This window comes from Carassius gibelio, chromosome A19 (genome assembly GCF_023724105.1).
Source record: "Carassius gibelio isolate Cgi1373 ecotype wild population from Czech Republic chromosome A19, carGib1.2-hapl.c, whole genome shotgun sequence".
NCBI lineage: Eukaryota > Metazoa > Chordata > Actinopteri > Cypriniformes > Cyprinidae > Carassius > Carassius gibelio.
In genome coordinates, this window is record NC_068389.1 from 8,785,077 (window position 1) to 9,056,936 (window position 271,860).

At 38.3% G+C, this 271,860-nt stretch overlaps 3 protein-coding genes, 5 long non-coding RNA genes and 1 pseudogene across 21 annotated transcripts in view; 3 read left to right on the forward strand and 6 right to left on the reverse strand.

Moving 5' to 3' along the window:
- Positions 1–25,160: 25,160 nt before the first annotated feature.
- LOC127935544 (uncharacterized) lies at positions 25,161–46,793 on the forward strand. The gene is made up of 3 exons (XR_008148110.1): positions 25,161–25,273; positions 31,925–32,627; positions 45,543–46,793. It is a non-coding gene; the product is annotated as an uncharacterized LOC127935544 (long non-coding RNA).
- An 11,494-nt stretch (positions 46,794–58,287) lies between these two features.
- LOC127935542 (uncharacterized) lies at positions 58,288–76,342 on the forward strand. The gene is made up of 3 exons (XR_008148108.1): positions 58,288–58,746; positions 64,423–64,645; positions 75,987–76,342. It is a non-coding gene; the product is annotated as an uncharacterized LOC127935542 (long non-coding RNA).
- Positions 76,343–82,081: 5,739 nt separating this feature from the next.
- Positions 82,082–83,779, reverse strand: LOC127935543 (uncharacterized). The gene is made up of 3 exons (XR_008148109.1): positions 83,729–83,779; positions 83,536–83,600; positions 82,082–82,831 (listed from the first exon to the last, which is right to left on the reverse strand). It is a non-coding gene; the product is annotated as an uncharacterized LOC127935543 (long non-coding RNA).
- Positions 83,780–83,862: 83 nt separating this feature from the next.
- On the reverse strand, positions 83,863–84,983 carry LOC127935541 (uncharacterized). The gene is made up of 3 exons (XR_008148107.1): positions 84,797–84,983; positions 84,432–84,685; positions 83,863–83,957 (listed from the first exon to the last, which is right to left on the reverse strand). It is a non-coding gene; the product is annotated as an uncharacterized LOC127935541 (long non-coding RNA).
- A 31,510-nt stretch (positions 84,984–116,493) lies between these two features.
- LOC127934954 (XK-related protein 8-like) lies at positions 116,494–118,285 on the reverse strand. The gene is made up of 2 exons (XM_052532543.1): positions 118,135–118,285; positions 116,494–117,499 (listed from the first exon to the last, which is right to left on the reverse strand). The coding sequence occupies exons 1-2, from the start codon at positions 118,283–118,285 to the stop codon at positions 116,781–116,783; spliced, it is 870 nt and encodes a 289-aa protein (XP_052388503.1). The 3' UTR covers positions 116,494–116,780.
- Positions 118,286–127,105: 8,820 nt separating this feature from the next.
- Positions 127,106–222,707, reverse strand: LOC127935538 (XK-related protein 8-like). Of its 12 annotated transcripts, none has more exons than XM_052533502.1 (4): positions 222,178–222,705; positions 220,990–221,183; positions 219,634–220,168; positions 127,106–127,522 (listed from the first exon to the last, which is right to left on the reverse strand). In XM_052533502.1, exons 1-4 carry the CDS (start codon positions 222,600–222,602, stop codon positions 127,327–127,329), a joined length of 1,350 nt encoding a protein of 449 aa, XP_052389462.1. In that variant the 5' UTR covers positions 222,603–222,705; the 3' UTR covers positions 127,106–127,326. The 12 variants fall into 12 exon arrangements, with proteins under 12 accessions (XP_052389462.1, XP_052389464.1, XP_052389463.1 ...); XM_052533504.1 differs by lacking the exons at positions 219,634–220,168; positions 220,990–221,183 and adding exons at positions 166,925–167,459; positions 168,424–168,617 and having other exon boundaries at positions 222,178–222,703; XM_052533503.1 differs by lacking the exon at positions 219,634–220,168 and adding an exon at positions 166,925–167,459 and having other exon boundaries at positions 222,178–222,702.
- A 16,605-nt stretch (positions 222,708–239,312) lies between these two features.
- On the reverse strand, positions 239,313–248,903 carry LOC127934955 (XK-related protein 8-like; annotated as a pseudogene).
- A 916-nt stretch (positions 248,904–249,819) lies between these two features.
- Positions 249,820–271,860, reverse strand: part of LOC127935540 (protein tyrosine phosphatase type IVA 3) — a 26,196-nt gene continuing 4,155 nt past the window's right edge. Inside the window, exons 1-6 of one of the 3 annotated variants that reach the window (XM_052533511.1) lie at positions 260,385–260,523; positions 258,731–259,205; positions 258,214–258,306; positions 253,558–253,688; positions 251,121–251,195; positions 249,820–250,759 (exon numbers count right to left, since the gene is read on the reverse strand). In XM_052533511.1, the coding sequence (XP_052389471.1) occupies positions 250,642–250,759; positions 251,121–251,195; positions 253,558–253,688; positions 258,214–258,306; positions 258,731–258,835 (522 nt within the window). In that variant the 5' untranslated portion in view covers positions 258,836–259,205; positions 260,385–260,523 and the 3' untranslated portion in view covers positions 249,820–250,641. Of the gene's footprint in view, positions 250,760–251,120; positions 251,196–253,557; positions 253,689–258,213; positions 258,307–258,730; positions 259,206–259,878; positions 260,022–260,384; positions 260,524–271,860 lie in introns of those variants that run through there. The other 2 variants (XM_052533513.1, XM_052533512.1) reach the window with 2 other exon arrangements.
- Positions 250,964–266,037, forward strand: LOC127935545 (uncharacterized). The gene is made up of 2 exons (XR_008148111.1): positions 250,964–251,228; positions 265,491–266,037. It is a non-coding gene; the product is annotated as an uncharacterized LOC127935545 (long non-coding RNA).

Genomic DNA, 271,860 nt, shown 5'->3' on the forward strand with positions numbered 1-271,860 from the left:
CATCCATGAGATTATGTAAATTAAGATAAATGTCATGTCACAGGATGGAATAGGTCAGTATCAAATGAGTTGAAATTATTATTTGCAGCACAAATAAGTATTTTTAGAATTTTGTTTTTAATTCCTGAAACTGTCAGAAAAGGATAAGGCCTAAGAGATTTTTTAAGCTGTAATGAAAACAGCAATGTTAGCAACAGCAACAAAAAATAACAATTTAAAATACATTTTTTTTTCTGGTGATTAAAGAGATGATTAAGTCTCTCTCTCTCTCTCTCATTGTGTCTGCCACTCAGCTCATGCCCATCCCCCACTCACACACACACTCACACACACACATGCACTCAGTCAGCACACATACATTGCTCAAACAGAGGGACAGAGTGAGTTGAGATGTCTGACAGTTTTTTTTAAATTTTCTTTTAATCATACAGTGTTGTAAGGTCATGAAACTATGCATATGTCCTCAGAATAATTTGATCTCTGTATGATTTTTTTTTAAAGTGTTTGGAAGCTGCAATTTAAAAATACAAGACAATTAATGATTCCCTTTTTACTGTCATTTCAAAAAATCACCACGACAAAACGGTTCAAGCTAACCAAAATCCGTTCGCAATTTAAGTTCCTCAATGTTTTTTCAACATGTAGACAAAGTTTGGTGAGTATAGTGAACATTTCCTCTGAGGAGAATGCATTAAATCAGAGCTCAATTTAAATATTCAAATAAAAATAGCCGACTTCCTGTTGGTCGTAGCTGATGACTGTGAATTAGAAAGTTGTCCGTCTTGATAAGAACAATTTATGTACCAAGTTTGGTGTCTGTAGCTAAAACTAAACCCCCCACTTTTGACAAAAGGTGGCGCTATAGCATGCCTCCTTCACGCCCTTTTAAAAGCTTTTCCCATTGTCTAGCTATCACTAATACTGATATGTGTTTTTAGTTTCATGTAAATCTGAGGTTGGTGTCTGCCTCAAACTCATCATAACAGAACATTCAAGTTTGACACGTTGCCATGGCAACGCCATATCAGATATCAATATCCCCACAACAGATTTACATCGGCCGTGTTTTGTCATTATTCTGATGAAGTTTTAAGTAAATCGAGTAAAAATAAGATGCTGAATTCAAAACATTTTGAAAATGACTCACTTCCTGCTGCCAGTTGGTGGCGCTATAACGTTGACTCTTAATAGTCACATATATACGATCGGTATCATACAACGAACAAACCAATGAAGTTTGATCAAATTCAGGAAATGTATGTGGATGTTATTAGACATTTCCTGTTTCTCATTTCTCGCCATAATTTCCACGCCTCGCTACGGGCAAACCGTTCAAGATATCAAAAATCCCCTCGCAATTTTTCGTCCCCAATGTCTTGAGATCATGTTCACCGAGTTTCGTGGCGAACGGGTTGAAAACCTCAGAGGAGTATTTCAAATTCCAGAGCATGCTTTTTTTAAACAGCTCTGAATAGCTGACTTCCTGTTGGGCGGAGCCTATGACATAAAGTGTGAAAGTTGTTCGGCTCAATGAGATCTATAAGTGTACCGAGTTTCATATAAATACATGCAAGTCTGTGTGAGCTATGGTTCAAGATTTCTGAAGGTGTTCCAGGGGGCGCTGTAGAGTCCCTGTGCCACGCCCGGGTCCCAGCCTCTGCGGCGTCCTGATGGCCGCAGATTCCAATGTGTGTGCCAATTTTCAAGAGTTTTTGAGCATGTTAAGGCCCCTAAAAACCCCCGGAAGGTTAAATAAAAAATAAAAAAAATAATAATAAATATAGCTGCAAGCAGCGATGTCGGGCTCAAGCCATCAGTGCAACGCCACCCTGGTGGCATCGGGAAAACTGTGCCCAGCGGGCATAAGCATTTACAGTAACCCTCTGACAATCAAGTTTTAAGGGATGTGGCAGTTAAAGGGTTAATCCGACCAATCTAGACTTTGAAATCACATACACAGAACAATATATATAACTTTAGTAACACTTTATTTTAAAATGTATAAAAAATGTATAAGGTGTGCATTGTAGCTGACACCTATATGAACACATTATGTTTTGTGACTACAAGTCTTTCTTCTCAAATGCTATTGAGTGGTCGCGAACGCGGATGGGAGAATGGCGCATATTTGTTTTGTTTTTTTTGAGCAACTGGTGCCCCCTCTGGGAGTTGGTGCTCTACGAAGACTGCATACTCTGCATATAGGGAGCGGCGGTACTATCTGGAAGATATATTCCTCAAACCATCGTACAAGTGAAGGTGATGCTAGTCCTTCAAGAATCGCTCAAAACCTTTTCAAGTGTACAGTTTCCTTTTATTGCATCTTGAAATAAATATTTCTGAATTCTGAATCAAACTGGGTTGTGTTTATTGATTTATTTTATAAGACAACTGAAACTTTAATCTCCTTTGTAATATATGTGCTTTTAAACCAAGAACAATGTAATTAGAGATGTATTCCTGCTTAATAATGACTATTATTAAGGGAAAAGGCTTTATAATCATGAACTATTTACTAATGCTTAGCTAATGAGTGCAGTTATTATAAAGTGTTACCAATGCATTTACTAATGTTAACAAATTAGACATTATTATACAGTGTTACCAAACCCTTTAATAATGTATTAGTGTTTTGTAATGATTTTAATGACCTATACGCATTTGTGAAATAGTTTTGCTTGCATTGCAGCTTAATCTGTCAGTTGAAGAGTTTTACTGTTACATCCATGAGATTAATAAATATCATGTCACGTCACAGGTTGTCATAGGTCAGTATCAAATGAGTTTGAAATTATAATTTGCAGCACAAATAAGGCTTCTTAGGATGTTTTTAAATCCCAAAAACTGTCAGAAAAGGATAAGGCCTAAGAGATTTCTTAACCTGTAATGAAAGGAAAAAAACACCACCATTAGCAACAACAAAAACAATAACAATTTAAAATATAGATTTTTTTTCCTGATTATTAAAGGAATGATTAGGTCTCTCTCTCTCTCTCTCTCTCTCTCTCTCTCTCTCTCTCTCTCTCTGCCAGACAGCCCCTCCCTACAATCCACACACACTGTCAGTCACCAAAGATTCACAGTCACCAACCCCCTCACACTCACACTCCCCCTCCCTCTCCCCCTCCCTTTCTTCACACAGACGGAGTGGCCAGAGTGAGATCATGTCAGTTGAGAAGTCTGACAGTTTTTTCTTTTCTTTTATCCATACAGTGTTGTAAAGTCATGAAACTATGCATATTTCCTCATAATGATTTGATCTCTGTATGAAAACATGCCTTGAAGTGTTTGGAAGCTGCAATTTAGACATACAATACAATTAATGTTTCCCTTCTTACTGTCATTTCAAAAAATCACCACGTCAAAACCGTTCAAGCTAACCAAAATCCGTTCGCAATTTAAGTTCCTCGATGTTGTTTCTTCATGTAGTCAAAGTTTGGTGTGTATAGTGTACTTCCCATGTGAGGAGTATGCATTAATTCACAACTGTAAAATCTCAAAAATACACATTCAAATCAAAATAGCTGACTTCCTGTTGATCGTAGCTTATGACTGTGAATTAGAAAGTTGTCCGTCTTGATAAGAACAATTTAAGTACCGAGTTTGGTGTCTGTAGCTAAAACTAAATAAAATGCATTATTATTATTATTAGCTGTACACTTGCTAAACATTTTTAAATATAAACTTATGCAATTGTGTGTGTATATATATATATATATATATATATATATATATATATATATATATATATATATAAATTCAAGTGTACAGTTTTCTTTTATTGCATCTTGAAATAAATATTTATGAGTTCTGTGTTTGTTTATTTTATTTATTTTATTTTTTATTTTACATTGTTTTTAGGGAGATTACAGCCTTTAATCTCCTCAAAATAAATGTGCATATAAACCATGAACAATTTAATTATAGCTGTATTTATAAAATGCTTACTAAAATATTAATTTTGGGAGAAGGCTATATAAAGCATGAACTGACTATTTACTAATGCTTAGCTAAGAATTGCAAGCTATTATGAAGTGTTACCAATGCATTTACTAATGTTAACAATTGAGACATTATTTTAAAGTGTTACCAAATCCTTAAATAATTTAAAAGTGTTTTGTTATGATTTCATTAACCTATAAGCATTTGTGAAATAGTTCTGCTTGCATTAAAGCTTAGTCTTCATCTGTGAGCTGAACAGTTTTACTGTTACATCCTTGAGATTATGTAAATTCAAATAAATGTCATGTCACAGGGTGACAGAGGTCAGTATCAAATGAGTTTGAAATTATTATTTGCAGCACAAATAAGGTTTTTTAGGATTTTTTTTAATCCCTGAAACTGTCAGAAAAGGATAAGGCCTAAGATATTTCTTAAGATGTAATGATAACAGCACAATTTGCAACAACAACAAAAAAATAACTATTTAAAATACAGTTTTTTTTCTGGTGATTAAAGAGATGTTTAAGTCTCTCTCTCTCTCTCTCTCTCTCTCTCTCTCTGTCTGTCTGCCACTCAGCTCACACCCCTCCCCCACTCACACTCACACACACACACAGAGTCAGCACACAGAGTGACAGAGTGAGATCAGATGTCTGACAGTTTTTTAATTTTCTTTTAATCATACAGTGCTGTAAAGTCATGAAACTATGCATATTTCCTCAGAATCACTGGTTTTCTAAATTAAAAATGTTTTTTAAAGGTTTGACTTCCTGTTGATCGTAGCTTATGACTGTGAATTAGAAAGTTGTCCGTCTTGATAAGAACAATTTAAGTACCGAGTTTGGTGTCTGTAGCTAAAACTAAATAAAATGCATTATTCATTAATTCACAACTGTAAAATCTCAAAAATACACATTCAAATCAAAATAGCCGACTTCCTGTTGATCGTAGCTGATGACTGTGAATTAGAAAGTTGTCCGTCTTGAAAAGAACAATTTATGTACCAAGTTTGGTGTCTGTAGCTAAAACTAACCCCCCAACTTTTGACAAAAGGTGGCGCTATAGAGTGCCTCCTTCACGCCCTTTTAAAAGCTTTTGCCATTGTCTAGCTATCACTAATACTGATATGTGTTTTGAGTTTCATGTAAATCTGAACTTGTTGTCTGCCTCAAACTCACCATAACAGAACATTCAAGTTTGACACGTTGCCATGGCAACACTATATCAGATATCAATATCCCCACAACAGATTTACATCGGCCGTGTTTTGTCATTATTCTGATGAAGTTTTAAGTAAATCGAGTAAAAATAAGATGCTGAATTCAAAGCATTTGGAAAATGACACACTTCCTGCTGCCAGTTGGTGGCGCTATAACGTTGACTCTTAATAGCCACATATATACAATCGGTATCATACAACGAACAAACCCATGAAGTTTGATCAAATTCAGGAAATGTATGTGGATGTTATTAGACATTTCCTGTTTCTCATTTCTCGCCATAAGTTCCATGCCTCGCCACGGGCAAACCGTTCGAGATATCAAAAATCCCCTCGCAATTTTTCATCCTCAATGTCTTGAGATCATGTTCACCGAGTTTCGTGGCGAACGGGTTGAAAACCTCAGAGGAGTATTTCAAATTCCAGAGCATGCTTTTTTTAAACAGCCCTGAATAGCTGACTTCCTCTTGGGCGGAGCCTATGACATAAAGTGTGAAAGTTGTTTGGCTCAATGAGATCTATAAGTGTACCGAGTTTGATATAAATACATGCAAGTGTGTGTGAGCTATGGTTCAAGAATTCTGACTGTCTTCCAGGGGGCGCTGTAGAGCCCCTGTGCCACGCCCGGGTCCCAGCCTCTGCGGCGTCCTGATGGCCGCAGATTCCAATGTGTGTGCCAATTTTCAAGAGTTTTTGAGCATGTTAAGGCCCCCAAAGCACCCCGGAAGGTTTAATAAAAAATAAAAATAATAATAAATATAGCTGCAAGCAGCGATGGCGGGCTCAAGCCACCAGTGCCATCGCCACCCCCGGTGGCATCAGGTAAACTGTGCCCAGCGGGCACATGCATTCACAATATCCCTCTGGCAGTGAGGTTTTAAAGGATATGGCAGTTAAAGGGTTAATCTGAATCATCTAGACTTTAAAATCACATTCACAGAACAATATATATATATATAACTTTAGTAACACTTTACAATAAGATTCCATTCATAAACATTATGTTAACATGAACAATGTTTATATAGCATTCATTCACGTCAGTTAATATTCCAAACTTAAACATTAAAACATTGTTTTATTGTGATTTTTTTCCAAGCATTTTTTACCAATTCCAAACCATATCAATCTTAATAACTACCATTATTTTTTATTTAATCATTTATGAGTGCTATACAATAGTCCAGGAAAGCTGGAAGAGAAAAACAGGTCAAGAAGAACTGACAAAAAGAATTGCAAAATAATTAGGAAATAATGTGAAGATTAATTTTTAGTCAATTCTGCAAGACAGACTTTCAGGAAAGGAGGTGGAATAAAAATGAGCTCTTAAATCTTAATCCTGGATTCTGGAAGATATACTCCTCAAACCATCGAACAAGAGGAGGTGGTGCTGGTCCTTCACGAGTCACTCTAATCTGTTCATAAAGCCTATATATAAAGCCTTAATATATAGTATTTCACAATACTTCATGGTATTCTAATTAAATCATTTTTTGGGATCTTAAGTCTCTCAGAGCCGGACACCGAGTAATTCTGGAGACTCCAGGAAAGTGGCAGTTCTGTAAAATGTTGGTGCTGGAGACTAAATGCTCCCTGATAGTTTCACACCTAATTCACTTAACACACACACAAACACACACACACACACACACACTACCCACAGTGACAGTGGGACTGAGTGACATTAGATGTATGATAGTTTTTTTATTTTCTATCATCCATATAGTGTTGTATAGTCATGAAACTATTGTCATGAGACCAGTCATTCTGAGGAAATATGCCTCAGAATGACTTGTCTTTTATGTGTACATTTTTTTTAAGTGTTTAGAAGCTGCACTTTAAAAAAAATAAAAAGACATTTACTGGTTCCTTTTTTACTATTATTTCAAAAAATCACCACGACAAAACCATTCAAGCTATCCAAAATTCATTTACACCTGTTCTGTAAGATTAGTTCTTTAAACAGTGGTAAAAGAGGATGTGGTGCTGATCCTTCAAGAGTCACTTAAAACGTATCTGTCCATAAAGCCTATAAAGAATTATTCTTAATATACAGTTCACAATACTTCAGCTTGTTATTCTAATTAAGTGAGGGTCATTTTTATCAGTAAAATTCCTAAAATACATATTATTTTATTTGAAAGATTTCTATAAATTATTTAAATCATACTCGTTTCTACAATAATTATTTAAAAGTAATCCTATAGCTCCCTCTGGTGACCATTATTGGTACTAAGAATTGCAAGCTTGATTTATAAGTTATGATAGTTTAAATTTTAGGCTGGCTCTTGAAAATGAAAAAGCTATGAAACTTACTGTGCTTCCTTCAAATGAGGACTTCTACTTATATAAAAAATTATGAAGAGTTAGAATGAAAAATTTTAAAGATATAGTAAAATAACTATTGTATTTTTTTATGTTACATTAATAAATCTCTATGGCAACACCATTTAAGCTATCCTAAACCCATTCACAATTTAACATCTCAGTATATTGGCATCATGTTGAAAAAGGAGTATGGAGTAGTATGAGGAGGAGTATGAATTCATTTACAGGCTGATTTTATCATAAATCCACAATAAAATTTATTTTTCTGTTCTGTATCAATCTGTGTTGTTGTTTGTTTATTTTTATCTTTTATTTTTCATAGGAAGATAACTGATCCTTTACTCTCCTTTTTAATAAATGTGCTTATAAACCAAAAACAAGCTATTTATAGCTGTATTTATAAACTGCTTACTACTGACTATTAATATTGGGACAAGGCTTTATAAAGCATGAACTGACTATTTACTTTTTGAGTTTGAAATTATTATTTGCAGCACAAATTAGGGTTTTTTAGGATTTTTAAAAATCCCTAAAACTGTCAGAAAAGGATAAGGCCTAAGATTTCTATGTGAGTGGCTACATTTATTTGTTTTATAACTATAATGCATAAACTATGAAATTATACAAAATGTATAAAAAAGTACAACAGTCATTGTTTTCCAATGTTTTTTTTTTTTTTTTTTTTTTTTTTTTTTTTTGGATTTACATTAAAAAAAATTAGCCTACTGCAATCATTCTAAACAGCTTGAATAAAACCTGTTAATATTTATTATAGACCACTGTAACTGTGTATAATCTAACAAACAAGTTTATTATGAAAATAAAAGTGTGTACACCAGATAAATTGGACGATAAAGAAATTGCTAACAATAGTATAATAGAGCATGTTTTAGGTTTTTAGGCGTTTAGATGCAGATATGGACAAATCAAATGTAAAATAAAATGTAATTGATTTAATTAAATATAGATTAATTCTTGTTAGAGCAAAATAATAAATAAATAAATAAATACGTACACACATTAAAAAAGCAGCCAAGATGAATGAATTTCATTTTTTATATAGATTAAAACTGAAGACAGAAGCAGCTGGTATATGCGGTCACTTAATATTCAAATCCAGTAGATCCACTTCAGATTTATTTCTCAACAGTTTATGTTCACGTGGCTGTTTTCGTTTATAGTCGCCAAGCTATTATGTATTTTGAAATAATCTTGTCCGTGATGTGTTCGTTCGTACGACGAAAGGCAGAATCCTGCAGCTCGAGAGATATGTTATTCTGCCAGTCGCGCTTTCAAATAGTCTTGCGCACTTAAACGGGTCACAAACACCTGCATTTACCTCTTGATGTGTTACAATGGGTTTATTGTGTGCATTTGTGGTAATGTTTTATTTAAAAAAGCTCTTAAACAAGAATAAATTCGTTTGTTTTGAGCTCGACACTGTAAGCGCTGATCGGAGGCGTGATTTCAGATAGGCAGCCACAAATATTTCATTTTCACACAAACAGTTCAAAAACATCTGAATTTAGCTCTTGGTGTGTTCTAATTGGTTGATTGTGTGATATCGCTGTAATAATTTATTTTTAAAAGCTATAAAACAGGAATAAATTAGTTTTTTCTGAGCTCTTTACTCCAGACTCTCGTGATCACAGCGGTGATTCATCTCTCCTATTTCTCACGTATCTCTGGCCAGAAATAATTTATCCATGAGCCCTGAACCGGTAATAATCAGATATGTTGGTTTAGCTTGTCAGTGTGAATTAAATCTAAGTATTTATTTGTATTTTTAACCGATTTAAAAGTGAAAGTAAAAGTCCGGTAATTGCACCTGTAGGGGCGCAATTTCTCTCAGACAATGGAAGTCTGAAGCACACATACTCAAACAGAGGGACAGAGTGAGATGAGATGTCTGACAGTTTTTTAATTTTCTGTTATCCATAAAGTGTTGTAAAGTCTTGAAACTATGCATATTTCCTCAGAATGACTTTTTCATCTGTATGAAAAAATTCTTTGACGTGTTTGGAAGCTGCATTTTAAAAATACAATAATGATTCCCTTTGTAAGGTAATTTCAAAAAATCACCACGGCAAAACCATTCAAGCTATCCAAAATCCATTCACAATTTAAGTTCCTATCAGAAATACTGATGTGTGTTCAGAGTTTTGTGAAATTCTAAGTATGGTATTTGCCTCAAAATCACCTGAGAAGTATTCCAGTTTGACATGTTGCCACGCCAACAATTTTTTAGATATCAATATCCCCCTTGCAGATTTATATCGGCTGTGTTTTAACATTATTCTGATGAAGTTTGAAGCAAATCGAGTAATAATAAGATGCTGAATTCAAATCATTTTGAAAATGACACACTTCCTTCTGCCAGTTGGTGGCGCTATAACTTTGACTCCTAATAGTCACATATATGCGATCGACATCATACAACGAATAATCTGATGAAGTTTGATTAAAATCAGGAACTGTATGTGGATGGTATTAGACACTTCCTGTTTCTCATTTCTCGCCATAATTTCAACGCCTCGCCACGAGCAAACCGTTCGAGATATCAAAAATCCCCTGGCAATTTTTCATCCCCAGTGTCTTGAGATCATGTTGACAGAGTTTGGCGGCAATCGAGAAAAAAACCTATGACAAGTATTTCAAATTCCAGAGCATGCGCTTTTTACATAACTCTAAATAGCTGACTTCCTGTTGGGTGGAGCCTATGACATGCAATATGAAAGTTGTTCGGCACGATGAGATCTATATGTGTACTGAGTTTCATATGAATATGTGCAAGTATGTGTGAGCTATACATCAACATTTATGACTGTGTTCCAGGGGGCGCCATAGAGCCCCTGTGCCACGCCCGGGTCCCAGCCTCTGCAGGCTCCTAAAGGCCACAGATTCCAAAGTGTGCGCAAATTTTCAAGAGTTTTTGAGTATGTTAAGGACCCCCAAAGCCCCCACAACTTTGACGAAAATTTTGAATACTAAACCCTAAATAGCCAACTTCCTGTTGGGCGGAGCCTATGATATGCAATACAAAAGTTGTTTGGATTGATGAGATTTATATGTGTACCGAGTTTCATACGTCTACGAGCAAGAATGTATGATATATGGCCCTCCATATTCCAGGGGGCGCTGTAGAGCCCCTGTGCCACGCCCGTGTATCAGTCTCTGCCCGGCCCTAATGGCCGCAGGTTCCAATCTGTGTGCCAATTTTCAAGACTTTTTAAGCACGTTAAGGGCCCCAAAAGCCCCCGAGACGTTGGAAAAAAAAAAAAATAATAATAAATATAGCTGCAAGCAGCGATGGCGGGCTCAAGCCACCAATGCCATCACCACCCCGGTGGCATCAGGTAAACTGTGCCCAGCGGGCACATGCATTCACAATATCCCTCTGGCAGTGAGGTTTTAAAGGATAGAGGGGAGCGTAGAGGGGAGTGTGCATTTGCAGTGGCTGGGCCACGACTCTGGAATACCCTGCCTTTAGAGATCAGACTGGCCCCTTCCTTGTCTATTTTTAAATCTTTGCTAAAAACTTTTTTATTTTCCTTAGTGTACTGACTACTGTGTTATGCTACATTTTGAAATGGGTGGTTTTAAATTTTTTGTCTGGTCTATTTTTATGTATGTGTAATATTCTTGCTCTTATGTTAAAGCACTTTGGTCAGCCAGGAGGCTGTTGTAAATGCGCTATACAAATAAATTGAACTTGAACTTGAACTTGATATGGCAGTTAAGGGGTTAATCCGAATCATCTAGACTTTAAAATCACATTCACAGAACAATATATATATATATATATATATATATATATATAACTTTAGTAACACTTTACAATAAGATTTCATTTATAAACATTATGTTAACATGAACAATATTTATATAGCATTCATTCATGTCAGTTAATATTCCAAACTTAAACATTAAAACATTGTTTTATTGTGATTTTTTTCCAAGCACATTTTACCAATTCCAAACCATATCAATCTTAATAACTACCATTATTTTTTATTTAATCATTTATGAGTGCTATACAATAGTCCAGGAAAGCTGGAAGAGAAAAACAGGTCAAGAAGAACTGACAAAAGAATTGCAAAAGAATTAGGAATTAATGTGAAGATTAATTTTTAGTCAATTCTGCAAGACAGACTTTCAGGAAAGGAGGTGGAATAAAAATGAGCTCCTAAATCTTAATCCCGGATTCTGGAAGATATATTCCTCAAACCATCAAACAAGAGGAGGTGGTGCTGGTCCTTCACGAGTCAGTCTAATCTGTTCATTAAGCCTATATATAAAGTCTTAATATATAGTATTTCACAATACTTCATGGTATTCTAATTAAATATTTTTTTGGAATCTTAGATCTCTCAGAACCTGACACATTGTAATTCTGAGACTCCAGGAAAGTGGCAGTTCTGTAAAATGTTGGCGCTGGAGACTAAATGCTCACTGATAGTTTCACACCTAATTCACTTAAAACACACACAAACACACACACACAGTGACAGAGGGACAGAGTGACATCAGATGTATGTTTTTTAATTTTCTGTCATCCATATAATGTTGTATAGTCATGAAACTATGCATATTTCCTCAGAATGACTTGTCTTCTATGTGTACATTTTTTTGAAGTGTTTAGAAGCTGCACTTTTTTTTACTGGTTCCTTTTTTACTATTATTTCAAAAAATCACCACGACAAAACCATTCAAGCTATCCAAAATTCATTCACACCTGTTCTGTAAGATTAATTCTTTAAACAGTGGTAAAAGAGGATGTGGTGCTGAACCTTCAAGAGTCACTTAAAACGTATCTGTCCATAAAGCCTATAAAGAATTATTCTTAATATACAGTTCACAATACTTCAGCTTGTTATTCTAATTAAGTGAGGGTCATTTTATCAGTAAAATTCCTAAAATACATATTATTTTATTTGAAAGATTTCTATAAATTATTTAAATCATACTCGTTTCTCCAATAATTATTTAAAAGTAATCCTATAGCTCCCTCTGGTGGCCATTATAGGTACTAAGAATTGCAAGCTTGATTTATAAGTTATGATAGTTTTAATTTTATGCTGGCTCTTAACTTACTGTGCTTCCTTCAAATGAGGACTTCTACTTATATAAAAAATTATGAAGAGTTAGAATGAAAAATTTTAAAGATATAGTAAAATAACTATTGTATTTTTTATGTTACTTTAATAAATCTCTATGGCAACACCATTTAAGCTATCCTAAACCCATTCACAATTTAACATCTCAGTATATTGGCATCATGTTGAAAAAGGAGTATGGAGTAGTATGAGGAGGAGTATGAATTCATTTACAGGCTGATTTTATCATAAATCCACAATAAAATTTCTGAGTTCTGTATCAATCTGTGTTGTTGTTGTTTGTTTATTTTTATCTTTTATTTTTCATAGGAAGATAACTGACCCTTTACTCTCCTTTTTAATAAATGTGCTTATAAACCAAGGACAAGCTATTTATAGCTGTATTTATAAACTGCTTACTACTGACTATTAATATTGGGACAAGGCTTTATAAAGCATGAACTGACTATTTACTAATGAGTGCAGTTATTATAAAGTGTTATCAATGAATTTGCTAATGTTAACAAATTAGACATTATTTTACAGTGTTATCAAATCCTTAAATGACTCATAAGCATTTGTGAAAGTTCTGCTTGCATTACAGCTTAGTATTGATCTGTGAGCTGAACAGATTTACTGTTACATCTATGAGATTATGTAAATTCAAATAAATATAATGTCACAGGATGTCATAGGTCAGTATCAAATGAGTTTGAAATTATTATTTGCAGCACAAATAAGTTTTTTTTAGGATTTTTAAAAATCCCTAAAACTGTCAGAAAAAGGTTAAGGCCTAAGCTATTTCTATGTGAGTGGCTAATTTTATTTTTGTTTTTATAATTGTAATACACAAACTATGAAATTATACAAAATGTATAAAAAGGTAAATAAATAAATACGCACACATTAAAAAAGCAGCCAAGTCGAATGAGTTTCCTTTTTTATATAGATTAAAATTGAAGACAGAAGCAAGTGGTAAATGTGGTCACTTTAATATTCAAATCCAGTAGATCCAGTTTATGTTCACGTGGCTGTTTTCGTTTATATTAGCCAAGCTATTATGTATTTTGAAATAATCTTGTCCGTGATGTGTTCGTTCGTACGACGAAAGACAGAAACCTGCAGCTCAAGAGATATGTTATTCTGCCAGTCGCGCTTTCAAATAGTCTTGCACACTTAAACGGGTCACAAACACCTGCATTTAGCTCTTGTAGTGTTACAATGGGTTTATTGTGTGCATTTGTGGTAATATTTTATTTAAAAAAGCTCTTAAACAAGAATAAATTCGTTTGTTTTGAGCTCGACACTGTACGCGCTGATCGGAGCGGTGATTTCAGATAGGCAGCCACAAATATTTCATTTTCACACAAACAGTTCAAAAACATCTGAATTTAGCTCTTGGTGTGTTCTAATTGGTTGATTGTGTGATATCGCTGTAATAATTTATTTTTAAAAGCTTTAAAACAGGAATAAATTCGTTTTCTCTGAGCTCTTTACTCCAGACGCTCGTGATCACAGCGGTGATTCATCTCTCCTATTTCTCACATATCTCTGGCCAGAAATAATTTATCCATGAGCCCTGAACCGGTAATAATCAGATATGTTGGTTTAGCTTGTCAGTGTGAATTAAATCTAAGTATTTATTTGTATTTTTAACCGATTTAAAAGTGAAAGTAAAAGTTCGGGAATTGAACCTGTAGGGGCGCTATTTCTCTCAGACAATGGAAGTCTAAGCACATACACTCAAACAGAGGGACAGAGTGAGATGAGATGTCTGACAGTTTTTTAATTTTCTGTTATCCATACAGTGTTGTAAAGTCGTTAAACTATGCATATTTCCTCAGAATGACTTTTTCATCTGTATGAAAAACTTCTTTGACGTGTTTGGAAGCTGCAATTTAAAAATACAATAATGATTCCCTTTGTAAGGTCATTTAAAAAAATCACCACGGCAAAACCATTCAAGCTATCCAAAATCCATTCACAATTTAAGTTCCTATCAGAAATACTGATGTGTGTTCAGAGTTTTGTGAAATTCTAAGTATGTTATTTGCCTCAAAATCACCTGAGAAGTATTCCAGTTTGACATGTTGCCACGCCAACAATTTTTTAGATATCAATATCCCCCTTGCAGATTTATATCGGCTGTGTTTTAACATTATTCTGATGAAGTTTGAAGCAAATCGAGTAATAATAAGATGCTGAATTCAAATCATTTTGAAAATGACACACTTCCTTCTGCCAGTTGGTGGCGCTATAACTTTGACTCCTAATAGTCACATATATGCGATCGACATCATACAACGAATAATCTGATGAAGTTTGATTAAAATCAGGAAATGTATGTGGACGGTATTAGACACTTCCTGTTTCTCATTTCTCGCCATAATTTCAACGCCTCGCCACGAGCAAACCGTTCGAGATATCAAAAATCCCCTGGCAATTTTTCATCCCCAGTGTCTTGAGATCATGTTGACCGAGTTTGGCGGCAATCGAGAAAAAAACCTATGACAAGTATTTCAAATTCCAGAGCATGCGCTTTTTACATAACTCTAAATAGCTGACTTCCTGATGGGCGGAGCCTATGACATGCAATACGAAAGTTGTTCGGCACGATGAGATCTATATGTGTACTGAGTTTCATATGAATATGTGCAAGTATGTGTGAGCTATACATCAACATTTCTGACTGTGTTCCAGGGGGCGCCGTAGAGCCCCTGTGCCACGCCCGGGTCCCAGCCTCTGCAGGCTCCTAAAGGCCACAGATTCCAAAGTGTGCGCAAATTTTCAAGAGTTTTTGAGTATGTTAAGGACCCCAAAAGCCCCCACAACTTTGACGAAAAATTTGAATACTAAACCCTAAATAGCCAACTTCCTGTTGGGCGGAGCCTATGATATGCAATACAAAAGTTGTTTGGATTGATGCGATTTATATGTGTACCGAGTTTCATACGTCTACGAGCAAGAATGTATGATATATGGCCCTCCATATTCCAGGGGGCGCTGTAGAGCCCCTGTGCCACGCCCGTGTATCAGTCTCTGCCCGGCCCTAATGGCCGCAGGTTCCAATCTGTGTGCCAATTTTCAAGACTTTTTAAGCACGTTAAGGGCCCCAAAAGCCCCCGAGACGTTGGAAAAAAATAATAATAATAATAATAATAATAATAATAATAATAATAATAATAATAAAAAATAATCCTAAGGAAAACAATAGGCCTCTCGCCCTTTGGGCTTGAGCCCTAATAATAATAATAATAATAAAAAATAATCCTAAGGAAAACAATAGGCCTCTCGCCCTTTGGGCTTGAGCCCTAAATATAGCTGCAAGCAGCGATGTCGGGCTCAAGCCATCAGTGCAACGCCACCCTGGTGGCATCGGGAAAACTGTGCCCAGCGGGCATAAGCATTTACAGTAACCCTCTGACAATCAAGTTTTAAGGGATGTGGCAGTTAAAGGGTTAATCCGACCAATCTAGACTTTGAAATCACATACACAGAACAATATATATAACTTTAGTAACACTTTATTTTAAAATGTATAAAAAATGTATAAGGTGTGCATTGTAGCTGACACCTATATGAACACATTACAATTGTTTTGTGACTACAAGTCTTTCTTCTCAAATGCTATTGAGTGGTCGCGAACGCGGATGGGAGAATGGCGCATATTTGTTTTGTTTTTTTTGAGCAACTGGTGCCCCCTCTGGGAGTTGGTGCTCTACGAAGACTGCATACTCTGCATATAGGGAGCGGCGGTACTATCTGGAAGATATATTCCTCAAACCATCGTACAAGTGAAGGTGATGCTAGTCCTTCAAGAATCGCTCAAAACCTTTTCAAGTGTACAGTTTCCTTTTATTGCATCTTGAAATAAATATTTCTGAATTCTGAATCAAACTGGGTTGTGTTTATTGATTTATTTTATAAGACAACTGAAACTTTAATCTCCTTTGTAATATATGTGCTTTTAAACCAAGAACAATGTAATTAGAGATGTATTCCTGCTTAATAATGACTATTATTAAGGGAAAAGGCTTTATAATCATGAACTATTTACTAATGCTTAGCTAATGAGTGCAGTTATTATAAAGTGTTACCAATGCATTTACTAATGTTAACAAATTAGACATTATTATACAGTGTTACCAAACCCTTTAATAATTTATTAGTGTTTTGTAATGATTTTAATGACCTATAAGCATTTGTGAAATAGTTTTGCTTGCATTGCAGCTTAATCTGTCAGTTGAAGAGTTTTACTGTTACATCCATGAGATTAATAAATGTCATGTCACGTCACAGGTTGTCATAGGTCAGTATCAAATGAGTTTGAAATTATAATTTGCAGCACAAATAAGGCTTCTTAGGATGTTTTTAAATCCCAAAAACTGTCAGAAAAGGATAAGGCCTAAGAGATTTCTTAACCTGTAATGAAAGGAAAAAAACACCACCATTAGCAACAACAAAAACAATAACAATTTAAAATATAGATTTTTTTTTCCTGATTATTAAAGGAATGATTAGGTCTCTCTCTCTCTCTCTCTCTCTCTCTCTGCCAGACAGCCCCTCCCTACAATCCACACACACTGTCAGTCACCAAAGATTCACAGTCACCAACCCCCTCACACTCACACTCCCCCTCCCTCTCCCCCTCCCTTTCCTCACACAGACGGAGTGGCCAGAGTGAGATCATGTCAGTTGAGAAGTCTGACAGTTTTTTCTTTTCTTTTATCCATACAGTGTTGTAAAGTCATGAAACTATGCATATTTCCTCATAATGATTTGATCTCTGTATGAAAACATGCCTTGAAGTGTTTGGAAGCTGCAATTTAGACATACAATACAATTAATGTTTCCCCTTCTTACTGTCATTTCAAAAAATCACCACGTCAAAACCGTTCAAGCTAACCAAAATCCGTTCGCAATTTAAGTTCCTCGATGTTATTTCTTCATGTAGTCAAAGTTTGGTGTGTATAGTGTACTTCCCATGTGAGGAGTATGCATTAATTCACAACTGTAAAATCTCAAAAATACACATTCAAATCAAAATAGCTGACTTCCTGTTGATCGTAGCTTATGACTGTGAATTAGAAAGTTGTCCGTCTTGATAAGAACAATTTAAGTACCGAGTTTGGTGTCTGTAGCTAAAACTAAATAAAATGCATTATTATTATTATTAGCTGTACACTTGCTAAACATTTTTAAATATAAACTTATGCAATTGTGTGTGTGTATATATATATATATATATATATATATATATATATATATATATATATATATATATATATATATATATAAATAAATTCAAGTGTACAGTTTTCTTTTATTGCATCTTGAAATAAATATTTATGAGTTCTGTGTTTGTTTATTTTATTTATTTTATTTTTTATTTTACATTTTTTTTAGGGAGATTACAGCCTTTAATCTCCTCAAAATAAATGTGCATATAAACCATGAACAATTTAATTATAGCTGTATTTATAAAATGCTTACTAAAATATTAATTTTGGGAGAAGGCTATATAAAGCATGAACTGACTATTTACTAATGCTTAGCTAAGAATTGCAGCTATTATGAAGTGTTACCAATGCATTTACTAATGTTAACAATTGAGACATTATTTTAAAGTGTTACCAAATCCTTAAATAATTTAAAAGTGTTTTGTTGTGATTTCATTAACCTATAAGCATTTGTGAAATAGTTCTGCTTGCATTAAAGCTTAGTCTTCATCTGTGAGCTGAACAGTTTTACTGTTACATCCTTGAGATTATGTAAATTCAAATAAATGTCATGTCACAGGGTGACAGAGGTCAGTATCAAATGAGTTTGAAATTATTATTTGCAGCACAAATAAGGTTTTTTAGGATTTTTTTTAATCCCTGAAACTGTCAGAAAAGGATAAGGCCTAAGATATTTCTTAAGATGTAATGATAACAGCACAATTAGCAACAACAACAAAAAAATAACTATTTAAAATACAGTTTTTTTTCTGGTGATTAAAGAGATGTTTAAGTCTCTCTCTCTCTCTCTCTCTCTCTCTCTGTCTGTCTGCCACTCAGCTCACACCCCTCCCCCACTCACACTCACACACACACACAGAGTCAGCACACAGAGTGACAGAGTGAGATCAGATGTCTGACAGTTTTTTAATTTTCTTTTAATCATACAGTGCTGTAAAGTCATGAAACTATGCATATTTCCTCAGAATCACTGGTTTTCTAAATTAAAAATGTTTTTTAAAGGTTTGGAAGCTGCAATTTAAAAATACAAGACGATTAATGTTTCACTTTTTACTGTCATTTCAAAAAATCACCACGACAAAACCGTTCAAGCTAACCAAAATCTGTTCGCAATTTAAGTTCCTCGATGTTTTTTCTTCATGTAGACAACGTTTGGTGTGTATAGTGTACTTCCCCTGTGAGGAGTATTCATTAATTCACAACTGTAAAATCTCAAAAATACACATTCAAATCAAAATAGCCGACTTCCTGTTGATCGTAGCTGATGACTGTGAATTAGAAAGTTGTCCGTCTTGAAAAGAACAATTTATGTACCAAGTTTGGTGTCTGTAGCTAAAACTAACCCCCCCACTTTTGACAAAAGGTGGCGCTATAGAGTGCCTCCTTCACGCCCTTTTAAAAGCTTTTGCCATTGTCTAGCTATCACTAATACTGATATGTGTTTTGAGTTTCATGTAAATCTGAGCTTGTTGTCTGCCTCAAACTCACCATAACAGAACATTCAAGTTTGACACGTTGCCATGGCAACACTATATCAGATATCAATATCCCCACAACAGATTTACATCGGCCGTGTTTTGTCATTATTCTGATGAAGTTTTAAGTAAATCGAGTAAAAATAAGATGCTGAATTCAAAGCATTTGGAAAATGACACACTTCCTGCTGCCAGTTGGTGGCGCTATAACGTTGACTCTTAATAGCCACATATATACAATCGGTATCATACAACGAACAAACCCATGAAGTTTGATCAAATTCAGGAAATGTATGTGGATGTTATTAGACATTTCCTGTTTCTCATTTCTCGCCATAAGTTCCATGCCTCGCCACGGGCAAACCGTTCGAGATATCAAAAATCCCCTCGCAATTTTTCATCCTCAATGTCTTGAGATCATGTTCACCGAGTTTCGTGGCGAACGGGTTGAAAACCTCAGAGGAGTATTTCAAATTCCAGAGCATGCTTTTTTTAAACAGCCCTGAATAGCTGACTTCCTGTTGGGCGGAGCCTATGACATAAAGTGTGAAAGTTGTTCGGCTCAATGAGATCTATAAGTGTACCGAGTTTGATATAAATACATGCAAGTGTGTGTGAGCTATGGTTCAAGAATTCTGACTGTCTTCCAGGGGGCGCTGTAGAGCCCCTGTGCCACGCCCGGGTCCCAGCCTCTGCGGCGTCCTGATGGCCGCAGATTCCAATGTGTGTGCCAATTTTCAAGAGTTTTTGAGCATGTTAAGGCCCCCAAAACACCCCGGAAGGTTTAATAAAAAATAAAAATAATAATAACAAGAATAATCCTTAGAAGAACAATAGGGCTCTTCGCCCCTTCGGGCTTGAGCCCTAACAAGAATAATCCTTAGAAGAACAATAGGGCTCTTCGCCCCTTCGGGCTTGAGCCCTAATAATAAATATAGCTGCAAGCAGCGATGGCGGGCTCAAGCCACCAATGCCATCACCACCCCGGTGGCATCAGGTAAACTGTGCCCAGCGGGCACATGCATTCACAATATCCCTCTGGCAGTGAGGTTTTAAAGGATAGAGGGGAGCGTAGAGGGGAGCGTGCATTTGCAGTGGCTGGGCCACGACTCTGGAATACCCTGCCTTTAGAGATCAGACTGGCCCCTTCCTTGTCTATTTTTAAATCTTTGCTAAAAACTTTTTTATTTTCCTTAGTGTACTGACTACTGTGTTATGCTACATTTTGAAATGGGTGGTTTTAAATTTTTTGTCTGGTCTATTTTTATGTATGTGTAATATTCTTGCTCTTATGTTAAAGCACTTTGGTCAGCCAGGAGGCTGTTGTAAATGCGCTATACAAATAAATTGAACTTGAACTTGAACTTGAACTTGATATGGCAGTTAAAGGGTTAATCCGAATCATCTAGACTTTAAAATCACATTCACAGAACAATATATATATATATATATATATATATATAACTTTAGTAACACTTTACAATAAGATTTCATTTATAAACATTATGTTAACATGAATAATATTTATATAGCATTCATTCATGTCAGTTAATATTCCAAACTTAAACATTAAAACATTGTTTTATTGTGATTTTTTTCCAAGCACATTTTACCAATTCCAAACCATATCAATCTTAATAACTACCATTATTTTTTATTTAATCATTTATGAGTGCTATACAATAGTCCAGGAAAGCTGGAAGAGAAAAACAGGTCAAGAAGAACTGACAAAAGAATTGCAAAAGAATTAGGAATTAATGTGAAGATTAATTTTTAGTCAATTCTGCAAGACAGACTTTCAGGAAAGGAGGTGGAATAAAAATGAGCTCCTAAATCTTAATCCCGGATTCTGGAAGATATATTCCTCAAACCATCAAACAAGAGGAGGTGGTGCTGGTCCTTCACGAGTCAGTCTAATCTGTTCATTAAGCCTATATATAAAGTCTTAATATATAGTATTTCACAATACTTCATGGTATTCTAATTAAATATTTTTTTGGAATCTTAGATCTCTCAGAACCTGACACATTGTAATTCTGAGACTCCAGGAAAGTGGCAGTTCTGTAAAATGTTGGCGCTGGAGACTAAATGCTCACTGATAGTTTCACACCTAATTCACTTAAAACACACACAAACACACACACACAGTGACAGAGGGACAGAGTGACATCAGATGTATGTTTTTTAATTTTCTGTCATCCATATAATGTTGTATAGTCATGAAACTATGCATATTTCCTCAGAATGACTTGTCTTCTATGTGTACATTTTTTTGAAGTGTTTAGAAGCTGCACTTTTTTTTACTGGTTCCTTTTTTACTATTATTTCAAAAAATCACCACGACAAAACCATTCAAGCTATCCAAAATTCATTCGCACCTGTTCTGTAAGATTAATTCTTTAAACAGTGGTAAAAGAGGATGTGGTGCTGAACCTTCAAGAGTCACTTAAAACATATCTGTCCATAAAGCCTATTAAGAATTATTCTTAATATACAGTTCACAATACTTCAGCTTGTTATTCTAATTAAGTGAGGGTCATTTTATCAGTAAAATTCCTAAAATACATATTATTTTATTTGAAAGATTTCTATAAATTATTTAAATCATACTCGTTTCTCCAATAATTATTAAAAAAGTAATCCTATAGCTCCCTCTGGTGGCCATTATAGGTACTAAGAATTGCAAGCTTGATTTATAAGTTATGATAGTTTTAATTTTATGCTGGCTCTTGAAAATGATAAAGCTATGAAACTTACTGTGCTTCCTTCAAATGAGGACTTCTACTTATATAAAAAATTATGAAGAGTTAGCATGAAAAATTTTAAAGATATAGTAAAATAACTATTGTATTTTTTATGTTACTTTAATAAATCTCTATGGCAACACCATTTAAGCTATCCTAAACCCATTCACAATTTAACATCTCAGTATATAGGCATAATGTTGAAAAAGGAGTATGGAGTAGTATGAGTAGGAGTATGAATTCATTTGCAGGCTTTATCATAAATCCACAATAAAATTTCTGAGTTCTGTATCAATCTGTGTTGTTGTTTGTTTATTTTTATCTTTTATTTTTCATAGGAAGATAACTTACTCTCATTTTTAATAAATGTGCTTATAAACCAAGGACAAGCTATTTATAGCTGTATTTATAAACTGCTTACTACTGACTATTAATATTGGGACAAGGCTTTATAAAGCATGAACTGACTATTTAATAATGAGTGCAGTTATTATAAAGTGTTATCAATGAATTTGCTAATGTTAACACATTAGACATTATTTTACAGTGTTATCAAATCCTTAAATGACTCATAAGCATTTGTGAAAGTTCTGCTTGCATTACAGCTTAGTATTGATCTGTGAGCTGAACAGATTTACTGTTACATCCATGAGATTATGTAAATTAAAATAAATATAATGTCACAGGATGTCATAGGTCAGTATCAAATGAGTTTGAAATTATTATTTGCAGCACAAATAAGGTTTTTTTAGGATTTTTAAAAATCCCTAAAACTGTCAGAAAAAGGTTAAGGCCTAAGCTATTTCTATGTGAGTGGCTAATTTTATTTTTGTTTTTATAATTGTAATACACAAACTATGAAATTATACAAAATGTATAAAAAGATAAATAAATAAATAAATACGCACACATTAAAAAAGCAGCCAAGTCGAATGAGTTTCCTTTTTTATATAGATTAAAATTGAAGACAGAAGCAAGTGGTAAATGTGGTCACTTTAATATTCAAATCCAGTAGATCCAGTTTATGTTCACGTGGCTGTTTTCGTTTATAGTCGCCAAGCTATTATGTGTTTTGAAATAATCTTGTCCGTGATGTGTTCGTTCGTACGACGAAAGGCAGAAACCTGCAGCTCGAGAGATATGTTATTCTGCCAGTCGCGCTTTCAAATAGTCTTGCACACTTAAACAGGTCACAAACACCTGCATTTAGCTCTTGTTGTGTTACAATGGGTTTATTGTGTGCATTTGTGGTAATATTTTATTTAAAAAAGCTCTTAAACAAGAATAAATTCGTTTGTTTTGAGCTCGACACTGTACGCGCTGATCGGAGGCGGTGATTTCAGATAGGCACCAACAAATATTTCATTTTCACACAAACAGTTCAAAAACATCTGAATTTAGCTCTTGGTGTGTTCTAATTGGTTGATTGTGTGATATCGCTGTAATAATTTATTTTTAAGAGCTTTAAAACAAGAATAAATTAGTTTTCTCTGAGCTCTTTACTCCAGACGCTCGTGATCACAGCGGTGATTCATCTCTCCTATTTCTCACGTATCTCTGGCCAGAAATAATTTATCCATGAGCCCTGAACCGGTAATAATCAGATATGTTGGTTTAGCTTGTCAGTGTGAATTAAATCTAAGTATTTGTTTGTATTTTTAACCGATTTAAAAGTGAAAGTAAAAGTCCGGGAATTGAACCTGTAGGGGCGCTATTTCTCTCAGACAATGGAAGTCTGAAGCACATATACTCAAACAGAGGGACAGAGTGAGATGAGATGTCTGACAGTTTTTTAATTTTCTGTTATCCATACAGTGTTGTAAAGTCGTGAAACTATGCATATTTCCTCAGAATGACTTTTTCATCTGTATGAAAAAATTATTTGACGTGTTTGGAAGCTGCAATTTAAAAATACAATAATGATTCCCTTTGTAAGGTCATTTAAAAAAAATCACCACGGCAAAACCATTCAAGCTATCCAAAATCCATTCACAATTTAAGTTCCTATCAGAAATACTGATGTGTGTTCAGAGTTTTGTGAAATTCTAAGTATGTTATTTGCCTCAAAATCACCTGAGAAGTATTCCAGTTTGACATGTTGCCACGCCAACAATTTTTTAGATATCAATATCCCCCTTGCAGATTTATATCGGCTGTGTTTTAACATTATTCTGATGAAGTTTGAAGCAAATCGAGTAATAATAAGATGCTGAATTCAAATCATTTTGAAAATGACACACTTCCTTCTGCCAGTTGGTGGCGCTATAACTTTGACTCCTAATAGTCACATATATGCGATCGACATCATACAACGAATAATCTGATGAAGTTTGATTAAAATCAGGAAATGTATGTGGACGATATTAGACACTTCCTGTTTCTCATTTCTCGCCATAATTTCAACGCCTCGCCACGAGCAAACCGTTCGAGATATCAAAAATCCCCTGGCAATTTTTCATCCCCAGTGTCTTGAGATCATGTTGACCGAGTTTGGCGGCAATCGAGAAAAAAACCTATGACAAGTATTTCAAATTCCAGAGCATGCGCTTTTTACATAACTCTAAATAGCTGACTTCCTGTTGGGTGGAGCCTATGACATGCAATACGCAAGTTTTTCGGCACGATGAGATCTATATGTGTACTGAGTTTCTTATGAATATGTGCAAGTATGTGTGAGCTATACATCAACATTTCTGACTGTGTTCCAGGGGGCGCCGTAGAGCCCCTGTGCCACGCCCGGGTCCCAGCCTCTGCAGGCTCCTAAAGGCCACAGATTCCAAAGTGTGCGCAAATTTTCAAGAGTTTTTGAGTATGTTAAGGACCCCAAAAGCACCCACAACTTTGACGAAAAATTTGAATACTAAACCCTAAATAGCCAACTTCCTGTTGGGCGGAGCCTATGATATGCAATACAAAAGTTGTTTGGATTGATGAGATTTATATGTGTACCGAGTTTCATACGTCTACGAGCAAGAGTGTATGATATATGGCCCTCCATATTCCAGGGGGCGCTGTAGAGCCCCTGTGCCACGCCCGTGTATCAGTCTCTGCCCGGCCCTAATGGCCGCAGGTTCCAATCTGTGTGCCAATTTTCAAGACTTTTTAAGCACGTTAAGGGCCCCAAAAGCCCCCGAGACGTTGGAAAAAAATAATAATAATAATAAATATAGCTGCAAGCAGCGATGGCGGGCTCAAGCCACCAATGCCATCGCCACCCCGGTGGCATCAGGTAAACTGTGCCCAGTGGGCACATGCATTCACAATATCCCTCTGGCAGTGAGGTTTTAAAGGATATGGCAGTTAAAGGGTTAATCCGAATCATCAAGACTTTAAAATCACATTCACAGAACAATATATATAACTTTAGTGACACTTTACAATAATATTTCATTTCTAAACATTATGTTAACATGAACAATATTTATATAGCATTCATTCATGTCAGTTAATATTCCAAACGTAAACATTAAAACATTGTTTTATTGTGATTTTTTTCCAAGCACATTTTACCAATTCCAAACCATATCAATCTTAATAACTACCATTATTTTTTATTTAATCATTTATGAGTGCTATACAATAGTCCAGGAAAGCTGGAAGAGAAAAACTCCTTATTTTCATGTGTGCAGAATTATTGGGCATGTTTTCTTTTACAGATGAAATGCGCTAAAAAAAGAGTTTTAACTCTGTAAAGCCTGTGAGAAATATCAAACACAAATGCAATACAGAAATTGATAAGTTAAGACTTGGCCATTGTACAAAAAATGCTGACTGGGTCATGAGGTCAGAAAAGAAGAAGAAAAAAACAGGTCAAGAAGAACTGACAAAAATAATTGCAAAATAATTAGGAATTAGTGTGAAGATTAATTTTTAGTCAATTCTGCAAGACAGGAGGTGGAATAAAAAAGAGCTCCTAAATCTTAATCCCGGATTCTGGAAGATATATTCCTCAAACCATCGGACAAGAGGAGGTGGTGCTGGTCCTTCACGAGTCACTCTAATCTGTTCATAAAGCCTATATATAAAGTCTTAATATATAGTATTTCACAATACTTCATGGTATTCTAATTAAATCATTTTTTTGAATCTTAGATCTCTCAGAACCTGACACAGAGTAATTCTGAGACTCCAGGAAAGTGGCAGTTCTGTAAAATGTTGGCACTGGAGACTAAATGCTCCCTGATAGTTTCACACCTAATTCACTTAACACACACACACACACACACATTACCCACAGTGACAGAGGGACAGAGTTACATCAGATGTTTGATAGTTTTTTAATTTTCTATCATCCATATAGTGTTGTATAGTCATGAAACTATGCATATTTCCTCAGAATGACTTGTCTTCTATGTGTACATTTTTTTGAAGTGTTTAGAAGCTGCACTTTAAAAAAATAAAAAGACATTTACTGGTTACTTTTTTACTGTTATTTCAATAAATCACCACGACAAAACCATTCAAGCTATCCAAAATTCATTCGCACCTGTTCTGTAAGATAAATTCTTTAAACAGTGGTAAAAGAGGATGTGGGGCTGAACCTTCAAGAGTCACTCAAAACTTATCTGTCCATAAAGCCTATAAAGAATTATTTCTTAATATACAGTTCACAATACTTCAGCTTGTTATTCTAATTAAGTGAGGGTCATTTTATCACTAAATACATAAAATTCATATTATTTTTCTTTGAAAGATTTCTATAAATGATTTAAATTATACTCGTTTCTACAATAATTATTTAAAAGTAATCCTATAGCTCCATCTGGTGGCCATTATTGGTACTAAGAATTGCAAGCTTGATTTATAAGTTATGATAGTTTTAATTTTATGCTGGCTCTTGAAAATGATAAAGCTATGAAACTTACTGTGCTTCCTTCAAATGATGACTTCTACATATATAAAAAATTATGAAGAGTTGAAATTAAAAATTTTAAAGATATCGTAAAATAACTATTGTATTTTTTTATGTTACTTTAATAAATCGCTATGGCCACACCATTTAAGGTATCCTAAACCCATTCGCAATTTAACATCTTCAGTATATTAGCATCATGTTGAAAAAGTTTGGTGTGAACTACTTATGTCTTCTCGGAGGAGTATGAATTCATTTTTACATGCTGATTTTATCATAAATCCACAATAAAATTTCTGAGTTCTGTATCAATCTGTGTTGTTGTTTGTTTATTTTTATTTTTTTTATTTTTCATAGGAAGATAACTGAAAAGATTACTCTCCTTTTTAATAAATGTGCTTATAAACCAAGAACAAGCTATTTATAGCTGTATTTATAAACTGCTTACTACTGACTATTAATATTGGGACAAGGCTTTATAAAGCATAAACTGACTATTTACTAATGAGTGCAGTTATTATAAAGTGTTACCAATGCATTTACTAATGTTAACAAATTAGACATTATTTTACAGTGTTATTAAATCCTTTAATGACTTATAAGCATTTGTGAAAGAAGCTTAGTCTTGATCTGTGAACTGAACAGTTTTACTGTTACATCCATGAGATTTTAAAAATGTAGATACATGTCATGTCACAGGATGGAATAGGTCAGTATCAAATGAGTTGAAATTATTATTTGCAGCACAAATAAGTATTTTTAGAATTTTGTTTTTAATTCCTGAAACTGTCAGAAAAGGATAAGGCCTAAGAGATTTCTTAAGCTGTAATGAAAACAGCAATGTTAGCAACAGCAACAAAAAATAAAAATTTAAAATACATTTTTTTTCTGGTGATTAAAGAGATGATTAAGTCTCTCTCTCTCATTGTGTCTGCCACTCAGCTCATGCCCATCCCCCACTCACACACACACACTCACACACACACATGCACTCAGTCAGCACACATACATTGCTCAAACAGAGGGACAGAGTGAGTTGAGATGTCTCACAGTTTTTTATTTATTTTCTTTTAATCATACAGTGTTGTAAGGTCATGAAACTATGCATATTTCCTCAGAATGATTTGATCTTTGTATGAATTTTTTTTTAAGTGTTTGGAAGCTGCAATTTAAAAATACAAGACAATTAATGATTCCCTTTTTACTGTCATTTCAAAAAATCACCACGACAAAACGGTTCAAGCTAACCAAAATCCGTTCGCAATTTAATTTCCTCAATGTTTTTTCAACATGTAGACAAAGTTTGGTGAGTATAGTGAACATTTCCTCTGAGGAGAATGCATTAAATCAGAGCTCAATTTAAATATTCAAATCAAAATAGCCGACTTCCTGTTGGTCGTAGCTGATGACTGTGAATTAGAAAGTTGTCCGTCTTGATAAGAACAATTTATGTACCAAGTTTGGTGTCTGTAGCTAAAACTAAACCCCCCACTTTTGACAAAAGGTGGCGCTATAGCATGCATCCTTCACGCCCTTTTAAAAGCTTTTCCCATTGTCTAGCTATCACTAATACTGATATGTGTTTTTAGTTTCATGTAAATCTGAGGTTGGTGTCTGCCTCAAACTCATCATAACAGAACATTCAAGTTTGACACGTTGCCATGGCAACGCCATATCAGATATCGATATCCCCACAACAGATTTACATCGGCCGTGTTTTGTCATTATTCTGATGAAGTTTTAAGTAAATCGAGTAAAAATAAGATGCTGAATTCAAAACATTTTGAAAATGACTCACTTCCTGCTGCCAGTTGGTGGCGCTATAACGTTGACTCTTAATAGTCACATATATACGATCGGTATCATACAACGAACAAACCAATGAAGTTTGATAAAATTCAGGAAATGTATGTGGATGTTATTAGACATTTCCTGTTTCTCATTTCTCGCCATAATTTCCACGCCTCGCTACGGGCAAACCGTTCAAGATATCAAAAATCCCCTCGCAATTTTTCGTCCCCAATGTCTTGAGATCATGTTCACCGAGTTTCGTGGCGAACGGGTTGAAAACCTCAGAGGAGTATTTCAAATTCCAGAGCATGCTTTTTTTAAACAGCCCTGAATAGCTGACTTCCTGTTGGGCGGAGCCTATGACATAAAGTGTGAAAGTTGTTCGGCTCAATGAGATCTATAAGTGTACCGAGTTTGATATAAATACATGCAAGTCTGTGTGAGCTATGGTTCAAGATTTCTGAAGGTGTTCCAGGGGGCGCTGTAGAGTCCCTGTGCCACGCCCGGGTCCCAGCCTCTGCGGCGTCCTGATGGCCGCAGATTCCAATGTGTGTGCCAATTTTCAAGAGTTTTTGAGCATGTTAAGGCCCCTAAAAACCCCCGGAAGGTTAAATAAAAAATAAAAAAAATAATAAGAATAATCCTTAGAAGAACAATAGGGCTCTTCGCCCCTTCGGGCTTGAGCCCTAATAATAATAATAATAATAATAATAAAAAATAATCCTAAGGAAAACAATAGGCCTCTCGCCCTTTGGGCTTGAGCCCTAATAATTAAAGCTGCAAGCAGCGATGAACGGGCCCTCGCACCCGGGCTCACCGACAGCGAGTGGCTTTAGTTAATAGGTGTACGGTGAGAAATATGCGTTTAAACTCATAAATATAAGTAGAATATATCAATGTTTATTCCATATATGTGCCAATCTTCCTGTTGCCAGCAGGTGGCGCTATCATTATAATGGAATATTGGCCTTCAGATGTGTTCAGGGCAGGACTTTTATCGAACATGTGAGGTTTGGGGAGGATTGGACATTTTATGCCTGAGTTACAACAACATCCTACTTCATGGCGAAACATCGAAATTTGTCAGGCCGCCATGGACACGCCCTTTAACGAAACCTCAAGATCTTCGCAATTTAAGATCGCAAAAGGCTTTAGATTACACTGACCAAGTTTGGTGTTGATCTGAATAAATATCTAGGAGGAGTTCGTTAAAGTACAACCCCTGAAAATGGCCAAAACAACACTAATTTTGCAGAGAAAATTAGAAATAACTGACTTCCTGTTGGGATTCGGATTTCGTACCAAGAGACTTTTTCATAGATATTGGTGTGTTACATGTGTGTACCGATTTTTGTACATGTACGTGAAACATAGCTTGAGGCGTACTCCGTTTAAAGTGTATACGCACTCCGTTGAAAGTGTATAGGTGGCGCTATCGAGCCATTTTGCCACACTCGATGGAATATTGGCCTTCAGATCTGTTCAGGCCAGGACCCTTATCACACAAGTGAAGTTTGGGCAAGATCGGACATTTTATGCCTGAGTTATAACATCTTTTATTCCCATGGCGAGACATCGAACTTCATCACAGCGCCATGGACACACCTTTTAACAAAAACTCAAGATCTTCACAACTAAACATCACACAGGTATTTAGATTAGACTGACCACAAAAAAGACATTGATGTCATAAAATTTCTAGGAGTAGTTTGTCGCAGTGTAAAATATGTAACTTCCTGTTGCCAATAGGTGGCGCTATGACTATAACTGAATATTGGCATGTAGATCTGTTCAGGTCAAGAGTCTTATCCAACATGTGAAGTTTGGGGCAGATTGGACATTGTATGTCTGAGTTACAGCAACTTCCTTTTTCATGGCGAAACATCGAAATTTGTCAGGCCGCCATGGACCCGCCCTTTAACGAAACCTCAAGTCCTTCGCAATTTATTATCGCAAAGGGCTTTAGATTACACTGACCAAGTTTGGTGTTGATCTGAATAAATCTCTAGGAGGAGTTCGTTAAAGTACAACCCCTGAAAATGGCAAAAACAACACCAATTTTGAAGGGAAAATTCAAAATAACCGACTTCCTGTTGGGATCCGGATTTCGTACCAAGATACTTTTTTGTAGGTATTGGAGTGTTACATGTGTTTACCAATTTTTGTACATGTACGTGAAACATAGCTTGAGGCGCACTCCGTTGAAAGTGTACAGGTGGCGCTATAGTGCTGTTCTGCCACACCCGGTGGAATATTGGCCTGGAGATCTGTTCAGGCCAGGACTCTTATCACACATGTGAAGTTTGGGGAAGATCGGACATTTTATATCTGAGTTATAACATCTTTTATTCCCATGGCGAGACATCGAACTTCGTCGCGGCGCCATGAACAAGCCTTTTAACGAAAACTCAAGATCTTCACAACTGAACATCGTACAGGCCTTTAGATTAGACTGACCACAAAAAAGACATTGATGTCATAAAATTTCTAGGAGTAGTTCGTCGCAGCGTAAAATATGTCACTTCCTGTTGCCAATAGGTGGCGCTATGACTATAACTGAATATGGGCATGTCAATCTGTTCAGGTTCGGAATCTCATCAAACATGTGAAGTTTGGGGCAGATTGGTCATTGTATGTGTGAGTTATAGGAACTTCATTTTTCATGGCGAATCATCGAAATTCGCCAGGCCGCCACGGACACGCCCTTCAATGAAAAGTCAGGATCTTCGCAATTTAACATCGCAAAGGCCTTTAGATTAGGCATACCAAATTTGGTGTTGATTTGAAGAACTCTCTAGGAGGAGTTCGTTAAAATACAACACATGGAAATGACAAAAATTACACAAAATATGCTCATAATATTAAAAATAACCGGCTTCCTGTTGGGTTTAGAATTTCGCTCCAAGAGTCTTTTTTGTAGGTATTGGTGTGTTACATATGTGTGTCAATTTTCGTGCATGTACGTGAAACATAGCTGGAAGGCTGTTGATTTTCTTGGTATAGGTGGCGCTGTCGAGCCATTTTGCCACACCCTCTTCTGAATCCTATATCAGACGAAAATTTTCACCAGGTTTGACGAGTGTGCAAAGTTTCATGACTTTTTGAGCATGTTAAAACCCTCAAAAATGCGATTCATTCGGGAGAAGAAGAAGAAGAAGAAGAATAATAATAAATATAGCTGCAAGCAGCGATGGCGGGCTCAAGCCACCAGTGCCATCGCCACCCCGGTGGCATCAGGTAAACTGTGCCCAGCGGGCACATGCATTCACAATATCCCTCTGGCAGTGAGGTTTTAAAGGATATGGCAGTTAAAGGGTTAATCCGAATCATCTAGACTTTAAAATCACATTCACAGAACAATATATATGTATAACTTTAGTAACACTTTACAATAAGATTCCATTCATAAACATTATGTTAACATGAACAATATTTATATAGCATTCATTCACGTCAGTTAATATTCCAAACTTAAACATTAAAACATTGTTTTATTGTGATTTTTTTCCAAGCACATTTTACCAATTCCTAACCATATAAATCTTAATAACTACAATTATTTTTTATTTAATCATTTATGAGTGCTATACAATAGTCCAGGAAAGCTGGAAGAGAAAAACTCCTTATATTCATGTGTGCAGAATTATTAGGCATGTTTTCTTTTACAGATGAAATGTGCTAAAATAGACTTTTAACTCAAACTGTAAGGTCGAAAATTATGAAATACCCATGAGAAATATCAAACACAAATGCAATACAGAAATGGATAAGTTAAGACTTGACCATTGTACAAAAAATACTGACTGGGTCATGAGGTCAGAAAAGAAGAAGAAAAAAGCAGGTCAAGAAGAACTGACAAAAATAATTGCAAAATAATTAGTAATTAATGTGAAGATTAATTTTTAGTCAATTCTGCAAGACAGACTTTTCAGGAAAGGAGGTGGAATAAAAATGAGCTCCTAAATCTTAATCCCGGATTCTGGAAGATATATTCCTCAAACCATCGAACAAGAGGAGGTGGTGCTGGTCCTTCACGAGTCACTCTAATCTGTTCATTAAGCCTATATATAAAGTCTTAATATATAGTATTTCACAATACTTCATGGTATTCTAATTAAATCATTTTTTGGAATCTTAAGTCTCTCAGAGCCTGACACAGAGTAATTCTGGAGACTCCAGGAAAGTGGCAGTTCTGTAAAATGTTGGCGCTGGAGACTAAATGCACCCTGATAGTTTCACACCTAATTCACTTAACACACACACACACACACACATTACCCACAGTGACAGTGGGACTGAGTGACATCAGATGTATGATAGTTTTTTTTAATTTTCTATCATCCATACAGTGTTGTATAGTCATGAAACTATGGTCATGAGACCAGTCATTCTGAGGAAATATGCCTCAGAATGACTGGTCTTCTATGTGTACATTTTTTTTTTTTTTAAGTGTTTAGAAGCTGCACTTTAAAAAAATAAAAAGACATTTACTGGTTCCTTTTTTACTATTATTTCAAAAAATCATCACGGCAAAACCATTCAAGCTATCCAAAATTCATTCACACCTATTCTGTAAGATTAATTCTTTAAACAGTGGTAAAAGAGGATGTGGTGCTGAACCTTCAAGAGTCACTCAAAACGTTATCTGTCCATAAAGCCTATAAAGAATTATTTTTAATATACAGTTCAAAATACTTCAGCTTGTTATTCTAATTAAGTGAGGGTCATTTTATCAGTAAAATATATACAATTCATTTTTTTTTTGAAAGATTTCTATAAATGATTTAAATCATACTCGTTTCTACAATAATTATTTAAAAGTAATCCTATAGCTCCCTCTGGTGGCCATTATAGGTACTAAGAATTGCAAGCTTGATTTATAAGTTATGATAGTTTAAATTTTATGCTGGCTCTTGAAAGTGATAAAGCTATGAAACTTACTGTGCTTCCTTCAAATGAGGACTTCTACTTATATAAAAAATTATGAAGATTTAGAATGAAAAATTGTAAAGATATAGTAAAATAACTATTGTATTTTTTTATGTTACTTTAATAAATCTCTATGGCAACACCATTTAAGCTATCCTAAACCCATTCACAATTTAACATCTCAGTATATAGGCATAATGTTGAAAAAGGAGTATGGAGTAGTATGAGTAGGAGTATGAATTCATTTGCAGGCTTTATCATAAATCCACAATAAAATTTCTGAGTTCTGTATCAATCTGTGTTGTTGTTTGTTTATTTTTATCTTTTATTTTTCATAGGAAGATAACTTACTCTCATTTTTAATAAATGTGCTTATAAACCAAGGACAAGCTATTTATAGCTGTATTTATAAACTGCTTACTACTGACTATTGATATTGGGACAAGGCTTTATAAAGCATGAACTGACTATTTAATAATGAGTGCAGTTATTATAAAGTGTTATCAATGAATTTGCTAATGTTAACAAATTAGACATTATTTTACAGTGTTATCAAATCCTTAAATGACTCATAAGCATTTGTGAAAGTTCTGCTTGCATTACAGCTTAGTATTGATCTGTGAGCTGAACAGATTTACTGTTACATCCATGAGATTATGTAAATTAAAATAAATATAATGTCACAGGATGTCATAGGTCAGTATCAAATGAGTTTGAAATTATTATTTGCAGCACAAATAAGGTTTTTTTAGGATTTTTAAAAATCCCTAAAACTGTCAGAAAAAGGTTAAGGCCTAAGCTATTTCTATGTGAGTGGCTAATTTTATTTTTGTTTTTATAATTGTAATACACAAACTATGAAATTATACAAAATGTATAAAAAGATAAATAAATAAATACGCACACATTAAAAAAGCAGCCAAGTCGAATGAGTTTCCTTTTTTATATAGATTAAAATTGAAGACAGAAACAAGTGGTAAATGTGGTCACTTTAATATTCAAATCCAGTAGATCCAGTTTATGTTCACGTGGCTGTTTTCGTTTATAGTCGCCAAGCTATTATGTGTTTTGAAATAATCTTGTCCGTGATGTGTTCGTTCGTACGACGAAAGACAGAATCCTGCAGCTCGAGAGATATATGTTATTCTGCCAGTCGCGCTTTCAAATAGTCTTGCACACTTAAACAGGTCACAAACACCTGCATTTAGCTCTTGTTGTGTTACAATGGGTTTATTGTGTGCATTTGTGGTAATATTTTATTTAAAAAAGCTCTTAAACAAGAATAAATTCGTTTGTTTTGAGCTGGACACTGTACGCGCTGATCGGAGGCGGTGATTTCAGATAGGCAGCCACAAATATTTCATTTTCACACAAACAGTTCAAAAACATCTGAATTTAGCTCTTGGTGTGTTCTAATTGGTTGATTGTGTGATATCGCTGTAATAATTAATTTTTAAAAGCTTTAAAACAGGAATAAATTCGTTTTCTCTGAGCTCTTTACTCCAGACGCTCGTGATCACAGCGGTGATTAATCTCTCCTATTTCTCACATATCTCTGGCCAGAAATAATTTATCCATGAGCCCTGAACCGGTAATAATCAGATATGTTGGTTTAGCTTGTCAGTGTGAATTAAATCTAAGTATTTGTTTGTATTTTTAACCGATTTAAAAGTGAAAGTAAAAGTTCGGGAATTGAACCTGTAGGGGCGCTATTTCTCTCAGACAATGGAAGTCTGAAGCACATATACTCAAACAGAGGGACAGAGTGAGATGAGATGTCTGACAGTTTTTTAATTTTCTGTTATCCATACAGTGTTGTAAAGTCGTGAAACTATGCATATTTCCTCAGAATGACTTTTTCATCTGTATGAAAAAATTATTTGACGTGTTTGGAAGCTGCAATTTAAAAATACAATAATGATTCCCTTTGTAAGGTCATTTAAAAAAATCACCACGGCAAAACCATTCAAGCTATCCAAAATCCATTCACAATTTAAGTTCCTATCAGAAATACTGATGTGTGTTCAGAGTTTTGTGAAATTCTAAGTATGTTATTTGCCTCAAAATCACCTGAGAAGTATTCTAGTTTGACATGTTGCCACGGCAACAATTTTTTAGATATCAATATCCCCCTTGCAGATTTATATCGGCTGTGTTTTAACATTATTCTGATGAAGTTTGAAGCAAATCGAGTAATAATAAGATGCTGAATTCAAATCATTTTGAAAATGACACACTTCCTTCTGCCAGTTGGTGGCGCTATAACTTTGACTCCTAATAGTCACATATATGCGATCGACATCATACAACGAATAATCTGATGAAGTTTGATTAAAATCAGGAAATGTATGTGGATGGTATTAGACACTTCCTGTTTCTCATTTCTCGCCATAATTTCAACGCCTCGCCACGAGCAAACCGTTCGAGATATCAAAAATCCCCTGGCAATTTTTCATCCCCAGTGTCTTGAGATCATGTTGACCGAGTTTGGCGGCAATCGAGCAAAAAACCTATGACAAGTATTTCAAATTCCAGAGCATGCGCTTTTTACATAACTCTAAATAGCTGACTTCCTGTTGGGTGGAGCCTATGACATGCAATACGAAAGTTGTTCGGCACGATGAGATCTATATGTGTACTGAGCTTCATATGAATATGTGCAAGTATGTGTGAGCTATACATCAACATTTCTGACTGTGTTCCAGGGGGCGCCGTAGAGCCCCTGTGCCACGCCCGGGTCCCAGCCTCTGCAGGCTCCTAAAGGCCACAGATTCCAAAGTGTGCGCGAATTTTCAAGAGTTTTTGAGTATGTTAAGGACCCCAAAAGCCTCCACAACTTTGACGAAAAATTTGAATACTAAACCCTAAATAGCCAACTTCCTGTTGGGCGGAGCCTATGATATGCAATACAAAAGTTGTTTGGATTGATGAGATTTATATGTGTACCGAGTTTCATACGTCTACGAGCAAGAATGTATGATATATGGCCCTCCATATTCCAGGGGGCGCTGTAGAGCCCCTGTGCCACGCCCGTGTATCAGTCTCTGCCCGGCCCTAATGGCCGCAGGTTCCAATCTGTGTGCCAATTTTCAAGACTTTTTAAGCATGTTAAGGGCCCCAAAAGCCCCCGAGACGTTGGAAAAAAATAATAATAATAATAATAAATATAGCTGCAAGCAGCAATGTCGGGCTCAAGCCATCAGTGCAACGCCACCCCGGTGGCATCGGGAAAACTGTGCCCAGCGGGCATAAGCATTTACAGTAACCCTCTGACAATCAAGTTTTAAGGGATGCGGCAGTTAAAGGGTTAATCCGACCAATCTAGACTTTGAAATCACATACACAGAACAATATATATATAACTTTAGTAATACTTTATTTTTATATTTATAAAAAATTTATAAGGTGTGCACTGTAGCTGACACCTATATGAACACATTACAATTGTTTTGTGACTGCAAGTCTTTCTTCTCAAATGCTATTGAGCTTCAAATTTGCATTTGAGCCCATGTGAAAAAGTAGCATAATTTACATATGACTTACAGTTTGTTGTAATAAATATCAAACATTCAAATTAATTGTGCATTATAGCTGTCACCTAGATGAACAATTACAGTTGTTTTTATGACTGTAAGTCATTCTCTTCAAATGCTACTGACGTTAGAAAAGTGTATAACAATATCACATGTAACTTTAGAGACCGGCCCTAAATTTGAGACTCTCGAATGTCCAATGTCAAGACAACTTTATGCCTGTTTTTTTTTTTCTTTAGTTTTCTTTTCTCTGTGCCGGATTGCTGATGTGCTATACCCAGGCATAGATGTCTATCCATCAATTACGAACATTCAGCCGCAAACATGAGGTGTGAGCGGTCGCTAGCACATATTGGAGAATGGCGCATGTTTTTTTTTTTTTTTTTTGAGCAACTGGGATGGTGCCCCCTCTGGGAGTTGGTGCCCTACGAAGACTGCATACTCTGCATATAGGGAGCGGCAGTACTATCTGGAAGATATATTCCTCAAACCATCGTACAAGAGAAGGTGATGCTAATCCTTCAAGAATCGCTCAAAAGCTATTTAAGTGTACAGTTTCCTTTTATTGCATCTTGAAATAAATATTTCTGAATTCTGAATCAAGCTGGGTTGTGTTTATTCATTTATTTTATAAGACAACTGAGACTTTAATCTATTTTGTAATATATGTGCTTTTAAACCAAGAACAATTTATTTATAGATGTATTACTGCTTAATAATGACTATTATTAAGGGAAAAGGCTTTATAATCATGAACTATTTACTAATGCTTAGCTAATGAGTGCAGTTATTATAAAGTGTTACCAATGCATTTACTAATGTTAACAAATTAGACATTATTTTACAGTGTTACCAAATCCTTAAATAATTTATTAGTGTTTTGTAATGATTTTAATGACCTATAAGCATTTGTGAAATAGTTTTGCTTGCATTGCAGCTTTATCTGTCAGTTGAAGAGTTTTACTGTTACATCCATGAGATTAATAAATGTCATGTCACGTCACAGGTTGTCATAGGTCAGTATCAAATGAGTTTGAAATTATTATTTGCAGCACAAATAAGGATTCTTAGGATGTTTTTAAATCCCTAAAACTGACAGAAAAGGATAAGGCCTAAGAGATTTCTTAACCTGTAATGAAAGGAAAAAACCACCACCATTAGCAACAACAAAAACAATAACAATTTAAAATACAGATTTTTTTTTTCCTGATTATTAAAGGGATGATTAGGTCTCTCTCTCTCTCTCTCTCTCTCTCTCTCTCTCTCTCTGCCAGACAGCCCCTCCCTACAATCCACACACACTGTCAGTCACCAAACATTCACAGTCACCAACCCCCTCACACTCCCCCTCCCTCTCCCCCTCCCTTTCCTCACACAGACAGAGTTGCCAGAGTGAGATCATGTCAGTTGAGAAGTCTGACAGTTTTTTAATTTTCTGTTATCCATACAGTGTTGTAAAGTCGTGAAACTATGCATATTTCCTCAGAATGATTTGATCTTTGTATGAACAAATGCTTTGAAGTGTTTGGAAGCTGCAATTTAAACATACAAGACAATTAATGTTTCCCTTTTTACTGTCATTTCAAAAAATCACCACGACAAAACCGTTCAAGCTAACCAAAATCCGTTCGCAATTTAAGTTCCTCAATGTTTTTTCTTCATGTTGACAAAGTTTGGTGTGTATAGTGTACTTCCCCTGTGAGGAGTATGCATTAATTCACAACTGTAAAATCTCAAAAATACACATTCAAATCAAAATAGCCGACTTCCTGTTGGTCGTAGCTGATGACTGTGAATTAGAAAGTTGTCCGTCTTGAAAAGAACAATTTATGTACCAAGTTTGGTGTCTGTAGCTAAAACTAACCCCCCCACTTTTGACAAAAGGTGGCGCTATAGAGTGCCTCCTTCACGCCCTTTTAAAAGCTTTTGCCATTGTCTAGCTATCACTAATACTGATATGTGTTTTGAGTTTCATGTAAATCTGAGCTAGTTATCTGCCTAAAAATCACCAGAACAGAACATTCAAGTTTGACACGTTGCCATAGCAACACTATATTAGATATAAATATCCCCACAACAGATTTTTTTCGGCCCTGTTTTGTCATTATTCTGATGAAGTTTGAAGCAAATCAAGTAAAAATAAGATGCTGAATTCAAAGCGTTTTGAAAATGATTCACTTCCTGCTGCCAGTTGGTGGCGCTATAACTTTGACTCCTAATAGTCACATATATATGATCGGTATCATACAATGAACAAACCAATTAAGTTTGATCAAATACAGGAAATGTATGTGGATGTTATTAGACATTTCCTGTTTCTCATTTCTCGCCATAATTTCAACGCCTCGCCACGGGCAAACCGTTCGAGATATCAAAAATCTCTTCGCAATTTAGCATCCCCAATGTCTTGAGATCGTGTTCACCGAGTTTGGTGGTGAACGGGTGGAGTTCCTCAGAGGAGTATATCAAATTCCAGAGCATGTGTTTTTCATAAAACCCTAAATAGCCAACTTCCTGTTGGGCGGAGCTTATGACATGCAGTGTGAAAGTTGTTTGGTTTGATGAGTTATATATATGTACCAAGTTTCATATGTATACGTGCAAGTATGCATGATATATGGCCCTCAGTACTACAGGGGGCGCTGTAGAGCCTCTGTGCCACGCCCGTGTATCAGACTCTGCCCGGCCCTAATGGCCGCAGGTTCCAAGGTGTGTGGCAATTTTCAAGAGTTTTTGAGCATGTTAAGGGCCCCAAAAGCCCCCGAAACCTTGAAGAAAAATAATAATAATAATAATAATAACAAATAATCCTAAGGAAAACAATAGGGCTCTCGCCCTCCAGGCTTGAGCCCTAATAATAATAATAAAAAATAATCCTAAGGAAAACAATAGGCCTCTCGCCCTTTGGGCTTGAGCCCTAATAAATATAGCTGCAAGCAGCGATGTCGGGCCCAAGCCACCAATGCCATCGCCACCCCGGTGGCATCAGGTAAACTGTGCCCAGCGGGCACATGCATTCACAATATCCCTCTGGCAGTGAGGTTTTAAAGGATATGGCAGTTAAAGGGTTAATCCGAATCATCTAGACTTTAAAATCACATTCACAGAACAATATATATGTATAACTTTAGTAACACTTTACAATAAGATTCCATTTATAAACATTATGTTAACATGAACAATATTTATATAGCATTCATTCACGTCAGTTAATATTCCAAACTTAAACATTAAAACATTGTTTTATTGTGATTTTTTTCCAAGCACATTTTACCAATTCCTAACCATATCAATCTTAATAACTACCATTATTTTTTTATTTAATCATTTATGAGTGCTATACAATAGTCCAGGAAAGCTGGAAGAGAAAAACAGGTCAAGAAGAACTGACAAAAAGAATTGCAAAATAATTAGGAAATAATGTGAAGATTAATTTTTAGTCAATTCTGCAAGACAGACTTTCAGGAAAGGAGGTGGAATAAAAATGAGCTCCTAAATCTTAATCCCAGATTCTGGAAGATATACTCCTCAAACCATCGAACAAGAGGAGGTGGTGCTGGTCCTTCACGAGTCACTCTAATCTGTTCATAAAGCCTATATATAAAGTCTTAATATATAGTATTTCACAATACTTCATGGTATTCTAATTAAATCATTTTTTGGAATCCTAGATCTCTCAGAGCCTGACACCGAGTAATTCTGGAGACTCCAGGAAAGTGGCAGTTCTGTAAAATGTTGGCGCTGGAGACTAAATGCTCCCTGATAGTTTCACACCTAATTCACTTAACACACACACACACACACACACACACACACATTACCCACAGTGACAGTGGGACTGAGTGACATCAGATGTATGATAGTTTTTTAATTTTCTATCATCCATATAGTGTTATATAGTCATGAAACTATTGTCATGAGACCAGTCATTCTGAGGAAATATGCCTCAGAATGACTTGTCTTTTATGTGTACATTTTTTTTTAAGTGTTTAGAAGCTGCACTTTAAAAAAATAAAAATACATTTACTGGTTCCTTTTTTACTATTATTTAAAAAAATCACCACGACAAAACCCTTCAAGCTATCCAAAATTCATTCACACCTGTTCTGTAAGATTAATTCTTTAAACAGTGGTAAAAGAGGATGTGGTGCTGAACCTTCAAGAGTCACTCAAAACGTATCTGTCCATAAAGCCTATAAAGAATTATTCTTAATATACAGTTCACAATACTTCAGCTTGTTATTCTAATTAAGTGAGGGTCATTTTATCAGTAAAATACATAAAATACATTATTTTATTTGAAAGATTTCTATAAATTATTTAAATCATACTCGTTTCTCCAATAATTATTTAAAAGTAATCCTATAGCTCCCTCAGGTGGCCATTATAGGTACTAAGAATTGCAAGCTTGATTTATAAGTTATGATAGTTTAAATTTTATGCTGGCTCTTGAAAATGATAAAGCTATGAAACTTACTGTGCTTCCTTCAAATGATGACTTCTACTTATATAAAAAATTATGAAGAGTTAGAATGAAAAATTGTAAAGATATAGTAAAATAACTATTGTATTTTTTTATGTTACTTTAATAAATCTCTGTGGCAACACCATTTAAGCTATCCTAAACCCATTCACAATTTAACATCTCAGTATTTTGGCATAATGTTGAAAAAGGAGTATGGAGTAGTATGAGGAGGAGTATGAATTCATTTACAGGCTGATTTTATCATAAATCCACAATAAAATTTCTGAGTTCTGTATCAATCAGTGTTGTTGTTTGTTTATTTTTATCTTTTATTTTTCATAGGAAGATAACTGACCCTTTACTCTCCTTTTTAATAAATGTGCTTATAAACCAAGGACAAGCTATTTATAGCTGTATTTATAAACTGCTTACTACTGACTATTAATATTGGGACAAGGCTTTATAAAGCATGAACTGACTATTTACTAATGAGTGCAGTTATTATAAAGTGTTATCAATGAATTTGCTAATGTTAACAAATTAGACATTATTTTACAGTGTTATCAAATCCTTAAATGACTCATAAGCATTTGTGAAAGTTCTGCTTGCATTACAGCTTAGTATTGATCTGTGAGCTGAACAGATTTACTGTTACATCTATGAGATTATGTAAATTCAAATAAATATAATGTCACAGGATGTCATAGGTCAGTATCAAATGAGTTTGAAATTATTATTTGCAGCACAAATAAGGTTTTTTTAGGATTTTTAAAAATCCCTAAAACTGACAGAAAAAGGTTAAGGCCTAAGCTATTTCTATGTGAGTGGCTAAATTTATTTTTGTTTTCATAATTGTAATACACAAACTATGAAATTATACAAAATGTATAAAAAGGTAAATAAATAAATACGCACACATTAAAAAAGCAGCCAAGTCGAATGAGTTTCCTTTTTTATATAGATTAAAATTGAAGACAGAAGCAAGTGGTAAATGTGGTCACTTTAATATTCAAATCCAGTAGATCCAGTTTATGTTCACGTGGCTGTTTTCGTTTATATTCGCCAAGCTATTATGTGTTTTGAAATAATCTTGTCCGTTATGTGTTCGTTTGTACGACGAAAGACAGAAACCTGCAGCTCGAGAGATATGTTATTCTGCCAGTCGCGCTTTCAAATAGTCTTGCACACTTAAACAGGTCACAAACACCTGCATTTAGCTCTTGTAGTGTTACAATGGGTTTATTGTGTGCATTTGTGGTAATATTTTATGTAAAAAAGCTCTTAAACAAGAATAAATTCGTTTGTTTTGAGCTCGACACTGTACGCGCTGATCGGAGGCGTGATTTCAGATAGGCAGCTGCAAATATTTCATTTTCACACAAACAGTTCAAAAACATCTGAATTTAGCTCTTGGTGTGTTCTAATTGGTTGATTGTGTGATATCGCTGTAATAATTTATTTTTAAAAGCTTTAAAACAGGAATAAATTCGTTTTCTCTGAGCTCTTTACTCCAGACGCTCGTGATCACAGCGGTGATTCATCTCTCCTATTTCTCACGTATCTCTGGCCAGAAATAATTTATCCATGAGCCCTGAACCGGTAATAATCAGATATGTTGGTTATGCTTGTCAGTGTGAATTAAATCTAAGTATTTATTTGTATTTTTAACCGATTTAAAAGTGAAAGTAAAAGTTCGGGAATTGAACCTGTAGGGGCGCAATTTCTCTCAGACAATGGAAGTCTGAAGCACACATACTCAAACAGAGGGACAGAGTGAGATGAGATGTCTGACAGTTTTTTAATTTTCTGTTATCCATACAGTGTTGTAAAGTCGTTAAACTATGCATATTTCCTCAGAATGACTTTTTCATCTGTATGAAAAAATTATTTGACGTGTTTGGAAGCTGCAATTTAAAAATACAATAATGATTCCCTTTGTAAGGTCATTTAAAAAAATCACCACGGCAAAACCATTCAAGCTATCCAAAATCCATTCACAATTTAAGTTCCTATCAGAAATACTGATGTGTGTTCAGAGTTTTGTGAAATTCTAAGTATGTTATTTGCCTCAAAATCACCTGAGAAGTATTCCAGTTTGACATGTTGCCACGGCAACAATTTTTTAGATATCAATATCCCCCTTGCAGATTTATATCGGCTGTGTTTTAACATTATTCTGATGAAGTTTGAAGCAAATCGAGTAATAATAAGATGCTGAATTCAAATCATTTTGAAAATGACACACTTCCTTCTGCCAGTTGGTGGCGCTATAACTTTGACTCCTAATAGTCACATATATGCGATCGACATCATACAAAGAATAATCTGATGAAGTTTGATTAAAATCAGGAAATGTATGTGGACGGTATTAGACACTTCCTGTTTCTCATTTCTCGCCATAATTTCAACGCCTCGCCACGAGCAAACCGTTCGAGATATCAAAAATCCCCTGGCAATTTTTCATCCCCAGTGTCTTGAGATCATGTTGACCAAGTTTGGCGGCAATCGAGAAAAAAACCTATGACAAGTATTTCAAATTCCAGAGCATGCGCTTTTTACATAACTCTAAATAGCTGACTTCCTGTTGGGTGGAGCCTATGACATGCAATACGAAAGTTGTTCGGCACGATGAGATCTATATGTGTACTGAGTTTCATATGAATATGTGCAAGTATGTGTGAGCTATACATCAACATTTCTGACTGTGTTCCAGGGGGCGCCGTAGAGCCCCTGTGCCACGCCCGGGTCCCAGCCTCTGCAGGCTCCTAAAGGCCACAGATTCCAAAGTGTGCGCAAATTTTCAAGAGTTTTTGAGTATGTTAAGGACCCCAAAAGCCCCCACAACTTTGACGAAAAATTTGAATACTAAACCCTAAATAGCCAACTTCCTGTTGGGCGGAGCCTATGATATGCAATACAAAAGTTGTTTGGATTGATGAGATTTATATGTGTACCGAGTTTCATTCGTCTACGAGCAAGAATGTATGATATATGGCCCTCCATATTCCAGGGGGCGCTGTAGAGCCCCTGTGCCACGCCCGTGTATCAGTCTCTGCCCGGCCCTAATGGCCGCAGGTTCCAATCTGTGTGCCAATTTTCAAGACTTTTTAAGCACGTTAAGGGCCCCAAAAGCCCCCGAGACGTTGGAAAAAAATAATAAATATAGCTGCAAGCAGCGATGGCGGGCTCAAGCCACCAGTGCCATCGCCACCCCGGTGGCATCAGGTAAACTGTGCCCAGCGGGCACATGCATTCACAATATCCCTCTGGCAGTGAGGTTTTAAAGGATATGGCAGTTAAAGGGTTAATCCGAATCATCTAGACTTTAAAATCACATTCACAGAACAATATATATGTATAACTTTAGTAACACTTTACAATAAGATTCCATTCATAAACATTATGTTAACATGAACAATATTTATATAGCATTCATTCAGGTCAGTTAATATTCCAAACTTAAACATTAAAACATTGTTTTATTGTGATTTTTTTCCAAGCACATTTTACCAATTCCAAACCATATAAATCTTAATAACTACCATTATTTTTTATTTAATCATTTATGAGTGCTATACAATAGTCCAGGAAAGCTGGAAGAGAAAAACTCCTTATATTCATGTGTGCAGAATTATTAGGCATGTTTTCTTTTACAGATGAAATGCGCTAAAATAGAGTTTTAACTCAAACTCTAAGGTCGAAAATTATGAAATACCCATGAGAAATATCAAACACAAATGCAATACAGAAATGGATAAGTTAAGACTTGACCATTGTACAAAAAATACTGACTGGGTCATGAGGTCAGAAAAGAAGAAGAAAAAAGCAGGTCAAGAAGAACTGACAAAAAGAATTGCAAAATAATTAGTAATTAATGTGAAGATTAATTTTTAGTCAATTCTGCAAGACAGACTTTTCAGGAAAGGAGGTGGAATAAAAATGAGCTCCTAAATCTTAATCCTGGATTCTGGAAGATATATTCCTCAAACCATCGAACAAGAGGAGGTGGTGCTGGTCCTTCACGAGTCACTCTAATCTGTTCATAAAGCCTATATATAAAGTCTTAATATATAGTATTTCACAATACTTCATGGTATTCTAATTAAATCATTTTTTGGAATCTTAAGTCTCTCAGAGTCCGACACCGAGTAATTCTGGAGACTCCAGGAAAGTGGCAGTTCTGTAAAATGTTGGCGCTGGAGACTAAATGCACCCTGATAGTTTCACACCTAATTCACTTAACACACACACACACACACACACACATTACCCACAGTGACAGTGGGACTGAGTGACATCAGATGTATGATAGTTTTTTTTAATTTTCTATCATCCATACAGTGTTGTATAGTCATGAAACTATGGTCATGAGACCAGTCATTCTGAGGAAATATGCCTCAGAATGACTGGTCTTCTATGTGTACATTTTTTTTTTTTAAGTGTTTAGAAGCTGCACTTTAAAAAAATAAAAAGACATTTACTGGTTCCTTTTTTACTATTATTTCAAAAAATCATCACGGCAAAACCATTCAAGCTATCCAAAATTCATTCACACCTATTCTGTAAGATTAATTCTTTAAACAGTGGTAAAAGAGGATGTGGTGCTGAACCTTCAAGAGTCACTCAAAACGTTATCTGTCCATAAAGCCTATAAAGAATTATTCTTAATATACAGTTCAAAATACTTCAGCTTGTTATTCTAATTAAGTGAGGGTCATTTTATCAGTAAAATATATACAATTCATTTTTTTGAAAGATTTCTATAAATGATTTAAATCATACTCGTTTCTACAATAATTATTTAAAAGTAATCCTATAGCTCCCTCTGGTGGCCATTATAGGTACTAAGAATTGCAAGCTTGATTTATAAGTTATGATAGTTTTAATTTTATGCTGGCTCTTGAAAGTGATAAAGCTATGCAACTTACTGTGCTTCCTTCAAATGAGGACTTCTACTTATATAAAAAATTATGAAGATTTAGAATGAAAAATTGTAAAGATATAGTAAAATAACTATTGTATTTTTTTATGTTACTTTAATAAATCTCTATGGCAACACCATTTAAGCTATCCTAAACCCATTCACAATTTAACATCTCAGTATATAGGCATAATGTTGAAAAAGGAGTATGGAGTAGTATGAGGAGGAGTATGAATTCATTTGCAGGCTTTATCATAAATCCACAATAAAATTTCTGAGTTCTGTATCAATCTGTGTTGTTGTTTGTTTATTTTTATCTTTTATTTTTCATAGGAAGATAACTTACTCTCATTTTTAATAAATGTGCTTATAAACCAAGGACAAGCTATTTATAGCTGTATTTATAAACTGCTTACTACTGACTATTGATATTGGGACAAGGCTTTATAAAGCATGAACTGACTATTTAATAATGAGTGCAGTTATTATAAAGTGTTATCAATGAATTTGCTAATGTTAACAAATTAGACATTATTTTACAGTGTTATCAAATCCTTAAATGACTCATAAGCATTTGTGAAAGTTCTGCTTGCATTACAGCTTAGTATTGATCTGTGAGCTGAACAGATTTACTGTTACATCCATGAGATTATGTAAATTAAAATAAATATAATGTCACAGGATGTCATAGGTCAGTATCAAATGAGTTTGAAATTATTATTTGCAGCACAAATAAGGTTTTTTTAGGATTTTTAAAAATCCCTAAAACTGTCAGAAAAAGGTTAAGGCCTAAGCTATTTCTATGTGAGTGGCTAATTTTATTTTTGTTTTTATAATTGTAATACACAAACTATGAAATTATACAAAATGTATAAAAAGATAAATAAATAAATACGCACACATTAAAAAAGCAGCCAAGTCGAATGAGTTTCCTTTTTTATATAGATTAAAATTGAAGACAGAAACAAGTGGTAAATGTGGTCACTTTAATATTCAAATCCAGTAGATCCAGTTTATGTTCACGTGGCTGTTTTCGTTTATATTCGCCAAGCTATTATGTGTTTTGAAATAATCTTGTCCGTGATGTGTTCGTTCGTACGACGAAAGGCAGAATCCTGCAGCTCCAGAGATATGTTATTCTGCCAGTCGCGCTTTCAAATAGTCTTGCACACTTAAACAGGTCACAAACACCTGCATTTAGCTCTTGTTGTGTTACAATGGGTTTATTGTGTGCATTTGTGGTAATATTTTATTTAAAAAAGCTCTTAAACAAGAATAAATTAGTTTGTTTTGAGCTGGACACTGTACGCGCTGATCGGAGGCGGTGATTTCAGATAGGCAGCTGCAAATATTTCATTTTCACACAAACAGTTCAAAAACATCTTAATTTAGCTCTTGGTGTGTTCTAATTGGTTGATTGTGTGATATCGCTGTAATAATTTATTTTTAAAAGCTTTAAAACAGGAATAAATTCGTTTTCTCTGAGCTCTTTACTCCAGACGCTCGTGATCACAGCGGTGATTCATCTCTCCTATTTCTCACGTATCTCTGGCCAGAAATAATTTATCCATGAGCCCTGAACCGGTAATAATCAGATATGTTGGTTTAGCTTGTCAGTGTGAATTAAATCTAAGTATTTGTTTGTATTTTTAACCGATTTAAAAGTGAAAGTAAAAGTTCGGGAATTGAACCTGTAGGGGCGCAATTTCTCTCAGACAATGGAAGTCTGAAGCACATATACTCAAACAGAGGGACAGCGTGAGATGAGATGTCTGACAGTTTTTTAATTTTCTGTTATCCATACAGTGTTGTAAAGTCGTGAAACTATGCATATTTCCTCAGAATGACTTTTTCATCTGTATGAAAAAATTATTTGACGTGTTTGGAAGCTGCAATTTAAAAATACAATAATGATTCCCTTTGTAAGGTCATTTAAAAAAATCACCACGGCAAAACCATTCAAGCTATCCAAAATCCATTCACAATTTAAGTTCCTATCAGAAATACTGATGTGTGTTCAGAGTTTTGTGAAATTCTAAGTATGTTATTTGCCTCAAAATCACCTGAGAAGTATTCCAGTTTGACATGTTGCCACGGCAACAATTTTTTAGATATCAATATCCCCCTTGCAGATTTATATCGGCTGTGTTTTAACATTATTCTGATGAAGTTTGAAGCAAATCGAGTAATAATAAGATGCTGAATTCAAATCATTTTGAAAATGACACACTTCCTTCTGCCAGTTGGTGGCGCTATAACTTTGACTCCTAATAGTCACATATATGCGATCGACATCATACAACGAATAATCTGATGAAGTTTGATTAAAATCAGGAAATGTATGTGGACGGTATTAGACACTTCCTGTTTCTCATTTCTCGCCATAATTTCAACGCCTCGCCACGAGCAAACCGTTCGAGATATCAAAAATCCCCTGGCAATTTTTCATCCCCAGTGTCTTGAGATCATGTTGACCAAGTTTGGCGGCAATCGAGAAAAAAACCTATGACAAGTATTTCAAATTCCAGAGCATGCGCTTTTTACATAACTCTAAATAGCTGACTTCCTGTTGGGTGGAGCCTATGACATGCAATACGAAAGTTGTTCGGCACGATGAGATCTATATGTGTACTGAGTTTCATATGAATATGATAAATGTTCAAATTCAGATGTGTTCAGGGCAGGACTTTTATCGAACATGTGAGGTTTGGGGAGGATTGGACATTTTATGCCTGAGTTACAACAACATCCTATTTCATGGCGAAACAATGAAATTTGTCAGGCCGCCATGGACACGCCCTTTAACGAAACCTCAAGATCTTCGCAATTTAAGATCGCAAAAGGCTTTAGATTACACTGACCAAGTTTGGTGTTGATCTGAATAAATATCTAGGAGGAGTTCGTTAAAGTACAACCCCTGAAAATGGCCATAACAACACTAATTTTGGAGAGAAAATTCCAAATAACTGACTTCCTGTTGGGATTCGGACTTCGTACCAAGAGACTTTTTCGTAGATATTGGTGTGTTACATGTGTGTACCGATTTTTGTACATGTACGTGAAACATAGCTCAAGGCGCACTCCGTTTAAAGTGTATACGCACTCCGTTGAAAGTGTATAGGTGGCGCTATCGAGCCATTTTGCCACACTCGATGGAATATTGGCCTTCAGATCTGTCCAGGCCAGGACCCTTATCACACAAGTGAAGTTTGGGCAAGATCGGACATTTTATGCCTGAGTTATAACATCTTTTATTCCCATGGCGAGACATTGAACTTCATCACGGCGCCATGGACACACCTTTTAACAAAAACTCAAGATCTTCACAACTAAACATCACACAGGTCTTTAGATTAGACTGACCACAAAAAAGACATTGATGTCATAAAATTTCTAGGAGTAGTTTGTCGCAGTGTAAAATATGTAACTTCCTGTTGCCAATAGGTGGCGCTATGACTATAACTGAATATTGGCATGTAGATCTGTTCAGGTCAAGAGTCTTATCCAACATGTGAAGTTTGGGGCAGATTGGACATTGTATGTCTGAGTTACAGCAACTTCCTTTTTCATGGCGAAACATCGAAATTTGTCAGGCCGCCATGGACCCGCCCTTTAACGAAACCTCAAGTCCTTCGCAATTTATTATCGAAAAGGGCTTTAGATTACACTGACCAAGTTTGGTGTTGATCTGAATAAATCTCTAGGAGGAGTTTGTTAAAGTACAACCCCTGAAAATGGCAAAAACAACAGCAATTTTGAAGGGAAAATTCAAAATAACCGACTTCCTGTTGGGATCCGGATTTCGTACCAAGAGACTTTTTTGTAGGTATTGGAGTGTTACATGTGTGTACCAATTTTTGTACATGTACGTGAAACATAGCTCGAGGCGCACTCTGTTGAAAGTGTATAGGTGGCGCTATAGAGCCATTCTGCCACACCCGGTGGAATATTGGCCTGAAGATCTGTTCAGGCCAGGACTCTTATCACACATGTGAAGTTTGGGGAAGATCGGACATCTTATGCCTGAGTTATAACATCTTTTATTCGCATGGCGAGACATCGAACTTCGTCGCGGCGCCATGAACAAGCCTTTTAACGAAAACTCAAGATCTTCACAACTGAACATCGCACAGGCCTTTAGATTAGACTGACCACAAAAAAGACATTGATGTCATAAAATTTCTAGGAGTAGTTCGTCGCAGCGTAAAATATGTCACTTCCTGTTGCCAATAGGTGGCGCTATGACTATAACTGAATATGGGCATGTCAATCTGTTCAGGTTCGGAGTCTCATCAAACATGTGAAGTTTGGGGCAGATTGGTCATTGTATGTGTGAGTTAAAGCAACTTCATTTTTCATGGCGAATCATCGAAATTCGCCAGGCCGCCACGGACACGCCCTTCAACGAAAAGTCAGGATCTTCGCAATTTAACATCGCAAAGGCCTTTAGATTAGGCATACCAAATTTGGTGATGATTTGAAGAACTCTCTAGGAGGAGTTCGTTAAAATACAACACATGGAAATGACCAAAATTACACAAAATATGCTCATAATATTAAAAATAACCGACTTCCTGTTGGGTTTAGAATTTCGCTCCAAGAGTCTTTTTTGTAGGTATTGGTGTGTTACATATGTGTGCCAATTTTCGTGCATGTACGTGAAACATAGCTGGAAGGCTGTTGATTTTCTTGGTATAGGTGGCGCTGTCGAGCCATTTTGCCACACCCTCTTCTGAATCCTATATCAGACGAAAATTTTCACCAGGTTTGACGAGTGTGCAAAGTTTCATGACTTTTTGAGCATGTTAAAGCCCTCAAAAATGCGATTCATTCGGGAGAAGAAGAAGAAGAAGAAGAAGAAGAAGAATAATAATAAAAAACAAAGCAGATACAAGAGGGTCCTCGCACCTCGGTGCTCGGGCCCTAATTAAAGCTGCAAGCAGCGATGAACGGGCCCTCGCACCCGGCTAACCGGCAGCGAGTGGCTTAAGTTAATAGATGAACGCTGAGAAATATGCGTTTAAACTCACAAATATAAGTAGAATATATCAATGTTTATTCCATATATGTGCCAATCTTCCTGTTGCCAGCAGGTGGCGCTATCATTATAATGGAATATTTGCCTTCAGATGTGTTCAGGGCAGGACCCTTATCACACAAGTGAAGTTTGGGCAAGATCGGACATTTTATGCCTGAGTTATAACAACATCCTATTTCATGGCGAAACATCGAAATTTGTCAGGCCGCCATGGACACGCCCTTTAACGAAACCTCAAGATCTTCGCAATTTAAGATCGCAAAAGCCTTTAGATTACACTGACCAAGTTTGGTGTTGATCTGAATAAATCTCTAGGAGGAGTTTGTTAAAGTACGACTCCTGAAAATGGCCAAAACAACACTAATTTTGCAGAGAAAATTCTAAATAACTGACTTCCTGTTGGGATTCGGATTTCGTACCAGGAGACTTTTTCGTAGATATTGGTGAGTTACATGTGTGTACCGATTTTTGTACACGTACGTGAAACATAGCTCGAGGCGCACTCCGTTTAAAGTGTATACGCACTCCGTTGAAAGTTTATAGGTGGCGCTATCGAGCCATTTTGCCACACTCGATGGAATATTGGCCTTCAGATCTGTTTAGGCCAGGACCCTTATCACACAAGTGAAGTTTGGGCAAGATCGGACATTTTATGCCTGAGTTATAACATCTTTTATTCCCATGGCGAGACATCGAAATTCATCACGGCGCCATGGACACACCTTTTAACAAAAACTCAAGATCTTCACAACTAAACATCACACAGGTCTTTAGATTAGACTGACCACAAAAAAGACATTGATGTCATAAAATTTCTAGGAGTAGTTTGTCGCAGTGTAAAATATGTAACTTCCTGTTGCCAATAGGTGGCGCTATGACTATAACTGAATATTGGTATGCAGATCTGTTCAGGTCAAGAGTCTTATCCAACATGTGAAGTTTGGGGCAGATTGGACATTGTATGGTCTGAGTTACAGCAACTTCCTTTTTCATGGCGAAACATCGAAATTTGTCAGGCCGCCATGGACCCGCCCTTTAACGAAACCTCAAGTCCTACGCAATTTATTATCGCAAAGGGCTTTAGATTACACTGACCAAGTTTGGTGTTGATCTGAATAAATCTCTAGGAGGAGTTCGTTAAAGTACAACCCCTGAAAATGGCAAAAACAACACCAATTTTGAAGGGAAAATTCAAAATAACCGACTTCCTGTTGGGATCTGGATTTCGTACCAAGAGACTTTTTTGTAGGTATTGGAGTGTTACATGTGTGTACCAATTTTTGTACATGTACGTGAAACATAGCTCGAGGCACACTCCGTTGAAAGTGTATAGGTGGCGCTATCGAGCCATTCTGCCACACCCGGTGGAATATTGGCCTGCAGATCTGTTCAGGCCAGGACTCTTATCACACATGTGAAGTTTGGGGAAGATCGGACATTTTATGCCTGAGTTATAACATCTTTTATTCCCATGGCGAGACATCGAACTTCGTTGCGGCGCCATGAACAAGCCTTTTAACGAAAATTCAAGATCTTCACAACTGAACATCGCACAGGCCTTTAGATTAGATTGACCACAAAAAAGACATTGATGTCATAAAATTTCTAGGAGTAGTTCGTCGCAGCGTAAAATATGTCACTTCCTGTTGCCAATAGGTGGCGCTATGACTATAACTGAATATGGGCATGTCAATCTGTTCAGGTTCGGAGTCTCATCAAACATGTGAAGTTTGGGGCAGATTGGTCATTGTATGTCTGAGTTATAGCAACTTCATTTTTCATGGCGAATCATCGAAATTCGCCAGGCCGCCACGGACACGCCCTTCAACGAAAACTCAAGATCTTCGCAATTTAACATCGCAAAGGCCTTTAGATTAGGCATACCAAATTTGGTGTTGATTTGAATAACTCTCTAGGAGGAGTTCGTTAAAATACAACACATGGAAATGACCAAAATTACACAAAATATGCTCATAATATTAAAAATAACCGACTTCCTGTTGGGTTTAGAATTTCGCTCCAAGAGTCTTTTTTGTAGGTATTGGTGTGTTACATATGTGTGCCAATTTTCGTGCATGTACGTGAAACATAGCTGGAAGGCTGTTGATTTTCTTGGTATAGGTGGCGCTGTCGAGCCATTTTGCCACACCCTCTTCTGAATCCTATATCAGATGAAAATTTTCACCAGGTTTGACGCGTGTGCAAAGTTTCATGACTTTTTGAGCATGTTAAAGCCCTCAAAAATGCGATTCATTCGGGAGAAGAAGAAGAAGAAGAAGAAGAAGAAGAAGAATAAATATAGCTGCAAGCAGCGATGGCGGGCTCAAGCCACCAATGCCATCACCACCCCGGTGGCATCAGGTAAACTGTGCCCAGCGGGCACATGCATTCACAATATCCCTCTGGCAGTGAGGTTTTAAAGGATAGAGGGGAGCGTAGAGGGGAGCGTGCATTTGCAGTGGCTGGGCCACGACTCTGGAATACCCTGCCTTTAGAGATCAGACTGGCCCCTTCCTTGTCTATTTTTAAATCTTTGCTAAAAACTTTTTTATTTTCCTTAGTGTACTGACTACTGTGTTATGCTACATTTTGAAATGGGTGGTTTTAAATTTTTTGTCTGGTCTATTTTTATGTATGTGTAATATTCTTGCTCTTATGTTAAAGCACTTTGGTCAGCCAGGAGGCTGTTGTAAATGCGCTATACAAATAAATTGAACTTGAACTTGAACTTGAACTTGATATGGCAGTTAAAGGGTTAATCCGAATCATCTAGACTTTAAAATCACATTCACAGAACAATATATATATATATATATAACTTTAGTAACACTTTACAATAAGATTTCATTTATAAACATTATGTTAACATGAACAATATTTATATAGCATTCATTCATGTCAGTTAATATTCCAAACTTAAACATTAAAACATTGTTTTATTGTGATTTTTTTCCAAGCACATTTTACCAATTCCAAACCATATCAATCTTAATAACTACCATTATTTTTTATTTAATCATTTATGAGTGCTATACAATAGTCCAGGAAAGCTGGAAGAGAAAAACAGGTCAAGAAGAACTGACAAAAGAATTGCAAAAGAATTAGGAATTAATGTGAAGATTAATTTTTAGTCAATTCTGCAAGACAGACTTTCAGGAAAGGAGGTGGAATAAAAATGAGCTCCTAAATCTTAATCCCAGATTCTGGAAGATATATTCCTCAAACCATCGGACAAGAGAAGGTGGTGCTGGTCCTTCACGAGTCACTCTAATCTGTTCATTAAGCCTATATATAAAGTCTTAATATATAGTATTTCACAATACTTCATGGTATTCTAATTAAATAATTTTTTGGAATCTTAGATCTCTCAGAACCTGACACATTGTAATTCTGAGACTCCAGGAAAGTGGCAGTTCTGTAAAATGTTGGCGCTGGAGACTAAATGCTCACTGATAGTTTCACACCTAATTCACTTAAAACACACACAAACACACACACACAGTGACAGAGGGACAGAGTGACATCAGATGTATGTTTTTTTAATTTTCTGTCATCCATATAATGTTGTATAGTCATGAAACTATGCATATTTCCTCAGAATGACTTGTCTTCTATGTGTACATTTTTTTGAAGTGTTTAGAAGCTGCACTTTTTTTTACTGGTTCCTTTTTTACTATTATTTCAAAAAATCACCACGACAAAACCATTCAAGCTATCCAAAATTCATTCACACCTGTTCTGTAAGATTAATTCTTTAAACAGTGGTAAAAGAGGATGTGGTGCTGAACCTTCAAGAGTCACTTAAAACGTATCTGTCCATAAAGCCTATTAAGAATTATTCTTAATATACAGTTCACAATACTTCAGCTTGTTATTCTAATTAAGTGAGGGTCATTTTATCAGTAAAATTCCTAAAATACATATTATTTTATTTGAAAGATTTCTATAAATTATTTAAATCATACTCGTTTCTCCAATAATTATTTAAAAGTAATCCTATAGCTCCCTCTGGTGGCCATTATAGGTACTAAGAATTGCAAGCTTGATTTATAAGTTATGATAGTTTTAATTTTATGCTGGCTCTTGAAAATGATAAAGCTATGAAACTTACTGTGCTTCCTTCAAATGAGGACTTCTACTTATATAAAAAATTATGAAGAGTTAGAATGAAAAATTTTAAAGATATAGTAAAATAACTATTGTATTTTTAATGTTACTTTAATAAATCTCTATGGCAACACCATTTAAGCTATCCTAAACCCATTCACAATTTAACATCTCAGTATATTGGCATCATGTTGAAAAAGGAGTATGGAGTAGTATGAGGAGGAGTATGAATTCATTTACAGGCTGATTTTATCATAAATCCACAATAAAATTTCTGAGTTCTGTATCAATCTGTGTTGTTGTTTGTTTATTTTTATCTTTTATTTTTCATAGGAAGATAACTTACTCTCATTTTTAATAAATGTGCTTATAAACCAAGGACAAGCTATTTATAGCTGTATTTATAAACTGCTTACTACTGACTATTAATATTGGGACAAGGCTTTATAAAGCATGAACTGACTATTTACTAATGAGTGCAGTTATTATAAAGTGTTATCAATGAATTTGCTAATGTTAACAAATTAGACATTATTTTACAGTGTTATCAAATCCTTAAATGACTCATAAGCATTTGTGAAAGTTCTGCTTGCATTACAGCTTAGTATTGATCTGTGAGCTGAACAGATTTACTGTTACATCTATGAGATTATGTAAATTCAAATAAATATAATGTCACAGGATGTCATAGGTCAGTATCAAATGAGTTTGAAATTATTATTTGCAGCACAAATAAGTTTTTTTTAGGATTTTTAAAAATCCCTAAAACTGACAGAAAAAGGTTAAGGCCTAAGCTATTTCTATGTGAGTGGCTAAATTTATTTTTGTTTTCATAATTGTAATACACAAACTATGAAATTATACAAAATGTATAAAAAGGTAAATAAATAAATACGCACACATTAAAAAAGCAGCCAAGTCGAATGAGTTTCCTTTTTTATATAGATTAAAATTGAAGACAGAAACAAGTGGTAAATGTGGTCACTTTAATATTCAAATCCAGTAGATCCAGTTTATGTTCACGTGGCTGTTTTCGTTTATATTCGCCAAGCTATTATGTATTTTGAAATAATCTTGTCCGTGATGTGTTCGTTCGTACGACGAAAGACAGAAACCTGCAGCTCGAGAGATATGTTATTCTGCCAGTCGCGCTTTCAAATAGTCTTGCACACTTAAACAGGTCACAAACACCTGCATTTAGCTCTTGTTGTGTTACAATGGGTTTATTGTGTGCATTTGTGGTAATATTTTATTTAAAAAAGCTCTTAAACAAGAATAAATTCGTTTGTTTTGAGCTGGACACTGTACGCGCTGATCGGAGGCGGTGATTTCAGATAGGCAGCTGCAAATATTTCATTTTCACACAAACAGTTCAAAAACATCTTAATTTAGCTCTTGGTGTGTTCTAATTGGTTGATTGTGTGATATCGCTGTAATAATTTATTTTTAAAAGCTTTAAAACAGGAATAAATTCGTTTTCTCTGAGCTCTTTACTCCAGACGCTCGTGATCACAGCGGTGATTCATCTCTCCTATTTCTCACGTATCTCTGGCCAGAAATAATTTATCCATGAGCCCTGAACCGGTAATAATCAGATATGTTGGTTTAGCTTGTCAGTGTGAATTAAATCTAAGTATTTATTTGTATTTTTAACCGATTTAAAAGTGAAAGTAAAAGTCCGGGAATTGAACCTGTAGGGGCGCTATTTCTCTCAGACAATGGAAGTCTGAAGCACATATACTCAAACAGAGGGACAGAGTGAGATGAGATGAGATGTCTGACAGTTTTTTTAATTTTCTGTTATCCATACAGTGTTGTAAAGTCGTGAAACTATGCATATTTCCTCAGAATGACTTTTTCATCTGTATGAAAAAATTCTTTGACGTGTTTGGAAGCTGCAATTTAAAAATACAATAATGATTCCCTTTGTAAGGTCATTTAAAAAAATCACCACGGCAAAACCATTCAAGCTATCCAAAATCCATTCACAATTTAAGTTCCTATCAGAAATACTGATGTGTGTTCAGAGTTTTGTGAAATTCTAAGTATGTTATTTGCCTCAAAATCACCTGAGAAGTATTCCAGTTTGACATGTTGCCACGGCAACAATTTTTTAGATATCAATATCCCCCTTGCAGATTTATATCAGCTGTGTTTTAACATTATTCTGATGAAGTTTGAAGCAAATCGAGTAATAATAAGATGCTGAATTCAAATCATTTTGAAAATGACACACTTCCTTCTGCCAGTTGGTGGCGCTATAACTTTGACTCCTAATAGTCACATATATGCGATCGACATCATACAACGAATAATCTGATGAAGTTTGATTAAAATCAGGAAATGTATGTGGATGGTATTAGACACTTCCTGTTTCTAATTTCTCGCCATAATTTCAACGCCTCGCCACGAGCAAACCGTTCGAGATATCAAAAATCCCCTGGCAATTTTTCATCCCCAGTGTCTTGAGATCATGTTGACCGAGTTTGGCGGCAATCGAGAAAAAAACCTATGACAAGTATTTCAAATTCCAGAGCATGCGCTTTTTACATAACTCTAAATAGCTGACTTCCTGTTGGGTGGAGCCTATGACATGCAATACGAAAGTTGTTCGGCACGATGAGATCTATATGTGTACTGAGTTTCATATGAATATGTGCAAGTATGTGTGAGCTATACATCAAAATTTTTGACTGTGTTCCAGGGGGCGCCGTAGAGCCCCTGTGCCACGCCCGGGTCCCAGCCTCTGCAGGCTCCTAAAGGCCACAGATTCCAAAGTGTGCGCAAATTTTCAAGAGTTTTTGAGTATGTTAAGGACCCCAAAAGCCCCCACAACTTTGACGAAAAATTTGAATACTAAACCCTAAATAGCCAACTTCCTGTTGGGCGGAGCCTATGATATGCAATACAAAAGTTGTTTGGATTGATGAGATTTATATGTGTACCGAGTTTCATACGTCTACGAGCAAGAATGTATGATATATGGCCCTCCATATTCCAGGGGGCGCTGTAGAGCCCCTGTGCCACGCCCGTGTATCAGTCTCTGCCCGGCCCTAATGGCCGCAGGTTCCAATCTGTGTGCCAATTTTCAAGACTTTTTAAGCATGTTAAGGGCCCCAAAAGCCCCCGAGACGTTGGAAAAAAATAATAATAATAATAATAAATATAGCTGCAAGCAGCGATGGCGGGCTCAAGCCACCAATGCCATCGCCACCCCGGTGGCATCAGGTAAACTGTGCCCAGCGGGCACATGCATTCACAATATCCCTCTGGCAGTGAGGTTTTAAAGGATATGGCAGTTAAAGGGTTAATCCGAATCATCTAGACTTTAAAATCACATTCACAGAACAATATATATATATATATATATATATATATAACTTTAGTAACACTTTACAATAAGATTCCATTTATAAACATTATGTTAACATGAACAATATTTATATAGCATTCATTCATGTCAGTTAATATTCCAAACTTAAACATTAAAACATTGTTTTATTGTGATTTTTTTCCAAGCACATTTTACCAATTCCAAACCATATCAATCTTAATAACTACCATTATTTTTTATTTAACCATTTATGAGTGCTATACAATAGTCCAGGAAAGCTGGAAGAGAAAAACAGGTCAAGAAGAACTGACAAAAAGAATAGCAAAATAATTAGGAATTAATGTGAAGATTAATTTTTAGTCAATTCTGCAAGACAGACTTTCAGGAAAGGAGGTGGAATAAAAATGAGCTCCTAAATCTTAATCCTGGATTTTGGAAGATATATTCCTCAAACTATCGGACAAGAGGAGGTGGTGCTGGTCCTTCACGAGTAGGGGTGCTCCGATCACGATCGGCCGATCGTTAATGCGCATCTCGTCAGTAAAGCCGGTTCTCTAATCAGCTGTTAATTCCATCAGGTGCGTGATTTCACATAGAGAAGCTGTTACTACACAGAGCCGTTGTTAACTGAGAAGATGGGCCAATAAACGCTGAAAATTAACGTGATTTGCGCATCTTCTCTATTAACAACGGCTCTGTGTAGTAACAGCTGCTCTATGTGAAATCACGCACCTGATGGAATTAACCGCTGATTAAATAACCGGCTTTACTGACGAGATGCGCATAACGATCGGCCGATCGTGATCGGAGCACCTCTATTCACGAGTCACTCTAATCTGTTCATAAAGCCTATATATAAAGCCTTAATATATAGTATTTCACAATACTTCATGGTATTCGAATTAAATCATTTTTTGGAATCTTAGATCTCTCAGAACCTGACACATTGTAATTCTGAGACTCCAGGAAAGTGGCAGTTCTGTGAAATGTTGGCACTGGAGACTAAATGCTCACTGATAGTTTCACACCTAATTCACTTAACACACACACAAACACACACACACAGTGACAGAGGGACAGAGTGACATCAGATGTATGTTTTTTAATTTTCTGTCATCCATATAATGTTGTATAGTCATGAAACTATGCATATTTCCTCAGAATGACTTGTCTTCTATGTGTACATTTTTTTGAAGTGTTTAGAAGCTGCACTTTTTTTTACTGGTTCCTTTTTTACTATTGTTTCAAAAAATCACCACGACAAAACCATTCAAGCTATCCAAAATTCATTCGCACCTGTTCTGTAAGATAAATTATTTAAACAGTGGTAAAAGAGGATGTGGTGCTGAACCTTCAAGAGTCACTCAAAACGTATCTGTCCATAAAGCCTATAAAGAATTATTCTTAATATACAGTTCACAATACTTCAGCTTGTTATTCTAATTAAGTGAAGGTCATTTTTATCAGTAAAATTCCTAAAATACATATTATTTTATTTGAAAGATTTCTATAAATGATTTAAATCATACTCGTTTCTACAATAATTATTTAAAAGTAATCCTATATCTCCATCTGGTGGCCATTATTGGTACTAAGAATTGCAAGCTTGATTTATAAGTTATGATAGTTTTAATTTTATGCTGACTCTTGAAAATGATAAAGCTATGAAACTTACTGTGCTTCCTTCAAATGAGGACTTCTACTTATATGAAAAATTATGAAGAGTTAGAATGAAAAAAATTAAAGATATAGTAAAATAACTATTGTATTTTTTTATGTTACTTTAATAAATCTCTATGGCAACACCATTTAAGCTATCCTAAACCCATTCACAATTTAACATCTCAGTATATTGGCATCATGTTGAAAAGGGAGTATGGAGTAGTATGAGGAGGAGTATGAATTAATTTACAAGCTGATTTTATCATAAATCCACAATAACATTTCTGAGTTCTGTATCAATCTGTGTTGTTGTTTGTTTAGTTTTTTATTTTATTTTTCATAGGAAGATAACTGACCCTTTACTCTCTTTTTTAATAAATGTGCTTATAAACCAAGGACAAGCTATTTATAGCTGTATTTATAAACTGCTCCTGACTATTAATATTGGGACAAGGCTTTATAAAGCATGAACTGACTATTTACTAATGAGTGCAGTTATTATAAAGTGTTATCAATGAATTTGCTAATGTTAACAAATTAGACATTATTTTACAGTGTTATCAAATCCTTAAATGACTCATAAGCATTTGTGAAAGTTCTGCTTGCATTACAGCTTAGTATTGATCTGTGAGCTGAACAGATTTACTGTTACATCCATGAGATTATGTAAGTTAAAATAAATATAATGTCACAGGATGTCATAGGTCAGTATCAAATGAGTTTGAAAATATTATTTGCAGCACAAATAAGGTTTTTTTTTAGGATTTTTAAAAATCCCTAAAACTGTCAGAAAAAGGATAAGGCCTAAGCTATTTCTATGTGAGTGGCTAAATTTATTTTTGTTTTTATAACTATAATGCATATTTCTATGAAATTATACAAAATGTATAAAAAAGTACAACAGTTATTGTTTTCAAATGTTTTTTATTAATTTAAAAAAAAAAAAAAATTAAATTAGCCTACTGCAATCATTCTAAACAGCTTGAATAAAACCTGTTAATATTTATTATAGACCACTGTAACTGTGTATAATCTAACAAACAAGTTTATTATGAAAATATAAGTGTGTACACCAGATAAATTGGACGATAAAGAAATTGCTAACAATAGTATAATAGAGCATGTTTTATGTTTTTAGGCGTTTAGATGCAGAAATGGACAAATCAAATGTAAAATAAAATGTAATTGATTTAATTAAATATAGATTAAGTCTTGTTAGAGCAAAATAATAAATAAATACGTACACACATTAAAAAAGCAGCCAAGATGAATGAGTAAAATGTTTTATATAGATTAAAATTGAAGACAGAAGCAGCTGGTATATGCGGTCACTTAATATTAAAATCCAGTAGATCCACTTCAGATTTATTTCTCAACAGTTTATGTTCACGTGGCTGTTTTCGTTTATATTCGCCAAGCTATTATGTATTTTGAAATAATCTTGTCCGTGATGTGTTCGTTCTTACGACGAAAGGCAGAATCCTGCAGCTCGAGAGATATATGTTATTCTGCCAGTCGCGCTTTCAAATAGTCTTGCACACTTAAACGGGTCACAAACACCTGCATTTAGCTCGTGTAGTGTTATAATGGATGTATTGTGTGCATTTATGGCAATAATTTATTTTAAAAAGCTCTTAAACAAGAATAAATTCGTTAGTTTTGAACTTGTGACACTGTGCGCGCTGATCGGAGGCAGTGATTTCAGATAGGCAGCCGCAAATATTTCATTTTCACACAAACAGTTCAAAAACATCTTAATTTAGCTCTTGGTGTGCTCTAATTGGTGAATTGTGTGATATCGCTGCAATACTTTATTTTTAATAGCTATAAAACAAGAATAAACTCGTTTTTTCTGAGCTCATCATTCCACACGCTCCTGCTCAGAGCGGTGATTCATCTCTCCTGTTTCTCACGTATCAATGACCACACATCCATTATTAATGAGCCCTGACCTGATAATAATCATATATGTTGGTTTAGCTTGTCAGTGTGAATTAAATCCAAGTATTTATTTGTATTTTAACCGATTTAAAATCGAAACCAAAAGACAGTCTCCTCCCTTTTTTAGTCCGGTAACTGCACCTGTAGGGGCGCATTTTCTCTCAGACAATGGAAGTCTAAGCACACACACTCAAACAGATGGACAGAGTGATATGAGATGTCTGACAGTTTTTTAATTTTCTGTTATCCATACAGTGTTGTAAAGTCATGAAACTATGCATATTTACTCAGAATAACTTTTTTTCTGTATGAAAAAAGGTTTTGAAGTGTTTGGAATTTAAAAATGCAGGAAAATTAATAATTCCATCTTTATTGTCATTTTAAAAAATCACCACGACAAAACCATCCAAGCTATCCAAAACCCATTCACAATTTAAATTCCTCAATGTTTTTTCAACATGTAGACCAAGTTTGGTGTGTATAGTGTTACTCTCCTCTGAGCAGTATGCATTAATTCACAGCTAAATGTAAAAAACAATCCACATTCAAATCAAAATAGCCGACTTCCTGTTGGTTGTAGCTGATGACTGTGAATTAGAAAGTTGTCCGTCTTGATAAAAACAATTTTTGTACTGAGTTTGGTGTCTGTAGCTAAAACTAACCCCCTCACTTTTGACAAAAGGTGGCGCTATAGAGTGCCTCTTCCACGCCCTCGTATGAACTTTTGCCAGTGTCTAGCTGTCACTAATACTGATATGTGTTCTGAGTTTGATGAAATTCTAAGCATGTTATATGCCTCAAAATCACCTGAGAAGTATTCCAGTTTGACATGTTGCCACGGCAACAATATTTTTAGATATCAATATCCCCCCAGCAGATTTATATCGGCTGTGTTTTAACATTATTCTGATGAAGTTTGAAGCAAATCGAGTAAAAATAAGATGCTGAATTCAAAGCATTTTGAAAATGACACACTTCCTGCTGCCAGTTGGTGGCGCTATAACTTTGACTCCTAATAGTCACATTTATGCGATCGACATCATACAACGAATAATCTGATGAAGTTTGATTAAAATCAGGAAATGTATGTGGATGGTATTAGACACTTCCTGTTTCTCATTTCTCGCCATAAATTCAACGCCTCGCTACGAGCAAACCGTTCGAGATATCAAAAATCCCCTGGCAATTTTTCATCCCCAATGTCTTGAGATCATGTTGACCGAGTTTGGTGGCAATCGAGTAAAAAACCTATGACAAGTATATCAAATTCCAGAGCATGCGCTTTTTACATAACTCTAAATAGCTGACTTCCTGTTGGGCGGAGCCTATGACATGCAATACGCAAGTTGTTCGGCACGATGAGATCTATATGTGTACTGAGTTTCATATTAATACGTGCAAGTATGTGTGAGCTATACATCAACATTTATGACTGTGTTCCAGGGGGCGCCGTAGAGCCCCTGTGCCACGCCCGGGTCCCAACCTCTGCAGGCTCCTAAAGGCCACAGATCCAAAGGTGTGTGCAAATTTTCAAGAGTTTTTGAGTATGTTAAGGACTCCAAAAGCCCCCACAACTTTGACGACAAATATGAATAATAAACCCTAAATAGCCAACTTCCTGTTGGGCGGAGCCTATGATATGCAATACGAAAGTTGTTTGTATTGATGAGTTCTATATGTGTACCGAGTTTCGCGCGTCTACGTGCAAGTATGTATGATATATGGCCCTCCATATTCCAGGGGGCGCTGTAGAGCCTCTGTGCCACGCCCGTGTATCAGTCTCTGCCCAGCCCTAATGGCCGCAGGTTCCAATGTGTGTGCCAATTTTCAAGACTTTTTAAGCATGTTAAGGGCCCCAAAAGCCCCCGAAACCTTGAAGAAAAATAATAATAATAAATAATAATAATAACAAATAATCCTAAGGAAAACAATAGGGCTCTCGCCCTCCAGGCTTGAGCCCTAAATATAGCTGCAAGCAGCGATGGCGGGCTCAAGCCACCAATGCCATCACCACCCCGGTGGCATCAGGTAAACTGTGTCCAGCGGGCACATGCATTCACAACATCCCTCTGGCAGTGAGGTTTTAAAGAATATGGCGGTTAAAGGGTTAATCCGAATCATCTAGACTTTAAAATCACATTCACAGAACAATATACATATATATTCCCCAAACATATATATATATATTTAGTAACACTTTACAATAAGATTTCATTTATAAACATTATGTTAACATGAACAATATTTATATAGTATTAATTTATGTCAGTTAATATTCCAAACTTAAACATTAAAACATTGTTTTATTGTGATTTTTTTCCAAGCACATTTTACCAATTCCAAACCATATCAATCTTAATAACTACCATTATTTTTTATTTAATCATTTATAAGTGCTATACAATAGTCCAGGAAAGCTGGAAGAGAAAAACTCCTTATATTCATGTGTGCAGAATCATTAGGCATGTTTTCTTTTACAGATGAAATGCGCTAAAAAAGAGTTTTAACTCAAACTGTTTTAACTCAAAGTCGAAAATTATGAAATACCCATGAGAAATATCAAACACAAATGCAATACAGAAATGGATAAGTTAAGACTTGACCATTGTACAAAAATGCTGACTGGGTCATGAGGTCCGAAAAGAAGAAGAAAAAAAAAAACAGGTCAAGAAGAACTGACAAAAATAATTGCAAAATAATTAGGAATTAATGTGAAGATTAATTTTTAGTCAATTCTGCAAGACAGACTTTCAGGAAAGGAGGTGGAATAAAAATGAGCTCCTAAATCTTAATCCCGGATTCTGGAAGATATATTCCTCAAACCATCGGACAAGAGGAGGTGGTGCTGGTCCTTCACGAGTCACTCTAATCTGTTCATAAAGCATATATATAAAGTCTTAATATATAGTATTTCACAATACTTCATGGTATTCTAATTAAATCATTTTTTTGGAATCTTTGATTTCTCAGAACCTGACACATTGTAATTCTGAGACTCCAGGAAAGTGGCAGTTCTGTAAAATGTTGGCACTGGAGACTAAATGCTCCCTGATAGTTTCACACCTAATTCACTTAACACACACACACACACACACACACACACACACACACATTACCCACAGTGACAGAGGGACAGAGTGACATCAGATGTATGATAGTTTTTTAATTTTCTATCATCCATATAGTGTTGTATAATCATGAAACTATGCATATTTCCTCAGAATGACTTGTCTTCTATGTGTACATTTTTTTGAAGTGTTTAGAAGCTGCACTTAAAAAAATAAAAGACATTTACTGGTTACTTTTTTACTGTTATTTCAAAAAATCACCATGAAAAAACCATTCAAGCTATTCAAAATTCATCCGCACCTGTACTGTAAGATACATTCTTTAAACAGTGGTAAAAGAGGATGTGGTGCTGATCCTTCAAGAGTCACTCAAAACTTATCTGTCCATGAAGCCTATAAAGAATTATTCTTAAAATACAGTTCACAATACTTCAGCTTGTTATTCTAATAAAGTGAGGGTCATTTTATCAGTAAAATACATAAAATTCATATTATTTTTCTTTGAAAGATTTCTATAAATGATTTAAATCATACTTGTTTCTACAATAATTATTTAAAAGTGATCCTATATCTCCATCTGGTGGCCATTATTGGTACTAAGAATTGCAAGCTTGATTTATATGTTATGATAGTTTTAATTTTATGCTGGCTCTTGAAAATGATAAAGCTATGAAACTTACTGTGCTTCCTTCAAATGATGACTTCTATGTATATAAAAAATTATGAAGAGTTGGAATTAAAAATTTTAAAGATATAGTAAAATAACTATGGTATTTTTTTATGTTACTTTAATAAATCTCTATGGCCACACCATTTAAGGTATCCTAAACCCATTAGCAATTTAACATCTTCAGTATATGGCTTCATGTTAAAAAAGTTTGGTGTGAACTACTTGTGTCTTCTTGGAGGAGAATTAATTCATTTACAGGCTGAGTTTATCATAAATCCACAATAACATTTCTGAGTTCTGTATCAATCAGTGTTGTTGTTTGTTTATTTTTATTTTTTTTATTTTTCATAGGAAGATAACTGACCCTTTACTCTCCTTTTTAATAAATGAGCTATTTATAGCTGTATTTATAAACTGCTTACTACTGACTATTAATATTGGGACAAGGCTTTATGAAGCATGAACTGACTATTTACAAATGAGTGCAGTTATTATAAAGTGTTATCAATGCATTTGCTAATGTTAACAAATTAGACATTATTTTACAGTGTTATCAAATCCCTTAAATGATTTGTAAGTGTTTTGTAATGATTTTATTGACCTACAAGCATTTGTGAAAGTTCTGCTTGCATTACAGCTTAGTCTTGATCTGTGAGCTGAACAGATTTACTGTTACATCCATGAGATTATGTAAATTCAAATAAATATCATGTCACAGGATGTCAGAGGTCAGTATCAAATTAGTTTGAAATTATTATTTGCAGCACAAATAAGGTTTTTTAGGATTTTTAAAAATCCCTAAAACTGTCAGAAAAGGATAAGGCCTAAGATTTCTATGTGAGTGGCTAAATTTGTTTGTTTTTATAACTATAATGCATAAACTATGAAACTATACAAAATGTATAAAAAAGTACAAGTTATTCTTTTCCAATGTTTTTTATTTATTTACATTTTTTTTTTTTTTTTTGGGATTTACATTTTTAAAAATTTGCCTACGGCAATCATTCTAAACAGCTTGAATAAAACCTGTCAATATTTATTATAGACCACTATAACTGTGTATAATCTAACAAACAAGTTTATTATGAAAATAAAAGCATGTACACCAGATAAATTGGACGATAAAGAAATTGCTAACAATAGTATAATAGAGCATGTTTTAGATTTTTAGGCGTTTAGATGCAGAAATGGAAAAATCAAATGTAAAATCAAATGTAATTGATTTAATTAAATATAGATTAAGTCTTGTTAGAGCAAAATAATAAATAAATACGTACACACATTAAAAAAGCAGCCAAGATGAATGAGTTTAATTTTTTATATAGATTAAAATTGAAGACAGAAGCAGCTGGTATATGCGGTCACTTAATATTAAAATCCAGTAGATCCACTTCAGTTTTATTTCTCAACAGTTTATGTTCACGTGGCTGTTTTCGTTTATATTAGCCAAGCTATTATGTATTTTGAAATAATCTTGTCCGTGATGTGTTCGTTCTTACGACGAAAGGCAGAATCCTGCAGCTCCAGAGATACATGTTATTCTGCCAGTCGCGCTTTCAAATAGTCTTGCACACTTAAACGGGTCACAAACACCTGCATTTAGCTCGTGTTGTGTTATAATGGATGTATTGTGTGCATTTATGGCAATAATTTATTTTAAAAAGCTCTTAAACAAGAATAAATTCGTTAGTTTTGAACTTGTGACACTGTGCGCGCTGATCAGAGGCAGTGATTTCAGATAGGCAGCCGCAAATATTTCATTTTCACACAAACAGTTCAAAAACATCTGAATTTAGCTCTTGGTGTGTTCTAATTGGTGAATTGTGTGATATCGCTGCAATACTTTATTTTAAATAGCTATAAAACAAGAATAAACTCGTTTTTTTCTGAGCTCGTCATTCCACACGCTCCTGCTCAGAGCGGTGATTCATCTCTCGTGTTTCTCACGTATCACTGACCACACATCAATTATTAATGAGCCCTGACCTGATAATAATCATATATGTTGGTTTAGCTTGTCAGTGTGAATTAAATCCAAGTATTTATTTGTATTTTAACCGATTTAAAAGTGAAACCAAAAGACAGTCTCCTCCCTTTTTTAGTCCGGTAACTGCACCTGTAGGGGCGCTATTTCTCTCAGACAATGGAAGTCTAAGCACACACACTCAAACAGAGGGACAGAGTGATATGAGATGTCTGACAGTTTTTTAATTTTCTGTTATCCATACAGTGTTGTAAAGTCATGAAACTATGCATATTTACTCAGAATAACTTTTTTTTCTGTATGAAAAAAGGTTTTGAAGTGTTTGGAATTTAAAAATGCAGGAAAATTAATAATTCCATCTTTATTGTCATTTAAAAAAATCCCCACGACAAAACCATCCAAGCTATCCAAAACCCATTCACAATTTAAGTTCCTCAATGTTTTTTCAACATGTACACCAAGTTTGGTGTGTATAGTGTTACTCTCCTCTGAGCAGTATGCATTAATTAACAGCTAAATGTAAAAAACAATCCACATTCAAATCAAAATAGCCGACTTCCTGTTGGTCGTAGCTGATGACTGTGAATTATAAAGTTGTCCGCTTTGATAAGAACAATTTTTGTACTGAGTTTGGTGTCTGTAGCTAAAACTAACCCCCCCACTTTTGACAAAAGGTGGCGCTATAGAGTGCCTCTTCCACGCCCTCTTATGAAATTTTGCCAGTGTCTAGCTGTCACTAATACTGATATGTGTTCTGAGTTTGATGAAATTCTAAGTATGTTATATACCTCAAAATCACCTGAGAAGTATTCCAGTTTGACATGTTGCCACGGCAACAATATTTTTAGATATCAATATCCCCCCAGCAGATTTATATCGGCTGTGTTTTAACATTATTCTGATGAAGTTTGAAGCAAATCGAGTAAAAATAAGATGCTGAATTCAAAGCATTTTGAAAATGACACACTTCCTGCTGCCACTTGGTGGCGCTATAACTTTGACTCCTAATAGTCACATATATGCGATCGACATCATACAATGAATAATCTGATGAAGTTTGATTAAAATTAGGAAATGTATGTGGATGGTATTAGACACTTCCTGTTTCTCATTTCTCGCCATAATTTCAAAGCCTCGCCACGAGCAAACCGTTTGAGATATCAAAAATCCCCTAGCAATTTTTCATCCCCAATGTCTTGAGATCATGTTGACCGAGTTTGGCGGCAATCGAGCAAAAAACCTATGACAAGTATTTCAAATTCCAGAGCATGCGCTTTTTACATTACTCTAAATAGCTGACTTCCTGTTGGGCGGAGCCTATGATATTCAATACGAAAGTTGTTCGGCACAATAAGATCTATATGTGTACTGAGTTTCATATGAATATTGGCAAGTATGTGTGAGCTATACATCAACATTTCTGACTGTGATCCAGGGGGCGCCGTAGAGCCCCTGTGCCACGCCCGGGTCCCAGCTTCTGCAGGCTCCTAAAGGCCACAGATTCCAAAGTGTGTGCAAATTTTCAAGAGTTTTTGAGTATGTTAAGGACCCCAAAAGCCCCCACAACTTTGATGAAAAATATGACTACTAAACCCAAAATAGCCAACTTCCTGTTGGGCGGAGCCTATGACATGCAGTACGAAAGTTGTTTGGTTTGATGAGATCTACATGTGTACCGAGTTTCGTGTGTCTACGTGCAAGTATGTATGATATATGGCCCTCAGTATTCCAGGGGGCGCTGTAGAGCCCCTGTGCCACGCCCGTGTATCAGTCTCTGCCTGGCCCTAATGGCCGCAGGTTCCAATGTGTGTGCCAATTTTCAAGACTTTTTAAGCATGTTAAGGACCCCAAAAGCCCCCGAAACCTTGGAAAAAAATTAGAAGAATAAATAATAATAATAATAAATATAGCTGCAAGCAGCGATGGCGGGCTCAAGCCACCAATGCCATCGCCACCCCGGTGGCACCAGGTAAACTGTGCCCAGTGGGCACATGCATTCACAATATCGCTCTGGCAGTGAGGTTTTAAAGGATACAGCAGTTAAAGGGTTAATCCGAATCATCTAGACTTTAAAATCACATTCACAGAACAATATATATATATATATATATATATATATATATATATATATATATATATATATATATAACTTTAGTAACACTTTACAATAAGATTTCATTTATAAACATTATGTTAACATGAACAATATTTATATAGCATTCATTCATGTCAGTTAATATTCCAAACTTAAACATTAAAACATTGTTTTATTGTGATTTTTTTCCAAGCACATTTTACCAATTCCAAACCATATCAATCTTAATAACTACCATTATTTTTTATTCAATCATTTGTGAGTGCTATACAATAGTCCAGGAAAGCTGGAAGAGAAAAACTCCTTATATTCATGTGCAGAATTATTAGGCATGTTTTCTATAACAGATGAAATGCGCTAAAAAAGAGTTTTGACTCAAACTGTTTTAACTCAAAGTCGAAAATTATGTAATACCCATGAGAAATATCAAACACAAATGCAATACAGAAATGGATAAGTTAAGACTTGACCATTGTACAAAAATGCTGACTGGGTCATGAGGTCAGAAAAGAAGAAGAAAAAAACAGGTCAAGAAGAACTGACAAAAGAATTGCAAAATAATTAGAAATTAATGTGAAGATTAATTTTTAGTCAATTCTGCAAGACAGACTTTCAGGAAAGGAGGTGGAATAAAAATGAGCTCCTAAATCTTAATCCCGGATTCTGTAAAATATATTCCTCAAACCATCGGACAAGAGGAGGTGGTGCTGGTCCTTCACGAGTCACTCTAATCTGTTCATAAAGCCTACATATAAAGTCTTAATATATAGTATTTCACAATACTTCATGGTATTCTAATTAAATCATTTTTTGGAATCTTAGATCTCTCAGAACCTGACACATTGTAATTCTGAGACTCCAGGAAAGTGGCAGTTCTGTAAAATGTTGGCGATGGAGACTAAATGCTCCCTGATAGTTTCACACCTAATTCACTTAACACACACACAAACACACACACACACACACACACACATTACCCACAGTGACAGAGGGAGAGAGTGACATCAGATGTATGATAGTTTTTTAATTTTCTATCATCCATATAGTGTTGTATAGTCATGAAACTTTGCATATTTCCTCAGAATGACTTGTCTTCTAAGTGTACATTTTTTTGAAGTGTTTAGAAGCTGCACTTAAAAAAATAAAAGACATTTACTGGTTACTTTTTTGCTGTTATTTCAAAAAATCACCACGACAAAACCATTCAAGCTATCCAAAATTCATCCGACCTGTTCTGTAAGATTAATTCTTTAAACAGTGGTAAAAGAGGATGTGGTGCTAAACCTTCAAGAGTCACTCAAAACATATCTGTCCATAAAGCCTGTAAAGAATTATTTCTTAATTTACAGTTCACAATACTTCAGCTTGTTATTCTAATTAAGTGAGGGTCATTTTATCAGTAAAATACATAAAATACATATTTTTATTTGAAAGATTTCTCTGAATGATTTAAATCATACTTGTTTCTAAAATAATTATTTAAAAGTAATCATATAGCTCCATCTGGTGGCCATTAATGGTACTAAGAATTGCAAGCTTGATTTATAAGTTATGATAGTTTTCATTTTATGCTGGCTCTTGAAAATGATAAAGCTATGAAACTTACTGTGCTTCCTTCAAATGATGACTTCTACGTATATAAAAAATTATGAAGAGTTGGAATTAAAAATTTTAAAGATATAGTAAAATAACTATTGTATTTTTTTATGTTACTTTAATAAATCGCTATGGCCACACCATTTAAGGTATCCTAAACCCATTCGAAATTTAACATCTTCAGTGTATGGCTTCATTTTAAAACAGTTTGGTGTGAACTACTTGTGTCTTCTTGGAGGAGTATGAATTCATTTACAGGCTGAGTTTATCATAAATCCACAATAAAATTTCTGAGTTCTGTATCAATCTGTGTTGTTTGTTTATTTTTATTTTATTTATTTTTCATAGGAAGATAACTGACCCTTTACTCTCCTTTTTAATAAATGTGCTTATAAACCAAGAACAAGCTATTTATAGCTGTATTTATAAACTGCTTACTACTGACTATTAATATTGGGACAAGGCTTTATAAAGCATGAACTGACTATTTACTAATGAGTGCAGTTATTATAAAGTGTTTTCAATGCATTTGCTAATTTTAACAAATTAGACATTATTTTACAGTGTTATAAAACCCCTTAAATGATTTGTAAGTGTTTTGTAATGATTTTATTGACCTACAAGCATTTGTGAAAGTTCTGCTTGCATTAGAGCTTAGTCTTCATCTGTGAGCTGAACTGATTTACAGTTACATCCATGAGATTATGTAAAATCAAATAAATATCATGTCACAGGATGTCAGAGGTCAGTATCAAATTTGTTTGAAATTATTATTTGCAGCACAAATAAGGTTTTTTAGGATTTGTAAAAATCCCTAAAACTGTCAGAAAAGGATAAGGCCTAAGATTTCTATGTGAGTGGCTAAATGTATTTGTTCTTATAACTATAATACATAAACTATGAAATTATACAAAATGTATAAAAAAGTACAACAGTTATTCTTTTCCAATGTTTTTTTATTTTTTATTTATTTATTCATTTATTTTTGGATTTGCATTTTAAAAAATTAGCCTACGGCAATCATTCTAAACAGCTTGAATAAAACCTGTCAATATTTATTATAGACCACTATAACTGTGTATAATCTAACAAACAAGTTTATTATGAAAATAAAAGCGTGTACACCAGATAAATTGGACGATAAAGAAATTGCTAACAATAGTACAATAGAGCATGTTTTAGGTTTTTAGGCGTTTAGATGCAGAAATGGACAAATCAAATTTAAAATAAAATGTAATTGATTTAATTAAATATAGATTAAGTCTTGTTAGAGCAAAATAATAAATAAATACGTACACACATTAAAAAAGCAGCCAAGATGAATGAGTTTAATTTTTTATATAGATTAAAATTGAAGACAGAAGCAGCTGGTATATGCGGTCACTTAATATTAAAATCCAGTAGATCCACTTCAGATTTATTTCTCAACAGTTTATGTTCACGTGGCTGTTTTCATTTATATTAGCCAAGCTATTATGTATTTTGAAATAATCTTGTCCGTGATGTGTTCGTTCTTACGACGAAAGGCAGAATCCTGCAGCTCGAGAGATCAATGTTATTCTGCCAGTCGCGCTTTCAAATAGTCTTGCACACTTAAACGGGTCACAAACACCTATATTTAGCTCGTGTTATGTTATAATGGATGTATTGTGTGCATTTATGGCAATAATTTATTTTAAAAAGCTCTTAAACAAGAATAAATTCGTTTGTTTTGAACTTGTGACACTGTGCGCGCTGATCGGAGGCAGTGATTTCAGATAGGCAGCTGCAAATATTTCATTTTCACACAAACAGTTCAAAAACATCTTAATTTAGTTCTTGGTGTGTTCTAATTGGTGTATTGTGTGATATCGCTGCAATAATTTATTTTTAATAGCTATAAAACAAGAATAAACTCGTTTTTTTCTGAGCTCGTCATTCCACACGCTCCTGCTCAGAGCGGTGATTCATCTCTAGTGTTTCTCACATATCACTGACCACACATCCATTATTGATGAGCCCTGAGCTGATAATAATCATATATGTTGGTTTAGCTTGTCAGTGTGAATTAAATCCAAGTATTTATTTGTATTTTAACCGATTTAAAAGTGAAACCAAAAGACAGTCTCCTCCCTTTTTTATTCCGGTAACTGCACCTGTAGGGGCGCATTTTCTCTCAGACAATGGAAGTCTAAGCACACACACTCAAACAGAGGGACAGAGTGATATGAGATGCCTGACAGTTTTTTAATTTTCTGTTATCCATACAGTGTTGTAAAGTCATGAAACTATGCATATTTACTCAGAATGACTTTTTTTCTGTATGAAAAAAGGTTTTGAAGTGTTTGGAATTTAAAAATGCAGGAAAATTAATAATTCCATCTTTATTGTCATTTAAAAAAAATCACCACAACAAAACCATCCAAGCTATCCAAAACCCATTCACAATTTAAGTTCCTCAATGTTTTTTCAACATGTACACCAAGTTTGGTGTGTATAGTGTTACTCTCCTCTGAGCAGTATGCATTAATTCACAGCTAAATGTAAAAAACAATCCACATTCAAATCAAAATAGCCGACTTCCTGTTGGTCGTAGCTGATGACTGTGAATTAGAAAGTTGTCCGTCTTGATAAGAAAAATTTTTGTACCGAGTTTGGTGTCTGTAGCTAAAACTAACCCCCCCACTTTTGACAAAAGGTGGCGCTATAGAGTGCCTCTTCCACGCCCTCTTATGAACTTTTGCCAGTGTCTAGTTATCATAAATACTGATATGTGTTCTGAGTTTGATGAAATTCTAAGCATGTTATATGCCTCAAAATCACCTGAGAAGTAGTCCAGTTTGACATGTTGCCACGGCAACAATATTTTTAGATATCAATATCCCCCCAACAGATTTATATCGGCTGTGTTTTAACATTATTCTGATGAAGTTTGAAGCTAATCGAGTAAAAATAAGTTGCTGAAATCAAAGCATTTTGAAAATGACACACTTCCTGCTGCCAGTTGGTGGCGCTATAACTTTGACTCCTAATAGTCACATATATGCGATCGACCTCATACAATGAATAATCTGATGAAGTTTGATTAAAATCAGGAAATGTATGTGGATGGTATTAGACACTTCCTGTTTCTCATTTCTCGCCATAATTTCAGCGCCTCGCCACGAGCAAACCGTTTGAGATATCAAAAATCCCCTGGCAATTTTTCATCCCCAATGTCTTGAGATCACGTTGACCAAGTTTGGTGGCAATCGGCAAAAAAACCTATGACAAGTATTTCAAATTCCAGAGCATGCGCTTTTTACATAACTCTAAATAGCTGACTTCCTGTTGGGTGGAGCCTATGACAAGCAATACGAAAGTTGTTCGGCACGATGAGATCTATATGTGTACTGAGTTTCATATGAATATGTACAAGTATGTGTGAGCTATACATCAACATTTCTGACTGTGATCCAGGGGGCGCCGTAGAGCCCCTGTGCCACGCCCGGGCCCCAGCCTCTGCAGGCTCCTAAAGGCCACAGATTCCAAATTGTGCGCAAACTTTCAAGAGTTTTTGAGTATGTTAAGGACTCCAAAAGCCCCCACAACTTTGACGACAAATATGAATAATAAACCCCAAATAGCCAACTTCCTGTTGGGCGGAGCCTATGATATGCAATACGAAAGTTGTTTGTATTGATGAGTTCTATATGTGTACCGAGTTTCGTACGTCTACGTGCAAGTATGTATGATATATGGCCCTCCATATTCCAGGGGGCGCTGTAGAGCCCCTGTGCCACGCCCGTGTATCAGTCTCTGCCCGGCCCTAATGGCCGCAGGTTCCAATGTGTGTGCCAATTTTCAAGACTTTTTAAGCATGTTAAGGGCCCCAAAAGCCCCCGAAACCTTGAAGAAAAATAATAATAATAAATATAGCTGCAAGCAGCGATGGCGGGCTCAAGCCACCAATGCCATCACCACCCCGGTGGCATCAGGTAAACTGTGCCCAGCGGGCACATGCATTCACAATATCCCTCTGGCAGTGAGGTTTTAAAGGATAGAGGGGAGCGTAGAGGGGAGCGTGCATTTGCAGTGGCTGGGCCACGACTCTGGAATACCCTGCCTTTAGAGATCAGACTGGCCCCTTCCTTGTCTATTTTTAAATCTTTGCTAAAAACTTTTTTATTTTCCTTAGTGTACTGACTACTGTGTTATGCTACATTTTGAAATGGGTGGTTTTAAATTTTTTGTCTGGTCTATTTTTATGTATGTGTAATATTCTTGCTCTTATGTTAAAGCACTTTGGTCAGCCAGGAGGCTGTTGTAAATGCGCTATACAAATAAATTGAACTTGAACTTGAACTTGAACTTGAACTTGATATGGCAGTTAAAGGGTTAATCCGAATCATCTAGACTTTAAAATCACATTCACAGAACAATATATATATATATATATATAACTTTAGTAACACTTTACAATAAGATTTCATTTATAAACATTATGTTAACATGAACAATATTTATATAGCATTCATTCATGTCAGTTAATATTCCAAACTTAAACATTAAAACATTGTTTTATTGTGATTTTTTTCCAAGCACATTTTACCAATTCCAAACCATATCAATCTTAATAACTACCATTATTTTTTATTTAATCATTTATGAGTGCTATACAATAGTCCAGGAAAGCTGGAAGAGAAAAACAGGTCAAGAAGAACTGACAAAAGAATTGCAAAAGAATTAGGAATTAATGTGAAGATTAATTTTTAGTCAATTCTGCAAGACAGACTTTCAGGAAAGGAGGTGGAATAAAAATGAGCTCCTAAATCTTAATCCCGGATTCTGGAAGATATATTCCTCAAACCATCAAACAAGAGGAGGTGGTGCTGTTCCTTCACGAGTCAGTCTAATCTGTTCATTAAGCCTATATATAAAGTCTTAATATATAGTATTTCACAATACTTCATGGTATTCTAATTAAATATTTTTTTGGAATCTTAGATCTCTCAGAACCTGACACATTGTAATTCTGAGACTCCAGGAAAGTGGCAGTTCTGTAAAATGTTGGCGCTGGAGACTAAATGCTCACTGATAGTTTCACACCTAATTCACTTAAAACACACACACACAGTGACAGAGGGACAGAGTGACATCAGATGTATGTTTTTTAATTTTCTGTCATCCATATAATGTTGTATAGTCATGAAACTATGCATATTTCCTCAGAATGACTTGTCTTCTATGTGTACATTTTTTTGAAGTGTTTAGAAGCTGCACTTTTTTTTACTGGTTCCTTTTTTACTATTATTTCAAAAAATCACCACGACAAAACCATTCAAGCTATCCAAAATTCATTCACACCTGTTCTGTAAGATTAATTCTTTAAACAGTGGTAAAAGAGGATGTGGTGCTGAACCTTCAAGAGTCACTTAAAACGTATCTGTCCATAAAGCCTATTAAGAATTATTCTTAATATACAGTTCACAATACTTCAGCTTCTTATTCTAATTAAGTGAGGGTCATTTTATCAGTAAAATTCCTAAAATACATATTATTTTATTTGAAAGATTTCTATAAATTATTTAAATCATACTCGTTTCTCCAATAATTATTTAAAAGTAATCCTATAGCTCCCTCTGGTGGCCATTATAGGTACTAAGAATTGCAAGCTTGATTTATAAGTTATGATAGTTTTAATTTTATGCTGGCTCTTGAAAATGATAAAGCTATGAAACTTACTGTGCTTCCTTCAAATGAGGACTTCTACTTATATAAAAAATTATGAAGAGTTAGCATGAAAAATTTTAAAGATATAGTAAAATAACTATTGTATTTTTTATGTTACTTTAATAAATCTCTATGGCAACACCATTTAAGCTATCCTAAACCCATTCACAATTTAACATCTCAGTATATTGGCATCATGTTGAAAAAGGAGTATGGAGTAGTATGAGGAGGAGTATGAATTCATTTACAGGCTGATTTTACAGGCTTATAAACCAAGGACAAGCTATTTATAGCTGTATTTATAAACTGCTTACTACTGACTATTAATATTGGGACAAGGCTTTATAAAGCATGAACTGACTATTTACTAATGAGTGCAGTTATTATAAAGTGTTATCAATGCATTTGCTAATGTTAACAAATTAGACATTATTTTACAGTGTTATCAAATCCTTAAATGACTCATAAGCATTTGTGAAAGTTCTGCTTGCATTACAGCTTAGTATTGATCTGTGAGCTGAACAGATTTACTGTTACATCCATGAGATTATGTAAATTCAAATAAATATAATGTCACAGGATGTCATAGGTCAGTATCAAATGAGTTTGAAATTATTATTTGCAGCACAAATAAGTTTTTTTTTAGGATTTTTAAAAATCCCTAAAACTGTCAGAAAAAGGTTAAGGCCTAAGCTATTTCTATGTGAGTGGCTAAATTTATTTTTGTTTTTATAATTGTAATACACAAACTATGAAATTATACAAAATGTATAAAAAGGTAAATAAATAAATACGCACACATTAAAAAAGCAGCCAAGTCGAATGAGTTTCCTTTTTTATATAGATTAAAATTGAAGACAGAAGCAAGTGGTAAATGTGGTCACTTTAATATTCAAATCCAGTAGATCCAGTTTATGTTCACGTGGCTGTTTTCGTTTATATTCGCCAAGCTATTATGTATTTTGAAATAATCTTGTCCGTGATGTGTTCGTTCGTACGACGAAAGACAGAAACCTGCAGCTCAAGAGATATGTTATTCTGCCAGTCGCGCTTTCAAATAGTCTTGCACACTTAAACAGGTCACAAACACCTGCATTTAGCTCTTGTAGTGTTACAATGGGTTTATTGTGTGCATTTGTGGTAATATTCTATTTAAAAAAGCTCTTAAACAAGAATAAATTCGTTTGTTTTGAGCTCGACACTGTACGCGCTGATCGGAGCGGTGATTTCAGATAGGCAGCCACAAATATTTCATTTTCACACAAACAGTTCAAAAACATCTGAATTTAGCTCTTGGTGTGTTCTAATTGGTTGATTGTGTGATATCGCTGTAATAATTTATTTTTAAAAGCTTTAAAACAGGAATAAATTCGTTTTCTCTGAGCTCTTTACTCCAGACGCTCGTGGTCACAGCGGTGATTCATCTCTCCTATTTCTCACGTATCTCTGGCCAGAAATAATTTATCCATGAGCCCTGAACCGGTAATAATCAGATATGTTGGTTTAGCTTGTCAGTGTGAATTAAATCTAAGTATTTATTTGTATTTTTAACCGATTTAAAAGTGAAAGTAAAAGTCCGGGAATTGAACCTGTAGGGGCGCTATTTCTCTCAGACAATGGAAGTCTAAGCACATATACTCAAACTGAGGGACAGAGTGAGATGAGATGTCTGACAGTTTTTAAATTTTCTGTTATCCATACAGTGTTGTAAAGTCGTGAAACTATGCATATTTCCTCAGAATGACTTTTTCATCTGTATGAAAAAATTCTTTGACGTGTTTGGAAGCTGCAATTTAAAAATACAATAATGATTCCCTTTGTAAGGTCATTTCAAAAAATCACCACGGCAAAACCATTCAAGCTATCCAAAATCCATTCACAATTTAAGTTCCTATCAGAAATACTGATGTGTGTTCAGAGTTTTGTGAAATTCTAAGTATGTTATTTGCCTCAAAATCACCTGAGAAGTATTCCAGTTTGACATGTTGCCAGGCCAACAATTTTTTAGATATCAATATCCCCCTTGCAGATTTATATCGGCTGTGTTTTAACATTATTCTGATGAAGTTTGAAGCAAATCGAGTAATAATAAGATGCTGAATTCAAATCATTTTGAAAATGACACACTTCCTTCTGCCAGTTGGTGGCGCTATAACTTTGACTCCTAATAGTCACATATATGCGATCGACATCATACAACGAATAATCTGATGAAGTTTGATTAAAATCAGGAAATGTATGTGGACGGTATTAGACACTTCCTGTTTCTCATTTCTCGCCATAATTTCAACGCCTCGCCACGAGCAAACCGTTCGAGATATCAAAAATCCCCTGGCAATTTTTCATCCCCAGTGTCTTGAGATCATGTTGACCGAGTTTGGCGGCAATCGAGCAAAAAACCTATGACAAGTATTTCAAATTCCAGAGCATGCGCTTTTTACATAACTCTAAATAGCTGACTTCCTGATGGGCGGAGCCTATGACATGCAATACGAAAGTTGTTCGGCACGATGAGATCTATATGTGTACTGAGTTTCATATGAATATGTGCAAGTATGTGTGAGCTATACATCAAAATTTTTGACTGTGTTCCAGGGGGCGCCGTAGAGCCCCTGTGCCACGCCCGGGTCCCAGCCTCTGCAGGCTCCTAAAGGCCACAGATTCCAAAGTGTGCGCAAATTTTCAAGAGTTTTTGAGTATGTTAAGGACCCCAAAAGCCCCCACAACTTTGACGAAAAATTTGAATACTAAACCCTAAATAGCCAACTTCCTGTTGGGCGGAGCCTATGATATGCAATACAAAAGTTGTTTGGATTGATGATATTTATATGTGTACCGAGTTTCATACGTCTACGAGCAAGAATGTATGATATATGGCCCTCCATATTCCAGGGGGCGCTGTAGAGCCCCTGTGCCACGCCCGTGTATCAGTCTCTGCCCGGCCCTAATGGCCGCAGGTTCCAATCTGTGTGCCAATTTTCAAGACTTTTTAAGCATGTTAAGGGCCCCAAAAGCCCCCGAGACGTTGGAAAATAATAATAATAATAATAATAATAATAATAATAATAATAAAAAATAATCCTAAGGAAAACAATAGGCCTCTCGCCCTTTGGGCTTGAGCCCTAATAACAAATAATCCTAAGGAAAACAATAGGGCTCTCGCCCTCCAGGCTTGAGCCCTAAATATAGCTGCAAGCAGCGATGGCGGGCTCAAGCCGTCAGTGCAACGCCACCCCGGTGGCATCGGGAAAACTGTGCCCAGCGGGCATAAGCATTTATAAAAAATTTATAAGGAGTGCATTGTAGCTGACACCTAAATTAACACATTAAAATTGTTTTGTGACTGCAAGTCTTTCTCCTCAAATGCTATTGAGCTTCAAATTTGCATTTGAGCCCATGTGAAAAAGTAGCATTATTTACATTTGACTTACAGTTTGTTTTAATAAACATAAAACATTCAATTTAATTGTGCATTATAGCTGTCACCTAGATGAACAATTACAGTTGTTTTTATGACTGTAAGTCATTCTCTTCAAATGCTACTGACGTTAGAAAAGTGTATAACAATATCACATGTAACTTTAGAGACGGTCCCTAAATTTGAGACTCTCGAATGTCCAATGTCAAGCCAAATTTATGCCTGTTTTTTTTTTTTTTTTTTTTTTTTTACTTTCTTTAGTTTTCTTTTCTCTGTCAATTACGAACATTCAGCCGCAAACATGAGGTGTGAGTGATCACGAGCGCAGATGGGAGAATGGTGCAGGTTTTTTTTTTTTTGTTTTTTTTAGCAACTGGGATGGTGTCCCCTCTGGAAGTTGGTGCCCTATGAAGACTGCATACTCTGCATATAGGGAGTCACGGTACTATCTGGAAGATATATTCCTCAAATTGTCGTACAAGAGGAGGGGATGCTAGTCCTTCAAGAATCACTCAAAATATTCTGTTCATACACTCTAAAAACTGCTGGGTTGAAAACAACCCAATTTGGGTTATTTTGACAACCCAGCGCTGGGTCAAAAAGGGACGAACCCAGCGCTGGGTTATTTTAACCCAACCAGTTGGGTTATCATATTTAACCCAGCCTGCTGGGTTGCCATTTTTATGGTTTAAAATGACTATATTGCAGGGTTTCAAAAACCAGAGCGGGTGTTTTTTATCACTGTATTTCAGAAGGAAAACTACTGCATTTAGAAAATGTTCGATATCATTTAGCATGTGCTTGATAAGGCAGCGTTTGTGAGCTCAGAGCCGCTCTGCAGCCGTTACCGGAGAAACCTACCTCTCCCGCTCTTAGCGCCTCCTGCTGGCAGAAATAAACTCGCAGAATGCAGCCACCAATTGAATGTAAGGATGTGGGGAAACAATGCATTTCTACGTTAAAATTAACCCAAATTGAGCTAGGCATTAAACCTACAAATGTTGTTCATTTTAAATATCACTTTTACACACAAATAATAATTATCAAAAGGAAAATATTTATTAAAAACAAGAGAAAAGTCAAAAAGTAACATGTTAGAAGAAATGCAGAAAAGGATGGCATTAACAGCTACAGAGTTCATAAAGCATTGAACATTTGATGAATATAACTTAAGATCAAATTGGACTTTGTTCAATTGTATATATTGTATAAAAATATATGAAAACACTTATACAATAAATGTACAATTAGTTAGGTTTTTTTCCAACTATTCTGGCATGACAGTACACAAATAAATCACAACACTAACTTTGATATTACAACATTTAACAGACGCATGTGTGTGTGTGTGTGTGAGAAAGAATGTGAGCAGGTGTATGAATGACAGAGTGTAAACTCTTCAACTAAACAACACAGAAAAAGCATTTAACTTTTTTTTTTTAACAAATTATACACTTACAGTCTGTTTCATAGTCCATGAATACAGATCATGCATCACGGTCAATTTTCATGATCTCTTTAGCATAACTGATGTAATCATGAAGAAACCCCATCAGCACAGCATGTGACATCTTCTACATCATCCAGGGCAGCGTCCTCCTTTAAAACCACCGCTGCATCAGTTTAGGGGAAAGAAGATTCTCCTCTCTGACCAGGATTCATCCCAGTCACCGCCTGTTCTTCATCAGTGGCCTAAGAGAAACACATTTGAAAAAATTAAACATTTAATTAAACTATTCATTTTCAGGTAGAGGTGTATTCACATCCGTAAGGATAGGTAAATAATCTGTTTTAAAGTTTCAACACTTGTGTGGTTGTTTAATGTCTGTCTATCACAGCTCTCATGAAGTCTATAATGGCAGCACTAGTGTGAGGACAGGTGATATTGTTTGAATAAATATTGCTTTCAGAAAGCTTCTTTACTGAAACATTAAAACAGTCATGACATTCACATACCTCACAAATGTTCATGTACGTGGAGGGCTGCTCTTCAAACCGTTAGTTCACCAAATAATTAAAATGTTCACAATTTACTCTCCCCATGTTTTTCCAGACTCACACAAACTCTGCTCATTTTTTGGAAAGCATATGAATATATTTAATATTCTCTTTTTGTGTCCTCCATTGCTGGTCTGGGAGACCAGTATTTTATTTTGAACATACATGTTTGCTATCATATAATTTAAGAAGTATTCATATATAAATATCAGAATTTACTTCTACAATAACTCTATATTTATGAAGCTTGAAAATACTGATTATCTAAACTATAAATGGATTAACAAATATTATGAGAGAACTAAAAATATATTAATTTATGTTGTAAAGACAGACAAAAGTCTTATAGGTTTGGAATGACTTGAGGGCAAGTAAATTATTTTTTGTGTGAACTTTACCTTTAAGAGGGAAGACCAAGAATAATGACTCTCCAAATCAGACAACTCCAAAGTTGGTTTGAGTTCTGCAATAAAAAACACAGACATCAATGGTTTTAATGAAATGAGCACGTCATCACACTGTTGTTGCATCAAAATGTGAAGTAAACTGGCAGGAGACAACAGAAAAATTTATTTTCTAAAAATAACTTACATTAAATCTCAAAGGAATGATGCTCTCCCATGTCTCTTGCTTTTAACATCTACAAAAACAAAAAAACAAACATTATTTTACTCTTAGTGAAACACAACAACAACTGATAACATGAAATTATGAAGTTTACTTGCCTTAAACGATCTTTCCCTCTCTTCAGAAGAAGCTGAGAAAACCACCTCCCCACACAAGCAGACTTGTGTGTCCTTAACTCCAGTTAGTTTGAGTTCTGCAAAGAGGGACATCAATGGTTTCAATAAAATATTAACATATACATACATATATATATATATATATATATATACACACACACATACAGACATGTGTATACACACACACACAGACATATATGTGTATATATATATATATATATATATACAGACATATATGTGTATATATATATACATACATATATATATATATATACACATATATGTGTATATATATATATATATATATATATATATATATATATATATATACACATATATGTGTATATATATATATATATATATTATATATATATACACATATATGTGTATATATATATATATATATATATATATATATATATATATATATATATATATATATATAAATAAAATCACACTGTTTTTGCATCAAAATGTGAAGTTAACAGGCAGGACACAACATAAACATTAATTTTCTAAAAAAAAAAAAAAGTAATAATAACTTAACTTACATCAGTCTCAAAAGAATGAAGTTATCTTGTCTCTGGATTGCAACATCTAAAAAAACAACAACATTATTTTAGTCTTAGTAAAAATAAAGATAACTTGATGTTATTCTGAAGTTTGCTCTCCTTAAACCGTCTGTCCCTCTCTTCAGAAGAACACCTCCTCCTCATCCTCACACAGGTCTGTGACTCCTCACACAAACAGCTTCTGTGTCTTTAACTCTCAGCACGAGGACAATGAAGACACAAGCTTGACAAGTCTGAAATATTACATGTAAAACATACTTTTAACAGTTACCACTTCAACAGCCTCAAAATAATTATGCTAGTCTTTACTACACAATGCCGTTTCCTTTAGGAGACAAACATACATTCAGTTTAACCGCGAAAAAAAAGACAAATTCACATGAGCGTAACCGTGACCATAACCGTCTGTTAACGCCTCAAAAAGTACAGATAATGTAAAATCTTATGTAAATATGACAAAATACATTCACAGACGTTATATTAAAAGTACATCCTCCGTTCAGTACCGTTACATGAGGCAGTTAACGTTAAGACCTCCGTGTCTGAGGCGAAAACCGCGTCCGTTTTTTTTTAATATATAACGTTAAGCTCCTTTGTTTCCGCCTTTCATAAAACCTTCCGCCTTTCATACAACCGGGTAAACAATAAAAGATAACTTTACATTTTGAATATTTACTTACCATAGTCTTTCACTCGCTTCTCGCTTCTATCACGCTGAGAAAATGGCGGCTGCTCGCACTGGAGACGTACGATCTTGACGTGACGTGCGTGCTCTCCTTCACGTCCGCGTCCTCAACCCAGGTCCGCTGGGTTAAACATTTTTTTTTTTAAACCTTATTTTCAACCCAAACTTGGGTTAAAACATCCAAAAGTCCTATCCACCGGCCTCAACCCAGCAGTTGGGTTGAAAAAACAACCCAGCGTTTTTTAGAGTGTAAAGCCAATATATAAAGTCTTAATATATAGTATTCCACAATACATCATGCTATTCTAATTAAGTCATTTTTTGGGATCTTTTACGTCTCTCAGAACCTGACACATTGTAATTCTGAGACTCCAGGAAAGTTGCAGTTCTGGAAAATGGTGGCACTGTAGACTAAATGCTCCCTGATAGTGTCACACCTAATTCTTCACTTTAATTCTTAATTCTTTTGCAGTTTAGGTGTTTCTGTTCTTCTCCACCTGTTTTTTTTATCTTTCTGACCCTTCTGACCCAGTGAGCATTTTGCTGTCCAGTGGTCATGTCTTTACTTTGTAATTACTGTAGTGATCTAATTTTGAATATTTCTCATGAGGATCTAATAATTTTGGGTTTTTTTCAGTCTGAGTGAAATGTCTTTTTTTTTGGCTCATTTTATCAGTAAAGGAAAAGTGCCTTTATAGTTATTTTTTTCTCTTCCAGTCTTCATGGTCAACTACGTATATATCACACTCGTTGCATTCTCTAGTGCAGCTCAACCAATTCACATCCCATTCGTCAATATTTGTGATTTCACAAATCCCGGAAAATGCTTGTTGTAGTCCAAACAATTTTTGTTGTAGTTTTTAAAAAGTGATTTTTGTATAATTGCGCATGTTTGTATTACACACATATATATATATATATATATATATATATATATATATATATATATATAGCTTTCCAATGCCGTTGCTGTTGATAATAGGATTAAGCAAGTGTAGAACACGTACAAAGACAGACGTAGATGCATAACAAATGTCTTTCTTTATTTCTTGAGCTCCATTAAACATGATCTCAAACTTCTTGTGGCCTCTCCTTATTCACATGTACACACAAAGCCATACCTTATGGACCGAATACAACTAGAATCCACCTTACGGGCTAATATGCCATGTGCTCAAAAACTGTGCTTCCCAGTTACCAACACTGCAACACACACAGTTCTTGCTTAGGTGCTCTAATTAAACATAACCACAGCACCACCAAGTGGACAAAACCTTTACCATCCCCAAAATGTCTCCTACTATATATATATATATATATATATATATATATATATATATATATATATATATATATATATATATATATATATATATATACACTTGATAAAAAAATGAAATATAGACGTATGCAATTATATATATATAAATATATATATATATAATTCAAGTGTACAGTTTACTTTTATTGCATATTGAAATAAATATTTCTGAGTTCTGTATCAATATGTGTTGTTGTTTGTTTATTTTAATTTTTCTTAGGAAGATAACTGACCTTTTCCTTTGTAATAGATGTGCTGTTAATGTTAAGACAAGGCTTTATAAAGCATAAACTGACTATTTACTAATGAGTGCAGTTATTATAAAGTGTTACCAATGCATTTACTAATGTTAACAAATTAGACATTATTTTACAGTGTGATCAAATCCTTAAATGATTTATATGTGTTTTGTAATGATTTCATTGACCTATAAGCATTTGTGAAAGTTCTGCTTGCATTGCAGCTTACTCTTCATCTGTGAGCTGAACAGATTTACTGTTACATCCATGAGATTATGTAAATTCAAATAATATCATGTCACAGGATGTCATAGGTCAGTATCAAATGAGTTTGAAATTATTATTTGCAGCACAAATAAGGTTTTTTAGGATTTTTAAAAATCCCCTAAAACTGTCAGAAAAGGATAAGGCCCAAGATATTTCTATGTAAGTGGCTAAATGTATTTATGTTTTTATAATTATAATACATAAACTATGAAATTATACAAAATGTATAAAAAAGTAAATAAATAAACACACATTTAAAAAAAGCAGCCAAGACAAATGAATTTCCTTTTTTATATGTATAGATTAAAATTGAAGACCGAAGCAGGTAAATGCGGTCACTTAATATTCTCAACAGTTTATGTTCACGTGGCTGTTTTCGTTTATATTCGCCAAGCTATTATGTATTTTGAAATAATCTTGTCCGTGAAGTGTTCGTTCTTACGACGAAAGGCAGAATCCTGCAGCTCGAGAGATCAATGTTATTCTGCCAGTCGCGGTGTCAAATAGTCTTGCACACTTAAACGGGTCACAAACACCTGCATTAAGCTCTAGTTGTGTTATAATGGGTGCATTGTGTGCATTTGTGGCAATATTCTATTTTAAAAAGCTCTTAAACAAGAATAAATTCGCTTGTTTTGACATCGTGACACTGTACGCGCTGATCGGAGCGGTGATTTCAGATATAGGCAGCCGCAAATATTTCATTTTCACACAAACAGTTCAAAAACATCTGAATTTAGCTCTTGGTGTGTTCTAATTGGTGAATTGTGTGATATCGCTTTAATATTTTAATTTGAAAAGCTATAAAACAAGAATAAACTCGTTTTTTTCTGAGCTCGTCATTCCACACGCTCATCCTCAGAGCGGTGATTAATCTCTCGTATTTCTCACTATCACTGACCACACATCCATTATTAATGAGCCATGACCTGGTAATAATCATCTATGTTGGTTTAGCTTGTCAGTGTGAATTAAATCTAAGTATTTATTTGTATTTTAACCGATTTAAAAGTGAAAATAAAAGAGAGTCTCCTCCCTTTTTTTTCTTTTTTTTTGCGGGAATTGCACCTGTAGGGGCGCTATTTCTCTCAGACAATGGAAGTCTAAGCACACACACTCAAACAGAGGGACAGAGTGAGATGAGATGTCTGACAGTTTTTTTAATTTTCTGTTATCCATACAGTGTTGTAAAGTCATGAAACTATGCATATTTCCTCAGAATGACATTTTCATCTGTATGAAAAAAAGTTTTGAAGTGTTTGGAATTTAAAAATGCAGGAAAATTGATAATTCCATTTTTACTGTCATTTAAAAAAATTACTACGACAAAACCGTTCAAGCTATCCAAAATCCATTGGCAATTTAAGTTCATCAATGTTTTGGCATCATGTAGACAAAGTTTGGTGTGTATAGTGTTACTGTCCTCTGAGCAGTATGCATTAATTCACAGCTAAATGTAAAAAAAATCCACATTCAAATCAAAATAGCCGACTTCCTGTTGGTCGTAGCTGATGACTGTGAATTAGAAAGTTGTCCGTCTTGATAAGAAAAATTTTTGTACCGAGTTTGGTGTCTGTAGCTAAAACTAACCCCCCCCACTTTTGACAAAAGGTGGCGCTATAGAGTGCCTCTTCCACGCCCTCTTATGTACTTTTGCCAGTGTCTAGTTATCATAAATACTGATATGTGTTCTGAGTTTGATGAAATTCTAAGCATGTTATATGCCTCAAAATCACCTGAGAAGTAGTCCAGTTTGACATGTTGCCATGGCAACAATATTTTTAGATATCAATATCCCCCCAGCAGATTTATATCGGCTGTGTTTTAACATTATTCTGATGAAGTTTGAAGCTAATCGAGTAAAAATAAGATGCTGAAATCAAAGCATTTTGAAAATGACACACTTCCTGCTGCCAGTTGGTGGCGCTATAACTTTGACTCCTAATAGTCACATATATGCGATCGACCTCATACAATGAATAATCTGATGAAGTTTGATTAAAATCAGGAAATGTATGTGGATGGTATTAGACACTTCCTGTTTCTCATTTCTCGCCATAATTTCAGCGCCTCGCCACGAGCAAACCGTTTGAGATATCAAAAATCCCCTGGCAATTTTTCATCCCCAATGTCTTGAGATCACGTTGACCGAGTTTGGTGGCAATCGGCAAAAAAACCTATGACAAGTATTTCAAATTCCAGAGCATGCGCTTTTTACATAACTCTAAATAGCTGACTTCCTGTTGGGCGGAGCCTATGACAAGCAATACGAAAGTTGTTCGGCACGATGAGATCTATATGTGTACTGAGTTTCATATGAATATGTGCAAGTATGTGTGAGCTATACATCAACATTTCTGACTGTGATCCAGGGGGCGCCGTAGAGCCCCTGTGCCACGCCCGGGCCCCAGCCTCTGCAGGCTCCTAAAGGCCACAGATTGCAAAGTGTGTTCAAATTTTCAAGAGTTTTTGAGTATGTTAAGGACCCCAAAAGCCCCCACAACTTTGACGACAAATATGAATAATAAACCCCAAATAGCCAACTTCCTGTTGGGCGGAGCCAATGATATGCAATACGAAAGTTGTTTGTATTGATGAGTTCTATATGTGTACCGAGTTTCGTACGTCTACATGCAAGTATGTATGATATATGGCCCTCCATATTCCAGGGGGCGCTGTAGAGCCCCTGTGCCACGCCCGTGTATCAGTCTCTGCCTGGCCCTAATGGCCGCAGGTTCCAATGTGTGTGCCAATTTTCAAGACTTTTTAAGCATGTTAAGGGTCCCAAAAGCCCCCGAAACCTTGAAGAAAAATAATAATAATAAATAATAATAATAATAATTATAATAACAAATAATCCTAAGGAAAACAATAGGGCTCTCGCCCTCCAGGCTTGAGCCCTAATAATAATAAAAAATAATCCTAAGGAAAACAATAGGCCTCTCGCCCTTTGGGCTTGAGCCCTAATAAAAAACAAAGCAGATACAAGAGGGTCCTCGCACCTCGGTGCTCGGGCCCTAAATATAGCTGCAAGCAGCGATGGCGGGCTCAAGCCACCAATGCCATCACCACCCCGGTGGCATCAGGTAAACTGTGCCCAGCGGGCACATGCATTCACAATATCCCTCTGGCAGTGAGGTTTTAAAGGATAGAGGGGAGCGTAGAGGGGAGCGTGCATTTGCAGTGGCTGGGCCACGACTCTGGAATACCCTGCCTTTAGAGATCAGACTGGCCCCTTCCTTGTCTATTTTTAAATCTTTGCTAAAAACTTTTTTATTTTCCTTAGTGTACTGACTACTGTGTTATGCTACATTTTGAAATGGGTGGTTTTAAATTTTTTGTCTGGTCTATTTTTATGTATGTGTAATATTCTTGCTCTTATGTTAAAGCACTTTGGTCAGCCAGGAGGCTGTTGTAAATGCGCTATACAAATAAATTGAACTTGAACTAGAACTTGAACTTGATATGGCAGTTAAAGGGTTAATCCGAATCATCTAGACTTTAAAATCACATTCACAGAACAATATATATATATATATATATATAACTTTAGTAACACTTTACAATAAGATTTCATTTATAAACATTATGTTAACATGAACAATATTTATATAGCATTCATTCATGTCAGTTAATATTCCAAACTTAAACATTAAAACATTGTTTTATTGTGATTTTTTTCCAAGCACATTTTACCAATTCCAAACCATATCAATCTTAATAACTACCACTATTTTTTATTTAATCATTTATAAGTGCTATACAATAGTCCAGGAAAGCTGGAAGAGAAAAACAGGTCAAGAAGAACTGACAAAAGAATTGCAAAAGAATTAGGAAATAATGTGAAGATTAATTTTTAGTCAATTCTGCAAGACAGACTTTCAGGAAAGGAGGTGGAATAAAAATGAGCTCCTAAATCTTAATCCCAGATTCTGGAAGATATATTCCTCAAACCATCGGACAAGAGAAGGTGGTGCTGGTCCTTCACGAGTCACCCTAATCTGTTCATTAAGCCTATATATAAAGCCTTAATATATAGTATTTCACAATACTTCATGGTATTCTAATTAAATAATTTTTTGGAATCTTAGATCTCTCAGAACCTGACACATTGTAATTCTGAGACTCCAGGAAAGTGGCAGTTCTGTAAAATGTTGGCGCTGGAGACTAAATGCTCACTGATAGTTTCACACCTAATTCACTTAAAACACACACAAACACACACAAACACACACACACAGTGACATCAGATGTATGTTTTTTAATTTTCTGTCATCCATATAATGTTGTATAGTCATGAAACTATGCATATTTCCTCAGAATGACTTGTCTTCTATGTGTACATTTTTTTGAAGTGTTTAGAAGCTGCACTTTTTTTTACTGGTTCCTTTTTTACTATTATTTCAAAAAATCACCACGACAAAACCATTCAAGCTATCCAAAATTCATTCACACCTGTTCTGTAAGATTAATTCTTTAAACAGTGGTAAAAGAGGATGTGGTGCTGATCCTTCAAGAGTCACTCAAAACGTATCTGTCCATAAAGCCTATAAAGAATTATTCTTAATATATAGTTCACAATACTTCAGCTTGTTATTCTAATTAAGTGAGGGTCATTTTATCAGTAAAATTCCTAAAATACATATTATTTTATTTGAAAGATTTCTATAAATGATTTAAATCATACTCGTTTCTACAATAATTATTTAAAAGTAATCCTATAGCTCCCTCTGGTGGCCATTATAGGTACTAAGAATTGCAAGCTTGATTTATATGTTATGATAGTTTAAATTTTATGCTGGCTCTTGAAAATGATAAAGCTATGAAACTTACTGTGCTTCCTTCAAATGAGGACTTCTACTTATATAAAAAAAATATGAAGAGTTAGAATGAAAAATTGTAAAGATATAGTAAAATAACTATTGTATTTTTTTATGTTACTTTAATAAATCGCTATGGCCACACCATTTAAGGTATCCTAAACCCATTCGCAATTTAACATTTTCAGTATATTGGCTTCATGTTAAAAAAAAGTTTGGTGTGAACTACTTGTGTCTTCTTGGAGGAGTATGAATTAATTTACAGGCTGATTTTATCATAAATCCACAATAGAATTTCTGAGCTCTGTATCAATCTGTGTTGTTGTTTGTTTATTTTTATTTTTTTATTTTTCATAGGAAGATAACTGACCCTTTACTCTCCTTTTTAATAAATGTGCTTATAAACCAAAAACAAGCTATTTATAGCTGTATTTATAAACTGCTTACTACTGACTATTAATATTGGGACAAGGCTTTATAAAGCATGAACTGACTATTTACTTTTTGAGTTTGAAATTATTATTTGCAGCACAAATAAGGTTTTTTGGGATTTTTAAAAATCCCTAAAACTGTCAGAAAAGGATAAGGCCTAAGATTTCTATGTGAGTGGCTAAATTTATTTGTTTTTATAACTATAATGCATAAACTATGAAATTATACAAAATGTATAAAAAAGTACAACAGTTATTGTTTTCCAATGTTTTTTATTTATTTATTTATTTTTTATTTTTTTGGGATTTACATTTAAAAAAAATAGCCTACTGCAATCATTCTAAACAGCTTGACTAAAACCTGTTAATATTTATTATAGACCACTGTAACTGTGTATAATCTAACAAACAAGTTTATTATGAAAATAAAAGTGTGTACACCAGATAAATTGGACGATAAAGAAATTGCTAACAATAGGATAATAGAGCATGTTTTATGTTTTTAGGCGTTTAGATGCAGAAATTGACAAATCAAATGTAAAATAAAATGTAATTGATTTAATTAAATATAGATTAATTATTGTTAGAGCAAAAAAATAAATAAATAAATACGTACACACATTAAAAAAGCACCCAAGATGAATGAATTTCATTTTTTATATAGATTAAAATTGAAGACAGAAGCAGCTGGTATATGCGGTCACTTAATATTAAAATCCAGTAGATCCGTTTCAGATATATTTCTCAACAGTTTATGTTCACGTGGCTGTTGTTGTTTATGGTCGCCAAGCTATTATGTATTTTGAAATAATCTTGTCCGTGATGTGTTCGTTCGTACGACGAAAGGCAGAATCCTGCAGCTCGAGAGATATGTTATTCTGCCAGTCGCGCTTTCAAATAGTCTTGCACACTTAAACGGGTCACAAACACCTGCATTTAGCTCTTGTAGTGTTACAATGGGTTTATTGTGTGCATTTGTGGTAATATTTTATTTAAAAAAGCTCTTAAACAAGAATAAATTCGTTTGTTTTGAGCTCGACACTGTACGCGTTGATCGGAGGCGGTGATTTCAGATAGGCAGCCGCAAATAATTCATTTTCACACAAACAGTTCAAAAACATCTGAATTTAGCTCTTGGTGTGTTCTAATTGGTTGATTGTGTGATATCGCTGTAATAATTTATTTTTAAAAGCTTTAAAACAGGAATAAATTCGTTTTTTTCTGAGCTCTTTACTCCAGACGCTCGTGATCACAGCGGTGATTCATCTCTCCTATTTCTCACGTATCTCTGGCCAGAAATAATTTATCCATGAGCCCTGAACCGGTAATAATCAGATATGTTGGTTTAGCTTGTCAGTGTGAATTAAATCTAAGTATCTATTTGTATTTTTAACCGATTTAAAAGTGAAAGTAAAAGTCCGGGAATTGAACCTGTAGGGGCGCTATTTCTCTCAGACAATGGAAGTCTGAAGCACATATACTCAAACAGAGGGACAGAGTGAGATGAGATGTCTGACAGTTTTTTAATTTTCTGTTATCCATACAGTGTTGTAAAGTCGTGAAACTATCCATATTTACTCAGAATGACTTTTTTTCTGTACGAAAAAAGGTTTTGAAGTGTTTGGAATTTAAAAATGCAGGAAAATTAATAATTCCATTTTTACTGTCATTTAAAAAAATCACCACGACAAAACCGTTTAAGCTATCCAAAATCCATTGGCAATTTAAGTTGTTTAAAATGTTTTGGCATCATGTAGACAAAGTTTGGTGTGTATAGTGTTACTCTCCTCTGAGCAGTATGCATTAATTCACAGCTAAATGTAAAAAAAATCCACATTCAAATCAAAATAGCTGACTTCCTGTTGATCGTAGCTGATGACTGTGAATTAGAAAGTTGTCCGTCTTGATAAGAAAAATTTTTGTACCGAGTTTGGTGTCTGTAGCTAAAACTAACCCCGCCACTTTTGACAAAAGGTGGCGCTATAGAGTGCCTCTTCCACGCCCTCTTATGAACTTTTGCCAGTGTCTAGTTATCATAAATACTGATATGTGTTCTGAGTTTGATGAAATTCTAAGCATGTTATATGCCTCAAAATCACCTGAGAAGTATTCCAGTTTAACATGTTGCCACGGCAACAATATTTTTAGATATCAATATCCCCCCAGCAGATTTATATCGGCTGTGTTTTAACATTATTCTGATGAAGTTTGAAGCAAATAGAGTAAAAATAAGATGCTGAATTCAAATCATTTTGAAAATGACACACTTCCTGCTGCCAGTTGGTGGCGCTATAACTTTGACTCCTAATAGTCACATATATGCGATCGACATCATACAACGAATAATCTGATGCAGTTTGATTAAAATCAGGAAATGTATGTGGATGGTATTAGACACTTCCTGTTTCTCATTTCTCGCCATAATTTCAACACCTCGCCACGAGCAAACCGTTCGAGATATCAAAAATCCCCTGGCAATTTTTCATCCCCAATGTCTTGAGATCATGTTGACCGAATTTGGTGGCAATCGGCAAAAAAACCTATGACAAGTATTTCAAATTCCAGAGCATGCGCTTTTTACATAACTCTAAATAGCTGACTTCCTGTTGGGCGGAGCCGAATGACATGCAGTACGAAAGTTGTTCAGCACGATGAGCTCTATATGTGTACTGAGTTTCATATTAATACGAGCAAGTATGTGTGAGCTATACATCAACATTTATGACTGTGTTCCAGGGGGCGCCATAGAGCCCCTGTGCCACGCCCGGGTCCCAGCCTCTGCAGGCTCCTAAAGGCCACAGATTCCAAAGTGTGCGCAAATTTTCAAGAGTTTTTGAGTATGTTAAGGACCCCAAAAGCCCCCACAACTTTGACGAAAAATATGAATACTAAACCCTAAATATCCAACTTCCTGTTGGGCGGAGCCTATGACATGCAGTACAAAAGTTGTTTGGTTTGATGAGATCTACATGTGTACCGAGTTTCGTGTGTCTACGTGCAAGTATGTATGATATATGGCCCTCAGTATTCCAGGGGGCGCTGTAGAGCCCCTGTGCCACGCCCGTGTATCAGTCTCTGCCCGGCCCTAATGGCCGCAGGTTCCAATGTGTGTGCCAATTTTCAAGACTTTTTAAGCATGTTAAGGGCCCCAAAAGCCCCCGAAACCTTGAAGAAAAATAATAATAATAACAAAATATAGCTGCAAGCAGCGATGGCGGGCTCAAGCCACCAATGCCATCGCCCCCCCGGTGGCATCAGGTAAACTGTGCACAGCGGGCACATGCATTCACAATATCCCTCTGGCAGTGAGGTTTTAAATGATATGGCAGTTAAAGGGTTAATCCGAATCATCTAGACTTTAAAATCACATTCACAGAACAATATATATATATATATATAACTTTAGTAACACTTTACAATAAGATTTCATTTATAAACATTATGTTAACATGAACAATATTTATATAGCATTCATTCATGTCAGTTAATATTCCAAATTAAACATTAAAACATTGTTTTATTGTGATTTTTTTCCAAGCACATTTTACCAATTCCAAACCATATCAATCTTAATAACTACCATTATTTTTTATTTAATCATTTATGAGTGCTATACAATAGTCCAGGAAAGCTGGAAGAGAAAAACAGGTCAAGAAGAACTGACAAAAAGAATTGCAAAATAATTAGGAATTAATGTGAAGATTAATTTTTAGTCAATTCTGCAAGACAGACTTTCAGGAAAGGAGGTGGAATAAAAATGAGCTCCTAAATCTTAATCCCGGATTCTGGAAGATATATTCCTCAAACCATCGGACAAGAGGAGGTGGTGCTGGTCCTTCACGAGTCACTCTAATCGGTTCAGAAAGCCTATATATAGTCTTATATATATAAGTCTTAATATATAGTATTTCACAATACTTCATAGTATTCTAATTAAATAATTTTTTGGAATCTTAGATCTCTCAGAACCTGGCACATTGTAATTCTGAGACTCCAGGAAAGTGGCAGTTCTGTAAAATGTTGGCGCTGGAGACTAAATGCTCCCTGATAGTTTCACACCTAATTCACTTAACACACACACAAACACACACACACACACACACACATTAACCACAGTGACAGAGGGACAGAGTGACATCAGATGTATGATAGTTTTTTAATTTTCTATCATCCATATAATGTTGTATAGTCATGGAACTATGCATATTTCCTCAGAATGACTTGTCTTCTATGTGTACATTTTTTTGAAGTGTTTAGAAGCTGCACTTTAAAAAAATAAAAGACATTTACTGGTTACTTTTTTACTGTTATTTCAAAAAATCACCACGCAAAATCATTCAAGCTATCCAAAATTCATTCACACCTGTTCTGTAAGATAAATTCTTTAAACAGTGGTAAAAGAGGATGTGGTGCTGAACCTTCAAGAGTCACTCAAAACGTATCTGTCCATAAAGCTTATAAAGAATTATTCTTAATATACAGTTCACAATACTTCAGCTTGTTATTCTAATTAAGTGAGGGTCATTTTATCAGTAAAATACATAAAATACATATTATTTTTCTTTGAAAGATTTCTATAAATGATTTAAATCATACTTGTTTTACAATAATTATTTAAAAGTAATCCTATAGCTCCATCTGGTGGTCATTATTGGAACTAAGAATTGCAAGCTTGATTTATAAGTTATGATAGTTTTAATTTTATGCTGGCTCTTGAAAATGATAAAGCTATGAAACTTACTGTGCTTCCTTCAAATGATGACTTCTACGTATATAAAAAATTATGAAGAGTTGGAATGAAAAATTTTAAAGATATAGTAAAATAACGATTGTATTTTTTTATGTTACTTTAATAAATCGCTATGGCCACACCATTTAAGCTATCCTAAACCCATTCGCAATTTAACATCTTCAGTATATTAGCTTCATGTTAAAAAAGTTTGCTGTGAACTTGTGTCTTCTTGGAGGAGTATGAATTCATTTACAGGCTGATTTTATCATAAATCCACAATAAAATTTCTGAGTTCTGTATCAATCTGTGTTGTTGTTTGTTTTTTTTTTTTTGTTTTTTTTATTTTTCATAGGAAGATAACTGACCCTTTACTCTCCTTTTTAATAAATGTGCTTATAACCCAAGAACAAGCTTTTTATAGCTGTATTTATAAACTGCTTACTATTGACTATTAATATTGGGACAAGGCTTTATAAAGCATGAACTGAATATTTACTGTTTGAGTTTGAAATTATTATTTGCAGCACAAATAAGGTTTTTTAGGATTTTTAAAAATCCCTAAAACTGTCAGAAAAGGATAAGGCCTATAAGATTTTATGTGAGTGGCTAAATTTATTTGTTTTTATAACTATAATGCATAAACTATGAAATTATACAAAATGTATAAAAATGTACAACAGTTATTCTTTTCCAATGTTTTTTATTTATTTATTTATTTAAATTTTTTTTATTTTATTTACATTTCAAAACATTTGCCTACTGCAATCATTCTAAACAGCTTGAATAAAACCTGTCAATATTTATTATAGACCACTGTAACTGTGTATAATCTAACAAACAAGTTTATTATGAAAATAAAAGTGTACACCAGATAAATTGGACGATAAAGAAATTGCTAACAATAGTATAATAGAGCATGTTTTAGGTTTTTAGGCGTTTAGATGCAGAAATGGACAAATCAAATGTAAAATAAAATGTAATTGATTTAATTAAATATAGATTAATTCTTGTTAGAGCAAAATAATAAATAAATAAATAAATAAATAAATACGTACACACATTAAAAAAAGCAGCCAAGATGAATGAGTTTCATTTTTTATATGGATCAAAATTGAAGACAGAAGCAGCTGGTATATGCGGTCACTTAATATTAAAATCCAGTAGATCCATTTCAGATTTATTTCTCAACAGTTTATGTTCACGTGGCTGTTTTCGTTTATAGTCGCCAAGCTATTATGTATTTTGAAATAATCTTGTCCGTGATGTGTTCGTTCGTACGACGAAAGGCAGAATCCTGCAGCTCCAGAGATATGTTATTCTGCCAGTCGCGCTTTCAAATAGTCTTGCACACTTAAACGGGTCACAAACACCTGCATTTAGCTCTTGTAGTGTTACAATGGGTTTATTGTGTGCATTTGTGGTAATATTTTATTTAAAAAAGCTCTTAAACAAGAATAAATTCGTTTGTTTTGAGCTGGACACTGTACGCGCTGATCGGAGGCGGTGGTTTCAGATAGGCAGCCACAAATAATTCATTTTCACACAAACAGTTCAAAAACATCTGAATTTAGCTCTTGGTGTGTTCTAATTGGTTGATTGTGTGATATCGCTGTAATAATTTATTTTTAAAAGCTTTAAAACAGGAATAAATTCGTTTTCTCTGAGCTCTTTACTCCAGACGCTCGTGATCACAGCGGTGATTCATCTCTCCTATTTCTCACATATCTCTGGCCAGAAATAATTTATCCATGAGCCCTGAACCGGTAATAATCAGATATGTTGGTTTAGCTTGTCAGTGTGAATTAAATCTAAGTATTTATTTGTATTTTTAACCGATTTAAAAGTGAAAGTAAAAGTCCGGGAATTGAACTTGTAGGGGCGCTATTTCTCTCAGACAATGGAAGTCTGAAGCACATATACTCAAACAGAGGGACAGAGTGAGATGAGATGTCTGACAGTTTTTTAATTTTCTGTTATCCATACAGTGTTGTAAAGTCGTGAAACTATCCATATTTACTCAGAATTACTTTTTTTCTGTACGAAAAAAGGTTTTGAAGTGTTTGGAATTTAAAAATGCAGGAAAATTAATAATTCCATTTTTACTGTCATTTAAAAAAATCACCACGACAAAACCGTTTAAGCTATCCAAAATCCATTGGCAATTTAAGTTGTTTAAAATGTTTTGGCATCATGTAGACAAAGTTTGGTGTGTATAGTGTTACTCTCCTCTGAGCAGTATGCATTAATTCACAGCTAAATGTAAAAAAAATCCACATTCAAATCAAAATAGCTGACTTCCTGTTGATCGTAGCTGATGACTGTGAATTAGAAAGTTGTCCGTCTTGATAAGAAAAATTTTTGTACCGAGTTTGGTGTCTGTAGCTAAAACTAACCCCGCCACTTTTGACAAAAGGTGGCGCTATAGAGTGCCTCTTCCACGCCCTCTTATGAACTTTTGCCAGTGTCTAGTTATCAGAAATACTGATGTGTGTTCTGAGTTTGATGAAATTCTAAGCATGTTATATGCCTCAAAATCACCTGAGAAGTATTCCAGTTTAACATGTTGCCACGGCAACAATATTTTTAGATATCAATATCCCCCCAGCAGATTTATATCGGCTGTGTTTTAACATTATTCTGATGAAGTTTGAAGCAAATCGAGTAAAAATAAGATGCTGAATTCAAATCATTTTGAAAATGACACACTTCCTGCTGCCAGTTGGTGGCGCTATAACTTTGACTCCTAATAGTCACATATATGCGATCGACATCATACAACGAATAATCTGATGCAGTTTGATTAAAATCAGGAAATGTATGTGGATGGTATTAGACACTTCCTGTTTCTCATTTCTCGCCATAATTTCAACACCTCGCCACGAGCAAACCGTTCGAGATATCAAAAATCCCCTGGCAATTTTTCATCCCCAATGTCTTGAGATCATGTTGACCGAATTTGGTGGCAATCGGCAAAAAAACCTATGACAAGTATTTCAAATTCCAGAGCATGCGCTTTTTACATAACTCTAAATAGCTGACTTCCTGTTGGGCGGAGCTGAATGACATGCAGTACGAAAGTTGTTCAGCACGATGAGATCTATATGTGTACTGAGTTTCATATTAATACGAGCAAGTATGTGTGAGCTATACATCAACATTTATGACTGTGTTCCAGGGGGCGCCATAGAGCCCCTGTGCCACGCCCGGGTCCCAGCCTCTGCAGGCTCCTAAAGGCCACAGATTCCAAAGTGTGCGCAAATTTTCAAGAGTTTTTGAGTATGTTAAGGACCCCAAAAGCCCCCACAACTTTGACGAAAAATATGAATACTAAACCCTAAATATCCAACTTCCTGTTGGGCGGAGCCTATGACATGCAGTACAAAAGTTGTTTGGTTTGATGAGATCTACATGTGTACCGAGTTTCGTGTGTCTACGTGCAAGTATGTATGATATATGGCCCTCAGTATTCCAGGGGGCGCTGTAGAGCCCCTGTGCCACGCCCGTGTATCAGTCTCTGCCCGGCCCTAATGGCCGCAGGTTCCAATGTGTGTGCCAATTTTCAAGACTTTTTAAGCATGTTAAGGGCCCCAAAAGCCCCCGAAACCTTGAAGAAAAATAATAATAATAACAAATAATCCTAAGGAAAACAATAGGGCTCTCGCCCTCCAGGCTTGAGCCCTAAATATAGCTGCAAGCAGCGATGGCGGGCTCAAGCCACCAATGCCATCACCACCCCGGTGGCATCAGGTAAACTGTGCCCAGCGGGCACATGCATTCACAATATCCCTCTGGCAGTGAGGTTTTAAAGGATAGAGGGGAGCGTAGAGGGGAGCGTGCATTTGCAGTGGCTGGGCCACGACTCTGGAATACCCTGCCTTTAGAGATCAGACTGGCCCCTTCCTTGTCTATTTTTAAATCTTTGCTAAAACCTTTTTTATTTTCCTTAGTGTACTGACTACTGTGTTATGCTACATTTTGAAATGGGTGGTTTTAAATTTTTTGTCTGGTCTATTTTTATGTATGTGTAATATTCTTGCTCTTATGTTAAAGCACTTTGGTCAGCCAGGAGGCTGTTGTAAATGCGCTATACAAATAAATTGAACTTGAACTAGAACTTGAACTTGATATGGCAGTTAAAGGGTTAATCCGAATCATCTAGACTTTAAAATCACATTCACAGAACAATATATATATATATATATATATATATAACTTTAGTAACACTTTACAATAAGATTTCATTTCTAAACATTATGTTAACATGAACAATATTTATATAGCATTCATTCATGTCAGTTAATATTCCAAACTTAAACATTAAAACATTGTTTTATTGTGATTTTTTTCCAAGCACATTTTACCAATTCCAAACCATATCAATCTTAATAACTACCATTATTTTTTATTTAATCATTTATGAGTGCTATACAATAGTCCAGGAAAGCTGGAAGAGAAAAACAGGTCAAGAAGAACTGACAAAAGAATTGCAAAAGAATTAGGAATTAATGTGAAGATTAATTTTTAGTCAATTCTGCAAGACAGACTTTCAGGAAAGGAGGTGGAATAAAAATGAGCTCCTAAATCTTAATCCCAGATTCTGGAAGATATATTCCTCAAACCATCGGACAAGAGAAGGTGGTGCTGGTCCTTCACGAGTCACTCTAATCTGTTCATTAAGCCTATATATAAAGTCTTAATATATAGTATTTCACAATACTTCATGGTATTCTAATTAAATAATTTTTTGGAATCTTAGATCTCTCAGAACCTGACACATTGTAATTCTGAGACTCCAGGAAAGTGGCAGTTCTGTAAAATGTTGGCGCTGGAGACTAAATGCTCACTGATAGTTTCACACCTAATTCACTTAAAACACACACAAACACACACACACACAGTGACAGAGGGACAGAGTGACATCAGATGTATGTTTTTTTAATTTTCTGTCATCCATATAATGTTGTATAGTCATGAAACTATGCATATTTCCTCAGAATGACTTGTCTTCTATGTGTACATTTTTTTGAAGTGTTTAGAAGCTGCACTTTTTTTTACTGGTTCCTTTTTTACTATTATTTCAAAAAATCACCACGACAAAACCATTCAAGCTATCCAAAATTCATTCACACCTGTTCTGTAAGATTAATTCTTTAAACAGTGGTAAAAGAGGATGTGGTGCTGAACCTTCAAGAGTCACTTAAAACGTATCTGTCCATAAAGCCTATTAAGAATTATTCTTAATATACAGTTCACAATACTTCAGCTTGTTATTCTAATTAAGTGAGGGTCATTTTATCAGTAAAATTCCTAAAATACATATTATTTTATTTGAAAGATTTCTATAAATTATTTAAATCATACTCGTTTCTCCAATAATTATTTAAAAGTAATCCTATAGCTCCCTCTGGTGGCCATTATAGGTACTAAGAATTGCAAGCTTGATTTATAAGTTATGATAGTTTTAATTTTATGCTGGCTCTTGAAAATGATAAAGCTATGAAACTTACTGTGCTTCCTTCAAATGAGGACTTCTACTTATATAAAAAATTATGAAGAGTTAGAATGAAAAATTTTAAAGATATAGTAAAATAACTATTGTATTTTTAATGTTACTTTAATAAATCTCTATGGCAACACCATTTAAGCTATCCTAAACCCATTCACAATTTAACATCTCAGTATATTGGCATCATGTTGAAAAAGGAGTATGGAGTAGTATGAGGAGGAGTATGAATTCATTTACAGGCTGATTTTATCATAAATCCACAATAAAATTTCTGAGTTCTGTATCAATCTGTGTTGTTGTTTGTTTATTTTTATCTTTTATTTTTCATAGGAAGATAACTTACTCTCCTTTTTAATAAATGTGCTTATAAACCAAGGACAAGCTATTTATAGCTGTATTTATAAACTGCTTACTACTGACTATTAATATTGGGACAAGGCTTTATAAAGCATGAACTGACTATTTACTAATGAGTGCAGTTATTATAAAGTGTTATCAATGAATTTGCTAATGTTAACAAATTAGACATTATTTTACAGTGTTATCAAATCCTTAAATGACTCATAAGCATTTGTGAAAGTTCTGCTTGCATTACAGCTTAGTATTGATCTGTGAGCTGAACAGATTTACTGTTACATCTATGAGATTATGTAAATTCAAATAAATATAATGTCACAGGATGTCATAGGTCAGTATCAAATGAGTTTGAAATTATTATTTGCAGCACAAATAAGTTTTTTTTAGGATTTTTAAAAATCCCTAAAACTGACAGAAAAAGGTTAAGGCCTAAGCTATTTCTATGTGAGTGGCTAAATTTATTTTTGTTTTTATAATTGTAATACACAAACTATGAAATTATACAAAATGTATAAAAAGGTAAATAAATAAATACGCACACATTAAAAAAGCAGCCAAGTCGAATGAGTTTCCTTTTTTATATAGATTAAAATTGAAGACAGAAGCAAGTGGTAAATGTGGTCACTTTAATATTCAAATCCAGTAGATCCAGTTTATGTTCACGTGGCTGTTTTCGTTTATAGTCGCCAAGCTATTATGTGTTTTGAAATAATCTTGTCCGTGATGTGTTCGTTCGTACGACGAAAGACAGAAACCTGCAGCTCGAGAGATATGTTATTCTGCCAGTCGCGCTTTCAAATAGTCTTGCACACTTAAACAGGTCACAAACACCTGCATTTAGCTCTTGTAGTGTTACAATGGGTTTATTGTGTGCATTTGTGGTAATATTTTATTTAAAAAAGCTCTTAAACAAGAATAAATTCGTTTGTTTTGAGCTGGACACTGTACGCGCTGATCGGAGGCGTGATTTCAGATAGGCAGCCACAAATATTTCATTTTCACACAAACAGTTCAAAAACATCTGAATTTAGCTCTTGGTGTGTTCTAATTGGTTGATTGTGTGATATCGCTGTAATAATTTATTTTTAAAAGCTTTAAAACAGGAATAAATTCGTTTTTTCTGAGCTCTTTACTCCAGACGCTCGTGGTCACAGCGGTGATTCATCTCTCCTATTTCTCACGTATCTCTGGCCAGAAATAATTTATCCATGAGCCCTGAACCGGTAATAATCAGATATGTTGGTTTAGCTTGTCAGTGTGAATTAAATCTAAGTATTTATTTGTATTTTTAACCGATTTAAAAGTGAAAGTAAAAGTCCGGGAATTGAACCTGTAGGGGCGCATTTTCTCTCAGACAATGGAAGTCTAAGCACATATACTCAAACAGAGGGACAGAGTGAGATGAGATGTCTGACAGTTTTTTAATTTTCTGTTATCCATACAGTGTTGTAAAGTCGTTAAACTATGCATATTTCCTCAGAATGACTTTTTCATCTGTATGAAAAAATTCTTTGATGTGTTTGGAAGCTGCAATTTAAAAATACAATAATGATTCCCTTTGTAAGGTCATTTAAAAAAATCACCACGGCAAAACCATTCAAGCTATCCAAAATCCATTCACAATTTAAGTTCCTATCAGAAATACTGATGTGTGTTCAGAGTTTTGTGAAATTCTAAGTATGTTATTTGCCTCAAAATCACCTGAGAAGTATTCCAGTTTGACATGTTGCCACGGCAACAATTTTTTAGATATCAATATCCCCCTTGCAGATTTATATCGGCTGTGTTTTAACATTATTCTGATGAAGTTTGAAGCAAATCGAGTAATAATAAGATGCTGAATTCAAATCATTTTGAAAATGACACACTTCCTTCTGCCAGTTGGTGGCGCTATAACTTTGACTCCTAATAGTCACATATATGCGATCGACATCATACAACGAATAATCTGATGAAGTTTGATTAAAATCAGGAAATGTATGTGGACGGTATTAGACACTTCCTGTTTCTCATTTCTCGCCATAATTTCAACGCCTCGCCACGAGCAAACCGTTCGAGATATCAAAAATCCCCTGGCAATTTTTCATCCCCAGTGTCTTGAGATCATGTTGACCAAGTTTGGCGGCAATCGAGAAAAAAACCTATGACAAGTATTTCAAATTCCAGAGCATGCGCTTTTTACATAACTCTAAATAGCTGACTTCCTGTTGGGTGGAGCCTATGACATGCAATACGAAAGTTGTTCGGCACGATGAGATCTATATGTGTACTGAGTTTCATATGAATATGTGCAAGTATGTGTGCGCTATACATCAACATTTCTGACTGTGTTCCAGGGGGCGCCGTAGAGCCCCTGTGCCACGCCCGGGTCCCAGCCTCTGCAGGCTCCTAAAGGCCACAGATTCCAAAGTGTGCGCAAATTTTCAAGAGTTTTTGAGTATGTTAAGGACCCCAAAAGCCCCCACAACTTTGACGAAAAATTTGAATACTAAACCCTAAATAGCCAACTTCCTGTTGGGCGGAGCCTATGATATGCAATACAAAAGTTGTTTGGATTTATGAGATTTATATGTGTACCGAGTTTCATTCGTCTACGAGCAAGAATGTATGATATATGGCCCTCCATATTCCAGGGGGCGCTGTAGAGCCCCTGTGCCACGCCCGTGTATCAGTCTCTGCCCGGCCCTAATGGCCGCAGGTTCCAATCTGTGTGCCAATTTTCAAGACTTTTTAAGCACGTTAAGGGCCCCAAAAGCCCCCGAGACGTTGGAAAAAAATAATAATAAATATAGCTGCAAGCAGCGATGGCGGGCTCAAGCCACCAATGCCATCGCCACCCCGGTGGCATCAGGTAAACTGTGCCCAGCGGGCACATGCATTCACAATATCCCTCTGGCAGTGAGGTTTTAAAGGATAAGGCAGTTAAAGGGTTAATCAGAATCATCAAGACTTTAAAATCACATTCACATAACAATATATATAACTTTAGTGACACTTTACAATAATATTTCATTTCTAAACATTATGTTAACATGAACAATATTTATATAGCATTCATTCATGTCAGTTAATATTCCAAACTTAAACATTAAAACATTGTTTTTTTGTGATTTTTTTCCAAGCACATTTTACCAATTCCTAACCATATCAATCTTAATAACTACCATTATTTTTTATTTAATCATTTATGAGTGCTATACAATAGTCCAGGAAAGCTGGAAGAGAAAAACTCCTTATATTCATGTGTGCAGAATTATTGGGCATGTTTTCTTTTACAGATGAAATGCAATAAAAAAGAGTTTTAACTCAAACTGTTTTAACTCAAAGTCGAAAATTATGAAATACCCATGAGAAATATCAAACACAAATGCAATACAGAAATGGATAAGTTAAGACTTGACCATTGTAGAAAAATGCTGACTGGGTCATGAGGTCAGAAAAGAAGAAGAAGAAAAAAAAACAGGTCAAGAAGAACTGACAAAAATAATTGCAAAATAATTAGGAATTAATGTGAAGATTAATTTTTAGTCAATTCTGCAAGACAGACTTTCAGGAAAGGAGGTGGAATAAAAATGAGCTCCTAAATCTTAATCCCGGATTCTGGAAGATATATTCCTCAAACCATCGAACAAGAGGAGGTGGTGCTGGTCCTTCACGAGTCACTCTAATCTGTTCATAAAGCCTATATATAAAGTCTTAATATATAGTATTTCACAATACTTCATGGTATTCTAATTAAATCATTTTTTGGAATCTTAGATCTCTCAGAACCTGACACATTGTAATTCTGAGACTCCAGGAAAGTGGCAGTTCTGTAAAATGTTGGCGCTGGAGACTAAATGCTCCCTGATAGTTTCACACCTAATTCACTTAACACACACACACACACACACACAGACACATTACCCACAGTGACAGAGGGACAGAGTGACATCAGATGTATGATAGTTTTTTAATTTTCTATCATCCATATAGTGTTGTATAGTCATGAAACCATGCATATTTCCTCAGAATGACTTGTCTTCTATGTGTACATTTTTTTGAAGTGTTTAGAAGCTGCACTTAAAAAAAGTAAAGACATTTACCGGTTACTTTTTTATTGTTATTTCAAAAAATCACCACGACAAGACCATTCAAGCCATTCAAAATTCATCCGCACCTGTACTGTTAGATACATTCTTTAAACAGTGGTAAAAGAGGATGTGGTGCTGATCCTTCAAGAGTCACTCAAAACGTATTTGTCCATAAAGCCTATAAAGAATTATTCTTAATATACAGTTCACAATACTTCAGCTTGTTATTCTAATTAAGTGAGGGTCATTTTATCAGTAAAATACATAAAATTCATATTATTTTTCTTTGAAAGATTTCTATAAATGATTTAAATCATACTTGTTTCTACAATAATTATTTAAAAGTAATCCTATAGCGCCATCTGGTGGCCATTATTGGTACTAAGAATTGCAAGCTTGATTTATAAGTTATGATAGTTTTAATTTTATGCTGGCTCTTGAAAATGATAAAGCTATGAAACTTACTGTGCTTCCTTCAAATGATGACTTCTACGTATATAAAAAATTATGAAGAGTTGGAATTAAAAATTTTAAAGATATAGTAAAATAACTATTGTATTTTTTTTTATGTTACTTTAATAAATCGCTATGGCCACACCATTTAAGGTATCCTAAACCCATTCGAAATTTAACATCTTCAGTATATTGGCTTCATGTTAAAAAAGTTTGGTGTGAACTACTTGTGTCTTCTTGGAGGAGTATGAATTCATTTACAGGCTGAGTTTATCATAAATCCACAATAACATTTCTGAGTTCTGTATCAATCTGTGTTGTTTGTTTATTTTTTTTAATTATTTTTTTCATAGGAAGATAACTGACCCTTTATTCTCCTTTTTAATAAATGTGCTTATAAACCAAGGACAAGCTATTTATAGCTGTATTTATAAACTGCTTACTACTGACTATTAATATTGGGACAAGGCTTTATAAAGCATGAACTGACTATTTACTAATGAGTGCAGTTATTATAAAGTGTTATCAATGCATTTGCTAATGTTAACAAATTAGACATTATTTTACAGTGTTATCAAATCCCTTAAATGATTTTTAAGTGTTTTGTAATGATTTTATTGACCTACAAGCATTTGTGAAAGTTCTGCTTGCATTACAGCTTAGTATTGATCTGTGAGCTGAACAGATTTACTGTTACATCCATGAGATTATGTAAATTCAAATAAATATCATGTCACAGGATGTCAGAGGTCAGTATCAAATTAGTTTGAAATTATTATTTGCAGCACAAATAAGGTTTTTTAGGATTTTTAAAAATCCCTAAAACTGTCAGAAAAGGATAAGGCCTAAGATTTCTATGTGAGTGGCTAAATTTGTTTGTTTTTATAACTATAATGCATAAACTATGAAACTATACAAAATGTATAAAAAAGTACAAGTTATTGTTTTCCAATGTTTTTTATTTATTTATTTATTTTTTTTGGATTTACATTTTAAAAAATTAGCCTAAGGCAATCATTCTAAACAGGTGAATAAAACCTGTCAATATTTAATATAGACCACTATAACTGTGTATAATCTAACAAACAAGTTTATTATGAAAATAAAAGCGTGTACACCGGATAAATTGGACGATAAAGAAATTGCTAACAATAGTATACAATAGTTTTTAGGCGTTTAGTTGCAGAAATGGAAAAATAAAATGTAAAATAAAATGTAATTGATTTAATTAAATATAGATTAAGTCTTGTTAGAGCAAAATAATAAATAGATACGTACACACATTAAACAAGCAGCCAAGATGAATGAGTTTAATTTTTTATATAGATTAAAATTGAAGACAGAAGCAGCTGGTATGCGGTCACTTAATATTAAATTCCAGTAGATCCACTTTAGATTTATTTCTCAACAGTTTATGTTCACGTGGCTGTTTTCGTTTATATTAGCCAAGCTATTATGTGTTTTGAAATAATCTTGTCCTTGAAGTGTTCGTTCTTACGACGAAAGGCAGAATCCTGCAGCTCGAGAGATATATGTTATTCTGCCAGTCGCGCTTTCAAATAGTCTTGCACACTTAAACGGGTCACAAAAGACCTGCATTTAGCTCGTGTTGTGTTATAATGGATGTATTGTGTGCATTTATGGCAATAATTTATTTTAAAAAGCTCTTAAACAAGAATAAATTCGTTAGTTTTGAACTTGTGACACTGTGCGCGCTGATCAGAGGCAGTGATTTCAGATATAGGCAGCCGCGAATATATCATTTTCACACAAACAGTTCAAAAACATCTTAATTTAGCTCTTGGTGTGCTCTAATTGGTGAATTGTGTGATATCGCTGCAATACTTTATTTTTAAAAGCTTTAAAACAGGAATAAATTCGTTTTTTCTGAGCTCTTTACTCCAGACGCTCGTGGTCACAGCGGTGATTCATCTCTCCTATTTCTCACATATCTCTGGCCAGAAATAATTTATCCATGAGCCCTGAACCGGTAATAATCAGATATGTTGGTTTAGCTTGTCAGTGTGAATTAAATCCAAGTATTTATTTGTATTTTAACCGATTTAAAAATGAAACTAAAAGAGAGTCTCCTCCCTTTCAGTCGAATTTCCCTTTCAGGAATTGAACCTGTAGGGGCGCATTTTCTCTCAGACAATGTAAGTCTCAGCACATAATACTCAAACAGAGGGACAGAGTGAGATGAGATGTCTGACAGTTTTTTAATTTTCTGTTATCCATACAGTGTTGTAAAGTCATGAAACTATCCATATTTACTCAGAATAACTTTTTTTCTGTATGAAAAAAGGTTTTGAAGTGTTTGGAATTTTAAAATGCAGGAAAATTAATAGTTCCATCTTTATTGTCATTTAAAAAAATCACCACGACAAAACCATCCAAGCTATCCAAAACCCATTCACAATTTAAGTTCCTCAATGTTTTTTCAACATGTACACCAAGTTTGGTGTCTATAGTGTTACTCTCCTCTGAGCAGTATGCATTAATTCACAGCTAAATGTAAAAAACAATCCACATTCAAATCAAAATAGCCGACTTCCTGTTGGTCGTAGCTGATGACTGTGAATTAGAAAGTTGTCCGTCTTGATAAGAACAATTTTTGTACTGAGTTTGGTGTCTGTAGCTAAAACTAACCCCCTCACTTTTGACAAAAGGTGGCGCTATAGAGTGCCTCTTCCACGCCCTCTTATGAACTTTTGCCAGTGTCTAGCTGTCACTAATACTGATATGTGTTCTGAGTTTGATGAAATTCTAAGCATGTTATATGCCTCAAAATCACCTGAGAAGTATTCCAGTTTGACATGTTGCCACGGCAACAATATTTTTAGATATCAATATCCCCCCAGCAGATTTATATCGGCTGTGTTTTAACATTATTCTGATGAAGTTTGAAGCAAATCGAGTAAAAATAAGATGCTGAATTCAAAGCATTTTGAAAATGACACACTTCCTGCTGCCAGTTGGTGGCGCTATAACTTTGACTCCTAATAGTCACATATATGCGATCGACATCATACAATGAATAATCTGATGAAGTTTGATTAAAATTAGGAAATGTATGTGGATGGTATTAGACACTTCCTGTTTCTCAATTCTCGCCATAAATTAAACGCCTCGCTACGAGCAAACCGTTCGAGATATCAAAAATCCCCTGGCAATTTTTCATCCCCAATGTCTTGAGATCATGTTGACCGAGTTTGGTGGCAATCGAGTAAAAAACCTATGACAAGTATATCAAATTCCAGAGCATGCGCTTTTTACATAACTCTAAATAGCTGACTTCCTGTTGGGCGGAGCCTATGACATGCAATACGCAAGTTGTTCGGCACGATGAGATCTATATGTGTACTGAGTTTCATATTAATACGTGTAAGTATGTGTGAGCTATACATCAATATTAATGACTGTGTTCCAGGGGGCGCCGTAGAGCCCCTGTGCCACGCCCGGGTCCCAACCTCTGCAGGCTCCTAAAGGCCACAGATCCAAAGGTGTGTGCAAATTTCCAAGAGTTTTTGAGTATGTTAAGGACTCCAAAAGCCCCCACAACTTTGACGACAAATATGAATAATAAACCCTAAATAGCCAACTTCCTGTTGGGCGGAGCCTATGATATGCAATACGAAAGTTGTTTGTATTGATGAGTTCTATATGTGTACCGAGTTTCGTATGTCTACGTACAAGTATGTATGATATATGGCCCTCCATATTCCAGGGGGCGCTGTAGAGCCCCTGTGCCACGCCCGTGTATCAGTCTCTGCCCGGCCCTAATGGCCGCAGGTTCCAATGTGTGTGCCAATTTTCAAGACTTTTTAAGCATGTTAAGGGCCCCAAAAGCCCCCGTAACGTTAGAAAAAAATAATAATAATAATAATAATAATAATAATAATAAAAAATAATCCTAAGGAAAACAATAGGGCTCTCGCCCTCCAGGCTTGAGCCCTAATAATAATAATAATAATAAAAAATAATCCTAAGGAAAACAATAGGCCTCTCGCCCTTTGGGCTTGAGCCCTAATAATCCTAAGGAAAACAATAGGGCTCTCGCCCTCCAGGCTTGAGCCCTAATAAAAAACAAAGCAGATACAAGAGGGTCCTCGCACCTCGGTGCTCGGGCCCTAATAAACAAAGCAGATACAAGAGGGTCCTCGCACCTCGGTGCTCGGGCCCTAATTATCCACCGTTCAATCCATTATTATCAATGATCCAATATTATATATTTCCATTGCAAAAGTTTTTGGTAAAATGATCACAGTTTGTGAGTTTTATGGATCTTCGGAGTATATTCACTTATTATTGAAAGTAAAATTTTCTAGTTGCATTTAATAAAACTTACTAATGCAATGATCATGGGCATGGGTTTGAATCCCACCGCTGCCTGCATTGGTTTAACCAAGACCGGGAGGCACTGCATGTACTCGAAAAAAGAAGCCCGCTCTCCCTGGCAGCAGCCAGGCCTGCCATAGACATGTGAGTCAAACAACATGTGTTTTCCTCTCCAAACTGGATGGTAGAAAGAGGGTATGCTCTTTTAGTGGTCATGATCATAAGTGCGCTCTCAAACATTGCGTGATCACCAGTATGATACAATTTCAAACCAACAAGTCATAAGTGTGTGGATAAACCAAACCCTACTCCCACCAACAGAAAGTACAAATGTACATCATAAGATTTTGAGTACTCTTCAGAGCTTATCTCAGAGAATGGACAGATTTGAGGCAAATCATTCCTTTTTCTGATCCATTTTTTCCCCTGGCCAGGAAAGCATTGTGCCACCTGTGCCATAGGGAAAAGAGGCTGTAGATGAAGATGTGCTGACTATTTTTTCCCCCAACTAATTGTTCGATGTGTCCTCAAATGTGCTCAAACTAAAGGCAGTTTCTTGCCTCAAGGGGTTGCAACAGTTCATTTATCACAAGCATGTGTTAGTGAGAACAAGCAGAACCTCTGTGGTGTATCATATAATCCACTAGGGTAGGACGAAGTCTATACGCTGTGCGGTCTCTAGGTGACTAAGTTCCTACTGACTTGTTCATGGCCCTGTCTAGCATCTCTGAGAACAATTCACATCCCAGTTGTGGCAGCCAATATCCTGTTATTGTCAGGAATTGTACTCTCTTATAGTACAGTAGGACTGCTCTTTCCTAGGGTGTTCTCAAAATCTCAAGAATGGTCAACAGGATTGTTGTATGCTTTTCCCTCTCTTCCGCTGATTCCTCAAATCATTCAGATGATCAATGAGGGTCATTACTCAGTGCCAATGGTGGGTCCATGCTGGCCAGGAAGGCCATGTTTCCAGAACTGATTAGACTGATACAGGGCTGCCAACGGCAGCTGCCAGCTCAAGCGGATCTTCTGTCACAGACAGAGTGACAGATTTGGCATCCAAACCTGACTGCTCTGCACTTGTGGGTATGGTCTCTGTGTAGTCTTGTCTCTAAACAGTGAGATGACACAAAACATTGAGCAAAGCTAGGGTCCCATCTATCCAGGCCAATTTCTCTCTAAGATGGAAATGTTTTTTATTTTTTTCTCAGACTGGTGTGTGAACACTAATGTCGGAATCACACCGCCAGTGACTTTTCACCGCCTCTTGTATTTAACTCTCTCACTAAGTCCCAGTCTAAATGGATTTTCTTTGCTCTGCTAAGCAGGTAGGAGAGCTCGGTGTTCTCTCTGTTAGTCTTCTGCTAAAATTATAAATGATATGGAGTTAATCAATGGAGTGATATTCCTTTATAAGTCCTTTTGAGCTCATTGAGGTCACAATAAAAGACAGTTCCTGTGCCATGTTGTGCCAACATAAGTATGTTCTGTGGAGACCATATATAGGTTAAAAGGTCTCCTTAGGGATTTCAGTCTGGTTCTTTTAGCTGGGGAGAGTCAATCCAATGATTTTGTTTACTCTCATGGGTTTACATGTGACGGCCGGCATTGCATCTCAATTACTCGCCCCAAATTTGGCAATCTCTTCTCAGAATTGAAATTGTCAATAATTGTTCTATTGTTAAATTTTTCAGTTGCTTCTGACTAGTGGCACTAGGAATGATTTACAACATCCTGTTGCCTTTCTGAGGAATTTGGCTCGTGTTTCAACCACGGTCCTGATCGACTCTTTAATTTGCCTGGTTTGGGTCTGATATGCTACAGGCTGGAATGAGAGGTAGAGGTGAGTGTCAGCAGCATAGCAGTGGTATTTAAACCCATGTATCTTAATGACAGAACCTAATGATGCCATGTAGACAGAGAAGAGAAGTGGTCCAAGAACTGAGCCCTGAGGTACCCCAGTAGTTAGATGTTACGACTTGGACACCTCAACTCTTCAAGATACTTTGAAGGACCTATCTGATAGATAAGACTCAAATCACTGGAGTGCAGTTCCTAAGATGCTAAGATGGAAAACATGTGAGTCCGGTAAATGGCAGAATATTCATTTTTGAGTGAACCATGCCTTTAAGAATCAAATATTGTAAGATGGTTTTGAAATAATTTTATGCACTAGATTGTAAGAAGAATTATCTAATAAGAGTCAAAATACAGTGCATATGTTGTAATGAACCAACTTTATGAATCTTAGATTTAGTTTTACTCTTTTTGGAGTTTGTCAGCCCACTCTCATTTTAATTTCCATGGAAGAAACAGAAAAGTCATAAGGGTGTGTAAAGTCATGATGGTAAACATATGATAACACTAACATTTTCAATGTAACAAGAATTTGCAGATATAATATAAAATATCTGTATCTGTATCTGTATCTGTTTCTGCATACCATTGATTTTTACAATACTGATGCATTATTTGCTTCATATTAATATGTTTTAAATGCTGTCGAGATGTTAGGCTGTTTTTTTTCAACAGGGATACTAGCATTAAATCTAAAAAAAAAAAAAAAAAAAAAAAAAAAAAACTCTGAACATAGCATCAAGTACATCCAAATCCACACACACACCACCACCAAGTGCTGAACTACAAACACGATTCCAAAAAAGTTGGGACACTGTACAAATTGTTAATAGAATGCAATGATGTGGAAGTTTCAAATTTCAATATTTTATTCAGAATACAACATAGATGACATTTATTAAATGTTTAAACTGAGAAAATGTGTAATTTTAAGGGGAAAAAGGTGATCTTCAATTTCATGGCATCAACACATATCAAAAAAGTTGGGATAAGGCCATGTTTACCACTGTGTGACATCCCCTCTTCTTTTTATAACAGTCTGCAAACGTCTGGGACTTGGAAAGAAGTTGCTCAAGTTTAGGAATAGGAATGTTGTCCCATTCTTGTCTAATACAGGCTTCTAGTTGCTCAACTGTCTTAGGTCTTCTTCTTCGCATCTTCCTCTTTAAGATGCGCCAGATGTTTTCTATGGGTTAAAGATCTTGACTGCAGGCTGGCCATTTCAGTACCCGGATCCTTCTTCTACGCAGTCATGATGTTGTAATTGATGCAGTATGTGGTTTGGCATTGTCATGTTGAAAAATGCAAGGTCTTCCCTGAAAGAGACGACGTCTGGATGAAAGCATATGTTGTTCTAGAACTTGGATATACCTTTCAGCTTTGATGGTGCCTTTCCAGATGTGTAAGATGCCCATGCCACACACACTCATGCAACTCCATACCATCAGAGATGCAGGCTTCTGAACTGAGTGCTGATAACAACTTGGGTTGTCCTTGTCCTCTTTAGTCTGGATGACATAGCGTCAAAGTTTTCCAAAAAGAAATTCTAATTTTAATTTGTCTGACCACAGAACAGTTTTCCACTTTGCCACAGTCCATTTTAAATGAGCCCTGGCCCAGAGAAAACTCCTGCGCTTCTGGATCATGTTTACATATGGCTTCTTTTTGACCTGTAGAGTTTTAGCCGGCAAAGGCGAATGTCATGGTGGACTGTGTTCACCGACAATGTTTTCTGAAAGTATTTGGAAACTCCTTTCTGATATTACTTCACTATTTTTCGCCGCAGCATTGGGGGAATTGGTGATCCTCTGCTCATCTTGACTTCTGAGAGACACCGCCACTCTGAGAGGCTCTTTTTATACCCAATCATGTTGCCAATTGACCTATTAAGTTGCAAACTGGTCCTCCAGCTGTTCCTTTTATGTACATTTAATTTACTGGCCTCTTATTGCTACCTGTGCCAACATTTTGGGAATGTGTAGCTCTCATGAAATCCAAAATGAGTCAATATTTCGCATGACATTTAAAAATTTCTCACTTTCAACATTTGATATGTTATCTATAGTCTATTGTGAATAAAATATAAGTTTGACTATCATTCGAACATTTAGAGAAGAAAACACCTTCCTGATATTTGCCAAAAACACTGTGCAGTAATCTACAGCGTCTTTATACTACTGTACTTACACAGAATAGGTTTAGGAACATTATTGGATGGTGTGCCATTGTGAAGGTCCCTGGCCAGCATAGATCAATATGACATTTTGTGCTACCATCAGTCACCGGGGTTCTCCACCATCACGCTTCCTTGGGCCCTTACAACACAAAACATCTTTTGGATTTCCTCAACCATCTTTTTGGTTCCATTTTCCAACATAAAGCAAGAGAGCCAGGATGGGCCGAATAGCCTCAGTATATTGTAATTTGGGATAATTTAAGTTTACATCATGCTGCTCTAGTCCACAATTGGTTCAATGAACATCCCAGAATTTCTAACATATTTCTACCAGCATACTCCCCATTCCTCAGTCCCATAGAGGAGTTTTTTATGCATGGCGGTGGAAAGTTTATGATTGAAACCCTTACGTATGTGATAAGACACAGCAGAGCATATTTAATATTAATAATTTTAATAATAAGAGGTTTTAGTAACAGTGTTTTGAATCTCACTGAATCTCACTGGTGTTTTCTTAGCAAGGGATTATTGTTAGATTTGTGCATCATCTGAGGCCAAAGTTAGATTTTGACTTAAGAGAATATATTTTGGACTAGAATATTTTGTTTTGACCTGGAAGCTTGAGGTTTGTGCAAGTTTGTGTACAGGTTTGAGATTGTGTTTAAAATTGAGAGTTATGAGAAAATTATGAATTTTTTCATGAATTGTGTGTCAGCAATCGAGGAAAACTGTAATCAACATTTCTATATTTCACATTGTCTTAAATTAAACAATTTATTAGTGTAACATAAACAGAGCGACACAAGTTTTGAAATTTAGGGATAATGTCAACATGATTATGAGGTCACTTGGTTCTGGACATTGTATCATGACAGCACCGTAATACATTGCTCTGGGTACAACTTTGCTCTCCAGTAGACTTCCAGATCAAAAATACATTTTACATTAACATACATCACAATACATTACGTTTTACTGTAAATTCAGTGGTTCTGGCACTGTGATTTACTGTGATTTTAAATAAATTATAAATACAAATTTTGAAGGGGGAGGGGAAAAAGTTTAACCAAATACTAGAAGTAGAAATTATCAGCCATGGTCTTGCTCCTCTTGAGGGCTCCGGTGAGAGGCTGCACAGAAGCTGCAGCTATATCCTCCATGGACGAGACTGTCGAGTCTGTCAAGTCTGTGTTATATGTTGCAGCTTGTCTAAACCGCCCTTCACCGGGTTCAGCTATTTTTGGATGAAACCATCTGTAGTATATCATTTTCACTAGTATTCCAATGATGTATAAACCTAGTAGTGTCGGGATCACCATATAAGGGTTTAAGGAGCTCCAGCAGCCTGCATACTCAAACACCTTCCAGCACCATAAGCCCAGGAGCATCATTGTGTCCAAAGCCATGGAAATATAATACAGAACCATCTTCACTTTTATGCTTCCTTTTTTCGATACATTAAACCAACAGAAGTACCAGATGAGTCCAACAGCAGCTCTGAAGAGCCATTCCCAACCAGGATTTTTCATGTGATCTGTTTTCTGGCTCCAGGCCACCAAAACCAGCAGCATCCACAGGGACAGAAAGTGAGCTATGATGTAGCATGGCAATACACTGCAGAAGAGTGCCAGAGCAGTTACACGGGGAATGATCAGCAACAAGTTCCACAGGAAGTAGACACCAGTAGAGATCCAACTCATTTTGCGTTTTTTGGGAAGGTAAATAAGCATGCTGCGGTGGTACAAAGCAACGCTAAAGGCAATCCCAGCAGCTGATGTAAGGGACTTTAAACCTGAAAAAGTAAAGCATTGGATGTAATTAAACAATAGCAAATGAATATGGGAGTGAGGTATATAATCCCAACCATGCTGATGTTGAGGCTCTGAGCAAAACACAGTAGTTGTGCTGTTGAATGAATCAGTGTTTGGAACGATTTGGTTGAGTGAATGAAACAATGACACACTCATAAAGACTTGTTACCATATCACCACATCTTCTTTTTGGAGTTTTCAATGTGAACACACTAATCATACTAAAGCTGTTTTTAGTGAATATGGAAACTTTCCAAAAGTCCATGGAATATTCCAAAACAATCCTGGAAATTTTCCAAAATTTCTGGAATATTTCTGGAATGTTTCAGAATTTATTTTCACCTTTTTGCAACCCTAAGTACAAGTGCCCAACACTTGCAGTTTGTTCACATATCTTCTTTTGAGAAATTATAATTATAACAATTGTGGCTTTAAACAAATGGAAACTTGACTGGTCTGTACTGAAGTTTTATGTATTCTAATTTTATGTTTTACATTCCAGGTCTCCGCTAAAGTCTCATGAATGGAAACTATGAATTATCGGTTTAAATTGTTCAGAAACGCATGAGAATTATGACCTTAAAGTAAAGAAAAGTGATCTGGATTTGAGACAAACCTGTAATAAGCTCCAGCTCTCCTCTCTGTAGGATTCTAGACAAAATGAGTGTGAGTTGTGGGGTGTTTTCAGAAAATGCCTCAAATAGACGAAGCATCTGAAGATCATGTTTCAGTTTCACAGCCACATCCTCTCTTACACTATGCCACATGCCCTTTCTGAAATTATTAATGCAATGAAGAAAATCCATTGTGGAGGTCTCTATCACCCCCGCATACCTGTGAACACAAGGTTCTTGCTTTTATTTAAGCAACACTTCATAAAACTGGGGCACCCGAATCTCTGAGGTTTTTTTGAAAATATGTTCATCTTCATCATTTTGAAAACTATCAAAAGTCTTATGGGTTTGGAAATACATGATGACTGAATGATGATGAAGTACTCTTATTTCTGTAATAAGGACTCTTGCTAAAAGTGTGCTAAAGAATACTGAAAATTGAGAAGCAAACCTGAGGTAGACTCCGAGCTGTAGGAAGTGGAGTGGTTTGATCAATGAATGCCGGGCTGTAAATTTCTCCACCTTGCTTTCAATCTTCTCCAGTGAATCAGAGTACCAGAGCCAGCTGAACACCTGTAACAACACTGAAGAGCCCAGCAGCAGAAAAATCATCACTGCCATATACACATAGGACCCATCCTGATAGAATGACACAACAGTCCAAATGTCGAGCGCTATATCCAGCAGGAACAATAACAGTCCTACCAAAGTAAACAGGTATTTCAATAAACAGTCAAGAGGAAAACACTCCCGGGTCTCCACCATGATTCAGTCCAGTGTGATAAACCTTACAGCCTGACCATGTAATGTTTATCTGTAGAGAGAGATATAGATATGTTCTGTTAAAAAGATCTGAAACAGAATATAAAGTTTACGTCCACTCATAACTCCTCAGACATTTGAATTATTGGTCAGGTGCCATACTGCAGTGAGTGATGTCACATGTGACCAGACTCACACGCATTGGTTTGAAGTGGGAAGTGTCAATGTCAGACTCTGTTCGATGTTTTGTGTGTGTTCTGCTTTCTATGTTTCCTTTTGCCCTTATTTGGTCCTTCCCATTCCTGTCGTTTTGTTCATTTGTTCCAGGTGTTCCCCGTTTAGTTCATTTGATCCCAGGTGTGTCCCATTGGTTACTGTGGATTTAAAGTTCTGGCCCTCTTTTCTCGTCTGCTGTTATTTCTGTCATTTCATCTAATGTGTTTTATTTGTTCCCAAGCTTTGTGTTCATTAAATACTTTGGTTTTTGCATCACTCCTCATCTCCTTGCTACTTCATTCTTGTGCTCCAAGTGTGAATCGTGACAGAACAGTGGAAGGAAACAAGATGACTATGGCTGAAGACAGGCTTTGGTGTCTGCGACAGTCGACAGAGTGGTTGGGAGTTGGAGAGGTCCTAGAGTTCTCCAACCAAGTGAGCTGGTTCAACGCCACTCTCGGTGTCTGTTTTTGACTGGGGCTGAATGATGACGTAATCTGCTAAATCCGATAAATCTTCCCACATAGTCTTCCCCTGATCAAGCTGGTTAATCATGTCCTGGACTTAAATGGAGTGAGTCTCTGAGTAGAAGAAGTTCAGAGCAATCATCATCCAGTCCCTCCTGAAAACCACCGGGCCTTGCCAGGACCCTCCACATACCTGGCCAAATGTTCTGATGCCCCTTCTCCTCCCAGAACAGTCTCTTTCCTCAGCCCAGGTTCGGGTTCGGGCTTAATTTCTATCATCTTACACGGGCTCGGGTTTGCGAGGTAAACGAGCGGTCATGTGATGAGTTTCGATTAGCGCGAGAAAGATGCGAAAATGAATGCTGAGCAGGTGTAACGGAGGCTTGCCTCTGGTGATTACGTTTTGGTTGCACCAGCAACTAAAGCAAAGTCTGAGGTGTGGAAAAGTTTTGACCGTGCTTATAATGAGAATAATGAGTGAATAATGACGCACCATCAGTGAGCGCAGGAACGAGCTGAAGACATCTACAGTGCATTCAATCATTTTCCTCCAGAAAAACATGTAGACCTAGCCTAATCTCTGTGAGTAAAGGTTTTTCAAATGATAACTAAATATTCATTGAGTCTTAAATGCATAATGTTGACAGAGTATTTACGCTAATGTTGGCATTATTCTTTTATTAAATAAAGCAAATCCGGTGGAACCTTTATCTTAATTTCGTTATTGCCAAATACCCATCTTAATTTAAAATTTATCTTAATTAAATTATTTTTAAATGACTCGTTTTTATTGGTGCGTTGGTCTGTTTATAGGTTAAATGAGCCTATGTCTAGAATGCTGAGATGTTGCGATGTGACACAGGACTTATTTTATTTCTTTATTCCAACTTCCAAGTGGTCTAGTCTACGTTAGTTATGAGTAAATTATGTTAAAACATGAATAAATTTCTCATTGTTGGCAAAAGGCAAAAGAGCTGTGTGCGTGCGCACATTTGAATAATGTCGGGCTGTAAACGGGTTCGGGCTTCAAAAAAGCTGTCAATCAAAATGTACTTGTCGGGCTCGGGTCCTGTCGGGCCTAACTTTTAAGGCCCGATTACAGCTCTAGCCTACTGTCCTGAGCAGTCCTGTCCTGAAGGACCTCCAGTGTGCCCACTCCCCGTCCACATTGGATGTTGTTGGGGACACCTTTGGGGATGGGGAAGTAACGTCACACTCTGTTCTATGTTTTGTGTGTGTTCTGTTTCCTGTTGCGCCTATTTGGTCCTTCCTGTTCCTGGCTCTTTGTTCATATTATTCAAGGTGTTCCCGGTTTAGTTAATTTGATCCCATGTGTGTCCCATTAGTAACTGTGTATTTAAAGTTCTACCCCTTGTTTCCTGTCTGCTGTTAAATGTCATTTCGTGATCGGTTTCCGGTGTTCCCATGCTCTGTTCATTATAATTTGGATTTTGTATCACTCTTTTTTTTTCCCCTCATTCCTTCGTTCCCATGCTCACATGCTCCCAAGTGTGAATCGTGACCATCAAATATTTGCTCATTATGTTGACTTTATAAATACAGTATTGTTCAAAATAATAGCAGTACAATGTGACTAACCAGAATAATCAAGGTTTTTCGTATATTTTTTTATTGCTACGTGGCAAACAAGTTACCAGTAGGTTCAGTAGATTCTCAGAAAACAAATGAGACCCAGCATTCATGATATGCACGCTCTTAAGGCTGTGCAATTGGGCAATTAGTTGAATTAGTTGAAAGGGGTGTGTTCAAAAAAATAGCAGTGTGGCATTCAATCACTGAGGTCATCAATTTTGTGAAGAAACAGGTGTGAATCAGGTGGCCCCTATTTAAGGATGAAGCCAACACTTGTTGAACATGCATTTGAAAGCTGAGGAAAATGGGTCGTTCAAGACATTGTTCAGAAGAACAGCGTACTTTGATTAAAAAGTTGATTAGAGAGGGGAAAACCTATAAAGAGGTGCAAAAAATGATAGGCTGTTCAGCTAAAATGATCTCCAATGCCTTAAAATGGAGAGCAAAACCAGAGAGACGTGGAAGAAAACGGAAGACAACCATCAAAATGGATAGAAGAATAACCAGAATGGCAAAGGCTCAGCCAATGATCACCTCCAGGATGATCAAAGACAGTCTGGAGTTACCTGTAAGTACTGTGACAGTTAGAAGACGTCTGTGTGAAGCTAATCTATTTTCAAGAATCCCCCGCAAAGTCCCTCTGTTAAAAAAAAGGCATGTGCAGAAGAGGTTACAATTTGCCAAAGAACACATCAACTGGCCTAAAGAGAAATGGAGGAACATTTTGTGGACTGATGAGAGTAAAATTGTTCTTTTTGGGTCCAAGGGCCACAGGCAGTTTGTGAGACGACCCCCAAACTCTGAATTCAAGCCACAGTACACAGTGAAGACAGTGAAGCATGGAGGTGCAAGCATCATGATATGGGCATGTTTCTCCTACTATGGTGTTGGGCCTATTTATCGCATACCAGGGATCATGGATCAGTTTGCATATGTTAAAATACTTGAAGAGGTCATGTTGCCCTATGCTGAAGAGGACATGCCCTTGAAATGGTTGTTTCAACAAGACAATGACCCAAAACACACTAGTAAACGGGCAAAGTCTTGGTTCCAAACCAACAAAATTAATGTTATGGAGTGGCCAGCCCAATCTCCAGACCTTAATCCAATTGAGAACTTGTGGGGTGATATCAAAAATGCTGTTTCTGAAGCAAAACCAAGAAATGTGAATGAATTGTGGAATGTTGTTAAAGAATCATGGAGTGGAATAACAGCTGAGAGGTGCCACAAGTTGGTTGACTCCATGCCACACAGATGTCAAGCAGTTTTAAAAAACTGTGGTCATACAACTAAATATTAGTTTAGTGATTCACAGGATTGCTAAATCCCAGAAAAAAAAAATGTTTGTACAAAATAGTTTTGAGTTTAAGGTAGACACTGCTATTTTTTTGAACACACCCCTTTCAACTAATTGCCCAATTGCACAGCCTTAAGAGCGTGCATATCATGAATGCTGGGTCTTGTTTGTTTTCTGACAATCTACTGAACCTACTGGTAACTTGTTTGCCACGTAGCAATAAAAAATATACTAAAAACCTTGATTATTCTGGTTAGTCACATTGTACTGCTATTATTTTGAACAATACTGTATAATGTCCAGTACTGAGCAGTGATTCTCAGTCCCCCCCCAAAAAATTGTATAAATGAAAGTACCTTGAATGCAATGCATTTCTTTCTTTTTTTTTTTTCTTTTTATTAAAGTGTCTGCCAAATGTATAAACATTAATTGTCATTTTTAAATACGACTAATATATCCATACAATATTTGTCTCATTCAGCTTGGGTCATGTTAACAATGTTGCTTATAGTTAGACCTGTGCCACTGATGGTAGTAATTAAAACTCCACATTAATTGAATCCATAATCTGATTTTAAGTATATTATGTTTACTTTTGTACAATAGTCAGATGATGACTTTAGCAAGCTATAATTTCCACAATACTGGGATCTTTGTATAAGTGTAAAAAGCGTATTCTGGGCAGTGTTTTGCTATAGTATATAATTATTCATATATTCTTCTATGAATAGAATTGTTTAAATCCATGTCTTAAAGTATGACCAACAGTAATAGGCTGCTGATCCTTATTTCGGAAAACAAAATAAAACCGCATAGATTCTCTGTACTAAACAGTTAAAGTAGTACATAGTTACTCAAAGTAAATAAACCATCAGGGCACATGAAGAACATTGAGAATAATCAGACTAAACTGATTTAATACATTCACAAAACATTCAGTGGAGACCTGTTAGAAAAGTCCCTGACCAGAACTGACGCAATTTCATAACCCATGATATTAACTTACATTCACATAGTATGACTAGTCACATATAAAGAGCTAACCAATATCCAACTCTCCAGACTCATGACTCCAGACATGTCCATGCGTATGACACCAAAATGAAACTAGAGCCAACAGCAAATACAGGAACTTATAGTAGGGAACCTTCACTATTGTGTAATAAAATCGTAATGTTACCCTGGACCACAAAACCAGTCTTAAGAGTAATTGTTATATATATTTTTTTAAATGGAGATCTATACATCATCTGAAAGCTGAATAATTAGTACAATATTTGGTCAAGATGCAACTATTTGAAAATCTGGAATTTGAGGTCAAGTCACCTTTATTTATATAGCGCTTTAAACAAAATACATTGCGTCAAAGCAACTGAACAACATTCATTAGTAAAACAGTGTGTCAATAATGCAAAATGATAGTTCATCATTGAATTCAGTGATGTCATCTCTGTTCAGTTTAAATAGTGTCTGTACATTTATTTGCAATCAAGTCAACGATATCGCTGTAGATGAAGTGACTCCAACTAAGCAAGCCAGAGGCGACTGCGGCAAGGAACCGAAACTCCATCGGTGACAGAATGGAGAAAAAAACCTTTGGAGAAACCAGGCTCAGTTGGGGGGCCAGTTCTCTTCTGACCAGACGAAACCAGCAGTTCAATTCCAGGCTGCAGCAAAGTCAGATTGTGCAGAAGAATCATCTGTTTCCTGTGGTCTTGTCCTGGTGGTCCTCTGAGACAAGGTCTTTACAGGGGATCTGTATCTGGGGCTCTAGTTGTCCTGGTCTCCGCTGTTTTTCAGGGCAGTAGAGGTCCTTTCTAGGTGCTGATCCACCATCTGGTCTGGATAAGTACTGGATCCGGGCGACTGCAGTGACCCTCTGATCTGGATACAGACTGGATCTGGTGGCCACGGTGACCTCAGAATAAGAGAGAAACAGACAAATATTAGCGTAGATGCCATCCTTCTAATGATGTAGCAAGTACATCTGGTGTTATGGGAAGTGTTCCCGGTTCCGGTTTACCTAATTAATGCAGCCTAAAAATCCTTTAACGGATTTGGATATTAAAAGCATATTAGTATGTTATGTGTAAGCCAGGTTAAAGAGATGGGTCTTTAATCTAGATTTAAACTCCAAGAGTGTGTCTGCCTCCCGAACAATGTTAGGTAGGTTATTCCAGAGTTTAGGCGCCAAATAGGAAAAGGATCTGCCGTCCGCAGTTGATTTTGATATTCTAGGTAATATCAAATTGCCTGTGTTTTAAGAATGTAGCGGATGTAGAGGATTATAATGTAAAAGGAGCTCATTCAAATACTGAGGTGCTATAAACCATTCAGGGATTTATAAGTAATAAGAAATATTTTAAAATATATACAATGTTTGATAGGGAGCCAGTGCAGTGTTGACAGGACCGGGCTAATATGGTCATACTTCCTGGTTCTAGTAAAAACTCTTGCTGCTGCATTTTGGACTAGCTGTAGTTTCTTTACCAAGCGTGTAGAACAACCACCCAATAAAGCATTACAATAATCTAACCTTGAGGTCATAAATGCATGGATTAACATTTCTGCATTTGACATTGAGGGCATAGGCCGTAATTTAGATATATTTTTGAGATGGAAAAATGCAGTTTTACAAATGCTAGAAACGTGGCTTTCTAAGGAAAGATTGCGATCAAATAGCACACCTAGGTTCCTAACTAATGACGAAGAATTGACAGAGCAACCATCAAGTCTTAGACAGTGTTCTAGGTTATTACAAGCAGAGTTTTTAGGTCTCATAATTAACACCTCTGTTTTTTTTTCCAGAATTTTGCAGTAAGAAATTACTCGTCATCCAGTTTTTTATATCGACTATGCATTCCATTAGTTTTTCAAATTGGTGTGTTTTACCGGGCCACGAAGAAATATAGAGCTGAGTATCATCAGCATAACAGTGAAAGCTAACACCATGTTTCCTGATGATATCTCCCAAGGGTAATATATAAAGTGTGAAGAGTAACAGCCCTAGTACTGAGCCTTGAGGTACTTCATACTGCACTTGTGATCGATATGATACATCTTCATTCACTGCTACAAACTGATGGCGGTCATATAAGTATGATTTAAACCATGCTAATACACTTCCACTGATGCCAACAAAGTGTTTAAGTCTATGCAAAAGAATGTTGTGGTCAATTGTGTCAGACGCAACATTAAGATCCAATAAAACTAATAGAGATATACACCCACGATCAGATGTGTAAAAAAAAAAAAAAATATCAGAAAATATAAATATAAATAAATATATATATGACAATTGCCTTTAAATTTGTCCAAATGAAGTCCTTAGCAATATATATTACTAATGATAATAATAAAAATTATATATATTTTTTATACATCATAGAACATGATTTTTACTTAATATCCTACGGATTTTTGACCCATACAATGCATTGTTGGCTATTGCAAAAAACTGGTTTTGTGGTCCAGGGTCACATATAATTAGATCCGATCTTTTTGGATATCAGTTTATTAATTTACAGATAAGGTAAATTTGTTTCAGTGTAACCTTTGATAACAACCAACAATTTTGTTGAGAAATCCTGAAGAAATGATAATAGAACTGGAAATATTAACCATTTAGAAATTCAATTATGGGATCAAACCCAAATCCTTTTTTATGTGATAATTCACCCAAAAATGAAACTTGTGGCATCATATACTGTACTTATTTTCATGCTGTTCCAAACCTCTGTTACAAAATATATTTTGAAGGAATCTTTTTTTCTGAGACATTTTTTTCAAAATTTCTTCTTTTATATTCCACAAAAGTCATTCAAACAGGTTTGGATAGACGTGAGTATATGACAGAATCTTAATTTTTGGGTAAACTATCCCTTTAAGAATCAAATAATGATTATTTTTTTATTGTAAGATGGTTTAAAGTTTATTTTTAGATTTCTTAGAGGACTCTTTTTTTGATCCTACTGTAACTGATTCCAAATTTTGACACTTAAAAAAAACCCCCCACAGATCTTGATTTTTTTTGTCTCGAGACAGTTTGACATTCACCTTACATGATTTGAAAGATTTTACAGCGCACCGCAATAAAATAAATGACCATTCATGTTTTCATAACCACTGGCCAAATTCAAAAACAAAACAAAACTAAACTTAAATCATCTTTCTGAGCAAGGGGGCCCTACGCAGCTTGCATACTTTGAGTATATGAAGGATCGGCTCTGCTACTAAACAATTTTCGTAAAGTGCATTAACAAATTTGACGAAGTTTATGCAACCTACTGGTCAAAATATATAGACATTTGACATGTCTGCTTATAATTTATAAATAGTTTGGTCAATAATCATAACATTGGTCTCATTACATTCAGAACTGCATACTGAATCGAACAATACCTTATTTTCCTATGTTCCTTTCTTGTCATCACCAATTGCTGAGTATTGTATTAAAATGCTGTATCACCAAGTATCTTTACCCGGAGTCTCCAACCCTACTCCAATAGTCAAAACCAGCTCAGATTCACCATCTTGCTCTCTTAAACGTTTTAAAGCATTTTTCAAGCAGAAATTTGTCAAAAAAAGGAAATCCATATTATTAATTATTTACACAACAGAAACTATATCACTGTTTTCAGAGATGAGAAAATTATTTATTTTTCAGAAAGATCATTTAAAATTCTACAGTATTTTATCAAAACATTTCTGTACAAAAATAAGGTATTCTGTGTAGAAAAATACATTATACATACATTTTTATAAATAAATAATGACTTGTAATAAATGAAGATGAAATTGTTTGTGTGTGTGTGTTGGGGGGGTTCTACTTTTTTTCTTTTAAAAAGTAGAACCAAGAACTAAGAGTAGAAGTTAGCAGCCATTTTCCTATGTCTATTAGGAACTCCAGCTAAAGTTTGAGTAGGAGCTGCAGCTCTAGTGTGACTTGAATTCCTTCCCGAATCCGTCACGTCATAACATAATGCCACTTGACTGAATTGCCCTTCTTCAGTGGGCTCAGTGATTTTCTTTTCATCACAGTTGGGATGAAAATATCTGTAGTACATAATTTTCACTAGTATTCCAATGGCGTACAAACCCAGTAGTGTCGGAATCACCATATACGGGTTTAAGGATCTCCAGCAGCCTGCATACTCAAACACCCTCCAGCACCATAGGCCCAGCAGCATCATTGTGTCTAAAGCCATGAAGCTATAATAGAGAATTGACTTAAATTTTATGCTTCCTGCTGATATATTAAACCAGCAGAAGTACCAGATGAGTCCAACAGAAGCTCTGTAGAGCCATTCCCAAACAGAATGTTCCATGTAATTTGTTTTCTGGCTCCAGGCCGCTAAAACCAGCAGCATCCACAGGGACAGGAAGTGAGCTATGATGTAGCATGGCAATACACTGCAGAAGAGTGCCAGAGCAGTTACACGGGGAATGATCAGCAACAAGTTCCACAGGAAGTAGACACCCGTGGAGATCCAACTCATCTTGCGTTTTTTAGGAAGAAAGGCACGCATGTTGCGGTGGTACATAGCAACGCTACTGGAAATTGCAGCAGCTGATGTGAGGATTTTTAAACCTGGAACAAAAAAAAACATTGCATGTTATTAAACAATATCACATGATGCATTAGTGCTGTTCTTCAGAATAGTCACAGCTAGTGATGGGTGCTTTCAAAACACTGCTCTGTGAAGCTTGGAAACCTTTGAATCATTTAAAATGAATCATTTGTTTTGAACCAGTGATTCAGAGGGCGAAAACTGCCAAAATAATTTCTCTAAGTATTTTGGCATAACTGTTTTGAAAGGTTTTGAGATTTCAATGGTTTGCCGCTAGGGGCGATCTCCATGAACCTCTGAACCAGTGTTTATTTTTTTATATGATAGTAGATCATTTGTAATTGTTTTAGTTGTAGTTATTAGTCTTGTTGATCTGATTAAACAAGCTCTCCATAAAACAAACAAAACAAGCCCTACAAATAGTTATTAATATAATAGATCTGCTATGCTTCTGCATCACAACAAGAACTGAAACTTGCTACTGCCAATACATCCACAGATATGCTTATGTAGGCATGTATGTAATACTGCTGCTGCACATGAAATAACCTACGAATATAGCATACATGCAATCACCCCCTAGCAGATCTATACAGGTGGAGCTGGGGAGGGGGAAGGGCTTGGATTCTGAATGAAAATAAACCAATCAGCTGCGCTGTGTGAATAATTATGTGATTACATCAGACTGAGTTGGAACCTTTTGGTCTGCGCTATCTAGAGTTTCATGACTTCGTAAAACATAATATTATGAATGGCACTTTAAATTTAATGGCATTATATGATTTGTTAATTGCATTTAAGAGATTGCACTTTCAAAAAAACTTAACAACTGGTTAAAATGGATATGTTTGGGCTGAGTTTTGGTGTGGTGTTTCAGGTGCTAAATGATAAACAAATGACTCACAAAGAATTTTCCAGAACGGGTTCATTCTCACTTTACTTGGTTTAGAGACACATGAGAATTATGATCTGAAAAATAATTAGGTAGGTGCTCTGGATTTGAGACAGACCTGTCATAAGCTCCAGCTCTCCTCTCTGTAGGATTATAGACATCATGAGTGTGAGTTGTGGGGCACTTTCAGAGAATGTCTCAAAAAGACGAAGCATCTGAAGATCGTGGCTCAGGTACACAGCTATACCCTCTGTGAAACTATTAGTGTGCTGAAGAAAATGTGTTGTGGAGATCTCTATCACTCCAGCATACCTGTGAACACAAGGTAACTGCTTTAACTCAAACAACACTTAATACAGCAAAGTAATATTATAAACAACAGTGAGGCTACAGTTTATTAAGATGTGTAAATAGTTTGAGTCCTGTTTCAGTTCTCAATCACATCTGTGTGAACAATATTTTTAAGTGCTCTATTTTATTGAGCATTAGTCTTGTAAAACATAAGTATACTATAGCTACTGAATGTGCACTTGCAATGTATAATACTTCAAACCTTAAAAGTTAACAGCATTTCAAAGAAATATAAAGATATACTCAATTCCTAATTAATTAGGTCAAAAAGCACTCTAGTTCAATTAATTGCATTTACAGTTTTTCTCAATCGCTTTGTCACACTTTTCGAGGCAGGATTAATATTCTCTAAACTGAAAGTGTAATTGCCACAACAGTAATTTGTAATTTGAGACAGGTAGGATTCAGCTTACACCACTTCTCATTTATTTTTCTCATTTATTCTCATATATTTTACTCATTTATGGTATCTGTAAACAGTGATTGAGAGTCGCACACCTTTGACTGTAATTCAATTATGTGTAAGAGTTCAATGCTGCAAGCAAATCGATGTAAACAGAGACCAATAGATTACTAGAAAAAATAAATAAATAAAATAAATATATATAGCTATATATATATATATATATATATATATATATATATATATATATATATATATATATAAATTATTATTATTATTTTTGCAAAAGTAATGCCTCGTAAATAATTGTGATTGTGTTATATAAGTTAACTGAAAATTCACCATTGCTCATTAATTTTTACACACTCTTTTGTTTTCCATTTTCACCACCACCACCACACATTCTGAAAATTGTCTGAAAACATGGCATTCACTAAAGTATATTCTTTTGAAGTATATTAATTCAGTAATAAGCAGTCTTTTTGTAAACGTATGCTAAAGTGTACTTCCTCACAACAGTATTCAAGGTAGAGCTGAAGATCTTGTTCGGGCTTAATTTCTATCATCTTACACGGGCTCGGGCCGGGTTCGGGCTTGCGCTCCGGTTTGCGCGGTAAACGAGCGGTCATGTGATGTGTTTCGATTAGCGCGAGAAAGATGAGAAAATGAATGCTGAGCAGGTGTAACGGAGGCTTGCCTCTGGTGATTACGTTTTGGTTGCACCAGCAACTAAAGCAAAGTCTGAGGTGTGGAAAAGTTTTGACCATGTTTAAAATGAGAATAATGAGTGAATAATGACGCACCATCAGTGAGCGCAGGAACGAGCTGAAGACATCTACAGTGGATTCAATCATTTTCCTCCACACAAACATGTAGACCTAGTCTAATCTCTGTGAGTAAAGGTTTTTCAAATGATAACTAAATATTCATTGAGTGTTAAATGCATAATGTTGACAGAGTATTTACGCTAATGTTGGCATTATTCTTTTATTAAATAAAGCAAATCCGGTGGAACCTTTATCTTAATTTCGTTATTGCCAAATACCCATCTTAATTTAAAATTTATCTTAATTAAATTATTTTTAAATGACTCGTTTTTATTGGTGCGTTGGTCTATTTATAGGTTAAATGAGCCTATGTCTAGAATGCTGAGATGTTACGATGTCACAGAGGACTTATTTTATTTCTTTATTCCAACTTCCAAGTGGTCTAGTCTACGTTAGTTATGAGTAAATTATGTTAAAACATGAATAAATTAGCTACTCATTGTTGACAAAAGGCAAAAGAGCTGTGTGCGTGCGCACATTTGAATAATGTCGGGCTGTAAACGGGTTCGGGCTTTAAAAAAGCTGTCAATCAAAATGTACATGTCGGGCCGAAACCTGTCGGGCTCGGGTCCTGTCGGGCCTAACTTTTAAGGCCCGATTACAGCTCTAATTCAAGGACAATTGAGTAGCAAATCTGTCACAGACCTGAGGTAGACTCCGAGCTGCAGGAAGTGGAATGGTTTGATCAATGAATGCCGGGCTGTAAATTTCTCCACCTTAGTTTCAATCTTCTCCAGTGAATCAGAGTACCAGACCCAGCTAAACACCTGTAACAACACTGAAGAGCCCAGCAGAAGAAATATCATCACTCCCATATACACATAGGACCCATCCTGATAGAATGACACAACAGTCCAAATGTCCAGCGATATATCCAGCAGGAACAATAACAGTCCTACCAAAGTAAACAGATACTCCAATAAAGAGTAATGAAAAGGGAAGCTCTCCTCCATCATACCCAGTGAGAGAAAACTCACAGCATAATAAAAAAAAAGGCAAAATCCCGAAACAGAAAGTAAACTTTGGGCTCATTCATAAACTCCTCCTTTAAATGTAGACTGTAGTGATATCACAAGCATGTGACTACCAGACTCTGGTTCAAAGTAGGAAATGCTCACTTCTCTATAACAGAGATCAGGGGAAATGCCAAATAATTGCTTAATTTCGAAATATAAAGTTCAATATTCCGGAAAAAGAAAAAGCCTCAAGTGGTAGGCACTATTCTCAGCTAAAAATGAAAATGAATTGCTAAAATGTAGGCTATACTTTGAATGCCATGTACTTCACTTTGCATTAAAGACATCAAATACATAAAATGTACAAATGCAAATCAGTTCTGTTGACTTCGGAACAATAAACAAAGTCCAATGAAAAAACCGAGCCCTGAAACAAAATTTGTTGAGTGCATTAAAGTAACATTAAAGAGTGTCTATTTACACCCGCCTTGTCGGCAGAGGCTATTAGTACTGCATACTGTTTTATAATGTACAATACAATGTTTACAATATTGAGGTACAGATATCTGCCACTATTTGCACTAAATAGCTTCTTATCAGTGTTGGGCAAGTAGCGTCGCTACAAGCAGCGAAGCTTCTAGTTTAACTACATTTCTCAGTAGCTTGGTCGTAGCTTCGCTACTTTCTGAATCAAATAGCTTTTCAGTGGCGAAGCTCTTTTTTTACCAAGTAGCGCGGTAGCTTCCACATAAGCTACATTTTCGCAAGCATTTCTGAAGCTCAAACTCAGATCGGGAAATACAACTGCTAAGATCGCTGATCCTGGATCAGTAGTGACGCGACGGCGCTACTTCATCTTGCTCGTGTTTACGGTGGATAGCAACCAACCATCTTCATGATGCATTACCGCCACCTTCTGCTCCGGATGGTAACAGTGCTTGGCCAGTCAGGAAAAAAATTATTTGATGAAATGATGGCATAGGATGAGGTCGGAGAACAGTTAATCCCGAGGAGTGAGTCGCCGTGGCCGTACCTCGACAAGTACATGACACTGACCGAGATAACAGAGAGAAAATATGTTTTCAGATGCTGCTTGTAAAAAATTATCAGGGTCCCCCTTACGAAAGGAAAATATATTTACCAATTTATTTCTTAAAATATATTGTGATATATTATAATATATTATTTTCCTTTTTATTTCTAATATGTTATATATTTGAATACATTTAAAAATATACTGATGACACATATATAACATATTGCAAAATATACAAATGATTGCCGCTTTCAATATATTGCAATATATTGGACAAAATAAATATATATAAGAATATATGCCTAATATATTACATGATATTTTCCAATATTCTGCAATTATTTATTTTTTTCATAAGGGCCAGCCGGGCCATTTTTTTTTTTTGTACTGTTTGGAGGTCTTGCATTTTGTTCTGCAAAGTCCTACAGTATATTAAGCATGCCCATGCAACATGTGCATACACTTACTTGTGTGCACATTGTTAATTACATGTATTTTGATTGTTTTTGTTGTCAAATTGATAAGGAACACAAAAAAACTATTAAACTAAACAATTACACCTGCCTATCTGTTTGACTGACAGTTTTAAGCATTGAGATAGCATTGACTTGTAATAAAACGTGTTCAACATAAAAATGTAATTCTAAAAGTAGCTTAGATGTAGCAAACTACTGTTGATGTAGCTTAGCTTGCTACATTTCCCAGGGGGGTAGCTTCAGTGTAGTGAAGCTTCATTTACTGTAGCGTAATTGGTAGCTTAGCTCACTACATTTTCCAAGTAGCTTGCCCAACACTGCTTCTTATTTACACTTAGTGTGAAGAAAATAAGCCCTATTTTTTTCATAATGTAAATTACTTTTTGTAAATAGCTTATCGCTAAGATAATACTTATATTTTCTCTTAAATAGCATCTATTTCTATTAACATTTAGTTTAAAATAGAGTGGGTGGCCTTGTTATGCTAGGGTGTTTTGCTTGGTTTTCAGGGCATTTCTAGGGTGTTCTGAGTGTTGTTGTTTTTTTACTGGCCCAAGAGTGGCCCACTCCTGTCTCTAGATGTGACTTGGTCTCAAAACCCTCTATGAGTGTAAATCTATGGTATTTCTTCATTATTACTGTTTATTATCATTCACCAGGTAGAAATCATCAATAAGTCTTCAGGAAAGTATTATCAGACCTCTCCTCAATAAGCTGCACAATTTTGCACCAAAGTTCAATACTTACATGGAAACTACAAAGAGAACAAATAAACAGGGAAGCACAAATAACCCACATAAAAGACACTGAATGTCAGAAGTCCCCTTATTACTCAACAGTGTCATCATAACCCATGATGTATTAGCAAGCGCTAGAAAACGCTCTTGATAGAGATAACCAATATCTAACTCTCCAGACTCATGATGATTTCCATGCATTTGACATCAAAATGAAACCACAGCCTCAATCACCAAATACAGGAATATACAGTAGCACAGGGAAAATGCACTTTTTGGGGGGTAATGTTACCATACTACATGATTTTCTAGTATCTCAAACATTTGTGCTTGTATGCAATAATGGAGAAGATCAACCCTAATAAAAATTAACTCAAATCTTTTAAAGGGATGGTTCGCCCAAAAACTATACTTGCGTCATCATTTACTCACCCTCATGTTGTTCCAAACTTGTATGACTTACTTTCCCCTGTGGAACTCAAAATAGATTTAGAAGAAATTTGGTAACCAAAGAGTTTTGGGGATTTTGGATACAAATTTCATTGTTGAACAGTTTTATACTGAATGGATAAAAATACACTGAGACAATTCTCAAAATATCTTCATGTTCTGCAAAATAAAGTCAGGTTAAGAACAACATGAATATGATTAAATTACAGATTTTTTGTTTCTAGATTAAATATCCCTTCAAAAATCAAAGGATGGGTTTCAGTTTTTTTCTTTATTCTTTAAGGATTTTTTTCCCCATTGTGATTCCAAATGATGACAAAACTCTAACTTTTTAAAACAGATATATAAGTGCAAAATATATAAAAAGTTTGGTACCATGATTAATTCACACATATATGTGACTGTTCATATATTTCACATATCAAAGAAAGGAAGAACATTGTCTGAATCAGATTGCGCATCATGTGAGTACTAAAGCATAAAGCATGTGCTTGAAAAACACATACATTTTGGCCTGTTCATCACACAGAGCCATAAAATAACTTTATAAGACTTGGAATACACTGCATGTGTCAACAACAAAAAATATTTTAAAGTGACTCTTTTATGCTGTTTTGTCCAAACTCTCCTTTTGTGATCCACTGACTAAACGGGTGTGGAAAGTCATGATGATGATGAGCAAAACAAGGTCATTTTCATTTGGGGTGAGTTATTCTTTTAATACATGGGAAATTAATGATTTTATATTAACAATAACACTATCCAGTTTGTATACACTTTTGTACAAGAATTCACAAATATAATAACAAAATATCTGTAACAGTTAAACATGCTGCACACCACAGATTTTTACAGTACTGATTAATTAGTTGCCTCACATTTATTTGTTTTAATTTCAAAAGAGGTGTTTGTTGTGTAGAAGTTAGCAGCATGTCAGCCCATCTTCTTGTTAATGTTTGGAACAGAAGCACAGTCGGCCTGAATATCCACAGGCGGCTCCACTCTATCCGTTACATCATATGAAACTTTTCCCAAATCTGCTGGCCTCCACAGTTTATCAGAATGAAGGCATACAACTGGGTCACTGAGAGCATGAGTCTCGATCTTCCCCACTGGCGATCCGCCTTCTTCAATTAAGACAGCCCCACTCTCCCATTTCTTCACTCTCAGCAATCTTGGAGAGAGAAACAGTGGAGTCAGGGAGCTAAGCAACTCGGTCTAAGTGATCTCACGCCAGCACAAAACTCGCATGTTTGCTCTCCACCATGTTTTACAAGTGAGGATCATTACATCGAGTGGCTGAATCCTTCTAGGCAGATCGAAGTAGAAATCTTTAACTTTAAAACTTTAAATCTTTAATTTAAATTATTCGGTGAACTAACCCTTTAAAAACAACAACAACAACAACAACAACAACAACAACAAAAACAGCTAAAACCAGCGTAAACTGTTTGGGGGCTTAGGCTGGTCTCCCAAGCTGGTGGACCCTTTTTGTTTAGCAGGCTAGCCTGCCTTAGCTGGTTTTTAGCTATTTATATACTGAATAAACTGGTTTTAGCTAGATTAGCATAGAAACACACCAAAACATGCTAGTAGCTTGCTAATCATGCTAAAAAAAAAGCGAGTAACTTGCTAATCAGGCTAAAAAAGGCTAACCCCGTGATAGTAACATGCTAATTATAATAAAACAAGTTAGCAACATCCTAGTCCTAATAGAAACAGCTTATCTGTTTTTCTGAAAGAGCATATAACCTTAAAAACATTTAAACTTTAATCTTAAAATATTTTAACTTTCAAATTACTTTAAACTGAAAACTTTCAGACTGTTAGCTTTTAAAACTGTTTATAACTTTCTAGCTAGGTTTTTTTTCAAGCCAATTTAAAGTCTACAAACTTTTTAATCTACTTCAAATCTTTTAACAATATGAAGGGCTGATTTAAATGTGAAGAAATAGTCTATCTTGGAATAAAGTAAGTGAGGGGTCGAATAATATGTACAGGTGCATCTCAATAATTTAGAATGTCATGGAAAAGTTAATTTCAGTAATTTAACTCAAATTGTGAAACTCGTGTATTAAATAAATTCAATGCACACATACTGAAGTAGTTTAAGTCTTTGGTTCTTTTAATTGTTATGATTTGGGCTAACATCTAACAAAAACCCAACAATTCACTCTCTAAACAAATCACAATACTTCATAAGACCAAGTAAAAAAAAATGGGGAAATGTTGGCCTTCTGGAAAGTATGTTCATTTACCGTACATGTACTCAATACTTGGCAAGGGCTATTTTGCTTTAATTACTGTCTCAATTTGTATACTCTTTACCTTTAGTGTTTAACTCCCTCCAGACAACAATTAGGCCTAACTCTTTTATAAGTTTCCACACCACTGAAGCCTGTAGGTTACTTTCTTCGTTCTTTTTGTGCTAGACAGGTCCAATTTAGGCTGGAGATGGATATTCATGTCTCCTCCATGTCAGGTAAGTCAAGTCACCTTTATTTATATAGCACTTTAAACAAAACAGATTGTGCCAAAGCAACTGAACAACATCAATTAGGAAAACATCTCAGGTTACGAATGTAACCATGGTTCCCTGAGAGGGAACGAGACACTGCGTCCTCTGAAGGGACACTATGGGGAACACCTCGTCGTGACCCGTGTCTGAAGCACACTTTGAAAAACGCCAACATGTTGGCCGGCGACAGCCTCTGACGTCGCTACCGGCGCGACTATAAATACGCGCCTGTAGGACCCGTCACTTATCTTCTTCGTGAAGCTTGCGTCCGAAGCATGGCAGGGAGCTAGAGGACGCAGTGTCTCGTTCCCTCTCAGGGAACCATGGTTACATTTGTAACCTGAGACGTTCCCTGTCAAGGGAACTTCGAACTGGGTCCTCTGAAGGGACACTATCGGGAACAGTATACCCACGCCGCCATGCTGAGGGGAGTGCAGGCCAGAATCATGGCAAACACTAAGTACCAACTCTACCATTTCACCGGGAGTCGCCCCTGGGACGGTTCGACAGCTGTACATGACATTATCCCTTATGGCCAAAGGCCTAAGCTACATACCCAACTTACCTGAAGGGCCTCGGCCCGGGGTAGAGCTGAAGGCTTGGAATCACGAAAGATTCCTTTAAAGGGATACGGCTAAGAACCTAGCACTGTTTATTACCAAGTCTTGCCTGTCACAAAGGAGGGGATCTCGTGGCACTCTGACAGAGCAGCTCGTAGATAGAATGGCCTGGGAGCAGAGCAATTGGAGGACGGAACGTACAGATGAAGCCTTGGCCACGCCTGTACCATGGCGTCCAGCCCCAATGGAGCTGGATGAGTCAGAGGACGCCAGAGGGGATAGTGCGACGCTCTCTTGAGCCGCAAAACCGATCCACCCAGGTCTGGCCAACCTTTCTAACTCTGCTTCAACACCTTGGTGCGAAGGCGCCATTCCCCGAGCCTCAGCCCCTGCCTCAGCAGGATGTCTGCTCTCACAGTGCGTCTCAAAACAGTATGTAGTACTGGAGCGCTCTGATGAAAAAAAACGAGAATTCACTCTCCCATGAGAGGAGGACTCCGAGCTCCAAGCAGCATGCTCATAGACGACCCTTTTTGAAAAGGGGAGCGCTGCTAAACTACTGCGAGAATTGCCCACACACCCCCCATGTTGAGGGGGTGTATAACAAATACACACTGGTTGGATGTAGCCCAAGGAACCCCGGGGCTAATCATCTTAAGAAAGGGAACGAAGCGCAGCGCGTAACCCTTACCGTACAGGATTCCAGAAAGTGCGCAGAGCCTTGCGTGCACACTTACCACTTATGTGGATTTATGTGTGCATTAACGTGCACACTGACCACCATGTGGTTTTGAGAAAGTACACAGGCTTAGCGTGTGTACAGAAAAAGTTACCTGACAACCACTGTATGTGGGAGCTCACCTTCAGAGAGACCTGTAAAGCCTATTATCTGATAACCACAATATGTGGGAGTTCACCTACAGAGAGGCCTAGAGAGGCCTACTACCTGTTACCAGATAACCACCTCAGTGGAAGGTAATATGGAACTCTACTCCAGGGAGGCCTGGTGAGGCCTACTACCTGACAACCACAAACCGTGGGAGCTCGTTTTTTTATTGGAAACACACTGCATGTGGGAGCTAAATTTCCAGGGAGGCCTGGTGAGGCCTTCTACCTGACAACCACAGTATGTGGGAGCTCGCTTTTCAGAGACTTTCAGAGCCTACGATCTGAAAAACCACAATATGCGGGAGTCCACACAGCCCCTCATTTTGAGGAAAGCGATGCTAGGGTTGTATAACAAATACACACTGGTTGAATGAAGCCCAAGGAACCTCGGGGCTAATCATTTTAAGAAAGGGAACGAAGCGGAGCGCGTAACCCTTACCGTACAGGAGTTTAGAAAGTGCACACTTACCACTTACGTGGATTTGAGACCGTGCGCAAAGTGTTCACGTGCACACTGACCACAATGTGGTTTTGAGACACAGGCTTAGCGTGTGTAAAGAAAGGTTCCTAAGCATCGCAGAGGCGCTGGATCGCATGGGAGAGGCGAGCTCCAACCCTCAAGCGAGGGGAGCATCACCTGAGGCAGTACATACAGAAGGACTCCGTAACTAACACCTCCTCGGATGTGCCAGGCGGCCCCTCAAGGTGACCTGGCCGAGTATCCATGAAATTCCCTGCAGTGCTGTGCCAGTTCTGATGATCAGCCAGGCTCCTCAGGAGGGGTGTGGGACAAGCAACCACAGAGCGCTTGCTTCCCGCACACGGAACTCGCTCCACGGTGGGTGTCGCACCCTGGGGGGGGCGAACCAACGTGGCACGGCCGCCTGCCGAAAGCCTGTAATTGTGGCCAGAGCACAAGGCTGGAACTGAGCACTGTAAAGGAAACTCACAGAGTTTGTAGTAGACATATAACCACCAGCAACATAACACCCATAAGCAGAAAGGGTTACATACTCACCCACCCTCCTGTAATGGAGTCCCGCTTTACGGGGCGCCCCCTTTTGGTCCGGACCGTCAGTAAGGTGGTCACTATGAAACTAGGACCAACGAAAAACATAACAGGTCCAGGATAGGAGACTGTTATGTGAGAAACTTTCCACCTAACCCCGATCAGGTGGAGCGCTGGTGGCTAAAGGGAAATTAGGCAGGGGAGAAATAAAACATCCAAAAAGGAAGTGACGAACTCCTAGGTATTGCTCCGATCCGGACGAGAACGCTGCCTCGTCTGAATCACATCCCTCTGACCCTGTTTACCTCTTCGTGACCTGCGATTCCTCTTGCCCCTGCCCTCAGGCGGGGGAGGAGTGCGAGCCCTAACACTAGCCTTCTGCGCCCGTCTTCGATCCTCAGATCAAGATACCTTTGTTGTTCGGGCTCTGCTGCTGCATATGATTTACCATTTAATTACCATTTGATTTACCTTCCATTCCTGGAAGGGCTTAGATGGCAAAGAGGGAGATTTTAGAGAGGATGTTCACCCACTGAGAGATAGCTAGCCAGCATTTCTTCTACAGGGGGCATCCTCTCATAGCCATTCTCGTGCATGCCATCGATATCAGCATAAATCGTATGCTGAAACCGATGGATGCGAGAGAAAAACAGCCTCTTCCATTCCTTTTCGACTTCTGCATGTAAGTCAGACAAGAATGGGAGGCTCACCTGGGCTGGCGGGCTATGGTCAGATTAGAGCCCTGCATTTCAGCCCGAGCCTGACAGGCTTCGACTTATTTATGCCCCTAGGGCCGGGCTTCGGGCCACTTTTCACGTTATAGCTCACATGCGGGCCGGGCCTCGAGCCTTTTTTGGGCTATCCTTCTATTTATATTTTTTGACATAACATAAAAAAATGAGAAGCTGACGTCGACGATAGAAAAACAAACATAGAAAGACATTTCATAACCTCATAACTTTCATAATCTGATAATTCAACCCGTTATAATTAAACTGACATACTGACATGACAATCTCACGCACGCACGCTTTTCCGTCAGCGCAACCCACGATTAAACTTTACTTATATCTACTTATTGTTGTAGTAGATTATAGGCCTCTAAAGTAATGTAAATGTAAACAGCACGAGACCCTGCTACCGCAACTGTCAAGACTGGCTCGCTCTGTGTTTCGTGTCCCGTCAGCAGCAGCAGCGAACGTGTCTTCAGCGCAGCGGGAAGAGTGATAGAAGAGAGGAGAACGGGGTCAAAACCTTCCACTCTGGAGGCTATTATTTTTCTCCACGATGCTCTGTAAGAGACTGTTCTAACTTTTCATTTAACTGTTGGAAACTAATGGAAAAAAGAATGGACATGTTCTGTGGTGCATTTTTGAGGTAAGATAACGTGCAAGTTTGTTTTTAATTAATTTAATTTGTTTAGATCGTAGGCTATTTCTCATTTCGTTTGCGAGCGCTGTTGCGAGCCTGCCTCAGTATTTCAATTATTTTTTTACTCACTGTGGTTTAATAAATAAACATTTATTAAACTAACTGTCTGTGTGATATGCTTGAAGTGTTTTATATATGGATTTTATTGTAGTCAAGTAAAGTATTAGCGTTAATTTGAGAGGCTTCATTGATTAAATATTATTTAGGCTACTCGCTGTCGGCTTGGCTGTTTAACGTTAATTATGAAGTTATTTTTGATTCAAAACAACTGAACACCTGTGACAGTGCGATTTGTAGTTGTAAAGAAAAGCCACACATGTGTATCAGTAAATTTGAAGTCACAGAGAGAAATGTTTTAAGAGTTGCAAACCTGTAGACTTTTTTTCTCTCCCACAAATACAACACAACAGTTACACCTTCTCAAATTCTTCATTGCAGGTGCACAAATCCTATTCTACAAGTCACACATTTAGAAACTCGTACGCTCACATTTTTGAAACATTTTACGCCCCTGTTGTTCCTCATGCGTCCAGTAGGGGGAGGCTGCAGACCTATGACCTACTGTAAACTGTATTATTTATATTTATTTATAAACTGGTTTTATATACAGGAGACTGACTGATATATGATGTTGTGAATTTATATTAAGTTATATTTAGAGATTAACCATATTCAGGACATTAGACAGCACTGTGTAATCATATGGATCCTAAATGAAATATTTGCTGTACAATTCACAATTGCTCGTCATACAGCAACAAAACATGCCCTACATAGCATTTTATGAAGACAAACACAATTTAACCCTTTTCTAAAGTTCCAAGGGTCATTTCAAAGAAAGAGACAACATTGTTGTTCAAAAAAAAAAAATTACTTATTAACACCATGACTGGGTTATTTCTTAACAGCATGACTCCTGTAGATGACTCTCCTATGGCTTGCCACTCTTCTTTAATTGTTTCTTTATCCTGCTGTCAAAGTGATCCCACTCACTGATAAAAATAAATAAAGCAAAAGTTGCATAGTGGTATAAACAATGGTTATTTATATATTATGGCAGGATGTCATGTTTCAACATTTTGTCCTTTATAGAATCCTTTCAGTAGCTTGCGTCAATGACAGGTCCTCGCTGGAATTTCTCCTCAGCCTCCAAGATGGACACATGCTTCACAACAGCAAGAGCACAGATGATGGACTACCAGAGAAAGATTTATCACAGCCCAAATAAGCCAAGCATCATTTAGCATTTTTATTTTTTTACAACAAAATCAAAAGTGCCTTTTCTATATTAAGAAAAAAACTATTATTTTATAGCAATGGTCTAACATTATGGATAAACTATATGCCATGAAAAACAATGTGAATATGACACCATGAGTCTATGCTCAGCAACGAGCCAAAGTAGCTCTTCTGATTGGCTGAAATTCACTAATCTCTAAACAGTCCCACCCACTAACTCTACAGATGCACAAATCACTTTTGAACCAAATATCTCGGTGCAAAAGGGAGAGCGCGAAACTTGTCACTTGAAAGCAAAAAACAGTGTTTGAGATTCATCGCAGAAGATTCAAGCAAATGTAGTTATGTATTTTGTGTTAGAAAAATATACAAGACATTTCTGAGGAAACATTCTACAAGTGTGCAACTCATTTAATGAATTCACGTATTGATTTGCGGATGTTCAACATTTCTCCACGACTTCACATTTCTTGATGCGGGTGTGTAAATGCGTTTTGCACCACATTCACTGCAGCAATTGTTTCAAAAATGGGAGCGTACGAGTTTCTAAATGTGTGATTTGTAGAATAGGATTTGTGCACCTGCAATGAAGAATTTGAGAAGGTGTAACAGTTGTGTTGTGTTTGTGGGAGAGAAAAAAAAAAGTCTACAGGTTTGCAACTCTTAAAACATTTCTCTCTGTGACTTCAAATTTACTGATACACATGTGTGGCTTTTCTTTACAACTACAAATCGCACTGTCACAGGTGTTCAGTTGTTTTGAATCAAAAATAACTTCATATTAATCGTCATTTTTTTTTTAATGCTCCAAACATTTTTCTAAATTAACTAAGAAATGAAAAGAAACATAACTCAAAACTGACACCTTTTTTAATTGCAAATAGGGCAGGCTTCCGCTGTGTAATTAAATAAATAAATAAAAACACGGGCTCGTGTCGGACTCGGGCTGATAATTCTGATGAGCTGTCGGACACGGGTCGGGCTAGGGCCTGAGCGTTTCGGGCCAGGGCCGGGCTCGGGCCTAGATTTGAGGCCCGTGCAGGGCTCTAGGTCAGATAAATAACGCTCATCGAGGTTACCTTGCGACGTTACCTTTCTAGCACGCTTCCATGGCAAGTTTATTTATTTAATTTTTTTTATTTAATTTTGTATTTATTTATTTATTTTTTCATGCAGAGCACGAGTGCTCTGCTAACTTCAGTGTCAGAATGGGTTAATGACAACGCATCTTCCTCCCGAAGTTCGCTCCCGTTTGCCGCCGGAGAGTGTGAGAGGAAAAGTCCCTCTCTACACTCCTCAGCGAGATCCACCTGTGATCCCCACGAGCTCATTCTCCTCCGTGCCTCGGCAACGGCGGGTCCTGAGCCGCGAGATCCAGATGACAAACGAGAGCGGAGCTTTTCCACAGAAAAACGCTCGCAGTGCGCGCAGATTGCCCCCTCAAGGACATCGCGCGCGTGCTCTTCCGCCCAAAAAAGAGACGCAAAGACTGTGTGTGTCATCAGGTGTCAAATAACGCTGACATGGATGCAAACACTGTTTAAACGCCTTGCTAGTGGATGCCATGATAAACAATAAACGATCGCTCCTACCGTTCTGGACGTTTCTCAGATGCACGCTTCAAACAAAACAGTCAATGAAGACGAAGAAGATGAGTGACTGGTCCTACGGGCGCGTATTTATAGTCGCGCCGGTAGCGACGTCAGAGGCTATCGCCGGCCAACACATTGGCGTTTTTCAAAGTATGCTTCAGACAAGGGTCACGACGAGGTATTCCCTATAGTGTCCCTTCAGAGGACGCAGTTCGAAGTTCCCTTGACAGGGAACAGTGTGTCAATAATGCACAATGACAGGTAAAGGCAGTCCATCATTGAATTCAGTGATGTCATCATCCAGTTCAGTTCAGTTTAATTAGTAGCCTATCTGTGCAATCATTTGCCATCAAGTCAATAATATCACTGTAAATGAAGTGTCCCCAACTAAGCAAGCCAGAGGGAAACAGACTAATATTAGTGTAGATGCCATTCTTCTAACGTTGTAGCAAGTACATTGTGTGTGATGGGAAGTGTTTCCAGTTCCGGTTTACCTAATGCAGCCTAAAATCCGGATTTGGATATTAGGACTGTATTAGTGTGTTGTGTGTGTAAGCCAGGTTCAAGAGATGGGTCTTTAATCTAGATTCAAACTTCCAAGAGTGTGTCTGCCTCCCGAACAATGTTTGGCAGGATATTATATCATAGTTTAGGTGCTAAATAGGAAAAGGATCTGCCGTCCGCAGTTCATTTATATTCTAGGTATTATCAAACTGCCAGAGTTTTGAGAATGGTTTTAGCATCTCCATCTTGATCGAATTAATTTTTCTGCCTTTGTCATTCAGTCTTCATTAACACAAAATAGGAATATTGCACAAGACATTTGTGAACAAGCACTGTTTCCATCCAACGAGTCAAAGATAACAAAATCGACACTTCCTGATAAACTGGCATTATGCATCACTAAGAAAAGCAGGAGAAGCAACTGAATATAATAATTTTCCTATATAATAAACTACTTGCATCTCGGAACGAGCAGAAGAAACAGAAGAAACTTCCTCCAAATAATGCTTTGTTGTTAAAATTTTTTAGGAAATGTTATTTTACCACAAACTTTCAAGAGGAAACAGAACATTATTTGGAGGAAGTTTTGTATAGTTTGTTTTGTTTTCATGTAATAAGGTTATGAGCATCATTAGAACATAAGTGGTGACCCACACTGGTCCAGTCTTGCATGGTTACTTTGCAGCATGATGTGGTGTGCTCTCACAGAAAATCTCAATGAGCCACAGCATGCTGATGTCATGGGTCAGATAAACTGCAAGCTCAGACCCACAGCTCTCTCGCCACCACAAGCAAAAACCCTGCAATATAGCTGAAATGTGCCTATGGAAAGAATGTACATAGCACAATAGTAATACCATGGTTTTAAAACAATACCGTAATATTTTTTCTGAGGTATCCAGATGACTATGATAGCTTTGCATTCTAGCCACACTGGAGAAAAAATAAATAAAGTCCCAGGCAAAACCAGTCTATGCCGTTTAGCTAGTTTAGCTGGTTTAAACTGCACCGATCTGGATTGAGATAGTCTAGCAGGTCTCCCAGCCTGACCAAGATGAATTTAGCTGGTGTGTCAACTGTTCTCCCAGCCTGACTAGCTAAAGAAATGGTCAAACCTGCTCTAAAATCAGCCTGCTAAACCTGCTATAGCGAGGCTGGAAGACCTGCTAAAACCAACCAACAACCTTTGGCAATAGAGATGCCATGTTTGAACGCAGTCCTGGTCACTCCACTTGGACTGCGTTTTTATTATTTATTACTTACAGTTGGGGGTGGTAAAAAAATATCATATCACAGTTCATTATTTTATTACGATTCTTTGTCGTGTTGGTTTTACCATTTTGCCAGTTGTCTGAGCAGTACAGCTAAAATAATTTCCCTAATTTAAAAACAAAGCCGTACAATTTAACAAATTATAAAATTAAAAAGACAATACATTTAGGCTAAAGTGGCGAAGATAAAAGACGTGTTATTATTTTATATTTGTTAGTAAAAAATGAGAACAAAGATACACATTATAACTACAAATAATATCCAAATAAAACAAACAGTGCTTTATTTTTCAGGTACAGTAGGTGTTTTTAGCAGTAGCATTCAAGAAGTTAATTGAATTAACAAAATGCTATATACACTATATACATCAATTATACATTGATTCTTATTGAAGCAAACTAATTCAAGTTCTTCAGTCAAGAGCAGTGATTGATTCTTTTCTCTTTGTGTTTTGTTTGTTTGTTTGTTTGTTAATATTAAATACAAAGATCACCCAAAATTGAACACTCTGTCATCGTTTACTCACTCTCAACTTGTTTTAAACCTGAATGAGTTTCTTTCTTCTGTTGAATATATAAGTTATATTGAAGAATGTAAGACAGTTGCTGGTCCCCACTGACATTAAGGTATTTTTCCCTCGCTATCAAAGTCAGTGAGGACCAGCTACTGTTTTAATTCAGAAATTGCTAAATAATTTTGTAGAAAATGCCAAATGCATAGAAAAATAATATTCGAAAATTAACTGCAAATACATGTTCATAAAGTCTGGACGTATCAGTTATTTAAAAGATTCAATGAAATGTATATTTGTGTTTGACCATCAGAGAGCAGTGTTGTACTCTAGTAAACCTTCATCATTTACTCATAACTACATACAGTCATGGCCAAAAGTTTTGGCAGGGACATACATTTTGTGTTTTGCGAAGTTTGCTGCTTCAGTATTTGTAGCTTATTTTTCCACATGTTTCTACGGTATACTGAAAAACAATGATAACAAGCATATAAGTTGTAAAAGGCTTTTATTGCAAATAATAATAAATAAATGAGAGTCAGTATTTACAGTGTTGACCCTTGTTCTTCATGATATCTGCAGTTCACTCTGGCATGCTGGATATTAGCTTCTAGGTCAAATCCTGACTGATGGCAATCCATTCTTTGTCCACTCATCTTCTGAAGACTGACCACAGGTTCTCTGTGTTTGAGATCCGGGGAGTTGCCTGGCCACAGATCCAAAATATCAATGTAATGATCTTCGAGCCACTTCTTTATCATTCTTGCGTGATATCACAATGGCTCCAAGTTCATCTCCTCATAGCTTCCATCGTCCTTCCCCTTATCAGATCTTTTGTTCTTGCTCAGATTTAAGCCATCCCTTCAGAAATCTGGCAAGCACGAGACTTGCAAATATGATCTGCAGGCTTAAGCGACATTTAGGAGCAGTACATGAAGAAATGCATGGAGGACGCTGACAAACTTCTTCATGTAAGCATGAATGATCCATCATTCATAACTGCCATCAAAGCTCAAGAAAACCACCTCCAGCTGCTGGACGAGCTTTCCAAAATAAAATTTCATTAATTCAAATTTCACCTGTGCAGAGGATCTGTCAGTCAGAAACTTCAGAGAGCTGAGCTGCGTCTTGGATGTCTTTTACGAAGATACATCAAACACATCCAAATGAACCAATTACGGTAAGTACTACGTCCACTGACTCATATTTTGTTTGATTATTATTATGTTTTGTGTTAGATAATTTTTACAATGTGCCATTTCAAAAATAAAATAGTCACTAATTGCATTCCTAAATGTTTTCTCTGTTTTACAGCAAGACGCTTGATGGAAATTTCAAGGTGACCAGAAATGTAAGTGTAGCATCTATATGTGCTGCAATTATAAATCAGAATATTGTACCAGTATCAGAAGGTTCTAATTTGGCTCAAGGAGGAAAAGGCAAAGTTCAATGATACACAGAGTCAAGGCTGCAGTGCAATTGTGAATTGTATTACATATAGAACAACAAGTATTTACAATATTTACACGTGCACATAAGTAGTATCCAGTTCAAATTGATTAATGAACATACAACAATCCAGTATTTGATAAAGCATAATAACAAAAAAAAAATGCATAAAGCCACAGCAGTTCACAACACACAGCCCTCAAGACAGGCAGAGTCCAAGGGGTCCATAATGGAACAGTTCATAAGCTCTGTATTGATGTATAGAGAATCCCCAAAAGGTGTGTGCAAATGTCTCTAAGGGTGTGTGTGCAGGTGTATCAATTAACAGCTGCAGCACCTCCTACCACGCCGATAGATGAATGCATCCCAAAGCATCAGTTTTTGGGCCTAGTGGCTCGCCATCAATGCACAGAACCTGGCCTGTACGAAACGGGACCAATTAATACATCACTCTGGTTCCAAGCATCTCAACTATTAATCACCATAATACAATAAAGTCATCATGTTATCATAATCTCAATTAATTTGTTCCATGTACATTCTTCAAATTAAATACTGCATATAGCAATATAAATAATTTAACAAACAAGAGTACTCTTATAAATAGACATCAATACATATCATCAAAATGCATTTCAGAATCAAAAAGGGTAGTTGACAACTTCATAATACAACAATATTAAGCTTAATGTATAACTCAGTTAAATAGGCACTAATATATATATATATATATATATATATATATATATATATATATACACACACACACATACACAGTCAGACTCAGTATAATTAAAGTACAGCCAGCGCCAGCACCAGCTATCCGATCCATATACACATACAATACACTATTAGCACCGTATAACAATGACACAGGAACTGGTGAGTTGTCATTGTTATACGGTGCTAATAGTGTATTGTATGTGTATATGGATCGGATAGCTGGTGCTGGCGCTGGCTGTACTTTAATTATACTAAGTCACTCAACAGCAGTCAAAAAGGTAAGGGCAATCTAAAGGGTTGACATACATAATTTAGACCAGGGAGTTAAATTAATGAAATGTTTTACCGACTAAACGCCCACCTGCAGCAGCACAACACACCAGCTCCCGCACACACACACACCAAACAACAGCGCGCGGCCATATTTAAAGGGAAATGACGCAACCCTCGGTTTCAAGTCCCGCGACACCCCGCGAACACAGAGGGGAACCGCAAATAAGGAGAATACACGTGGCAAGATAGCTGGGTTACACCCTCCCCCCCTAAATCATGCACGTCCCCGTTGCATAGAAACTGCAACTATTATGGTCTAGGGATGGAGTCATTTGCTGCAGCTTGACTAAGAGCCTCTGTATAAACATTAGCCAAACTATGAAAAAGGGTTTGCACGACTGAAATTAACGGGTTGCCCAAGACCTGAACGCCTGGGTACTACATCAGATCCCACTATATCACTGGGGGCAATAGCAGAACTATGAACATCAAAACCCACAATTGACTCAGATTGGACTGGCTCACGATCTTCAGCCTCAGGCTCCAGAAGCACTTCAGCTTCAGGCACATTAACAATTATCTCTTCCACAGGACTTTCCAATTCTCCTCCTACAAGTAGCTCCATCGCTCTCATATTATGTTCCTCTACTGGGTCAGGCAAAATATTTCCAGGCTCTCCTAACTCCGCCTCTTCCACAGGAGTTCCTACCTCACAGCTTGACATAACTGGGTCTTCACCAATAATTGGCCAAGACTCTTCAGCTTCAGGTAAGTGGGTTTCAAATGAAACTGCAAGTGAAGGTCCTGTTGCAGGACTTTGTGGTAATGGTAAAACAGAATCAGTGTCACTTGGGGCTGTCAGTGAGGTAGACCCCACAATGTCATGGATCGTTGTATCATGTTCACTTCCACTCGCTCTTTCCACACTAAACTTCATTGGAATCTGGGGAAAACTCCCAAAGATGGTAAGTTCAGCATCCGCAGTATCCCCATCCTCAAAGAAATCAATTTGGTCAGTACGGTTGCGACTCTGGCTACGAGTATGGGGTTTTTGAGAAATAAGATCTTCTAAGAAATCCTCTGTAACCGAAGCTGATAAGAAGCCACAGGGCAAGAGCAGATCACGATGGAGCGTACGGGTAGGTCCCTCCCTAGTCTCTGGTCTCACAATGTAAACTGGAAGATCCCCTGCACGTTTTACAACCACATACACCTCTTGTTCCCACTTATCTTCGAGCTTGTGTTTTCCTCCGATTCTAACATTCCGAACAAGGACTCGGTCCCCAACATCCAAGCTTGCAGGTTTTACACATTGATCGAACCGACTTTTGTTCCTTTTAGCTGACTTCTGAGCATTCTGGCATGTAAGCTTATAGCTCTCCTCGAGAAGTGATCTTAAATCCTTCACATACTGGGAGTGCGAGGGAGATGGAGAGTTACATACTGGCAACCCGAAAGCCAAGTCAACTGGGAGTCGTGGGGATCGTCCAAACAGGAGTTGAAAGGCGCTCAACAGGGTTGCCCCTGGGATGGTATGGAGTGGTCCGAGTTTTCTTGATGCCAGCTACATCGCAGAGCTCTTTAATCAGCTTAGACTCAAAGTCTGGACCTTGGTCAGAATGTAAACGTTCTGGAATGCCATAGCAAACCATAAAATCGTTCCACAGACACTTTGCCACAGTTTTAGCCTTCTGGTTTGCAGTTGGAATAGCGACTGCAAATTTAGTGAAGTGATCAGTAAGCACCAAGATGTTCTTAGTGTTGCTGCTGTCCGGCTCAAGCGTTAGAAAATCCATACATACTAATTCCAAAGGACGACTGGTTTGAATATTTACTAAAGGAGCTGCCTTATCAGGAGGAGTCTTACGTCTTATACAACGACCACAGGTCTTAATAAAGTTCTCAACATAAGTAGCCATTTTTGGCCAAAAGAATCGCTGCCGCACCAAATCCAGAGTTCGCTCTATACCCATGTGCCCCATATCACTATGGAGATTCTTCAACACTACGGAATGCAACACTGGAGGCAGAACAAGCTGAAGGGCAAGTTTATCTTCGTCCTGTCTTCTCCTGTATAAAACTCCATCTTCCAGCTCCAACCGATTCCACTCCCGTAACAACAATGGAAGCTCAGGAAGTTCCTCTCTGACAACGGAAGAAACCTTTTCCCCTGTCTCAAGTTGGTAAATCACTTCTCGAATTGCTGGGTCAGCACACTGCTCTTCTCTTAAGTCAGCATGGTTAAAAGGAGAAATGACAGGAAGGCCATGTGACTCTTCCTCAGCAAAACAGTTAGGAATAATATTAGCATGGACAGAAAGAGACTCAACTAAGGTCACATCAGATTGAGTATAATCAGCAGGATGGCATGATCTAACAAGGCTGCTCTGACATATAGCGACCACAATGTCGGGGTCAATTTCGACAGCTTCACCAGGGTCACACAGTTGCTCTGCTAGGCGGTTCACAAGGTCCCATTCTTCACAGCTTGAAGCCTTATCGGACACTTCATTGTAACGTCTAGACAGAGCATCGGCATCAAAGTTGTGTCTGCCAGCTCGGTACTGCATCTTGAAGGAATAAGTTGATAATGCAGCTAGCCACCGGTGACTTGTGGCATCCAATTTTGCTGAGGTCAAAACGTACGCAAGAGGATTGTTGTCTGTAACAACTGTAAAGTTAGCACCATAAAGATAATCATGGAATTTCTCTGTAACACTCCATTTTAAGGCCAGAAACTCCAGTTTGTGTGCCGGATATCGAGACTCACTCTGAGATAGGCCTCGGCTGGCATAAGCAATTACCCGGAGTTGATCATCCTGTTCTTGGTATAGAACGGCTCCCAATCCAATTATGCTAGCATCGGTGTGAAGGATGTAAGGCAACTTCGGATTGGCGAACCCAAGGACAGGAGCAGTTGTTAGCTTAGAAATCATGGTGTCAAAAGCAGCCTGGCAATCAAGCGTCCATCTCTCCCCAAAGGACTACTTTGGATCCAAGAACTTTCCAGCAGGCCTTTTATCTTTGATAGACTGACGAAGGGGTGCATAGCCTCTCGTGAGGACATTAAGGGGTTTTACTATGGTGGCGTAATTTTTGACGAACCTCCGATAATATCCTGCAAATCCTAGAAAGGACTGTAGTTCTTTAAGATTTCGGGGGACTGGCCAGGATTTGAGAGCAGATATTTTTTCAGGATCCGTTTCAACCCCCTTCTCAGATACAACATGTCCAAGGTAACGTACACTGGACTGGAAAAATTTACATTTTTCAGGAGACAGCTTCAAGCCAAATTCCTTCAGGTGGGTAAGTACTCTGAATAGGCGCTTCTCATGCTCCTCTAAGGTGTCAGAGAAAATAATGATGTCATCTAGAAATACAAGGACTTCCTTGAGATTCAGGTCACCCATACACTTCTCCATAAGTCTCTGGAATGTACTTGAAGCATTCGTAACACCTTGCGGCATCCGATTCCACTCCCAGAACCCCAACGATGTCACAAATGCAGTTTTAGCCTTATCAGATTCACTCATTTGAATCTGGTAATATCCAGGTTTTAGATCCAGAACCGTAAACCATCTGGAGCCCGTTAATGCTGAAAACGACTCTTCAAGGTTCGGCAGGGCATAGGCATCTTTCACAGTTTGTAAATTTAATTTACGATAGTCAATGCACAACCTAACATCACCATTCCGCTTCCGGACCACCACAATTGGGGAGGCAAATGATGACTCAGACTCTCGGATGATGTCAGCTTCAAGCAGATCCCGCAAATGGCTTCGAACAGCTTCAATGTCATGGGGATGGATCGGCCTAGCTCGAAGCTTGAAAGAGGTTTCATCGTGGAGCTTGATATGGTGTTTTACCTGGTCTGTACAGCCGAAATCAAGATCATGGTGAGAAAACACTTCAGGCATTTGGTTGAGCTTAGATGTTACTCGCTCCTTCCATTCAGTTGGGAGAACCGATTCACCAAAATGTAACTCCAAAGTGCTTCTTTGGGAACATTCTGGAACTAGAGGAGTGTTTACAGTGTGCTGAGCCAGGATGATAGGTGACGAACCAATATCAGCAATTACGGTCATTGGCGGAATAAGAATATCCTGTTCAGACTCGTTCATAACGAGAACAGGAACCTTATAGGGAGCATGAGTTGGGAATGTGATGACACAACTCTGGACACATAGCCCGCCAGGGAGGGGGGATACAGGATGTTCAATCACAGCCCATTGAACTGTAGTTGGACTGTCTATTCTGGCAGAGCCTTCTAGAACAATGGTTTGACCAGAAGGGATCAGTACTGATGTCTGACTCAACAACTTCACGGATCCTACTCGACCCAGCTGGCTTTGTTGGTGCTTCAGTTGTAGGAGCTTTAAGACTGCACTGTACCCTTTAGCCGTAGGTTGAAAATTAGAGATACCACTGCTGGTATATCGCTCATATAAAGGCTCCAGAGTATTCATGCCAATAAGCACCATTGAAAAACCCTCAGGATGACCATCGGGTACAATCAAGGAAGGCAAGAGTCTGTACATCAAATTCCTCTCCCAAGAACTCTTTATGAAAACCTATGGTCATCTCTACATACCCCAGGTATGGTACTGACTGACCGGCGGCACCTTCTACCTGGAGTAAGTCGTAAAGTGGCTTCACAGGGTGATCACTGAGACTCTGATTGTACAAAGAGACTGTAATTGTGGTGACCTGTGAACCTGTATCCAAAAGGCAAGGGTAGTTCTGTCCAGCAATTTGGACAACTGCAGTACATTTTGAACCCACCAAACCCTTTGGAAGTTGTATGGTTACATTATCTTGGACTGTGACAATTCTGCACACTTGACAATCTTTTTTTCATTTGGACAGATTTGATCCCCTCTGGCCCCCGTCTGTCCCACAACAGGGACCGAACTTAGTTTAAATGGGCGGAATTGGAAGCGTTTTGTTGGTTGCTATTGAACAGTTTCTTTTTACGAGCAACCAGGGTATAATTTGGTTCATTCTCACACTGGGGAAGGATGTGACCATCCTCACCACACCGAAAGCAATAACCAGGTTTTGCCGGAGTAAGTGGGGAGCGACGAGGCTGCTGATTAGTGGCCCTGGCATGTGGCTTACTATAGGTGGAAGTCTTAAGAATAGGGCTGGTCCTTGACGGCCTGGCCGTTAGCATGGCTAACGGTCGCTGGACGTCAGCTAATTGTTGAGCCAGTTGCTGGGTGATGTTAACCAAAGCAGTAACTGCAGTCGCATCTTCAGGGTTAACACGAGCAAACTGGGCATGAGATGTAGCTTTCTGTCGTGTAGACCCGAGATATTGCTTCATTCGTTGAGTTTTGCTGCCTCTCGGTCCTTGTTACGTCCCAGGGCTTACTTAATTGGGACTGTCTCTTGTGTATGTGCCTTGTGTTCTTTTCTCTCGCCCTCTCAAGTGCTGACAAGGACTAACAGGTGAAGACCAATTAGTGGATGATTCTTCTGATGACTGCCCTATCCTGATTGGCCCACAAGAGGAAATGCTCAAAGTTAAAAGACAGAGTTGCGATGTCTGGAGTGGGGGGAATTTGGAGCGAGAGTACCTTCTGCTGATGTCACTAGAGTTTGTAGCTGATTTTGTTGTGATTAGAAGGTGGTTGATGACTTTCTAGTGGTCCTCTTGTGGGAGGACTTATTCAGCCCAAGCGTGAGTTATTTTCTTTTGTTGTTAGAGCTAAGGTTTATTTTTGTTTTCTTTTGTTTTCATGGGAAGCTGTAGGGAGGTGGTTGCTATTTATTTTGATTATACTTTTTCTCCTGTTTAAGATCAGTTAGGGAGTTAGGGTAATCTTTTGTAATTTGTTTTCTTTTTATTTTGTAGGTTAGTTAGGTTTGTTTTTGGGAGTTAGTAGGTTTTGTTTGTTATGTTGGCCTGGACCCCTCCTGAAGTTATACTTGCTTCCTTGTGTTTAATAAATTCTATTCTGTTTTCACGTTACTTGCGTGGTTGTGTGAGTCAGTAGAAGGGAAAAACTCCCTCCATTTTTCCTCCATTTTCTTTATTACTCCCTCCCATCCCCCTAGACTGGGGAGGTATGTAATAAATTGGGGGCTCGTCAGCTTGTTTGTTTGGCTGCTTTCTTTTGGTGGAGGAGAAGACGTTGAGTGAGTATGGTTTTTGAGTTAGTCTCATTTACTCTTTGTCCCACTGTTGAGGTATTTGACAAGTGCCGGAAAGATGACTTGTTACAAGTGGCTGACTTTTTTCATATTTCAGTTTCCAGACATGCGTCCAAGCGTATTATTAAAGCTGAATTGCAAAAGGTTTTGGTAGAGCAAGGAATTTTACCTGAGGAGTCTGAGGAAGCTGGGAATGGAGTTAAGACCCCTGTTATTGAGGGTTCTGATGTAAAGTCAGTTCCTGTGCCTGAAGTGACATCAGGTGGGCTTCCATTGGCAGTTAAATTGAAAGAATTAGATCTGTTGGTTAGAAAGCAGGAATATGATAATCAGATGTTGCGATTGCGGGAGCTTGAATTAGAGATTGATCGTGAACGAGAACGTAGGTTAGTTGCTCCACCGCATTTGTCTGATAATGTTCCAGTTACCCCTTTTCCTTTGTCTGGGAGGTCTCTGGGGACATCTCTGTCTGCTCCAGCTGCTTTGACTCCTGGTGATGGAGCAGGGGAAGCAGTTTTTGACGTTAGCAGGTATATCAGGTTAGTTCCAAAGTTCCGTGAAGCTGAAGTAGATTCCTATTTCACTACATTTGAACGTGTGGCTGTGAAGCTTAGGTGGCCAAAGGATATGTGGGCTTTACTCCTACAATGTAATTTGGAGGGTAAAGCCCAGGAAGTTTGTTCTTCCTTGCCTATAGAAGAGTCATTAGATTATGACATTGTTAAAATTGCTGTGCTTAGAGCTTATGAATTAGTACCTGAGGCATACCGGCAGAAGTTTCGGGGCTATGTAAAAGCAGCCAAACAAACATTTGTAGAATTTGCCAGAGAGAAGGGGAATCTCTTTGACAAATGGTGTTGTTCCAGTAAAGTGTCCACATTTGAACAACTTCGAGAGTTGGTTCTGGTGGAAGACTTTAAAGGTTGTTTGCCGGAGAATATTGTTGTGCACTTAAATGAGAAGAAGGTAACTAAGCTGTTGGATGCTGCTGTTATCACTGATGAATTTGTGCTAACGCACAGAAGCGTTTTTCCTTCCGTGCGTCAGAGTAGAAACCGATCTCTTGCTGAGGATACAGTTACTGATTTGGTTCGGGCAGACCAGCCAAAATCTGAGAGTTCTCACAAGTATGATTCAAAACGTATGGGTGACAAACGTGTGTGTTTTTATTGTCTTGACCCAGGTCATTTGATTTCTGAGTGCCGGTCTTGGAAGCAGAAAAATTCGTCTAGGAAAGCTAAAAGTGTTGCTTTTGTCAACCCTTCTGAGGTTAGTGAAAGCATGAGTGCTGCTTCAGTGTACCAGCCGTTTCTCATGTCAGGTTTTGTCTCGTTATCTGATGATTCTGAGTTAAGACCAATTACAATTCTCAGGGACACAGGTGCCGCCCAGTCTATTATATTGGAGAGCGTATTGCCATTTTCTGCTGCAACATATACTGGCTCTGATATTTTAGTACGTGGCATTGAACTGGGATGTGTTAGGTTACCTCTGCACACCGTTTGTCTAACCTCTGACCTTGTTTCAGGAGTTGTTGAGCTTGGAGTGCGCTCAGAGCTGCCTGTGGAGGGAGTTGGTCTTGTGCTGGGTAATGACTTGGCTGGTGGTAAGGTTTTTTCTATCCCACTGGTTATCGAGAAGCCTGTATCTTCAACGTCTGATGTTGCTAGTTTGTTCCCCTCAGTTTTTCCTGCATGTGTAGTGACTCGTGCTCAGAGCCGGAAGTTTGAGGATGTTATTGACTTGTCTAAATCATTTATGAATTCTTCTCTAGAACTTGAGGAATGCAAGTTATTTGTTTCTCCAAGTAATTTGAGTCCAGGTACTGAGTTCAATCAAACCAGTGAACTAGGTCCTCTAAGAGTTGGAAGGGAACAGTTGGCGGCTGCCCAAAAGTCTGATCAGAGCTTGAGGAACTGTGCTGATGCAGCAGTTGATCAAGTAGACCAGCCTGAAGCCAAGGTTGTGTTTTTTTGGGATGATGGTATTTTGATGCGACGGTGGAAGTCTAGTATTTCCAGTGATGAGGCTAGCTGGAATACACTATTTCAGATAGTTTTACCCTCTGGTTATCGAAACCAGGTTTTAAAATTGGCTCATGAGAACGTGCTCGCAGGTCATCTGGGTATTACTAAAACTTTCAAAAGGGTTTCAAGGTATTTCTTCTGGCCGAGCATGAAATCCACAGTTTCAGAATTTTGTCGGTCTTGTCATGTATGTCAGGTGGCTGGGAAGTCTAAAGCAATGATTCCCCCAGCACCATTACAACCAATTCCGGTGATTGGAGAACCATTTGAGAGATTGATTCTTGATTGTGTTGGCCCTTTGCCGAGGGCTAAATCGGGCCATCAGTATATACTGACGATGATGTGTGCGGCGACACGTTTCCCTGAAGCTGTTCCTCTGAGATCACTTAAAGCTAACATTGTTGCCAGGGAGTTAGTAAGGTTCTTCTCTGTCTTCAGTTTGCCTAGAATCATACAGACTGATTTGGGGACTAATTTTACCTCGAAGTTGTTTAAAGGCCTATTGACCGAACTTGGAGTAAGTCATCAAACCTCAAGTGCCTACCACCCCCAGTCACAAGGTGCACTTGAGCGGTTTCACCAAACGCTCAAGTCCATGCTTCGTGCATATTGCCTTGCTTCGGGCAAAGACTGGGTGGAAGGGCTGCCTTTGTTAATGTTCGCAGCACGGGAGTCTGTGCAAGAGTCATTAGGGTTTAGCCCAGCTGAACTTGTTTTTGGTCACACAGTTCGAGGACCCTTAAAATTGCTAAGTGAGCAGTTGGTCTCTAAACCGTCATTACCAGTGACTGTGCAGGAATATGTCAGCTCTTTCCGTGCACGTCTTCAGAAGGTTTGTGAAGTGGCTAAAGAACATCTGGCTGCTGCTCAGGCTAGAATGAAGGTTCGTTATGACCAGAAAAGTGTTTCTCGTAAATTTCAGTCTGGAGATTCAGTGATGGTTCTGCTCACTGTGCCGGGGTCTGCGTTGCAAACTAAGTTTGTTGGACCTTACATTGTTGATAGGCAGCTAAGTGAAACCAATTATGTGATCCGAACTCCTGATCGGAGACGAAAGACTCGGGTGTGTCATGTCAATATGTTAAAGGCCTATGTTGACCGGAATGAGTCAAAATCATCCAAGCCTGTACACGTTGTTTCTCCTGTTGAAATTATTCATCCGGTTATGCCTCTTGCTTACTGCCCTGAGCAAGATGGGTTGGTAGTAAATGATGCTCAGATGTCATGTATTGGCCTGAAGAATTCTGATGTTTTAAATAACCTTGAGGTTAATCTTGTACACCTTTCTAAGGAGCAAAGTAGGGATATTGTTAAACTACTTGGAAAACATGCCACTTTATTTTCAGATGTACCACAACAAACCACAGTGTTATCTCATGATATCGATGTAGGAATGTCTGTCCCTATTAAGCAACATCCTTACAGGGTTAACCCGAAAAAGAGAGAAGTTATGCGGTTGGAGGTGGAGTATTTGTTGCACCATGGACTGGCGGAACCTAGCAAGTCTCCCTGGAGTTCTCCTTGTTTATTGGTGCCAAAGGCAGATTCTTCCTTGCGGTTTTGTACAGATTACCGCAAGGTAAATGCCATCACTAAGCCTGACTCTTTTCCCTTACCAAGGTTAGAGGATTGTGTTGACCGGGTGGGTTCTTCGCAGTTTGTCACCAAGTTGGATCTCCTCAAAGGTTACTGGCAAGTTCCTTTGACGGCTCGAGCATCATAGATTTCTGCCTTTGTGACTCCTGACAGCTTTCTGCAGTATAAGGTCATGGCCTTTGGTATGCGAAATGCACCAGCTACATTTCAGAGGCTTATGCAGGAAGTATTGTCCGGGGTTACAGATTGTGAAGCCTACTTAGATGATATTGTCATCTTCTCACCTACATGGAGGGATCATGTGGAAAAGTTGAACTGTGTGTTTGATAGGTTGGCTGCTGCCAATTTAACTTTAAACCTGGCCAAATGTGATTTTGCCAAAGCTGTTGTTACCTATTTAGGCAAAAAGGTTGGGCAGGGACAGGTGTGTCCTGTGGAGAAAAAAATATCTGCCGTTGTTGAATTTCCTATTCCTACCACCAAAAGAGAACTACGTAGATTTCTGGGGATGACCGGTTACTATAGAGGTTTTTGTAAAAACTTTGCCTCTGTAGTTTCCCCACTTACAGACCTTCTTAGTACCTCTAAGAAATTTGTTTGGACTCCAGAATGTGCTCATGCTTTTAATGCTGCCAAGGATATTTTGTGTAATGCACCAGTGTTGTCTGCTCCAAATTTTGCCCTCCCGTTTAAACTACAGGTGGATGCAAGCGCTGTTGGAGCTGGAGCAGTGCTGTTACAGGAGGACCGTGATGGAATTGACCACCCCGTGTGCTATTACTCAAAGAAGTTTTCAAAGTGCCAGCAGAGGTATAGCACTATTGAAAAGGAGGCATTGGCACTGTTACTAGCCTTGCAGCACTTTGAAGTGTACTTGGGAGATCACAGTAACCCAGTCATCGTTTACACTGACCATAACCCCCTGGTTTTCCTGTCCCAAATGGCTAATTCCAACCAGAGGTTGATGCGGTGGTCCTTGATGGTGCAGGGATACCATCTGGATATTCGCCATAAGAAAGGCTCGGAGAATGTTGTGGCCGATGCCCTAAGTGTAAAACTAAGTGTACTTATGGGTTGTGGGGGTGGGTTGTTTACAAACTTTTTGTTAGTTTGAAATCTCGTGGTGGGGGTGTTACGTCCCAGGGCTTACTTAATTGGGACTGTCTCTTGTGTATGTGCCTTGTGTTCTTTTCTCTCGCCCTCTCAAGTGCTGACAAGGACTAACAGGTGAAGACCAATTAGTGGATGATTCTTCTGATGACTGCCCTATCCTGATTGGCCCACAAGAGGAAATGCTCAAAGTTAAAAGACAGAGTTGCGATGTCTGGAGTGGGGGGAATTTGGAGCGAGAGTACCTTCTGCTGATGTCACTAGAGTTTGTAGCTGATTTTGTTGTGATTAGAAGGTGGTTGATGACTTTCTAGTGGTCCTCTTGTGGGAGGACTTATTCAGCCCAAGCGTGAGTTATTTTCTTTTGTTGTTAGAGCTAAGGTTTATTTTTGTTTTCTTTTGTTTTCATGGGAAGCTGTAGGGAGGTGGTTGCTATTTATTTTGATTATACTTTTTCTCCTGTTTAAGATCAGTTAGGGAGTTAGGGTAATCTTTTGTAATTTGTTTTCTTTTTATTTTGTAGGTTAGTTAGGTTTGTTTTTGGGAGTTAGTAGGTTTTGTTTGTTATGTTGGCCTGGACCCCTCCTGAAGTTATACTTGCTTCCTTGTGTTTAATAAATTCTATTCTGTTTTCACGTTACTTGCGTGGTTGTGTGAGTCAGTAGAAGGGAAAAACTCCCTCCATTTTTCCTCCATTTTCTTTATTACTCCCTCCCATCCCCCTAGACTGGGGAGGTATGTAATAAATTCAGTGTGCAAGAGGAGCAGCAGTTCAGCAAAAGTGGGTGGGCATATCTTCTTTTGTTTTAGCTGGAGCTCAGCAATCAAAGAATTGTACCAACATCCACGACAAAACTGGTTCAACAAATGCCGATTTACTTCAGACCCTATGACTCCACCCCTTTTCATGGCAGAATTCAGGACAACCTGGAGCCGTTGGAGGTAGGCAGATGGTTTCTCGCCGGTATCCTGAAATGTATCCATGAATCTAGCAAACAGTTCGTCCCCATCTTGAACAGTAGCATATGCAGAATCAAGAGTGTCTAAATACACTATAGGTAACGTGCTGGTACTCAATTGCTTTATCATGTCTGCTGCTGGAGGAAGGAGGCTCTCCACTATCCTTCTAGAGTGATGGAGGTCGGACACAGATGGATCCTTCAACAAAAGTTCTACTCCCGACCGCCAGGAGTCATAGTCAGCCTCATGAGTGGGTCTGGGAACCCGACCTGAGAAAACTCTGAGCCTCTGATGATGTACTGCACTCCTCATTCTTCACAATGTGCTCAATGTGGATGGACATCAATGCTGGAAATTGAATGTCTCATACCTGGCTGCCTAGGATTAGCTGGGTCACTGCAGGGCTCAGTGACAGACCTGGGGAGCGGCAGTGTCCACAAGGGGAACAGGACTGGCTGATGGAGACTGAGTTGATTGCTTCACTGATGGCTCTGGCAGCGTAGGCGACCCAGTTACTGATGGATCTTCCACATGAGGCACAGGGCAGAGCTCAGAAACCGAAAGTCCAATCTGAGACATCGTTGTTTTGAGTACTTCTGTGTAGTCAACCCCAGTTAATTTGGCTAAATTCTTCAAATCTGACAAATACAACATAGTTTTAGCTTTAGCAAGGTGATCTGTACAAACAGAAGATAACTCCAAAATACAACATGTATGTGTCTTTTTAGACGAGACCCATGTGTATGGCAAAATGGGATGCAACTATTCCAAAGCTGCACCGGTAGTAAATTCAACCACAAGCACACCATCATACCCCGATTCGGTCTCAGAAATTTCCTCAATTTTATCAACTGACCCATATTTGCTTAAAAACTCAATAACTTCATTACTCCCTGGTTCAGTTATGCCCTCCAACAACACAGCATTGGGTATTTTAATACCACGCTTCAAAAACACATCCATTATTCTTACGGAACTGCAATATAACCCAAATAAATAACTCCAATGCACATTAAACTTACCAATTCCTCCTAGCTGGCTCGCCAAAGTTATGTAGCATCTATAAGTGCTGCAATTATAAATCAGAATATTGTACCAGTATCAGAAGGTTCTAGTTTGGCTCAAGGAGGAAAAGGCGAAGTTCAATGATACACAGAGTCAAGGCTGCAGTGCAGTTGTGAATTGTATTACATATAGAACAACAAGTATTTACAATATTTACACGTGCATATAAGTAGTATCCAGTTCAAATTGATTAATGAACATACAACAATCCAGTATTTGATAAAGCATAATAACAAAAAAAAATGCATAAAGCCACAGCAGTTCACAACACACAGCCCTCAAGACAGGCAGAGTCCAAGGGGTCCATAATGGAACAGTTCATAAGCTCTGTATTGATGTATAGAGAATCCCCAAAAGGTGTGTGCAAATGTCTCTAAGGGTGTGTGTGCAGGTATATCAATTAACAGCTGCAGTACCTCCTACCACGCCGATAGATGAATGCATCCCAAAGCATCAGTTTTTGGGCCTAGTGGCTCGCCATCAATGCACAGAACCTGGCCTGTACGAAACGGGACCAATTAATACATCACTCTGGTTCCAAGCATCTCAACTATTAATCACCATAATACAATAAAGTCATCATATTATCATAATCTCAATTAATTTGTTCCATGTACATTCTTCAAATTAAATACTGCATATAGCAATATAAATAATTTAACAATCAACAAGAGATGTCTTATAAATAGACATCAATACATATCATCAAAATGCATTTCAGAATCAAAAAGGGTAGTTGACAACTTCATAATACAACAATATTAAGCTTAATGTATAACTCAGTTAAATAGGCACTAATATATATATATATATATATATATATATATATATATATACACACATACACAGTCAGACTCAGTATAATTAAAGTACAGCCAGCACCAGCTATCCGATCCATATACACATACAATACACTATTAGCACCGTATAACAATGACAACTCACCAGTTCCTGTGTCATTAAGTCACTCAACAGCAGTCAAAAAGGTAAGGGCAATCTAAAAGGTTGACATACATAATTTAAACCATGAGTTAAATTAATGAAATGTTTTACAACAGCACGTGGCCATATTTAAAGGGAAATGACGCAACCCTCGGTTTCAGCTTCGTGAAGTCCCGCGACACCCCGCGAACACAGAGGGCAACCGCAAATAAGGAGAATACAACTGGCAAGATAGCTGGGTTACATAAGGGATGGACTGAAGTTCATTCTCAGCTTTGTAAATTCAACCACTATAAAAACAGAGTATGTACAAAATCTGGGATGCCATGCAAGCCTCGACTGATGATACAAGCAGCCCATTTATACCAACAAGTCAGTAAGAATTTGACAAAATGGCCTTAAATCATTGATAATGAGTCTAACACTAGTTTGTCATGTGGTAACAATGTTCACAACATTAATAATATAACATGTTAATAATAATATAAAACTTAATAATTGAATCCTTTTCTGTTTTTTCCTCCCTGCAGGTAAATGCTGTGCATGGTCTATATCTGACGGGGCATCTTGTGTGCAAAAGAGCGTATCACTGCCTCTGCTCACTGTGACACCTGTGCAGTTCAGCTTGTGTCGGTCTCCTCCTCGGCAACTGCACACTGCACCCAGAAGAGCCAGTCCAGTGCAAATCAACAGCATCCTCAATCAATCATCATCCTTAAATCAACCTGAAAGCTCTGCAAAGGCAACAAAGAACATACTGTACCAGACACTTTCACAAAGATCAGTCGGATTTGATATTGATGGCCAATGTCGACAAGTAATGTGTAGAATAATGACCTGTAAATGAGCCCAAGAACAGAATATTAACATGTCACAAGAAAAGCATATATATATATATATATATATATATATATATATATATATATATATATATATATATATATATAGATAGATAGATAGATAGTACAGACCAAAAGTTTGGACACACCTTCTCATTCAAAGAGTTTTCTTGCTCTGGATTTGAGACAAACCTGTAATAAGCTCCAGCTCTCCTCTCTGTAGGATTATAGACAAAATGAGAACTGCCTGATCCGCTATGGGTCCCAGGATGGGTACCGCCTTGGATGCCTGCCATCCTGAGTAGTCCTGTCCTGATGGGCCTCCAGTGTACCCACTCGCCCTCCACATTGGATGTTGTTGGACGCACGGACGCACCTTCTGGGATGGGGAAGTAATGTCACACTATGTTCCATGTTTTGTGTGTGCTCTCCTTCCCATGTTTCATTTTGCACTTATATGGTCCTTCCTGTTCCTGGCCTTTTGTTCATTTGTTCCAGGTGTTCCCTGTTTAGTTAATTTGATCCCATGTGTGTCCCATTAGTTATTTAAAGTTCTACCCCTTGTTTCCTGTCTGCTGTTAAATGTAATTTTGTGATCTGTTTCCTGTGTTCTCAGGCTTTGTGTTCATTAAATACTTTGGATTTTGTATCACTCCTTTTTGCCAGCTTGGGTCATGTTAATAATGTTGCTTATAGTTAGACCTTTGAATTAAAACTCCACATTAATTGAATCAGTAATCTGATTTTAAGTATATTATGTTTACTTTTGTACAATAAACAAAGTAAATAGGAAGGAAAAAAAACTTAAGATTTCCTCAGCAGGAGATGACTTTAGCAAGCTATAATTTCCACAATATTGGGATCTTTGTATAAGTGTAAAAAGTGTATTCTGGGCAGTGTGTTGCTATGGTAATTATTTGATTGTTCATATATACTTGTATGAATAGAATTGTTTAATCCATCCAGGCTGCTGATCCTTAATTCAGAAAACAAAATAAAACAGCATACATTCTCTGTACTAAACAGAGAGTTAAAGTAAGTAGTACATAGTAACTCAGAAACAACAAAGTAAATAAACCATCAGGGCACATGAAGAACATTGAGAATAATCAGGCTAAACTGATTTAATACATTCACAAAACATTCAGTGGAGACCTGTTAGAAAAGTCCCTGACCAGAACTGACGCAATTTCATAACCCATGATATTAACTTAAATTCACATAGTATGAGTAGTCAAATTTTGAAGAGCTAACCAATATCTAACTCTCCAGACTCATGACTCCAGACATGTCCATGCGTATGACACCAAAATGAAACCAAAGCCAACAGCAAATACAGGAACTTATAGTAGGGAACCTTCACTATTGTGTAATAAAATCGTAATGTTACCCTGGACAATGATAATACATTTTTGTTATATATATATATATATATATATATATATATATATATATATATATATATATATATATATATATATATATATATATATATATATATATATATATATATATATATTATATACGTCATGGAACATGATTTTTGTGATAATTTGTGATAATTTGTGATAATGTGATAATTCACCCAAAAATGAAACTTGTGCCATCATATACTTATTTTGATGCTGTTCCAAACCTCTGTGACAAAATAGATTTTGAAGGAATCTTTTTTTCTGAGACATTTTTTTCTAAATTTCTTCTTTTATATTCCACAAAAGTCATTCAAACTGGTTTGGATAGAGGTGAGTAAATGACAGAATCTTAATTTTTGGGTAAACTATCCCTTTAAGAATCAAATAATGATTATTTTTTATTGTAAGATGGTTTACAATTTATTTTAGATTCTTATAGGACTCTTTTTTGATCCTACTGTAATTGATTAAAAATTTTGACACTTAAAAAAAAAAAAACACACAGATGTTGATTTTTTTGTCTCGAGTAAGACAGTTTGACATTCACGTTACATGATTTGAAACATTTTACAGTGCACCGCAATAAAATAAATGATCATTCAAGTTTTCATAACCACTGGCCAAATTCAAAAAGAAAACTAAACTTAAAGGGGGGGGTGAAATGCTATTTCATGCATACTGAGTTTTTTACACTGTTAAAGAGTTGGATTCCCATGCTAAACATTGACAAAGTTTCAAAAATTAAGTTGTACGTTTGAAGGAGTATTTCTGTTCCGGTTTGTCACAAGTTTCGGAAAGTTTTTTTCGAGTATGGCTCTGTGTGACGTTAGATGGAGCGGAATTTCCTTGTATGGGTCCAGAGGGCACTTCTCCCGGAAGAGCGCGCGCTCCCGTATAGCACAACACTGAGAGCACAACAGACTTCGCTGATCAGAGCGAGAGCGTCGCGAAATGTCACAAAAGGAGTGTGTCAGGGCAAGAAAACCCTGCACAGATTACCTAAAGAGAAACAGCATTAAGGGACCAGTGGATGGAGTTTATTTTTACAGAGCATCAACGGAGTTGTGTAAGTGTTTGTGTTTGTTCCCCTGCATTTCGAAGATGCTTGTTTAACAAACAATGCCCAGTTTGACGACGGATTTGCACATCGTTTATTTCTCAAGGATGATGCAATCCCAACGAAAAAGGGTTACGATCGTGTGTTGGAACAGCAGGCGGTGAGTAAAACTGCTTCAAATATCTCTGTGTTGTTAACTTAGCTATCGGCGTGTAAGCACATCAAGTAAACAACATGCGATGTTGTCATCAAACTGCACTTTCCACATGTACAGCTTAAAAAATAAAATAAAAAAAAAGACGACAAAGTGGAATTTAGTCATTTTCCAAAACCGCTAAGCAAATATATACAGTTTCAGTACATACCACATAGAGACGCTGTTGTTGCTGCTGCTCTTGTTAAATTTCAGCCTCTGGATCTGATTCTGGATCATAAATATACGCTGAATCTGACTGCTAGCCATGGTTTGTTTTGGTTGGTTTTGTCCTCACGTAATGTCACAGCTTCCAAACGCTATCAAAGCAAAAGCCTACTGGCGCTTGTGATTCTTTAGCTCCTCCCACACGTCACGCCTACAGACGCTCGTGTTTTTCCGGGAAAAATCGGTACAGACTATCTTTCTCTTATGAATATAATAAAACTAAAGACTTTTTGGAGTTATGAAGGATGCAGTACTACTCTATAGGTACTCAAGATTAACAGGATATTGAGTGAAAACGAGCATTTCATCCCCCCTTTAAATCATCTTTCGGAGCAAGGGGGCAGCTTGCATACTTTGCGTATAGGGAGCATCAGCTCTGCTACCAAACAATTTTCGTAAAGTGCATTAACGAATTTGATGTAGTTTTTGCAAAAATGGACATTAGGCTACATTTCCACAATACTTCAGAGTATTATGAACAAACTTGGTATGTTTTATAACAAGCATGACCTGAGGGCATATGAGTCGTTTCAGCCTAGTGCCACCTACTGGTCAAAATATATAGACATTTGACATGTCTGCTTATAATTTATAAATGGCTTGGTCAATAATCATAATATTGGTCTCATTACATTCAGAACTGCATACTGAATCGAACAATACCTTATTTTCCTATGTTCCTTTCTTGTCATCACCAATTGTTGAGTATTGTATTAAAATGCTGCATCACCAAATGTCTTTACCCGGAGTCTCCAACCCTACTCCAATAGTCAAAACCAGCTCAGATTTACCATCTTGCTCTCTTAAACGTTTTAAAGCATGTTGTAAGCAGAAATGTGTCAAACAAAGGAAATCCATATTATTAATTATTTACACAACATAAACTATATCACTGTTTTCAGAGATGAGAAAATCATTTATTTTTCAGAAAGATCATTTAAAATTCTACAGTTTTTTATCAAAACATCTCTGTATGAAGGGGGGGGGGTATTTTAACAAGTAGAACCAAGAACTAAGAGAAGAAGTTAGCAGCCATTTTCCTATGTCTATTGGGAACTCCAGATAAAGTTTGAGCAGGAGCTGCAGCTCTAGTGTGACGTGAATTATTTCCCAAACCCTTCACAACAGAATTTGCCACTTGACTGAATTGCCCTTCTTCAGTGGGTTCAGTGATTTTCTTTTCGTCGCAGTTGGGATGAAAATACCTGTAGTACATAATTTTCACTAGTATTCCAATGGCGTACAAACCCAGTAGTGTCGGAATCACCATATACGGGTTTAAGGATCTCCAGCAGCCTGCATACTCAAACACCCTCCAGCACCAGAAGCCTAGCAGCATCATTGTGTCCAAAGCCATGAAGCTATAATAGAGAATTGACTTAAATTTTATGCTTCCTGTTGATATATTAAACCAGCAGAAGTACCAGATGAGTCCAACAGAAGCTCTGTAGAGCCATTCCCAACCAGAATGTTCCATGTAATTTGTTTTCTGGCTCCAGGCCGCTAAAACCAGCAGCATCCACAGGGACAGGAAGTGAGCTATGATGTAGCATGGCAATACACTGCAGAAGAGTGCCAGAGCAGTTACACGGGGAATGATCAGCAACAAGTTCCACAGGAAGTAGACACCCGTGGAGATCCAACTCATCTTGCGTTTTTTAGGAAGAAAGGCATGCATGTTGCGGTGGTACATAGCAACGCTACTGGAAATTGCAGCAGCTGATGTGAGGATTTTTAAACCTGGAACAAAAAACATTGCATGTTATTAAACAATATCACATGATGCATTAGTGCTGTTCTTCATAATAGTCACAGCTAGTGATGGGTGCTTTCAAAACACTGCTCTGTGAAGCTTGGAAACCTTTGATTAATTTAAAATGAATCATTTGTTTTGAACCAGTGATTCAGAGGGCGAAAACCGCCAAAATAATTTCTCTAAGTATTTTGGCATAACTGTTTTGAAAGGTTTTGAGATTTCAATGGTTTGCCGCTAGGGGCGATCTCCATGAACCTCTGAACCAGTGTTTATTTTTTTATATGATAGTAGATAATTTGTAATTGTTTTAGTTGTAATTATTAGTCTTGTTGATCTGATTAAACAAGCTCTCCATAAAACAAACAAAACAAGCCCTACAAATAGTTATTAATATAATAGATCTGCTATGCTTCTGCATCACAATAAGAACTGAAACTTGCTACTGCCAATACATCCACAGATATGCTTATGTAGGCATGTATGTAATACTGCTGCTGCACATGAAATCACCTACGAATATAGCATACATGCAATCACCCCCTAGCAGATCTATACAGGTGGAGCTGGGGAGGGGGAAGGGCTTGGATTCTGAATGAAAAGAAACCAATCAGCTGCGCTGTGTGAATAATTATGTGATTACATCAGACTGTGTTGGAACCTTTTGGTCTAGAGTTTCATGACTTCGTAAAAAAGAATATTATTAAGACACTTTATATTTAATGGCATTATATGATTTGTTAATTGCATTTAAGAGATTGCACTTTCAATAAAACTTTGCAACTGGTTAAAATGGATATGTTTGAGCTGAGTTTTGGTGTGGTGTTGCAGGTGCTAAATGATTGAATGAATTTCCCAGTATGGGTTCTTTCTTACTTTACTTGGTTTAGGGACACATAAGAATTATGATCTGAAAAATAATTAGGTAGGTGCTCTGGATTTGAGACAGACCTGTCATAAGCTCCAGCTCTCCTCTCTGTAGGATTATAGACATCATGAGTGTGAGTTGTGGGGCACTTTCAGAGAATGTCTCAAAAAGACGAAGCATCTGAAGATCATGGCTCAGGTACACAGCTATACCCTCTGTGAAACTATTAGTGTGCTGAAGAAAATGTGTTGTGGAGATCTCTATCACTCCAGCATACCTGTGAACACAAGGTACTTGCTTTAACTCAAACAACACTTAATACAGCAAAATAATATTATAAACAACAGTGAGGCCACAGTTTATTAAGATGTGTAAATAGTTTGAGTCCTGTTTCAGTTCTCAATCACATTTGTGTGAACAATGTTTTTAAGTGCTCTATTTTATTGAGCATTAGTCTTGTAAAACAGAAGTATACTTAATTGTAGCTACTGAATGTGCACTTGCAATGTATAATACTTCAAACCTTAAAAGTTAACCATATTTCAAAGCAATATAAAGATATACTCAAGTCCTAATTAAGTGGGTCAAAAAGCACTCTAGTTCAATTAATTGCATTTACAGTTTTTCTCAGTCACATTTTTCGAAGCAGGATTAACATTCTCTAAACTGAAAGTGAAATTGCCACAACAGTTTACACCACAAAAAAAGAGAAGTCACTGACTTTTTTGAGACAGGTAGGATTCCGCTTACAGCACTTCTCATTTTTTTTTCTCATTTATTCTCATATATTTTACAAATTTATGGTATCTGTAAACAGTGATTCAGAGTCACACGCCTCTGACTGTAATTCAATTATGTGTAAGAGTTCAATGCTGCAAGCAAATCGATGTAAACAGAGACCAATAGATTACTAGAAATATATATATATATATATATATATATATATATATAATTTTTTTTTTTTTTTTAAAGTAATGCCTCTTAAATAATCGTGATTGTGTTATATGTTAACTGAAAATTCACCACTGCTCATTCATTTTTACACACTCTTTTCTTTTCCATTTACACCACCACCACCACACATTCTGAAAATTGTCTGAAAACATGGCATTCACTTAAGTATATTCTTTTGAAGTATATTATTTCAGTAATAAGCAGTCTTTTTGTAAAAGTATGCTAAAGTGTACTTTCTCACAACAGTATTCAAGGACAATTGAGTAGCAAATCTATCACAAACCTGAGGTAGACTCCAAGCTGTAGGAAGTGGAATGGTTTGATCAATGAATGCCGGGCTGTAAATTTCTCCACCTTAGTCTCAATCTTCTCCAGTAACTCAGAGTACCAGAGCCAGCTAAACACCTGTAACAACACTGAAGAGCCCAGCAGCAGAAAGATCATCACTGCCATATACACATAAGACCCATCCTGATAGAATGACACAACAGTCCAAATGTCCAGCGCTATATCCAGCAGGAACAATAACAGTCCTAACAAAGTAAACAGATACTCCAATAAAGTGTAATGATAAGGGAAGCTCTCCTCCATCATACCAAGTGAGAGAAAACTCACAGTATAATAATAAAAAAAAAAATTACAAAAACCTCCCTTTAAAAAACCTCCTGGGTGTATCCCGAAACAGAAAGTAATCTTTGTGCTCTTTCATAAACTCCTTCTTTAAATAAGTAGTGTCAGAATGTAGTGATGTCACAAACGTGTCTAGACCAGACTGGTTCAAAGTAGGATATGCTCTCTTCTCTATAGGGATGGGAACCGAATATCGGTTCTTATTCAGAACCGGTTTTGTTCTTTGAAAAGAACCGGAACCGTGAGCAATTTCTAAGTTTCGGTCCTGAAAACGGTTCTTGTGCAACACGTGACCAAGCGCTGTGAGCAGCCTTGCGCCGCTGTTCTGAGTATTCTGCATTTCGGGGGCGTGGCCAAGATGGCGACCGAGACGCACACGTTTTGTGTCCTGAGAGAGTAATTTTCTTTTTGCACCATGTGAACAACTGTAACTAAAATCGTTTACGCTTGTACAGTGTGAATTTCTAAAACGCTGCGAGGGAGTAGTCTTATGCTTCGAGTTTTTTTGTTGTTGTTGTTTGTATTTGATATATCATTTAAACGATGGCAGAGAAGAGACCTGTAAAGAGCAAAGATAAAATGGCAGCTGGGCGAGTAAAAGATTCGCTTGAACACATGGAAGTGCACTTATATGCACGTAAGAATGATGCAGGTACCTATCCGATACCTTTGCCCGAATCAGAACCTTGTACTCCAGATTCTAAGAGAAGTCGGCCCGAACCTACACTCGGGGAAGTACAAGACAATATAGTCAAGATATGGTGGAGAAGATGAGTCAGAATACAGCTGATCTTAATCAAGAAATAAAACAAAACCGTGAGTGTGTCAATTCTTTGAAGGAAGCCACAGAATACCTCTTTCAGGAGTTGAAGGATGTAAAGTCAGACATCTCTAATATGAAAACAATGAGTGAAGAAAACCAGAAACGGATAACGGAGTTGGAGGACAAGCTCAATGAAACAGAAAGGTACCAGAGACGGTGGAACTTGCGGCTGTATGGACTGGGAGAAGAGGAAGGAGAGGATTTTAAAGCTCGAGTTGTTCAAATCTGCCGCTTTGTCATTCCGGATAATGAGGACGCCTGTCAGCAGCACATTGATGTCAGCCACAGAGTCGGCAGGAAGAACGCGGAGAAGATTCGTCCAGTTATTATCAGGTTCGTCACCAGGTCTACAAGGGATCTCATCTGGAAGAACGCTAAAGGATCTGAGTATTTAAAAACTAGGAAGTTGCGTTTTGGGGAGGATCTGACTACAAAAGACAAGGAGGCTCGTAACAAACTGTGGCCTCAGATTGATGCTGCACGTAAAGAAGGAAAAAGAGCTTTCTACGTGGGAGCTAAAGCAATAATAGATGAAAAAGAAGTTCGAAAAAAAAGTTGTTTGCCTCGTGAGGTGTTTTTCTTTATTTGTATTATTATTATTTATTTAATTTTTTTTATACACCTGGTCTCTGATTGAGATGTTAATTTATAAGCTCCATTTTGGAGCGTGTTGGACTTTAAGGTACATGATATTTATCATCCCTCACGCTGATAGATTCATCTTAATATACACACTGGATAACTGACTGACTATTTATTTAGTTACATTGTTCTTTGGCGTTTGATAGCCTGTTTTCTTCACGGATTGATTTTTTTTCTACACAATGTCTTTATGTTTATACTTGTTTAATGTGAGGGGTATTCGTGATATGTTAAAAAGAAAAGCAATTTTTTTATATCTCAAGAAATTCAAGGTGGACTTTTACTTTTTGCAAGAGACTCATGCTTTAGGAACTGACTATACATTTTGGAGGAATCAATGGAGAGATAATCTTTGGCTGTCTTGCGCAAGCAGTAATTCTGCGGGTGTTGCGATTTTGAGTGGAATGTTTAAAGGAAAAATACTTAAAAGTAATGTACACTTATCTGGAAGATGGGTAATTTTGGTACTAGAGACAGAAGGTAATATTGTTATTTTAGGTAACATTTACGGATATAATAACAAAAATGAAAATCAAACTTTGTTGCAGAGTTTTGAAGAGGAGTTTCTCTTTAATCATCTCGTGTTCGAGATCCACCTATGGGAAGGGCATCCGTACCTGACCTCTGCAGAAGCATCCAATTGCACCAAGTCTGGCTAGACAGACAGAAGCGCGCAGCCAATGCCAGGTAAGGGCCCGCCCCCTTACCTAGGGGTATAATAATGGCTGCAGCGCTGCTATTCCCCAGTTGACATTCGCTTCTCGCGATCTCTGCATTGACACAGTTCGGTTGGATTACGATGCTCACCTTCATGTCTTCAGGAGGACATATCAATTGATCAGCCTCCGCCAGACGTGACTGTCGTCTTCTCAGCTTTTTCTGCTGTGTTCTGCATTCAGGGCCGCCGCGCTCTCGTCGTTTTCGCCTGCTCCCACGGCTGCCCGCCACGGATTTTTCCGATTTCTTCTCCGGTATGTCACTTTCTATACATAACGCTTCTCCGGGGAATAGCCTATCACGGGCCTGCCCGGCCACGTGTGGAGCATTCATCGCTGCTAAGGACCTTCACCCGTTCTGTGTGGTTTGCTTGGGCCTTAAACACGCTCAAGAATCCTTGGAGAACGCGGAAAATTGCAGTCATTGCCTTATGCTGCCCAAAAATGTTTTACGACGCCATCTTAAGGTTGCAGCGACCCAGTGCTCCGAGCTCGGTTTTACTGACTCAGATCTGGGACACGGTGACGACGACGCGCTACCGGGGGACTCCCGGGGCGCCTCCTCACTTGTTTGGGCTGACCAGCCCAATCCCGCATTCCCCGAAGAGGACATCTTCGCGGGCAACCTCATGCTCGCCAACGAACCGGCCGGTTCCGGTGATGAGGATGATGCGGCCCTTCTCGGGGTCTCAGAGGACGAGGATGCCATCCCGCCCTCTGGCATTCCCCAGGCTAGCGGCCACGCAGCCCTGCCTCAGTCCATCCTCCTGGAAGTGTGTGAGCGACATTGAGTGGCCGGCTCCACAGAGCGCCACTGACCAGGAGAGGGATATTTGCGACGGAAAAGTGTTGGGATCTCCTCGCGGTCCGGGGAAACAACTCTTCCCCGTCCTTCCAGCGTGCGCTAAGCATATGAGGCACAACTGGAGCGAACCGCTCGACTTCAAACACGGCCTTTCGGGCCTTGAAGTAAAGGATATGGCAGCTCATGGTATGGGCGACCCCCCCGCTATCGAGCCTTCCATCGCCAGGCACCTTAACCCCGCTCAGGGCGGGCTGCTTACTCCCCCTAAGCCGGTCTTGCCCAACAAGCTGGACCGTTTTTCTGCCTCAGTTCACCAGGCCGCATACAAGTCCTCGGCCTTGGCTGTCAGGGCCCTGAACGTCTCGTCTCTCCTCTCCGCTTACCAGGCGGTGATTTTTGACGAATTAGGGCAACAGCTAAAAAAGCGAACTCCTTCTCTACACTTGTGGAAGGATATCCTCACGGTGAACGACCTCGTCCTTCGTAATGCTCGGCAGGCCGTCCAAGCCTGCGGGCGCTCTATGGCGCTTTCTGTGCTGGGAGAGCGCGCGCTCTGGCTTAACCTGTCATGCCTTCCTGACAGTGAGAAGCGGCGCATCGCGAGCGCGTTGATGGAGCCCGATTGGGCTCTCTTCGGCCCCGCCGTCGCATTGATGCAAGAAGGAGGACGAGGCCTTGAACTTATGTCTTCCTAGGGGGAAAAATCGACTCCCGCCGCGGCCGCGGCTGGAGGACCATCTAACCCTACCCCCATCGACTCGAAACGTAAGCGGCCTGCCTGATGTTCGATTGATGGAGGCATCGAATCCGCGTTCATGGGCCACGAGCCCTTCGGACTCTCTCCCTGTCCCAGGACCCCCGTTCAAAAGACGCAGGGTCTCACGCGGATGGATCGATTCCTCTCCGTTCGAGGCTGCCCAGCCCATGTGTTTAATGAACGTTGTGTGTTCCCCCCTCACGTTCAGGGGGTCTGTTGTGAGGAAAAGTGCAAAAGCAGTGTCACCACACAGCATACACTCTGTTCCCCTCACCCAACCAATAAAGGCTTCGGCCCCAGTGTTTCCCCAACACAAAACACACAGAAAAAAAAAACACATTAAAACAAACGAATCAAATGAATTCGTTACCGAGAGAGGATCTCTCTCCGCAGAGAGAGTCCATCTCCCCGCGGAGAGAGGAAATCTGTCTGAACCCCTGCATGTTGCCCCTGGTGTGTCCACTAGATGGCGCCATTGCATCACAAATAAACCAGCTGGGCTTACACACCCCCGCTGCAGCTCGGGTGGGAACACTTGCGAATCACGAATGGGCTTGGCAAACTGTTTCGGCTCCCGAGTGGGTGATGCGTTCTATATTGCAGGGATACAGACTGCAGTTTGCAATGAAACCCCCGCATTTCAACGGCGTTCTCTCTTCACACACAGAAGAGAACGCCTCTCACATTCTGAAAGAGGAAATATCCTCCCTCCTAAACAAGGGAGCGATTCAGGTGGTGCCCCCCACTCTGATGAATCAGGGATTTTATTCTCGTTATTTCCTGGTCCCAAAAAAGGACAGCGCTCTCCGCCCTATTCTGGACCTTCGTGTGTTAAACAAACATTTGAGGAAATACAATTTCAGAATGCTGACTCATGGCTCGCTCGCCCGTGCCATAAAACAGAACGACTGGTTCACATCGGTCGACCTGAAAGATGCTTTCTTCCATATAAGCATTTATCCGCCACACAGGAAGTTTCTTCATTTCGCCTACCAAGGCACATGTTACGAATTCACAGTTCTGCCGTTTGGGCTCAGTCTAAGCCCCCGGTGTTTCTGTCTGTGTGCGGAGGCGGGTTTAGCACCCATGAGAATGTCAGGTATGAGGATTCTGACACACATAGACGATTGGCTAATCATAGCCGAATCGAAAGAGAAAGTGTTGCAGGACACCTGCCCTGTGCTCACGCACATCACATCTCTCGGGTTCAGAGTGAATGTGAGCAAGAGCAATTTTACACCCAGTCAGAATGTCATTTTCCTGGGTTTGGAGTTGAACTCAGTCTCCATGCATGTGCGTCTCTCTCAAGAGCGCGTTTTCTCTCTCATGAACTGTCTGTCGCAGTTCAGAGAGGGGGCGAAAGTACAACATCGCACATGCCTCAGGCTGCAGGGTCTTATGGCTTCATCAATCCAGGTTGTACCGCTGGGACTCCTGAGAATGAGAGCGTTCATGAAATGGGTTTTGTTACTACATTTCAGCCCGACGCGCGATCTTTGCCGCTCTGTAATAGTGACGCGCGCCTGCTCGGCAGCCTTGCGCCACTGGAAGAGCGCAGACTTTTACTCACATGGAACCCCTCTGGGGACAGTTATGATGCGGAAAGTTGTGACGACAGATGCGTCCTTAACAGGCTGGGGCGCCACCCAGGAGGGCAGAACGGTGAACGGTCTGTGGCCGAGCAGACTACGTTCAGCGCACATAAATTATTTAGAGCTTATGGCCATATGGAAAGCTCTGAATCATTTTCTGCCTCACCTGCAGGGACATCATGTGCTCGTACGCTGCGACAATACCACGACAGTGGCTTATATCAACCGTCAGGGCGGCGTGCGCTCGTCGAAACTTCACGCTCTAGCTTACAAGCTTCTAGTGTGGAGCGGACGGGTTTTCCTGTCGTTACGCGCAACTCATGTTCCCGGCCTTCTAAACAGAGGCGCGGATCTTCTATCAAGGGGAAACCCAATCTACGGAGATTGGCGCCTTCACCCGCAGATAGTGGATATGTTATGGATGAGATTTGGACAGGCAACCGTAGATCTATTCGCCTCACGCGAAAACTACCATTGTCCTATGTTCTTCTCGCTAAAGGACGTGGACGCACCCCTCGGGGTAGATGCACTGGCCCACCCGTGGCCCAGAGTGCTGCTGTATGCCTTTCCTCTCCTGTGCCTGATAATTCCTACACTGGCCAGGGTGAGAGAGCAGGGCCTGTCTCTCATTCTGATAGCACCCAGGTGGCCCAAAGCACCATGGCTGGCGGAGATAATCCCTCTGTTATATGCCGAGCCGTGGCGCCTACCCCCCCCCCCCCCCCCGCACAGATCTTTTGTCCCAAGCGAACGGGGAGATTTATCACCCACACCTGGACAGGGTGGCTCTTTGGGCGTGGCTCGTGAGAGGACAAACCTAAGCGCACTGGGGCTTTCGCCGTGTGTGATTGCTACTATACAGAATGCCAGGGCCGTTTCTATGCGATTCTTGTATGGCAGTAAGTGGCAAGTGTTCGAAGGGTGGTTTGATGGGCGTGGTCTCACATCTTATCAGTGCTCAGTTCCTGATATTTTGTGTTTCCCCCAAGACCTCTTGGAAAAAGGCAGGTCTTTTTCCACAATTAAGGTCTACTTGGCTGCGATTTCGGCCTTTCATGTGGGCTTTGAGGGCTCAACAGTCGGGCAACATCATCTAATCCGCAGATTTATGAATGGTGCCTGAGTGGGACCTCTCCATGGTGTTGGAGGCTCTGTCTCAGTATCCTTTTAAACCTCTTGGAAGTATTTCCCTAAAGCTGCTGTCCTTCAAGACAGCTTTGCTCTTGGCCTTGGCATCAGCCAAACGTGTCAGTGAGCTACATGCACTTTCGGTTCATCCCTCGTGCACTAAATTTTCTCTTAGTGGAGATATGGTTTCCCTTAAGCCTAATCCGGCCTTCATGCCAAAGTGCTTCCCTGCGTTCACTTCAGAGGTGTTGGAGCTGTCCGCTTTTGACCCTCCACCTTTTTCCTCCCCGGAGGATGAGAGGCTAAATGCTCTGTGTCCCGTCCGTGCTTTACGGACATATATGAACAGGACTAGTGCTTTCCAGAAGAGCGACCAGCTCTTTATTTCATGGGCATCCACTCATGGAGGGAATCCTATTTCTAAGCAACGCCTCTCACATTGGCTTGTGAACGCTATAGCTTTGGCTTATGAATCAAAGGGAATGCAGCCACCAGGGAGCGTCGCTAAAGGACATCTGCTCCGCTGCCATTTGGTCTTCTCCTTATACCTTAGTGCGTTATTACTGGCTGGTTGTCACCAGCATCTCGGTAGCACATTCGGTTTTAGGGGTGGGGTCCTGTTAGCCCTTCCCTGCAACCCCGCTGGAAGAGGTGAAGAAGGAGTGAATGGGCTGGCTGGCCATGCACATCCCTGTCACTAGCATGTTTTTACATTCCTTTTTCTGGGTGTATTTATATGCACATTGGTTATCATGTGTGTGATGCTAACATTTTTTCATGTGCTGCATATGCACAGCAGTCACGACTGTGCATCAGTATTGCAGGTTCATGAGTATGGGACGTGTCAGGCACCGCCTCTCTGGGGCGACCGTCCTTCTCTGGCTTTCGGAACCTCACTGTGAGTGTATTGGGCAATCGGGGAGCTGTCCATGTCTCTCCCATGGGTGGATCTCGAACACGAGATGATGAAAGAGAACAATAGGTTACTGTCGTACACTCGATGTTTCAGAGAACCGGGGTTACGACAGTAACCTATTGTTTCAAGCAGTGTTAATTTCGTTGACTAAATATTTTCTTCATTATTTTCGTCACGAATATATTTTTGCGGAAGAAAATGAAACGAAAACTAAAAAAGAAGGCACTGATGGAGACTAAAACTATGACTAAATTGATTGACATTATCGTCAATGAATAAAGGACGAGACGAAAATAGACTGTGACGAAAATCAAATCAGCAGACGGGAGAGATGCGAGGAATGAACAAAAGAACCGGCAAAACGGAACAGGCGAGACTGCATGAGAGAAGAGAACCAATCAGAGCCTGACTTATTGAGACGTGAAGCGAAGGTTTTCAGTTTTTAAATGAGCTCCCGGGAAGACGGCATTCGAAGAGGTGATGTCTAAAAGAGCGACAAAATGTCCACAGCTCACTTCACGTTTGACGACGAACAAAACAAAACAACTGTAAAGCACGCGGAGCGCTCATTCGTGGCAAGAACACAACCAATTTGAAAAGACATTTACAGACGAGCCACCCGGACATTTTCTCAAATATCATTTCACAACAATGTTCTTTTGTTTATTGAGCTAAGCAAAATTGGAAGCATTATTGGTAGATGTTGTAGCATTAAATATTACGAACAGAAAAGTACTGTAAAATAGCCCCTTCTTCAAGTTAGATGAGAGCACAATACTAATACCTAATATTATGATACATACATTTGATTAATACTAATGTTTAGTATATTTTATAATGTTCTACTTGTTGACAATATCATAAATGTTTCTATATTAGTCATGTAAAACGTGAATGTTCACATCCTATCATTATACATACTAATCTAGCAATATTGTAGTATTTAAAACATACAATATTGCTAGACAAATGAATACCTTATAAAATCTTGTTACTTTTTTTATCCACCCAACTTATTAAATAGTTACTTTAAATGTATGCACTTATTGTTCAGCTCAGCTGTAAGCTTTAAGGTCCTGGACCTAACTTTATTTTTCTTTTATTGATGGTCAATTGGCAGCTAGTTATTGTTTACATTATCACGACAGTGTTTGTTGCTGCATAGAAGCTTTTGAATCGAAATAAAGACACAGTTGTGTTGAAATAAAGTTCAATTTATGTTTTATATATTTTGGTTAAGTTTGTTTCCTATACCAGCTGTAGAAAATTGTCTAGTAAATCTGTTATTGATTTTAGTCTTATTTTAGTCGACTAAAATACCAAGCAATTTTAGTCGACTAAAATACCAAGCAATTTTAGTCGACTAAAATAAGACTAAAATTAAAACAAATCAGATGACTAAAACTTGACTAAAACTAAAAAGAATTATAGTCAAAAGACTAAGACTAAAACTAAATTAAAATTTTGTGTCAAAATTAACACTGGTTTCAAGATTGTTATCAAAATTTTCAAATGCTACTTTGGTTTAGGGTGGAGACTGGAATACTATCAGTGATCCTTTATTGGACTGTCTGCCCCCAAGACATGGAAGAAATCATTGTTATTATATTATTAATGACTTATGTTTACATCTTAACTGTCTTGATGTATGGAGAAATAGGAATCCTGGCAAAGTTGAGTTTACTTGGAGTAGTAAGGATGGTTCCAAACAATCCAGAATTGATTTTTGGTTTTTATCTGAAGATTTAGTACAAAAAGTTAAGGAAATTAAAATAATACCTTCCATTCTTACGGATCACAAAATGATTAATGTTATTGTTAGTTTTGATAGTTTGGCCGGGAAAAAATTAGGCTTTAATTATTGGAAGTTAAATAACTCTCTTCTTGAAAATGAACAATTTCAAAAAGCTGTTAAAGATATTATAAAGGATTCTTATAATAAGGCAAACACTTCTAAAATGTTTGGAAAACACTGGGAATTTATGAAGTATTCAATAAGGAAATTTGCTATCGGATTTGGGAAAAAGATGGCCAAAGCCAGAAGGGTTAAAGAGGATTCCTTAATTAAAGATATAATTTGTATATATGAAAAACATAATTTGTCTCAGATAGATAAAGACATGTTGGTGAAATTTCAATTAGAATTGGATCAAATATTTGAGAACAAAGCTAAAGGAGCATTTGTGAGGTCAAGGCGTAAATGGTTGGAGAAAGGCGAAAAGAATTCAAAATACTTTTTCAATTTGGAAAAAAGAAATACAGAACTCTTCTTTAAAGAGACTTAGAATTGGTGATAAAGTTTCAACAGACTCAAGATAGATCTCTCAGTTCGTAAAAAGTTTTTATAAAAATTTATATACAAAAGATGAAGGTATTGGAGATGCACGGTCATTCTTGGAGAATATAAAAATAAATTCTATTGTAATAGATGAAAACTTGAAAAATAATTGTGATAAAGGAATAACACTGGATGAAATAAACAAAAATATTGTCAAACTGAAGAAGAATAAATCGCAGGGTAATGACGGTCTATCCGCTGAATTTTATCAAACCTTTCGGGAAGATCTTTCTGTATTTCTTTTATATGTTTTTAAGGAAATATTGGAAGCTAAGCAGATGGTGCCTACAATGACTCAAAGTTTAATAGCACTTATTCCAAAGTCAGGTAAAGACTCACTTAGTATTGAAAATTGGAGGCCAATATCATTAATTAATAATGATGCTAAATTGTTATATGCTATATTTGCAGAAAGGTTGAAACTTTGTTTGGATAAATTAATCAATGACTGCCAGTCTGGCTTTATGCGTGGCAGGTATATTGGAAATAATATTCGGTTAGTCTTGGACTTAATTGACAAAAAATTTTCTAATTCATGAAGAAAGTTATATATTATTTGTTGATTATTATGAAGCCTTTGACTCTGTGGATCATTCATTCTTGATGGAGACTCTCGGTTTCTTTGGCTTTGGCAGTAATTTTATAAGAGCTATTCGTACAATTTATAGTAATTGCAATACTTCAATTAAATTACCTTTTGGAACAACTCCCAGATTTAACACTTCTAGAGGCGTAAAACAAGGAGACCCTGCAGCTCCATTCTTATTCTTATTAGTTATGCAGGTGTTGTGTCTTCACATTAAAAAGAATCCATTTCAAGGTATTTGTTTACTTGACAAAGAAATAAAATGTTCACAGCTTGCAGATGATACAACTATTTTTTTAAGAAGTAACAGAGAAATAGATGCAGCACTTAGGTGTTTAGATATGTTTTCATTAGTCTCAGGCTTAACTGTAAATATTAATAAATGCGAACTGTTTCCAATAAAAGATATATCTGATGGTGTGGTGGAATTGTGTGGTATACAAGTTAAAACCCATGTTTCTTATTTGGGAATCAAAATTTGTAAAAATCAGAAGGAAAGAATTTATTTAAATTATCTTCCATTGATTGATAAAATACAAAATAAATTTAATTCTTGGTTAGAGATTTATCTTTGAATGGTAGAATATTACTATCAAAAGCTGAAGGACTTTCAAGATTATCTTAAACAGCAATGGTTTTAGATACTCCAAAGTCATTTATTAGTCAAGTTAATAAGAAAATGTATAACTTTATTTGGAAGAATAAACAACATTATTTAAATAGAGACATTCTAGGTAATTTATTTCATCGAGGTGGTTTAAATGCTATTGACTTTGGAGTATCGTCTCGGTTACGTAGGGTAACCCTCGACCAATCTACTTCGAGTGTAAACTAAACGAGCCAATGCACATTGGCATGCAATTATTGCATCCAGCTGCCACTGATTACTGCGTGAGTATAAGAGGGCAGCAGGTGCAATGCATACCAGTTTTTCGCTGAGGAGCCGAGCCGGGAACCCGGCAGCTCAGCAGCGGTACAGGAACCATGGCTACGGGACGTGGCATCTCCATTCCCTCCTTCAGCGAACGAGGGTTACCATACGTAACTGAGACGTTCCCTTTCAGTCGGTCACTCTCGATGCCACGTCGGTGGCCGACGAATATGGGATCCCTATCAAAGCGCCATGGGTGCTGCCCCTTCCAGTGCCCTGTGCGAGCCACCTGCGCCCCTATTAGGTGTAAGCCGGGGCTCAGAACAAGTAGCTCCACTCACCGTTGTCAAAGTACTACCTCACTGGGTGAGATTGGATAACACTGGGAAAACATACCCGGTCCGCTTGGAGCCGGGACGCTGCGAAAGCCCCATCCTTCCCGAAGGAGGTCTCGGAGGCAAATACACATATAGCATCCGTTTAGGAGTATAAGGAAAAAATTGAGGTGATTAAAACCCTCTTGGGAAGGCAGAAGTCTGCCAGGGAAACACAGGCTCTAAGGCTATACCATGGACTATACACATACGAGTACCGCTTAGGTCTCAATATGGAACCCAGCCTTCCATGGTTCTCAAGGATTCATCATGAAGGCCTGGCGCCAGACGTTCCGCCTCGTCCAGCTACCTAGGGTGATGGAGGATCTCAACAGGGTCTACAGTACGGACACTCTGGAGCAGTTTTAGCAAGCCGACACTAACCGGGGCCTCTCAGTGCCACTACCCGTTTGAGGTTAGAACACAGGAGGATACCGGCTCTACACGAAGGCTATAGAACCTTCCAGCCTGCAGCTCTACAAATATTTGTCAACGAGGCGCCACGAGCCAGCGCCCAGGAGGATGCAACACTTCTAGTTGAGTGAGCTCGCAACCTGAATGGGCAGGGCACATCCTGAGCCTGATAAGCCAGGGTTATGGCATCTACAATCTTAGAAACGGCATTCCCCTTCTGCCGGCCTCCGTAACAGACAAAGAGCTGGTCTGAGGTCCTGAAGCTTTGCGTCCGGTCCACGTAGCACCTTAATGCTTGGACAGGACAAAGCAAAGCCAGGGCTGGGTCTGCCTCCTCCAGGGGCAGCGCTTGCAGGTTCACCACTTGGTCTTTGAAGGGTGTAGTGGGAACCTTGGGCACGTAGCCAGGCCGGGGCCTCAGGATTACCTGGGAGTCAGCCGGCCCGAACTCTAGGCACGAATCGTCAACCGAAAATGCATGCAGGTCCCCTACCCTCTTGATGGAGGCCAGTGCAAGCAGGAGCACAGTTTTCAATGAAAGAAACTTTAGCTCAACTGAATGCAAAGGCTCGAATGGGCCCTGCTGTAGTGATTTAAGCACTAGAGACAGGTCCCAAGAGGGTATACAGGGGGGCCGGGATGGATTTAACCTCATGGCCCCTCTAAGGAACCTGATGATTAGGTCATGCTTACCCAAAGATTTCCCATTCACGGGGTCATGGTACGTAGCAATAGCGGCAACCTGGACTTTGAGGGTGGAGGGAGACAGCCTTTGCTCCAACCCTTGCTGCAGAAAGGATAGCATGACTGCAATCGGGCATCTTCGGGGGTCTTCTCGGTGAGAAGAACACCACTCAACAAACAGGTTCCACTTCAAGGCATAGGCGTGTCTCGTAGATGGTGCTCTTGCCGAAGTGATGGTGTTCACTACCTCTTGGGGTAGGTCACCTAGAACCTCCGCGTCCCATCCAGGGACCAAACATGGAGTATCCAAAGGTCTGGAAGCGGGTGCCAAATGGTACCCCATCTCTGAGTCAGTAAATCCCTCCTCAGAGGAACCGGCCAAGGAGGGGCTGTCGAGAGGAGCACTAGTTCGGGGAACCAGGTCCGAGTAGGCCAATATGGCGCTACTAGCAAGACTTGCTCCTCGTCCTCCCGGACTGTGCCAGTGCGTCCGTGCCGAGAGTTCCCTCGGTCAGGGAGTAGAAAACCTGGCAGTTAGAGTTCTCTGGGGCATGAAACAGGTCTACCTGAGTGGCTCTGAACCGCCTCCAAATCAGCTGGACCGTCAGGGGAAGGAGTCACCATTCTCCTGAGAGCATTGCTCAAGACAGCTCGTCGGCTGTACGACTGAGCAGGCCTGGAATGTGAACGGCGTGAAGTGACCTCAGAACCTTCTGACTCCTAAGGAGGAGGTGGCGGGCGAGTTGCGAGATGCGACGAGAGCGCAGACCACCTTGGCGGTTGATGTATACAACAGTCGCAGTGTTGTCAAATCGGACCAGCACAGGCTTTGGCGACAGGCCGGTGTAACTTGGACCCGCTTCCACGCCCACCTCGGGACTCGGCCATAAAGCCAGTGCTGGAACGGTCTCATATGTAATAGGCCGAGCGGTCTAAGTGCCATTGTGGCCACGATATGCCCCAGGAGCCTCTGAAAGAGTTTCAGTGGGACCGCTGTCCTGCTCTTGAACGTATTCAAGCAGGCTAGCACCGATCACGCACGTTCCTCTGTGAGGCGTGCTGTCTGTTCGACCGAATCCAACTCCATACCGAGAAAAGAGATCCTCTGCAACGGCGAGAGTTTGCTCTTTTCCCAGCTGACCTGAAGGCCCAACAGGCTCAGGTGCCGGAGCACAACATCCCTGTGCTTGCACAACTGATCTCGAGACTGTGCTAGTATCAGCCAATCGTCTAAGTCAGTGATCCTCAAATCTGGCTCGCGAGAGCCAGTTTTCCTGCAGAGTTTAGTTGACTCCAATTAAACACACCTGCCTTTGATTTTCTAATTATCCTGAAGACACTGATTAGCAAACTCATGCGTGTTTGATTAGGGTTAGAGCTAAACTTTGCAGGAAAGTGGATCTCGCAAGCCAGATTTGAGGATCACTGGTCTAAGTAGTTGAGAATGCGAACACTCTGCTCTCTGAGAGGAACGAGAGCTGCCTCCGTGACTTCCGTGAAGACACGGGGAGACCGGGACAGCTGGAAGGGCAGGACCTTGTACTGATATGCTAGTCCTTCGAACGCAAACCGCAGAAAAGGTCTGTGGCGCGGAAGTATGGACACATGGACAGGATGTGTCGGATCGCCTCAGTCTGCTTCTGGGCAGCCGAGACTTGCTGGGCCAAGATCTCAACTGCGTCACCGAAGAGGGCGGTCTGGGACAAAGGGGCATTGAGAAACCGTACCTTGTCGGTGTCCCTCATGTCTGCCAGACCCAGCCACAGATGGCTCTCCTGGACCACTAATGTGGACATCGCACGACCCAGTGAACTCGCGGTGACCTTCGTCGCTTGAAGCGCAAGGTCAGTGGCGGTTCGGAGCTCTTCCAGAAGCACTGGATCGTGACCACCCTCGTGCAGGTCTTTCAGTGCCTTAGCCTGGTGCACCTGCAGTAGCGCCATAGCGTGTAAGGCGGAAGCAGCTTCCCCGCAAGCCACATAGGCACTGCCGGTCAGACCAGACGAGTGCCTACAGGCCCGGGAAGGGAGCACCGGGTCTCCACACCAGGAGGCGGCGGACTTAGGACACAGTTGCTCCACTGGATCGGAGGTGCTAGAGGAGTGGTGGTCCCCAGAGGGTTGGTTCCCTGCGGGGTTTGCCACCACTGTGACCCTCAAACCACTCGCGCTACTGCCGGAAGTGGTTCTCGTCTGTCGGCCGCCAGAACGAGCCCCAGATCGCGGCCGTGGCAACGGGACTCCGCCCCCCTGAAGGTAGCGGAGCCTAGTTTGCAGCTCCGAGATGGTCATATTCCCGCAGTGAGAACATGACTCATCCACGAAAGCCACCTCAGCGTGCTCAACGCCCAGACACGTGAGGCAGCGATCGTGACCATCACCCGTTGCCAGGTAATGACCGCACCCAGAAACGCACGGGTGAAACGGCATCCTTATAAGGATGATCTGTTGTCTTTACAAAGATGCACCCGTGAAGCTATTTAAGAGAAATTTGCTCTTTAGGAAATGCTATTTTAGTGCTGAGGTGCACAGGGGAATTGTTCGCTTGCAACATGACAGGGGTAGGGCAACCTGAAGTGTGCAATCCACTCGACACAAGAAAGACTGACGCCGAAGCGACTTCTCGCCAATACACGAAGCTTCCGAGAGCGTGCTGAACTCGTAATTCACAGCAGACACAGTTGAGCAGAGCGATACCCCATATTCGTCGGTCACCGACGTGGCGTCGAGAGTGACCGACCGAAAGGGAACTAATGCTATCTTTAAAATTAAATGGATTCAAAGTTTTATTAAATCTAATAATCAATTATGGTATTACATCCCAAATACAGGTTTCAGTTAAAATTAGCCTATTCATTGTATTTATCCAGTAAATGAGGTTATTAAAAGATTTAAGAAGGATATTGATTTGAAATGTGTTTTTTGTCATTTGAATGATGAAAGTATGCCATCTTTTTTTATTGATTGTATTTTTGCTGAATTATTCTGGTGTGATTTTAGGATCTTCTTTGAAGAGATTTCAGGAATTGACATTACTTTAGAAGAAAAGGATGTTTTATTTTATTATGATAAGCCTTTAGAGAATAAATCTTATTTTGTTATTAATTTGTTTATTATACTAGCGAAATATCACATTCATAAATGTCGATGGTCAAAGAGTACACCTAGTTTTTTACAATTTAAATTTGAGTTACGTCAGTATCTTAAAGTGATGGAATGTGTAAGGAACTCTAAAGCAAAAAAGACTATAGATTGTTGTAAAGCCTTGAAATGTTATCCTTTTTAAGGACTTTTGTATACTTATTTTGTAGTTGGAGATATTAATTAGTTTTTCATACCCCTCTGTATATAGTTCTTTTTTTTTATTTTTTTTATTTAGTATTTACCTTTTTTCCACAATTATTGTCAGGTTGAATATACAGTATTTATATTTTTGGGTTTATTACTGATTTCACGAGTTCACATCTACGTATATTAATTCAGTAAGGTTATGCGTATTTGGCGTGCTGTCCAGGTGGAGGGCTCCGAGCTCGGGATGTGGCCCGAACCAAGAGTACTGCCCCTGGTTGTGGTAAGAGTAGATGGATCTATAGTGAGGAGAATGGGGTGGAGGAGGGATGCTGAAAACTGTCAATGAACAGAGGTAGGTTCTGCTGTTATTTATGCCTTGTCATGAGTTGATTACTGATTGGTCTCCACTTGTGTTAATCAGGTTAATGAACTGCGACAGCTTCTCCCGAACTTTGTTATAAAACTACATTCCACGAGTTCACATCTACGTATATTAATTCAGTAAGGTTATGCGTATTTGGCGTGCTGTCCGGGTGGAGGGCTCCGAGCTCGAGATGTGGCCCGAACCCAGAGTACTCCTCACAAAACAAGAGAGGAAAAGGACAGCCGCCAGACTACGAACCCCCCAAAACGCAGAGATTTGGCGGGCTGACTTTTTTTATTTTTTATTGAGGTCGTTGGCCAGGAGATTTCGCGTTGCCTCTTGCAGAAGCGGAGGAGCAGGCAGGTCCTATTAGTTGATGGATGAGATAGAAGAGGTTACGATGTCGGGAAGACAGGTTCTACCGTCTGCCTGTGAGATGTATTGATTTATTGACTAGATGCGGAATGTGTCCGCTGGGAGGCTGAGACTCGCTGGACAGATATGGGAGATGAATTATGTCCCTGCGTCCGCTGGAAGACTGGGCTTTCTGGACGAAGAACAGGAAGAGATGCATGCATACTTCGTCCGCTATGAGACTAGTGCTCGCTGGACAGGCAGAGGAAAAATAGGTATTTACTGTGTCCGCTGGGAGACTGAGGCCCACTGGACAGGTAGAAGGAATTAGATATTTACTGCTTCCCCTGAGAGACTAGTGCTCGCTGGACAGACAGGGGAAACCAATAGATATTACTGCGTCCGCTGGGAGACTGAGGCTCGCTGGACAGACAGGGGAAAAATAGATGTTATTGAGTCCGCTGTGAGACTAGTGCTCGCGGACTGATAGAGGAGACAAATAGGTATTTTCTGCGTCCGCTGGGGGGCTGAGGCTCGCTGGACAGACAGATGGAAGAAAAATAATAATGAGAAATAGATATTTACTGCGTCCGCTGAGAGACTAGTGCTCGCTGGACGGACAGTGGAAACGGATAAATATTTACTGCGTCCGCTGAGAGACTAGTAATAACATATAGCATAATAACATAAATTATGTTGAAGAATAATGTCAAAGTTAACAAAATATAGGTAATTCTGACCTCGCACCGAAAGATCTGGTTAAAATACACCATATCCTGTCGGGTGTTTGCGCACGGCCTGGTCGCAGAAGTTTAAATATTTGAACGCATCCGAGGCTCAATTTGGATCTGAATTTCCACATGCGTATGTGATCGGAACTCCACGCGGCTCCCGCACTACTTTCTAGCCGCAAACCTGTATTTAGCGTCTTCACCTGAAAATGTATTGATTTATGACGCACGGTCTGCGCCGCTAAAGGAGGCGGCCTCAAACTGCGCCTCGGCCGGAAAAAGCCGCGATGAAAGGCTGAGCCGCTGCGAGAAGTGAAAGAGGCTTGCTGCGGGAAGTGAAAGAGGCTTGCTGCAGTAAGAACTGAGGAGCCGGCTGGTTGAATGCCTGCTGGTGCTGCGATTCCAGCGCTCAAAGAGAGCCCGGTCTTGATCGGGTCAATCGTGGCGTCAAGCGAGGCGAGCTCGAGCTTTGCACGGTCTATTGGCCACGACGTGTGGCTTGGCAAGGAGAGCCGCTGTCGCAATGACGTTTGATGGTGCTCAACGCCCGTGTTTAATGATCATAGTCAGCAAAAGTAGCAGATCTGAAAAATCACCGGTTTGGATATCCTTGCTGGAAGGAAAATTGCGTCTGTGATAAGATGACAGACAGCGCGAACCGGGATTCTGAAAACTGTCAATGAACAGAGGTAGGTTCTGCTGTTATTTATGCCTTGACATTAGTTGATTACTGATTGATCTCCACTTGTGTTAATCAGGTTAATGAACTGCGACTGCTTCTCCCGAACTTTGTTATAAAACTACATTTGTATGTGAATCATCACTAAATAAAGCATTATCCCGTAACCCCTCATTTACACTGAATACGTGTGTGGCGCATTACGGCTGCGACAAGGTTTTATTCCGTCCTCCACGCGGTGCCAACTCACACCGGGAGCATATCAGAAGCGGAGCAACTGGATGCATGAGACCACGTGATTTGCCTGTCCGACGTGTTTTTCTGATTTTGGGGTTTCAAGTACCATTTGTAAGTTGGCTAAATGTTTATGTTTTGACCGGTGTAATTGTGTTTATTGTTATGTTTTTAGCTATGTCCTACTTTGTTGAGCTGTTGCCGGCATAGTTAATACACTTAAATGTCCACAATAGTGTAAAAAAAAATATACAAATTTGATGTAGGCCTATTGGAAATATTTGTGTGTGTGTGTGTGTGTGCTAAGTATCCTAAAAATAAATTTAAATATTTATGTGCTTAATAAAAAATACCCTACAATTTTACTTTTTTATACTAAACTATATTTTACTAAATTAGGAAAACTAGTTTTTACTTAATTCACTTTAATTGTGGGGAAGTGTATACTGCACAATCCTTATTAATAGAGATATTAAATTAAATAATATATTTTTGAAATGCAATATTAAAATATTGATTTGGTTTAAGATGTAATATTAAGAAATGTGCATTTTGCAATAAAGAAATGCTCCAAATAAAGGTTAATTATCACAGTGCCTTGGGAGGACCGTATGGAGGAGGCCAATGAAAGGAAGAGGGCAAAGTACTCCCAGCTTGTGGAGGATTGCCGGAGCAATGGGTGGCGGGCAATATGCCAACCCGTCGAAGTGGGATGTCGAGGGTTTGTGGGCCAATCCCTTTGCAGGGCCTACAAAATGCTTGGCATCACAGGGGCGAGCCAGCGAAGGGCCATCAAGTTGGCCACTGATGCTGCAGAAGTAGCATCAAGGTGGCTGTGGATCAGGAGAGGAGAGGCATGGCGTGTAGGGAAGTAGCGCTACCTGGACATAAGCTGGGACCTGATCACCCCGGCTGGGTCGCCTAGGGGAGGGGGTCTGATTGTTGAAAGACCCGAAACCCCCCGTGATCCTAGGTTACATCACTGATGATATGTCCAGGTGCACCAGACGGTGTATCTAAAATCTTGTTTTCTGGAACAACCAGTGACTACCAGGAACAGTCTGGTTGACGACCAAATACAGATTGGTGACAGCTGGAGAGACAGTGGACAGCCCGGAAAGACGGCACTGGGGCAGTGAGGGGTAGCATCCCAGGCTGCACCTTCTGAGAAGAAGGAACCCACAAAAGCTACGAATCGACCTACAGGAGATATACCCCTAGGGATTCCCGAGAGGGGGGGCGAAAGAGAATCCCACAGGACGGATCAAAGGTTGACGATATATGGCAATGGAAACATGACGATGATAATGGAATGCAAATGTGGCAAGATATGCAAGAACCGACATGGCCTGCGGATCCACCAGGCCAAAAAGAAGTGTATACAGAAGGAGGTAGAGTCACAGCGCACAGGAACTACGCCTGGTGAGACGCAGGAGGAGCCAGGCCCGGAGACACCCCACAGTGCCCGGAGCCTCCAGGTGATGCAACCACCTGATGCACACAGGACATCAGAACATCGTCGGGTGAAGTGGCCCCAAGCTAGCAAGGAGAAGGAGTGGCGTCAGTTTGACGAAGACGCAGATACCATCTTGGAGGCAACTGCCAAAGGGAGAGCTGATCGACGCCTCAAAACGATGACTACAATCATCATCAGCCTAGCTGTAGAGAGGTTTGGACTTGAGGAGAAGCGAGCAGCGAAGTCCCCCTATACCATGAACAACAGAGCCAGTAAAATCCATCAGCTCAGGCAGGAGCTGAAGACCTTGAGGCAGCAGTTCAAGGTTGCAAGCGAAGAGGAGAGGGGACCACTTGCGGAGCTACGCAGCATAATCCGCAAAAGGCTGATGACTTTGAGGAGAGCAGAGGGGCATAGGAGGAGGAGGAAGGAGAGGTCCAGGAGGAGAGCTGCCTTCCTAGCGAACCCATTTGGATTTACGAAACAGCTGCTAGGACAGAAGCGCAGCGGCCAACTCACCTGCTCCAAAGCTGAGGTTGACCACCACCTCAAGCAATCCTACAGTGATGAGTACAGAGAGCAAGACCTAGGGCCCTGCAGGTTCTTGATCAATCCACCTGCACCAGCACTGGACTTTGACGGGAAAGAGCCCGGTTGGAAGGAGATCCAGGAGGTGGTTAGAAGGGCAAGGGCAAACTCCGCTCCAGGGCCCAGTGGAGTACCATACAAGGTTTATAAGAACTGTCCAAGACTACTCCACAGACTCTGGAAGATCCTGAAGGTTATTTGGAGGAGGGGAAGGGTAGCAGACCAGTGGAGACAGGCAGAGGGTGTTTGGATCCCGAAGGAGGAGAAGTCTCAAAAAATCGATCAGTTCCGGACCATCTCACTGCTGAGTGTTGAAGGAAAGATCTTCTTCAGCCTCATTTCCAGGCGACTGACAGACTACCTCCTGAAGAATTCCTATATCGATACATCAGTCCAGAAGGGAGGAACCCCAGGGGTACCTGGATGTCTGGAGCATACAGGCGTGGTCACTCAGCTTATCAGGGAAGCCAGAGAGAACAAGGGGGACCTGGCTGTGCTGTGGCTGGACCTCGCAAATGCCTATGGATCCATACCCCATAAACTGGTCGAAGAGGCACTGAACCGGCATCACACCCCGAAGAAGTTCAGAGACCTCATCCTGGACTACTATGCCAACTTCCACCTGAGAGTCTCCTCCGGAACAACATCCTCAGACTGGCACAAGCTTGAGAAGGGGATCATCACTGGCTGTACAATCTCAGTCATCCTTTTTGCACTCGCCATGAACATGCTGGTGAAATCTGCAGAAATACAGTGTAGGGGGCCCCTCTCTAAGTCTGGAGTTAGACAGCCACCCATCCGAGCCTTCATGGATGACCTGACAGTGACCACAACATCTGTCCCAGGCTGCAGGTGGATCCTGAACGGCCTTCAGGAGCTGATGTCCTGGGCTCGCATGAACTTCAAGCCGGCAAAGTCAAGGTCCCTCGTGCTGAAGAAAGGGAAGGTTACTGACAAGTTCCACTTCTCACTTGGCACCACCAAGATACCATCACTGACAGAGGAACCTGTAAAGAGCCTGGGGAAGGTGTTCAATTGCAGCCTGCGAGACGCAGCTTCCACAAAAGCGACCAACCAAGAGCTGGAGACCTGGCTGGCCATGGTGGACAAGTCTGGCCTTCCTGGCAAGTTCAAGGCCTGGATTTACCAGCACGGTATCCTCCCTCGGATCCTATGGCCCCTCCTGCTGTATGAAGTCCCCATTTCAACAGTGGAAGGTTTTGAGATGAGGATCAGCAGGTTTCTGCGCAGGTGGCTGGGACTGCCTCGAAGCCTGAGCAGCATCGCTCTATATGGGCAGAACAACAAGCTGAAGCTTCCCATGAGCAGCCTGAGCGAGGAGTTCATGGTGACACGGTCCAGGGAGGTCCTACAGTATCGGGATTCCAGTGATCCAAAGGTTGCCCAGGCTGGGATTGAGGTCAGGACAGGGCGGAAGTGGAGGGCTACCGTGGCAGTGGATGACGCGGAGTCAAGGCTACGGCAAAAGGTGTTGGTGGGCTCAGTGGCACAGGGGAGAGCTGGCCTGGGCAGCAGAAGAGCTCCTCGCTATGACAAGGCGGAAGGGAAAGAGAGGAGGTCTCTGATTCTGGAGGAGGTGCATGCAGGAGTTGAGGAGAAGCGAGCTTGCCAGATGGCTGGGATGCGGCAACAGGGTGCCTGGACAAGATGGGAGCAAACAGTGGAGCGCAAAGTCACATGGACTGAGCTATGGAAGGCTGAACCCTACAGGATAAAATTCCTGATCCAGTCGGTCTATGACGTGTTGCCAAGTCCATCCAACCTCTTCTCCTGGGGAAAGGTGGAGACACCAGCATGCCCCCTCTGCCAGAAGAGAGGAACGTTGGAACACATCCTGAGCTGCTGTCCAAAAGCCCTGGGTGAAGGGCGTTACCGCTGGAGGCATGACCAGGTCCTAAAAGCCGTAGCAGATTCTATCTGCAGTGGAATTAGCCACAGCAAGAGCCTCCGCCCAGTGAAGACCACAGCTTTTGTCAGAGCTGGGGAGAAGTCAACACCAGTTGCCCGGGGCACCTCTTCTGGCCTGTTGGCAACGGCGCGTGACTGGGAGCTGTCAGTTGATCTGGGCAAGCAGCTGAAGTTCCCTGAGGCGGTTGCCATAACAACATTAAGGCCAGACGTTGTGCTTACCTCAGAGGCCTCCAAGCAGGTAATTCTCTTGGAGCTCACAGTGCCTTGGGAGGACCGTATGGAGGAGGCCAATGAAAGGAAGAGGGCAAAGTACTCCCAGCTTGTGGAGGATTGCCGGAGCAATGGGTGGCGGGCAATATGCCAACCCGTCGAAGTGGGATGTCGAGGGTTTGTGGGCCAATCCCTTTGCAGGGCCTACAAAATGCTTGGCATCACAGGGGCGAGCCAGCGAAGGGCCATCAAGTTGGCCACTGATGATGCAGAAGTAGCATCAAGGTGGCTGTGGATCAGGAGAGGAGAGGCATGGCGTGTAGGGAAGTAGCGCTACCTGGACATAAGCTGGGACCTGATCACCCCGGCTGGGTCGCCTAGGGAAGGGGGTCTGATTGTTGAAAGACCCGAAACCCCCCGTGATCCTAGGTTACATCACTGATGATATGTCCAGGTGCACCAGACGGTGTATCTAAAATCTTATTTTAAGTGATAGGTCAATAAATATGGATTTGAACTATACAATGAAGTTAATGTATTTTAAATAGATTTTGGTATAGTTTTTTTTTTTTTACTAGGGTAGTAAGGAACGACAAGGATAAAATATTTGTTGCTGTGTTTTCGTTCTTTAAAATGCATTCTCAATTATCTCACATCTATTTTTCACATACAGTGCTTGTGAGCAGGAGGAGGGCACTGATATTTGTTCTCCTACTTGAAAGAATACAGAGGGGCAGAAGGAGAAGGAAACGGTGTTGGGTGCATCCTCTCAACCAGCGAAGGAGACAAGGTGATTTTTATCATCTTGTGGCTGAACTGAGGCTGGACAGCCAATGCCATCATCTGTACTTTAGGATGAGTGCAGAGCTGGCCCTGAACTGACCAGATAATCAACCAATTACAGAGCTGCCATAGAACCCAAGCAGAGACTGGCTGTTGGATTGAGGTAAGATCATAATGTCATAGACAACAAATTGCTGACCACAAACTCAAGAAAGTTTTTTTATATACCAAATTCTCAGACAAGTATTTTTTATTATTATTAATAAACATCAAATAAACATAAAAAAACAAGTAGCTATTTACAATAAAGATAGTTTTTCCCTGTACTGGCTACATGTCTCTGTAGTAAGACCCCTCATTGCTCTCGTCACCCTGTGGAGGGAAGGTAATATTCTGAAATCCTGATGGCCAGGAGATGTGAGTGGAGTGCCCTCTAACATTCTGAGTGGGGGGATGCCATTCAGCTGCATGTTGTGGGGGGACAGTTTGGTGGTGTTGGGCTTTTTCTAGATTGTGTAGTGTAGTCAAGATCTCTATTTTGGCTTGTTGCCTCCTGTCCTTATCCAATCTGTGCAACATTGGCACAAGGCTTAGTGCAAAGTGATATGCTTCATCTAGTTCAGCATCTGGCATGTGTGGTTTTGGAATAGGCTCTTGAAGTAAAGACATCAGCCTCTCCCCAATGTCTGTGGTCTGTGTTTTGTGGCTCCTTTTTTCTTGTGAAGCACGTACCACTACTGGTGAGGATGCCCGCTCCCTAGGGCTACGGGACCTAGAGGGCCTTTGCCTCTCCTCTGAGGTTGTTGGTGCAGCAAGTGATTGGGCCGGGGATGCAGATATGGACCTCTGTATGGTAATACCAGGGGTACTGGATCGTTCATCTGTACCCAATGATGACAGTTCCACATAGACTGTTTACAGGGTCAAGTTGCTTTTCGAACTGTATAAAAAGCAACAGCAAAAACAAAATAATTATGTTGATTTGAAATAAAGCCAACGTACTAATCTATCTATCTATCTATCTATCTATCTATCTATCTATCTATCTATCTATCTATCTATCTATCTATCTATCTATCTATCTATCTATCTATTTCTCTATCTATCTATCTGTCTATCTATCTATCTATCTATCTATCTATCTATCTATCTATCTATCTATCTATCTATCTATCTATCTATCTATCTATCTATCTATCAATCTAAAATTTAAAGCTTTTAAAACTTTTTAAAACTTTCTGGCTAGGCTTTTTCAAGCCAACTTAAAGTTTGTCTACTAACTTTACCCATCTAGTTAGTCACTGCAATGTCTTTATGCCATGCAAAAAAAAAAAAAAAAAAAAAAAAAAATCCATAGGAACATTATAAATTTAAGTTATACTTTCTTTTAAAGATTACACTGTTGCTTTAGTCAACAACATTTTATCATTGTTAAATTTAATGTAAATTACATGTTTGAAATTTATACAGACCTTGGCTTTATGTGGGGCAAAAGGGAGGACATTATCTCTGAATATTTCCAGTCCTTTTGACTTCCACCAGCTGATCCACTAGGCAGATTCTTATTTTTTCTGTTTTTCACAAAAGCATCTCTTAATGTCTTCCATCTCGACCTGCACATGTCGACTGAAACAAAGAAGACACACAGATGAATACAATTTTTTTTTTATGTTTACAAATCTTGCAGTTACTGAATTTGTTCATTCAACTAAAAAATGTAAGTTTTCAGTGTCTCAGCTAGTTTGAAAGTTGACTGAACTAGGTTATTTGTCCTCATAACGTAAAAAAAATTGTTGACTCAATTCAATAGCAATATCACGTTCACAACATCACTTATCTCGAGATCACGTCATTCTCGTGAAGGCTGTTGAAGAGAGAAGGTCGTCAGCCATTCTAGTCAGTTTCTCCTCAAAGTTTGGACATTTTACTAGAATAAAACTTTGTAAAGTAAAATATTCGTATTTATTGGCTTAATGTGCAAAATTACATTTGTTGTCTCAGAAGAGTAAGTATTGTTAAAAGAGTCGTATATTCTGTATGTAAGTTACTGTATGTAAATGTTCGTTTCGCGGCACTCTGAAGACTCAAAATAGAAAAGAAGATTCCTACTCGAACTGTGTCTTTTCTGTGAAGTGACATTCAGCCAAGTATGGTGACCCATACTCAGAATTTGTGCTCTGCATTTAACCCATCCGAAATGCACACACACAGAGCAGTGAACACACACACACACACTGTGAGCACACACCCGGAGCAGTGGGCAGCCATTTATGCTGCGGCGCCCGGGGAGCAGTTGGGGGTTCGATGCCTTGCTCAAGGGCACCTAAGTCGTGGTATTGAAGGTGGAGAGAGAGCTGTTCATGCACTGTTCATTCTGCATGTTATAAGGGAAACGAATGAGCAGCACAGATGAGCACCTCCCTCAGAGTTCTTCTGGAGCGCGTAACTTAACGTTACATTTGATATCGCACGCTGACATAAGCTTAGTTCTGATGATTTTTTTTTTACAGTCCACGGTTCAGATGAAGTTCTGAAGGTAGCATTACAAACTCTTCTTTCAGTTTTCTGAAGTAACGTTAGTCATTCAAGTGCCTCACTAGAACCTAGAACCCAGTGTAATGCTGCGTGAATATCTGTTTTTATACAGTCTATGGTGAATATACAGTCATAAGTAAATTGCATACGTTCAAATCTATATATTTTAGAATAAAAGTAATAATAGCATATATCTTGTATAAATAGAGATACAATAACGATCGACACAAATGTGTTACATTTCCTTTTATTGTGTTATAATTCTGTGTTGTGTCATTTAAAAGCATAGTCTGGATGGTATAGTTTGTCTTTGGGATTTAAAACAAACTTGTCAATACATTTGACTTTCTCTGTAAAGATTTATTTATATATGTATGTTTATTATTTTACAGTGTTTTAACATGTTTTTGTATTTTTCATGTTTATGATATTTTGGAATGACTGAAGATTCAGCGCAGAATTCAATAATCCTGTGGATTGGCTTGATGTGACATGCATCCATCAAAATGCTATGCAGACATAATGGAAATGGCATTTACATTGTAGAGTTTGGAAAAAGTTTTAAGTAAATTTATTTATTTATAAATACACATTTATTGGAGTCTATATGCTTTACAATTGTAAGGCCCTGTTTAATGCATCCCTTTGTTTTTATTAAAGCACACAGGCTCTGCGCAGGAATTCATCAAGGACATGACTGCTGGGATGACCAATCTGAGCACCATCAGTCTGCAGTGATGTGGTCCAGGTAATAGAAGAAGAAGAAGAAATCTGGGTGATCTGGGGTTGTAACTCGTTGTGGGATTGTGTACTGTGTTAGACGATCTGGGACTGGGACTAACAGAAATAAAGTAATTCAGGTTAAAACAACTTGAAGTTTAGTAAATGACAATTTTCTTTGTTTTTCTTTTTTGGGTGAACCCTTTACGAAAATGTAGATATTTGCATTGGAAAACAGCTTCAAATTTTAGAGAACATAATTTGACATTATTTTCCCTTCAGTTTTATTCCGTGAATTTTCTATAATTGGTATTTAAAATGTCTTTATAAAGTGTTGAATTTATCTCCATAAAACCACCAGAAACCCTGTTTTTGGACATAGCCATTCTTTATTATTTTGCTGAATACTGTTTTGAATCCTGAAAAATGTTCAGTGCTAGCATATTGGCCATTAGCAACTTTGCTTAAAGGATTATTTCACCAAAAAATTAAAATTAGGCCATGTTTTACTCATTCTCAAGGCACCCTATGTGTATACGATTTTCTTCTTTCAGACGAATCTGATCTGAGTTGAATTAAAAATTGTCCTGGCTCTTCCAAGTTATTTAATGGCAGTAGACAGGTGTGTTTTTTTCTCAGCAGTCCAAAAAAGCCTAATTTTGTGAATTTACTTCGTGATTGGCGTATTGTTGTCTCTCCTCCGCTCTTCCATGTTGGTCACTTATCATCGGTGCATGCATGACCCCTATGTCCTATTTTCATCCACCCGGAATGGCTCTCACGAAAATGAGAGAAAGGTGTTTGAATATGTATATTTTTTTACAAAAACACATGGATTCACTACAGGAGGCCCTCATTCACCTCTCAGAGCCATGTGAGGTACTTTTTATTATGAATTGATGCACATTATTTGACTACTTTTGGACTGTTGGAAAAAACACCCACCTATTGCCATAAATATTTTTTTATATAACCCGACTGGATTTGTCTGAAAGAAGAAAGTCAGGGTGAGTAAAACATACATGGGTTAACCAACCCTTTAAGAGTCATGATTTACTCTGAACATGCAGTGCTACAGACTATTATTTAAAAGGAATACCTATTTACACCAATATATTTTCTGATCATTGTAAAAATGATGTGACAGATTAGAAAGTTAAAAGTGGATTAAGAAAAAAAACCTGAGTATGTTGTATTGGTTTGTCACATTTTATGTCATTCAGAAATCATGTAGAATACCAGTGAAGAAAATAATTTCCCCCCATTTTTAGCATAGTTGGTTCTGAGGGTGTATTTTACACTTATCTTCCAATGGGATTTGAAACTCTTTGTGTTCAGCAAAACAAAGAAATGTGTACAGGCTTTTAACAGTTTAATACAGGAAGTTATTTTGAATGTTTCTAAACGAAACCGTTGAGGAGCACCATTTACAGTTTACTTTCATTTTTGGTTAAATGTTTCAAAATATCTTCCACTTGAAGGTGAATTACAATTTGCATTTATTGGTAGCTGTGCTTTTAACAAAACACACAACTTTAATAGTGTATGTACATATGTGTGTTCATTTGTTATAAATGTATTAAGTAATGTAATATTGTTTTTATTTCCCAGCCATCCAGTGACATTAAGGATGCTGAGAAAGAAATTGAAGAGGGCATTCTGATTGTAACTGAAGAACAGCAATGTGATGTGCTTCCCAAGGAATAACCAACATTGGTCTCATTTGGACATCCTGTCATCACTGACATCTCCCATGTCCCCAAGGCATTTGGACTCCTAATGGGTCTGTATGCAGTGAACATCCACTACCTCCAGCGCATTAAATACACCATTGAGGTTCTGCAAAAACTTGTGAAGATCAGCTGCTCCCACCATGTACTCGCTACCGCGGCAGGAACTGTAGGTGTTGGCGAGTGGGGGATGTCCAGCGCTCTCTCCACCCTCAACATCACAAATAATGTGTCCTTAAGCAAGGCACAACTTCTCCCCGGGCGCTGCAGCATAAATTTTTTTTTTATAAGGAAATTTAGGTTCTTTTGTGCCTTTCACTACATTTTAGAATGTACACTAAAGTTTATCATGTCATGACTTGGAATATGCATGTTCTCATGTTGTTTCCCCTCTCATTTTCTTAAACAGTATGTAGACATTTTCAGTATGTTGCATTATGATGGGGGACGAGTTTGGAAACTTTCAAGATCTTTCTGATGTTAACACCTCTGTCTGGTCATGTTGTGCTATGAAATTTAGAATCTGACTGTTTAGATCTTTGTGCTTCCATGTGCATTCATTCCATTTATATCTTATTATACAGAAGTACAGTACACACATTTTTTGTAACTAATTGTGATATTATATACATATATCTTGGTTTCTCATTTTGACCATGACTTGCATTATCGTGAGGGGAGTGCATGTGAACTTGTGCAGGGTTAATATGCAGAGTTCAACCTTCTGATTTTCATATTGAGTTATGAAATTAAAAACAATCCCTGTGGTTTTGATCTGATGAATTGAAATGCAACTATTTGTTTCTCAATCCCATGCCAATGTTATTTATTATACATCACACTTTCAAGTGTCGGTTCAGATCTTTAGACGTGTGTTTGTATTTTGCATTTTTAGTTTTGTTTATCAATTATCAGTTGATGTGTTGACAGGAAATTGCTTGTTCAATCTAAATGTGAATGAAAGTGTTGTCTCTATCATTAAATAAATTACGTAGCCGGAACTGCTTCTCTCTGTTTATGTCTATGAAGAATCACAAAGTTACTGGGTTACTCCGCCGCGGTATCCCCGAAGCATTAAAACATTAAAAAAAGTGTTTCGCCATCTTTATTTAAACATTTAAGGCAGTGGGGTAACATTTGTTTATGATTATTGATCGAAGTAAAAAAAAAAAAAAAAAATCCCTGTTGACACAACATGATTTAGTTGACTGGACTAGAAAATAATAGTCAAGTCAACTTAAAGAAATTTGTTACCTGGACTAACTCCACTCTAATTTGAAGTTGTTTCAACAAGAAATTTTTAGTCAAGATAACAAAAAATTTTTAGGCAGCTGGGTAACTAAATATTTTTAGTTGACTCAACAAATTCTTTTTTACAATGTACTTGGCTTCTGGAGATTCAATGGTCAGCTTAGCATTCAGCTATCACCTAGGGCATGCAACTGTCATGAACTCTGTCCATATGGTGTGTGCAGCCATTGAAAAGGTGATGATGGAGAGGTTCCTACCCATGCCAACACAAGACACTTGGAAAGAGGTGGCCCAAGGATTCTGTGAAAAATTGAATTTCCCAAATTGTTTGGGAGCAATAGACGGCAAACATATAATAATACAAGCACCACCACTGTCTGGAAGTCAGTTCTTCAATTACAAGAAGACCTTCTCCATAGTGCTTTTGGCACTTGTGGATGCTGACTACAGGTTCCAATTCATTCAAGTAGGGGACTTCGGAAGAACCTGCAATGGTGGTGTGCCAGTTCGGATTTGGGGAGGGGAATGGATACCAACACATTGCATGTGCCACCCAGTACCTCTCTACCTGGTGCTGCCCACCTGGGTGATGTGCCATTCGTCATGGTTGGTGACGCAGCTTTCCAACTCAAACCATTCTTGATGAGACCTTCCCCCAGAGCAAACCTCAGTTACAAAAAGAGGATTTTCAACTACAGACTTTCAAGAGCAAGGATGGTGGTTGAAAATGCTTTTGGCATTCTGTCCTCCAGGTGGAGAATATTTCTTAACAGAATCAACCTGCAACCAAAAAATGTTGACACACTTGTGATGGCTGCATGCATCCTTCACAATTTCCTGCTTGTCCCCAGCAAAAACCAGAGATTGCTGGATGAGGCAGAGCAGGTGGGGAGACACATGGCACCAGTAAGAAACATGGGAGGAAACAGGGCGTCAACAGAGGCCTGTAATGTGAGGGAGGTCTTCTGCACCTACTTTACCTCTCCTTAAGGCAGTGTGTCATGGCAGAACAGGATGGTGTGATCAAAAAGCATGACTTCAAAGCTTATTGAAGTATCATGCTAGGATTGTAAAAAGCTGAAAAGTGATTATGATCTTAAAAGACAAGTATGCTGTATTGGTAAAAAGCTGTTTCGGCCAAGAAAAAAAAATAAAGTTTTTGTTTGAGAACTTTGGTGTGTTAAACTATATTTGTCCCATTGTCATTAATATACATACTGGCTTCAACTTGGACCACTAAATAAATAGACTGCTATTGTTATGCAAGTATGAGGGTTAGATTATTTAGTGTACAGGTCATTTCAAGAGTGATAAACAAAGTTATAGAACATATTTAATAGAGATCAGGGGAAATTCCAAATACAGTGGGGATCGAAAGTTTGGGCACCCTTTGCAGAATCTGTGAAAATATGAGTGATTTTCAAAAAATAAGAGAGATCATACTAAATGCATGTTATATTTTATTTAGTACTGTCCTGAGTAAGATATTGTACATAAAATATATTAACATTTAGTCCACAAGACAAAAAAAATGCTGAAATTATTAAAATAACCCCATTCAAAAGTTTGGGAACCCTTGGTTCTTAGTACTGTGTTCTGTTACCTGACGATCCTCGACTGTCTTTCTGTTTTGTGATGGTTGTGCATGAGTCCCTTGTTTGTTCTGATCTGAACAGTTAAACTGAGCAGCGTTCTTCAGAAAAATCTTTAAGGTCCTGCAGATTCTTCAGTTTTCCAGCATCTTTGCATATTTGAACCCTTTCCAGAAGTGACTTTATGATTTTGAGATGCATCTTTTCACACTAAGGACAATTGAGGGACTCAAACACAACCATTTAAAAAGGTTCAAATATTCACTGATGCTCCAGAAGGAAACAAGATGCATTAAGAGCTGGGGGGTGAAAACTTTTGAACATGATGAAGATGGCCAAATTTGTCTTATTTTGTTGAAATATAATTTTTTTCCATTTAGTTCTGCCCTTCGTAAGCAACAGAAGATACTTGTATGTTTCCCGGTACACAAATTAAGTACAATTTACCTTGATCTTCAAATTCCAAAAGTTTTCACCCCCCAGCTCTTAATGCATCTGGTTTCCATTTGGAGCATCAGTGAATGTTTGAATCTTTTTAAATGGTTGTGTTTGAGTCCCTCAAATGTCCTCAGTCTGAAAAGATGTATCTCAAAGTTCAGATCAGAACAAACAAACGCTTAGCGATGTTCCTGAGATGGAAAAAACAGGAACGAACCACAGATTTTACATGACTGCTAAAACACATAGATTTATCCAAAATTACACCCAATTTCCTGCCTAATCCTAGGAATAATGTTATCTGGTGCAAAAATCAGCACCTCAGTTTTGTCTGGATTTAGTTGCAGAAAATTATCTGCCATCCAATTTTTAATGGAGGCTAAGCAATTGTGCAACAAGGACAGTTTGTCCAACCTATCAGGGCTAAAAGATAAATATAATTGAATATCATCAGCATAACAATGGTATGATATTTCTCCAAAACTACCAATAATCTTCCCAAGAGGAAGCATATACAGGCTGAACAGCAGAGGGCCAAGCACAGAACCCTGGGGCACACCACAAGACAAAGGAGCAGAGTCTGACACATATGTTCCTACGGACACAGAGAAACTCCTGTCTGAAAGATAGGAGGAAAACCAATCCAGAGCTGATCCAGTAATGCCCACAGTTGTTTTCAGTCTATCAATCATAGTGCAGTGATCCACGGTATCAAACGCCGCACTAAGATCTAATAGAACCAGCACAGAGCATTTACCCCCATCAGCAGCCATCAAAATATAATTTGAAACCCTAAGGAGGGCCGTCTCAGTTGAATGATTTTTACGAAAACTAGACTGAAACTTATCAAGGATATTATGGGAATCCAAAACATTATTTAGCTGCTTCGCAACAACCTTTTCTAAAATTTTAGAGAGAAAGGGCAACTTAGAAATAGGCCTGTAGTTTTTAAATGAAGCTATAATCAAGATGCAGCTTTTTCAAGATAGGCTGAACAACAGCATGCTTAAAGCAGCTAGGAACCTGGCCCAACTGAAGAGATAGGTTTAAAATTGAAACCAAACATGGGCCCAGATGATTTATGGACTTTAAAAGTAAAGTAGTAGGTAAAATATCAACAGGGCTTTGAGATGGTCTCATCGAGCCCACTAATTCAATGATGTCATTCAGGGTAATAGGGCAGAAAGAGTCCAATATTGAAGGTCTGTGATCTTTAACTATATGATGGTTAGCTGATGGAACCAAGCCTGCCCTGACAGCTCTAACCTTGTCCATAAAATGAAACAAAAAGCGATTGCAGTCAACATTTGCAAACACAGGGACAATACATGCAGCAGGAGAAACAATGTTGTTAATAGTTTCAAAGAGAGCTTTTGGATTCTTTTTACAGGCAGAAATCAGATTAGTAAAATAAGAGGCTCTAGCCTCTTTAATCATTTTGTGTAAGTCCCTATAGAGCTCTTTAAGATACAATCGGTGAACTTGTAGCTGAGTCGCTTTCCATAAGCGCTCAGTTCTCCGACAAACATGCCTTAAGCTACGAATGGCGTCATTAATCCACGGTGATGTATTGACAGATGAAATTTCTCTAGTTTTAAAAGGTGCCACTTTGTCCAACAACACAGTACAGTGATCATTAAAAGCCTGTGCACAAGCGTCTACATCTTTCGAAATAAGAACCAGGCTTGAGTCGAATGCAGCTGAAAATTTCTCAACAGTACACTGGGTAATCAAACGTGAACAGGACTCTCGTTTAGCAGGGAGAGGATCCTCATCACACACAAGATCAAAAAAGATGCAATTGTGATCACTTATAAGAACATTCAATACAGACATTATTAATATTTACACCATAAGAAAAGACCAGATCAAGCGTATGTCCCTTGTTGTGCGTAGGGCCAACTACATGCTGAGTGAAGTTAAAAGATTCAGTAATATTTACAAATTCAGAAGCATTTGTACAAGTATCATTATCCACATGGATATTAAAATCGCCAACAATAATCACTCTATCCAGCTTAATAATAGATGATAAGAAGTCAGAAAAATCAATGAGAAAAGAGGCCGCTGGCCCAGGTGGTCAGTACACTAGAATACAATAAAATGAGTTTGAGCGACCCACCTTAATCATCTGTAATTCAAAAGAAGAGTATGTGTCAGCGCTCACTGACTAGCAGATAAAACGTCTTTTAAAAACCACAGCAAGACCTCCACCCCGACCTGTGAGTCTTGGCGTGCTGATAAAATTACAGTCCATAGGACAGAGTTCATTTAAGTAATAGTATTCCATATTCCGTTGCCAAGTCTCCGTAAGCAACATAAAATCCATGCTTTTGGAGGTAAATAAATCGCAGAGCAGAAGAGACTTGTTTGCAATTGAACAAGCATTTATCAGACCCATCCTGAGCGGTGCAGGAACACCTGAAGCAGAGAAAGAGGCTCATGGCAGCGACCTCAGATTTACCAAACACACACCACGACCAGAGGTAGAGTTTCTCTGGTACACCAGAACCAGAGCCATGGGGACATCAGGGAAGACAGAATAAAGACATGAAGGTCTGTGGTTGAAGTCCAAGATCCCCAGTTTAAAGAGTTTTTTCAATTGAATCTATCTCCCTGCCCTTCTTCCTCGCTTTCTCCGCCGTCTATCTGTAGGTCGTATTAGGCTCTCTTCATGCCACGTACGGACAGCATTTTCAGTCGGATGTGTGAACGGGGCTGCAAACTTGTCAATACCACTCCAGATATATCCGTCCCCGCACTCCACCATGGAAGATCGGATTAATAGCAATGTTTGGCGATCATACACCCATGCAGTAGACACAACTTTTGTTGACAAACTTAGTAGCAGTATGGCGCAGAAAACAAACAAAATGAATCGGGATGAACAACAAGCCACAGAGGCAAAGCCAAACACAGGCGCCATCTTGACAGGAAGTGAGCAGCGATGTAGCAGGGCAACACAGAGGCAAAGAGAGCAACCGCAGGCACACATGGGCCAATCAGAAAAAGGTTCCAGAAGAAGTAGACCACCTAAGACATTGATTGTCCTTGTCAGGCAGAAATGAACAAAGTGACTGATGATAATCCACCACATTCCACGCTATAGATGTAGTGGAAGTGCCCACACTCACATCTGCAGGACATCAGTGTCACATTTCAGTTCCCTTTCAATACTCCACTTGTACTGCATCGCTAGATTCTATGGGAAAAATGCCTTTCTTGCAGTGAAATAAAACAAACCAACGGTGAATCAGAGCTATTGCACAAGCCTATAGCAATGCAGCCCACCAGAACCCACCAACATGGGTGGGTCCATCTGGCTATACAAGCAGGCATTCTGGCATAGGATCCTCAGATTTCTTCTCCTTCAGCAACAACGATCATCTCTTTGCTGATCCACAAAACTTGAAGCCGCTCGTCATTGATACGCCTCACAACAGAATGAAGCAGACTCGGCGTCATCGAAGCTCTAAGCACATCCCCTGCCAATTTTCCTAGTGACGTTTTTCCGAATGTCGCCCTACCAGTGCGGCTCATGCAGGAAACCCTCCATGATGCAGAAGGGCAGTGAGTGCCACACGCTCACCTAGACGGAATGCTCTCACTGAGAGCATGAGTCTCGATCTTCCCCACTTGCAATCCGCCTTCTTCAAAGAAGACAGCCCCGCTCTCCCATTTCTTCTCTCTCAGCAATCTTGGAGAGAGAAACAGTGGAGTCAGGGAGCTAAGCAACTCATTCTGAGTGATCTTATGTTAGCACAAAACTCGCATGTTTGCTCTCCACCATGTTTTACAAGTGAGGATCATTACATCGAGTGGCTGAATCCTTCTAGGCAGATCATAATAGAAATCTTTAAACAATGATTCTGTATCGCTGACTGGCTGCTGTCACTGAGAAAGAAGTCTGCCCTTGTTTTGAATAAAGGACTCCCTTCTTCATAAAAGGGTGCTCTGAATCTACCGCTCTCATCTTTCTCCCCTCCCAGTAACGGCGAATTCTCTGGGCTTAGCGATCAGACTTGAGCGATTTCACACCTGCACAGCCCCCGTGTTCTTCACTCTCCATGCAGCTTTTTCACCTGGACTACTTTGATTATGTTTTCTTACCTTTCTGGACATGGACAAGTATACCATACATGCATTTTTAATGGAGGGACTGAGAGCTCTCTGACTAAATCTAAAATATCTTAAACTGTGTTCCGATGATGAATGGAGGTCTTACAGGTTTGGAACGATATGAGGGTGAGTCATTGATGACATAATTTAAATTTTTCCGTGAACTAACCCTTTAACAACTATCTATATATAAAAAAAAAAGCTCTAACCAGCGTAAGCTGTTTGGGGGCTTAGGCTGGTCTCCCAAGCTGGTGGACCCTTTTTGTTTAGCAGGCCAGCCTGCCTTAGCTGGTTTTTAGCTATTTTTATACTGAATAAACTGATTTTAGCTAGATTAGCATAGAAACATACCAAAACATGCTAGCAGCTTGCTAATCATGCTAACAAAATGCGAGTAGCTTGCTAATCATGCTAAACAAGGCTAACCCTGTGATAGTAACATGCTAATTATAATAAAACATGTTAGCAACATCCTAGTCCCAATAGAAACAGCTTATCTGTTTTTCGGATAGAGCATATTGCCTTGAAAACATTGAAATTTAATCTTCGAATATTTTAACTTTCAAATTACTTTAAACTGAAAACTTTCAGACTGCAAGCTTTTAAAACTTTTTATAGCTTTCTAGCTAGGTTTTTTCATTTTAAAGTTGGTCTACAAACTTTTTAATCTACTTCAAATCTTTTAACAATATGAAGGGCTGATTTAAATGTGAAGAAATAGTCTATCTTGGAATAAACTAAGTGAGGGGTCAAATAACATGTACAGGTGCATCTCAATAATTTAGAATGTCATGGAAAAGTTAATTTAAGTAATTCAACTCAAATTGTGAAACTTGTGTATTAAATAAATTCAATGCACACACACTGAAGTAGTTTAAGTCTTTGGTTCTTTTAATTGTGATGATTTTGGCTCACATTTAACAAAAACCCAACAATTCACCATCTAAACAAATTAGAATACTTCAGAAAACCAATAAAAAAAAAAAAAATTGAAATGTTGGCCTTCTGGAAAGTATGTTCATTTAAGGTACATGTACTCAATACTTGACAAGGGCTATTTTGCTTTAATTACGGTCTCAATTTGTATACTCTTTACCTTTAGTGTTTAACTCCCTCCAGACAACAATTAGGCCTAACTCTTTTATAAGTTTCCACACCACTGAAGCCTGTCAGGTTACTTTCTTCATTCTTTTTGTGCTAGTCAGGTCCAATTTAAGCTGGACATGGATATTTGTGTCTCCTCTATGTCAGTTAAGTCAAGTCACCTTTATTTATATAGCGCTTTAAACAAAACAGTTTGTGCCAAAGCAACTGAACAACATCAATTAGGAAAACAGCGTGTCAATAATGCACAATGACAGTTAAAGGCAGTCCATCATTGAATTCAGTGATGTCATCATCCAGTTCAGTTCACTTTAATTAGTATCTGTGTAATCATTTGCCATCAAGTCAATCAATCAATCAATCAATCACCTTTATTTATATAGTGCTTTAAACAAAATACATTGCGTCAAAGCACTGAACAACATTCATTTGGAAAACAGTGTCTCAATAATGCAAAATGATAGTTAAGGCAGTTCATCATTGAATTCAGTGATGTCATCTCTGTTCAGTTAAATAGTGTCTGTGCATTTATTTGCAATCAAGTCAACGATATCGCTGTAGATGAAGTGACCCCAACTAAGCAAGCCAGAGGCGACAGCGGCAAGGAACCGAAACTCCATCAGATTTAAACTGCAAGAGTGTGTCTGCCTCCCGAACAATGTTAGGTAAGTTATTCCAGAGTTTAGGTGCCAAATAGGAAAAGGATCTGCCACCCGCAGTTGATTTTGATATTCTAGGTATTATCAAATTGCCTGAGTTTTGAGAACATAGCGGACGTAGAGGAGTATAATGTAAAAGGAGCTCATTCAAATACTGAGGTGCTAAACCATTCAGGGCTTTATAAGTAATAAGCAATATTTTAAAATCTATACGATGTTTGATAGGGAGCCAGTGCAGCGATGACAGGACCGGGCTAATATGGTCATACTTCCTGGTTCTAGTAAGAACTCTTGCTGCTGCATTTTGGACTAGCTGTAGTTTGTTTACTAAGTGTGCAGAACAACCACCCAATAAAGCATTACAATAGTCTAACCTTGAGGTCATAAATGCATGGATTAACATTTCTGCATTTGACATTGAGAGCATAGGCCGTAATTTAGATATTTTTGAGATGGAAAAATGCAGTTTTACAAATGCTAGAAACGTGGCTTTCTAAGGAAAGATTGCAATCAAGTAGCACACCTAGGTTCCTAACTGATGACGAAGAATTGACAGTGCAACCATCAAGTCTTAGACAGTGTTCAAGGTTATTACAAGCAGAGTTTTTAGGCCCTATAATTAACACCTCTGTTTTTTCTGAATTTAGCAGTAAGAAATTACTCGTCATCCAATTTTTCGACTATGCATTCCATTAGTTTTTCAAATTGGTGTGTTTCACCGGGCTGCGAGGAAATATAGAGCTGAGTATCATCAGCATAACAGTGAAAGCTAACACCATGTTTCCTGATGATATCTCCCAAGGGTAACATATAAAGCATGAAGAGTAGCGGCCCTAGTACTGAGCCTTGAGGTACTCCATACTGCACTTGTGATCGATATGAAACATCTTCATTCACTGCTACGAACTGATGGAGGTCATATAAGTACGATTTAAACCATGCTAATGCACTTCCACTGATGCCAACAAAGTGTTCAAGTCTATGCAAAAGAATGCTGTGGTCAATTGTGTCAAACGCAGCACTAAGATCCAATAAAACTGATAGAGAGATACACCCACGATCAGATAATTAGAGCAGATAATTTGTAACTCTAAGGAGAGCAGTCTCAGTACTATGATACGGTCTAAATCCTGACTGGAAATCCTCACATATACCATTTTTCTCTAAGAAGGAATATAATTGTGAGGATACCACCTTTTCTAGTATCATGGACAGAAAAGGGAGATTCGAGATTGGTCTATAATTAACAAGTTCTTTGGGGTCAAGTTGTGGTTTTTTTATGAGAGGCTTAATAACATCCAGTTTGAAGGTTTTGGGGACATATCCTAATGACAATGAGGAATTAATAATAGTCAGAAGAGGACCTATGACTTCTGGAAGCACCTCTTTTAGGAGCTTAGATGGTATAGGGTCTAACATACATGTTGTTGGTTTAGATGATTTAACAAGTTTATACAATTCTTCCTCTCCTATAGTAGAGAATGAGTGGAACTGTTCCTCAGGGGGTCTATAGTGCACTGTCTGATGTGATACTGTAGCTGACGGCTGAATGGTTGCAATTTTATCTCTAATAGTATCGATTTTAGAAGTAAAGTAGTTCATAAATTCATTACTGTTGTGGTGTTGGGAAATGTCAACACTTGTCGAGGCTTTATTTTCCGTTATTTTAGCCACTGTATTGAATAAATACCTGGGGTTATGTTTGTTTTCTTCTAAAAGAGAAGAAAAGTAATCAGATCTATCAGTTTTTAATGCTTTTCTGTAGGATATGCTACTTTCCCGCCAAGCAATACGAAATACCTCTAGTTTTGTTTTCCTCCAGCTGCGCTCCATTTTTCTGGCTGCTCTCTTTAGGGTGCGAGTATGCTCATTATACCATGGTGTCAAACTGTTTTCCTCAACCTTCCTTAAGCGTAAAGGAGCAACTGTATTTAAAGTGCTAGACAAGAGAGAGTCCATAGTTTCTGTTACATCATCAAGTTGTTCTGAGCTTTTGGATATGCTAAGGAATTTGGATACATCAGGAAGATAACTTAAAAAGCAGTCTTTTGTGGTAGAAGTGATGGTTCTTCGATACTTGTAACAAGAAGTAGAATTTACAATTTTGGCTATATGAAGTTTGCACAGAACTAAATAATGATCTGAGATATCATCACTTGGCTGAATAATTTCAACACTATCAACATCAATTCCATGTGACAGTATTAAATCTAGAGTATGATTTCGACAATGAGTAGGTCCTGAAACATGTTGTCTAACCCCAATAGAGTTCAGAATGTCTATAAATGCTGATCCCAATGCATCTTTTTCATTATGACATGGATATTAAAATCACCAACTATTAAAACTTTATCTGCAGCCAGAACTAACTCGGATGTAAAATCACCAAACTCTTTAATAAAGTCTGTATGGTGCCCTGGTGGCCTGTATACAGTAGCCAGTACAAATAAATAATACAAGTCAATAATATCACTGTAAATGAAGTGTCCCCAACTAAGCAAGCCAGAGAGAAACTAAGACTAATAAAGACTAATATTTGTGTAGATGCCATTCTTCTAACGTTGTAGTAAGTACATTGTGTGTTATGGGAAGTGTTTCCAGTTCCGGTTTACCTAATGCAGCCTAAAATCCTTTAACGGATTTGGATATTAGAACTGTATTAGTGTGTTGTGTGTGTAAGCCAGGTTCAAGAGATGGGTCTTTAATCTAGATTTAAACTTCAAGAGTGTGTCTGCCTCCCGAACAATGTTAGGTAGGATATTATTCCAGAGTTTAGGTGCTAAATAGGAAAAGGATCTGCCGTCCGCAGTTCATTTATATTCTAGGTTTTATCAAACTGCCAGAGTTTTGAGAACAGTTTTAGCATCTCCATCTTGATCTCATTCATTTTTCTGCCTTTGTCGTTCACAGTCTTCATTAACACAAAATAGGAATATTGCACATAACATTTGTGAACAAGCACTGTTTCCATCCAACGAGTCAAAGATAACAAAATCGACACTTCCTGATAAACTGGCATTATGCATTACTAAGAAAAGCAGGAGAAGCAACTGAATATAATAATTTTCCTACATAATAAATTACTTGCATCTCGGAACGAGCAGAAGAAACAGAAGAAACTTCCTCCAATTAATGCTGTTTCCTCTTGACACTTTGTGGTAAAAAAATTGAGGAAATGCTTTTTACCACAAACTTTCAAGAGGAAACAGAACATTATTTGGAGGAAGTTTTGTATAGTTTGTTTTGTTTTCATGTAATAAGGTTATGAGCATCATTAGAACATAAGTGGTGACCCACACTGGTCCAGTCTTGCATGGTTACTTTGCAGCATGATGTGGTGTGCTCTCACAGAAAATCTCAATGAGCCACAGCATGCTGATGTCATGGGTCAGATAAACTGCAAGCTCAGACCCACAGCTCTCTCGCCACCACATGCAAAACCCCTGCAATATAGCTGAAATGTGCCTATGGAAAGAATGTACATGGCACAATAGTAATACCATGGTTTTAAAACAATACCGTAATATTTTTTCTGAGGTATCCAGATGACTATGATAGCTTTGCATTCTAGCCACACTGTAGAAAAAATAAATAAAGTCCCAGCCAAAACCAGTCTATGCAGTTTAGATAGTTTAGCTGGTTTAAACTGCACAGATCTGGATTGAGATAGTCTAGCAGGTCTCCCAGCCTGACCAAGATGAATTTAGCTGGTGTGTCAACTGTTCTCCCAGCCTGACTAGCTAAAGAAATGGTCAAACCTGCTCTAAAATCAGCCTGCTAAACCTGCTATAGCGAGGCTGGAAGACCTGCTAAAACCAACCAACAACCTTTGGCAATAGAGATGCCATGTTTGAACACAGTCCTGGTCACTCCACTTGGACTGCGTTTTTATTATTTATTACTTACAGCTAGAGGTGGTAAAAAATATCATATCACAGTTCATTATTTTATTACGATTCTTTGTCGTGTTGGTTTTACCATTTTGCCAGTTGTCTGAGCAGTACAGCTAAAATAATTTCCCTAATTTAAAAACAAAGCATTACAATTTAACAAATTATAAAATTACAAAAGACAATACATTTAGGCCAAAGTGGCGAAAATAAAACATGTGTTATTATTTTATCTTTGTTAGTAAAAAATGAGAACAAAGATACACATTATAACTACAAATAATATACAAATAAAACAAACAGTGCTTTATTTTTCAGGTACAGTAGGTGTTTTTAGCAGTAGCATTCAAGAAGTTAATTGAATTAACAAAATGCTAAATAAACTATATACGTCAATTATATAATTATAGCAAATTAATTCTTCAGTCAAGAGCAGTGATGGATTCTTTTCTCTTTGTGTTTTGTTTGTTTGTTTGTTTGTTAATATTAAATAGAAAGATCACCCAAAATTGAACACTCTGTCATCGTTTACTTACTCTCAATTTGTTTTAAACCTGAATGAGTTTCTTTCTTCTGTTGAATATATAAGTTATATTGAAGAATGTAAGACAGTTGCTGGTCCCCACTGACATTAAGGTATTTTTCCCTCGCTATCAAAGTCAGTGAGGACCAGCTACTGTTTTAATTCAGAAATTACGAAATAATTTTGTAGAAAATGCCAAATGCATAGAAAAATACTATTTGAAAATTAACTGCAAATACATGTTCATAAAATCTGGATGTATAAGTTAATTGTTTTAGCAGTTATGTGAAGCGCTTTGGGGTTGTTTTAAAAGATTCAATGAAATGTATATTTGTGTTTGACCATCAGAGAGCAGTGTTGTACTCTAGTAAACCTTCATCATTTACTCATAACTACATACAGTCATGGCCAAAAGTTTTAGCAGGGACATACATTTTGTGTTTTGCGAAGTTTGCTGCTTCAGTATTTGTAGATTATTTTTCCACATGTTTCTACGGTATACTGAAAAACAATGATAAGCATATAAGTTGTAAAAGGCTTTTATTGCAAATAATAAGAAATAAATGAGAATCAGTATTTACAGTGTTGACCCTTGTTCTTCATAATATCTGCAGTTCGCTCTGGCATGCTGGATATTAGCTTCTAGGTCAAATCCTGACTGATGGCGAACCATTCTTGTCTTTTTCTTGGAGTTGAAGACACTTTGTGGGCTTCTGTTTGTCCACTCATCTTCTGAAGACTGACCACAGGTTCTCGGTGTTTGAGATCCGGGGAGTTGCCTGGCCACAGAGCCAAAATATCAATGTAATGATCTTCGAGCCACTTCTTTATCACTCTTGCTTTGTGCCATGGTGCTCCATCATGCTGGAAAATGCACGGATCATCAGCCACGGAGCCAATGGAGAGAAAATGGACATCATTTGAAGAGACAATGGCTCTGAGTTCATCTCCTCGTAGCTTCCATCATCCTTCCCCTTATCAGATCTTTTGCTCTTGCTCAGATTTAAGCCATCACTTCAGAAATCTGGCAAGCACGAGACTTGCAAATATGATTCGGCAATCTTAGGCGACATTTAGGAGCAGTACATGAAGAAATGCTTGGAGGACGCTGACAAACTTCTTCATGTAAGCATGAATGATCCATCATTCATAACTGCCATCAAAGCTCAAGAAACCCACCTCCAGCATCTGAATGGTACCACCTGTGCAGAGGATCTGTCAGTCAGAAACTTCAGAGAGCTGAGCTGCGTCTTGGATGTCTTTTACGAAGATACATCAAACACGTCCAAATGAACCAATTACGGTAAGAACAACATCCACTGACTCACATTTTGTTTGATTATTATTAAGTTTTGTGGTAGATCATTTTTACAGTGTGCCATTTCAAAAATAAAATTGTCACTAATTGCATTCCTAAATGTTTTCTCTGTTTTACAGCAAGACGCTTGATGGAAATTTCAAGGTGACCAGAAATGTAATGGGATGGACTGAAGTTCATTCTCAGCTTTGCAAATTCAACTGCTTTAAACAGAGTGTGTACAAAATCTGGGATGCCATGCAAGCCTCCACTGATGATACAAGCAGCCCATTTATACCAACAAGTCAGTAAGAATTTGACAAAATGGCCTTAAATCATTGATAATGAGTCTAACACTAGTTTGTCATGTGGTAACAATGTTCACAACATTTATAATATAACATGTTAATAATAATATAAAACTTAATAATTGAATCCTTTTCTGTTTTTTCCTCCCTACAGGTGAATGCTGTGCATGATCTACATCTGACGGTGCATCTCATGTGTGCAAAAGAGCGTATCACTGCCTCTGCTCACTGTGACACCTGTGCAGTTCAGCTTGTGTCGGTCTCCTCCTCGGCAACTGCACACTGCACCCAGAAGAGCCAGTCCAGTGCAAATCAACAGCATCCTCAATCAATCATCATCCTTAAATCAACCTGAAAGCTCTGCAAAGGCAACAAAGAACATACTGTACCAGACACTTTCACAAAGATCAGTCGGATTCGAAATTGATGGCCAATTTCGACAAGTAATGTGTAGAATAATGACCTGTAAATGAGCCCAAGAACAGAATATTAACATGTCACAAGAAAAGCATATATATATATATATATATATATATATATATATATATATATATATATATATATTACTAATTACATCATATGAAAGCTGAATAATTAGTACAATATTTGGTCAAGATACAACTATTTGAAAATCTGGAATTTGAGGTGAAAAAATTTTTTTATCAGAAAATATAAATATAAATATATATATATATATATGACAATTGCCTTTAAATTTGTCCAAATGAATTCCTAAGCAACATATATTACTAATGATAATACATTTTTATTATATATATATATATATTTTTTTTTAATACGTCATGGAACATGATTTTTACTTAATATCCTACGGATTTTTGACCCATACAATGCATTGATGGCTATTGCTAAAAAAATATCCATGTATCTTATTACTGGTTTTGTGGTCCAGGGTCACATATAATTAGATCCGATCTTTTTGGATATCAGTTTATTAATTTACAGATAAGGTAAATTTGTTTCAGTGTAACCTTTGATAACAGGCAACAATTTTGTTGAGAAATCCTGAAGGAATGAAAATAGAACTGGAAATACTAACCATTTAGAAATTCAATTATGGGATCAAACCCAAATCCTTTTTTATGTGATAATTCACCCAAAAATGAAACTTGTGCCATCATATACTTATTTTGATGCTGTTTCAAACCTCTGTGACAAAATAGATTTTGAAGGAATCTTTTTTTCTGAGACATTTTTTCTAAATTTCTTCTTTTTTTTTCCACAAAAGTCATTCAAACTGGTTTGGATAGAGGTGAGTAAATGACAGAATCTTAAAGGAACACTCCACCGTTTTTTGAAATAGGGCTTATTCACATTATTTCCTACATTTAGATAGGTGGGCAAATGCATTTTTGTGTCAGTGCATGCATTGTTTTAGTTTGACTGGGTCGGCGTTAGCTTAGCTTAGCACAATGAATGGAATCCTTTGTTGCCAGCTAGCATGGCCTGAGTAAAAGTGATCAAAAAAATAAAAAACCCCACCTAATTACTTCTTGTGGCCTGCGTATTCACAACGAGTACAAATAGCGATCCAGATTAACACTAGGTGATTTCTTAGGCAGATATTGACTTGGGACTATATTATGGGGAAGCACAGGCGAAGCACTGCTGCTTAGGCGAAGCACTGCTACTTCGGCGCAGAGATATCACGCAACACATGAAATCCCACGACTTCCGTCAACATACCGGCGTGAATAGTAGCTGCCTGGCTATTTTCCTTACAGTACACGAATGGCGATGAACATGGCTGATTTTGAGAGAGACGAAGAGGGTGACTTCTCAGACAGTCAAGAACCAGAACCATACCTATTTGAACCAGAGTTTACAGAAGACGAGCTGCATGCTTTGGAAATAGAACGACAGGAGGAGGCAGGGCCGCGGGAAGTAATTTTGAACAGGGGGTGCTGTGAATTTTTTTTTTTTTTACAAAAAACCTATGAGCCTATAGGCCTATTTAAAATACATTTTAAAAATATATACATTGAGATTTACTACTTTATTGTCATATACACTTCAGTGCACAGCCAGCCAGGGTCTGAAACACACAGACATCAGTTCTCAGATATGCGCAATGCGCTATTAATCTGAAGCAGAAGCAGAATCAGAAATAATAGTTTAAATAATAGTTTAATAATCGAAAAAAACGAAATAATTACTTTCATTACAATTTCAGATAGCCTATACATACATGCAACTCATTTATATACAACAAATAATATTACAACAAAATATAATATTGATCAAACTTCACAATAACGCTAAAACAATGCAATCGATTTGGTCAGCTGGCTTGAGTCACTGCACGTTTATGTCACACGCAACTCTATTAACTCCAAAATCTTTTTACGCACACCACAAGGAAATAATCTCTGACTATTTAAGCAATTTGTTTATTGAACAGTTCTCCACATCCAGTACGCAAAGAACACACGCACAGTATAAAGCTTTCTGTCTCCATCTCCAACCTTTTTACACAAACCACAAGGAATCTCCGACTATTTAATAGGGCTGGGTAAAAAAATAGATTTTTCGATTAATCGTTTTTTAAAATGTGGTCGATTCAAAATCGATTCTCAAAGGCCATGAATCGATTTTTTTTCCGTATTTATTTCCGCATAAATTGAACGTAAGATTAGCGTTAATCTAATTACAAATCTTCTCCACTAGATGTCACTCTCTTATGTGGCTTGTGCGATGTTACCAACGAACCTATCATTCATTCATTCAGTTTAAAGCAGTGGTTCCATTTTCTGCAATGTGCGTCAGGTCATGCTCCCGTTCGCGTCTTACAGACTGCATCTTAAAGCCTCTTATACTTTCTGCGTCCTCGAGTCCGCTATGGACCGCTATGCAGGCTTGATGTAAACATCGCCATCGGAGAGTGTGTACCGAGTCTGAGCAGACAACCGCGCGGACAGGTGCGCGTGGTCAGTTGTCTTCAAAAGCACAATTGCACATGTTCAGGCAGTGTGAAGAATCCCATTGCCAATCGAACCAATCGGGCCGGGCTCGGGCTTGTGCGGTAAATGAGCGGTCATGTACTAATGTGTTTCGATTAGCGCGAGAAAGATGCGAAAATGTATGCTGAGTAGTTGAAACGGAGGCTTGCTTCTGACGATTACGTTTTGGTAGCACCAGCAACTAAAGCAAAGTCTGAGGTTTGGAAAAGTTTTGACCTTGTTTATAATGAGAATAATGAGTGAATAATGACGCACCATCAGTGAGCACAGGAGCGCGCTGAAGACATCTACAGTGGATTCAATCATTTTTCTCCACATAAACACTTAGGCCTTACCTAATCTTGGTGAGTAAATGTTTTTCAAATAATAACTAAATATTACTTGAGTCTTAAATGCATAATGTAGACAGAGTAGGCTATATAAGCTAATGTTGGCATTATTATTTTATTATGTCAGCTGCTATGGCGAAGCAAATCCGGCAGAGCCTTTATCTTAATTCATTTCGTTATTGCCAAATACCCATCTTAATTTATAATTTATCTTAATTAGATTTTTTAAGAAAGACTTGTTTTTATTGGTGCGTTGGCCTATTTATATGCTAAATGAGCCTATACCTTAGGGCTATTTATAGAGTGCTGAGATGTTACGATGTTACAGAGGACTTATTTTATTTCTTTGTTCAAACTTCCAAGTGGCCTATTACGTTAGTCATGTATAAATTATGTTAAACTATGTATAAATGACTCATTCCTGACAAAAGGCAAAAGAGCTGTGTGCTGCGTACATTTGAATAATGTCGGGTTGTAAATGGGTTCGGGCTTTTAAAAAGCTGTCAATCAAAATGTACGTGTTGGCTCGGGACATGTCGGGCTTAACTTTTAAGGCCCGATTACAGCTCTAATAGAAAATCGAATCGAAAATCGAAATCGAATCGAGAATCGAAATAGAATCGATTTGAGAGCTTGTGAATCGAAATCGAATCGATCTGGAACATCTGAATCGATACCCAGCCCTACTATTTAAACGTTATTTAACAGTTCTCCACAACCATTACACAAAGAACACACGAACGAAATAATACTCTCCATCTCCATCCCCACCACCTTAAAAAAATACTATAGTGTACTACTTACAATTGCTTGGCTAGTCAAAGCTGATCCCACACTTGTTGCCAAAAAAAAAAAAATGTTACAAGCGCGTTACAAATATTTTAATAGGCCTACATTTTTTTTAATCTCCCTCTCGTCACTAGGGGGTGCTGCAGCACCCCCAGCACCCCCACTTCCCGCGGCCATGGGAGGAGGAGGTTGCGTTCGCTCAACAGCCTGAGGACGTGAGGATGAGAGCCAACATGAACTGGTGGTGTGAATGTGGGGGAATATGCCAATCTATGCCGACGGAAATAGAGTGTCTGTGCTGTAGAGAGTGGGACATGTTTTTGCCATTGATGACCAGGCTCAACACGTCAGATCAAGATGAGCGTGCCCGAAGTTGTGTGTGTCACATCTACAGAGGATTTCACGGCGCTGATCCATTCTGCAGTACTCGATTTTTTTTTCCGGTGTGACAAAGTGAACTGGAAAAAACGCCCCACGCCGAATGGACCAAATGGACAGCTGTCCACAGAGTAAGTGATTATTTTAATCATGACGCATGTATAGATCGACCCATATTATACCTGTATTCACATAGAGTTGATGTTTTCATGTGTTGCGTGATTCTCTGCGCCGAAGTAGCAGTGATTCGCCTGTGCTTCCCCATAATATAGTCCCAAGTCAATATATGCCTAGGAAATCGCCTAGTGTTAATCTGGATCGCTATTTGTACTCGTTGTGAATACGCAGGCCACAAGAAGTAATTAGGTGGGTTTTTTTTATTTTTTTGATCACTTTTACTCAGGCCATGCTAGCTGGCAACAAAGGATTCCATTCATTGTGCTAAGCTAAGCTAACGCCGACCCAGTCAAACTAAAACAATGCATGCACTGACACAAAAATGCATTTGCCCACCTATCTAAATGTAGGTAATAATGTCAATAAGCCCTATTTCAAAAAACGGTGGAGTGTTCCTTTAATTTTTGGGTAAACTATCCCTTTAAGAATCAAATAATGATTATTTTTTATTGTAAGATGGTTTACAATTTATTTTAGATTCTTAGAGGACTCTTTTTTGATCCTACTGTAATTGATTCAAAATTTTGACACTTAAAAAAAAAAAACACAGAGATGTTGATTTTTTTGTCTCGAGTAAGACAGTTTGACATTCACGTTACATGATTTGAAAAATTTTACAGCGCACCGCAACAAAATAAATAATCATTCATGTTTTCATAACCACTGGCCAAATTCAAAAACAAAACTAAACTTAAATCATCTTTCGGAGCAAGGGGGCAGCTTGCATACTTTGCGTATAGGGAGCATCAGCTCTGCTACTAAACAATTTTCGTAAAGTGCATTAACGAATTTGATGTAGTTTTTGCAAAAATGGACATTAGGCTACATTTCCACAATACTGCAGAGGATTATGAACAAACTTGGTATGTTTTATAACAAGCATGACCTGAGGGCATATGAGTCGTTTCAGCCTAGTGCCACCTACTGGTCAAAATATATAGACATTTGACATGTCTGCTTATAATTTATAAATGGCTTGGTCAATAATCATAATAATGGTCTCATTACATTCAGAACTGCATACTGAATTATTTTCCTATGTTCCTTTCTTGTCATCACCCATGTTGAGTATTGTATTAAAATGCTGTATCAACAAATGTCTCCAACCCTACTCCAATAGTCAAAACCAGCTCAGTTTTACCATCTTGCTCTCTTAAATGTTTGAAAGCATGTTGTAAGCAGAAATGTGTCAAACAAAGGAAATCCATATTATTAATTATTTACACAACATAAACTATAACACTGTTTTCAGAGATGAGAAAATGATTTATTTTTTTTCAGAAAGATCATTTAAAATGCTACAGTATTTTATCAAAACATTTCTGTATGTACTGGGGGGGGGGTGCATTTTAACAAGTAGAACCAAGAACTAAGAGAATAAGTTAGCAGCCATTTTCCTATGTCTATTGGGAACTCCAGCTAAAGTTTGAGCAGTAGCTGCAGCTCTAGTGTGACGTGAATTATTTCCCGAACCCGTCACAACAGAACTTGCCACTTGACTGAATTGGTCAAAACATAGTTCCACTGCACTGAATTGGTCAAAACATAGTTCCACTTGACTGAATTGCCCTTCTTCAGTGGGTTCAGTGATTTTCTTTTCATCACAGTTGGGATGAAAATACCTGTAGTACATAATTTTCATTAGTATTCCAATGGCGTACAAACCCAGTAGTGTCGGAATCACCATATACGGGTTTAAGGATCTCCAGCAGCCTGCATACTCAAACACCCTCCAGCACCAGAAGCCCAGCAGCATCATTGTGTCTAAAGCCATGAAGCTATAATAGAGAATTGACTTAAATTTTATGCTTCCTGTTGATATATTAAACCAGCAGAAGTACCAGATGAGTCCAACAGAAGCTCTGTAGAGCCATTCCCAACCAGAATGTTCCATGTAATTTGTTTTCTGGCTCCAGGCGGCTAAAACCAGCAGCATCCACAGGGACAGGAAGTGAGCTATGATGTAGCATGGCAATACACTGCAGAAGAGTGCCAGAGCAGTTACACGGGGAATGATCAGCAACAAGTTCCACAGGAAGTAGACACCGGTGGAGATCCAACTCATCTTGCGTTTTTTGGGAAGAAAGGCACGCATGTTGCGGTGGTACATAGCAACGCTACTGGAAATTGCAGCAGCTGATGTGAGGATTTTTAAACCTGGAACAAAAAAAACATTGCATGTTATTAAACAATATCACATGATGCATTAGTGCTGGTCTTCAGAATAGTCACAGCTAGTGATGGGTGCTTTCAAAACACTGCTCTGTGAAGCTTGGAAACCTTTGAATCATTTGAAATGAATCATTTGTTTTGAACCAGTGATTCAGAGGGCGAAAACTGCCAAAATAATTTCTCTAAGTATTTTGGCATAACTGTTTTGAAAGGTTTTGAGATTTCAATGGTTTGCCGCTAGGGGCGATCTCCATGAACCTCTGAACCAGTGTTTATTTTTTTTATATGATAGTAGATCATTTTATTTGTTGTAATTTTTTTTAGTTGTAATTATTAATCTTGTTGATCTGATTAAACAAGCTCTCCATAAAACAAACAAAACAAGCCCTACAAATAGTTATTAAAATAATAGATCTGCTATGCTTCTGCATCACAACAAGAATGAAAAGAAACCAGTCAGCTGCGCTGTGTGAATAATTTTGTGATTACATCAGACTGAGTTGGAACCTTTTGGTCTGCGCTATCTAGAGTTTCATGACTTCGTAAAAAATAATATTATAAAGACACTTTATATTTAATGGCATTATATGATTTGTTAATTGCATTTAAGAGATTGCACTTTCAATAAAACTTTGCAACTGGTTAAAATGGATATGTTTGAGCTGAGTTTTGGTGTGGTGTTTCAGGTGCTAAATGATTGAATGAATTTCCCAGTATGAGTTCTTTCTTACTTTATTTGGTTTAGAGACACATAAGAATTATGATCTGAAAAATAATTAGGTAGGTGCTCTGGATTTGAGACAGACCTGTCATAAGCTCCAGCTCTCCTCTCTGTAGGATTATAGACATCATGAGTGTGAGTTGTGGGGCACTTTCAGAGAATGTCTCAAAAAGACGAAGCATCTGAAGATCATGGCTCAGGTACACAGCTATACCCTCTGTGAAACTATTAGTGTGCTGAAGAAAATGTGTTGTGGAGATCTCTATCACTCCAGCATACCTGTGAACACAAGGTAACTGCTTTAACTCAAACAACACTTAATACAGCAAAATAATATTATAAACAACAGTGAGGCCACAGTTTATTAAGATGTGTAAATAGTTTGAGTCCTGTTTCAGTTCTCAATCACATTTGTGTGAACAATGTTTTTAAGTGCTCTATTTTATTGAGCATTAGTCTTGTAAAACAGAAGTATACTTAATTGTAGCTACTGAATGTGCACTTGCAATGTATAATACTTCAAACCTTAAAAGTTAACCATATTTCAAAGCAATATAAAGATATACTCAAGTCATAATTAATTGGGTCAAAAAGCACTCTAGTTCAATTAATTGCATTTACAGTTTTTCTCAGTCACATTTTTTGAAGCAGGATTAACATTCTCTAAACTGAGAGTGAAATTGCCACAACAGTTTACACCACAAAAAAAGAGAAGTCACTGACTTTTTGAGACAGGTAGGATTCAGCTTACAGCACTTCTCATTTATTTTTCTCATTTATTCTCATATATTTTACTCATTTATGGTATCTGTAAACAGTGATTCAGAGTCACACACCTCTGACTGTAATTCAATTATGTGTAAGAGTTCAATGCTGCAAGCAAATCGATGTAAACAGAGACCAATAGATTACTAGAAATATATATATATATATATATATATATATATATATATATATATATATATATATATATATATATATATATATATATAGTTTTTTTTTTAAGTAATGCCTCGTAAATAATCGTGATTGTGTTATATATGTTAACTGAAAATTCACCATTGCTCATTCATTTTTACACACTCTTTTCTTTTCCATTTACACCACCACCACCACACATTCAGAAAATTGTCTGAAAACATGGCATTCACTTAAGTATATTCTTTTGAAGTATATTATTTCAGTAATATGCAGTCTTTTTGTAAAAGTATGCTAAAGTGTACTTTCTCACAACAGTATTCAAGGACAATTGAGTAGTAAATCTGTCACAAACCTGAGGTAGACTCCAAGCTGTAGGAAGTGGAATGGTTTGATCAATGAATGCCGGGCTGTAAACTTCTCCACCTTAGTCTCAATCTTCTCCAGTAACTCAGAGTACCAGAGCCAGCTAAACACCTGTAACAACACTGAAGAGCCCAGCAGCAGAAAGATCATCACTGCCATATACACATAGGACCCATCCTGATAGAATGACACAACAGTCCAAATGTCCAGCGCTATATCCAGCAGGAACAATAACAGTCCTAACAAAGTAAACAGATACTCCAATAAAGTGTAATGAAAAGGGAAGCTCTCCTCCATCATACCAAGTGAGAGAAAACTCACAGTATAATAATAAAAAAAAAAAAAAAAAAAAAAAAAAACCTTTAAAAAACCTCCCGGGTCTATCCCGAAACAGAAAGTAATCTTTGGGCTCATTCATAAACTCCTTCTTTAAATAAGTCGTGTCAGAATGTAGTCATGTCACAAACATGTGACTAGACCAGACTGGTTCAAAGTAGGATATGCTCACTTCTCTAGGGATGGGAACCCGAAAACCGGTTCTTATGCAGAACCGGTTTTGTTCTTTTGAAAAGAACCGGAACCGTGAGCAATTTCTAAGTTTCAGTCCTGAAAACGGTTCTTGTGCAACACGTGACCAAGCGCTGTGAGCAGCCTTGCGCCGCTGTTCTGAGTATTCTGCATTTCGGGGGCGTGGCCAAGATGGCGACCGAGACGCACACGTTTTGTGTCCTGAGAAAGTAATTTTCTTTTTGCGCCATGTGAACAACTGTAACTAAAATTGTTTACGCTTGTACAGTGTGAATTTCTAAAACGCTGCGAGGGAGTAGTCTTATGCTTCGAGTTTTTTTGTTGTTGTTGTTTGTATTTGATATATCATTTAAACGATGGCAGAGAAGAGACCTGTAAAGAGCAAAGATAAAATGGCAGCTGGGCGAGTAAAAGATTCGCTTGAACACATGGAAGTGCACTTATATGCACGTAAGAATGATGCAGGTACCTATCCGATACCTTTGCCCGAATCAGAACCTTGTACTCCAGATTCTAAGAGAAGTCGGCCCGAACCTACACTCGGGGAAGTACAAGACAATATAGTCAAGATATGGTGGAGAAGATGAGTCAGAATACAGCTGATCTTAATCAAGAAATAAAACAAAACCGCGAGTGTGTCAATTCTTTGAAGGAAGCCACAGAATACCTCTTTCAGGAGCTGAAGGATGTAAAGTCAGACATCTCTAATATGAAAACAATGAGTGAAGAAAACCAGAAACGGATAACGGAGTTGGAGGACAAGCTCAATGAAACAGAAAGGTACCAGAGACGGTGGAACTTGCGGCTGTATGGACTGGGAGAAGAGGAAGGAGAGGATTTTAAAGCTCGAGTTGTTCAAATCTGCCGCTCTGTCATTCCGGATAATGAGGATGCCTGTCAGCAGCACATTGATGTCAGCCACAGAGTCGGCAGGAAGAACACGGAGAAGATTTGTCCAGTTATTATCAGGTTCGTCACCAGGTCTACAAGGGATCTCATCTGGAAGAACGCTAAAGGATCTGAGTATTTAAAAACTAGGAAGTTGCGTTTTGGGGAGGATCTGACGACAAGGTTAGTAACAAACTGTGGCCTCAGATTGATGCTGCACGTAAAGAAGGAAAAAGAGCTTTCTACGTGGGAGCTAAAGCAATAATAGATGGAAAAGAAGTTCGAGTGTAAGGAGCAACAGTTGTTTGCCTCGTGAGGTGTTTTTCTTTATTTGTATTATTATTATTTTTTTATTTATTTTATACACCTGGTCTCTGATTGAGATGTTAATTTATAAGCTCCATTTTGGAGCACGTTGGACTTTAAGGTACATGATATTTATCATCCCTCACGCTGATAGATTCATCTTAATATACACACTGGATTACTGATTGACTATTTAGTTACATTGTTCTTTGGCGTTTGATAGCCTGTTTTCTTCACGGATTGATTTTTTTTCTACACAATGTCTTTATGTTTATACTTGTTTAATGTGAGGGGTATTCGTGATATGTTAAAAAGAAAAGCAATTTTTTTATATCTCAAGAAATTCAAGGCGGACTTTTACTTTTTGCAAGAGACTCATGCTTTAGGAACTGACTATACATTTTGGAGGAATCAATGGAGAGATGATCTTTGGCTGTCTTGCGCAAGCAGTAATTCTGCGGGTGTTGCGATTTTGAGTGGAATGTTTAAAGGAAAAATACTTAAAAGTAATGTACACTTATCTGGAAGATGGGTAATTTTGGTACTAGAGACAGAAGGTAATATTGTTATTTTAGTTAACATTTACGGATATAATAACAAAAATGAGAATCAAACTTTGTTGCAGAGTTTTGAAGAGGAGGTTTCAAGATTGTTATCAAAATTTTAAAATGCTACTTTGGTTTAGGGTGGAGACTGGAATACTATCAGTGATCCTTTATTGGACTGTCTGCCCCCAAGACATGGAAGAAATCATTGTTATTATATTATTAATGACTTATGTTTACATCTTAACTGTCTTGATGTATGGAGAAATAGGAATCCTGGCAAAGTTGAGTTTACTTGGAGTAGTAAGGATGGTTCCAAACAATCCAGAATTGATTTTTGGTTATTATCTGAAGATTTAGTACAAAAAGTTAAGGAAATTAAAATAATACCTTCCATTCTTACGGATCACAAAATGATTTATGTTATTGTTAGTTTTGATAGTTTGGCCGGGAAAAAATTAGGGTTTAATTATTGGAAGTTAAATAACTCTCTTCTTGAAAATAAACAATTTTAAAAAGCTGTTAAAGATATTATAAAGGATTCTTATAATAAGGCAAACGCTTCTAAAATGTTTGGAAAACACTGGGAATTTATGAAGTATTCAATAAGGAAATTTGCTATCGGATTTGGGAAAAAGATGGCCAAAGCCAGAAGGGTTAAAGAGGATTCCTTAATTAAAGATATAATTTGTATATATGAAAAACATAATTTGTCTCAGATAGATAAAGACATGTTGGTGAAATTTCAATTAGAATTGGATCAAATATTTGAGAACAAAGCTAAAGGAGCATTTGTGAGGTCAAGGCGTAAATGGTTGGAGAAAGGCGAAAAGAATTCAAAATACTTTTTCAATTTGGAAAAAAGAAATACAGAACTATCTTCTTTAAAGAGACTTAGAATTGGTGATAAAGTTTCAACAGACTCAAGATAGGTCTCTCAGTTCGTAACAAGTTTTTATAAAAATTTATATACAAAAGATGAAGGTATTGGAGATGCACGGTCATTCTTGGAGAATATAAAAATAAATTCTATTGTAATAGATGAAAACTTGAAAAATAATTGTGATAAAGGAATAACACTGGATGAAATAAACAAAAATATTGTCAAACTGAAGAAGAATAAATCGCAGGGCAATGACGGTCTATCCGCTGAATTTTATCAAACCTTTCGGGAAGATCTTTCTGTATTTTTTCTTTCTGTTTTTCAGGAAATATTGGAAGCTAAGCAGATGGTGCCTACAATGACTCAAAGTTTAATAGCACTTATTCCAAAGTCAGGTAAAGACTCACTTAGTATTGAAAATTGGAGGCCAATATCATTAATTAATAATGATGCTAAATTGCTATATGCTATATTTGCAGAAAGGTTGAAACTTTGTTTGGATAAATTAATCGATGACTGCCAGTCTGGCTTTATGCGTGGCAGGTATATTGGAAATAATATTCTGTTAGTCTTGGACTTAATTGACTAAAATTTTTCTAATTCATGAAGAAAGTTATATATTATTTGTTGATTATTATAAAGCCTTTGACTCTGTGGATCATTCATTCTTGATGGAGACTCTCGGTTTCTTTGGTTTTGGCAGTAATTTTATAAGAGCTATTCGTACAATTTATAGTAATTGCAATACTTCAATTAAATTACCTTTTGGAACAACTCCCAGATTTAACACTTCTAGAGGTGTAAAACAAGGAGACCCTGCAGCTCCATTCTTATTCTTATTAGTTATGCAGGTGTTGTGTCTTCACATTAAAAAGAATCCATTTCAAGGTATTTGTTTACTTGACAAAGAAATAAAATGTTCACAGCTTGCAGATGATACAACTATTTTTTTAAGAAGTAACAGAGAAATAGATACAGCACTTAGGTGTTTAGATATGTTTTCATCAGTCTCAGGCTTAACTGTAAATATTAATAAATGAAAACTGTTTCCAATAAAAGATATATCTGATGGTGTGGTGGAATTGTGTGGTATACAAGTTAAAACCCATGTTTCTTATTTGGGAATCAAAATTTGTAAAAATCAGAAGGAAAGAATTTATTTAAATTATCTTCCATTGATTGATAAAATAGAAAATAAATTTAATTCTTGGTTAGAGATTTATCTTTGAATGGTAGAATATTACTATCAAAAGCTAAAGGACTGTCAAGATTATCTTATACAGCAATGGTTTTAGATACTCCAAAGTCATTTATTAGTCAAGTTAATAAGAAAATGTATAACTTTATTAGGAAGAATAAACATTATTTAAATAGAGACATTCTAGGTAATTTATTTCATCAATGTGGTTTAAATCCTATTGACTTTGGAGTATCGTCTCGGTTACGTAGGGTAACCCTCGTTCCCTGAAGGAGGGAACGGAGACGCCACGTTGGTGAGCGACGAATATGGGATATCGTTTCGATAGACCAATCTACTTCGAGTGTAAACTAAACGAGCCAATGCACATTGGCATGCAATTATTGCATCCAGCTGCCGCTAATTACTGCATGAGTATAAGAGGGCAGCAGGTGCAATGCATACCAGTTTTTCGCTGAGGAGCCGAGCCGGGAACCCGGCAGCTCAGCAGCGGTACAGGAACCATGGCGACGGGACGTGGCGTCTCCATTCCCTCCTTCAGCGAACGAGGGTTACCATACGTAACTGAGACGTTCCCTTTCAGTAGGTCACTCTCGACGCCACGTCGGTGGCCGACGAATATGGGATCCCTATCAAAGCGCCATGGGTGCTGCCCCTTCCAGTGCCCTGTGCGAGCCACCTGCGCCCCTATTAGGTGTAAGCCGGGGCTCAGAACAAGTAGCTCCACTCACCGTTGTCAAAGCACTACCTCACTGGGTGAGATTGGATAACACTGGGAAAACATACCCGGTCCGCTTGGAGCCGGGACGCTGCGAAAGCCCCATCCTTCCCGAAGGAGGTCTCGGAGGCAAATACACATATAGCATCCATTTAGGAGTATAAGGAAAAATTTGAGGTGATTAAAACCCTCTTGGGAAGGCAGAAGTCTGCCAGGGAAACACAGGCTCTAAGGCTATACCGTGGACTATACACATACGAGTACCGCTTAGGTCTCAATATGGAACCCAGCCTTCCATGGTTCTCAAGGATTCATCATGAAGGCCTGGCGCCAGACGTTCCGCCGCGTCCAGCTGCCTAGGGTGATGGAGGATCTCAACAGGGTCTACAGTACGGACACTCTGGAGCAGTTTTAGCAAGCCGACACTAACCGGGGCCTCTCAGTGCCACTACCCGTTTGAGGTGAGAACACAGGAGGATACCGGCTCTACACGAAGGCTATAGAACCTTCCAGCCCGCAGCTCTACAAATATCTGTAAGCGAGGCGCCACGAGCCAGCGCCCAGGAGGATGCAACACTTCTAGTTGAGTGAGCTCGCAACCTCAAAGGGCAGGGCACATCCTGAGCCTGATAAGCCAGGGTTATGGCATCCACAATCTTAGAAACGGCATTCCCCTTCTGCCGGCCTCCGTAACAGACAAAGAGCTGGTCTGAGGTCCTGAAGCTTTGCGTCCGATCCACGTAGCACCTTAATGCTTGGACAGGACAAAGCAAAGCCAGGGCTGGGTCTGCCTCCTCCAGGGGCAGCGCTTTCAGGTTCACCACTTGGTCTTTGAAGGGTGTAGTGGGAACCTTGGGCAAGAAGCCAGGCCGGGGCCTCAGGATTACCTGGGAGTCAGCCGGCCCGAACTCTAGGCATAAATCGTCGACCGAAAATGCATGCAGGTCCCCTACCCTCTTGATGGAGGCCAGTGCAAGCAGGAGCACAGTTTTCAATGAAAGAAACTTTAGCTCAACTGAATGCAAAGGCTCGAATGGGCCCTGCTGTAGTGATTTAAGCACTAGAGACAGGTCCCAAGAGGGTATACAGGGGGGCCGGGATGGATTTAACCTCATGGCCCCTCTAAGGAACCTGATGATGAGGTCATGCTTACCCAAAGATTTCCCATTCACGGGGTCATGGTACGTAGCAATAGCGGCAACCTGGACTTTGAGGGTGGAGGGAGACAGCCTTTGCTCCAACCCTTGCTGCAGAAAGGATAGCACGACTGCAATCGGGCATCTTCGGGGGTATTCTCGATGAGAAGAACACCACTCAACAAACAGGTTCCACTTCAAGGCATAGGCGTGTCTCGTAGACGGTGCTCTTGCCGAAGTGATGGTGTTCACTACCTCTTGGGGTAGGTCACCTAGAACCTCCGCGTCCCATCCAGGGACCAAACATGGAGTATCCAAAGGTCTGGAAGCGGGTGACAAATGGTACCCCATCTCTGAGTCAGTAAATCCCTCCTCAGAGGAACCGGCCAAGGAGGGGCTGTCGAGAGGAGCACTAGTTCGGGGAACCAGGTCCGAGTAGGCCAATATGGCGCTACTAGCAAGACTTGCTCCTCGTCCTCCCGGACTGTGCCACTGCGTCCGTGCCGAGAGTTCCCTCGGTCAGGGAGTAGAAAACCTGGCAGTTAGAGTTCTCTGGGGCATGAAACAGGTCTACCTGAGTGGCTCTGAACCGCCTCCAAATCAGCTGGACCATCAGGGGATGGAGTCACCATTCTCCTGGGAGCATTGCTCAAGACAGCTCGTCAGCTGTACGACTGAGCAGGCCTGGAATGTGAACGGCGTGAAGTGACCTCAGAACCTTCTGACTCCAAAGGAGGAGGTGGCGGGCGAGTTGCGAGATGCGACGAGAGCGCAGACCACCTTGGCGGTTGATGTACACAACAGTCGCAGTGTTGTCAAATCGGACCAGCACAGGCTTGCCTCATAAGAGACCTTTGAGACGGTTCAAGGCAAGGTGCGTTGCTAACAACTCTTGGCAATTGATGTGCCACTGCAGCTGCGGGCCCGTCCAAACCCCTGAGATTGCATGCCCGTCGTACGTGGCCCCCCAGGCGGTGGTGGAGGCATCCGTGTAAACCACAGCATGCCTGGAGATCTGCTCTAGGGGCACCCCTGCCCAGAGGAATGCAAGATCTGACCACGGAGTGAGGGTTTGGCGACAGGCCGGTGTAACTTGGACCCGCTTTCATGCCCACCTCGGGACTCGGCCATAAAGCCAGTGCTGGAGCGGTCTCATATGTAATAGGCCGAGCGGTCTAAGTGCCGCTGTGGCCACGATATGCCCCAGGAGCCTCTGAAAGAGTTTCAGTGGGACCGCTGTCCTGCTCTTGAACGTATTCAAGCAGGCTAGCACCGATCACGCACGTTCCTCTGTGAGGCGTGCTGTCTGTTCGACCGAATCCAACTCCATACCGAGAAAAGAGATCCTCTGCAACGGCGAGAGTTTGCTCTTTTCCCAGCTGACCTGAAGGCCCAACAGGCTCAGGTGCCGGAGCACAACATCCCTGTGCTTGCACAACTGATCTCGAGACTGTGCTAGTATCAGCCAATCGTCAAAGTCAGTGATCCTCAAATCTGGCTCGCGAGAGCCAGTTTTCCTGCAGAGTTTAGCTCCGACTCCAATTAAACACACCTGCCTGTGATTTTCTAATTATCCTGAAGACACTGATTAGCAAACTCATGCGTGTTTGATTAGGGTTAGAGCTAAACTTTGCAGGAAAGTGGATCTCGCGAGCCAGATTTGAGGATCACTGGTCTAAGTAGTTGAGAATGCGAACACTCTGCTCTCTGAGAGGAACGAGAGCTGCCTCCGTGACTTCCGTGAAGACATGGGGAGACCGGGACAGCTGGAAGGGCAGGACCTTGTACTGATTTGCTAGTCCTTCGAACGCAAACCGAAGAAAAGGTCTGTGGCGCGGAAGTATGGACACATGAAAGTACACATCCTTCAGGTCGATCACTGCAAACCAATCTTGGGGACGGACGCACCTGAAAATGCGTTTCTGTGTCAACATTTTGAACTGTAGCCGATGGAGGGCCCGATTCAAAACTCGCAGATCCAAGATCGGTCGTAACCCACCGCTTTTCTTGGGTACAATGAGGTATGGGCTGTAAAGCCCCGTCCTCATATTGGCTAGAGGGACCGGCTCTTTCTGCAAGACAGGGGCATCGGCCGCTTTTACTGTAATGAAGCGGACACCGCAGAGCTTGGGGGGAAGCCAGGCGATCTGAATCACATAGCCGAGGCTGATGGTTCGCAGAAGCCAGCGAGACGGGCTGGGTAGCACTGACCAGGCGCCTAAGAACCGTACAAGCAGGACCAGCGGAACCACAGCCGTACCCGCAGTGGGGCAGCGAGGTGGAACACAGGGACCCAACTCGGGCGGCTTGTGAGCAGGCCGGAGTGTGGTGCTAGTGTGGGGTGCAGGGCTCACCTGGTTCCACGGGTTGGCAGAGGGTGCGTGAGTAGGGCCTTTGTTGACACTCTCGAACCGCAACTCTCTGTGCCCTCCTGGGACCCAGAGAGGGAGGAAACTACTCTCCTGTCGAGATTTCCAGATTCTCCGCCTGGCCCTCCTCCAGGGGAGGGAGAGGTGCCTTCACCATCCCCCAGAAAGCAGCTACCTCTCTCTGGGTCACCCGTCCCAGGGCCTCTTGCTCTTCTGCTCACCGCCAAGTTTGACGGGGCCAGGACGGGAGGGACAGCCTGCCTGCGCCCAGCTCCACGGCACCACTTGGAGGCTGCTGCAGATGCGACGCGTGAGAAGGGACGGATGCAGGGGGCTGCCCTCGGCGACGAGCAGGCTGGGGCACTACAGCTGGCGGGTGGGTGGAGATAGCAGCAGCTGCCCGCCGGGGCAGGATGTGTCGGATCGCCTCAGTCTGCTTCTGGGCAGCCGAGACTTGTTGGGCCAAGATCTCGACTGCGTCACCGAAGAGGCCGGTCTGGGACAAAGGGGCATTGAGAAACCGGACCTTGTCGGTCTCCCTCATGTCTGCCAGACCCAGCCACAGATGGCGCTCCTGGACCACTAATGTGGACATAGCACGACCCAGCGAACTCGCGGTGACCTTCATCGCTCGAAGCGCAAGGTCAGTGGCGGTTCGGAGCTCTTCCAGAAGCACTGGATCATGACCACCCTTGTGCAGGTCTTTCAGTGCCTTAGCCTGGTGCACCTGCAGTAGCGCCATAGCGTGTAAGGCGGAAGCAGCTTCCCCGCAAGCCACATAGGCACTGCCGGTCAGACCAGACGAGTGCCTACAGGCCCGGGAAGGGAGCACCGGGTCTCCACACCAGGAGGCGGCGGACTTAGGACACAGTTGCTTCACTGGATCGGAGGTGCTAGAGGAGTGGTGGTCCCCAGAGGGTTGGTTCCCTGCGGGGTTTGCCACCACTGTGACCCTCAAACCACTCGCGCTACTGCCGGAAGTGGTTCTCGTCTGTCGGCCGCCAGAACGAGCCCCAGATCGCGGCCGTGGCAACGGGACTCCGCCCCCCTGAAGGTAGCGGAGCCTAGTTTGCAGCTCCGAGATGGTCATATTCCCGCAGTGAGAACATGACTCATCCACGAAAGCCACCTCAGCGTGCTCAACGCCCAGACACGTTAGGCAGCGATCGTGACCATCACTCGTTGCCAGGTAACGACCGCACCCAGAAACGCACTGGTGAAACGGCATCCTTATAAGGACGATCTGTTGTCTTTACAAAGACGCACCCGTGAAGCTCTTTTAGAGAAATTTGCTCTTTAGGAAATGCTCTTTTAGTGCTGAGGCTTGCAACATGACAGGGGTAAGGCAACCTGAAGTGTGCAATCCACTCGACACAGGAACGACTGCCGCCGAAGCGACTTCTCGCCAATACACGAAGCTTCCGAGAGCGTGCTGAACTCGTAATTCACAGCAGACACAGTTGAGCAGAGCGATACCCCATATTCGTCGGTCACCGACGTGGCGTCGAGAGTGACCGACTGAAAGGGAACTAATGCTATCTTTAAAAAATTAAATGGATTCAAAGTTTTATTAAATCTAATAATCAATTATGGTATTACATCCCAAATTTAGTTTTTGACAAAATTGGCGGTATTAATTTTCTCCTCAATTGTAATTTTGATACCGAAATCAAGAAATATCTGTTTGGAACCAAACAGATATTTCTGCGTCCGCTGGGAGACTAGTGCTCGCTGGACCGACAGATGAGACAAATAGATATTTTACTGCATCCGCTGAGAGACTAGTGCTCGCTGGACGGATAAGGGAAACGAAAAGAATTTATGATAGCGTTTATAATTAAACCACGGTAGCAATAAATTTACCGTTGTCTGAGACGTCATGAAATGTTCTTTAGCATCACGACCATAGAATGTAGTCAGGGTTCTGCTAAGGTTTAGCATGGTTTTCAGGGATCTGGAACTGATTATGGGTAGCTCGGTGGTTTGTGACTGTTGTCTCGCGGTGCGCTGTCTTTTGAGGGGCCGTTCACATATCACGTCTTTTGCTCGCTCAAGTTCGTCATTTCCAATGTAGGCGCGCGATAAGCGTGCTCAAAATGGAAGCGACAGACTTTTTTTCTTTTTTTTTTCAGGCGCGTTCGCACCGCATCGAGTTGAAAACATCTCAACTTTTCAGAATGCCGCAGCGCAAGAATATCAGACCTGAACCAGGAAGTTGGTCACCAGATCACAGGGTAACCAGTTAAATTGCATGGAGACACCGGAGAGCGCCTAGATGTTTTCTCTGAGGTGCTCGCTCATCACAGTTGTGCTGCCGTGGTACACCATATCGGTTTTGCAAAGGGAACAAAGAGCCATTTTATTTGTCCTCTGTTTAAAGTATTCTCATACTTTTAATAACAGTGGTCTCTGTTTGTGATAGAATGCAACTTTTTTCATTCGCAGTATGCCATTATGCGAGATGTAAACAGTGAGACGCGTCCAAGCATTTCACGCGCGTCGATGTATTTTTGTAGTCGACGTAAACGATGACGTCGACGCGTCGTTGCAGCACTAATTAGTGGTGGAAATTATGATTCTTCCTAGAGATTCGTTCATTTTCAGTTCGTTCACCAAAATGATTCGTTCAGAGATAATTTCTTCGTTTTACACAAAATATGCCAGCAGGTGGCAAAAAGAGTGTATTATGTGTTATGTCTTACGTCAACGAACGCATTCACTTGTTACAAAAATTGATCTGGCTTTATTAAAATGTGTGTATAATCGCATTCAATATATGAAGTCTAATTGAGTTGTTCAGATGAACAAAGCACAGGGTTTCTTGCCTAATTAGCATTTTAATTGTTCGGTCAGACAGTTTGTATATTATATATTCACATCCATAAATCGGGGATTAAACCTTTCTTTTACTGTCTATGGATTAAACGTGGAGTTGCTAAATATCAAAACGAGCGTATGTGCACAGTACTGTACCCATAACTGCGCTTTGCATTTTCCAAGATTGACATGCAAATAGCAGACTAACCCAGTTTACTCCAATTCATTTTGTTCACGAACAAGATAAGCTATGTGCCAGTTCATTTCATTCACAAACGATATTTATCCGTTCATTCAGTTCGTTCACGAATGACATGTGTGCCAGTTCAGTCATTTCACTCACGAATGATAAGATCTCTAGATCTAGTTCAGACTCATATGAAAGTTGTTCATTGAAGGGCGTATTCGTTACTACATTCAACAAATCACATATTCTGTCACATCTCATACTCGAAGGCTATCGGCTCGAGGTTGAGTAATTCTTTGACAGGATGAAACGGTTGTTACCCGGTTCACTGAGCTGCGCATGCGCTACTTATAGCGCCGCGCTGCTATGAAGGGAGGAACTTCACTGAATGAGAAATATGAGTCAGTGGATAACATGAACGATTCGTTCACCTAAAAGATTCGTTCAAAAAGAACGATTCGTTCACGAACGACACATCACTAGCACTAATGGATACATTTGGAACACTGGTTTCACGTTGTAGTATAGACTGTGGAAACAGAGGCTTCATATATAGTGGGGTATAGAGGGTATAGTGATATTGGTCCGTGTATCATTCGATCATTCAATTATTCCATTAAATCTGGCAAACCAAAAACTAAACAACGAATCAATATTTTGCTTTTCTGTTTTTCTGTATGAACTAAATATGGAAAACTGACGTTTGTTTCATAGCTTTCAACTCGAAACGGGAAATATAATAAACAAGGAAACCAAAATGAGATAATGGATCAAATTTACGTTGTCACAATTTTTCTTTATTTGTGGACATTTCAGTGTGGATGATGACTAAGTCATAGCCTCATTTAACAAACTTTAAGCCTCCTTTCCACAGCACACGACATTTGGACACGATTGTCGCATTTCTCCCTCTAGCGGCAGGCGTGCAGAAACTGTTACCTTTAGAGGTGGGCGATACTGCAAAATTTGGTATCGATCCAAATAATCACATAATCTCGATAATCACGTAAATAATGGTTTCATAATTATTTCTCCCATAATTATTATAAACCACCATTTTACATAAATTATGTTGAAGAATAATGTCAAAGTTAGGGTAAAATATAGGTAATTCTGACCTCGCACCGAAAGATCTGGTTAAAATACACCACATCCTGTCGGGTGTTTGCGAACGGCCTGGTCGCAGAAGTTTAAATATTTGAACACATCCGAGGCTCAATTTGGATCTGAATTTCCACATGCGTATGTGATCGGAACTCCACGCGGCTCCCGCACTACTTTCTAGCCGCAAACCTGTATTTAGTGTCTTCACCTGAAAATTTATTGATTTATGAGGCACGGTCTGCGCCGCTAAAGGAGGCGGCCTCAAACTGCGCCTCGGCCGGAAAAAGCCGCGGTGAAAGGCTGAGCCGCTGCGGGAAGTGAAAGAGGCTTGCTGCAGTAAGAACTGAGGAGCGGGCTGGTTGAATGCCTGCTGGTCACCGGCCGTGTTTAATGATCATAGTCAGCAAAAGTAGCAGATCTGAAAAATCACCGGTATCGATATCCTTGCTGGAAGGAACCGGGATGCTGAAAACTGTCAATGAACAGAGGTAGGTTCTGCTGTTATTTAAGCCTTGACATTAGTTGATTACTGATTGGTCTCCACTTGTGTTAATCAGGTTAATGAACTGCGACTGCTTCTCCCGAACTTTGTTATAAAACTACATTTGTATGTGAATCATCAATCAAATAAAGCATAAAATAAAATAAAAAAGTATTCGCCGTTTCCCGTAACCCCTCATTTACACTGAATACGTGTGTGGCGCATTACGGCTGCGACAAGGTTTTATTCCGTCCTCCATGCGGTGCCAACTCACCAGGGTTGCCAGGTCCCAGAAATATTTCCAGCCCAATGGCAACTCAAAACCCGCCCAAATGGAATGAAAACTAGCCCAATTTTTCAGTGTCCAATCAGATTAGACAACGGCTGGATTCCCACAAAGGGCCTTAAAATAAATTTATCTAAGTTTAAGTTTAAAGTATTCGCCTTTTGTCTTACCCAAATTATAATATCACACACTTTTTTTTTTTTTAATACACAATCTCAGGTGCATTATTTCTTAGAAAGGAACTGCCTGTGTCAAATAATGTTCTGGCATTTGAGAAAGGAGCCGCATTTTTATTTATTTTTTTTATGTTTTTCAGTCGCAGCATGAGCTACCAGATCACCGCGGTGAGCTCTTACTTCACATTTGCAATATTTGCAGAACGCTATTCTATCATCATTTGGAACACTTCGAATCCACTCCTTTAATCCTTTCTCTGTCTCCCATTCTTTGCGATACTTCTTTCCATACTTTCCCCATTTACCTGACATTTTTGAATGCTGCTTGTACATCCACAGACAACCCAGATAGCACACGTACTCCACTCTAATTTGAAGTTGTTTCAACAAGAAATTTTTGGTCAAGATAACAAAAAAATTTTAGGCAGCGGGGTAACAAAATATTTTTAGTTGACTCAACAAATTCTTTTTTACAGTGTACTTGGCTTCTGGAGATTCAATGGTCAGCTTAGCATTCAGCTATCACCTAGGGCATGCAACTGTCATGAACTCTGTCCATATGGTGTGTGCAGCCATTGAAAAGGTGATGATGGAGAGGTTCCTACCCATGCCAACACAAGACACTTGGAAAGAGGTGGCCCAAGGATTCTGTGAAAAATGGAATTTCCCAAATTGTTTGGGAGCAATAGACAGGCAAACATATAATAATACAAGCACCACCACTGTCTGGAAGTCAGTTCTTCAATTACAAGAAGACCTTCTCCATAGTGCTTTTGGCACTTGTGGATGCTGACTACAGGTTCCAATTCATTCAAGTAGGGGACTTCGGAAGAACCTGCAATGGTAGTGTGCCAGTTCGGATTTGGGGAGGGGAATGGATACCAACACATTGCATGTGCCACCCAGTACCTCTCTACCTGGTGCTGCCCACCTGGGTGATGTGCCATTCGTCATGGTTGGTGACGCAGCTTTCCAACTCAAACCATTCTTGATGAGACCTTCCCCCAGAGCAAACCTCAGTTACAAAAAGAGGATTTTCAACTACAGACTTTCAAGAGCAAGGATGGTGGTTGAAAATGCTTTTGGCATTCTGTCCTCCAGGTGGAGAATATTTCTTAACAGAATCAACCTGCAACCAAAAAATTTGGACACACTTGTGCTGGCTGCATGCATCCTTCACAATTTCCTGCTTGTCCCCAGCAAAAACCAGAGATTGCTGGATGAGGCAGAGCAGGTGGGGAGACACATGGCACCAGTAAGAAACATGGGAGGAAACAGGGCGTCAACAGAGGCCTGTAATGTGAGGGAGGTCTTCTGCACCTACTTTACCTCTCCTTAAGGCAGTGTGTCATGGCAGAACAGGATGGTGTGATCAAAAAGCATGACTTCAAAGCTTATTGAAGTATCATGCTAGGATTGTAAAAAGCTGAAAAGTGATTATGATCTTAAAAGACAAGTATGCTGTATTGGTAAAAAGCTGTTTTGGCCAAGAAAAAAAAAATAAAGTTTTTGTTTGAGAACTTTGGTGTGTTAAACTATATTTGTCCCATTGTCATTAATATACATACTGGCTTCAACTTGGACCACTAAATAAATAGACTGCTATTGTTATGCAAGTATGAGGGTTAGATTATTTAGTGTACAGGTCATTTCAAGAGTGATAAACAAAGTTATAGAACATATTTAATAGAGATCAGGGGAAATTCCAAATAATTGCTTAAAGCTGCGGTAGGGAACTTTTGATGCTCTATCGGTTAATAAACAGAACTGCTTGCATCTTGCGGAAGAACATCGTAGCCGGAACTACTTCTCTCTGTTTATGTCTATGAAGAATCACAAAGGTACTGGGTTACTCCGCAGCGGTACCCCCGAAGCAATCTAAAATAGTCCGAATATAAACACTTATTATAGGTGTACCCTAGTGATTCAGGACAAGCTAAAAACACGGTTTGGAAAATGGATTCATGATATACTCGCTTATTCTATACATTTTTCTACATTTTGAACACAAACAAAGTTACGGACCGCAGCTCTGATTGGTTGTTTTTTACCGGGAGCGATGTATTCCTGCAAATGGCAATAGGACCACTGGGAGGAGCCAGAGGAGCTTGATTTTTTTCACAAATTATCTGTCTCATATTCTACTGTCAGGACATAATGGCAGGTTTAACAAATATGTAAAAAATATTTTTTTTTTTTACGAAAGTTCCCTACAGCACCTTTAATTTCGAAATATAAAGTTCAATATTCTGGAAAAAGAAAAAGCCTCAAGTGGTAGACACGATTCTCAGCTAAAAATGAAAATGAATTACTAAAATGTATACTTTGAATGCCATGTACTTCACTTTGCATAAAAGACATAAAATACATAAAATGTACAAATGTAAATCAATTCTGTTGACTTCTGAATAATAAAAAAAGTCCAATGAAAAAACCGAGCCCTGAAACAAAATTTGTTGAGTGCATTAAAGTAACATTAAAGAGTGTCTATTTACACCCGCCTTGTCGGCAGAGGCTATTATTACTGCATACTGTTTTATAATGTACAATACAATGTTTACAATATTGAGGTACAGATATCTGCCACTATTTGCACTAAATAGCTTCTTATTTACACTTAGTGTGAAGAAAATAAGCCCTATTTTTTCATAATGTAAATTACTTTGTGTAAATAGCATATCGCTAAGAAAATACTTATATTTTCTCTTAAATAGCATCTATTTCTATTAACATTTAGTTTACAATAGAGTGGGTGGCCTTGTTATGCTAGGGTGTTTTGCTTGGTTTTCAGGGCATTTCTAGGGTGTTCTGAGTGTTGTTGTTTTTTTACTGGCCCAAGAGTGGCCCACTCCTGTCTCTAGATGTGACTTGGTCTAAAAACCCTCTATGAGTGTAAATCTATGGCATTTCTTCATTATTACTGTTTATTATCATTCACCAGGTAAAAATCATCAATAAGTCTTCAGGAAAGTATTATCAGACCTCTCCTCAATAAGCTGCACAATTTTGCACCAAAGTTCAATACTTACATGGAAGCTACAAAGAGAACAAATAAACAGGGAAGCACAAATAACCCACATAAAAGACACTGAATGTCAGAAGTCCCCTTATTACTCAACAGTGTCATCATAACCCAAGATGTATTAGCAAGCGCTAGAAAACGCTCTTGATAGAGATAACCAATATCTAACTCTCCAGACTCATGATGATTTCCATGCATTTGACATCAAAATGAAACTACAGCCTCAAACACCAAATACAGGAATATACAGTAGCACAGGGAAAATGCACTTTTTGGGGGGTAATGTTACCATACTACATGATTTTCTAGTATCAAACATTTGTGCTTACAATAATGGAGAAGATGAACCCTAATAAAATTAAACTCAAATCTTTTAAAGGGATAGTTCGCCCAAAAACAATACTTGCGTCATCATTTACTCACCCTCATGTTGTTCCAAACTTGTATGACTTACTTTCCCCTGTGGAACTCAAAATAGATTTAGAAGAAATTTGGTAACCAAATAGCTCTAGCCAAAGAGTTTTGGCCTCCACAGTTTATCAGAATGAAGGAGTACAACTGGGTCCTCTCTCCATCAGGGTAACAACCATCAAGTGGCCAACAGGATGCTGGTGTCTCTGATTAAAAATGTGTGGTAGATCAGACTTCTGCCTCTTGTGTGTCCTTCAGCCACATTGAACCAGCTGAAGTACCAGATGTGCCATTCCCCTCTAGGGCTGTCCATTAAATTAGTGCCCTGCAATCAAGCCCTTGTTACAAAGATGGGCCACAGAGAAAGGAAGTGAGCAGCGATGTAGCAGGGCAACACAGAGGCAAAGAGAGCAACCGCAGGCACACATGGGCCAATCAGAAAAAGGTTCCAGAAGAAGTAGACCACCTAAGACATTGATTGTCCTTGTCAGGCAGAAATGAACAAAGTGACTGATGATAATCCACCACAATCCACGCTATAGATGTAGTGGAAGTGCCCACACTCACATCTGCAGGACATCAGTGTCGCATTTCAGTTCCCTTTCAATACTCCACTTGTACTGCATCGCTAGATTCTATGGGAAAAATGCCTTTCTTGCAGTGAAATAAAACAAACCAACGGTGAATCAGAACTATTGCCCAAGCCTATAGCAATGCAGCCCACCAGAACCCACCAATATGGGTGGGTCCATCTGGCTATACAAGCAGGCATTCTGGCATAGGATCCTCAGATTTCTTCTCCTTCAGCAACAACGATCATCTCTTTGCTGATCCACAAAACTTGAAGCAGCTCGTCATTGATACGCCTCACAACAGAATGAAGCAGACTCGGCGTCCTCGAAGCTCTAAGCACATCCCCTGCCAATTTTCCTAGTGACGTTTTTCCGAATGTCGCTGTCACAGTGTCTGGGTTGTTGTTCCCCGGGGTTCCACTAGATGTCCTCCTTCTCACGGTGTCTGTCCCAGATCACTTCCTGTTCCCTTATATGGTCACCTTCCTCCTTGTTACGTAATTGATTGTTCACCCCACCTGTCTCCTGTTTCCCAATTATCCTTCTGTGTATAAATACCCAGTCTGTCTTAGTCTATGTTACGGAGTCCTTGTTTAATGTCAAGTGTCTTATGATAATTCATGTCCGTCATTCTTGCCTTGCCTTGCCTTGCCTTGCCTTGCCTTGCCTTGCCTTGCCTTGCCTTGCCTTGCCTTGCCTTGCCTTGCCTTGCCTTGCCTTGCCTTGCCTTGCCTTGCCTTGTCTTGTCTAGTATTCGTGTCTTGTTTATGTTATGTTTGGATCTTCTGGTTTTCACCCTGCCTGGACTGTTTACCCTTTTGGATTATCCCTTGAATAAATCATACTTACCTGCAATTGGTTCTCTCTCGTCGTTTCAAGCGCCTCGTAACGTGACAGTCGCCCTACCAGTGCGGCTCATGCAGGAAACCCTCCATGATGCAGAAGGGCAGTGAGTGCCACACGCTCACCTAGACAGATATTCTCACTGAGAGCATGAGTCTCGATCTTCCCCACTTGCGATCCGCCTTCTTCAAAGAAGACAGCCCCGCTCTCCCATTTCTTCTCTCTCAGCAATCTTGGAGAGAGAAACAGTGGAGTCAGGGAGCTAAGCAACTCATTCTGAGTGATCTTATGTTAGCACAAAACTCGCATGTTTGCTCTCCACCGTGTTTTACAAGTGAGGATCATTACATCGAGTGGCTAAATCCTTCTAGGCAGATCATAATAGAAATCTTTAACCAATGATTCTGTATCGCTGACTGGCTGCTGTCACTGAGAAAGAAGTCTGCCCTTGTTTTGAATAAAGGACTCCCTTCTTCATAAAAGGGTGCTCTGAATCTACCGCTCTCATCTTTCTCCCCTCCCAGTAACGGCGAATTCTCTGGGCTTAGCGATCAGACTTGAGCGATTTCACACCTGCACAGCCCCCGTGTTCTTCACTCTCCATGCAGCTTTTTCACCTGGACTACTTTGATGATGTTTTTCTTACCTTTCTGGACATGGACAGTATACCATACATGCATTTTTAATAGAGGGACTGAGAGCTCTCTGACTAAATCTAAAATATCTTAAACTGTGTTCCGATGATGAATGGAGGTCTTACAGGTTAGGAACGATATGAGGGTGATTCATTGATGACATAATTTAAATTTTTCGGTGAACTAACCCTTTAACAACTATCTATAAAAAAAAATAAAAAAAAAAAAAAGCTCTAACCAGCGTAAGCTGTTTGGGGGCTTAGGCTGGTCTCCCAAGCTGGTGGACCCTTTTTGTTTAGCAGGCTAGCCTGCCTTAGCTGGTTTTTAGCTATTTTTATACTGAATAAACTGCTTTTAGCTAGATTAGCATAGAAACATACCAAAACATGCTAGCAGCTTGCTAATCATGCTAACAAAATGCGAGTAGCTTGCTAATCATGCTAAACAAGGCTAACCCCGTGATAGTAACATGCTAATTATAATAAAACATGTTAGCAACATCCTAGTCCTAATTGAAACAGCTTATCTGTTTTTCGGAAAGCATATTGCCTTGAAAACATTGAAACTTTAATCTTAAATATTTTAACTTTCAAATTACTTTAAACTGAAAACTTTCAGACTGCAAGCTTTTAAAACTTTTTATAGCTTTCTAGCTAGGTTTTTTTATTTTAAAGTTGGTCTACAAACTTTTTAATCTACTTCAAATCTTTTAACAATATGAAGGGCTGATTTAAATGTGAAGAAATAGTCTATCTTGGAATAAACTAAGTGAGGGGTCGAATAATATGTACAGGTGCATCTCAATAATTTAGAATGTCATGGAAAAGTTAATTTCAGTAATTCAACTCAAATTGTGAAACTCGTGTATTAAATAAATTCAATGCACACACACTGAAGTAGTTTAAGTCTTTGGTTCTTTTCATTGTGATGATTTTGGCTCACATTTAACAAAAACCCAACAATTCACCATCTAAACAAATTAGAATACTTCAGAAAACCAATAAAAAAAAAATAATTGAAATGTTGGCCTTCTGGAAAGTATGTTCATTTAAGGTACATGTACTAGGCCTAACTCTTTTATAAGTTTCCACACCACTGAAGCCTGTCAGGTTACTTTCTTCATTCTTTTTGTGCTAGTCAGGTCCATTTTAAGCTGGACATGGATATTTGTGTCTCCTCTATGTCAGGTAAGTCAAGTCACCTTTATTTATATAGCGCTTTAAACAAAACAGTTTGTGCCAAAGCAACTGAACAACATCAATTAGGAAAACAGCGTGTCAATAATGCACAATGACAGTTAAAGGCAGTCCATCATTGAATTCAGTGATGTCATCATCCAGTTCAGTTCACTTTAATTAGTATCTGTGTAATCATTTGCCATCAAGTCAATCAATCAATCAATCAATCACCTTTATTTATATAGTGCTTTAAACAAAATACATTGCGTCAAAGCACTGAACAACATTCATTTGGAAAACAGTGTCTCAATAATGCAAAATGATAGTTAAAGGCAGTTCATCATTGAATTCAGTGATGTCATCTCTGTTCAGTTTAAATAGTGTCTGTGCATTTATTTGCAATCAAGTCAACGATATCGCTGTAGATGAAGTGACCCCAACTAAGCAAGCCAGAGGCGACAGCGTCAAGGAACCGAAACTCCATCGGTGACAGAATGGAGAAAAAAACCTTGAGGGGAAACCAGGCTCAGTTGGGGGGCCAGTTCTCCTCTGACCAGACGAAACCAGTAGTTCAATTCCAGGCTGCAGCAAAGTCAGATTGTACAGAAGAATCATCTGTTTCCTGTGGTCTTGTCCTGGTGGTCCTCTGAGACAAGGTCTTTACAGGGGATCTGTATCTGGGGCTCTAGTTGTCCTGGTCTCCGCTGTCTTTCAGGGCAGTAGAGGTCCTTTCTAGGTGCTGATCCACCATCTGGTCTGGATACGTACTGGATCCGGGCGACTGCAGTGACCCTCTGATCTGGATACAGACTGGATCTGGTGTCCAGGTTGACCTCGGAACAAGAGAGAAACAGACAAATATTAGCGTAGATGCCATTCTTCTAATGATGTAGACAGTACGGTGTTATGTGAAGTGTTTCCGGTTCCAGTTTACATAATTAATGCAGCCTAAAAATCCTTTAACGGATTTGGATATTAAAAGCGTATTAGTATGTTATGTGTAAGCCAGGTTAAAGAGATGGGTATTTAATCTAGATTTAAACTGCAAGAGTGTGTCTGCCTCCCGAACAATGTTAGGTAAGTTATTCCAGAGTTTAGGCGCCAAAGAGGAAAAGGATCTGCCACCCGCAGTTGATTTTGATATTCTAGGTATTATCAAATTGCCTGAGTTTTGAGAACATAGCGGACGTAGAGGAGTATAATGTAAAAGGAGCTCATTCAAATACTGAGGTGCTAAACCATTCAGGGCTTTATAAGTAATAAGCAATATTTTAAAATCTATACGATGTTTGATAGGGAGCCAGTGCAGCGATGACAGGACCGGGCTAATATGGTCATACTTCCTGGTTCTAGTAAGAACTCTTGCTGCTGCATTTTGAACTAGCTGTAGTTTGTTTACTAAGTGTGCAGAACAACCACCCAATAAAGCATTACAATAGTCTAACCTTGAGGTCATAAATGCATGGATTAACATTTCTGCATTTGACATTGGGAGCATAGGCCGTAATTTAGATATATTTTTGAGATGGAAAAATGCAGTTTTACAAATGCTAGAAACGTGGCTTACTAAGGAAAGATTGCATTCAAGTAGCACACCTAGGTTCCTAACTGATGACGAAGAATTGACAGTGCAACCATCAAGTCTTAGACAGTGTTCTAGGTTATTACAAGCAGAGTTTTTAGGCCCTATAATTAACACCTCTTTTTGTCTGAATTTAGCAGTAAGAAATTACTCGTCATCCAATTTTTCGACTATGCATTCCATTAGTTTTTCAAATTGGTGTGTTTCACCGGGCTGCGAGGAAATATAGAGCTGAGTATCATCAGCATAACAGTGAAAGCTAACACCATGTTTCCTGATGATATCTCCCAAGGGTAACATATAAAGCATGAAGAGTAGCGGCCCTAGTACTGAGCCTTGAGGTACTCCATACTGCACTTGTGATCGATATGATACATCTTCATTCACTGCTACGAACTGATGGAGGTCATATAAGTACGATTTAAACCATGCTAATGCACTTCCACTGATGCCAACAAAGTGTTCAAGTCTATGCAAAAGAATGCTGTGGTCAATTGTGTCAAACGCAGCACTAAGATCCAATAAAACTAATAGAGAGATACACCCACGATCAGATGATAAGAGCAGATCATTTGTAACTCTAAGGAGAGCAGTCTCAGTACTATGATACGGTCTAAATCCTGACTGGAAATCCTCACATATACCATTTTTCTCTAAGAAGGAATATAATTGTGAGGATACCACCTTTTCTAGTATCTTGGACAGAAAAGGGAGATTCGAGATTGGTCTATAATTAACAAGTTCTTTGGGGTCAAGTTGTGGGTTTTTTATGAGAGGCTTAATAACAGCCAGTTTGAAGGTTTTGGGGACATATCCTAATGACAATGAGGAATTAATAATAGTCAGAACAGGACCTATGACTTCTGGAAGCACCTCTTTTAGGAGCTTAGATGGTATAGGGTCTAACATACATGTTGTTGGTTTAGATGATTTAACAAGTTTATACAATTCTTCCTCTCCTATAGTAGAGAATGAGTGGAACTGTTCCTCAGGGGTCTATAGTGCACTGTCTGATGTGATACGGTAGCTGACAGCTGAATGGTTGCAATTTTATCTCTAATAGTATCGATTTTAGAAGTAAAGTAGTTCATAAATTCATTACTGTTGTGGTGTTGGGAAATGTCAACACTTGTCGAGGCTTTATTTTTCATTATTTAAGCCACTGTATTGAATAAATACCTGGGGTTATGTTTGTTTTCTTCTAAAAGAGAAGAAAAGTAATCAGATCTAGCAGTTTTTAATGCTTTTCTGTAGGATATGCTACTTTCCCGCCAAGCAATACGAAATACCTCTAGTTTTGTTTTCCTCCAGCTGCGCTCCATTTTTCTGGCTGCTCTCTTTAGGGTGCGAGTATGCTCATTATACCATGGTGTCAAACTGTCTTCCTTAACCTTCCTTAAGCGTAAAGGAGCAACTGTATTTAAAGTGCTAGACAAGAGAGAGTCCATAGTTTCTGTTACATCATCAAGTTGTTCTGAGGTTTTGGATATGCTAAGGAATTCGGATACATCAGGACGATAACTTAAAAAGCAGTCTTTTGTGGTAGAAGTGATGGTTCTTCGATACTTGTAACAAGAAGTAGAATTTACAATTTTGGCTATATGAAGTTTGCACAGAACTAAATAATGATCTGAGATATTATCACCTGGCTGAATAATTTCAACACTATCAACATCGATTCCATGTGACAGTATTAAATCTAGAGTATGATTTCGACAATGAGTAGGTCCTGAAACATGTTGTCTAACCCCAATAGAGTTCAGAATGTCTATAAATGCTGATCCTAATGCATCTTTTACATTATCGACATGGATATTAAAATCACCAACTATTAAAACTTTATCTGCAGCCAGAACTAACTCGGATGTAAAATCACCAAACTCTTTAATAAAGTCTGTATGGTGCCCTGGTGGCCTGTATACAGTAGCCAGTACAAATAAATAATACAAGTCAATAATATCACTGTAAGTGAAGTGTCCCCAACTAAGCAAGCCAGAGAGAAACTAAGACTAATAAAGACTAATATTTGTGTAGATGCCATTCTTCTAACGTTGTAGCAAGTACATTGTGTGTTATGGGAAGTGTTTCCAGTTCTGGTTTACCTAATGCAGCCTAAAATCCTTTAACGGATTTCGATATTAGAACTGTATTAGTGTGTTGTGTGTGTAAGCCAGGTTCAAGAGATGGGTCTTTAATCTAGATTTAAACTTCAAGAGTGTGTCTGCCTCCCGAACAATGTTTGGTAGGATATTATTCCAGTTTAGGTGCTAAATAGGAAAAGGATCTGCCGTCCGCAGTTCATTTATATTCTAGGTTTTATCAAACTGACAGAGTTTTGAGAACAGTTTTAGCATCTCCATCTTGATCTCATTCATTTTTCTGCCTTTGTCGTTCACAGTCTTCATTAACACAAAATAGGAATATTGCAAATAACATTTGTGAACAAGCACTGTTTCCATCCAACGAGTCAAAGATAACAAAATCGACACTTCCTGATAAACTGGCATTATGCATCACTAAGAAAAGCAGGAGAAGCAACTGAATATAATAATTTTCCTACATAATAAATTACTTGCATCTCGGAACGAGCAGAAGAAACAGAAGAAACTTCCTCCAATTAATGCGGTTTCCTCTTGACACTTTGTGGTAAAAAAATTGAGGAAATGCTTTTTACCACAAACTTTCAAGAGGAAACAGAACATTATTTGGAGGAAGTTTTGCATAGTTTGTTTTGTTTTCATGTTATAAGGTTATGAGCATCATTAGAACATAAGTGGTGACCCACACTGGTCCAGTCTTGCATGGTTACTTTGCAGCATGATGTGGTGTGCTCTCACAGAAAATCTCAATGAGCCACAGCATGCTGATGTCATGGGTCAGATAAACTGCAAGCTCAGACCCACAGCTCTCTCGCCACCACATGCAAAACCCCTGCAATATAGCTGAAATGTGCCTATGGAAAGAATGTACATGGCACAATAGTAATACCATGGTTTTAAAACAATACCGTAATATTTTTTCTGAGGTATCCAGATGACTATGATAGCTTTGTATTTTAGCCACACTGGAGAAAAAATAAATAAAGTCCCAGGCAAAACCAGTCTATGCCAATTAGCTAGTTTAGCTGGTTTAAACTGCACCGATCTGGATTGAGATAGTCTAGCAGGTCTCCCAGCCTGACCAAGATGAATTTAGCTGGTGTGTCAACTGTTCTCCCAGCCTGACTAGCTAAAGAAATGGTCAAACCTGCTATAGCGAGGCTGGAAGACCTGCTAAAACCAACCAACAACCTTTGGCAATAGAGATGCCATGTTCGAACACAGTCCTGGTCACTCCACTTGGAATGTGTTTTTATTATTTATTACTTACAGCTAGAGGTGGTAAAAAAATATCATATCACAGTTCATTATTTTATTACGATTCTTTGTCGTGTTGGTTTTACTATTTTGCCAGTTGTCTGAGCAGTACAGCTAAAATAATTTCCCTAATTTAAAAACAAAGCATTACAATATAACAAATTATAAAATTAAAAAGACAATACATTTAGGCCAAAGTGGCGAAAATAAAAGACGTGTTATTATTTTATATTTGTTAGTAAAAAATGAGAACAAAGATACACATTATAACTACAAATAATATCCAAATAAAACAAACAGTGCTTTATTTTTCAGGTACTCTAGGTGTTTTTAGCAGTAGCATTCAAGAAGTTAATTGAATTAACAAAATGCTAAATACACTATATACATCAATTATACATTGATTCTTATTGAAGCAAACTAATTCAAGTTCTTCAGTCAAGAGCAGTGATTGATTCTTTTCTCTTTGTGTTTTGTTTGTTTGTTTGTTAATATTAAATACAAAGATCACCCAAAATTGAACACTCTGTCATCGTTTACTCACTCTCAACTTATTTTTAAACCTGAATGAGTTTCTTTCTTCTGTTGAATATATAAGTTATATTGAAGAATGTAAGACAGTTGCTGGTCCCCACTGACATTAAGGTATTTTTCCCTCGCTATCAAAGTCAGTGAGGACCAGCTACTGTTTTAATTCAGAAATTGCGAAATAATTTTGTAGAAAATGCCAAATGCATAGAAAAATACTATTCTAAAATTAACTGCAAATACATGTTCATAAAGTCTGGACGTATCAGTTATTGTTTTAGCAGTTATGTGAAGCGCTTTGGGGTTGTTTTAAAAGATTCGATGAAATGTATATTTGTGTTTGACCATCAGAGAGCAGTGTTGTACTCTAGTAAACCTTCATCATTTACTCATAACTACATACAGTCATGGCCAAAAGTTTTAGCAGGGACATACATTTTGTGTTTTGCGAAGTTTGCTGCTTCAGTATTTGTAGATTATTTTTCTTCTGTTTCTACGGTATACTGAAAAACAATAAGCATATAAGTTGTAAAAGGCTTTTATTGCAAATAATAAGAAATAAATGAGAGTCAGTATTTACAATGTTGACCCTTGTTCTTCATAATATCCGCAATTCGCTCTGACATGCATTTTTATTTCTCAGAGTTGATCACACTTTGTGGGCTTCTGTTTGTCCACTCATCTTCTGAAGACTGACCACAGGTTCTCGGTGTTTGAGATCCGGGGAGTTGCCTGGCCACAGATCCAAAATATCAATGTAATGATCTTCGAGCCACTTCTTTATCACTCTTGCTTTGTGCCATGGTGCTCCATCATGCAGGAAAACGCACGGATCATCAGCCACGGAGCCAATGGAGAGAAAATGGACATCATTTGAAGAGACAATGGCTCTGAGTTCATCTCCTCGTAGCTTCCATCATCCTTCCCCTTATCAGATCTTTTGCTCTCGCTCAGATTCAGACTCATGTAAAGCCATCCCTTCAGAAATCTGGCAAGCACGAGACTTGCAAATATGATCTGCAGGCTTAAGCGACATTTAGGAGCAGTACATGAAGAAATGCATGGAGGACGCTGACAAACTTCTTCATGTAAGCATGAATGATCCATTCATAACTGCCATCAAAGCTCAAGAAAACCACCTCCAGCAGCTGGATCAAGCTTTCCAAAATAAAATTTCATTCATTTAAATTTCACCTGTGCAGAGGATCTGTCAGTCAGAAACTTCAGAGAGCTGAGCTGCGTCTTGGACGTCTTTTACGAAGATACATCAAACACGTCCAAATGAACCAGTTAGTCCACTGACTCATATTTTGTTTGATTATTATTATTTTTTGTGGTAGATAATTTTTACAATGTGCCATTTCAAAAATAAAATAGTCACTAATTGCATTCCTTAATGTTTTCTCTGTTTTACAGCAAGACGCTTGATGGAAATTTCAAGGTGACCAGAAATGTAAGGGATGGACTGAAGTTCATTCTCAGCTTTGCAAATTCAACCGCTTTAAACAGAGAAACAATGTGTAGAATAATGACCTGTAAATGAGCCCAATAACAGATTATTAACATGTCACAAGAAAAGCATATATTATATATATATATATATATATATATATAAATACTTTAAAATTTTCCATAGCATGGTAGACAAAACAAATAATACAATTTAGACAAATAAAATGTTAATGAAATATAGTCTATTCTTTTACCTTCAGTCTACAGACAAAAGGTTCATTTTTGCCCATTCACAATAAGAAGTTTGTCATCTCTGATCAAGAACAATTTGAGTTTTTCCCGGCAGAGGGCACTATGGCAATATTTTGATTTAAAGAGTCAACTTGTTGCACATTGAGGTCACCACGTGACAAAACACCAACAATCCTGATTCATGATTGCAACAGCCTTTATTTGTATTATGCAGCTGGAGGTGTGTTCTTAAAAAAAACAGACAAAAACAACTTTAAACCAGTCTCGTCTCATAAATCATTTACATAGGGCCATTTTTTTCACCATCTGATCTCTGTTGACCTGAATGGAAAAGCATTGTAGACAGTCTGTACACGTTCAAACTATTTCAGCAAACACAAGGCTCAAGTTTAAGCACATTAACACGCATAATAAGCATTTCTGTTGTTAAATTCATCCGCCTTCATGTAGCCTTCAGAAACCATTTAGTGTCGGGCACACATCCAAATAGAAATAGCAAGATTCACATGAGCCCTTCATCATTAGTCCAATTAAACCGTCGTTTGCACACTAAACAAAAGCATCATGGAAAAGGTCACCAGTAAAAAGATCTGTGCTGAAAACTTTAAAGTTGTCTAAAAATCGGGGAGAGCAGGAAAGCGGTAGAAAGAAAAAGCAGTAGAGAGCGTGAGAAAGAGAGCAGATTTTGTCCACGATTCACATTATCACACCGTCTGGCTCTTTCAGACAATCACGATCATTTGAGGCATGGTTAGGGTGTCAGTCCTGGTGCAGGGTCAAAGGTCAGAGGTCGCCTTCGCCGGATCTCGGAGATACGTAGCCGTTTAGTCCTCTGAAAAGCCATGGCAGTATCCACACCGCAGTCAGAGCGAGGAGTGAGGATTTTAGGCACCAGTGGGATTTTCATCCAGACCGAATCAGTTCATATTTTAATAACAAATCAGCAAAGTGCATCAGTTGTGGCCCAGTCCGCCAGGTTCAGCTGGGTTCAGAACGGCAGTCACATGATGCAGCACTTGTTCTTGAAAATGTGCGGGTGTTTGTAGCGCAGTCTCTGTTTGGGCCGGTATTTCTCTAGATACATCAGCTGCTTGCTGTTTATTGCACCCCGTCGCTTCCTGAGGATGCACAAACAAATGAGCATTAGCATGTTGACTTACATTCATCAGATTCCAACTGAACGATTTCTTTCAAGAAACACGGCAGATTAAAATGGCTTGCGATCTCACGTTTCATTCCAGCCCACGCTGGACTGAAAATAGCCCTGAAAATATAACTGTAAACAAGGGGCGGGGCTTAAAGGTTCAGTTGAGAAGCTTTTGCGTGATGAGAGCTTTCAGCTTGGCCTTGCTATAGAAAGGCACTCTGGCAAGTGACGGAGAACTAGTGTTTAAGATCCAATCGTGTGAATGTAGCAGTTGACGTCGAGAGCTCAAGGTCTGTGGTTCTTGAAAGAAGTCAAGAGAGAGATGTACGCACTGTCTGATGAACTGGATGGCATCTTCGTACTTCATCCCACTTTCAATCAGCGCCACGGCCACAAGTACTGGAGCTCTGCAGAAGAAAACAACACATATACTGAGAGAGGTGTGACACTGACCTGAACATGTATGTGTGTGTGAGAGATCACTCTCAAAATAGCTGTTTTTTGTACTTATTGCACTCTTGTGTTTTTTGTATATATATTTTGCATTTGATAGCACTTTTTTTCCACTTTACTAAAATACTTGATATTGCTGAATTTAAAGGACTGTGTACTTAATTATGTCATTTGTCTATTACATGCAAGTTTACTTAATGAAAAAACACCTGACAGCTACATGCCATTGTTTTAAGTCTGTTTGCTTATGTTTGTGGCGTTCAATATGAATACAAATATTAACAAAGAATTAAAACAACGTCATGCCGCTTTCAAGTATTTTCCTATTAAAGGCAGAGTAGGTCATTTGGTTCAAAAACATTTTTTTTATGCTGGTCTCACATCCCGCTAATGTTCTTCCAATCATATCCCTCGGCCCGAGGGCTACGATAGGCTGTCCAACCTGCCAGTCAATGTATGTATTTGCATACCTCTGTGGACATGCGTCATTAGCGCAATCCATTGCAATATTGCAGACCGAGCGAGAATGAAAGGCATTATAATTGTAATATTATGTGCTTGGTACAGTAATGTTCTCTCACTGCTGAATGAGACATGAGGTAAGTACAAAGGAATACTTGAATCATTTCAAATTTAAATAAAATACATGTATTATACTTTTAATATGTATTAATATTTGAAGAAACACTTTATTAATATGAATTGTAGTCCATATTTAATAAAAAGGTATCAAACTTGGTATCAAACTTGGCAACCCTAACACACACATAATTTGATTGGCTCACAAGAAAAGCTCAATTGTTCCATAATCTAAGACAGATCTTGATAGCTGTACAGTGAAAAACGGATTAATGGAGCAATGCCACGTTCTCGCTCTCGAACGAGTGGAAAGAGGCATTACGATGAGCTAATTCATCATACAATAATTAATGTTTTACAATTTATTCAAGGTAAAAAAAAAAATATATATATATATATTCCAGAAAAGGTGAGTGGTGAAAAACAACTGTAGTGGCCCAAGTCACATTAAGAGCCCACCTTAGAATCGCTACTATATTCTGTTCTCTGCATATAACTCCACGTTTAAATTCCATGAGAGCTTTCCTTCCACTTCATCACTCGCCAAATGGAAAATCTTAATTCTGTTCTCTTCCTAAAGTAACAGCACCTTTCCTTAACAAGCCACAACTGAGGGATCACTCATGTCCAATTTGACAGCAAAGCTAATTTGAACACTTAACCCTCAAAGCTTCCCTTTCAAACATACGCTGCACAGTAAAGACCCTCAAATCTTACAGCATAACTCCAGCTCTAAACAGTGTTGCCATCTGAATCAGATGAAAATAAACGAGTCAGGCCAAAAAAACACTGGCACTCTTTCAACAGTCGAGCCCGATTCCCTTTGGAAGTGGATGAAGTGCGTCAGAGACGAGTTTTACCGCCCTAAAGATGAGAGCAGTGGGGCCAGAGTACCTCCTCCTCCTCTGAACGTCACACTCGGTTTTACAGCCGTCGTTTGGGGTGTTTTGTTTCACTGCATGTGCGCCAACAGAAAGCATAAATACATCTTTCGTAGGAGCTCCTTATGAGACAGACTGTTCCATATTTAGAACTGAAATAGTACATTATGGTGTGCAATATTGCTTGATTTTATTGTCCTTGTCGTTACCACGAAGTTGTACCCACTGAATTTTTTTTAATGTTGAAAAACAAAAACAGCTAAATGAGTTTCCATTCGTGTATCAATCACGGGATGGAAGGAAATACGACCACAAGGTATAGCTCACATGTAGCCCAGTCATGTGGGATAGACAGTCTGGCATAAAGGTCATGGAAAGAGCATGCGTTTGAGGAGGACAGTAATAACAAATGCTCGTAAAAAGCAACTTCCTGTTTTGTCTTCGGCCCTCACCCGATGCCTCTTACTGCAGCAGAGTGAGTGCACTTCGGGGACTGTTGATTTTGGCAGAGCGCTCTGGCCAGTTTAAAGCCTCTGAAGAGATACCTCTTCGCTTTCTATGTACGCAGTACGGTTTCAGTCCATAAGGGACGATCAACTTCATCCACAGTTAATAGAGGAGAAGTGTCTCCTGGGAGGCCAGAAGTGCATAATGTTCTATAGAACGCATTCTTTTCCAGATTAAGGTCTCGTACAGGGCACAAGAGGTGGGCTTACTTATGGGCCACCAGACAAGAAATGAACCCATTTACCCCAGAGATCCCAGGGCTAAGTAAAAACCAGCTAGCCAGCTAGTTAAAGAGATGTTTAAATCTTGAGAGCAATGTGATTCTGTTTCTGTAAGCTCATTTACTGACCTCCCTAAGCCGGCCACGCAGTGCACAGCCACGCAGCAGCCAGGCTCTTCTATGAAACGTCTCTTCAGGAGACTCAGCCAGTCCTCCACGACCTTAGAGGGAGGCGGAGCGCCATCGTCAAATGGCCAGTCCTGGGGAGAGAATAACAAGTTACACCTTCACATCAGCACATTAAAGGGACAGTACACCCAAAAATGACTCCTGTCTTCTTTTGCACACCCTCGTATTGTTTCAAACCTATTACTTTTTCTTCTGCCGAAGACTTAAAAACATAAGACTGTTGGTAACCAAACAGTTGTTGGTAGCCACTCCTATGGAAGTCAATGACAACCAGAAACTGATTGGTTACAAGCATTCTTCAAAATATCTTCTTTTGAGTTTGGAACAACACAAGGGTGAGTAAATGATGACACAATTGTTATTTTGGGGTGAACTATCCTCTATTTACACTGAAAGACGAGCTTTGATTTCGAAACAACCTATTACTTTGGACTTGATCACACTGGCAACACAGCCAACACACGTACACTCCGGCATGACATTTTGATTTTGTTGTTGAAATTTCATGGTTCAATTTCAAGTGCGTATCAAAATATTGCATCATAAAGCAAATCAAGTGAGCTCCACTGTCTGCAATCCCATTGGTAGTTGATCTGCTGCTCATTTGCGTAGATAAACTGTTCAGATTTATTAGTAATAAGTATAAGTATAATGTTGCCTCAATTTGGTGACATTGACAAAATATGACCTCCAGCCACTACAAATCACTGTTATTGTGGATGTCCCTTTAAGGAGCTAAAAGCAAAAAAAAAAAAAAAAAAAAAAAAAAAGTTGGAGTCTAAAAGTTTTTAGACAAATGATAACCACACTTAAATCTATGAATGTTATTGCATTATACAACTAAATATCAAACCAGGTGAAACAGGTTGTACCAACACTTTTAAAGCTAAATATTTTGCAAAATAATTTATTGCAACAGTTCGTTATTGTCCAACATCAGTGTATAAATGTTCCAAGTTAAAGGGATACTCCACTCCAAAATGATTTTTTTTTCATTAATCAATGTCAATGGGACAGTCACAAGACTCCTGGTTTTCATCCAAAATAATGTGAATTGTGTTCCGAAGACGAACAAAGCATTCACAGGTTTAATGACAAATTTTCATTTTGGGGTGGGGTAACCCTTTAATTATCATGAAACACAACTTTGTTTACTCTGATAGGACACCTGTGTGAAAAAGAAAAAAAAACCCGGTGAGAAGTTGCATGCAATGCAAAGACTTCTTAACTGCTACTTAAATGTCAAAATACAGGTTGGGATCAAGGTCACAAAGTCTAAGGGAGATCTACTAGCTTTTTCCAAATGTTTCTACACTTGGTTCTTCTTTGTAAAAGTGGGCGATCCAGATGGTGAAGGTGCTGAAGAAGCATAGACAAGCAACAGTTGTGGGTTAGTGAGTAGCATTCAGAAATAACCTTCCAGGGGTGCATTTTCCATACGATGATGTAACTGGCTGCTTATGTACAACCATACGTTGCATTGTTGGGCAATTCTAGACTTTTCTAGACTTTTCTTCACATCTGCTGTTCAAACCATGTTGGTTTAACAATATAGAACTATTGTTAATGACATCGTCATGAATTTGAGTAATAACTTAATGCTAATGAATCCGTCTGAGATCGAATTAATGACAGATTATAGCCATTATTAATAAAAATGGAATTTGAGGAAAACTTAGCTTTTTTGGTTCTCCATGTGTTTTGATGCATTTACAGATGGTTGATTCAATCTTTCATCATAGACTGTGGTTCCCCCACGTACAAAAGTACATTTGTATATGCAAACTCTTAAAAAAAATTGCGGCTTTATTATCGACAAACTCAAAGTTATACTAACAACATTAAAACCATACTAACACTAATATTAACAAAGTCGTTGGTCAAGGTAAAGAGTAGTTCCAACCACACAACTTTGCGAAGCGGTTTGTGAATGTTCATTAGAACTAATGTTTTGGAAATCACCATCAGTGCTGGGGAAAGTTACTTTTAAAAGTAATGCATTACGATATTGCATTAACTCCATTAAAAATACTAACTTGCATTACTTGTTACTTTTTGTCGAAAGTAATGCATTGCATTACTTTTGCGTCACCTGGGCAGCAGCGGCTTGCTTATTGTTATATATATTTTGTAAAGAACAAAAAATCCCAAAGTTATATTTTTGGCAACCATAAGTGCCCTTTCACACCAAAAGCCTCAGGCTGAAGGAAGTGCCTCTGCACCTCACTCCTAATTTCTCAGGGACAGGAGAGATATCCATTCAAATGTGACGGAACTTGCGAGCAGAGTTGGTTAACGATGCTTTTGGGAAACACACTCCAGAACAAAGAATGGGAACCAATGCCCTACATAATCTGAGATCAACGCTAAATGGTGTATGAAGCTAAGGACTTTCAGACACTGCTATTAACCTTTAATTTCCACAAAAGTGGTGATGTACATCTTATGGTCTATCAATCCCTGTCCGTGTTCAGGTGGTTAGTAAAAGCCGTACATGCTTCTGTGTCAGGCAAAGGAGAGGCATGTGGAACATGGCATAAATTGAGCCTTCCTGTTGCATAAATTTAGCATACGTGTTGCATAAATTTAGCATACATGTGTGGCTTTCCTGTGCTCTCGTGACCTCAAGTTGAGAGGCGATTCACCATGCTTCACAGGACATCCGGAAAATTCCAGCTCTCTTTTCCCATTTGCCCGCCTACACCGCTGCTGAGGGACTTTGATGTGGTTCAGCTGCAGAGGCTCGTGTGGCTCGTGTAGACCAGCACGCAAACTGGCATGTCTTCACAGGCACAGGTGCCCACACAAACACACTCATGTGATCCAGAGCGGCTTGGCAGGCCAGGCCTTAATTATAAAGAGCTTTCTCACAGTACATACACATAAGTCACCATTCAAAGGCCTCAAAATAACGCTTATCACACGGGACCAGCGAGTGATATGCAGTCACACTACAGCCCTAGGGACGGGATGTTCAACACTAGCAGGTGTGAATCTTTTCAAGTAAACAAGTCAGACCGGAGAGGCCTCTAGGAGGCTGGCTGTACAGAAAAGCCTTTGAAGCATGAATGACGCGCCGCAAATGCTTCCTCCACTTCCCTCCAATCCACCCTATTGATTTCCCGGGCAAACACGCCTCAGAAACCTTTCAGGAGTTGATGGAGGGCCGCTTTGTAATGCTCGTTGGGTAAACAGCCCTGGCCTACTTTGGGAATTAGGGTCACTTGCTCAAACCTGCAGTATCGCAGATCTCGGTGCAGCCGGTCTGAGTTGGAAGGGTGCAGAATTGCACAGACTTTACTCCCTTATTGCAGGTGCTCACAAATATACATGAGGCGAACAACACTACTGATTGTTCCTACTGGGGTTTCTCAGCAACTCGTGCGCCACATGACTGAAATTGCATGAGCTCACCAGGAAGCTGCGGACATGAACAAGCATACGTTTCAGATGGCGATCAACACCAACGCAAGTAACTGACATCCAATGGGTTGCACTCTTTCGCACGTGTCTTCTAACAGAATTCTTATTCACTGCATCTAGCCAACCTCTCCGCCATATTTGTGTGAATTATTGGGTTTGGCAAATGGTGCGTCAAAGCAGCCAACGTGTCCTTCATATCCACTCAAGGTATTAAAGATAGGACTTATGCAACCGTTCGCCCTGGTTTCTCTTTTCTTTCAGGCTTGCTGTGAGAAAGTCAAGAGGAAAAGTATAAAAGAAAGGTTGGGTGGTGGGGGAAGGTGGGTGGGGACCGATCGGAGGCCACACGGAGAAACCAGGCTCTGCACAGCTACCATAGCAACAGTGAAATGTTGATGTTGGTAATAAGAAGCATGTGTGGCTGCTTGGAAGAGAACGCTCTCTATAATGACTATAGTGTGTGTATGTGTGTGTGTTAAAGAGAGAGAGCCAGCACACGGGGGTCTGTGAGGAGCGGTTTCACTTTGCACTTCTAACACAGAAAAAGTTCAGTAACTGCCAAAGTTACGGCACCAGAAGCTCCTACCTCTCCATTGTTTTCACCATCTGGCCCTTTAAATGTCAAATCAACATGATTTTATTGTTTATTCTGATTGGATGATGGTGGCATTTTGGGGTCAAATATTTTTGTATGATGACCACTAAATTTTAAGCTTCCATTTTCAAAATATTAGTCCTAGTTTCATGTCATTCATATCACTCAGTGGTTTGACGAATTTATTTCATACTGAATTAATGTTTTATATTTATAGATTATCAAGTAAGTAATGAACTTTTTTGTCTTTTTTGACATGTAAAATAGCTTAAAATAGTTCAAATTATAACATTTTACATGAGAAGCAACAATGCATAGGATTTGAAGATATTTTGATGTTAATAATCAAACAGTTGATGGTACCCATTGGCTTCCATAGTATGTACAAATTACCATGGAAATCAATGGCTACCATCAACTCTTTGGTTACCAACATTCTTCAAAATAATACAGGTTTGGAACAACATGAGGGTGAGTAACTTTATCTTGTTTTAATGATTTTGTTTTATATTATAACTGCAATGCTTTTTTTGGGAGTAGTTTCCGGCTGATAGTACATCAAGAAGATGTGCACTCACCACGACTGTGATCCCATCCTTCTCCAGTGGAGTTTTGTCGTAGGTTATCTCACAAACTCTGACCACAGTTGTGGCACCATACTTCTTAAGATCCTAAAGCATGATGGGAACAGAAAGACAGGCGATTAAAAAAAATAAAAACAAGACCGACAATCACCATATTCTGACATGATTTCATCACATTATAATACAAACACAATCATTTTAATGGTGGGGAAGTTAGGTAAGCTGCTCATGAACATGCTCTGTCCCTCATCCCTGCCATGTGACGGAGCACTGGGATGGGTTTCCATGAGGCTTTGTGGATGTGCCATTATCATTAGAGCCTCAACGGTTCATGCACACTTCCCCAGCAAGATAAGAATGAGTGGGCCATGTGATGGCGGAGTTGTCTTGAGATAGACCATGTGAGCCGAGATGGGACATGCTACTAAAAGAGCGTGCGTTCAAGTGAAAAGGTGGAAGAAAACAGACGGGGTAAAGTGTTGGGGCTAGACGACGGTGTACAAATTCTCACCTCTATGAAGCTGCTCAAAGTGGAGTTTGTTGGGTTGTGTGTGATTAAGAACCTCATGTTCTTATAGCACACCTCCACAGGAGCCGGCCGGTTCATCCGAGCCATAGTGCTTCCTCCAAATGGTTTACCAACAAATTCACCGAATGGATGCTCTTCACGGTTTTGCTCAAGTCTCTGAACTTTCTTGGTGAATAAAACACTGCAAGACTCCTCAATGTTCAAAGTCCCCAATATCCTGTATCCTCTCTCTAATGGCTTACTGTAGCCAGAGAGGTAAGATCACCCCATTAGATTTGTGAGGCGTTTCGGGTGGCAGGACAATAGGAGGCAGCAGAAGGAAGAGCGTCTCTGTGCATCCAGAGATCGGCGCAGGTCGGTTTTCTTCCCGGGATTAGACGTGTAGATGTTGAGCGTGGCAGTAGTCTCCAGTCCTCTGCAAGAAAGCCATGGACAAAGCCACTACCCAAAGACAGAGCTGTTGGAAAAAGAATCAGAAAAAGAGATGAGTTTTGAGTTTTCTTCTCTAAAATCAACTGGTATGCAGAAGCAGGGCAGTCTGTTGAAGACAAACATGACGCACACAACGTGGCTCACATTAACTGTGAGTGTGTGACCGCAGATTTCATGCAGTGTCCCCGAACCCACCCACACAATCCCACTCACCACACGCAATCAAAACATTGCGTAATACAGAGGCTGATAGGGGCATGAGGCTTTACAGAAAGCAGAAACAAGAGTAAGTACGTTTCCCAGGCCTTTTCTTTTTTTATCCAAGACTCTGCATTTTTGGTAACACTTTACAATAAGGATCGTTCGTTAACATTAGTTAACTACTTTAGTTTACATGAACAACTGTAAAGAGTTACCGCATGTTTTCATGCATTTGCTTTTTCAAGTGCTGTCACGAACTTCATAAAACCTTCTAATTTAGTTTTCCAAATTTATTTTAAACTTCACTTTTTTTGCACATGCACTGCTCGTTTAAATGTTTTATTACATTTTTAGCTATAAATGTTCATCAAGCAATCATTCAGATGTTTTCAAGCAGTGAAAGTTCAACAAAAGGTACTTTAAAATGACAAATTGAAAGATTAAAAAAAAAATCTCACTTGATTCCAGCATTTCTGATCAAAAAGTCTGTGACTTACCCGGCTATGTCTCTCTAAGTAATATTTTTTGCATTACGGATTACAGTCCATTCTGGCTCAGACACACAGGTGAAAGCTGAGATTCTGATGTATGAATGCTGCTCTCATGAGCTCTAGCGATTCCCTGAACGCTCCCCGCTGATCTGCGACTGTAGGGTCCTACACAAGTATCTTCAGCAGTTAAAGGTGTTGACAGAAGGCGAGTCTCTCATCCATACAGCCAGCGTCACGATGCCACTAATTATAAACAATGCTGCACTGCAAGAGTCCTTGAGTGACCATATTTTGGAATGAAACATAAACTGCATACTGTTTCACATTTCACTGTGTCATTTATACCACACATTACTTTTAAGTAAAGTACAAACTAGTTAATATAAGCCAACTTTTGAACAACTTCACCGAAGAACAAAATCAAGGCTGTGAGGGTTGATCTAAATTGGATTTTCACGATATTTTATGTTTTCTGCACTGTCAGAAAAAGAAAAAAAAGTAAACAACTGTACCTTTAGGGGCACAACAGCTTGATACCAGGACAGTTCCCTTAAAGGGACATCTTTGTATCTCCTCTACCCCTGAAGCATGCATTTTAGTACCTCAGAGTAGTAATATGTACCCTTGATGTACGATAGTGTGGAGCAATAAGCTGTTGAACAAAGACCAGCATGTAAAACAAACATGAGAAGAACACTTCTGTCAGCAGGTCCACCGGGGGTCTGGCCCTGAGGGGCTGTACTCGTTAACTTCGTGCCGAGGAAGGTTAATTGGGTGATTCTGTGCTATGTCAACAGCACACAAGGGTCTCACGCATTCACTGATACACAGACAGACTCGTGGAGATTTGTAAACAATTCCTGTCGAGGTAACAACAGCAACACCAGCGTGAGATTTACTGCTAAACCTGTAGCATTAGCATGAACTACAGCGCTGAGGGTAAACATAACAGTGCAGCGCTTGTCTTCATGGGCCAATTACTAGCTCTTGTCCAATAAATACTGGTTAAATATTTGAGCTAGGGTTACCATGTGAGAACTTTTTCCTGGACACGATCAGGCCAGGATTTCTATATTGCCTAAAACATCCAGGTCATCCAGGCAATACAGAAATCCTGGCCAGGACGTGTCCGGGAAAAAGAGGACGTATGGTCGCCATAATTTGTGCTGGGAACTTTCAGTGCAGCTTTGTGCTTCTGGGACATTTCTACAGCAAAACAAGGATGGGAAAAGTAATGAAAAGGCACCTACAAGAGGCGATATGGGCTGGAAACAGATCATAGAAACATTAGGGCACTTCAGCCATGGCCCACGGTCAAGCTGGTGACCCATAAGAAAAAACAGCACTCAACAACTACTTCGATATTCCTTTGTACACATAAACAGGTGTCATGATTTTCCATGTTACACAAACTGGCCCTTCAGAAAAATCTTGCAGCAGGTCGAGTTGCTATATTGAGTCTCCAAGTGTCTGGACTGTGCCAAAAAATGGCCTCTTCTGAATGTCAGGTTGTAGACATGCCGACTTCCTGAAGGTTATATGCGTACTTGACGACTTGAGAAATAGGAGTTGACCGCAAGAATAAATCATATGGTCTTATACAAGTCCTGTTAATTAGGCTCGGTCATGTCCTCCAGACAAGATCGGACACGATAGCAATATATGGACACTATCAAAGATATTCAGTAGGATAATTGGAGAAATATTCCGTAGGATAGGAGAAATATTAAACAACTTCATAGCAAAATAATAGCAATGCACCAAAATTCTGACAACCAAAAATATAAGATTGAAGCAAAACAACAACAACCATCTACTGAAACTATTAACCGAACCAATCACTTTTAATTAAGAGTTTCTTTGGTGTTTTGGTTGTGTCCATATCTATTTTGTGCATACAATGTAGATAAGTTACAAGACATAAACATATAAGCAGTGCCAATGCATATTATATTGCAAAAGTAGCGAAAATGCAAAGATTGTTTGGTTGAAATATCGAGAGGCAGCTTGTTGCCAAACAACTTTACTATGACTGGTTTAATTTATGTCCTGAGAGCACAACATCCTGACAAGTATAATGAGATCTAATAACAAATTTGGTTTCATTTTTTTTTTTCAAAACTTCACAAATATCATATGGTGACTTGCTCCTAAATTCATATTTAAGAGTTGGGAAATTTGTTGGACACATTCAAATTATTTGTTTGGAGGAAATGGCGATGTATCTTTTCTTCAAAAGGAATTAAATTATTTTATCTGCAAACTTTATCTTCAAGAACGAGAAATAATGTTCATCAGTATGTTTTTGCTTTTTATTCAATTTATAAAGGTGCTGTAAATTGAATTGTTATATTCTATCATAATTGTAAAATTCTATTGTATTCTGTACATGCAACTAAAAATTAAATAATTGTATTACTTTCAATAAATTTACCATCAACACAGATCCCGCAACTATTGTGTCACCAATATTTTCTCAGTGATATGCCACTAACTCTGAAACTCTGGACTTAAAGAAGATTTTCCCAGTCATCATTTCATCTTTGTGGTCGTTCACGTGCGTTCAACTCATAAATATGATCTTTTTGACATGGCATGTCAATTCATGTGTGATATTCAGATTATGCATTTATACATTAGTGTCAGAAGGGGCCAAACTTTACACCTGAAATGGGTTTCAGAACTGTATGTGGCAAAATGTCTCGATAGCACCACCTATAAAATTTCAACGAAGCGCCCCTCCCGCTAGGTTTCACGCATGTATACGAAATTCAGTTGATACATGTAATGTCCCAATACCTACAAAAAAAAAAGTCCTAAATACAACAGGAAGTTAGCCGTTTTGCATCTGCAACTGAGGCAGTCAGTGCATCGCATCAACTCACAGGTTTAGTGTTGTTGTACAGGTGCTCAGTTTTTCTTGTTGTTGAATACATTTGGACAAAATCACACAATATAAAGGTGAAGCGCTATGCTCAGTAAATTTAAAACAATACTATACTGGCTATATCTATAAGGCAAATAACAGACTCAGACTCTGTTCTTCAAACACAAAAAAAACATTTGCCAATATAGACAGTGTTTATTGAGTAAAGAAAACACTGCACTTATTCAAGCAACCAGTTCCCATACAGGCGTAAAGGATGTTGTGAGACACGGGATGCATGGCTTGGGAGGTGAGATCTTATGCTTTCAAAGCTCGCTTGCTATTGCTAGCATCTCTGAAATCGTCTACCATATCTTTAAATAAATGAAAGCAAGAATGAGAGCTGTGGCGAAGTGGAAGATTCTCAGTCAATAACAACTTAAATTCCTTTTCCTCAAGCAAACTTTCATATGGCTTTTCTGGAAATAGCATGCAAGCCATAAATCAACTTTTCACAGTGCCTTTCTAGAAAAACAGTGTCTCTGTATATGCACCACTTCAGTGGCACTAGAAAGAGACAAGCCTGAGGTCTGATTCTGTAGACATGCAAGCCAGGTTAATAGCGTCTCACAAACAGCTCTGAGTGATGATGTGACTGGCCCATGTGCTGCGTGTCACCTGCGTGTTATAAATAGGCCTGGCAGCTGTTTTCTGATGCATTTAGCCCTGACTGGACTGGGCCAGTGCATATGAGATAACAGCGGGTGGGGGTTTGTTTCCAACTCAGTTTAGCTCAGTGAACTTTGTTTGAGAGACCAACCCCTATCCAGAGCTATGGAAAATCTGTAATTATGGATTAATTGGGCTGTTGATCTGGAAAAAACGGCATCATGAAGTTGTTGTGGTGGAAAGCACAAGATGAAGTTAACCAGGAAACATGAGATCAGAACAAAAACCCACAAGCTAACTTACTGAAGCGTCCATGACTGTTTATTTGTGCATTCGTTTTTGCTGTGCTATTGAAACTGGTATCAAGAATCATAAAATGTCAGTGGTATTGGTGTCAGCTACTAAAATTGGTTTTCACAATGCAGAAACACAAATGAAATCATGTACTTGCAGTATAACACTGAATGTCATGGAATTTGGCATAATTTAGGTGAATAAATCAAAAGTAGGACTGAACACTTGATCAAATAGTGATATATTAAACAAATGACTACTACTGAAATATAAAGTCTGTATGTTCTCCGTCTTTGTGCACAGTGCAGTTTCATCTACTAAAAATACTCAAGTACCGTATGAGGCTTGTGGTGCTCTCAGCATTTGCCATGAACTTGACATTTTCAAATGAATTAGAGCTTATCTAAGAGTTATTTCATCATTTAACTTGAGAAAACTATTGTCAGCTACACATAGGAACTGAAAGGTCTTCATGGTAACTCATCAAAATAAAATTATTTGAAAAAAGATTTAAGAAAACTGTTTGAAAAAAACCTAGGAAACCTATATTGGTCTCCAAAAATGAAGGTTAATTTACCATTTGATTAAATTTGAAAGGAAAACGAAATTGTTGAAGTTTTATGCATTCATTTGATGGGTTTGATAATTAATTTGAAGTAAAAACCAACACCACAGACCTTTGGAGAAAAAAAAATACTATTATTGTTAAACTTTTTTATAAATTGTTATTTGTATTAATTCAACCGATTAAACGTCCTATTGATTATTAACACTTTATTAAACCATTAAAAACAAAATCCAGAAAACTGGAAAACATTGTGGATTTTACTGAAGACATAAAGTCATCTCGTATCTATTGGAGCTCCATAGCGGCATAACTTCATAAACTCCATCCACTGTGATAAACAAATGAGATTTGGAGGGAATACTGTGTACTTGTGCCACAGCCACTGATGGGCCCTTAGGGGCAAATCTGCACCTCTATAAAGAGCTATGTGCCTCCCACAGGGATAGTGCTTGCTCTCCAATAATCTCAGATGCATGGATCACAACGGGAGGAATTTGTTCAGCTACGTGCGAGTTGTCATGATTGCGGCACCATGAAAGCAGGAGGCCCCTTCACTTCACTTCAGAGCCACTATACAGCACTGTATATCACACACTACATTAGTTTCGGGAATACTGAAATGACATTTCATCATGTCAGCTTCAAGATCACACTCCACAATCTGACTGAACCTGCCTTAATTGACCTTTCACCTCTAAACCCAACCAGGGTTGCTCATTTAACGGACATAACACAGTGTGTCATTTTCAACATTGACAATTGAGCTCTTTTGGCTCAGTTCAATAGAAGTCAACGGGGAAAGGCATTCCAGAAGTTGAAATGTGAAGTATTTTTTTAATAGTTCTTATTACTTGGGAATTACAAGAGCTGTTTAAGTTATTTAAATGGTCCTTCTTGTGGTTAGACTATACAGTTTTAAGTGGATGAACTTAAGCAGATGGTGAAAATGACATCTCTCATCGTTCCATTCTTTTTCATAGTGTCAACAAGCTTCATCTTTGTTACTGTTTGGAAAATGAGACTTCCAGTGGTGAAAAGTTAGCCGAAAAATTGTGCTTTAAAAAAATAATAATAAATGGATTTATTAATAATAATAATAATAATAATCATCATCATCATGTTTACAATATTTTCTAGCAATCCCTGAGAAAGTAAAGAAGCACAAAGTACTTCAGAAGATCAAGAGTTGTATTGACCTGGACCAGTTTTTTTTTTTTTCAGATATCACTCCTGGCCTTTTTCCTGCTGTAAGGACACGGACTCATTCAGATGCATCTCGTGGTTCTTTTCTCGCTGCTAACAGTCTTTAAATGCAGCTGAAGATGTCGGGTGGGCCCACATACAGAAAAAACAGGAAGAGGCCAACAACCTCCAGGTGCCTTTGAGCAGAACAACACGTGTATGAGATAGGCGAGTGGTTTCCTTATGAAGAGGCACGTTATTTAAGCAATCGACAAGTTAAGAACTGCAGGTAACATCCTGCAAACATCTGCTGTGAGCAAGCTGGGTCTGCTTTACAAACCACTCAACTTCTTTTTGAATTGAGAAATGAGTGCTCATTTTTATACCATTTTCATGTTTTAGTGATAGTTTGGATGAAATTGTTTTTTTTTAAATGTACTTAGCATTTCACCATGTCATATTCATTTAAGTCTAGTTTGTTTTGACTGAAATGGCATTTGTATTCAATAAAAACAACATCAGGAGATTAATCTCATACACGGACTAGAACGTGTTGAAGTGAGACAATTAAACTGCTAGCAAAGCGGTTCACTGGTTTTCAGATCTTTCATCTCAAGTGGATCGATATCCAACATACCCCTTTTAATTAAAACTGGTTTACTGTCGTCAAAATGTGTCTTTTTTATCGTGTCTCAATTACAATTAATGCAACTATAAAACTCATCAACAAACATTTTAATGTACAACATGGGCAGAATGCGGTCATTTAAACTGAATGTGAAGCATAATGTGGAAAGGCAAAATGAAAATGAAAAAAAATTTGGAGCCAATTTGGCAAAAATTTGCAACACGTTGACAAAAAAAGGCAACAAAAATAAAAATGCTATGTTTTGTTGTACTTTCATTTGATCACAAGTTTAATTCATATAATTTGTTAACTATATTTATAATATAAATTATATCTATATATATATATATTTTGATGATGAACATTTAAATCAACCATTTAAATGGAATCCAGAAAAAAGAAAAAAAGGAAAACACTGAATTTTGGGCATAAAAATGGATTTCATAGGACCGTACAATTTCTGAGTTCTTTAAATCAGCATAATTTTCACATTAAACCAGCCTCCACAATCCCCTGGGCTCGTCTTCCACAAGAAGCTGGACAATATGGTCTTCCTGTAAACCCCTAGGAGACCACCAGCGGTCTGGTCTGGAGGTCTGTCTAAAAGCAGGAATCCCAATTCTCACAGAACTCTGAAAGGTCAGGACTGCTCAAATTTGGAAGAGCAGGGAAGGGGATCACAACACAGGAAATCCCTCATCCCGTCTCGCAAGTATTAATGAAACACACACACTTCGGTGTGCAATCAACACTGGTCAACAAGAGGACAGCATGGCCCTGTGTCAATGAATGAACACTCATACACCTGCATTATCAAAGTCTGATTAACAAGTAGTTGTAGCGGTTTAAAAGAGAGCAAGAAAGGCAGAATGCATTATCTAAAGATATTTTGGATGCTGTTTTTTTTTTTTTTTTTTCATGGGACATTCCCTGTCTTCAGCTGTGAGTTTTCAAACACCACGCAAACCTTACGCTGATGTCAGAGGGTTTCCTGTCTGAGAAATGCAGCTGCACCATCAACAACGTAAAAAAAATAATTAAAAAAAAATGTAAAAACTGAAGGAAAGGACTCTGGACTCTCCATCACGATAACGTCTGTGTTCAGTTAGTGACCCAGAATCCACTATGAGAGAGGGGAAGGGAGTCTGGGAAGTCTGTTCACTTGGCCACATCACAAATACTAAATCTTCCTGAAGGAGAGGAGACTACTGTGCGCATCAAATCATGTGGTGCAGGCCTTACAATTTACTACCTGAATTTGACATTAACATTCAATTGTGTTTTTTTTTTTTTTATCTCTCTGAATAGCGCTGTCATGATAACAAATTTTGCTGGACGATAAATTGTCCAAGAAATTATCGTGATAAACGATTATAATATTGTCGTTCTTAGACCAGTTTCAACTAATATAATGATAATGGCGTATTAACGCAGGTACACCTTTTCAAAGATCAATAAACTTATTTTATTTTATGGCAGATTCAGAGCAAGAAATACCAACATGTTGACTTTGTGTGGCTTCAAATTAATAAATCTTGTATGTTATATTATGTTTATATGCCAGTTAGGGATGCGCATATTGACCATTTAACCGTTAACCGAAAGTAAACATTTTGACCGATGAAGGGGCCATTCACATATCGCGTCTTTTGGGCACTCAAGTTCATTATTTCAAATGCGGTATGCGCACTCATAATGGAAGAGACGCAGTGCGAGGCGCTCTTTTTTTTCCAGGCGCGTCCGCACCACATCTAGTTAAAAAAATCTCAGCTTTTCAGAATGATGCAAGCGCACCGGGTCATGTGAAAAGAACCAACTCAATCAGCTTCCTTCAGGGTGAAATTGCCCGTTGTTTTTAAAAATTGGGTGCACTGCTAAAGTTGATTGCAAAAATAAATCTTGTATAAGAGCAAGGGTTTTTCGGTGGTGGAAATCCATTACTGAAAGTTCCTTGTTGTAACGGAGATCGCAGCTGATGGATGCTTAGCAACAACACGCCTCAGGAGCGCAGAGCCCAAGTGCTTTGGAAAGGAGAAAACAGTGCGTACAGTGTGTGTGTGTGTGTGTGTGTGTGTGTGAACTCACTGGGCGCATTGACACACGCAACTACATGACTACAGACATATTTAGCTGAGCAAGCCAAATGAAGCGAGCGAAAAGTAGGCACATATCGAGATAAACGGCAACAAAGTTACTTGAAAAACATGCGACGCGGAGTTAAAATAAAGCAGTAACGTTAGTGCAAGTACAATGCAATATCACATGAGACGCCAACATCCACAAGCAAATGAAAGGGGCTTCCCAAAAGTGGTCACACTAGTGAGACGTTATCTCTTTATTCCCGGGACATCTGTGCCATCGGAGAGGGTGTTTTCTACCGCAGGCTGTCCACAGGCTACACTCCAAACTTACCCCCCATCATGTTACATTTTTTGTAATAAAAATTGAAAAAAGTTATCGCGGCCGAAAAAAAATTATCAAGCTCATTTTTTTTTATTGTGCGATTAATTGATTTATCAACTATCGCGTCAAGCCTATCTCTGAATTCATCTTAGTAGATAGAAATGTATAATCAGAAACCAGATTAAAATGATTGTGGAACATTTTATTGTTTGCTAGGCAAAAATACCCTACTGTTTAAAGGTTTAGGGATAGTGAGCCAAAAAGTAAATAAGTAAAAAAAAAACTGAAATAATACTTTTATTCAGCAATGAAGCATTAAAATGATCAAAAGTGACAGTAAAGGCATTCATAATTTCACAAAAGGTTTCCATATCAGATTAATTCTTTACGTCTATTCATCTAAGGTTCCTGAAAAACGTTATCACAGTTTCAACTGTTTTCAACGTTGATAATCAGAAATGTTTCTTGAGCAGCAAATCTATATTAGAATGATTTGTTAAGAATCATGTGACACTGAAGACTGGAATGATCATGAAAATTCAGCTTTGATCACCGGAATAAATTACATTTTAAAATATATTAAAATAGAAAACAGTTATTTTAAATAGTAATAATAGATCATAATATTATGTTTTTTTTTCCTGTATTTTTTATCAAATAAATCCAGCCTTTGTGACTATAATAGACTTCTTTCAAATACATAAAAAAAAAAAAACTATCTTATTATTTATGTCTGCAGTAGGGCTGCACGATATTGGGAAAAATTTACATTGCGATATTTCATTTTTCTGCGATATATATTGCGATATGAAATAAAAAAAATATTCTTACAAACAAAAATGGGGTGAGCAAACTTACATTCTCATTTTAAATGATTTAAACATCGACACCATCGTGTCAATTGATTAATATGCGCAAGGGAGAGAGAGCAAGACAGCGATTGTGTTGTTTGAAGACATTGAGATTGCAGCCAGGGCTTTGCTCGCGCGCTCTCTCTCTCAGGCCGGTGACAGGTGCAATATAAATAGGCGTCAGGTCTATTTCTAGCATGCACGTGTTTTCCACGCCGACGCGCGTCTCATGCAGGCGGTCTGCAAGCTCTAACCTGTTAACATGGGAGCCGAATTAAAAACGGACACGGCACGCAGCCGAGACGCTTGCGCCACGCATCTAGTGTGTCGCTGGCCGCGCACTCTTTGGCCCATACAGTAAATGAATAACGGATCAACTACGACAGCCTACATCGCACATCCTGCGATGTGACTATCATGGATTTGTACATCGCGATATCGATGCTTAAACAACACATCGTGCAGCCCTAGTCTGCAGCACAAATAGTGCACCTCTAATGACTGTTTTCAAACAGGTTTCCCAAACACTCAGCACAATAACTGGGATAGAATAAAGTATTTATGATACAAAATGTTGCACACATAAACTAAGCATGGACCTCACATTTTACATTATTGTTTGGGATTCATAAAAGCCGCCCAGGGTCTATTTTGAAATGTTAAATTAATAGCATTATTTGTGAAAACTTTCCTGACTGAACACCAAAAGTGTTGGCTGTTTTTACAGCCTGACATGGGGGGAATGAGTTTTCCCTCTTTTCCCACCCTGTATTCTCGTGATTAAATCCCAGGCCTGCGTCACAGCAAGCTCGGGCAGCCACCCATGGCCCTCCACTGGATTAATTAAAAGCATTTCTATTACAACCACTTCATGGGATGAGAACAATAAGCCACTGTAAAAAAGCAATACGGCATTGGGAGGTGAATCTATTCGTGCAGAGTGACTGCTTTCGTCTGTATTTCAAGTACAATCAAAACCATTGGTTACGTTCAATGTTGAGTAACTTCCCATCGAGACCCCAGGCTTTTTAAGTAATGTGGGATTTATATATATATTAAGTAGCCAGTCTATCTGACTTGTATGTTTTTGCCTGAAATGACAAAAACATACAAGTCAGGCACTCTTTTAATTTTTATGCACAGTATGAAAAAGTCTGTGGGGCAGGCAGTTCATGAACACAAAGTATGATCCAGAAACTGGAACAGTGCGATTCATTTTTACTTTTGAATCCTTGTGATCCAACGATGGAGGCTGATGTTTTTCTATACATCCTCTTTCACATCTGCCCTCGATTCAGAATGGTTTTCCTGAGTATATTTCTTTCTTCCATTGAGACTGAAAATCAAATACTAGCGATTATAGGACACAAGAGAGTGCTGGCAAACTGATATCCAGATTGCTGTTTTGACCACTAATGGTAAACACACTGGAGTTCAGAAAGATCCATCTTTAGATGATGAACTATTAATTCCCTCTCCATCTCATCACCCTAACAAGCCTGAACCAGACGGGCCTCTCGAGACATCTGCACGGTGATGCATTTGATGTGAGAGTCAGGGGCTGTCATGAGAACTGGCATCTTGGTTACTAAACCAAATGTGTGGAACAATGGATTCATGAAGTGAAGAGTCAGTCTGAAGCTCTACAAATCCAGATTAAGGTTTGATATCTGATATGTGGAGTGTGTTAACTAAAAACTTCACTTACTGCACCTCAGTCCATAAATAATGCACTAATCAGCAGCAGGAGATGGAAACCACCAGTGTTTCCTCCAGAGTCGCTATTAAGGAAAACCACTTCTTGAATCTGCAGCATCATGGCTAAAAGTGATATCATCAACTGAATCGGTCAGACAAACTCACTTCCTGACTCAATTTATCAATTTAACGTAGAAACGAGCACAGATCCGTGCACACAAATCAACAACAAGAGTTCACGTGTGATTCATGAAATATTCCTATGCAGCCAATCTGATCGTACGAATAAGCACACGTTCATAAATGTGACGGCAGAAAACAAAGGTCATTTGAATATCATGCCTCTAAAAACACAAAAAAGGCATTCTAATCTTACTGTTTAACAATCGACTAATGAGCTTCGTTTGACATTCAGGAAAATAAAAATGAAGAAAATGTGTGGAAACAAAACAGCGGTCACTAATTAGAAGTACAAAACGAGGATTTGTAAAGAAGAATGCTTGAGGATTTCGATACAAGCCAAGAGGAGACTGGTTTTCCTTTGCTAACATAAGGAAACTTTGCTTCTGTTAACAAACGTTGGATTTCACGAGACTCACAGGCGCATGCGCAATGCTGACCTCATACATCATTCCCCCGAAACTGCTGCGTTTACAACAGTGAGTGCAAGCTAGATTGAAGTGATTGAAGTTTTTCTTACAAAAATGCATTGCACACCGATGGGAGTGCAACACCTGCTGAGATGCGTCAAACGGCTTGAAAGATCAAAGACAATTTGTAAAATAACTCTGACTGGATACGTATGAAAGAAAAAGTCATACACACCTAG

What these genes read in the sequence shown, in the direction of transcription:
- LOC127935538 (XM_052533497.1), bottom strand. Translation starts at nt 222,602, where the DNA reads ATGAGCCCAAAGATTACTTTCTGTTTCGGGATAGACCCGGGAGGTTTT. An exon ending in CAGCTTGGAGTCTACCTCAG is followed by an intron (nt 221,184 to 222,177) that starts GTTTGTGACAGA and finishes TTGTGTTCACAG; the next exon opens with GTATGCTGGAGTGATAGAGA. An exon ending in AGAGCTGGAGCTTATGACAG is followed by an intron (nt 220,169 to 220,989) that starts GTCTGTCTCAAA and finishes TTTTTGTTCCAG; the next exon opens with GTTTAAAAATCCTCACATCA.
- LOC127934954 (XM_052532543.1), bottom strand. Translation starts at nt 118,285, where the DNA reads ATGTGGCATAGTGTAAGAGAGGATGTGGCTGTGAAACTGAAACATGAT. An exon ending in AGAGCTGGAGCTTATTACAG is followed by an intron (nt 117,500 to 118,134) that starts GTTTGTCTCAAA and finishes TTACTTTTTCAG; the next exon opens with GTTTAAAGTCCCTTACATCA.